At 45.1% G+C, this 250,036-nt stretch overlaps 5 protein-coding genes across 7 annotated transcripts in view; 2 read left to right on the forward strand and 3 right to left on the reverse strand.

Annotated features, from left to right (window-relative positions):
- Positions 1-266: 266 nt before the first annotated feature.
- Positions 267-34,256, reverse strand: NAPA (NSF attachment protein alpha). Its single transcript, XM_077480832.1, has 11 exons — positions 33,993-34,256; positions 21,123-21,202; positions 16,650-16,766; positions 11,308-11,354; positions 9,977-10,054; positions 7,418-7,473; positions 6,751-6,835; positions 6,500-6,604; positions 6,353-6,421; positions 2,608-2,658; positions 267-1,706 (listed from the first exon to the last, which is right to left on the reverse strand). The coding sequence occupies exons 1-11, from the start codon at positions 34,088-34,090 to the stop codon at positions 1,605-1,607; spliced, it is 888 nt and encodes a 295-aa protein (XP_077336958.1). The 5' UTR covers positions 34,091-34,256; the 3' UTR covers positions 267-1,604.
- A 64-nt stretch (positions 34,257-34,320) lies between these two features.
- Positions 34,321-53,987, forward strand: LOC143982264 (E3 SUMO-protein ligase ZBED1-like). The gene is made up of 2 exons (XM_077480844.1): positions 34,321-34,397; positions 51,447-53,987. The coding sequence occupies exon 2, from the start codon at positions 51,477-51,479 to the stop codon at positions 53,397-53,399; it is 1,923 nt and encodes a 640-aa protein (XP_077336970.1). The 5' UTR covers positions 34,321-34,397; positions 51,447-51,476; the 3' UTR covers positions 53,400-53,987.
- A 10,015-nt stretch (positions 53,988-64,002) lies between these two features.
- On the reverse strand, positions 64,003-125,719 carry LOC143982274 (zinc finger protein 541-like). The gene is made up of 12 exons (XM_077480855.1): positions 125,661-125,719; positions 121,530-121,653; positions 116,692-116,817; positions 113,186-113,486; positions 104,840-104,903; positions 104,644-104,759; positions 102,016-102,119; positions 98,101-98,176; positions 86,224-86,312; positions 72,444-72,578; positions 72,232-72,365; positions 64,003-66,914 (listed from the first exon to the last, which is right to left on the reverse strand). Exons 2-12 carry the CDS (start codon positions 121,629-121,631, stop codon positions 66,809-66,811), a joined length of 1,353 nt encoding a protein of 450 aa, XP_077336981.1. The 5' UTR covers positions 121,632-121,653; positions 125,661-125,719; the 3' UTR covers positions 64,003-66,808.
- A 2,549-nt stretch (positions 125,720-128,268) lies between these two features.
- On the reverse strand, positions 128,269-163,576 carry LOC143987685 (uncharacterized). Its single transcript, XM_077486601.1, has 4 exons — positions 163,516-163,576; positions 139,324-139,547; positions 134,115-134,325; positions 128,269-129,604 (listed from the first exon to the last, which is right to left on the reverse strand). Exons 2-4 carry the CDS (start codon positions 139,523-139,525, stop codon positions 128,269-128,271), a joined length of 1,749 nt encoding a protein of 582 aa, XP_077342727.1. The 5' UTR covers positions 139,526-139,547; positions 163,516-163,576.
- A 78,318-nt stretch (positions 163,577-241,894) lies between these two features.
- Positions 241,895-250,036, forward strand: part of BICRA (BRD4 interacting chromatin remodeling complex associated protein) — a 128,561-nt gene continuing 120,419 nt past the window's right edge. For all 3 annotated transcript variants that reach the window (XR_013274427.1, XM_077480866.1, XM_077480877.1), the window contains exon 1: positions 241,895-242,154. The gene's annotated coding sequence lies outside the window, so the exon portion shown is untranslated. The remainder of the gene's footprint in view (positions 242,155-250,036) is intronic.

Raw genomic sequence — 250,036 nt, forward strand, 5'->3', positions numbered from 1 at the left:
TTGGGAGAGCGCTTCTCCTGGGGGGGTTATCTGATGTGAGGAGGAGGAGCTGCGAGAGCAGCCGAGGGACCCCAGAAGAGAAGGTTCGGGGCCACTCTGTGCAAAATAAGCTGCACAGTGGAGGCAAGTATGATTTATTTATTTTTTTATAAAAAACAAAACAAAAAAACATGAACCCTTACAATCAGTTTAACTCTCAGCGCTGAGGTGAAAGGCGGCAAATATATTATTCTTTTAGATATTTTAAAGGAATTAGGCACACAGACTTACTATATCCCACTGGCTTTATTTCACACGGGCTTTGCTGCGCTTTTTTTTTTTTGACAGGATGGTTCACAAGACAACAGACAAGACAAAAAAAAATAAACACAACAAATAACCTGCATCATAAAATGCTGGGAAATATGCACATCTAGAGCATAACACAATAAAGCAATGCCAACTTTGTAGAAGATTTCTATTAATGGGGGCATGATGGTAAAAAGAAAAAGGGGGAGAAAAAAAAAAAAAAAGAAAAAAAAAAAAAAAAGCTTTTTTTAAATCAGACAAATCTATGAGTTCCATCCAGGCCTCAGCACTCCTAAAAGAAGCTAAATGCAGGTAAGCAGGCATTTGCAACAGGATGGAGCCCAGACTGTAAAAACCAAAGTGTTTTCCCATAGAAAAAACTCAGCCTAAAAAATAGCTGAAATCTGGTAATACAAGAAACCATGGGGAAATGAACACTTTCCTTCTTCATAGAAGCCCCAAAATTAATTGGTCCTAAACCTTGATGCTCAGCATTTGTGCTAAATTCAAGTGTGCAGTTTACATCATTATCATATAGAAATTGTATATGGTTTCCAAACATTTCTGGATAAATACATTTTTATAATCCAACACACCAAGAGCTTGCAAGAAGAAATAAAATAGGTTACTTATGAAAACCTTTCGTATTCCTGGTGTGTTTTCCTGGCTGATCTGCCCAGGCTACAATATACTAAACTTTCATAAATGGAGGCCAGACTGTGGCTTTACAATTCTCTAAAATAAAATATATATGTTCATATTATGCTTAGTGTGGTGTGATGTGGCCAGAGTTCGGCCCTCCCAATTCCCTCCTTTTACATGCCCCCAAATCCATGCAATGGTACAACGATTGAGCTGCTTTCCCAAAAAAGTGAAAAATTGCACCGATAGCTCCTGGGGTTTACAGTATAAAAAAGGAGCCCGCTTATCAATGAGGTTTTCAATGCTACCTTAAAATGTGCAGAAACCTCATGCTGTCCAGCTGCAATACTGTAGACCCTAACTGTAAGAGCAAAAAATAAAATAAAAAATAGGCTTCCTTTAATATGATGCATTCAATGCCTCTGTACTGTAGAAGCAGCCATTTTGTGGTCAGGATCCCTAATGAAAAGCAGCCAATCAACTGGCTGCATATGACTGATAAAACCTCACAAAATGGCTCAAGTACAGGGGCAGAATTTTAAAATGGTGATGGAGGATTGTGGGTAAACGTATATTTTAAATTCCAATAATGTAAGCAGTATTTCCGACAACCCGCCTTCACAATTCCTAAAGTGGGCTTAGATCACTAGGGAAGGGGATACAGAATGAAACCCTTAGCGCAAGTCTTCCTCTTCTCCTTTGATGGTCTTCTTGATGCGAAGCAGCATTGTAGTCAGCCACTGGTCCAAACGGGAGATAGAGTCATATTCTTTTACCTGTAGAGCAAAAAAAATTTGTTACCAAGCCAAAATATTTTTTGGACAGAATGATATTGAGAAAGAATCAAAAGAAGCTTTAGCTATGCCAGGGGCGATGACAATTTTATTTTGTAACTGTGAAAAATTCTTAAAAATAAAGTTAAATCTGGCTGTGAATCACTACATTTTACAATGGCTATCAAAGTGAAAGTCAAGACACCAGAATAGAGACATTGCAGTTTATTTAATAAGGCCCCTTTCACACCGGCCAGTTTTTCAGGCGGACCCGATCGGACCCTCCATGCACCCCTATGGAGCAGCAGATGTCAGCAGTGACATGTCCACTGACATCCACTGTTACCCGATCCTGTCTGCAAAATCCAGACAGATGGCGGTCCTATTTTCCCTTCACCTGGCGGATCGGATGAAAAAACGGACAGAAGGTCCGCTTTCATACAATCTCCCCATAGAGGAGAGCAGGACTGGGTCTGTCTTCGCTCTGCTCAGTAAACATAGATGGACCCGTCATCAGTCCGTCAGGCCCATGTGAAAAGGGCCTAAAGCTATAGAGAGCAACATTTGGTGCAGATCTGCATAGAAACCAATCAGCTTACAGGTTTTATTATCAAAGCTTAATTGAACAACCTGAAGTTGGAAGCGGAATTGGATTTGCGCTCTCCAGTTTTTGTAAACTAACCATTGCTCAATAAAAAGCATAAGCATTGAAAACCTTCCTTTATTAAATTCTGAATTATTTTAAAGGCTGAAGCTAGTAACATACAATGTTATATATTTAAACTACTAAAAAAACTAAAAAAACAAACAAAAAAAAAAAAAAACACCCCAACCCTATTACAATTCAGTAGTAGCAATAATAATAATATATATTTAAAAAAAATAAAAAAGAAGAAGAACTTACTGCATCTGTATAGCTGTCAATGTTTTGTTCTTCATGAGCCTCAAGCAGTTTCTGTAAAAAACAAAAAATAAAAAACGCAGACCTGTCATCAAACCAGACTTTCCACGAACCTTTTTTTTGTCATGAATTTAAAAAAAAAGCTCAAAACTTGGATTATGTGGTCTCTGGGTACAGGGTGTATTGTGAGAGTTTCAGGATATATTAGGGCAAAACCTGGGCAACTCAAACAAGATGAAAAATACATAGTAAGGAAGAGGTGGGCAGATAAAACAAGAGCTACTCCAAAATGCATAAGTACCCTTGATCACCCAAAATTCATTGGACTATACCGGTACCCGATATCACAGAAAAACATTAATAAAAAATGTATATAAATGTATTAGAAAATATACAAAAAATTCATAAAATTACAACAGTATCAGAATAATTGTTACCAATACTAATACAATAAAATTATTGGGTAATGCCTCCCACAAGTGTGTAGGGGTACAATTGGTGTACCCCTACACATTTGTGGGGGCATTACCAAAGAATTTTATTGTATTAGTATTTGTAACAATTGTTCTGATACTGTTATTGTAATTTATGATTTTTTTTTATATTTTCTAATAAATGATATACATTTTTATTAATGGTTTTTCTGTGATATCGGGTACCGCAATAGTCCAATGAATTTTGGGCGATCAAAGGTACTTATGCATTTTGGAGTAGCTCTTGTTATATCTACCCACCTCTTCCTTACTGTCTGAAATTTAGGATGATGGTACCTATAACCTTATTTTAAATTATTTTTGAGGCCAAATTCTATGAAAAATACATACATACGCCACAGCATTTTCTCCACCCACATAATATTCAGGTCTCCCATTTGCCACCAAAAAAGCCTTTACGCTTAGAGGCTTGGACACCACTGGTACAAAGCATCACACTGCCTCTGCCAGCTTGCCAAATTCCCATAGGGCATCCTGGTGCCATCTCTGCCACTGGTAAGCGACACACACAATATAAAAGAAAACGTGATTTGTCAGACAAGGCCGCCTTCTTCTATTGCAGCATGGCCCATTTCTGATGCTCAAGTACCCATTGTAGGCACCTTTGGCTGTGAACATGGGTCAGCATGGGTATCCCAACCGCACAAAACTGCAATGCACTGTGTTCTGACGCCTCTCTTTTGGAGGCAGCATTACCCATTTCAGCAATCTGAGCTACAGTAGCTCTTCTACTGAATCGGACTACACAAGCTAGCCTTCTCTCCTCATGCGCATCAATGAGTCTGGGTCATCCAGGACCATGTTTCCAGTTTTACTTCCTTGGACCACTGCAGACTAGGAACATCCCACTAGAGCTGCAGTTTCAGAACTGCTATGACCCAGTCATCTAGTCATTACAATTTGGCCTTTGCCAAAGCCACTCCATCCCTTACGTTTGCTCGTTTTTCTGCTTTCAAAACACATCAAGTTCAGGGACATGTTCACTTGCTGCCTAATATATCCCACCTTCAGGTGCCATTATAACCAGATAATCAAGGTTATTAACTTCACCTGCGAGTGGACCTAAAATTCTAGACAATTGGTGTATACAGAGGTCACTGTTTGTTGAAATGACTAGAAGAGTTACAAACAGCTGAAGTTACTGTACATACACTTTTCCTGTAAAATTTAGCTTGGCCCTGCCCCTCTCAAGTCACCATATCCGTCACAGAGTCTGCAGTATTCGTTCACTTTATATAAAAAAAAATTGACATTGATGACTGAGCCAATAAGCTGAATAAGAGAAAACCAACCAATTCCATCATTCACATGAAGACCTCATACACACTATTTGATTTTCTGAAGATTTTTGTCTTCAGATTTACCAAAACCATATAATATGAGTTCAAACCTTAAGATTTTCAATTTGTATGCAATCAGGCAGGTCCTTGCACTACATGGTTTTGGTAAATCTGAAGACAAATCTGCAGAAAATCTAATAATGTGTATGGGGTCTAACAGAGTGGATGGATTTAACTCCATTGCCTACTACCGTATTCAGACAGCCACAGCACCTGCGGCTGTCTGAATACACTGACTTGTCAAGCATAGTGGTGCTTACAAGACCACCCATGGCTCCAACTTTGGCCAAATCAGCAGTGTTGGCATAAAATCAAGCCATTTATGACCAGTTAAAGCAGTGATTTGTCTTAAGTCTAGTACACACTATCAGTTTTTTTTCTTAGGTCGGACCGCTGTACTAACAATCCAATGTTAGTACAGCGATCACCCTCACTGAGCTATTGTGTTCCGACAGGGGGGTGGCCCTCATCCACTGGCTGAGAGCGCCGATTGTGAAGCGGTTGGCTGGTGGTTTTCAAACGGCCAGCTTCTGTCGGAACCGGCTGCCAAAAACACAGGCCAAATGCCGGCCAGGTTTATTGAACCAAGCTATGTCGCCGGGCATTCGGCCCATGTGTACCAGGCTTTAGACATAATTACGACAATACAGCTCATCCCTACAAAGGGAATTTATATGAAAAAACTGCAAGCTTATGGTAAAGCTTTTCAATTGTTCTACACTGTCTCTGTGTAGCATTCTTGCAAAACAGACTCCAAGGAATATACATACGAATAAAAGACAATAGGTCAATTAGATAGATTCAACCTCTGGTGCCCAAAGTGTGGCCTGGGGACTGCACGCAGCCCTTTAGCATTTCCCTGCATTCCCCCGAGCCAGTAGTCAGTCTGTTCCCTGCATCCCCTCCCTGCCAGTAGTCAACAGATTCCATGCACCCCCCCCCCCCCCCCCCCAGCCAGTAATAAGCATTTTCCCTGAACATGTGCTTACTCAGGGCCTGTGCAGACAACAATATAATTTATATATATATATATATATATATATATATATATATATATATATATATATATATATATATATATATATATATATATATATATATATATTATTACCTTCTGCCGAGTTAATGGTTTGGCTTAGTTTTATTTTTTACCTTTTTGTAAATTTTTCTGTCCTTTACACTTCCTTTTATTATATTTTCTTTCCGTTGGGGGGTTAATGGGTCTTGCAGAGAGGTATATCAAATAAAATGGCAGTCATTTTAAAAGGGTATAGAATGAGCATTAATGTAGGTGCACTGATCTGTAAAAGGGACTAGAATGCCAGTGATCTCTAGCAGTCTCATGTGTTCCCATTCTGAAAACAGTATCCTGCAGAAAGTTCCCCTCTATTAAAGAGGAATTAAACCCTGATGAGTTTACTTCCTCTTTCATTCCCTGCAAAGGCAAAGCATAATGGACTACTAGGCATCGCATAGTAGCCCATTATGTGTCACTTACCTGACACAGGAGCCAGCGAAGTCGCCGCTGTCCCCTGTAGTCCGCCGCATCCATCTTGTTGGTGGGGTCTCGCAGCTCCGCCGCTGTCATTCGGCGAAGCCGCGATGACGTCACTCCCGCGCATGCGCACGGGAGCCGACACGCGCGGCAGCTCCGTCGCTGAGAATGCCGTAGACAGCGCATGCGCCGTAGACAGCGGTGCCTGTTTTCGGGCAAATATCTCCTAAACCATATAGGTTTAGGAGATATTGCTTGGACCTACAGGTAAGCCTTAATCTAGGCTTACCTGTAGGTCAAAGTGGTTTGTAAGGGTTTACAACCACTTTAAGTATTGAATAGGACAGAACGACATTAGGCAAAAAAGTAAAAATTGATAATAAATTGACAGAAAGATCGATAGACAAGATAGACTTTACCTTTACTAGTTTGCACTCCCTGGAATCAGAAAAAGCTGGAAACATTTCCTCATATTTCTGGACTGCCAGCTGTAACAAAGCACACAAATAAGAAACGATGCTCATATTCTGGAACACCTATATACCCAAAGAAAATAAGCATACTACCTTGGCGTTGTACATGTCGATGCAGAAATGGCAGAGTGCAGCTTTGAAGAAATAATCCTTGGCACTGTATTTGAGTAGAGGACTGTCCATCGCATTGGTACCAACCTAAAACGAAGTACAAGGGACATGAGGCAGTGCAATCCAGCCTTTTGCCAACTGGCTGTTCGCTCCAAAAAGGTGGGGGAATAAGCAGATCGTCCTATCTTAGAGAGGCGACCTAAAGGAAAAACTGATTTGTCTGCAGTTTATACCTGCTCATAGATTTCAACAGCTTTTGCATACTGCTCCAGCTGAGCTGTGTAAGTGGCGACCTTCAGAAGACATTTGTTAGCAGAACTAAAAGGAGAAAACACAAAAAACATTATGATGGTTTACAAACAAGATTCCAGGAAGTTTGTGTCTTGGTAGTAAATAACTGCCACCCAGCAGTTTAAATAAATAAAAAAATAAAAATAAAAAAGTAAAAGAAAATATATTTTATAATTAGATCTGGATATAGATATATAATCTATCTATATATACACACACACACACACACACACACACACACACACACACACACACACACACCACAGTATCTCACAAAAGTGAGTACATCCCCCTCGTAAATATTTTATTCTATCTTTTCATGTGACAACACTGAAGAAATGACACTTTGCTACAATGTAAAGTAGTGAGTGTACAGCTTGTATAACAGTGTAAATTTGCCGTCCCCTCAAAATAACTCAACACACAGCCAATGTCTAAACCACTGGCAACAAAAGTGAGTACACCCCTACTTTACATTGTAGCAAAGTGTCATTTCTTCAGTGTGGTCACATGAAAAGATATAATAAAATACATATGCTCTAAACAATTTTATTGATACCGATCAATACAATTTAAACTGAATGCAGATACAGAATTAAAGATGTGTACCTGTTGGATTCCTCGCCCTTGTAGTAATCAGCTGACTGTTCATAGTGTGCAATTGCCTGCAAGGAGGACATGGAACAAATATGAGAACTAGCTACCGGCTCGAGAGAGAAAGAGAGAAAGAGAGAAAGAGAGAAAGAGAGAAAGAGAGAGAGATTTTAAACGATTCACACTATGGAGAATGCTTTTGTCTTTTATGAATATATCAGCACATGGAGTCTCCTTATCCAATATATGTTGGGGATTTGTTGCGGTATACATTGCCCAGCTGCAAGTTACAGTGAATGAGTCAGATGTCCTACTGAATTATCTAACATCCTCATATGCCTATCTGACCTCTCTTCATTGATGGTCATTGTTTGGCAAGCCCCCATCTTGCCTTCACTGTGGCGATTCACCGGGAGTTTGAAGTTTTGTTCTTCCTGACCTTTAGTCAACAGGATCACCAGTGAATTTGGATTGCTTTTTGCTTGAATTTTGTTGCATTTTTCATTTCATTTTTTGTTGCACTAACACCCCCAGAAAACCAATTTATCCTACACCCCGCTGTCCTTCTCCTGGATGCGGACGGCAAAAGCAGTGGCCGGCCATCTTCTAGCGAGGTTGCCCCTGTCCTCAAGTTTAGCAGGCTTTGGGGAAAGCTGCTCCAGTGTCCGCGGTGCCTCTCTTCTCTGCTCCTCCCTATCGCTAGGCGTCCAATAGGATCACCTGACGTTTTGGCCAATTGGGAAACAGATTTCATACCTGCTTCCCGATTGGCCAGGAGAAGAATCAGTGTTGCAACAGCGAATATTCATTGGCCACTGTAATTCATGCACCTGGTGCCTTGAAAGGGGCCGGATGCATGAATAGGGGACGGCCGTGGATTGATTCATGCTATGCATTAGGGTTGCACCGATACTAATATCAGTGCCAATAATGAGTATTTGCACAAGTATCGGTACTCGTGCAAATGCACAAATACCTGAAACTGATACTTTCAGGCTTAGTTCTTTGAGCTGCCAGTGGGGATGAACAAATGTTCCTTTGTTTAACCCCTTATTAACCCTTAAGGCCTAATCAGCCTTAACTCCCTTATTCTCCTCCATTTAATTTATTATTTTCGTTCACATCTATTTTATAAACGATAAACAATTAAAACTTTTTTTTTTAGTTCGCCTTGTTAGCAAATATTTTCACACATATATATTAACATATGTTTACACATTTCACATAAAAAAAAAAAAAAAAAAAAGCACAAAATTAAAAAACAAAATCAATTTATTTAATTTGTAAAATTACTTTTCAATGCTTCGTAAGATTGCCGACAGCTGAAGTGTAAACAAAACATTTGCAGTAGGTATTGGTATCGGCAAGTACTAAAAAAAAAATAAAAAAATGGTATCGGTGCATCCTTACTATGCATGAATATATCCACTGCATAAAGGGGGGTGGCTCCCGGGCACCCCTAATATAGTACTCACTATACGTCATTTATTAGGCTCTGTTCTTTTATAACCGACATACATACATATCTGATTGTGTGTGGACTGAATTCAAGCGAGGGAAAGACTGCAACAAGGAGTAACACAATCTTTACATAAGTGTAGAAATGTATTGGGAGCGATTGTGACAATACACACAGAGAACTACATTATTTAAAGAGGAACTGCTGTCTGCTCACATAATTTGTAATAAAAACATGCCATTCTGAAGCTTCCCTCCAACCACTTTGCATATTATTTTATATATACTACGATTCTGTGCTTGCCAAGTATGTTGCAGGAATCTCCCTCTACCGAGTCTGGCTGCAACCATTTTAACTGTGGACAGCTGAAGCTGCTGCCTGTTCACTTCCTGGATTTAGACAGAGGCACACCTCCAGCTCTGCAGCTCTCATTGGCCCTCTTTTGACCCATCCCCCCCCCCACTTTCCTGGCAAATTCTCAGGAGAGTGAGAGCGAGCACTGGGCATGATGTCATAAGCCTAGGCTTTTTACCAGACTAGAAACAGGAAGCGGGCTGTATAAAAAGGTATTTACTGGCAGAAATTTTTTTTTTTTTTTTACAAAGTTTAAAGGATCACTAAAGTTCCTTTTTTTTTTTTTTAAATAACATTATTCGTATTGACGGATTCCAAAACATGGGCAGAAGATTTAATAGATGGAAATATGAAAAATGTTCCACTTTAACCATCACTAGAGCACATGAAATGTACTGCATCTAGATGCGCTAGGGCAGCAAAAATACAGAAAAAGCTCATTCCAGCCTGGAATGGCAAGATAAAAAAATTGTGAAAGCAATGAGTCTTGCTGAGCTGCTACCACACCCCGACTACAATGAAGGCCAGATCACTGATGAGCCTGACCTAAGCAGCTAGGCAGGAGTCAGGGCTGAGCTTTTACAGCGATGCAAGAGTGCACTTTATTTTGTTACCTGCTGTCAACCACTGACTGGTCAATACAGCATTATTCTAATAATATGGCCCTGAAAAAGACTGAAAAAGACGATTTTATTCCCTTGCCATAAAAACTTGATTTAGTAAACGTGCAATTCGCATTATACATCAAAGCAATAACACACCTTCTCTATATCCACCAGCTCAGACTCGTATATTTCAGCGATGGATATGTGATGTTTGGCTGCAATGGTGAATCTTCCCTGGAAGACAGAAAAACACAGTGAATTACAGCAGGAATTGCATGGTGTTTATATGTGCAAATCTGTGAATCCTCTCAGTTTAATGTAAAAAGTTTGTGTTAAGTCTACAAAAACAAAGTGCTAATCACAAGGCAATAACTCTATATGTTAAAGCATGTGGACATAGAGGTCCAGCTGTTAACAGAAACATTAGAATGGATCTGTGTGAAAATTGGTGCCAGAGGTGGTGGTTTCGCCACATCAGAGAAGGTTTGTAGCTTATACAAGACTAATGGCCCATACACACGATCCGAAAATTGGACAGGTTGTCGCATATCGAAAATGGAGAGGTTACTAAAGTTATAAAAATTCTCGTATGACATTTTAATAATAATAAAAAATAAAAATAAAAAATCGGCAGTGATGTAATGTAGTGTATTTGTATTTTCGGATGATAACTATACTAATTAAAACAAAAGTCGTACGGTCTGGTATCATACGAGAAAAACGTTGGCATTTGATCGGATAATATTGGATTAACTGTCGTGATCGGCTCCTGAAAGCTCTATGCTAACAATCCGATTATCGTACGATCGCCTCCCCAGCTGTATTTTTTGTCCGATTTTCAGATTGTGTGTACAGGCCATTACTCTCTTCAATCTTGGCAACTGAACAGAGCAGACAGGGAGCGAAGGAAAGACATGCACGTTCAATAAATAAGATCAGAATTAAAGTGAACCTGTTCATGTGACATGCATAGGCAAATCATTCTAAAGCCTCGTACACACGGTACGATTGTTGGCCAACTAAGCGCCTGATTTTTGTCAAAAGGGCGTGTGCCAGGATCTCGTCTTGCATACTAAAGGTACACAAACTGTCGTGCCGCAAACACGAACGCAGTGACGTACTACGAGGAATTTCAGTTCTTAAGCGCCACCCTTTGGGGCCCTTCTGCTAACTTCATGTTTGGTGAGCATCGATTCCGAGCTTGCGTGTTTGTACTTTCGACTTTTGTGTGATGGATTTGTGTACTGACGATACGAAAATCTGACGTCAAACTGTTGTCCGCCGACAATTTACTAGCCTGTCATCCAACATTTGTTGGATGAAAATTGGACAACAATTGTCAAAAGGAGCATACTAACAGTAAGATTTTAGGACAACAGTCCATCAACAGACAATCCCCTGCCATTGTACCGTGTGTACGAGGCTTAAGTCTCATAAGGGGGCACCAGAATATTATGAGCATTAGAGAAAAAGAAATAACACTCAACCATATCAGTGTAGATCTCAATTGCTCGAAGCAGGCAGTTGATGGCTTCTGCAAAACAAAGATATAAAGCATGACAGCCAGCTATCAGATAAATCGTGAAAAACAGATGTTTCCTCAAAGCTATCAACATTTACTTATTAACTTTACTCATTTATTCAGTGCAGACATTTTTCACACCAGCTTTACAGAGAACATGAAAAACACTTAGACCCCTTTCACGCCAGAGCGTTTTGCAGGTGCTATAGCGTTAGAAATAGCGCCTGCAATCCGCCCTAAAGAAGCTGCACCATTGTATGTAGTGTGAAAGCCTTCACACTACAGTGGTGCGCTGGCAGGACGTCAGAAAAAATTCCTGCCAGAAGCTTCTTTGGAGTGGTGAAGGAGCGGTGTGTTTACTGCACCTCCACTGCTGCTCCCCATTGATTTCAATGGGGCAGCGCTGTAATACCGCTATTGCTGACGGTTTTAACCCTTTCGCAGCCACTAGCGGGGGGTAAAAGCGTCCCGCTAGCGCCCGAAATGCGCCGCAAATCCGGGAGTAAAACTCCGCTAAAAATAGCAGCGTTTTACCGCCGACGCAATGGGCGGTGTGGTGTGAAAGGGGTCTTACATCAACAAGTTAAATGTACCCACACAGTCTTACATGTGTCCACATGCAGTAGGAGCGATATGTCAGGTCAATTAACCTACCAGTTTGTGGTGTGGCCTTTGAGAGTTAATTGGGGCCATAATAATTGTCCCAACCACGACACTACCTGCCTGGAGTTTGGATGTTCTCCCTGTGTCTGTGTGGGTTTCCTCCGGGTACTCCGATTTCCTCCCACACTCCAAAGATATGCGGGTAAGTTAATTGGCTCCTGTTTAAATTGGCCCTAGTACGTTTTTTTTTCTTTTAGATATAAACCACAAAAAAATTATTTTAATTGCTCTAAAAAATTGCCATGGCTCCTTGATGCTCGAGTCTCCTTACATCTACCTACCCCAGGACTACCCCGTTTTCTCACCAACTCCTTCCCCCCCCCCTCCCTCTCACATACCCCCCACACCCCTTAATTTAGCTTTTTCTTTCTCTTTCTGCCTCCCATCTCTTCCATTCCTCTCCCTTTCACCTCCTGACCTCTAGGATGTGAATGCCTAATATGCGATCTAGCCCATCCACTTGTTGCCTGCTAGACATTTAATATCCTGTACACACGGTCGGACATTCCGACAACAAAATCCATTCGATTTTTTCAGACGGATTTTGTGCCAAACTTGTCTTGCATACACACGGTCAGACAAAGTTGTTGGAAAATCCGATCGTTCTTAATGAGGTGACGTACAACACGTACATCGGGACTATAAACGGGCCAGTAGCCAATAGCTGTGGTCTCTTAATTTATTCTGAGCATGCGTGGCACTTTGTCCATCGGAATTGTCTACACACGATCGGAATTTAAACGATCGGATTTTCCGACAACACGATCCGAGCGCACATTTTCCGTCGGAAAGTCCGACCGTGTGTACAGGGCATTAGAGGGAGCAGGGTATCCCTCCCCTCCCAGCTACTTAAACCCCCCATATTGGTGTCGGTGTGTGTGCTAAAAATAAAAAACCTCAGCACAATCACTAAAGGGGAGAGTATAGTGCTAAAAAAGGATAATAAGCTCTGCTGATTTTATCATCCAATCATGTGCAAGCTAAAATGCTGTTTTTTTTATTTCCCTTGCATGTCCTCCTTGGATCCACAGCGACTTCCAAGTGCACTTTCGGTGCAATTTCAAGTGCACTTTGCACTTGTAGTGCAAAATGAATTTACCTTTCGTAAATAACCCCCAGTGCCAGTACTGCTCCTTCTCAACAATAAACGAATGCAACAGACTACGGGCAGTACTGCTGCCCACGCCTCCCGTGTTCACACAAGTATAAACAATGCATAAATATCAACTTAAAGTGATTGTAAAGTCTCTTTTTTTTTTCTGTAAAAATAACAAACATATTATACTTACCTCCTCTGTTCCAGTGATTTTGCACAGAGCAGCCTGGATCCTCCTCTTCGGCGCTCCTGGTCCCTCCCTTTTGTTCAGTGTCCCCATAGAAAGCAGGTTGCTATGGGGGCACCGAAGCCAAGTCACAGCTCCCTGTGTCCATTCAGACCGACCCATCCCCTCTCTCACTGAAGGACTTTGACTGACAGCAGCGGGAACCAATGGCGCCATGCCGCAGTCTCAGCCAATGAGGAAGGGACTCCCGGGCAGTCGAGACATTCTTACAACATTGCTGGATCTAGAGGGACCTTAAGTATTAGGGGTGCTGCTACACACAAAAGGCTTTTTATCTTAACGCATAGAATGCATTAAAGTGGTTGTAAACCCTCCCCCACAACTCTGTCCCATGTAAATCAGCATAAAAAACCCTAATGGACACTGCTTGTAGATATCTCCTTACTTGCTTAGTATTGTTGTAATCCTTTTTGTTCTTTAGAATGACATCACTGAGCATGCCCAGATCTCCCCTGATTTACGGCACACTCTCGATGTCTTATCTATCTGTTATCAGGACTTCCTACACAAACCCACTGATATCCCAGGAGGCTGCTAATCACTCAGAGCTTCATTCTACACACCACGTGACATGACATACAGAGTAAACCAGGGAATGGGACAGCAGTACTGCAGTCTTATCAGCTAAAGCTGATGACTCATACCGGTGTTCTGGCGCCCATCCATCGGATAGTGTCTGCCCCGTACTGCGCAGGCACATCGCTTGCGCAGTACAGAGCAGAAGGAGATTCGAAAAATCTCCGAAGATGAACACGCCTGCGCTGTGAGTGGAGGTGCTAGCCCCACCATCCAAGTAGGCTGCAAATATTAGAGGGCCCCTCGTGGGCTCACTTCGCTCGCCACGCTTTGGGCACGGCCTCGCTGCGCTCGGCTCTTTTTATTCCACCTCATGCGCAGTACACAGCGGACACTATCCGATGGGGGACACAATGTGATAGGACACCTGAAAACATTAGGTAATCAGCACAAGTAAATACTATGAAATAAAACAAGACAGCTATGAACAGGGAAGCAGGGTTGCCATAGAAACGTTGGATTGAGAAGGAGGCTTGGTTAACAGTACAGGAAGTGCTCAATGTAAGGGAGGAAATACACTCCACTGTGGACTCAGAGAACAATACTTAAGATGGCGCTGCCTAACCCCTGGAAACAAGTTTTATAAAGTTTCTTTAACCACTTGCCGCCCGCCCTATAGGCAATTGACGGCAGCAAAGTGGTTTCATAATCCTGACCGGACGTCATATGACGTGATCAGGATTATGAGCCGCTGCGCGCCCCCGGGGATGCGCATCGCGGCGATCGTTGTTGCGGGGTGTCAGTCTGACACCCGGCAACTACGATCTCGGTAAAGAGTCTCCGACGGAGACTCTTTACCATGTGATCAGCCGTGTCCAATCACGGCTGATCACAGTGTAAATGGGAAGAGCCGGTGATCGGCTTTCCCTCACTCGCGTCTGTCAGACGCGAGTAGAGGAGAGCCGATCGGCTGCTCCTCTGACAGGGGGGGGTCTGTGCTGATCGATTATCAGCACAGCCCCCCCGAGGATGCCCACACTGGACCACCAGGGACGCCACCAGACCACCAGGGAAAAGGTAATAAAGGTCATAATCCTCCCTAGACCCCCAGGGATGCCAGTCAGCACAATGGGTGCCAATCAGTGCCCATAATGGATGCCAATCAGTGCCCACAATGGGCATCACTGATTGGCATGCATTATTGTTTGGCACTGATTGGCATCCATTACTATAGTATAACACCGATGCCGCCTATGAGTGCCCACCTGTGCCGCCTATGAGTGCCCACCTGTGCCGCCTATCCATGCCCACCTGTGCCGCCTATCCATGCCCATCCGTGCCGCCCATCCGTGCCAGCTATCAGTGCCAATTTGTGCCACCCATCAGTGTCCGTCCGTGTGGCCCATCCGTGTCGCCCATCAGTGCCGCCTATCAGTGCCACTTCATTGGTGCCCATCAGTGCCGCCTTATCAGTGCCCATCAGTGAAGGAGAAAACATACTTATTTACAAAGTTTTGAAACATTTAAAACTTTTTTTTTTTCGAAATTTTCGGTATTTTTTTATTTGTAGCGCAAAAACTAGAAACCGTAGAGGTGATCAAATACCACCAAAAGAAAGCTCTATTTGTGGGAAAAAAATGATAAAAATTTAATTTGGGTACAGTGTAGCATGACCGCGCAATTGTCATTCAAAGTGCGACAGCGCTGAAAGCTCAAAATTGGTCTGGGCAGGAAGGTGTTTAAGTGCCCGGTATTGAAGTGGTTAAACAGTAATATGCAATTTGGGCTGGATTACAGTGGCTATACTTTGATAATTACTTATTATAATGGACTAAATGAAAAGATGCATCAGAGTGGGAGAGTTTACTTCCTCTTTAAGATTAATTAAAAAAAAAAAAAAAAAAACCCTTCTGCCTTTACAACCACTTTAACAACTGCCCACCCACATTGCACTGCAGAGGAGCGGCTGCTGTAGGCAAAGCACCGTACTGGTAGAAAATAAAAATAAATATTGCAGTGTGTATATTATATATATATATATATATATATATATACACACATACACACACACATATACATACATACATACATACATACATACATATACACACACACACACACACACACCATAGTTTGTAGGTGCTAGAATTTTCACACAATCAATATACGCCTAATGAGATTTTTCTTTTTTTTCCCCCTCTTTTTTTTACAACATGTAGCAGAATACAAGTGGGTCAAAATATATAAAGTGATTCGATTTTTTTTTATTTTATTGAATATGTTTTATAGCAGAAAGTAAAAAATATTTAGTTTTTCCCAACATTTTCAGTCATTTTTTCGTTGATATTGCAAAAAATAAAAATGCCAATGAAGATCAAATACCACCAAAAGAAAGCTCCATTTGTGTGAAAAAACAAACAAAAAACATGATATAAAATTTTGTTTGGGAACAGCGTCACAAGACCTTGAAATAGCCAAAGTAGCGCAGTGCCAAATAGCAAAAAAAAATGGGCTGGTTATGAAGGGGGTAAAATCTTCCAGTGTTGCGTTTATAATTTTGCTCAGTGTAGCTCTACTGCCTATATAAAGATAGCACAAGGATGAATATCCACGCCTTCACTTCAATGCAGCCAGTGAGCTCGGAACTCAGTAAAAATGATCACTATGGCTCCTAAGTTCACACCATTAAAAACAGCTCCCCCCCCCCACCCCCCCCCCCTTTTTTTTTTTTAAGTTGTGGAAGATGCCCAACAATTCCTTCTCTGTGGGCAGGCGGCGTTCTTACCTTGAGGATCAGACTTTTTGAAGGCATTGCCAGCATCCACAAAGTTTGTTGCTGCATCATGCTTGCTCTGGACCTGTAGATGAAGCTGAGCAGCTTGGCAGAAAGCATTACCAGCGGCTGGAAGAGGATGAAAAGGATTTTTAAATTACAAGATGAACCTTGTTCAGTCACTTCACAAGACAAAGAGGCAGAAAAAATAAAAAATAAAGGCAGAACTGTGTGCAGAACAGACATTTATTTGCAAATCAGTACCAAAGGAAAAAAAACAACAACAAAATAAAATACAATAAAAAAAACAGTCTGGAATCAGATGTTTATTATGAGTGATGTCTGGACTTTCCTCCCTCCCTTTTAAAGTTATGCCCCTTTCACAGTACTGCGACTTCAAAAATCGCATGATTTAGCGGCTGCAATTTTAATGAGATTTCAAGGAATGCCTGTGTAATCTTGAGGTCTATGGACCTAAACCCGCATCAAAGTCAGACCAAACTAGTACAGGGACTACTTTGAAGTCGCACAGATATGAATGGTACTCATTGGAAATCAAGGGGTACGACTTTTCATGTGACTTTGCAGTCCCAATTCGCACAAGTGTGAAAGGGGCCTAAAGTTAAAATATTATTTATTCTCATTTTGGACACTGCAAAGGATGTTTATAAACCATGTTAGGAGAGATTTCATTCACTTCCTATCTCATAGCTAAATTGAGGCAATCCATGCTGCCCTCCAGGGTCCAGGAACTAGTGTCCCCATTGAAACAATTCCCCTCTATTCTTGTCTGGTGACAACTCAAATGTGGGATTTTCTCTTAGCCCTTGTACACACGGTCGGATATTCTGATGGACAATGTCCGTTAGGACCGTGTTGTCGGATAATCCGACAGTGTGTGGGCTCCATCGGACTGTTTCCGTCGGAGTATCCGACGGACCAAGTTTTCCAGCTGGGCTATAAAATTTTCCGACAACATGATCCGATCGGACTTTGTCCGATCATGTGTAGAGAATTCCGATCGGACAAAGTGCCACGCATGCTCAGATCAAATTCCTACACCAAGGCTATTGGCTACTAACCTGAACGTAGTCCCGTCCTAACAAAATAACGTCATCACGTTAAGTACGATCGGATTTTCTGACAAATTTGTCCGACTGTGTGTATGCAACAGTTTCGGACAAAATCCAACGGATTTGGTTGTTGGAATGTCTGACCGTGTGTACAAGGGCTTACACTCTTCTTGAGAACAGTAAACGGGACAAATAAAGAGTGTGAATTTCCTTAAAGTGGTTCTAAACTGCTGACATGAAATGACAAAGCATATCCCTACCATATATAGAGTGTACTTCTCTATTCAGAGAACTAATTGTCATTTCTGTCTGCTGCCTCCTTCCTCTGCTATCTGCAAGAGTCACTTCTAGGGCTGAAACAACTAATCGATTATGAAATGAATTGGGCAGTAACATAATTGGGTTAAAAAAGAAAGAAAAAACTAAAACGAACCCTTAAGACCCCTTTCACACTGGGGCGCTTTGAAGGTGCTCCAGCGCTAAAAATAGCGCCTGCAAAGCACCCTGAAAGAGCCGCTGCTGTGTCTCCAGTGTGAAAGCCCTGTGCGCTGGTAGGATGCTAAAAAAAAAGTCCCGTTAGCAGAATCTTTGGAGCGGTGTATACACTGCTCCCGCCCATTGAAATCAATGAAGCAGCGCGGCTTTTCCCGCCTGCATAGCGCTTCTGCAGTGATTTTAACCCTTTCTCGGCTGCTAGCGGGGGGGGGGGTGAAAGGGGCCTTATAGTAGAAAAAGAGCAAATAATCACTACTGTAAATATTACTTTCACAGTTCTAGAGTTAAAAAAAAAAAAAAAAAAAAAAAATGAACCCCCTACAGTAGTGATTATTTGCTTTTTTTTTTTGCCCCTCTTTGGGACGTAATTTAAAGTTTACATATACACTACCCTTCATCACAATTAAAACCAACGATTACATTTTTAGAAACATCTCTTTGCCCCCAATGGTGCTTCAATCCTTCAACTAGGTTTGTCCCAATCCCCGCATATCTATTTGGCAAGTAAATTCTAATACACATTTTCTTGCCACGAGGGTTATATTCCCCTCTCTTTCTTTCCATTTTTAGTTCATTTTGATCTTTGGACTTACTACCCCTCTTATCAACCATCTATCTATCTATCTATCTATCTATCTATCTATATATATATATATATATATAGGGGCTCCTCCATTTTTGTCCGTTCAGGTAGGGAGAAGCATTCCCACGGGCTCCCAGGCCTCCCCTGTACCACTAAGCCGGCGTTCTCCATTTGCGGTCTCGCAGGGCTCAAACCCCAGGCGCCAGGTCCCCATGGCGACTAGAAATCACACCCTGGCGACTAGGCTGCCACCAGCCCACTCACTATAACTCCCCTTGCCTCAGACATCATTAGCATTGGCTGCCGTCCTCCTCCCTTCTCCACACTCAGCATGGCGCTTGATGCTTGCCAGAGCCGCTGAATGTGTGAAACTGACAAGTCACAGAGAGGAGGATCTGTCAGATTTGCGATTGATGTCAGGGTGGGTGGGACCCAGCAGCGATCAAACACCAGCCAATGGGATCTAGGTGGGCCACTACGTGTATGTGGCCCGCCCCTTTTCTTAAGCAGCCCAGTCATTGGCTGGTGTATGATAGCTGCTGGGTCCCGCCCACCCCCGGACATTAAGCTCAATTCTGACAGCTCCTCTCTGTTACTTGTCAGTTTCACACAGTGCTCAGTGTGAAACCTGCCATCGCCAACCAGTGCCACCTGCCATCGCCAGCCAGTGCCACCACCAACCAGTGCCACCGCCAATCAGTGCCACCTGCCAGTTCCAAACCAGTGCCACCTGCCAGTGCCACGTGCCAGCGCCACCTGCCAGTGCCAACCAATACCACCGCCAATCAGTGCTAGCTGCCAATGCCTTCCAGTGCCAACCAATGCCACCTGCCATTCAGAGGCACCTGCCAGTGCCAACCAATGCCATCTGTCAGTTCCACGTGCCAACCAGTGCCATCTATCCATGCCAAACCAGTGTCACCTGCCACTGCCAACCAGTGCCATCTGCCAGTTCCAATCCAGGGCCACCTGCCAGTGCCAGCACCACCTGCCTAAGCCAACCAGTGGCACCTGCCAGAGCCAACCAGTTCCATCTGTTGCCGGCCTTAATCTTCCTGGTCAGCCCATAACCCTGATGTAACAGCGTTACATTGGAGTTATTGACTGGGTGCTCCGTTGCAAGTTAGGGCGTGAAAATTACTGCCTTACCCCGGGAGCTGAAAATCCATAACACTCATACCACTTTTGTACTTTACATATTAGCTAAATTATACACCAAACTTTAAGGTTATTAACCGATTAATCGAAACAGTAAATCGCCCAACTAATCGATTATGAAAATAATCATTAGCCGCAGCCCTAGTCACTTCCGAAAGGTTTTCCTAACACCAAGAAATAAAAAGGTGATGGGAAGGGAGCTCCAGCACACAGCCAGTGATTGACAGCCTCAGATCAGTTCCTGTGTGAAGATTTTATATATACTGTGATTCTGTAATTGGCAAATATGCTGCAGAAATCTCCCTCCACCGAGTCTGGTTGCATCCATTTTAATTGTGGGCAGCTGAAGCTGCTGCCTGTTCGTTCACTTCCTGGATTTACACAGACACACCTCCAGCTCTTCAGCTCTCATTGGCCCTCTTATGACTTAACTCAAGCCCCCCCCCCCATTTTTCCTTCCTGGCTAACTCTCACAAGAGTGAGAGAGCTGTGCATGATGTCACAAGCCTAGGCCAGTGATGGGGAACCTTGGCACCTCAGATGTTTTGGAACTACATTTCCCATGATACTCATGTACTCTGGAGTGTAGTTGAGCATCATGGGAAAAGTAGTTCCAAAACATCTGGGGTGCCAAGGTTCCCCATCACTGGCCTAGGCTAATGACCAGACAAGAAACAGGAAGTGGGCTGTAAAAGTCATTTACTGGCAGAAAAAAAAAAAAAAAATGATGTTTTACTATCCAAAGCTAAAACAACAAGGGCAGAAGATTTTATAGATTGAAAGTTAAAAAAAAAAAAAAATTAAAAAAAAAGTTCCGCTTTCAGCTCCTCACCCCCTGCTTTCTGAAATTCTGCACTTTGAACAGGTGTAGAGATGAGAAGACTGTGGACCCGGGGCTTTTTGGGGGCACACTCAGGGCTCCCCCCTCCCGACGCCACTGCAATATGCATTTCCACGCATGGGAAAATGCACCGCAGATTGCAAGAATGAAAATATCTGCTGAACAGCAATGCATTTTTACTGCAGGTGTGTGAATAACATGCAGTGCTGCACCCGCAGAGATGTGAACCCAGCCTATCGGGGGCTCAGACAGCACTAAACCTGCCAGGTCTTGTAGTCTCTTTATACCCCATCCAAATCACAAGGCCCAATCACCTACAATCTGATACTACTTACCGCTCCAGTTCTTCACCATTTTAAACATGTTCGCAGCTCGGGCATAGAGGTCACAAGCTTCTTCCACCTTTGAGGAGCCACTGAAAAATAAAGCAAAAGAGCAGGATTTACTAAAATGTGAAACAAGTGAAAATAAACCTGCAGTCACTTTAAACATCCAATCACAGAATTCCTTGCATAAAACTGATTTCATTCATCCGGGCACTTTCACATTACAATATAGAAAATTAGGGCTGGAAAGAGAAACTGCACAAAATTTAACTTTGAACTATTCACTTGCTGAAAAATTATTAAAAGAAAAAAGGCTTTGGATAAAAAATAAATAAATAAAAAAAGGAGAAGGAAGAACACAGATACTCGCATCCATACTACAGCTGTCCCCAGCAGCTCTAAGCCCAGGAACTGAGTGCCCGTTCACACCACATGCAGCCCAGTGCGTTTTTTTTCCTGCATCAAAAACGCATGGAAAGTAGGTTATATGGTTTTCAATGGCATAGTTTACACTAGTGTTTGCATTTACTGTACGTTTCAGAAAAAATAAAGTAGAACATGCTGCATTGGACTGTACTAGAATGCTGTAAATTTGAATTAAAAACGATCTGGTCTGGAAGGCATCTAAATGCACTAGAACACACATCCTTATTTAAAGTTAAGAAAAAAAAGGGGGGGGGGGCGGAAAATGCACTTGACTGCGTCAAAAACGCACCAAAAATGCATTAGAACGCATTAATAACACGTATGCAGAAGAGTTTCTATGGTGTGAACTGGACTTTAGTGAACACATGACCGCTAATCGCTTAGTTCACCGTCCACTCTGAGCAAAGAGCAGTGATTGTCGGGGCAAATTCACACGGCCCCTTCATAAAATCGCAGAGGAGCCGGAGCGAGGTTTTACACTTTATCAAAGCATGCTGCAGTACAATACTGCTTTGCAGTGTGAATGGGACATACAGAAAAAAAAAATAGTTTCCCGTGTGTCACATCACAGTGTAAATTGGCCCCCGTGTCACCACTCTCTGCCCCTCCAGCACTCACTGGAGCGCAGGGCAGGAGAGAGGTTGACACCGCTGAGTTTGGCTCTCAGCTGAGAGTCAGAGACAACTGTCAATCAAGCAGCTGGGTGGATCCCAACAATATGGTCAGGGTCCTTCCATGGGATCATTGTCTTGTTGGAAGATAAATCTCCGTCCCAGTTTCAGGTCTTTTGCAGACTCCAACAGGTTTTCATCCAGAATGGTCCTGTATTTGGCTGCATCCATCTTCCCCTCAATTTTAACCATCTTCCCTGTCCCTGCTGAAGAAAAGCAGGCCCAAACCATGATGCTGCCACCACCATGTTTGACAGTGGGGATGGCGTGTTGAGGGTGATGAGCTGTGTTGCTTTTACGCCAAACATATCGTTTTGCATGGTGGGCAAAAAGTTTGATTTTGGTTTCATCTGACCAGAGCACCTTCTTGCACATGTTTGGTGCGTCTCCCAGGTGGCTTGTGGCAAACTTTAGACGAGACTTTTTATGGATCTCTTTGAGAAATGGCTTTCTTCTTGACACTCTTCCATAAAGGCCAGATTTGTGCAGTGCACGACTGATTGTTGTCCTATGGACAGACTCTCCCACCTCAGCTGTAGTTCTCTGCAGTTCATCCAGAGTGATCATGGGCCTCTTGGCTGCATCTCTGATCAGTCTTCTCCTTGTCTGAGCTGAAAGTTTAGAGGGACGGCCAGGTCTTGGTAGATTTGCAGTGGTCTGATACTCCTTCCATTTCAAAATGAACGCTTGCACACTGCTCCTTGGGATGTTTAAAGCTTGGGAAATCTTTTTGTATCCAAATCCGGCTTTAAACTTCTCCACAACAGTATTACGAACCTGCCTGGTGTGTTCCGTGGTCTTCATGATGCTCTCTGCGCTTTCAACAGAACCCTGAGACTATCACAGAGCAGGTGCATTTATACAGAGACTTGATTACACACAGGTGGATTCTATTTATCACCATCAGTCATTTAGGATAACATTGGATCATTCAGAGATCCTCGCTGAACTTCTGGAGTGAGTTTGCTGCACTGAAAGTAAAGGGGCCAAATAATTTTGCACGCACCACTTTTCAGTTTTTTATTTGCTAAAAAAAGTTTAAAATATCCAATAGATTTTGTTCCACTTCACAATTGTGTCCCACTTGTTGGTGATTCTTCACAAAAAAATAAAATTTTATATCTTTATGTTTGAAGCCTGAAATGTGGCAAAAGGTTGAAAAGTTCAAGGGGGCCGAATACTTTCGCAAGGCACTGTATATATAAATATATAAAGTGGTTCTAAAGCCTTGAAGTGGACCCCCCCCAAAAAAAAATAAAAAATAAAAGTCAGCAATGTGTGTGTGAATTATATATATATATATATATATATATATATATATATATATATATATATATATATACACACACACACACACACACACACGATATAAAAAGAACACACCCCCTATTAAAGCCCCTTTTGATTTTAATACAGCACTCAGTCTTTTTGGGTATGAGTCTATCAGCATGGCACATCTTGACTTGGCAATAAATTGCCCACTCTTTGCAAAAACACTTCAAATCTGTCAGATTGCGAGGGCATCTCCTGTGCACAGCCCTCTTCAGATCACCCCAAAGATTTCCAATCGGGTTCAGGTCTGGGCTCTGACTGGGCCATTCCAAAACTTTAATCTTCCTCTGGTGAAGCCATTCCTTTGTTGATTTGGATGTAAGCTTCGGGTCGTTGTCATGCTGAAAGATGAAGTTCCTCTTCATGTTCAGCTTTCTAGCAGAAGTCTGAAGGTTTTGTGCCAATATTGACTGGTATTTGGAACTGTTCATAATTCCCTCTACCTTGACTAAGGCCTCTGTTCCAGCAGAAGAAAAACAGCCCCAAAGCATGATGCTGCCACCACCATGCTTCACAGTGGGTATGGCGTTCTTTTGGTTATGTACAGTGTTGTTTTTGCGCCAAACATATCTTTTGGAATTATGGTAAAAAAAAATAAACCCATTATCCCACATGCTTTTGGGAGACTTCAGATGTGTTTTTGAAAAATTTAGCTGGGCTTGGATGTTTTTCTTTGTAAGAAAAGGCTTCCGTCTTGCCACTCTACCCCATAGCTCAGACATATGAAGAATACGGGAGATTGCTGTCACATGTACCACACAGCCAGTACTTGGCAGATATCCTTGCAGCTCCTTTAATGTTGCTGTAGACCTCTTGGCAGCCTCCCTGACCAGGTTTCTTCTCATCTTTTCATCAATTTTGGAGGGGCGTCCAGTACTTGGTAATGTCACTGTTGCGCCATATTTTATCCACGATGAATATCTTCACTGTGTTCCCATTATATATCTAATGCCTTGGAAATTCTTTTGTACCCTTCTCCCGGCTGATACCCTTTAACAATGAGATCCTTCTGATGCTTTGGAAGCTCTCTGCGGACCATGTGGCTTTTGCTGTAGGATGCATCTAAGAAAATGTCAGGAAAGACCTACTAGAACAGCTGAACTTTATTTGGGGTTAATCAGAAGCACTTTAAAATGATGGCATGTGTGTTTAAAGAGGGAGTCCGCCGTTTTTTTTAATTTTTTTTTTTTAAAGCCAGCAGCTACAAATACTGCAGCTGCTGGCTTTTAAAATAGTGACACTTACCCACCCAGCGCGCCCCTCGATGTCGGCACCCGAAGCCGATCTCTCGATCGTCTCTCGGGTGCTGCCGCCGCCACCTTGGGTATGGGAATCAGGAAGTGGAGCCTTTCGGGTTCATTTCCCGGTTCCCTACTGCGCATGCGCGAGTCGCGCTGCGCAATAAGGATGGTCCTCGCTGTCTCTGGGATCCGTGTGTTTCCCAGCAGGCAGCGGGGGACTTTCGGAAAGGGGCGTAGATTCTGCAGAAAGGGGCGTACCTTCTGCAGAATCTACGCCGGAAGTGGGTGCAGATACCTGTACTGTACAGGTACCTGCACCCCCCTCCCCCCTGAAAGGTGCCAATTGTGGCGCCGGAGGGGGGGGGGGAGGATTCCAATGAGCGGAAGGTCCACTTTAGGGTGGACCTCCGCTTTAACATGAGATCGAATGGAATTGCTTAATTCTGAACACAGCTACGTCCCACACTTATGGAACCACGTTATTTTATTTTTTTATTTTTTTTAACTCACTCCCCCCCCCCTCCCCCCTTAAAAAATTTCAGTTTGTTTTTCAATTGAGTTGTACAATTTATAGGTCACATTAGAGGTGGAAAACACTGGAAGGAAATGAAGCAAAAGCCAGGATTGGAGCGCCATAGAACATACCGACAATTACCTGGATAACACGGGGAAAAGAAAAAGAAAAAATCCCTGCTTTTTGCTTTCTCTATTGCAATCTCCCTCGATCACGGAGAATCTAAAAGGCAGTTACCATGGAGATGCTTAGATAAAAAAATGACAGGCAATGGATTTTAGTTCCTCCACTTTTGTACTAAAGAAGCAATTAAAGAAGCACAACCATCGCACAGATTTCTATAGATCTTCTACTATTTTTTTTAGGTCAGTGCTGTGACTGCTTTGTCACAAGACCTTGGGAGGGGAAAAAAAAAAAAGGGAGCTCACAACAACACAAGAGCCAATTGACAGAAAGGACTGCAGTGTGTTCTACTAGAAAAGGTCCATGTAGTGCAAACAGGTCTCCTTAACCACTTGAATACTGGGCACTTAAACACCTTCCTGCCCAGACCAATTTTGAGCTTTCAGCGCTGTCGCACTTTGAATGACAATTGCGCGGTCATGCTACACTGTACCCAAATGAAATTTTTATCATTTTTTTCTTACAAATAGAGCTTTCTTTTGGTGGTATTTGATCACCTCTGCGGTTTTTATTTTTTGTGCTACAAATAAAAAAATACCGAAAATTTTGAAAAAAAAAAATGTTTTTTTTTTGTTTCAGTTTCAAAACTTTGTAAATAAGTAAGTTTTCTCCTTCACGGATGGGCACTGATGGGGCTACACTGATGGGCACTGATAAGGCGGCACTGATGGGCACCAATGAAGTGGCACTGATGAGGTGGCATTGATGGACACGGATGGGCGACACGGATGGGCGACACGGATGGGCGACACGGATGGGCGACACGGATGGGCGGCACAGATGGGCGGCACAGATGGGCGGCACAGATGGGCGGCACAGATGGGCGGCACAGATGGGCGGCACAGATGGGCGGCACAGATGGGCGGCACAGATGGGCGGCACAGATGGGCGGCACAGATGGGCGGCACAGATGGGCATGGGTGGGCGGCACAGATGGGCATGGGTGGGCGGCACAGATGGGCATGGGTGGGCACTGATAGGCGGCACAGGTGGGCACTGATAGGCGGCACAGGTGGGCACTGATAGGCGGCACAGGTGGGCACTGATAGGCGGCACAGGTGGGCACTGATAGGCGGCACAGGTGGGCACTGATAGGCGGCACAGGTGGGCACTGATAGGCGGCACAGGTGGGCACTCATTAGCAACACAGGTGTTATACTGTACTAATGGATGCCAATCAGTGCCAAACAATAATGCATGCCAATCAGTGATGCCCATTGTGGGCACTGATTGCCATCCATTATGGGCACTGATTGGCATCCATTGTGCCTGACTGGCATCCCTGGTGGTCTAGGGAGGATTACCTCTGCTGGGCATCCCTGGTGGTCTGGTGGCGTCCCTGGTGGTCCAGTGTGGGCATCCTCGGGGGGGCTGTGCTGATAATCGATCAGCACAGACCCCCCTGTCAGAGGAGCAGCCGATCGGCTCTCCTCTACTCGCGTCTGACAGACGCGAGTGAGGAAAAGCCGATCACCGGCTCTTCCCATTTACACTGATCAGCCGTGATTGGACATGGCTGATCACGTGGTAAAGAGTCTCCGTCGGAGACTCTTTACCGAGATCGTAGTTGCCGGGTGTCAGACTGACACCCCGCAACAACGATCGCCACGATGCGCGCCCCCGGGGGCGCGCAGCGGCTCATAATCCTGATCACGTCATATGACGTCCGGTTAGGATTATGAAACCACTTTGCCGCCGTCTATTTGTAATAGGGCGGGCGGCAAGTGGTTAAGGCAGTTTATAAAGTGAACCTGTACACTGATCATACTAGACAAGCTAACAGGGTCACATTACACAAGCTGACCATTGCAAGCACCCCTCTCAGTGTTGAATAGTTTGTCTCAAACCTGCAACTGTCATTTTTGCTGGGCAGCTTGGTTCTAGTCACACCCGAGCATAGCACAGTAGCACAGCAACAGCTGCTGCAGCACTTTTTTTGTTGTTTTTTTGGGGTTTTTAGCTTTTTTTTGTGGAGCGTTTTTGGAGCGGCACCAATTATTTGAAAGGGCCTCCTTCCACTCCATAAACGCTCATGTACCAAATCTTGGCACAGAGCCAGAAACATTTGGCATTGGGATTTTTGCGGTGGTTTTAGCATATTTTGTCAATTGACAATCGTGGCAAAAATTGCACTGCGTTTGGGACCCCACACGTTTTTTTTTTTTTTTAATTGCCGATGTTGTGCCATATAGTGTCTGGCTATCATATAGTGTCCGCCCAGCAGACGAAGCTTTGGAAAATCTCCAAAGCTGAACGGCGCCTGCGCCATGAGTGGAGGTGGTAGCCCCACCATCCAAGCGGACATAGGGTTGTGAATATTAGAGGGCCCCTCGTGGGCGAGCTTCGCTCGCCACGCTTCGGGCTCGGCCTCGCTGCGCTCGGATCTTTTATATTCCTACTCTATGTCCACTTGGATAGTGGGGATAGAACCTGGACTCACGGCGCAGGTGCCGTTCATCCTCGGCAATTTTTGGAATCTGTGTTGCTGTGTACTGCGCATGTGCAGTGGACATTATCAGATGGAGGACCTTATATGATAAGACACCGGCAATTCTTGTATATAATGCCCGCTGACAGCTGATGACTCTTCGGTTGTTAAGGAAGCGGAGGCTGGCTTCCCAGCCCACTCCTTAGCAACCAACCATACACAGTATGTTACAGAGAGTAAAAAAACAAAAAAAAACACCACACATACCACGCAAAACGCATGTAAAAAAAAAGCATTAAAAAAAAGGGCAACACTTACATTTTTGGATGTGGGCCCATTGAAGTTTAACATGCAAAATGCAATCTGCTACGGGAAAAAAAAAAAAGTCCCTGATCCTTTCCAAAAAACACATAGATGTGAACACGTACCATAGGAGACCATGTTAAATGAACTGTAGTGCATTTCTGCAATCAAGTTCTTTTAGAAGGATGCAAACAATATATGCCTACAAAACAGAGACAGATCTCACTTAGGCAAACATTGACAGTTTTTGATTAGAGCAATTCGGAGTATAATACAGATTGGAAGATAGTGTGTTACACATCATTAGTAGAGCATGCATACAAGGTACATTATCAAAACCTTTTCAGGCGGTTTATAGCAACTAAACAGTGCCAGATACCCCTTCATCTAAAAAAAAAAACAAAAAAAAAAAAAAAAAAAAACGTTATGGTACTTTAAAAATGAGGGTCCACGTGTGCAATTTTAAAGCGTGACATGTTAGGTATCCATTCACTCGGCATAACAGGAGAAAAAAAATATATATATAAATTATATATATATATATATATATATATTTTTTTTTTTTGGGGGGGTTCTAAATAATAGAAAAAAAAAAAGTGTCAGAAAAAAAGCCTGGGGGGCAATTGGATACAATACATTTTTGTGCATAATACTGCTTTAAGTCCTTTAACACGAACCAACAAGATGCACAGCGGTCTCACATTTTGCTGATTTCTGTATCTAATTATATTCTGTATGATGTACAGTGCAGATGTATGATGTACGGGTAGAGTTACATACCAACTTGTAAGTGTTATTAGATGTTTTACATATCTTTTTTTAGTTGTAGGTTTGGTGATCCATGAATAATATATGGAGTGCAGGAAAAAAGCTCAATGTTTACTGTACCACAGTGATCCGTCACTAATAGGATTACAGCAGTCAGGCAGTTTGTTATGCCCCGGTCTCGTAAGAGCAAAGAGAGATCTGATTGGATTAATGTCCTTTAGCTAGTTTACTATACAATCTGCTGCTGTAGTAAACCATCTCCATTGTACATATGAACTTTAACAAAGTCCATCTACTGGAAATAAAAAAAAAACAAAAAAAAAAAAAAAACACACACAGGCCGCCTGATCCTCCTTCCTGGTAAACAGCTCAATATATTCTCATTGAAAGCACTAAGTACCTTTATTTTTACTGCTGGTATTAGCAGAAGTCTACTCTAGATCACGACTATACCAAGCCAGGTGAGGGAAGGATCAGCAGGGTGACCAACGTGACTGGACAGTGAAAGAAGCAGCAGCTTATTGCCTCCATCACTCTGCTCTCTCTATCAGACACGCTTCCTTGCACTGCAGCACACCTGGTTTGCCCTTTGTGCTGTTTCTCCCTCCCTCAGTTTGAGTGCTGCTACAAGAGTCAAATTCAGATACTTACATTAAAAAAAAAATTATATTATATTATAATATATATATATATATATATATATATATATATATATATATATATATATATATATATATATATATATTTGTATTAGTGAATACATTAAATTCATTTGCGTTTTTTTTTTTTTTTTTGTGAACCCCCTTCCCAACCAGTGTCATTAGTAGACAGGCAACTGAAATTTCAGCTGCTGAAACATATTGGCCAAAAATTGTGTTATTTTACAGATAACAGAAAAAGGTGCCGATAATGGCGCTGAAAACGCATGCGATTTTGCCACAATTGTATTGTGCTTATAGTTTGTTTTTCATTAGGTCATATTACTCAAAAACTGCAGCAAAAACATAACACGTGTACGTTACTGACGAGTTCTTGCTGCATTTTACAGGGAGGTGCATTTTTGGTGCTTTTTTTTTTTTTTTTTATTTTTTTTTGAAATGACCAAAAATGCAGCAAGCAAGATTTTTAATACCACAACAAAAATGCAAGGGACCAGTGTGAAGACATACACTGGATTTAAAGGGATAAATTTCTCTTGCGCTAAAAAAAGGTGCCAATAATGGCCGACAACAAATTCATATTATAAATGAAAAAGTCGAATACAGATAAATGAATGTATGTATGTATGTATATATATGGGATCATGAATTTAAATGAATATGAATTTACTGTTGGCCATTATCAGCATGTTTAGAACAAGAAAAATGCATCCCTTTAAATTCTATGGATTGTCTTCACGCTGGTCTGTTGCATTTTTCGTTGTGGTGCTAAAAATCCTGCTTGCTGCATTTTTGGTCAGAAAGAACAAAAAAAAAAAAAAAAAAAAAAAAAAGAGAAGAGCGCACTTCCCCTCTAAAAAGCATTAAAAAACACATCAATAACGCACCAGTGTTACGTTTTTGATATTGTTTTTTTACTCACTTGACCTATGAAGAACACTCCATGAGCTCGGTAAAATCACGTGCGTTTTCAGCGCCATTGTTGGCAAAATGCTGAAACCACTATTTTTGGTCGCTGAAATTTTGGTGCACCACTACTAAATTGGAGTTTATTTCTGAAACCCTGGGTGACAATCATGCTTTTCCCAACAGGATGGTGTCAGGGGGAGAGGAAGTGGCAATCCAAAGAATTTGAGTAGAGCAGACATAGTTCATCACAGGGCTCCTCCACACTAACGTTGCATCACGGTGCACACGGGATCCGTGCCGCTGTCTTGTAATAACACACAGCACTGCTTCCTTTTTCATTTTCAACTTAATTAAATTGTCACATCAGATATTTCATGAATCTCATTTTAGCAGCAGGTTGCAATGTGGTGTAGCGTGTCACAACACGCTGCTCTGACCACACGTCCTACTTCAGCATGCGCCTTTACAGTGCAATGGCATCACAGCGCAATGGCATCACAGCTCTCAACTGCCTTTTCTATGGGGCAGCTATGGGTAAGGCTGCCTACACAGATCAATGCATATGGTGTGAATGGGCCCCATAGGAAATGTAAGGACAGACAGCAAGGTAGGAAATAAAAGTGATACCAAACGGATTTTCAAAAAAAATTCTATTCAAATACCCCCCCCCCATGTCATTCTTGTTTGTTTTTGTTTTTAAATACTTTGTCATAATTATCTCCAATTCAAATCTAACATAAACATTTAGACAACGATAAATCAAATCATTTAAACCTAACCCGCTCTCAGAAGCAGGCAGGGTCTCTCTCTATTGTGGGTATCTGAAGCCCTTTAGTATTCCTTTTCCAGGTACAGCTGGCTACCCCGCATGCACCTCCCGATCTCGCACCTGCGCAGTAATGACACTGCATGGCGCTCTATCATCCTGACACATTGCTATAGCAAGTTCCCACCCTGTTGCTATAGCAACCTGCCAATCAAAGAAAATCCCGGAAGAAAAATAGGCGATTTGCGTGGTCTAGGCAATTCGCATGGGCTCCTGGGATAGAAGAAGCTGATACTCCATGCAAATCGCTTAGTGACGGAATCGCCTTAGAAAACGAAAGGCAAAAAAGGTATTTAATAATAAAAATAAAAAAAGACACACACACACACACACATTTGTAAAAGCATTCAGGAAGACCCTTTTTTTGCAATACGGCACTGCGTTACTTCAAGCGCTTCCAAACCGCCTACCGCATATATACTGCGGCAGGGCGGCCCGGCTGCACGAAATCAGGTGCCTGGTGATTGGACACAGTGGGAGCCAATCAGTGGGTTCGGCGCCTGCAACGGCTGCCGGCCACCCGTGATCGTTCACAGGAGAGGCAGAACGGCGGTCTGCCTATGTAAACAAGGCAGACTGCCCTTCTGTGAGGGAGGAAAATGGAGATCTTGTGTTTCTGCTAAGCAGAAACACGGATCTCTGTTTTCCTCCAGTCACAGCATTCCCCACATAGTTAGAAAGCACTCCCTAGGGACACACTTAGCCCTTTGAGCGTCCCTGATGTTAACCCCTTCCCTGACAGTGTAATTTATACAGTGACAGTGCATTTTTTTTTTTTTAAGGACTGATCACTGTATTGGTGTCACTGGTCCTCAAAAAGTGTCACTTAGGGTCAGATTTGTAGACGCTAAAACTTTTGCACAAACCAAAATAAAGCTCTATTAGGGTGTTGGGGGGGGGGACATTTTATTGGGTACCGTGTCGCACGACCGCCCAATTGTCAGTTAAAGTAGCGCAGTGCCATATTGCAAAAAAATGGCCTGGTCATGAAGAGTAAACAGTAACGGGACTTATGTGGTTAACTGACAATTGCGCAGTCATACCCAACTACATTTTTGTCTTCCTTTCCCTACAAATAGATCTTTCTTTTGGTGGTATTTGATCATCTCTGTGGTTTTTATTTTTTTGCGCTATCAAAAAAATAAAAATAAATAAAAATTGTTTGTGCAAATTGCAAATTGGGACAGGAAGTGTAGGATAAATCTCGCCAATATTACAGAGTAAAAAAATAAAATAGTTATGTCATCTCTGGGATAGGAAGTGAAGGAGTAACCCCTCCAATATTACACAAACAGTTTAAAAATAACCCTTCCCTATAAGAGGGCATTTGCCACATTTTGGGAGATTTCCACTAATTTTCTGTTGCATCTTTGGGACAGGAAGTGAAAAGGAATTTCTCTAAAAGGTCCCATACATCTTTTTTTTTTTGGGGGGGGCGGAGGTTTTAACACTTCCATACTCTATCCAAAACAACCAAGAGTGGAATTTCAACACTTTAAGAGATTTCCTCTCACTTCCTGTTACATCCCTGAGACAGGAAGTGAAGTGAAATCTCCCCAATGTTACATAGACAGTATGAAAATAAAATAGGAGGTTGTAACTCTTTCTACGTCATCCAAAACCACTATCTACAAAAGGAGATTTTCCTCACTTTAGGAGATTTCATATGACTTCCTGTTGTGTCTCTGGGACAAGAAGTGAAAGAGGATTTCCCCACTGTACACACACACACACACACACACACACACACACACACAAAAAAAAAAAAAAAATAACCAGACAGGAGTTTTAACCCTATCCTACTACATCCAAATCAGCTCTTTAATAGCGGAATTCCTCTCACATTGGGAAATTTCTCCTAACTTCCTGTTGCATCTCATCTCTGGAACAGGAAGTGAAGGAGAAACCCCTCCAATGTTACACAAACAGTATAAAAATAACCCGACAAGGGGTGTTAGCCCTTTCATTCGCTATGCAAAACAACTGACTATGAGGGTATTTCCTCTCACTTTAGGAGATTCCATCTAACTTCCTGTTGTGTTTCTGGGACAGGAAGTGAAGGGGAATGTTCCACCCCAAAAGTAGAGACAGCAAAACAAGATAATCCAACAGGGTGTTTTAACACTTCCCCACCTTATCCAATGCAACTAAGTAGAGAATTACCCTCACTTTGGGAGATTTCCACTGACTTCCTGTTGCATCTTTGGGACAGGAAGTGAGGGGGGGGGGATTTCCCTAATAGTACACAGACATCAGAAAATAAAAAGAACAGGCTTTTTTTTAATAGCCTTCTGCAATCTATCCAAAACAACTACCCAAGAGGGGAACTCCCTGACTTTGGGAGATTTCCTCGCACTTCTTGTTGTGTCTCTGGGGCAGGAAATGAAGGGAAATCTCCTCAATGGACCACAGATTGTATACAAATATCCTGATGGAGGTTTCACTCTTCCCTGCTCTATCCAAAACAAAAAACAAAACAGTTTTTGTCTATAGACAAATTGATTGCTATTGGCCAACCCAAATCCCCCCTCCCCCCACCCAGCTGTATACAGCGGTCTCTATGGGGAGATCTATATTATACCATCCGATGATTATACATATCCGCCCTCCATCACTCACCCGAACAGGCCAGAGAAGAAGGACTGCGAGGATTTCACTTTCTTGTCGGCCTCAGCCAGCAGCTGCATGGCCTCCTTCTCCTTCCCGGAGTTGTCCATGGCTGGGTGGGGGAAGAGACAGGCCTGAGCCGGTGTGAGAGAACGGGCCCGCTGATAAAAGCTGGCTGCTGATCGGCGGGGACCGAGGAGCCTAAGTGACAGCTCACCGGGATGGAGGACTCCTGCCCAAACGCTGACACAGCGCTACTTCCGCCCACACTGCTCACGTGATCCACACAAACACGCCACTTCCGCCCCCAGCTCGGGTCAGCTGATCCTTTTGCTCACGTGACTGATTTAAAATCTCCCCGCCGCCGCCTGTCTAGAGGACTGGAGAGCCCGGGGTGTGAGCGGTGGATCGGACGGTGTATGTATCGCTGTGTGTAAAGTGTGATTGGAGAGGTTACATCGTACTATAGCTGGTTGTGTATTGGTTATCAGAAAGAGGATTCCCTGTACTGGGAGGCTGCCCTGTGTACCAGCCGTCATGCAGATCTGATAGAGGAAAGCTCCCAACGTGAAGGCAACCCTTCCCCCTAAAATAGAAGAAAAGTCAGAGCTTGCTTTTCATTTTGGATAGCATAAGGGAGGGTTTTAACCCCTGTCCCATTGCCCTCCGTGTCCCATTGGGGAGATTTCCCTTCACTTCTTGTCCCACAACCATAACAGGAAGTGAGAGGAAATCCCTCCAAAGTGAAGTTGTCACTGGAAATATTTCCCCTCCATTCCTGTTCTGGGGACAACCTCAAATTTGATGACACTAAATAGGCTGAATCTCTGTAAAGCGGAGTTCCACCCAAAAGTGGAAGTTTTGCTTTAAGGTGTCCTAACCCCCTGACATACCACATTTGACATGTCATTTTTTTTTGGGGGGGGGGGCACCCAGCTCCTACTTTTGGCCATTCAGGACAGCGCAGTGCAACGTGCAAACATGGCTGTGCAGCTGCCCACACTAGTGATGCTGGCGCGGGGGAGAGAACTGAGGGTTTGGGTATGCATGCTGCTGCAGGTATTAATGTAAATGGGGCTAATCTGCACGTGCCCTGCAACTGTGTGCAATGCATGTGTTTGTGGCATGCAGCTATCAAGGGGTTAACCACTTGCCTACTGGGCATTTTCAGCCCCTTCCTGCCCAGGCCAATTGTGGGCTCTGACAATTGCGCGGTCATGCAATGTTGTACCCAAATGGCTTTTTTCTCTTTTTTTGGACACAGAGCTTTTCTTTTAGTAGTAATGTGTGTGTTTTTTTTTTTTTTTTTTTTTTTTTTATATATATTTTGCTAAATAAACGAAAAAAAGACCAAAAATGTGGAAAGAAAAAAACGTTTTTCATAGTTTCTATTAGAAGATTTTGTAAATAAGTAATTCTTCTCCTTCACCGACGGGCAGGGCTAATGGGGCTGTACATGGGCGTCCGCAGAACTTTTTTCAGGGGGGGGCATCATTTTAGGGTCACCCATGCACCGCCCCTTTTTGACAATATCATGATCACATTATCATGGTCAGAGACTGCAGACATAGTACAGTCCCTAGGATAAGTAATGGATAATGGCCAACAGTCCCTCTTACCAGACCCAGCAGAACTACAGCAGTGATCCCTCCGGCTGGATGATCGCTCACTCTGGGTTCCCCTGGGGCAACTCTGGTCAGTAGTGTAGCTTGTCTGTACCCTGGTAGTGGCTCATTTTTTCTCTCTGGTGGCACTGGGCAGCGTTTCTCTCTCTCTGGTGGCACTGGGCAGGAAGCTGGGCGAGGAACTTGGTGAGAGCCACCGTCTCTTGTCCCTGACAGGAGAAAGGGGGGGGGGGGCAAGTGGGGGAAACATTTGATAGCCCTCAGCACGCCTTTCTCCTGTGACAGTGACGCTGAGTTCTCTGCTGGACTGAGCAAGGAAAAGAGCCCAAAGTCACACTACACTGATGGGGGGGCTTGACAGCAGCTTGATGGTGTTACCCCACTGGTGGATGGCACCCGAGTGCTGGCTACCTGAACCCCGATAGCGATGCAACTGTGCTGAATTTAAGATCTGATCCCTGATTCCAGGGGGGGGCACTTGACCCCCCTTGCCCCTACCTGCGGACGCCCATGGGGCTGTACTGATCATCTGGGTTTATCATCGTCAGGATTATCAGTGTAGATGTCCCCTGTGTGGATTGTTGCTTATCAGCTCAGCGTGAGGAGAGGATTGCTGATAACTGGCAAATCAACTTTGATCAGCTGATCACATGGTAAATGGCTGCTGTGATTGGCCCTTTACCCCGATCTATGATCAGCTGTGTCCAAAGGATGTGCGCTCTGAGAGCACACAGGGAGGCAGGGTTCTAGGAGGACATCAATAGCCCTCCTGGAAATATGTAGCTGTCATTCTGCTATACTATGGTTGGCAGGGGGTTAAAGCAGGGGTCTTCTCACCACCTGTCAATGCTCTCTAAAGATACCAAAGCTCATGTGAATGATTTGCTCCCCCCCAGCCCAACTGCTAACCACTCCATCCAAAACTTAAAAGTTTTGCCTTCAGTTATACATTACCACTTCAGTCCCGGAAGGTTTAACCCCCTGCATGACCAGGCCATTTTTTGCGATATGGCACTGCTTTACTTTAACTGACAATTGCGTGGTCGTGCGACGCTGTACCCAAACAAAATAAATCTGGCTTTTTTTCCTACATATAGAGCTATCTTTTGGTGGTATTTGATCACCCCCTACGGCTTTTATTTTTTGCGCTGTTAACAAAAAAAGACCGGCAATTTTAGAAAAAAAATATAAAAAATTTACTTTCTCAATAAGCGTATATTGGTTTGTGCAAAAGTTATCACGTCTACGAACTATGGGATTTCTTTTTTTGCCATTTTTATTTTTTACTAGTAAATGTTTCGATCAGCATTTGTGGCAGACAAATCAGACACTAGGTGACACTTTTTGGGGACCAGTTACACCAATACAGTGATCAGTGCAAAAAAATGCATAGTCGCTGTATAAATTACACTATCAGGAGAAGGGTTATCATCAGGGGGCAAACCAAGGGTTAAGTGTGCTCCTAGGGAATGCTCTCTAACTGTGTGGGGGATGGACTGACTTGAGGAAGAGAGACCTCTGTTCCTGATCAGCAAGAACACCCCGATCTCTCTCTTCCTGTCTGACAGAACGACTGTCTGCTTTGTTTACATTGGCAGAGCGTTGTTCTGTCACTTTTACAATGTAGTGTCCCAAACTTACTAAGTGGGAAACTGGGAGGCATAAAAAAGTTCCAGAACTTGCAAATTTGATCCCAACAGGGGTAAAAGTATTGGGGAGAGAGGGTGCAGAATTGGGACTTTTAGTGCTATTATTTATTTTCATAATCGCCACCACTTCCTACTCTCCCTCCATACTCGCCTGTCCCGAATCCATTAAGATCTTGGATGTGTGGTCTCTTCAGTGGCTCAGATGGAGAAGATTCTGAGAGGAGGTTCTATGGTGCTAAGGCTATATTCCCACAGGCATTTAGCCACTCTGCGAATCCCGGCAGCAAGAATCTACTGATTGAAAGCTGTGTGCGGGCGACTGCCGAGCCTGTACCGTGCAACGACGAGCTGTTGGCGGCCACAGGTAATTGCTGGCTGTGTGAACAGTCCTGAATAGCTGCAACCAGATTCTTTCCACTGGGATTTCGAATGTAGCTACATGTCTGCGCTAAAAGTAGAATTAAGCCAGCTATAGATGGAGTGATTTTTCTTTCCTGTAACCAACTGGTAGCAGGAAAGAAAATCGCCCTATTCCCCTATTAACACAGTTAGTGTTTATTGGGGGGGGGGGATCCCTACTGTGGATCCATTGTTCTCTGGGGGAGCCGGCCATGCTGGGAGAGCACAGTAAAGATTGCAAGCGGCTGGTTGTGTCCAAGTTGATCGCTGAATTTGGGTACATTCAGTTTTCCCATACAGGGTTCAAATCTCGGCCAGTTCCACATTCAAACTGTCTATGGCAGGTTTAAGGAGTCTGCACAGCCAAGATCTTGGCAGGCTTGTGACAAGTGAGTACAAGGCATGATATACTATTGTCACTATAGGGCAGGGGTAGTCAACCTTAAAGAGGTGGAGATCTACCTTAAAAACATGGAAGAAGTCAAAGATCACCGGGTCAGTGTCCCCTCCTCACACCTGATTTAAACCTCCTAATTGCACTGCAATTGTGGGTTAAAATCTGGTAGTGAGGAGGCAAAATATTGCCCCTCACCACCTGTCAAGCAGACTGGGATCACTTTTTTGAGGAGTAGCAGTGCCCTCTGCACTCATGAATGAGCAGTTTTCAGAAAGTGCACCAAACCCACAAGATATAATACAAGTATTTGGCTAAACGCATCAATCCTGCAAGAAAGCTGCACACACGGTATGGTTTAGCCACAGCATATCACTGTGAAAGTAACCCTATTATATCCAGTGTATTGCTTCACACTGAGCTGAAGATCTCTTCTTTCCTGCTGCTGGCACCACTATGGAAGACCGCTAGCTGGTATAAGAGATGGAGTGCAGTTGGTATCGCTCCACATGGGACAGGAACCAGCACTACAGAGGAGGCATCGCTTATGCAGCTCTTGCTTTCTACTACAGTTCCAACTTTACAAGTAGCCCCTCTGCATTGTACTGTTTGGTGCTCTGGAATGGTGGGTCAGTAAGCACAGACCACGATCTACAAGTTTCTGACCCCCACTATAAGGAAACACTGATTGACTGCATGTATGTTGACCCGCCATGAAGTGGGTGAAAAAAGCATAAGTGGTAGTGAAGGCAGTAATTAACTCAAAACCAAGAATTTTAAAGGCTAAGTTCACCCCCTAAAAAAAAAAAAAACTGGGGGTTATAATAAATGGCTAGGTGACAGGAGTGGGAACAACCCTCATCCCCTTAACCACACGCCAGGTTTAGTGGTAATAGACCTAAAACACACTGCACAGGTGTGGTCCGGGGCTAACCTTTGCTTATTTTGTCAAGATTCTATGGATTATGATGAAGAAATGGGGGTCTTCCAATGTTTTGAGGAGCTTGGACCCTTTCTATGCATTCTACACTTCACAACTGTGTAGTTATCTGTTTCCAATAGGGATACAGCAGGAGCACAAATATAATTCCTGGAAGAACAGGAGTACGTTCCTCAGAGGTTTGCGTAGTTTGATGACAGATAATTGATAGAGGTGTGAACGCCTTGTCCACAGCGTTAGACTTCATTTGTGTTCCCACAATACGGTTACTAAGGGCACAAGGATTGTACACAGACTGGGTAGTAGTAATGGTATAGGCAGTAGGCTGTGTCCTTGAATACATTTCCATGCTTTTGAGTTTGGCCAGTGCAAATATTTACTTAAAGGATCAGCCCACTGAAAATTAATATTTCCGGTTTAAGAAGATTCTAGAAAGGTAAAGCTGACCTCACAGCTTTTAGTTACTGTTACTAAACCCAGGAGCCTGCATTCACTATACCTGGTCTCCCACAATACACTGAGCATGTGCAGCTTACCCCCAAGATTCTGATCTATCAGGCGATAGATTGGGGACTGTGGAAGAAGGGGAGGCTTTGAGAAGATGGGCACAAACAACTGTAGCACTGACCCTCGAAGGAGCTGCTGATGTTTGATCGGGCCTGCACTCTGCTCTCTTACCCCTAGACAAATTGGCTCAACCCGCTTGACACAGCTGTGTAACATTGTTTGTGTGAAACCCAATAATAGGACAATTGAATAATCACAGATTGCATACAATTTTTCTGTGTTGTCACCTGGGTATACACTGCTACACCTGTCTGGAAGATGAACAAACCTCACAATAGATTGTGTTAAACCAAAATATAAGTTTACTGGAACATATTTGTACATTAAACATAAGAAATGTAATGACATAAAATTATAACACAATAATGAAACCAATAGTTGTGAATAGGGATGAGCTTCGCGTTCGAGTCGAACGTAAGTTCGACTCGAACATTGGTCGTTCGTGCGTTCGCCGAATTCCGAACGTTTGGGCCGTTCGCGGCAAAATTCGTGTGGCCCACAATGCACTGCGATGGCGCAATGCATTGCTGGCTCACGATTGGCCAAGCATGCACTGTGACCCCGCATGCTTGTCCAATCGCAGCGCCAGCAGCGAGGAGAGCCATGGTTGGCCACAGGCATCCTGCCTGTGGCCAATCATAGCTCAGGCTGTGTAGTGCACGCCCCACACTATATAAGGCCGCCTTTGAGGCGGCCTCGTGTAGTGTTAGTTAGCATCTGAAGCAGTGGGTGTTCTGTGTACCTTCAACACAGTTACACACCAATACAATTACACACCAGTTTTTGGCTGATTTACTATCTTGCTCTTGTGTAGTGGTTACTGTCTGTGCCCTGACCGCAGTATACACCACTATATTCACCTCACCTATATAGCTAGTGATCTAGCTTTAATAATAGAGCTTGCAGTCAGTAGTGTTAGTGCGTGCTGTCTGCGTGCTCTGTACCCAGTACATACCACTATATCCACCTACATAGCTGTTCTCTATTTGAGCCCAATTGCCATCTGCAGGAGTTATTGGAAGTTGTGTGTGCTTACAGCACAGTATACATCTGTATATACCCCTTTAACTCTGCTGTTTTCTGGTTATTGTCTGCGTGCCCTGACCGCAGTATACACCGTGATATTCACCTCACCTATATAGCTAGTGGTCCATCTTTAACAATAGAGCTTGCAGTCAGTAGTGTCACTCAGGAGATAGTGCGTGCTCTGTACCCAGTACATACCGCTATAATCCACCTACATAGCTGTTCTCTATTTGGGCCCAATTGTCATCTGCAGGAGTTATTGGAAGTTGTGTGTGCTTCCAGCACAGCACAGTATACATCTGTATATACCCCTTTAACTCTGCTGTTCTATAAAAAAGGCATCTGCAGGAGTTAGGTGTTGTGTGCCTACAGCACAATATAAACTACCCAACTACTGTTTTACCCAACTCCCTTCAGGCCATTACCATGTCTGGAAGGCCAGCAAAAAGAGGCAGACAGGCGCGAGCCGATAAAAGAGGGCAAGCAGGCTCTGTGTCTAGAGACAACACTGCTGGTCGTGGACGCGGTGCATTGTCATCAGCACGTGGCCATGGGACATGCTTGTCCCTCTTTTCTGCAGCTGGACATGTTGAACCGCAACATGCCAATGACTTGGTAGAGTGGATGACCAAGCCCTCTTCATCCTCCTCATCCTCTCTCACCCAGTCTCAGGGTAGTAGCAAAGCAGCTGCCAACGCATCGTCTTCCCTCCTCTCAATGTCATCATCAGTGACTCCTTCCCTAGACCCACCACGTCCTCCTGAGGAGTCTCCTGAACTCTTTGAGCACAGTGTTGGGTACATGCTCCAGGAGGATGCCCAGTGTTTGGTGGGCTCTGATGATGACACTCAGCTAGAGGAAGGCAGTAGCGTGAGCGCAGAGAAAGAGGATGCTCAAGAAGCACAGCAATCTGGCAGTCATGTTCCACAAGCTGCAGCATACTGCCAGGTTTGCTACAGCGATGAAGAGGGAGGGGATGATGAGGGCACTGACTCCACGTGGGTGCCTGGAAGGAGGGAGGAGGAGGAGGCACATGTCCAACGAGGCAGGATGCCCTCCGGGGGCCAGCTTAGGGGCAGCACACCAACTGAATCACACCGCAGAGCTCCGCCTGCGCAGATCGCTTCCTCTGCGCGTTATTCTAAAAGTTCTTTGGTGTGGGCCTTTTTTGAGACGAGTGCATCAGATCGCACCGCTGCTATTTGCAACATATGTCTCAAGCGTATCTCACGTGGCCAAAACATCAGCCGCTTGGGCACCACATGCTTGACCAGACATATGTTGACCTGCCATGCAGCTCTTTGGCAAGCGTACCTCAAAGACCCACACCAAAGAACAAAGCGGACCTCTCCTTGCTCCTCATCAGCTGGCATCTCCAACCCCACTAGACCTTCAGTCCTCTCTGAAACCTGCTCTGAGAGGAATGAAGGTGTAGAATTAGGTGTGTCACAGCCAAGTGCTTCCGGGAACTCTGCTAGTGGTACATCCACATCCGATTATAGCAGGCAAATGTCCCTGCCCCAGCTGCTGGACCGGCGGAAGAAGTTTACTCCCAGCCATCCACATGCCCAGCGGTTGAATGCTAGCTTGGCTAAATTGCTAGCACTTCAACTGCTGCCTTTTCAGTTGGTAGACTCGGCCCCCTTCCGTGAGTTTGTGCAATGTGCGGTTCCTCAGTGGCAGGTCCCCAAACGCCACTTTTTCTCACGGAAGGCGATTCCGGCTCTCTACCGGCATGTGGAAGGCAATGTCCTTGCCTCGCTGGACGGGGCGGTCAGCGGTAAGGTGCATATTACCGCTGACTCATGGTCCAGCAGGCATGAACAGGGACGTTACCTGTCTTTCACGGCCCATTGGGTCACTCTTCTGGCTGCTGGGAAGGATGCAGGACAAGGTGCAGTAGTGTTGGAGGTTGTTCCGCCACCACGCCTCCAAAATGCTACTATTGGTTGTGACACACCTCTCTCCTCCACCCCCTCCTCTTCTTCTTCCTCCATGGCCTCTTCCAGTGCTCTGTCCTCAGAACCAGCGGTGCTCCGTAGGCGTTGCAGGGGCTACGCAAGTACGCAGGCAAAACGATGCCATGCCGTGCTTGCGCTGGTTTGTTTGGGGGACAGGAGCCACACTGGGGCGGATGTTTTGTCAGCTCTGCAGGGGCAGGCCGAGAGGTGGTTGACGCCACGCCAGCTTAAGCCAGGAATGGTGGTTTGCGACAATGGCACCAACCTCCTCTCCGCCCTCCGACAGGGACAACTGACCCATGTGCCCTGTGTAGCTCACGTCCTTAACCTGGTGGTGCAGCGGTTCTTGGGCAGGTACCCCGGCTTACAGGATGTCCTGAAGCAGGCCAGGAGAGTCTGTGTGCATTTCCGCCGATCATTTAATGCCTGTGCTCGGCTGGCTGAGCTCCAAAAGGAGTTGAACCTGCCCAAGAACCGCCTTATATGTGACATGCCCACCAGATGGAACTCAACATTGGCCATGCTGCAGCGGCTGCACACGCTGCAGAGGGCCATCAATGAGTACCTGTGCGACTACGGCACCAGGACAGGGTCAGGGGAGCTTGGTTTTTTCTCACCACGCCAGTGGGGCATGATCAGGGATGCATGCACTGTCCTGTCACCGTTTGAGGAGGCCACAAGGATGGTGAGCAGTGACAGTGCATGCATCAGTGACACTGTACCTCTTGTCCACCTCTTGGAGCATACGCTGCGTGGAATAATGGACAGGGCACTTGAGGCAGAACAGAGGCAGGAAGAGGAGGACTTCCTTGCCTCTCAAGGCCCCCTTTATCCAGACAGTGTTCCTGCTGTGCCACCCATCACACAGGAAGAGGGTGAGGAGGAGGAAGAGGAGGAGGAGGATGATTGTGTCAGCATGGAGGTGGAGGCTGGCACTCAGCAGCAGCAGCCTTATAGGGATGATTTACAGTCCCAAGAAACACGTGGACTTGTACGTGGCTGGGAGGAGGTAGCTGCGGATCATGTTGTCCTTAGTGACCCAGAGGACTCCGGACCGAATGCCTCAGCTACGCTGCATGGCCTCCCTGATCCTGCAAAGCCTGCGGAAGGATCCTCGTATTCTTCGGATCAAGGAGAGGGACCATTACTGGCTGGCCACTCTCCTTGATCCACGGTACAAGGGTAAGGTTGCCGACCTTATCTTGCCATCGCAGAGGGAGCAGAGGATGAGACATCTCCGGGAGGCCTTGCAGAAAGCTCTGTGCAACGCGTTCCCAGAGACTGGGAGGTCACAAACTCCTGGTCCTGGACAACGTGTTGCTGAGGCATCAGTCAGAAGGAGCGGTGGAGAAGGTGGCCGTCTGACTGATGCTTTCAGACAATTTTTTAGTCCGCAGCCCCAAGGTATGATTGGTTCCAGCACCCATCGCCAGCGTCTAATTTACATGGTGCAGGAATACCTAGGGGCAAGGTCAGACTTGGACACCTTTCCCACTGAAAATCCTCTGGCTTACTGGGTCTTGAGGATGGATCACTGGCCAGAGCTTGCACAGTATGCAATTGAGCTACTGGCCTGTCCTGCATCCAGCGTTCTTTCGGAACGCACCTTCAGTGCTGCTGGTGGCTTCGTTACCGATCACAGGGTGCGCCTGTCCACCGAATCAGTTGATCGACTGACCTTCATCAAGATGAATCAGTCTTGGATCACCCACAGCTGCCAAGCACCTGAAGCTGATGTAACCGAATAATTTTTTTTTAAATACCACATCCCTTCAAGACTGCCTATGCTGATGCTGAGTGACTGTCCTGTTATGTTGATTGTCTATCCTCTTCCTCCTCCGCTGATATGTTGGAAGAACATTTTTGGTTCTGGGTGATGCCAGCAGCCCAATTTTTCTGCCCCTGTTTAACAGGGGCGTTTAAGTACAATTTTTGATGCAATGCTTTGCAGCAGGGCTAATTCCTGCAATAAAACTAGAGTATATGGCAGAGGTTGCAGTGTGATGGCACCAGTGCCTAAGGCCCAATTTTTCTGCCCCTGTTTAACAGGGACATGTAATTACAATTCTTGATATAATATTTCACAGGAGGGCCCCTTCCTGTGCCCACCCAGAGTAACGGTGAGGACTTATAGTGTTGTGGCACCAGCACCACAACCACCAAAGGTCAATTTTTCTACCACTGTTCAACAATGGCATGTAATTACAATTCTTGATATAATCGTTCACAGCAGGGCGCTCCAGCGCCCATCAAGAGTCACTTTGAGGGCTTACAATGTTGTGGCAAAACCAACACCTTGTTCCGCCATTTCTGCAGAGCATATAGGGCAGACCCCTACTTTCAAACATCCAATTTACAAACATCTCCTACTTGCAAACGGAAGGAGAGAACAGCAAGTGAGATGAAAAAAGATGAACGACAAAACAAATTATACAGGGGTGATAACCCTTCCCTATGTTTTCCAAAAAGCTTAAAAATAGTTTTTTTGACTGGAGCTACATTTTAAAAATGTACCGGTTGAAAATGACAAACAGATTCAACTTAACACAACAAACCTACACAGTCCCTGTCTTGTTTGCACCGCCTGTATACTGAGTATATAGGGCCTGGGGGCCACACGCATTTCCTTTTTTTAATATGGGTACAGGGTTCCCCTTAATATGCGTACAAGACCCAAATAGGCTGGTAATGGGCAGGGAGGGCTACCCATGCCATGTTTCTGAATGATTTTCAACCATATTGCAGGAACCAGATATAACATTAAAACCGCAAGCAGTTTTAAATGGTGTTATTTCCGTTTAATGTCATTTTGTGCAGGGACTGTTCTAAACACGGGAAACACGTGGCACTTCACAGGCATACTACAGACACCCCCCAGGCACCATATTTAAAGGAATATTTCATTTTTTTTTTCACTTTAATTGTCATTAAAATCAGTGCTCCCGCCAAAACGGCCGTTTTTAAAACTTTTTTTTGCATTGACCCATGTCCCCTGAGGCAGGAGTCAGGTCCCCAAACCCTTTTTAGGACAGTATCTTGCATATCAGCCGTTAAAATGAGCACTTTCCATTTCGAACGTTCGAGTCCCATAGACTTCAATGGGGTTCTAACGTTCGTTACGAACGCGGGGTCCGTTCGAAAGTTCTGGTGCGAACCGAACCGGGGGGTGTTCGGCTCATCCCTAGTTGTGAATGACTATCACACAAGGGTTACCTGGATTACTCCTGCAGGCGTGTCTCCAAGTGGGACTTATACTCAGGCAATGAGATCTCAGCACTGGGCACCTTCCTACTTCCAGCACAGTGTGCAGACACTACAATATCTTTAACGTTCTACACAGTATTTAGCAAAACAATATAATGCAGCATAATTACTCAAAACTCCCCCTGCAGTTTATAATATGTAGTAGCAACACTGCAAGGCCTTACAGTAAGGGATATAGTCCCTTGTCTTCTTTTCTTCAGCTAGCCATTATACTACAATATTTGTATTCCACAGGATTTACAAGCAGTAATGTATAAAACAGTAACTTCGATCGTGCAATATATTTGAATTCTTTCCCTGGGAAGGTACTACCAACGGCAATCAATGATGGCTATATCCAATTGCAGTTGATCACTATGTAAACAGAAGCCAGTTGTCGTCATTCCTTTTCTCACGCTGACAGCATGAGGAAGGAAGCAGATAACCGGCTTCTGTAAAAGGGACGTTGACACTGATATGGGCACTGATTATCAGGGCAGTGCCACCTATCAGTGTCCATCACTGCAGTCTCATCAACGCACACCAGTGAAGGCAAAAAATTACCTGTATGCAAAATTTTATAACAAACTTTTGCTAAAAACAAAACAAAGAAAAACCCCCCTCATAGTTTGCTGACCGCTGCACACCAATATACGTTGGCACATTGGCAGCGGTGGGGAAATTAACGTACCTGTACGTCCCCTTTAAGAGGCAGGGATATTGGGCATGCCAGCTGTGTACAGCTGGACCGTGCCCGCGGAACCAACGGACTTGTTATCTGCCGGTCTCTCGGCGATCGTGTCACTGAGACTCAGAACGGGGAAGTGCCTATGTAAACAAGGCATTTCCCCGTTCTGTCTTGTGGCGTGACAGAGATCATTGCTCCCTGTCATCGGGAGCAGTGATCGCTGTCATATGAGTGGAAGCCCCTCCCTCCTACAGTTAGAATCAATCCCTAGGACACACCTAACCCTTTCATTGCCCCCTAGTGGCTAACCCCTTCCCTGCCAGTGTCATTTACACATTAAACGCTGCATTTTTATAGAGCTGATCTCTGTATAAATGACTGGTCCCAAAATAGTATCAAAAGTGTCCAATGTGTCCGCCATAATGTTGCAGTTCTGATATAAAAATCACAGATCGCCACCATTACTAATAAAAAAATAATAATAATAATAATAAAAATTCCATAAATATATCCCTTATTTTGTAGACGCTATAACTTTTGCGCAAACCAATCAATATACGCTTATTGTGTTTGTTCTATATATTTTTGCAAAAAAAAAAAACGCAGAGGTGATCAAATACCACCAAACGAAAGCTGTTTGTGGGAAAGAAGGACGTCAGTTTTGTTTGGGTGCAACGTTGCACAACCACGCAATTGTCAGTTAAAGCGTTGCAGTGCCGAATCACAAAAAGTGCTCTTCCGGGGCTGAATCAGTTAACAACTTAAGGACTGAGTCTCTTTCTGAGATTTGTTGTTTACAAGTAGGGATGAGCCGAACACCCCCCGGTTCGGTTCGCACCAGAACTTGCGAACGACCCCCGCGTTCGGTACGAACGTTAGAACCCCATTGAAGTCTATGGGACTCGAACGTTCGAATTGGAAAGTGCTAATTTTAACGGCTAATATGCAAGATAATGTCCTAAAAAGGGTTTGGCGACCTGCCTCCTGCCTCAGGGGACATGGGTCACTGCAAAAAAAAGTTTTAAAAACTACCGTTTTGGCGGGAGCACTGATTTTAATGACGATTAAAGTGAAAAAAAAAAAGTGAAATATTCCTTTAAATATGGTGCCTGGGGGGTGTCTATAGTATGCCTGTGAAGTGCCACGTTTTTCCCGTGTTTAGAACAGTCCCTGCACAAAATGACATTAAACGGAAATAACACCATTTAAAACTGCTTGCGGTTTTAATGTTATATCTGGTTCCTGCAATATGGTTGAAAATCATTCAGAAACATGGCATGGGTAGCCCTCCCTGCCCATTACCAGCCTATTTGGGTCTTGTACGCATATTAAGGGGAACCCTGTACCCATATTAAAAAAAGGAAATGCGTGTGGCCCCCAGGCCCTATATACTCAGAACAGCAGTATACAGGCGGTGCAAACAAGACAGGGACTGTGTAGGTTTGTTGTGTTAAGTTGAATCTGTTTGTCATTTTCAACCGGTACATTTTTAAAGTGTAGCTCCAGTCAAAAAAAATATCTTTAAGCTTTTTGGAAAACATAGGGAAGGGTTATCACCCCTGTATAATTTGTTTTGTCGTCCATCTTTTTTCATCTCACTTGCTGCTGTCTCCTTGCGTTTGCAAGTAGGAGATGTTTGTAAGTTGGATGTTTGAAAGTAGGGGCCTGCCCTATATTATAGCGGTATGTACTGGGTACAGAGCACGCAGACAGCATGCACTATCTCCTAACACTACTGACTGCAAGCTCTATTATTAACCACTTGTTAGCCCAATGTTTGCATAAAGTGAAAGATGAAGTTATGCTGAGTAAATAGATATCAAACATGTCACTCTTCAAAATTGCACATGCCCGTGGAATGGCGCCAAACGTCGCTACTTAAAAAATCCCCATAGGCGACACTTTAAATATTTTTTTACTGGTTACATGTTTTGAGTTGCAGAGGAGGTCTAGGACTAGAATTATTGCTCTCGCTCTAACATTCTCGGCGATACCTCACATGTGTGGCACATGCGAGCACATGGGGACATGGGCGCTTTAATTTTTATTTTATTTTTTTATTGTTCATTTTACTTTATTTATTTTAGTTTGACATTTTTTTTTCCCCAAAAATATATTTTTGATCACTTTTATTCCTATTACAAGAAATGTAAACATCCCTTGTAATAGGAATATGGGGTGACAGGTCCTCTTTACACTGAAATCTGGGGGGTCAATATGACCCCACATCTCACCTCTAGGCTGGGAAGCCTGAAATAAAAAATAAAAAAAAGGTTCTGGCTTTGATTGTACTGGCGAGTTGGTAGAAGCACCGGAGGGCGGTGAGGGGTGGGGGGCGTCTATGGCTGGGTATTTCAGGGTATCACCGAGTATGGCTGGGTATCTCTGAGTATGGCTGGGTATGGCAATTTATGGCGGGGTACTGCAGAGTATTGGCGGGGTACTGCAGAGTATTGGCGGGGTACTGCAGAGTATTGGCGGGGTACTGAGGGGTTAAATTCGGTGAGCAGCGATGTGGGCACTGCAGATGCAGCCCACATCGCTGCTGACACCGATCTCTTTCCCCTCCGCTGTACCGATCGGTACAGAAAGGGGAGGGAGGAACAGGCGTCATAACATGACGCCGGTTTGTTTCCAAGTGATCACTCCGTCATTTGACGGAGCAATCACGTGGTAAACGGCCGCTATGAGCGGCCGTTTACCGTGATGCGCCGGGTCCTATGGACCCGGCGGTCACGGATGCTCTCGAGTGCGCACACCTCGGGGCACGCGAGAGCAGAATTCTGGGAGGCCGTTAATTAACGGCCTCTCAGAGTTAAACAACCGCCCTGAAGCCGTTAATCGGCAATGGGCAGTTGTTAAGTGGTTAAAGCTAGATCACTAGCTATATAGGTGAGGTGAATATAGTGGTGTATACTGCAGTCAGGGCACAGACAACAACCACTACACAGCAGCAAGATAGGAAATCAGCCAAAAACGATTGGTGTGTACTGTGTTGAAGGTACACAGAACACCCACTGCTTCAGATGCAAATTAACACACTACAGGAGGCCGCCTTAAAGGCGGCCTTATATAGTGTGGGGCGTGCACTACACAGCCTGAGCTATGATTGGCCACAGGCAGGATGCCTGTGGCCAATCATGGCTCTCCTCGCTGCCGGCACTGCGATTGGCCAAGCATGCGGGGTCACAGTGCATGCTTGGCCAATCATCGGGCAGCAATGCACTGCGCCAACGCAGTGCATTGTGGTCCGCGCGCGCGTCACTCGAATTTTGACGCGAACGGCCAAAACGTTCGGAATTCGCCGAACGCACGAACAGCCAATGTTCGAGTCGAACGTACGTTCGACTCGAACACGAAGCTCATCCCTATTTACAAGTTAAAAAATTTGTGTTTGCTAGAAAATCCCTTGGAACCCCCAAACATGATACATTTTTTTTTTCTAACACCCTAGAGCAGGAATCTCCAAACTACGGCCCTCCAGCTGTTGTGGAACTACACATCCCATGAGGCCTTGTAAAACTCTGACGTTCAGACATGACTAAGCATGATGGGAATTGTAGTTCCTTAACAAGTGGAGGGCCGTTGTTTGGAGACCCCTGCCCTAGAGAATAAAATGGCAATACTTTCTGACACACACACACACACACACACACTTGTCAGGCTGGGGTGTGTTAAAAAAAACACCTGTAAAAATTTTTTTTTTTTTACACTGTACATTTCACTTTTATTCCTATTACAAGGAATATAAACATCCTTTTGTAATAGAGAAAAAAAAGGATGACAGGACCTCTTAAATATGAGATCTGGGGTCAAAAAGAGCTCAGATCTCATATTTTTCCAAAAATGCAATAAAAAAAAATTGTCATTTAAAAAGATACAAAAAAGACCCTTTAAGAGCTATTGGCGGTGTTCTATCATATACAGTCCCCCATCGGATAGTGTCCGCTATGTACTGCGCATGCGCAGTACACAGCACACACAGGTTTCCGAAAATAGCCGAGGATGAATGGCGCCTGCGCGGTGAGTCCAGGTTTTAGACCCACCATCCAAGTGGACATAGAAAAGTTGGAATGGAAAAGAGCCGAGCGCAGCGAGGCCGAGCCCGACGCGTGGCGAACGAAGCAAGCCTGCGAGGGGCCCTCTAATTTTCCCAGCCCTATGTCTGCTTGGATGGTGGGGCTACCAACTCGACTAAGTCCATCTTCGAAGGTTTTCTGAAGCTTCTTCTGCTCCATGCTGCGCATGCGCAGTACTGGGCGGACACTATATGATGGCCGGACTGAATATGCCAGAACAGCGGAAGTGACGTTTTGATGTCGCTTCCTCCCTGCAATGATATGGAGATGGGTGGGGGCCCTCCTTCCCCTCACTCATCTCCATGCCCTACAAAAGAGAAGATCCGATCGCCTCTGCCATAGCCTTCCTTAATCTACATGTAATATCCCGCCCCACCCCCTTGTGTTTAGCTGGTTAGTGGGCATGGTGGAGGAGGGAGGGAGTGGGCTCTCATTTATTGTTGTGTATATACCCACATGTGTGACCCTAGTCACATGGGCTGCTTGGATTTGATTGGGGGGGGGGGTGCTCAGCATAGAAACTCCTTAAAAACTGAGCATGTGCAGAGTTGCCACCACAGCTGCAAAATCCCTAGCTGAATTGGGGAGGTTGTTTGTAGAATACAGAAATAAATCTCATAGGGACTGAGTATGAACAGCATGTAATACACTATTTATTGATAGTTTTTAATGATATGGGTTTAGTGACACTTTAATTGAACAAGCTGAACTTAGAAGCTGATTGTCTACCATGCACAGCTGCATCAGATTTTGCACTCTACAGTTGTAGTGAATCAACCCAAAAGCCTTTGTTATGAGTGCTTTTATTCATTCGATGTATATTACTACATTTTTTTGCTGCATGCAATAAAGACCGACCCTTCATAAAGTATTCTTTCTGTCTTGTTCTATACAGCAGAGACGTGTAGTGACTTACGAATATGTGATGGCATCTAATTTACCTGCCACAGCAAGAAGGAAGAGCGAAAAGGTAACAAGTGTCACTGGGACATCCTCCAAAGTGTCCCTGGACCATTTCAAATCTAAGATGTGGAACTATTATACGAAGCTTGGAGACACCTTTGTTGAATGCAAAGTGTGTAAGAAGCAGTTTTCTTTCCACAATGGCACCACGGGTATGAGAGAACATATGCTGAGAATGCATAATGTCCACAATTCTAGCATCTCTCAAATTAAGGAACATCCTGAACTGGACTTTCCTGACCGGGATGGAGCAACCAAGAGACTGAGGCAAGCACTGCCCTCAGACAGCATTTGTCCTTCAATATCAGAACCTCAGGCACAAGTGATTGCTAACTTGGTACTAGAAATGATTATCAGTGACCTCCATTCCCTTTCAGTGGTTGAAGAGAAGGGCTTTGCCCAGCTAGTTAATTTCTTGGAACCAAACATTGAGCTGCCGACCCCAGCACATCTAGCTAGTATGTTATGGCACAAATACAATGTAATGAAACAGCAACTAAAATGTTGTCTTCAGGCTGCCCCATCGGTTGTCCTATCAATTGAGAATTGGGCTGATAACGCTAAAAGATCCTACCTCTCTATTTCGGCAAATGTTATTGACCGTAACTGGCGGTTTTGTAGAGCCCTACTGGAAACACACCCTGTTTACCAAGCCAAAGCGGACAATGACCTGGGAGAGCACTTGCACGCTATGGTGGTGGAGTTTGGCCTGTGTAGTAATCGAGTGTCCTGTGTTGTGCATGATAACTCATCCATGCTGTCAACTTATTTCAGATCTTTCAAAGATTCATATGGGTGGACCAGCATCTGCTGTACTGCCCATAGTTTACAGGGTTGTATAAAAGTAGGGCTAGAGGTCCAAGAAGTGCAAGAAGCTCTGACAGCAGCTAGAGACTTGGTGAGCTTCTTCCAAGAGGACTTCAAAGCAAGTTGCTTTCTCAATTCTAAGCTGGAAGCTATGAACAAACCAAAGCTGGTGTTGGATACAGAGACATACTGGATCTCAACTTTAGAAATGTGTCAGAGCTTGCTGGACCTCAAGTGGGCCATCCTTTCTATTCTAGAGGAACATAAGGCAGAAAACCTGTCTGAGAAGCACTGGAAGTTGATTCAGGATTTGGTACCAACGCTGAAGCCTATATGGATTGCTACGCTGTTCCTGCAAGAAGAACAGAATGCTTCTATCTCCTCGCTAATGCCATGTCTTTTTGGCATCTTCAATTCCATTGGACAAAGTTGTGAAGCCAACAACAGTGCTATTAAAGCTGCTGCAAATCAAATACGAGCCGAGATCTGTAGACACTGGGATATGTTGGATGAAGGGAAATTAATTGGCAGCCCAGCAGTCATTGCTTCATTTTTGGACCCTCGTTTTAAAGAGCTCAGGTTCCTTAAACCATGGGCAAGAGGAGAACTACATGTAAGGGTCAGAAATATGCTTTTGGACCCAAGTGTTACTGGCCAGCAGTGGTCTCTGACTTGTGTAACCGAAGGCAGTATTGACACACTCCGTCCTGTCCAGGATGACATTCCTGCTGTTGGATTTGACAGCATTTATGACCTTCTGCTTGGAAAAGATCCAACCGTTGCCTTGCCTGAAGCCCATCACCAGCTGGAAAATTACATAGTGGAGCCTGTCTGTAAACGTACAGCTGACCCTCTTCAGTGGTGGAACAGTAATCATCACAGATATCCAGCATTGGCCCAATTAGCTCAGCAGTACCTTGCCATACCTGCCACTGCTGTGAAAGCTAAAAATGTCTTTCACATGCTACAAGATCCATTACAAACCCGAAAAGCTGCTCTGGAACCAAAATATTTGTCTCCCATTCTTTTCTTGCATGAGAATAAAGACTTTCTAGAGTGGAATCTGAAAGAAGTGTAACTGAGGTTCAGCATCTGGCTTTAGACTGAAAATTCTGGGACCAAGCATTAAGCATGGAGTGTCTTTGATCCTGGATTCTAAAACAAGATATAGTAATACTGAGGGGTTCATGCTCTGGCACATATCCATTTTACACGGCGCCCCACTATTCAGACTTCACCAGGGGATCTGACCATAGTACTTGCCATCCAGTTTAGAAGCAAAGCTGTTAGAAATCTTGGACTACATGTTCATCCAACTCCAAAAAAAAAAACAATGAATGGGCCCAGCAGTTGAATTTTAATTCAGAAAACCCATTTTTATCATTGGTTGCAGTCGACACACACATGCTGCAAAATGCACTGGATAGTTGAACTATTTTTAAGAAGTGAAACTTTTCAATAACTGCACAGTACAGCACATATGCACTTAAGCAATATTTAACTCCTGATCCTCATGTGAACTGTTTAACATGTAGGAGGGTGCACTCTAATATTTATCTGTAAATAGCTGTGGTTTCTAGTGTTTTACTCATTGCACTTTATAAATTGTACACAGTTTGGTGTTTGTTTGTTTTTTGTAATAAAGAAAATGTAAGTTCTTATTGGAGACATTTTTTATTTTTAACAGCTGGAACTAAGAATTAAACTTTTCCGTTACTAAGAATTTTTGTAATTCAAGGACAAAGTCAAAGTCACTAAATGTCCTTTATGTAGAGCCGTACAGACTACATTTCACTTGTTGTGGCTCCTAAGAGCCATAGCTGAAACTTATTTTCCCCACAGACATAAAACTTCCAAAGGCAGCTATGTGCACCAAAAAACACTGGTAATGCATGCCTATGGGAAAAGATACTCTTCAGCTGTAGCTTCCAGAAGCCTCAACGTATTTTACTGTAGATCTAATATGCAAGAGTCCCAAATCTTATACCCTAACCCCCTCCCCCCAGTGTAGCCCACCTAAATTCTTTGCTTTTCAAATTTCAGCCCTGCTCCCAAGTGCTTTGTGTGGTTCTGCTCAATGCTGTAAAGCCTTTGTAGAAAAAAAGTCACAGCTATGGCCAGCCCTACTGTGCATGTGCTCTGCTTATTCCATTAATTCCTATGACTGGTCTGTACTCATGGCAGCCCCTGCCATCTGGAAAAATATGGCTCTAGTCTAGACCAGTGATTGTGAACCTTGGCACCCTAGATGTTTTGGAGCTACATGTCCCATGATAGTCTGCAGTGTATTTAAGCATCATGGGGAAATGTAGTTTCAAAACGTCTGGGGTGCCAAGTTTCGCCATCACTTGTCTAGACCAACCTTTCAACACAAAGGTACACTTGAAAAAACTTTCAGGTCTCAGAAAACGCCAGTCCAAGGAATTTTCTGTAGCGCTCCGAGACATGATTTTATTGAGGCACAGATCTGGGGAAGGGTACAGAAAATGTCTGCATGAGCACAGTGGCCTCCATCAAGTGGTGGAACTACCACCATAGCGACCCACGTGGGCGCTATGGGGCCCGCAGCCGAGTTGGGGTCCGGTGAGTGGTGTTGCTAGGCGGGTGCGGGCCGCACCGGGCGACACCCTTGGGTAGCGGCAGCCGCACCACTAACGCCGCTTGCTGTGCCTCGCGCCACTGTGTCCCTCGGCGGCGCGAACCGAAGCCGCCTCCCCTCCTCTCTGTTTACATCCACAGAGGAGGAGCCTATGCTCGAGGGACACACACCGCTGTGTGTATCTGGAGACTGTCAACGCTGTTCAGAGATATGTAAGGGGGGGGTACTGATGGGAGGATGTCTGCACTGAGGGAGGGTCTGTATGGCTGGGGGGGGGGGGGTCTGCACTGAGGTAGGGGGTGTCTGTAGCATGTGTGTCTTTCAGGGGCTGCATAGTGTACTGCATACTTTGTTGTTCAAAATTAATATAAGCTGTTGCCTGGGTACTGTGCTACACTTTATTTATTTATTTTTTTTTATTATTTTTTTTTTTTTTTTGTGGGGTGGCCCATACAACATTTTGTTATGGGGCCCTGTGATTTCTAATTACGCCCCTGCCTCCATCATCCATAAATGGAAGAAGTTTGGAAGCACCAGAACTCTTCCTAGAGCGGGCTGCCCTGCCAAACTGAGTGATTGGGGGGGAGAAGGGCCTTAGTCAGGGAGGTGAAGAAGAACCAGGTAGTCCTTCTTACAGAGCTCCAGCATTTCTCTGTAGAGAGAAGAGAACCTTCCAGACGTAACAGCCATCTATCCAGCACTCCACCAATCAGGCGTGTATGGTAGAGTGGCCAGACGGAGGCTACGCCTCTGTAAAAGGCACTTGACGGACTCCCAGACCATGAGACAAAATTCTCTGATTTGATGAAACAAAGATTGAACTCCTTGGCCTGAACTGCAAGCATCATGTCTGTAGGAAACAAGGCACCGCTCATCACCTGGCCAATACCATCTCTACAGTAAAGCATTGTGGTGGCAGCATCATGCTGTGGGGATGTTTTTCCATGGCAGGGACTAGGGAAAGATAAATGCAGCAATGCACAAAGAAATCCTTGATGAAAACCTGGTCTGGACCTCAGACTGGGGCGGAGGTTCATCTTCCAATGACCCTAAGCACACAGCTAAGATAACAAAGGAGTGGCTATGGAACAAGTCTGTGAATGTCCTTGAGTGGTCCAGCCAGAGCCCAGACGTGAATCTGGTTGAATCTCTCTGGAGAGATCAGAAAATGGCTGTCCAGCCAACCTGATGGAGCTTGAGAGGTCCTGAAAGGTATGGGCGAAACTGCCCAAAAATAGGTGTGCCAAGCTTGTAGCATCATACTCAAAAATACTTGAAGGGGTTGTACAGGTAAATGTTTTTTCACCTTAATGCATTCTATGCATTAAGGTGAAAAAACATCTCACACTGCCGGCGCCCCCAGTCCGTCCCCCCCCCACCCGTTTTACTTACCTGACCCCTCGAAAATCCTGCACTCGCCCCCGCCGTCCTCTTCGCCACTTAGCCTGGCCGCTGATTGGCTGGAGTGAATGGATTGAAAGCAGCGCAGCCATTGGCTCGCGCTGCTGTCAATCACATCCAATGACTCAGCGCGCCGGGGGGCGGGGCTGTGTAATACAGCGAGCAGCTATAGCCGCCGCCTGTATCACAGGAGCGTGCCCGCAGGCGCTTCTCGCCGTGCGAGGGAGCTCACATGTACGTGAGAAGTACCTGCGGGAGGAAGCAGAGACAGCTGCCGAGGGACCCCAGAAGACCAGGTTCGGGGCAAAACGAGCTGCACAGTGGAGGTAAGTATGACGTGTTTGTTTAAAAAAAAAAAAAAAAAAAAAAATGTTACTTTACAATCCCTTTGAGGCTGTAATTGTTGCCAAAGGTGCTTCAACAAAGTATTGAGCAAAGGCTATGAATACTTATGTGTGTGGGATTTTTTTATTTATGATAAATTTGCAAAGATTTCAAACAAACAGCAAAGAAATGCCCCCTGAGATTGGTGGCCAGTGGGGAGATGACACGCTTACATTGGTGGTCAGTGGAGAAAGACCCGATTTTCAAAATGTGGTTAGTAAGAAGTTTCCAGTAGGAATAATGGGCCGCCCTCTCCTTCCTCATTTATCTGAAAAGATCACTGGTGTCGGTGGTAATTTATCTGAGAGGCAGTAATTGCTAAGTGCTCAAGGAACCCCTAGCAACCTCTGGTGAAACCCTGGTTGGGTGAGAATCTGCCTTTTAGATGTAGATGATGAAACAAATGGGATGAACAGTGTGCTGTCATAGTAGATTTTTTGGTTTCACCAGGCAGGGATATGTGGGGCTGAGGGAATATTGGTATGTGCTTTACACTTGAAGGAGAATATTTAAATGAGAACCTTTTCTTTAGCAATGGTGCAGTTTTTAATAGAAAGGTTGTGTTTCTGTTTTTCTAAGGTCTAACTAAAATTTGGATGAAAGTGTTGGTAGCCAGTCTGATATCTATTTGTTTCTCTATCTCTTAAAAGCTAATGTTTGATCACTTGTGGCATCCAACCTATTTTTATTTTTTTTTTTCCGGCTAACACTAAAGACACAATGATCTACCCTAAGCCCTGTTTCTACAGAAATTGAGCCAAAACTAGAGCTTCATATACTGTAAGGCACTGTATGGTGCCTCTGAATATTTCTATTTTCTCCCTTCGTCTTTCAGGACAGCACCGTAGCTCCACCCACTTTCCCAGGAAACACTGCAGTCACTTTTCTTTAAAGACCTGGTGCTTCCACCATGGCCTCAGTTGTAGTGTTTCCTCCACCATGGTGGAAGTGCTGCAGGGAACCAGGGGTGTCCTATGCTTTCTCCAGGTGGGTAGAGTATGGAGCATACCCGTAAGCTTCCTTCTTTCTTCCTTCCTTCTTCCAGCAGGGCAGCCCAGCATCCTCCCTTATGTGTGGGGGATTCTCTGGCGTCTCCTCCTCCTCCTCATACCCGGCGAGGGTCAGGCTGCTGGGGGGTCTCCGTTCTTTCAGACTGCTGGCATCAGGCTAAGGAGGAATTGTTTGTATATAAGAGCATCTCCTCCATCCTCAAGCCTCTATGCCTTCCGGGTCCTGATGACAAGTGCGTCATTCTGGCCGGGGGCAGGACTTCTGGCAGCGTGACGTGGCTTCCTGTTCCAGCTGCTGGAACACAGGCTGAGGGGGCGGTCTCTTCGGCTGGTGTAATTTCTGGCCCTCGCAGTGGCAAGCGGACTGGGAAATTTCAAAATAAAAAGCAGCTGAACGCCATTTGTAGCCCATGCAGGAGGAACAAACGGCGGTGGCAGGAGCAGGAGCCACTCACACCAGCCAGGCCCAGGTAAGCAGGGACAGTGCTCTCAGTTCATTACACTATGGGGTATGTATTGTTTCCCTCCCTTATTCCCATGGGGGGAGTTGAGGGAGCCTGCACCACTGTTCCTGGATTTATTGGTACTAGAAAGAATGTGTTATTGTCTATTGGAAAAGAGACTCTGTGATGGGATTCACTAGCTGTGCTATCACACAGGAGCTAAAGGGTTAGCTCCTCTATTTGGCAGCATGTTAGGTTTCTATATTTTCAACTGTGCAGAGAATGGCGGTGGAACCTCATTGGGTACTTCCACTGTGGAAAGATCTAACTCTGGGACCCCTTCAACATCGAGTACCTGAACCTGACAGGCTGGTTACTGAGCAGCAGATCCTAAAAAAAATAAAGGCTTGTCAGACAAACTGGTCTCAACCCTTTTAACCCCCCCCCCCCTGTTGGTATTCCCGAGTCTGGCTCGGGGGGGGGGGTGGGGGGCCGGGGGGGATTTTATACCAAAAGCGGTAAGCCGAGCCAGACTTGGGGACTGAATCGCTCGGGAGAGCTTACTTACCTTGTCTCCTGGATCCAGCGATGTCGTCGTCCCCCCCCCCCTCCCCCGCTGTGCGAGCGGCTCGTCCTCTGCTTAATCTATCATGGAGCCGGGCTCCGTTCCCTGCGAGCATTGCGCCGCACAGTGACGGAGAACGGCGCCAAATTCAAAAAGTAAAATGCACACATTACATACAGTATAATGTAATCTAACAGATTACATTGATGGATGTAATCATTTCACATCCCCTTTGTCCCTAGTGTTCTGCCCAGTGCCCTGCATGCAGTTTTATCTTATAAAAACTGTTCTTTATGCCTGGAAACTGGAGATTGTCCATAGCAACCAAAACTGTCCCTTTACATCACAAATGGTTTTAGACTAGCTAGAAAACGGAGATAATAAATTAGAATCACTCAAATTGAGGGATAGCGATTTGTGGGGAGATCCGTCATCAAATACTGAAAAGTAATGACAGTGACAATTCTGCAACTGAGCAAACTTCTGTGTTTTTGATTTGATTACATTATTGAATAATTTTTATTTATTGTTCTATTATTATTTGGTATACCGTATTTATCGGCGTATAACACGCACTTTTTTTTTTCCCCTTAAAAGCAGGGGAAAATCATGGGTGCGTGTTATACGCCGATCCCCAGAAATTCTGAGCCTCTGGGCGACTTTTGGCCGCCTTCGGCTCTTCTCGGCGGCCGAAAGCTTCAGAGAATGGCCGAAGGTGGCCAAAAGCTGCCCGAGAAGAGCCGGAGGACCGCTGAGAACTACCACACGCCGCCGAGATACACATCCGGCTCTGTATCTCGGCGGCGGCATTTAAAAAAAATAAAATAGACATGGCTGCAATGGGGGACACGGCTGCAATGGGGGACAAGACTGCACTGGTGGACAAGGCTGCATAAGGCTGCAATGGTGGACAAGGCTGCAGATGACACTGATGGGCCTATAAATGTAAGTGTTTTTTTTTTTTCCCTTAAACTTCCCTCCTAAACTTGGGGTGCATGTTATACGCCGATAAATACGGTAATTATTTATAGTTAATTATTATATTATAATTTTATGATTTCATTTTTCAAACTTTATCATACCCGGGATGTCTGCTAGACTCTGGTTTGGGCAGATTTAAGTGAGTTATTTCTAAGAATTACAGGACTACAATATAAAACTCCAAATTTCATGCAAAATAATTGTACCGCTTTTAGCATCTGAAATAAGCATACCGCCAGGGAGTTTAAGTAGCCGAAAAAAAGTTACCAATTTATTTTAAAAGATGGAAGATTTTTATTTATTTATTTATTTTTAATTCCTAGTGCACAACTAAGATGTTTTCACCACAGGAAATTAGTTTCGTTTTAGAATTTCTCCATGAGGAAATGGCGATGGGGTTGGCGGCTAATACCCTGAAGGTCCAAGTGGCTGCCTTATTGTTTTTTTCTTGAGACGGTTCTCAGGAGCCACTTATTAGATAGATTTTTTTTTTTTTTTTTTTTTTTAGGCATTGGCTAGAGCTAGGCCAATACCGTTTACGTTTTTTTCCAAAATGGGACCTTTCATTTGCATTACAAGGTTTGATTAAAAAACCCTTTGAACCCCTGGAGGAAATGACAATCAAATTTTGGTCACTCAAACTAGTTTTTGGTGGCTGTTACATCAGCTAGGAGGGTGAGCGAGTTGCAAGCCCTGTCTATAGTAGAACCTTTCTGTTATATATTTCCAGACCGGGTAGTGCTGGAAACTGACCCGGGTTTTCTGCCAAAAGTTCCAACGGTTTCACAGGGCACAAGAAATAATTCTCCCTACCTTTTTGCCCTACACCATCCAGCTCTAGGGAGAAGTCTTTCCATAGCGTGGATGTGAGAAAGTGTTTACTGTACTATCTAGAAGTCATGAGAATTCAGAAAATCAAATTTACTATTTATTCTGTCCTCAGGACCACGTAAAGGGTACAGTGCTTCTAAAAACACTATAGGTAGATGGCTGCGCATGGCTATCGGTGAAGCCTATAGAGCTTCAGGGGCAGATCCTCCAGCAGGGGTAGTGGCCCATTCAACACGGGCAGTAGCAACGTCCTGGGTGGAACGAGCAAGGGCTTCTCTCTGGGTCGGATCTGTAAAGCAGCCACGTGGATGAGATTTACCACCTTTACCCGTCACTACAGGTTGAACTTGCTATCAGCATCGGAACAATCGTTTGGCAGGAAAGTCCTGTCCCACCCTAGAGTACTCTTATCTCCAGGTGCTGTCCTGAAAGACGAAGGGAAAAAACCTTAGTTAGATTTACCAGTAACTGTATTTCTATGAGTCTTTCAGGACAGCGCTGATGACACTTGCCCCAAATTGTATTATAAAATGTGGTGTTATTGCTATATTCTGTTTATCTAATTTCAGCATGGCTTGAGGTACTCTTTGAACAGGTGAGGCCATGGTGGAAGTGTCCGGTCTTCAAAGAAAACTGACTGCAGTGTTTCCTGGGAAAGTGGGTGAAGCTATGCTCTCTCCAGGTGCTGTCCTGAGAGACTCATAGAAATACCGTTACCGGTAAGTCTAACTAAGGTTTTTTTAGTTTATTCTTTCCATTCAATTTCATCCACGGAGCCACAAACCCCTTTTTATTTATTAAAAAAATAAAAATAAAAAAAATTCCCCGTATGTGTGCACATGTAGGCACCCATATGGCCATTCTTGGGCATAGTTAGAGGGTGTTTATCTCACTTTGTACCCAAGGCTGTTGCCATAGATTTGCTCTAGATTAGGTTTCTCTCAGCCCATGTTCTGAAACTTGATCTGTAACTGAGCTTAAAGGCTTGGTTAGTGACTGTGGCGCATTAGCCCCAATTTGCTTTATTGGCCAAGTCTGATAGGTGAAGTCACCTGTCAGCTTGGCATGCCTCTTTAAGCCTTTTGGCTAAGATCAAGTGTACTATCTGCTCTTATCAGTTACCAGGAGGTGGCGCTTGCTTCCGTCCCTGTTCTATGGCGAGGTGGAGCAGGGGTGACGGTTGCTATGCAAAACCTGCTGATGTAAAGGCGACCCAAAGCTGTTCGTAGCCGAAAGGGAAGCCTTCTGATGGGGATTGAGAACCACTGGTCGGCGCCAGGGGAGGGGACCCTGGCCTTCTGGCTTGGATTGTGGCAGCTTTAGCTCCGGTCAGTTTTTCGGGAGGGAACGTTTGTTCCCCTTTCTCCAAACGGGGGAACGGCCTGTACTTCCCGAATGTAATTGGGTAGGAGTGATGGGAGCGAGGGTGAGGCCGGATGGTAAAGGGCTCTCCCTAAGCTCCTGGATCTCCATGCCTTTCTAGCTGGGGTAGGGGCTGCTGTGGTCTGGGCTGGGGGGTCGGGGATGCTTCTGTTGAAAAGCCTATGGTGATGTGCCCCTGAAGTGGCAGTTCAGGGGTGCCTTACTATCACTGTGATTTATCACTTTGAAGTCTGGCACCACGGACACTTCACTGTATATACACTTTTCACACCTGCCTCTAGGGCCGGGCCTTTTGGCTAGAACCAGAGGAATTTTTGATTCCTGGCCGGAGGGCCTGGTCATTGTGTTTACACAATGGCCACCTTTTTCACTCCTCCTCTCCACTTTGCCTTCCCCACTTTTTATTTATTTTATTTTGTGTGTTGTGTGTCACGTTTTTATGTTTGTCGCTGCACGTTTGGCGAGTAGGGTGTCGGTCCTCGGACCTATCCTGAAAGTCTTGTGGGAGGGTGTACATAGGCCTTCTGGCTTGGTTCGCCCTCTCTTTTGGGGGGAGGTCTCCCTTTGGGGGAGCCCCTACCCTAGTACCTGGGTGGGTCTGTTTCGGCAGAGCTTCCAGAGAAAGGCGGTCGTCCGGCTTCGGCTGGATGGGCCATGTATTTGGTACCTCAGTCCCCGTCTGGAGCCTAACGCCCCGGGGGATCAGGGTAAGGTCCTTCCTTGTGGAGGACAGCAGACACAACCGTTGCATGTTTTTGTGTGTCCACTTTTTTTGGCACCGGGTGGAAGTTTTTGGGTGTGTTTTGCACACCATAGGCTTTTTCAATCGAAAAAATGCCTCTTTAAGTATGATGAGAGGCACAGCATCGCTGTTGCAGCATGTGCACAGCCACCTCTAGGCAGTGCTTTACACCTGTGGGGGGTAAAACTGCTGCTCGGTAACCTGTTTCTACTGACTTTCCTGGCTGCCCATGTGAAAGAGGCCTTTGCAGAAAACTGCTCTCTAGATCAAAGGTAGTCTGGTGTAATGCAGAAAATAACACTTGCCTCTGGTCATCTGATCCACGTATCTTTAAACCTGCCATCCGCTATACAGTACACCGCTTCCTTGCTGCACATACCTAATTGTAGGTACTCAATATTCATGTGCACACAAATCCAAAACCTTTTTAGTTTTGGGTAATGGACAAGGCTTAGAACCCCTGTCAGATTTTGTATTTCTCTCCTTGTCCCTGTCAGAATTTTGTTCCCCATACTCCTCCCCAGGAACACAGGAAGTAAATAGAGAACCAGTGGCACAGTGGAATTGCACAAAAAAAATAATCACTCAAACCCACAATGTAATTTTTATTGTCAGAAAATGCTGGCAGGATTATTTTAATAAACAGTGACACTCCGCTTCCAAAAGATATTGCCTGTCCTACGATTGAAGTGGTCCATTAATCACATACTACTACCATTTTTTTAAAACTTCTTTGCAACTTCTTTCCCAAAAGCTACATCTAAACATAGGGAAAATCCCTTTTTTCTTTAAGTGGATCAGCTACACTGTAAAACTCTACAAAAAAATTGCTTACATTAAAAAATGGTTATATAACGTAAAGAATAGCTTTATGCAAAAAAAAAAAACCTCAAAGGATTTGTGATCATTCAGGCTTGTGATATACAAATTACAAATATCTGCCACAATACAGAGCCAGAAAGAGGACCCCACCATTTTCTTGTATCGGCTTTGCAGGTTCCCATCTCTATCTATAGCCTGCTCAATGAACCGAGAATCTCTGTGCTGTGGATTCTTTGTCCAATAAACAAGCACTGGTCCAGCCGTGCAGTGTCACATGGGTAAGCAAACCATGAGTAGATGATCAGTTACAAATCTTTTCAAAGTTAAAACTATTTTTACAGTATCTCTGTTTTAAGTGTGTGTGTGTGTGTGTGTATGTATATGTATGTGTGTGTGTGTATATATATATATATATATATATATATATATATATATATATATATATATATATATATATATATATATATATATATATATATATATATATATATATATATATATATATATATAGCTACCAGGATTTCAGCTTTAACCACATATCTTAACTCTACACCAATTTCCATAAAAAACAAACAAAAAAAAAACACTTGCTGTTATGCCTGTAACTGTCAGACACATGCTTAAACTGGACTCTTGAGCATTAGACAAAATACACCCCTGCAGGGGAACTGCCTGCAAGGGATAAATGCTTGATTAGTGTAGGGAAAAGGTGTATTGCTTACATTATATGTTGCTCCAGCAGAGTCCATCCAACTGTGTGACCAGTCCGACACAGAATCCTCACTAAAGTGCTTTGGCCCATGGTCACATGTTCCCCCATCTTGCGTATAATACAGGGTTGATAGCTCAGCATCATCATGCACAATGCAGGGATATCAGCCACAACTTGGAGCTTGAGAGCAGTGCTGAAGCCTGCCAATGTGAAGGATAGGCTAAGTAATACACTTTATTCCTGCGCCCCTGGACTAAACAAGCATTTTAACCCCTGCTATGGTGAAGGGGATTGGGGCATTGAAAAGGTATTGAATTCCTTGAGTTCTACTTTCAGATTTCTGCATAATATACCCCCCTGCCTAATGTAGTAGGTAAGAATTGCTGGGCCTGTGTGAAAAGTCCTGCTCCCTATGTTCTGTATGAGTCGTGCAGTCGGCCTGCATGATCTAAAAAGACCATGCAAAGGTGTGTGTGTGTGTGTGTGTCTATCTATCTCAAGTACTGGACTATGGGGTTGATTTACTAAAACTGGAGAGTGCAAAATCTGGTGCAGCTGTGCATGCTAGCCAAATCAGCTTCTAACTTTTAGCTTGTTCACACTGAGGGCGGGTTTGAAATCGTGCAAGTTCAGCTGAACTCGCACAATTTCAAAACTGCATTTCAGTCTGACTTCGGGGGCGATTTGACAGACATCTGTGTTGATTTATGCACAGATGTCTACTGAAATCGGCCCTGAAGCCGCCAAAAGTAGTTCAGAAACCACGTTTGGGAATCCGGGACGGCACCGCAAAGTCAGCATCGTACCGATTCAAATGCTGCCATTTCTGGCAATGGGCTCTGAAATCGGCCCAATGTGAACATGGGCTGAAGGATAAGTTCACCTTTGGTAACATTTTACATGTTCCATCCGTTACCTGTTCACAATGCTGCAGCCGCTGCCTGATTCATTTATTTTTTTTCCCCCTCATGGCCACATCATAAATTCATTCTTCATTCACACAGCTCTGCGTGTGGATGAACTACAACCCCCCTACATCTGTTGTGGCTGTCGGCTTGTAATACTTAATGAATTACCATGGTGCTGTGGAGCGCCGTGGTAGTTCATTGATACTTCCTGTCAGTGTATCTGCTTGCCCCTACGGTGTGTATGGCACACAGATACGCTGAAAAATTTGCAGGAGACCTGCATGGCACCACCGATCTGCTGAGCGCTGGTGCAATGTTTTACAGGCCCCAAAATAAACACTTATTTCTTTTTTTAAAGTGATCTTATACTTTAGGCTTTGACAAAAATCCTGGAAACTGATTGGTTTCTATGCACAGCTGCACCAGATTTTGCTCTCTCCAGTTTTAGTAAACCAACGCGTTTTTGCTGCTCTTACTGCTAAAAGGGAGATAAACTAGTTCTATTTACTTATTTCAACAAATATTTATTTTGAAGGACACATCTATCAAAAATATAGCCCAGTTGCGAATGGATCCCTTTTGAGCTAAATTACCTACTGTCTTCCTAAGATTATATTTAAGTGAAGAAATCTGCCCTCTTGGGTAGTATAAGCACACGTCTAATATACAGAACTGTTCTACACTTTTCTGGATTCCCCATAGGAGTAAAACTGAAAGTCATTACACCAGTATATAGTATAAACCAACAGATATCAAAGCTGGGGTTACCAGGGGAAGACTTCCCTTGCTAGGGTCTTCAAGGGGTTTTCAGTCTACTGGCGAATATGCAGCACTGTGCCTCCTCACACTTTGCAGATGTGAAACTGCACAAACTTGACAAAAAAAAGAAAAATAAATAAAAAAAACTTAGACTAAAATGTATAAACTAAAACCTGTACCTGGCTGTGGGGAAACCCATAATGTGGCTGTGGCCAGTTTTAAAGGGTTGGTTTCATATCGCCAACACAGTATATATTTATAAAGTAGCTGACTTGTATAGGCTCAGGGCTGCCTAAGTAGCTATTATGTAATTCTTAGAACCTGTTCTTTTAAAAAAAAAAAAAAGTCCTCCACCTAGATACGGTTTGAAAGCACTGCAGTTTACCAGACCAATATTCTGGTCTTTAAGGATGTTGTTGCCTGCTAACAGGACGATAATGGCTTACCTCCTGGTTAAATTATCTAAATCCAATTTACTCAAACCATGCATGTGTCTGATGTACATCTTGATTAGTAAGTTGGCACACGCCTTATACCAGAACTGGTCGAGATCATTTGTTGACTGGGAACAAATGAGCAAATGCATGTGCTTCTCAACTGGCCTGAGTCAGGTGAAGAACCATTTCGGTTCTAGTCGTTGGCCAATGAAGGTCTTGACAAGTAGTCTGAATTTACAGCATGTCACAAAGGACAAGCCTCCTTACTACTGAATTAAAGGGAAAAGGATGTTGGTTGGTATTAAAGTAGAGGCAGCTGAAAACTATCTTCATTACCTTCAAAAATGATTCTAACCACTTGAAGCAGGCTCCCAAGTCCATTAAACCTCCAGAAAACACATTTCGTAAAACTATTCAAAACTTTTGCATTTTCGTATGGCCTTTTTAGATCCCACATCTGCAGTTTTATAAATTTGTTCCCAAAGTCCACAGGAGCAGATTAGAATATTGTTAATAAGCAGTGGATTCTTCCTCACAAATCTTCAGTAAATCTGCCATCTTCTGTCGACAATGCTTTCTCATGTGAGCGTTTCGACTCTTTATCTTGACAAATACCCTAAGAGAAAATGAATGGTTATAGAACTCTGGCATTACGCTAAATAAGCCATGAAGAAATAATTAACACTGTTGCATATATGAATGAACTAAAGTTTGTTTAGATTTTATGTGCATGTGCCGTTTAAGTCTGGTCATACTCGGAGCAGCCACATACCTATATACACACAATCTGTAGTACAATAAAATCTATGGTTATCCTAATCGTACAGTAATGGACACAAATTTACATTATTTCAAACTTTCATTTAGAGGTCTGCAACTGATTATATAAACCAACAAAGTATATCGCAATTCCGAAGAGATTACATAAAAAATTAAAATGTAGTTGCGAAAACACATCTAAGAGACAATACAACAAATAAGAAAGGACTGGGCTCCCAAGGTAGACTTTTATGGTATCTCATGGTGTGAGAGATTAATTTAACCACTTCAATACCGGGCACTTAAACACCTTCCTGCCCAGACCAATTTTGAGCTTTCAGCGCTGTCGCACTTTGAATGACAATTGCGCGGTCATGCTACACTGTACCCAAATGACATTTTTATCATTTTTTTTCCCCACAAATAGAGCTTTCTTTTGGTGGTATTTGATCACCTCTACGGTTTTTATTCTTTGCGCTACAAATAAAAAAAAATACCGAAAATTTTGAAAAAAACGTTTTTTTTTTTTTTGTTTCAGTTTCAAAACTTTGTAAATAAGTACGTTTTCTCCTTCACTGATGGGGCGGCACTGATGGGCACCAATGAAGTGGCACTGATGAGGCGACACGGATGGGCACTGATAGGCGACACGGATGGGCACTGATAGGTGGCACAAATTGGCACGGATTGGCATGGATGGGCAGCACAGATGGGCATGGATAGGCGGCACAGATGGGCATGGGTGGGCACTGATAGGTGGCACGGATGGGCACTGATAGGCGGCACAGGTGGGCACTGTTAGGTGGCACAGGTGTTATACTGTACTAATGGATGCCAATCAGTGCCAAACAATAATGCATGCCAATCAGTGATGCCCATTGTGGGCACTGATTGGCATCCATTATGGGCACCGTCCGTGGGTGTCCTGTCGGGCTGGGGATGTTTTGTCGAAGCACGGGCGGACGAAAAAGCTGCTTGAGAGCGGAAAAAGAGGGCCCTTGCCTGCGGGGTGGCTTCTTAGCCTTCCTGGCCTGTGGGAGTAGAGTACTCTTACCACCTGTGGCATTTTTAATAATGTCATCTAACAAGGCTCCAAAGAGCTGGTCGCCAAGGAAAGGAAGATCTGTCAGGGCTTTCTTGGATGCCTGGTCAGCAGACCAGCATTTTAGCCAAATCAGGTGCCTCAGCACCACAGCTGACACTGAAGCCCTGGATAACAGAGGGAGAGTATCTAGGGCAGCGTCACAAACGTACTTAAGGCCTTGCACTATTTGGTCTGCTAGTTCCACGCAGACAGGGGAGGCCTGTTGCTCTCCCAATTCGCGGTGCAAAAGTTTTGCCCACTCAGTCAGTGTCTGCGACACTAGTGCGGATGCCAGTACAGGTCGCATGGCTGACCCCACAACCGTAAACAAGGAACGAGCCACCGCCTCGGCCTTCCTGTCCGTGGGATCCTTGAATGCAGGAGTCATCTCAACCAGGATTGTGGTTACTTTATTTAAAGCGGGATTCCACCCTAAAGTGGAACCTCCGCTGATCGGATCCCTCCCCCCCTCCGGTGTCACAATTGACACCTTTCAGGGGGGAGGGGGTGGAGATACCTGTCAAAGACAGGTATTTTCACCCACTTCCGGGCATAGACTCCCGTGGGAGTCTACGCCATTTCCTGCCCTGCCGCGCTGTCTGCTGGGACACACACAGGTCCCAGTGACAGCGCAGAGATTTCCTATTGCGCGGCTCACGCATGCGCAGTAGGAAACAGGGAAGTGAAGCCGATTCGCTTCACTTCCTGATTACCTCACCTAGAATGGTGACTGCAGCAGCCGAGAGCCGAGCGAGCGATCGGCCTCGGCTGCTGGCATCGCTGGAACCCGGGACAGGTGAGTGTCCATTTATTAAAAGTCAGCAGCTGTAGTATTTATAGCTGCTGGCTTTTAATATTTTTTTTTTTTTTTTTTTTGGTGGAATCCCTCTTTAACCTGGATACTGGGGAGTCCACGACCGGAGGAGCCGACCACTTTTTGAGAAGGCTTTCCTCAAAGGGGTAACGCACCGCCATGTATTTGGGGACCGCAAAGGTCCGTTGCGGGCGACCCTATTCCTTGTAAATGAACTTATCAAAATAAGTCCGATACGGGAACACCTTAGGTGAACGTGTTGGCTTGCGGCACCCAAAAGTACATCAGCAGAGGGATCCGCTGGCTCCTAAATCTTCAGGGTATCGCGCACAGCTGTGATAAGTGCTCCAGCAAGCGCTATGTTGCGCACGGCCCGGACGGGGACTCCTCCTCGCTGTCCGAACGGTCCTGGTTAGCGTCATCTGACAAAACAGAGCAGGGGTCACTGGCCTCAGCAGGACCCGAGTTTGCGTCGGAGCTCTACCAAGAGGATGGGGGGGGCCGCTTTTTAACACCTTTCTTCCCACGTACCATCTCTCTTTGCAACGAACGACTTGAGGACCGCCGTAAGGGTGTCCGTAGGGACCGCGCAGTCCGCAGGTGACCCGGTTGCAATTGCCTGTATTTCGGGGGAAGAAACGCCAGTTTCTGAAGCCATGCTGACCCTACCCTGTCTGCCATCTGACGGAGACTTAGAACAGTGACAGTCCCACCCTCCTGCTGCCGCTGACTGAGGGGCTATAACTGGACTCGCCACCCTGAGCCGCTCCGCGCTGTATTATAGCAGTGCCTGTCGATCCCCAGCGCTCCCGGATGCAGACATAGCAAAACTGTGTCAGTGGCCGGCCGGTCGCATGATCGGTAAGCGATCTGACACACATGTCCATAATCACAGGATAAACCTCCCAGAGCTCTGTGATGACCAAACAGGAAGCTGAGGGCACAGGGGCTGCTGCTAGAGCACAAAGGGAGGCTACAAGAAAGCCTGTCACCCAGCCGACTGTTGATAGAAGATGACGGGATCATTCATCTTGCGCAAAAAGCCAATCTTCTGCATCAAAAAAACACGGACCTATGGGCCTGCAGGGTTCCTCGGTGCATCTCCTTCACTAGGAAAAATTAAAACTGAGTTCTGCTAGAGCAGGCTGGGACCCCCCTAGGCTGACAACCCATTTTGTTACAGAGAGGAGCTGTCGGTCGGTGAATATAAGAGAAATTCTCTCTTGCATTTAGTTAAGATGCACAGGATTCTCTGAACGCAGAACTGGTTTTGAAAACGGTTATATAAAAAAAATGTCCTGGAAAGGTTTCCGTTTGGTGGAGAATGAATCTTCAGAGTCATTAGATTCCTTTTTATTATGGAAATCATGGGCAGAAAGAGCACTCTATTACCTAAGGTGGTAAGAAGAAAGCTAAGGTTCCCATGGCAAAGTCAGCTGCTTCTGACTTTTTGAAGAGTTCCTCCTTGTCGCTTCCTGACCCCTAAGTCTAAAATCTATTTCTGGATGGCCAAGTATGGAACCAAAACCTCCTTGCAATAAAGGGGCACTCACATTTTTGCAAGTGAGAGAATATGTATTGGCCTCTTTTTCAGCCATCTAGACTCAAAGCATTTCAGATCTTTGGGTCCAGGACGTGGTGTACCAGGGGTAAAGGTTGGATTTTCATTCCTGCCGCCTTATTGCTTCATGCCCTATAACCTTCCCGCCTCTCTTTGGCAGTGATTGTACCAGTTCTTTTGGAGTTTCGGGGCTTGTGTTCAAACCTGTCTTACTGTTCTGAAGCCCACTGGGGGTGTTTGCCCCCTCCTAGAATTGAAGGTTTTCTACACCACCCTGCAGTTCCAAAAGTGCTCCTAATTATGGCTTGGGCCAAAAGGCATGTTTCAACCTTGTCTGCAGTCTACATGCCTGGTGTAGATAATTGACTGGCAGGCTTCCTTGGTCACCAATGCCTAGACGTGGGGGAATTATCTCTTCATTTCAAAGTGTTCAGGGAGTGCTGGCACTTGTGTGGTAAGCCAGATTTAGATCTTTTGGCATCCTGCTTCAACAAAAAGGTACACAGGTTCATGGTCGGGATCCACAAGTCTGACTGATATATTCCTTCCCTCTATCGGTTCTTCCTTGACTGCCTTCCAGCATTTGAGATGGAGGGCATTCTGATGATCTTGGTGGCTAAAAAATTTCCCAGCAGCACTGGGTGCTCAGTCTGTTTTTCTGTGGGCACTTCCAGACCAACCTGACCTGCTGTCTCAAGAACTGGTCCACAATACTGCTTCACATTTGCTGGCTTTAACAGATTGGCTGTTGAGATCCAAGTCCATAGAAATTGGCGTCTCCCAGACTCCATTGTTACTAAACTGCTTAAAGCTAGGAAATTGATTTTCTTAGAAGATCTACCATCACGCTTGAAAAGCTTGCTTCGTACAGTCAGATGCGCAGAAGTTTCACCCTAAACAATGCTCTGCGGGGGTGTATGCTGTCTGTTCTCTAGTCAGGGCTTGAGCAAAATTTGGCACAGAGTTAAAGTGGAACTAAATGAATCAATGTATTGTTTTCCCAAAACTGTTACATTCAAGGAATGCCATGCATGATAAATGCTTTCAACCGAACTGTCGAGCCATCAAATGACTGGTGTATTGATCATATGGTGCGGCACCACAACAACTGCAGATCAAACAGACTAAGATGGCAGCTTCTTTAGCTGTAAAGGATAGGAGGGTTAAGTTCTGCTTTTAGTTCGCCAGTGCCCATTGACTGATCAATTGCGTTTTTAGTTTCCTGTGTATTATAATTACACTTAGGTCTCATGCACACTGTAGTTCAAGGAAGCTTGCTCATACAGGCGTTTTGAGCTTTTACTTTTCTCTGCCTATTAATGCTCCTCCATGTTAGCCTATGTGTCTATGCACACTATAGGTGTTTTTAGGAGTTTAGTGGCAGAAAAACTTTTTTAAATGGAGGAGAGTTACCAGGTCGATAAAAGTAAAAGATCAAAACGGCTCAAAGACCTGTAGGAGCAGCTTCTTTGAGCTGCAGTGTGCATGAGGCCTTATCCTTCCCTAAAAATGCTGCTAAACTCCTGTAGGAGAAAAAAAAACATCTTTAAGCTTACAGTGTGCATGAGGCCTTACACAATTGTTTTAAAATACCAATTTCTTTTCCATAAATATATGTACGAACTATATAATTTTTTTGTATGTGCTCAGTTTGTTTATACACTTCTCCATAGATGTTCTCATCCTTATATTGAAATATTAAGTAGAAACCCTACCTGTCACATTTACTGCATGGAAACTGGCTTGGAGGCTTTATTCCATCTCTGGTGTCCTCCTGTATGTTGTAGCGTGGCATCTCTTTCAAATCCGTTTTGAAAACGGTGGTTTTGTTTTCAGATAAACCATCATTCTGTACAGTTAAATAGAAGATTTTAAATTTAAAAGTCATGTATGATCACAGGATGTAGAATAATTTTTCTGTACTTACTACGTTGCATTCAGATTCTCTTCCATCAAAACCGGACTCGTTTTCAGCAGCACTGGTTTCTCTTTTGTCAAATCTAACATGGTTTTTCCACGTATAGTAATATTCAACACACTGGTAAATATTTTTCTCAGAGATCTAGAGGATAATGGTTTTTAACAAAAATCCAAGATGTCCAACATTATTACTATAGCTTTATAGAACATCTTCAGTACACTAACTGCAGACTAGCATTATGGTGTTTGTCTGAAACGTATGTGTGTGTGTGTGTGTGTGTGTGTGTGTGTGTGTATACACACACACACACACACACACACACACACACACACACACACACACACACACATACACATACACATACACATACACATACACATACACATACACATACACATACACATACATATATATATATATATATATATATATATATATATATATATATATATATATATATATATATAAAAATTATATTATTTATTATTATTCAGGTTTTATATAGCACCAACAGCGCTTAACAAAATAAAGGCAGACAATACAGATACATTACAATTTGGTACAATAGGAATCAGAGGGCCCTGCTCAGTGGAGCTTACAATCCTAAAAAGGAAGGGCCAATTGATTAAAAAAAAAAAAAAAGTAATAGCTGTGGGGGATGAGCTGATGGAGGAAGTAAAACAGTGTTAGATGCAGGATAGGCTTCTTTAAAGAGAAGGTTTTTCAGGGATCATCTAAAGATGGATAGATTTGGGGACAGTCAGACAGATTGGGTTAGGGAGTTTCAAAGGATGGGAGAAGCTCTGGAGAAATCCTGGAGGCGAGCATGGGAGGAGGTGACAAGGGACCTAGAGAGCAGGAGGTCTTGGGAGGACCGAAAAGAGCGGCTTGGTTGGTATTTTGGGACTAGGTTAGTGATGTAGCTGGGGTCCAAGTTGTGGATGGCTTTGTAAATGGCTGTATTGTTAGTACTTTTAATTTTGTTTGTTGAGTGGAAGCCAGTGCAGGGACTGGCAGAGAGGGGTGGAGAACACTGAGTGGTTTGTAAGGTGGATGCGTCTTGCAGTGGCATTCATTATGGACTGGGGGGGGGGGGGGGGTGTTAGTCTATGCAAAGTTAATCTAATGAGGAGGGAGTTGCAGTAGTCAAGGCGAGAGATGACCAGGGAGTGAATTAGAAGCTTGGTGGTGTCATTAGTTAAAAAGGGGCGTATTCTGGAAATGTTGCGGAGGCTAAGGCGGCAGGATTTGGACAGTGATTGTATGTGGGCAGGAAAGGACAGTTCAGAGTCTGTTACCCCTAGCACCCTGGCATATGGGGATGAACTGATGGATGTACCATTGATCTTGACAGAGCATCGTCTTATAGAGCATCTTCAGTACATTATAACTACAGACTAGCATGATGGTGTTTGTCTGAAACTATACTATGAACAAGAACATTTCTTGCTCCCAATAGTAGCCAACCAGAATCTTTGTTTAATTTTCAGCCCTGCAATGCTGGATGGTTGCTATGGCCAAAATAAAATGGTTCTTGTTGGTACATTTTTTTTTTTTTTCTTCTTGCATAGGCCCATATTGCACGTACAAATAGTCATGTGAAAAGTAAGGGCACACCATGGAAAATGTTGACTTTTTAAACCTCTTTATATGGGCAATTAGATCTTCATTCAAACCATGTTTACAAGAAAAAGGTGACCTACCTAAATGTAATCACAAGGAAAATTGGCCTCCTCAATCATTTAACCAAAAATATATCAAAAGGTATAATGGTGTGTAGAAAAACCTACACACGCCCTTTACTTCGGAAGCTGGTATTGCCCCATTGTGGTGGAAATTACTTCTTGCAGGTGTTTTGCATAATGGTGTAGTTAGTGTAGGATTGCATGTCCTCCATCCATTATTATTTGGCACCACACTATTATTCAGTTGAAAGATGTTCTGAGGATTTTCTTGCATGAACTACATATTTTGAATCCCCTACAACATTTCAATGGTATTCAATTTAGGGCTTTGCCTGGGTCAGTCCATAATCCTCCATTTCTTCTTTCTGAGTAATTTCTTAGTGGATGTGCTAGTGTGATTTTAGATTATTATCATGTTAAGAGCCATTTCCAGTTCAATTTTGAGACCGACAGCCATTTCCAATTGATATAAACGTTGTACAGCTGAGCGCTAGCCTGCCTGCTCTTGGGACCCCACCAGTGAGGCTACCAAATCACTCTAAGGGCCAATGGTGAGAGGTGGAAGCAAATTTTACATAATCTTGTATCTCATGTTTCATGACTCCTGGGACATTACTAAGGACGCCCCCACCAGAAAGCAGGATTTTGACACCCTCTGCTCACAGGAAGTAGGTTAATAAAAACTGGGTCTCATTCAACTTCTATAAGGGGCCCTGGATAGCAGAGTGGTGAATCTGTAGGGGATAGCTCTACAAACAGGATGAGCATTGCAGTAAGATCTGCTTTATTTTTAACCATGCAGGTAGGGTTGCCACCTCGTCCCTTTAACCACTTGCCGCCCAACATATACTGTGGCAGGTCGGCTCTATTGCGCGAATCAACGCACCTGTACGATTGGTGCAATAGTTACAGTGGACACATGCACTGCGCCGATGCTCATGGTTGGCAGCCGTGATCGCTCCACAGAGAGACAGAACTGGGATTTGTCAATGTAAACAGATCCCTGTTCTGTCAGGGAAGTAGAGAGAGAGATCAGCTGTTCCTAATGCTTAGAAACCGCGATCTCTCTCTCTGCTCCCAGTCAGGCCCTTCCCTTAACAGTTAGAAACACACTGAGGGAACACATTTAAGACCTTGATCACCCCATAGTGTTAACCCCTTCCCTGCCAGTGTAATTTATACAGTAATCTGTGCATTTTTATAGCACTAATCGCTGTATAAATGTCAATGGTCCCAAAACTGTCCAATCTGTCTGCCGAAATGTCGCAGTCCCGCAAAAAATCACTGATAACCGCCATTTCTGGGGAGATTTCTACTGGTGACCCTTGTCACTGAGAGTGTCAAAGATCACCGGTAAAGGCTGCTGCTGATCTGTTTGTGGTTCCACAAACCAGAAGCCAAGTAAATGTTTTTTTGTATAATGCTATTCCTTTAAGAAATGGCCACACATTTTAAGCAGTTTCAGATCTCCCTAGTCCATCTGGTCCAGCAATCTCCCCCTGCAACTTTCTGCTACACTTGTTCAACCTCCAGTTCTGGCCAGCCCTCCTGGTTTCTATAGGGTCCCCAAGTCCTACAAGGGTTCTTCAGCCAGTGCATCATCCAATTTAAACTTCAACCACAGAAATTTCCATCAGATATGGCCAAGGTGGATTACATTATCTCTCTTTTGGTTGGAAGAGCCTTGGCCTGGGCTACCCTACTGGGGGGTTGGGCAACCCACTGATTTCAAATCTCTCTGACTTCTTAAACCTCTTGTGGTACATCCTTGAGAAATCCGGACAAACTGCGTCTGCAGTTAGCGCCCTCTTATGTCTGTCAGGGGATGCTCTACATTGGGGCAATGCGTTCCCAGTTCTGCACAGGTCTATAATCAAGGATAAGTTGCCAGGGTCTTGCTGCTGTTAGTCACACTGCTGTGAGGAGGAAGCAGGGGGTGGCACCCAAAAGGAGGAGCAGCCAGCGGCAGTGGGGAGTTAACAAAGAGGAGGCAAGGGACTGCTCTGTGTAATATCAGTGGACAGAGCAGGCACGTATACCTTCCCTTTTTTCTTATTTAAAATAATTAAAAAAAATAGCCTTCAATCAGTATATCAGTCGTTTTCATGAAACTGAAGTTTTAGGGTAAATATAATATCTGCATTCCCCATGAAGATGAATGGGAGTCCATGTTTTTTTTCCCATAGTTTTTAATTTTTTTTTTGCAAACCTACAGGGTATACAAGCATCACTAGTGTATCATACGGTGCTTCCTCCAATATGCATATAACTATAGAAAACAGGAGACCAAGAAGGATGAAAGTGTGAATAAAGTAATGCAGAGGAGACATTAACCCAAGTAAAGCCTTTTAAGTTAATGCCTGGCCTGTTGGGTTCCAGTATATCTGGGTTTGACTCTGGCATGCCTCTGTGCTTGTTTTGTAACGCACTGTATATCAGGGAAGGCTATAGTGTGGTGTAAAAGTTGTGTGCCTATGTTAGCCCAGCCTATAGTAAGGGTGTAGGCAAAATTGGTTAGTGGAGAACTCTACATTTGCCAGAGGTGGGGGATTGGATGTATTCCCTCTGTAAGTCGGGGAGAGGAGGAAGACAAGAGCTGAGAGGGGAAGGAAGGAGATGAAGTAAAGAGGGGGAAAAAATGGGGTGCGGTAAAAGGTGGAAGAGACTGGTGTAAGGGTCAAGTGAAATGGAGCCAGGCAGAAGGGGATGCTGGAGTGCATATGGAATATGACGAAAAGAGTGAATTCACCCCCACCCATTTCTTTTTTTTAAATAGCATCTGGATGGAAAGTATGATTCTGTCCCATATAACTCAATCATACATTATGTAGAAATCAGTCTGCTTATATGCCGAAGTGGAGACAATATCCCCAAGTCTTGGTGTATTTATTGTATGTATAAGTTCTTCCAATTAAGTGATTCTGTTGATTGCCTCATGAACCACACCTTTAGGCTGTTGTGTTTCTAATAAGTTTATCGGTATGCACATTTTGGCTGCATTGATTATGTGTTGTCAGGAATGTCCTAAACCTTTTCTGTGATAGCTTGGAGTGATGTAACAAGTAATGAGCTGGAGTAAAGTCTGAGGTAAATCCTGAAACTCTCGAGGTGGTTACATGTATCTTTGCCCAAAGGTTAGAAAAAGGTACAGGATGATTTTGAGTAAAGGAACATCCACTCCTCTTCCAAGCACCTCCAGCATCCGTCAGATACTGTCCAAGAGATATTTTATAGAGTGCGAACATCTCGGGCATACCTTGTGGCCATTTTCTTATGTATTCACATTTGGAAAGCCTTTATGAATATATATGCTGATTTATGCTTTCCCAATTCTCCTTGGTCAGTTTATAGCCCAGATTTTTGTCTCAGGCCTAACATGCCAGTCCTTAGCCAGAATATTTGTGTACATAATGGAGTATGTTCGATATTAAATGTCGCTGAGGGGTATTTCTAACTTGCGGCACTTAAAATTTTTGGTAAGGCAGTAAGCGATCTGCAAAATATGCTATGGGTCTTAAGATCGTTATTAGGTAGTGGTGTAGGAAGACCATCTTTAACATGGGTGATGATCATTACAAATCCCTCATAATGCCCTTTTTTAGATTGTGTAATACTCCTTCGGTATTCCAAAATGTTATAATCAAAATCTTCAGGGACCTGTTGCACAAGTTTGTAGTTTTATCTTGATGGCATTGTAATCCTCTTTGAAAAACCTGGCTTCCCGCAGAACATGTCTGCATTGTATTTTAGAGACTCGGAGCCAATAATCTCTACGCCAAGCTAGAAAAGTTTCTTGGAGTGTCTCGAAGTACCTGTTCTGGGTTATAATATCACTGACTAGGGGTTGTGTTTGGACCCTAAAAAGGTTTCTGCCATTGTCAACTGGCTTCTGCCTACTAGTTTTAAAGCCAGCGTTCCTAGACTTTTACAACTACTACAGACTGTTTTATATGGAACTGTTCCTCCAGTGCTGCACTTATCAACCTAACAAAAATGGTAACTCCAAGGTTGGGTCTCCCCTAGCCATTTCTGTGTTTCAAAAATTAAACTTTTCTTTCAGCTCCTTCTTCTTTTTTTTTTTTTTTTTTTTTTTTTTTTAAGCAGGCACTTCTGTGGGTTAGAGTTGGCGCTCCAGTCCAACCGCCAGACTGAAATTTCAGAGGCTAAAGCATGATATACATAGTTCATTGAAATACATCAAAAACAAGGACCATACATGGCTACAGTATATTATATTACACAGGACTGGATACCATAGCTGCATACGGGGGCGTGTACTTAAAGGCGACCCAGCAGGCCCAAATCTTTTTTGCAAGGTCTGACTTGCCTCTCAGGGAGAGTGTCATATCTTCCATGTAGTATATTTGATCAACCTTGAGCAGCCAGCAACGGAGCGTGGGAATCTTCCTCTGTTTCCAATATCTCGGGATAAGAGTCTTTGCCGCATTGAGAAGATGGGGCGTAATAGAGCGTTTATATGAGCCTGCCGGCTTTTCCGAACAGTGGAGTAGCACATGCCATGGATCATTCGGAACCTCCTGACCCTGAATCTGCTGGATCCAATGCAGAACTGCGAGCCAAAACGGGCGTATACGTGGGCAATACCACCAGATGTGGGCGTGGGAGGCTCGCTCCCCGCATTCTCTCCAGCAGAGCGGTGAGGTCTGGGGGAAAAACCGGTGTAGCGTTATAGGCGTATAGTGCCATCTGGTCAGAAGCTTGTAGGACATCTCAGCTGTTTTGGCCGACCCCGAAGTGGCGTGTGCCCTGTGAAGAATAGTAGACACTTGGGCAGGAGTGAGTGTCTCATCCAAATCCAGTTCCCAATTGCGGATAAAAGTAGGTGTCCTGTGAGATTCTAGGGATAGTAACAGGTGGTAAAAATAGGAGACAGGTCTCTCCACAGGTAGGTCACCTGAGAAAGCAGACTCCAGTGGTGTAAGCTCGGATATGGAACGTAGCGGTTTAGGAAGAGATCGAACAAATGCCGACAGTTGGTAGTATTTCCACTGATCCATAGGTGAAATAGGCGATTCCCCCAAAATGGTGGGGAGAGGGAGAACCCCGGATGGTCCGGTGAGCTGGTAAAGGAAAGTCTTGTCCCCAAGGCTCCAAGGGGCACGTGAGTTGGGCCCCACATTACCGGGCGGAAAATAGTTGTGGCCTGACAAAGATAGTAAAGGTGAGTTATAGAGCCCGGAGCTTTTTTTGTACAAAGAGTCCCACACTGCCAAAGAAGAGGTCGTTAGAGGTGAAGAATCAGCAGACAGAGTCCTATGATGCTTTGGAAGCCACATAAGATTAGAAAGGTCAGTCCCACCCAGCAGCGTTTCCAGCTCGACCCACAATTTAGTATTCATACCATATTTCCAGTCCGAGAGCCTGGCTAGCACAATAGCCCGGAAATAGAGTCGAAAATCCGGCACCGCCAGTCCCCCCGCGCTCCGCGGGCGCATAAGCAGGGACCGTGGCAGTCGGGGTTTCCTCCTATTCCAGATATACCTGTAAACCATTGAATGTAATATAGTGAAGAACCCCACCGGCACCCCAAAGGGGATCATTTGCAGCAAGAAGAGCACCCTGGGCAGCATGTTCATCTTCACCACCCCAATCCTACCCATCCAAGAGTGACCCACCTGGGACCATCTCTGTATGTCTGACCTTAGCGTATTAAGAAGCGGGAGGAAATTGGCGCGGAAAAGAGCAAGTGGGTTGGGCGTCAGATAAATACCTAAATATTTTAGGCGCCGTGTCTGCCAAGCAAAGGGAAAAGATTGCCTGAGAGACGTGGCTACAAGGGGAGGGACCGTGAGATTCAGAATTTCGGATTTAGACATATTTATTTTAAAATTCGAAACCCTGCCAAAAGCTGTAAATTCGGCTACGAGGTTAGGGAGAGAAATCAGAGGCTGTTGCACGTAAAATAAAATATCATCGGCATAGGCCGCATATTTGTGTTCCGTCCCACCCACTTCAACACCGTGTATGTTCGGGTTACTACGGATAATAGACAGGAAAGGTTCCAGCGATATTGCGAAAAGTATGGGCGAAAGCGGGCAACCCTGGCGCGTACCGTTATATAGAGTAAAGGGGTCACTAAGAGTGCCGTTAACCCTCAACTGGGCCGTGGGATGATGGTAAAGAGCTAAAATTTGCGATCTGAGGGAAGGGCCGACCCCGAGACGAGACAGCGTCGCCATAAGGAACTCCCAGTCCACCCTGTCAAAAGCCTTCTCAGCATCCGTGGAAAGCAGCAGGGTGGGCTGGGACCGACGCCGTACAAGCGACATCAGTGTGATGGTGCGTAGAGAATTGTCGCGAGCCTCTCTCCCTGGTATAAAACCGGTTTGATCCCGCGTAATCCATTGTGGGACCAGAGGCAACAATCTATTCGCAATAGCCTTGGCGTAAATTTTGGCGTCGATGTTGAGCAGCGAGATAGGGCGATAGCTTGCACAATCGGCCGGGTCCTTCCCGTCCTTCGGTATGACCGTAACATGGGCATGAATAGTCTCCGGGCGGAGAGCCTCCCCGGACAAGGTCACATTAGCGTAATTAGAAAGGTGGGGTAGTAATTTATCCGCATATAAGCGATAATATGCTACTGAAAGGCCGTCTGGGCCGGGTGCTTTGCCCTTCGCCATAGCTCGGAGTGCTCGCAATAATTCCGTCGACGAAAATTCCCCTTCCAGGGCCTCAGCGGGAAGCTGAGGGAGGGCCGCCCGGTCCAGGTATTCCCGAATGAGCTGCCGCCGGGCTTCCCCGTCTGAGTCTATACGCCGAACATGATATAGCTGCTGGTAGAAATCCTGGAATTCCTTAGCAATCCGAGGAGTTTCGTAGGCCATGGACCCCCCCGAGGTTCTAATTTTAGGTATAAACGCAGCGGCTCTCCGTCGCCTAATGGAAGCCGCTAACAACCTACTAGGTCTATCCCCCCATTCGTAGAAGCGCTGGGCCACCAGCCTCGATCTAGACTTCTGGTCCAAATGCATGAGGGACTTCAAGGTTTCTCGCTTCGCTGTAAGGGTGTGCAGAACGGGGATTGAGAGGCTCCGTTTATGAATCTTCTCTAGGCTCCTAATCTCCGCAACTAACTGAAGCTGCTGTGCCACCCGTTCCCTCTTTTTCCTGGCCCCCAGTTCAATAAGTTTACCCCTAATAAAGGCCTTGTGTGCTTCCCATAGCACGCCCGGAGAGATCTCGGTACACATGTTAGTCTGAAAGTAGAAATCTAGTTCCTCACCCAAAACTTTCCTGTCCGCCTCCTCGGATAAAAGGGTCTCGTTCAGCCGCCAAGTAGCGGCCTTGGGCGGCAAAGATTCAACCTTAAGGGTAAACGAAGTCGGAGCGTGGTCCGACAGGGGAGATGTTTCAATGGCCGATTTAACTAAGAGTGGCAGGTGTTGGTGATCGAGAAAACAGAGGTCAATTCTCGAGTAGGTATGATGCACCGGGGAGAAAAAGGTAAAGTCACGTTCGCGGGGGTGTGCGATCCTCCAGGTGTCCATCAACTGCAGCTCATGCAGTTTTGTAAGTATGCATTTCAGCTGTTTATAGGACAAAGGCGAACTCCCCCTGGAAGTGTCCAGAGAAGGTTCCAGAGCCGCGTTGAAGTCACCCGCCAGGACCACACAACCCCTCGCGAAGTCTCCTAGTTTAGAGAGTGTCGAGGCGACAAAGGAAGCCTGTTGTCTATTGGGGGAGTAAAGAGTAGCTAAAGTGCATGACATGCTGCCCAGAGTGCCCCGGAGAAACAAATAACGGCCAGCCGGATCACATAACATATCATCCAACTTAAACGCGGTACCCCTCCGAAACCCGATGGCTACGCCCTTGGCCTTAGTAATATCCGAGAGACCATAGTACCAGGTAGGGTATTTGGGAGAATACAATTTGACGGAAGTGGTATGGGTGAGATGGGTCTCCTGCAGAAAGACCACATCCCCCCGGAGACGGTTCAGTTCCCGGAACAATTGATGTCTCTTCCCAGGGGCATGAAGGCCTCTAACATTAAATGAGATAAATTTCACCGCAGCCATCGGGTCTCAGAAAGGGGGCACCCACCTCCCACACCCCCCAGCAGCGATACACCCAAGGCAGATAGGGCCCCCCACACCAGGGGGAAAGGGTTGGGCAGGGGAGGGACGGGGACAAGAAGGATAACCAAAGGAGAGAAAGGAGAGTAGAGAGAGCGACAGGGAAAGAAGCAGAATAGTAGCAACAAAGACAGCAGCATAGTAGCAGAACTAACCGCACGCAGAAAACTGCGGTGCATCGGCGGGTCGCGCACCCAGCCCGCGGACCCCGCACCCCCCCCCCGCAAAGCGGGGCAAGGGCACCGGGACCCCGGGCAAGGCGGTACCCACCAAGAGGGGGGGCGGCGGAAACCAGGCCACCGAGGACAAACCACGCCATCGAGGGCCAGGGTCACGCCACGGTAGTCCGGCATCGGCGCCGCAGTTAAACTCACTACATATACATAAACATTTCCAATAAAAAACAGTTAATAAGGAGGACAACGGCAAAAAGTAAATTACAGTGATCCAAACAGGGTCGGCAAACAGGGTTCAAGTCCAATCAGGAACTGAGTACGGCGCCAAGAGGCAAGCAATCAGTTTCAGGGCCAGAGACCACAGGGGGTCACATATATGTCGCACAGCCCGGCAAAAGCTCAGACAGCTGGCGGGGTAGAACCGGGGAAGGTCCCAGATATCAAGCATTGATGAGTATCCGGGACTGCAAAAACAAGCAAAAAGGAAACAGCAAGAACTTGGGAAAACAGAAAAGAACAGCGTCCCGCTGTGGCAGATCCCGGGCAGCAAGGAAGGTAATCCAGAGGCCAATAAAGTGAAACCAAGTCAGTGGCAAATACTAGAGAATCAGCTTCCCGCTTGCAGGATCCAAGGTGTCTGTGAGGACCAGAGGGAGAAGGGACACAGGAATAACCCCACATTACGCCGGTCAGGGGTGCCCCTGGGAAGCCAGATCCGCAGCCAGAGGCCTCCGGCCCGCTCTGCCATTGACGGTCAGGGAGCTTCGGTGGTGGCGGGAGGACATCAGTCCAACCCGGTAGCTCAGGTACTTCAAGGTTCAGGTCAGCACAGAAGCGTGGTAAGTCTTCAGGAAACCTTAGGACAGAGGTCTTGCCGTTGACCGAGGCGATTAAAGCAGCAGGGAAGCCCCATCGGTACCTGATAGAGGCAGACTGTAGAAGCTCCGTGAGGGGGCGCAAGGCTCTACGCCTATCCAAAGTCTCTTTGGCCAGGTCCGGATATAAGGTGAGGGAGGCGCCATGGAAATCAAATGGCGTGGCATCCCGGGCCTTCTTCATAATTAGTTCTTTATCCGGGTAGTGATGAAGTCTGCAGATGATATCTCGTGGAACCTCCGTGGTCATAGAGCGAGGTCGGAGGGCCCTATGGACCCGATCAATCTTCAACGGCGCGTCAGGCGCCTTGCCGAGAAGGCTGTTAAAAATGCCCCTGACTGATGGCAAGAGGTCGTCGTCTCCGGTCGCCTCCGGAAGGCCACGGATCCGAACGTTGTTGCGTCGGTTTCTGTTTTCCTGGTCCTCGATTTTATATAGAGCCGTACGGTGGGCGATCGTAAGTTGACGGGTAGTCGTCTGAAGCGATCGAATAGCAGACGCGTGTCTATCCAGTCGTTGTTCCGTCTCTTCCACACGTACCAGTACCTGTGATAAGTCCGAACGGACCGCCGACACTTCCTTCCGAATCGCTCGTTCAAGGTTCAACAGCATCGAGGCGAGGTCGGCCTTAGTCGGGAGATCACTCACCCTGGTAGCTATCTCGGCAGGGCCGGCCAATTCTCTCTCATCCTCCGATTCGGCCGAGGTATCGGGCGAGCGGGATCTGCTCTCCGGTCTGGCTGAAGAGGCGGGGGTGAGTATCGGCAGCGTGCTGTGCGGCGTGCGGCCTAGGCCGTCATGGTCCGGGACCTCCTCGGACTCCGCGGCCAAAAAACGTTTAATGTTGCCCGAAGCTGAGCCCTTCTTGGGCAGGGACTTGCCCGTTTTCCTCCCCATGCCTGGGGCAAGTAGTAGTGAGGGGGATCTAGTCAAATAAGATCAATTATCCGCGCCGATGCCGGAGCTCCCGCGAAGCACGTCTGCTCTAGTGCATCGCTAGGCCACGCCCCCCCAGGTTGATGCATTCTACAGATCTTTTGATACACAGGATGTGCAGTCCATCTCAAAACCTGAAACCTCATGGTTGCTTACATGGTTACTCAGGGGTTGCAAGTTCTCCTTAATAATACTTTTTGTCTCGGTTGAACTAAGGTATAAAACGGGGACATGATTCTAAAAGCGGTGGGCCATTCAGGGTTCCGTTGTTATTTCCTTCTCATCAATTGACACTACTGCTGGCCTACTTTACATTCTGTTTGCGAATATGTTAAGCCCTGTCACATTTCTGATCAATTCAAGTCCTCTGCTCAAGCACCCACCAGTCTTCTCATTGCTTGCTCCTATAGAACCCTGGCCCCACAGCCAATGACTTTATCACTGATCTTTCACCCTTTGGGAAATAACAACGTAATTTGGGTCATCAACAAACAATTTTCCAAGATGGCACTCTTCATTCCAATTCCTGGCATTTCTTATGCTCTTGCGATGGTCCCTCTTTGTCCAAGAAACCTTCTGTTGCCAGAAATTCCATCCCGCATTGTCTGAATGAGGCATACAATTTATTTTTTGGTTTTAGAAAACTTTCTAAAAATCAGTCCATTTTTTCCCTGCTCATGTTGACATTCGGTCTTTTCTTCTGTGGGCTGAATTTTCTTATAATAATCATAATGTGCACTCTAGTTCTCAGAAAAACCCATTCTTTAAAGTCTATGGCAGACATATCTAACCTCCCTTTCCCTGCTTGCCAAACATGCCTTTTTTTAGCAGTCATTTAATCCCATCTGGTCAGAAGTACAAAGCTTGCTTTAACCTCCCTGGCTGTACGATTATTTCAGATTTTAGGTGCTGAAAGCAGTACCATTATTTTGCATGGAAATTTGCTGTTTTATGTTGTAGTCCTGTAATTCTTAGGAATAACTCACTTAAATCTGTCCAAACCAGAGTCTAGTAGACATTCCGGGTATGATAAAGTTTGAAAAATTAAATTATAATTATATACAAAATAATATAACAATAATAAAAATGATTCAATAATGTAATCCAATCAAAAACACAGAAATTTGCTCAGTTGCAGAATTGTCACTGTCATTACTTTTCAGTATTTGATGACTGATCTCCCCACAAATCAATATCGCTCGCAGAAATCGAGCGATATTCTAATTTATTATCACAGTTTTCTAGCTGGTCTAAAACCATTTTTGATGTAAAGGGACAGTTTTGGTTGCTATGGACAATCTCCAGTTTCCAGGCATAAAGAACAGTCTTTATAATATAAAACTGCATGCAGGACACTGGGCAGACCACTAGGGACAAAGGGGATGTGAAATAATTATACAGCAATGTAATTGGTAAGATTACATTATACTGTAAGTAATGTGTGTGTGTTTTACTTTTTGAATTTGGGACAGCTGTTTAAGAGGAGAATTCTCTTCACTTTGCAATAATTCCTGTTGCATTAGTGGGATAGGAAATGTAAGGAAACTTCCCCCAATGGTAGAGACAAAAAAAAAAAAATGGAACGGGGCTTTAACCCTATCCCTACTCTATCAAAAAAAAAAAAAAAGAAGTTTGTTATAGAGTACATAACAAAATCATCTCCACTTCCTAGTTAGACTCATGGTGGCCATAGATGGGCACATGTCTCCTCAAGAATAACAGATGTGAGATCTGCCAACCCTCAAACAAGTCTCAAAATCTACTTTAATACTTGTTCAGCAGTGAAATCGATATTTGTGCAGTACTTTTGATCTTCTTCTTCCTTTTTTTTTTTTTTTTTTTTTTTTACCAGCTCAGAGAGAGTCTTTATAACAAGTTGGAAACTTTTCCTGAAAGATATCAAAGCACTTCTGCTATCATAGCCATTTGCTATTGAACTTTAAGATTCAAAATAAGCCTAATGATCACAAATCGGGAACATCGCTAAGGCTAGATTGTCAATGACCAGCCTTACCATTGCCTGGATGTAGGAAAAATCCTTTCTGTTGTTCCTGTAGGCTTTCCTAAATAGTTGTTTCTCTGATGCAGACCAGTAATCTGTTCCTGTGAAGTGAGAAATGAATCAACTAGCTGTGCTTCTACCTGCTAAAAAAATATGTTACCAAACTCCTTTTTATATACCATAAAGGCAAAAATCATTGCTGCATTGGTTAAAAATGATTCTGGCCAACCACAGGCAGTTGAAATTTTACTTTCAAGTTAAAGCTAAACCAAGGGCACAAAAAATGTTCATTTTAAGTATGTTCCGCCGTAGCCACAAAGGATAAAAATCCTCTTTTTTTTTTATGTGAACCCAAACACCTTTTTAAAACCCCATATATTACTCTATAAAATAGCTGTATTGTCTTCACTGTGCTGTACATGTTCACAGAATGCCTTGTGATCATTATGTCAGTGTTCCTCTTCTCCACCTCTATCCAATTGGAGAACGCCTTGAATTCATTAAAAAAAATACAAGGCATTATGTGAATGGGGCCAGTGCTAAGTGAGTAGTCCAGTATCACAAGTGACTGATATTATGGAGATATATTCCAAAAAGAGAAAGCAGGCTTCTAATGCTGAGTGCCACTAAGTGAATCTTCCCAGTGAATGCAGGGTGGAGGGTTACCAGATTGTGATGACCCTTAGTAAAGAGAAGTAAAAAAGGCAGAGATAAATGAATATTAGTGGCCACTAATGAGAAAAGAGAATACTTTCCCTAGTGTAAATCGTTTAAAAAAAATTGGCAAAGTTTAATAATATATTGCACTTACAGGACACACAATATGTGAATAGGCATCCAAACATCACAAAAGTAGGTCTGTTCCCACAAACAAGTTGGCCACGGCTGGTTGGCGCATGTGCAGTAGTGTTTATTCTGGCTCCACCTTATGTGTTTTGTCATAAGTGACGTCATCCGGGGTAACGTCCATTGCTATATTGAGCCTTATTGTCTAGTTCATGCTGTTAAATGCTGAGATATACATAGTATAACCAGGGAGGATACTGGAGACCCTGTGGAGCTACTAATCCTTTATCCGTGCCATTTTGACTTCTCTTTACTGAGGATCATCGTAATCCTGGTAATTTTCCCCTCTGCATTCACTGGGGAGATTCACTTAGTGGCACTCAGCACTGGAAGTTTGGAAGCCTCCTTTTTCTCTTTTTGGAATATATCTCCATAATATCAGTTACTTGTGATACTGGAAACCCTGTCGCGTTACTACTCATTTATCCATGTCTTTTTGACTTTACTGAGGGTCATCACAATCTGGTAAGGCTCCACTCTGCATTCACTGGGGAGATTCACTTGGTGGCACTCGGCACTGGAAGTTTGGAAGCCTGCTTTTTCTTTTTGGAATATATCTCCACAATATCAATAACTTGTGATTTTGTTTATGGGACTTTATATACAAATTTGTGTTCACACACAACTGGATTATTTGCACGGATTTCTTTTTTCAGTGTATTCTAATTTATGATCAATTTATTTAAGCCCTCCACTTTTGTATCTTATTTGTTTGTATGCTTGGTATTGGGGCACTGTCAGCTGCTACTTACAGGGTTTTTTTTTTTTTTTTAACATCCAGTGCGGTTTTCTTTTGTTTTCAAATGTATTAAATACTTTCTTCAGCTCTGTGTATACAAAGGAGCATGGGCGAGCTCATGTCCATAATGGGGATGGTATTGACGAGGCCCCAAATGTTCCAAAATTTATATGGAAATATTTACATAGTAGGTGAGGCTGAAAAAAACGCACAAGTCCATCAAGTGCAACCTATGTGTGTGATTTTATGTCCGTATTACATTGTATATCCCTGTATGTTTTGGTCGTTCGGTTGCTTATTTAATAGTTTTTTTTTTTTTTTTTTTTTATTATTGATGCTCCTTGCTGAAACCACTGCCTGTGGAAGAATTCCAAATCCTCACCGCTCTTACAGTAAAGAACCCTCTACGATGTTTAAGGTGAAACGGCCTTTCTTCGAATTCTAGTGAATGGCCACGTGTCTTATTAAATTTCCTTTCGCAGAATTATTTTTTTTTTTTTATCCCTATTGTGGGGTCACCAGTACGGTATTTGTACACTGAAATCATATCCCCTCTCAAGCCTCTCTTCTCCAGAGAGAACAAGTTCAGACAGAATAAAGGTGGATAAAGCACCTGGACCAGATGGCATCCACCCAAGGATCCTAAAAGAATTGAGCTCTGTCATTTGAAAGCCATTGCTTCTAATTTTTAGAGACTCTATAATGACTGATACAGGACCACTGGATTGGTGTAGGGCCAATGTGGTGCCTATATTTAAAAAGGATCAAAGTTTTTACCAAGTAACTAGGGTCCTGTTAGTTTAACTTCTATTGTTGGGAAGATACTGGAGAGTAGAGGTCGAACAATATGGGTTTTTCTCTGGCAGATGCCGATATTTAGAAATCAGGCCGGCCAATGGGTGATATATGATGCTGATATTTTAAGCAGATTTTCTTTTTTCTTTTATTGGCACTGGCAGGTGCCATTGGTTGGCACTGGCAGGTTTCACTCTAAGCCGATTTTGTCAGTTTCAGTTACACTATATGTAAATGAATGCAGAGACCAGCTGTCAGAATTCAGCATGATGTTGGGTGGGCAGGGCCCTGCAGCTATCAAACACCAGCCAATGATTGGGCTGCTTAAGAAAATAGGATTTTTTTGTACTCGCTTTAAAATCCTTTTCTCTGTAATTCATCGACCGACACAGCTCCTCTCTCAGCCACTGGGTTGTTACGCCCACCTTTTAGAATACTAGGCATTACATGTTATGTAACACACAGAACTTTCCAGTACCGCCCAGGGGGGTAAAAACCCTCCAGCCTGCCATGCAGTCATCGGTACGTCAACAAGCAGTATAACGTAAAGAGAAAAAAGGAGGGGCGGGTGCTGTGTTGGTCGGTGAATTACAGAGAAAAGGATTTTATGGTGAGTACAAAAAAATCCTATTTTCTCTTATATTCATCGACAGACACAGCTAGTCTCTTAGCCATTGGGACATCCCCAAGCAGTGCCAAACGAGGGGTGGGAACACAGCATAAAAAAACTTCATCCACCATGGCAGGTGCGAACTAATGAAACTTTACCCACAAAAAAAAAGTGCGTGGAAGAATCCCCCACAAAACCAGGGTACCCTCAACATGAGTGACTACCCACAACCGCACCAAAACCTGCGGAATGTAATGCAACAGTGCATGGTCGCCGCTTTACACACTTGAGCAACAGACGCTTGGTGTCAGAAGGCCCAAGACGTTCCGACTGCCCTTGTGGAGTGGGCCGTGACTGGAAAGGGGGGCACCAGTCCCTTCAAGGCGTAGGCTTGCACTACAATCTATCTGATCCACCTGGAAATGGTGGCTGACGAGACCGCCATGCCTTTCTTTGGATCAGCCACCAAACAAACAGCGAATCTGACTTCCGGAAGGGAGCCGTGGTAGACAACGACACCTTCACAGCCCGAACCACGTCCAGAGCGTGAAGGGCCACCTCCTTAGGGTGTTTCGGCTTAGGACACAGAGATGGTAACACAATGTCCTCATTGATATGAAAAGCCGAGACCACCTTCGGCAGAAAAGACTGTTGCGGATGCAACACAACCTTATGGATAACCAGATAGGCCGACTTGCAGGACAAGGCCGCCAGTTCTGAAACCCTCTGGCTGATGTGATGGGCACTAGAAAAGTGTCAACAGGGGAATCTTCCCGATTCTTTTCAAATGGCGGCTTTTGAAGCGCTGATAACACCAGGTTCAGATCCCACGGAGGTAACGGTGGGCACATCGGAGGGACTACCTGTCGTACCCCCTTGAACAAAGGTACTCGCTAATGAGTGAGACGCCAGGGGTCGCTTAAAAGACAGCCAAGGCTGATATTTGCCCCTTAATGGTGCCTAACGCCAATTTCTGGTCTACTCCTTGCTAAAGAAACAGCAGGATCCTGGCTATAGAAAAGGAGCGGGATGCCATCCTTTCTCCTCACACATGGAGATGTAAGCATTCCAGGTCCGATGATATATGTTCCGAGAAGAAGATTTCCGTGCTCTCAACATAGTGGGAATGGCCGAGTCTGACAATCCCCGGTTCCTCAACACCTGGCTCTCAATAGCCATGCCGTTAAAGCCAGCGATGGTAAAGCAGGATTGAGAATCAGACCTTGAGACAGAAGGTCCTCTCGTAACGACAATCGCCATGGGCCATCTGCTGCCAGGCGCACTAGGTCTGCATACCAAGGCCGCTGAGGCCAATCTGGGGTGACAAGAATTACTGGGATCCCCTCTACTTCCACCCTGCGGAGCAGACGTGGTAATGGCTTCAGAGGAGGAAAGGCGTAGATCAGCTGGTACTGATCCCACGGAGCCACCAGCGCGTCTGATGCGTCTGCCCACGGATCTCTTGTCCTGGACACGAATCTCTGCACCTTTCTGATTGAGACAGGAGGCCAGAAGATCCACGCCTGGTGTGCCCCACCGCAAGCAAAGTAGGCTGAACACCTCCTGATGCAACGCCCATTCTCCTGGGTCTAGCATCTGGCGACTTAGTCCACCTGCCAGTGCTCCACTCCCGGGATGTAATTGGCCGACAGGGCCGGTAAATGTCGCTCTGCCCGCCGAAGTATGTGAGCGACCTCCCGTGCAGCGGCTAAGCTTCTTGTTCCTCCTTGGTGATTGACGTATGCCAGGCAGTGGCTTTGTCTGACTGGATCCTGATCAGACGCCCTTGCAGTCTCATCGACCATGTGGAGAGGCATAGCTTGATCGCTCTTAGCTCGAGCAGATTGATCGCAACTTTGATTCCTCCATCGACCAGAGACCCTTAGCCGACTGAACCCCCATCACTCCACCCCAGCCGGATAGGCTGGCGCCCGTTGTGATCACTGTCCATTTCAGACTTCCTGGACTGAAGCACCGGGGACCTCAGCCATCAGATCAGTGAATCTCTGACTAACTGGCTCAACTGGATCTGTCGATCCAGGGACAACAGAGATTTTTCCCACTTTGTCAAAATCTCCTTCTGCAGAGCTCTGGTGTGGAACTGGGCATATGGTACTGCCTCTAAGAAGGCCACCATGCAAAGCGACGACCACTTGCGGTTCAGTTCATTAGCAGCTTTACAGCTTCTTTTCTTGAGCTGTTGCCTCGTCGATGTCTCTGGTCACAATGACAGGCAGGCGGCAACTTATATAGGGACATCGCTGGATGATGTCCCCGCCCATTATGATGTCACAGTCCCAGAGGATGCTGGGACTGTGACATAATGGGCGGGGACATCATCCGGCGATGTCCCTATATAAGTCGCCGCATGCCTGTGATTGTGACCAGAGACAGCGACGAGGCAACAGCTCAAGAAAAGGAGAAGAGAAGAACAGAAGGCGGCGACAGAAGACCGGGCCACCACGTATAAAAGAGCTAGAAGAAGGCGCGGTGGCCCGGCAAGAAGAACCGAAGAGGGGGACAAGACCCCCGAAGTCTGAAAAAGAGGGCGGCGGCGAAGAAGAAAACCAGGCTCCCCCCGCTAGTAAAAGAGCTAGCAGAAGATAGCGGAGGAGACTGGCGAGAAGACCCCCGGAGCAGTGCAATAAACTATTTTAACCCTTGTGTGTTTTTTTTACAATTTTTTTTTTTCCCCCACAGATGAATGGGTAGGGGTACATTGTACCCCATACTCATTCACATAGGGTGGGGGGGCCAGGATCTGGGGGCCCCCTTTATTATAAGGGGGCTCACGGATTCCGATAAGCTCCCCGCCCGCAGACCCAGACAACCAACGGCCAGGGTTGTCGGGAAGAGGCCCTTGTCCTCATCAACATGGGGACAAGGTGCTTTTGGGGCGGGGGGGCCGCGCAGCCCCTCCTTCCCCAAAGCACTCCCCATGTTGAGGGCACGCAGCCTGGTACGGCTCAGGAGGGGGGGGGGGGGCGCTCGCTTGTCCCCACCCCCTTTCCTGGCCAACCGGGTAGCGTGCTGGCATAAGGGTATGATATGGACCTGGGGGGGGACCCCCACGCCATTTTTTTTCAGCGTAGGGATTCCCCTTTAAGTCCATACCAGGTGACGGGGCCAGCGATGCCTCCTTTTCTGGTCCCAGCTACTTGGAGCCGCGCTCAAAATGAGCGGACTTTTCTCCGGGCGTGAAAAGTTTGTTCATTTCAAAAGTACGGTGGACTAGAGCACACACACGGCCCTATTGTCCGCTGGACTAGCACACACACGGCTGTATTGTCCGCCGAAATGCGAGTCCGGCGGACAGATTGATGTGCAAAACTACTTTCTTAGTCCGCTGGACTTTTGGGTAAAAAAAAAAAAGACTTTTCCACCGGATTGTTTGATCATGTGTACGTGGCTTTAGATCGCATCCACCCGAGTCCAAGGGGAGGAGACTGGAATAAAAGTCTCCACCAGCTTGAACTATGATGGATATATACGCTGAGAGCGACACGCCCTCACCGGATTAAATGATGCGATCTGCTTCAGGCCCTTGGAGGGCTTCAGTTCGGGAGGGATGGAAAAATAAGGTATGAAATTCACATGTTCTCCCTCATTCGATATGTCGGTTAGGCCATATGCTTTCCCTCTCTGGTCTCCTTGTCCTATGCTGTATTCCCCCTCCCTTTCTGTATTTTTTTTTTTTTTATTTCATTCTGTTAACATATATCAGTTATGCGTTGTCTGCATTTTACCATCATTCAGCAATTGTTTTGCCTATTATTTTTTCTTTTATTTTGCTATTTCCTGCCCAAGTTTGTGAGGACAGTGGCTTGGAGTAGTCATCTGTACATCCCCTCTATTATGCACCATGTATTATTTACTATGTCCAAATTGGCTGTCTGTTATGATGGATCCATCCATCTTGTACATATTTTATTTTTGTACCTCTCGTTACTCTATTTTAGTTCAGTGGGCCATGATCCAGTTGATGCCCATCTCATGTACACCCAAAACGGCAATCTAGTCTCTCTTTAAAGCGGGAGTCCGCCGGGAGTGCGCGTTTTTTTTTTTTTTTTTAAAAGCCAGCAGCTTCAAATACTGCAGCTGCTGACTTTTAAAATAGTGACACTTACCTGTCCAGTGCGCCCGCCATGTCGGCACCCGAAGCCGATCTCTCGATCGTCTCTCAGGTGCTGCCACCGCCATCTTGGGTATGGGAATCAGGAAGTGGAGCCTTTCGGCTTCATTTCCCGGTTCCCTACTGCGCATGCGCAATGAGGATGGACCCGCTTCCTCTGGGATCTGTGTGTTTCCCAGCAGGCAGCGGGGGACTTTCGGAAAGGGACATAATCTACGCCCCTTTCCGCAGAGAGCTATCCAGGAAGTGGGTGCAGATACCTGTACTGTACAGGTACCTGCACCCCCCCTCCCCCCTGAAAAGTGCCAATTGTGGCGCCGGAGGGGGGGGGGATTCCAATGAGCGGAAGGTCCACTTTAGGGTGGACCTCCGCTTTAAGGCTTTTTTGGGATGTGAGGTTCACGACACCATTGCGGAATATCCCCTCCCTCTGGTATCCATGACGACCTTGTTGTCATGAGACGCCTTGCCATGCCGGTGGGACATCAGTGCTTCGTACCCCTCTGCGATGCTCCTGCGTGGCGTCACTACGCAAGCGTTGGGTTGTCTGCTCAGCAACGCCGTGCTGCCTGCACGGCGTATGCGCGGGCCGTCCTCAGGGGACGCACCTATGGAAGCTTAGAAGTACACAAGCAACACTCAGCTGATCAACATCACTGCAGATCAGCTGTTTGTAGTGTATTTAACAGCCCGGTTATTTCTGGTCAGGCATGAGAAGACTCTCTCTGGAGGTCCTGGTGGACCCTGTTACTAGGATAGAAACTGCCTGGGTAATTTTTATACTTTATATTAATAGCTTTTTTTAGGTCCACTATTTGGTTTGTTTGTTTTTTTTTCAAACCTTTTTTATTCATATACATTTCCTTCCCCCCCCCTTTTTTTTTTTTTTCCTCTATGTACTTTTTGGATGCATTCCTTTTTGACAGTATCCATACCAGACAGTGTTTCCATATTGCATGGGTCCACAGACCTCCCAATCATTTTCCCTTGTTTGACTACTGGCCTGTGAGGGATATCTCTGGACCTAGGTAGATTTTATCATTTTTTGATTTGGACTTGATTTGGACTTTTTTGTTCTATGGAAGGGGAAATAACTTCCCAATTCCCATATTGCTCTTTATACATGGATATCTATTTTGCCATCTCCTTTTGTGTTTGTTTTTTCCAGACTCTCTATTGGTTGGGCCACAGTGCACATGCCAGCCTGCTTTTTGTCCGGAATCCCGAACATCAGTGAGGCTGGTGGGTGTGACCGAGGGGATATTTATCCCCCCTCATTCTATGGCTCCTGTCCTTCTCCTTAATAGGCAGGTTGATCTGCACCTGGTGGATGGGATCTGCGGGAGACTCTATGCCACAATGTTTTTTTCCTCTTTTAATCTTTTTTTGGATGCTGAAATGTACCTGCTTAGTGATTATGATGTAAGTAGTGCCATGTATGTACTATTCTAGGACTATGCAGTACCATATGTTAGGGTTTGTTGGCTGACTACTTTGCATCAAAATTTCATAGACACTATACTCCCTGTGAAAACCCCTGATGAAGGAGACAACTCATCTCTGAAATGTTGTTTGGTTCAGGAAGCTGTATCATCTCTCTTTGCTATTTTGTGTACATTATATTGTATCCTTGGTCATGTGTTTTTTATTACGCGTACAATAAATTCTATATATATTTTTATTTTTTTCTATAAACCTGATGTAGTAGTGCCTTTAAAGTCGCACCCATAGGGAGTTCCTCTCTTTATACATTTCATTGGGATTTGGCACATGTAGCAGTTTCTATCAGATACCTTTTTTCAAATCATAATGTCTGGAAACTGTTTGTTTTGTTTTTAAACCCTTTCTGATGTTGCTAATGTGCTCATTGAATCTTACTTGAAGAGCCCTCTTAGTTCTACCTACATACTGTAGCCTGCAAGGGCACTGGATAAGATAGACCATGCCTTCAGATGAACAAGTGATAGAGCCTCTCAAAGACCCAAGAAGTACTTGTAGACACAAACCTACAAATTTTTCTGTCTTTACATATATTGAGAGAACAAACCTGGCATTTTTTACAGCGATAGTAGCCTGTTAGATTTTGAAAATAACATCTACTCGTGATGGGTTTTCTTATAGGAGACCTAGTTCACGCTACCGCGCATGTCCGTCTAGCGAATTGCTGCTCAGAATGAGGCCTGGTTAATTAAGCTTTGTATAAAAGGAGGTGACTTAGCGTGCCGCCCGTGCCCCTGGACGACGTCATCTCTGATGAAACGCGCTGAGTTCATCTCGTGTTTATATTTTGTTTCCTGGAAAGATTGGTTTGTCTCTGCGCAGACTTAAGGGTCCTTTTTAAATGCTACCATTCAATACTTTGCATTTTAAAGTTTTAATAAATGTTAAAGGTTTTACACTATTTAGAGCCTTTATCTTTTATGTGCCACGTCTATCCATCCACTGGTCTGAGCTGATAAGAGGTGGCTTGAAGATATTTAAGCGTGCTCGTTGTGTGTTGGAACCAAGCTGTAACTGGGGATCATGGCGATCTGATAAGAAGGGATTTCTTCTATTTTGGTGGTGGATTCAGCACAACATCTGACAGCGTTTGGAGACGCCATCGCACTTGTTGATGGATTTTATCATTTAAGCACTGGTGGACTTTTTATTGAATTTCAATTTTTACAATTTATTAATCGCTTATTGGTTTAGCGCAATTCTATTTTTCTTTTGATTTATTCCTACTATGTTAATGTTGTACAGGAGAATTGCAGCTTCCACCATACTTTAGGATTATTGTATTTTTTTATCCTTAGTGCAGTCTCTTCACTTTCTTTCTACATGGGGCATGGTGACAGCACAGAAGCACATTTATGTCCCCCCATAATAGGAAGTGCCTGAACAAGGACCTCCATGACAAGATGGCATAATTTTTAATGAAAATCTGCAGACTAAAAGATTGAAAACAATTACTGAAATGATATTAACATAGACAGTTACAGTTTATGAGATTTTAGTAATTGGGTTTAGAGCTGCTTAAGGGTAGCTAAATACCTTTTAAAATATGCAAAAGGAGCTCAAAATATGTGCTCACTGACATTACTGCCACGTCAGCTGGTCATAGAAGTGACCACTTCCACAATATAGCCCAGTGCCCTTAGTATGATTTAACCCTTTTCAATGCCATGACATGTCATTTGCAGAAAAGGAGCTAAAAGGGAAATCTGCCTGTTCTATGTACTATTTATTTTACATTACAGAGAATGTAGCAGGAGGACTTCCCACTGAGAAGCAGAGCTGAAAACGTCAGGAGTAATATGTAGCCACTGAAGCCTCCAAGAAATATGTAAAGCCCTGGCCATTCTGGTCTTAATAATATTCATCCATATTTCAAATCTGTTTTAGGCATACTAAACGTATAAGGTAGTCTCCCTCTCCCTTTCTAGAATGCCCCAGTATTCATTGTTTTTGTTTTTTCTTTTACCTGTAGCAAGGAACCACAATTCCCTGTAGCGTCATTACCAGGCTCGAAAAATTCTTGCAAGGGCAACAGCTGGAAGGAGGGATCAGCAGAGTGCCCTACAACCAGTTCATGTAGGCATGCTCTCCAGAACTACATCTCCCAAGAACTCCCCTTTTTCTACACACGGTCCATGTGTAGGTGTTCTGACAAAATGAGAAACCTGGCAGAATGTGCAAACCGCATCACTTCCTGTGACGTGGAATCAGCTGTATCGCCAAACCATGCATTCGCAACATGTTATACATGTCTTCAGTGGCTGCAGTTGGTGCACAAGAATTTGCCTGACAAAATGCTCGACCGACTACTGCGCATGTGCATGGCATAAATCAACTAACACTTAGGAAATTTACATTGCTAAGAATACCAACCAAAGTAACTGCACGGGTTACTCATTTTGTCAGAACACCACATTGTAGTATTCAATATACTATATTTAGGTAGCTAAGCTCACTTGATTGCTGAAATTACTTTGCAAATTCAAAACGGGGTATGGTGTAGCAAGATGTCCGCTGCCCCGCCTTCTTACTTTAGGTGTGATATGGTCGAGTGTAAGGTGTACCAAGATGGGCTTAGCAACGTAAATTAAATAAGTAGTTGCTTTCTGCCGTGCACAGTAGTCTGTCGAACATTTTGTCAGGAAAATTCCTATGTGCACTGACGTCAGCCACGGAAGTGCGGTTTGGAGATGGAACTGATTCCACGTCACAGGAAGTGACGCGTGTTGCACATTTTGACAGGTTGCTCATTTTGTCAGAACATGCCTACTATTGGGTGTCAAGGCAGCAGCACTGCTTTGCTGTAAATAAAAACAATGTATGGAGAGGACTAGGGCAGTGTTTCTCAAATCCAGTCCTCAGGCCCCCCCAACAGGTCATGTTTTCAGGATTTCCCTCAGATGAAACGGCTGTGGTAATTGCTAAGGCAGTGAAACTGATCAAATCACCTGTGAAAAATAATGGAAAACCTGAAAACATGACCTGTTGGGGGGGCCTGAGAACTGGATTTGAGAAACACTGGACTAGGGCTAGGCAGAGCCCTAAAGTCCTACTTGGCAACAGAGCTGGCAATGATGTTGGAGGTCTTAGTGCAACATAATTAGTACTGTCATACAACAATGTGAACTCACTGAATTACTGGCATGATCACCAGTTATTTTTCTGTAACTGCGACATTTATAAAAAAAATTTATTGTATGTGCTTTTTTTTTTTTTGCCCAGACATACATTTTAAAAAGCCATAAAGTCCTATTTTGTTTATCTCACCTGCATAATGATAATCTGCAAGAAACTGAGGAAAATATGTTTGAGGATCCTGAATTAAAAGTTTATCCAAAGCTTCCTGAAAGCAAAAAATGTTGCTATTGTTATGTGTAGGGCAATACAATTAAACAAACCAACGGTGACTGGGCTTATGCAGAACTCTTAACATACAGTCTTTAACCATTTGCTTACTGGGCACTTTAACCCCCCGCCTGTCCAGACCAATGTTCAGCTTTCAGCGCTGATGCACTTTGAATGACAATTGCGCGGTCATACAACACTGTACCCAAATGAACCTTTTATCATTTTTTTTCCCACACATAGAGCTTTCTTTTGGTGGCATTTGATCACCTCTGCTGTTTTTATTTTTTGTTAAAAAAAATTTAAGACTGAATTAAAAAAAAATAATTACATTTTGTTACAAAATTTAGCAAACAGGTAATTTTTCTCCTTCAGTGATGTACGCTGATGAGGCTGCACCAATAGGTGGCACTGATGGGTGGCAATAATGGGCACGGATCGGCACTGGTAGGTTACATTGATAGCCTAGCACTGTTAGGTGGCACTGATTGGCACCACTGGTGTGCTTTGAGAGGTGCCACTTGTGGTCATTGATAGGTGGCACTCATGGGCATTGATAGGCGACACTGGCAGGGGGTACTGGTGGGCACAGATGAGGCAGAATTGCCTCTTTCGCTTCGGGACCGATGTCCATTGCACATAAGCCGTTGATCTGCTTCTTTTTTTTTTTTTTTCTCATCACGCTGTCAACGTAAGGAGACAAAAACCTGATTACCGACCTTTTGTTTACATCATGTGATCAGCTGTCATTGGCTGAAAGCTGATCACGTGGTATGGGGCCGGAACCGGCCCCTTACTCGGATCTGTGATCACCCGAGCCTCAGTGACTCGCAATCGCATCGCATGTGCAGGGGAGCACACAAAGGGAAGGCCGTCCAGAAATTAAGGTCCGCGCCGTGGCCGTCACCTGATCTACAAAATCCCTAGCTGAATTGGAGATATGAACAGAAGGTGGAGATGGAAAGCGGCAGGATCAACCAGGTTTTTTTTTTTCCAAATACAAAAAAGGAATCCCATAGTGACTGAACAGCATGTAATGCAACATTTATTGATAGTTTTGATGTGGGTTTAGTGACACCTTTAAAGGGGAGTTCCACCCAAAAATGGAACTTCCGCTTTAAGGGAAGGTGACCCTTCGGATGCCACATTTGGCATGTCATATTTTTTTTGGGGGGGGGGGGGGAGCGGAAACCCCTTTAGAGTGTTTCAGATCCCACTTCCTCCCGGGGCTCCACAGGTCCCAGATGATTGCCCGGCCAGTCACAGAGCGCAGCGTGGCATGCGCAGTGCGTGCCCGGCTGTGAAGCCACAGCCAGGCTCCTACAGTGACAATGCTGGCGCCGTAGAGAGGGGGGTGAGGAGTGGGGCTTCGTTCCCCCTCATCGCTGAAACCTACAACAGGTAAGTGTCCATTTATTAAAAAGTCAGCAGCTACAAATACTGCAGCTGCTGACTTCATCCTTCTCCCTTCTTCCTTTTTTATTTATTTTTATTTTTTTGGAACTCCGCTTTAAGTTAAAACTGTACAGGATTACTCACAAAAGATTTCTTTGTATTTTATGATTTAGCTGTGCATACTTTTTCTGAGCCTGACATGTCAGCTTCAGTGGTTTAAAGCACTCTCAGGATTTGTAAGACAGCATTGGGTCAGACAATGAACAGAGCAGCAACTGCCAGGCTTTTAGGTGGCTGCTGACCACTTCTTGTGAGTATCACATGTCGCTACATACATTAAAAGAGTGATGGCACTATTTTGTGCCTGCAGCTCTCAAGCATACCCACTACCCTCCTCTCCCAGAGAGGTCTTTACTATACTCTTCCTCTGCTTTACACTTACCAATCCAGCTCTCAACACTCGGAACATATTAGGATGATAGCAAGGTTACCTGTCCCTCCGGGGGTTCTTCAGATCCTCAACTTTTTTTCTCCTCTGTCACGGGCCTCAGCGTTAACTGGGCTAAGTCCCTGCTGTTTTCCCTAGATCCCGCAGCCCGCACCAATCCTTACCCAGACATTAATTTACAATGGGTCGAGAGTGTTAGATATCTGGGGGTGGTGATTTTATACCCCATGAATCTGTCCCTGGTTCTGCAAGAGGTCCGGCTAAAGCTGAAGGTGTGGGAGTCCCTAATCTTGTCCCTTTTTAGGGCATATCAACTTCCTACAAAATTGAAATTTTACCAAAATGTACCTATTTTGCCATTCCCCACAATGGATCCCTAAATCTTTCTTTACACGTTTAAATCATCTCTTCTCCTTTTTATGAGGACCCTCAAAACCCCAGGTACAAGTGGTCCACATTAATGCACCCTGTTTCTCAAGGGGGCCTGGCATGTCCCAGATTTTTTTTTATAAATCTTTCCTGGCTACCCAACTGGTCACGGCTGCCTGGTGGCTGAACCCAGACCCTACTAATCCCCTCTACTTTCGTTGAAGCTGCGGTAGTAAACTCCCTTGAAGCATTGAAATTTCTATTTTAGGCTAGGTTCACACTATAGCGATGCGGGAATGCCGCGAATCCGCTGCGTTTTCCCGCATCGCATGACTCCTGCCGGCAGTTCACACTGCCCTATGCGGACTGCTGGGAGTGTCAATGAAATCTTAATGACACCCCCAGATCCGTCCGCATATCGCAGTGCGATCTGCACACTCGCACAGGAATCGGATCGCATGGTGTGAACACCCATGCGATCCGATTCTGCTGCGGACCAAAAAAAGGGTCCTGTGCGAGTTTGCTGCGGGAGCGATGCGAATTCAGCCATACTATCTGTATGGCTGAACTCGCATCGCTACAGAGATCCGATGTGATTTGCACTGCAGTGCGGTGCGAATCACATCCGGATCTCCCCCCCGCAGCAGTGTGAACCCAGCCTTAAGGTCCTCCTGCCACATACCCGCTGACACCTTCTATGCTCACTACGCTCATAGCCTGGGGGGGGGGGGGGGGGACTTAAAGCACTATCCTAAACTGGCAATTTCTCCTAATGCCCCCTTATGGCTAAACCCCACATTACACCAAATTTATAAATGACCTGAGCCCCATTCTTGGACTTAATCTAACATTAAGACAGCATTAAAGGTAATTGTCAATCAATCTCTGGCTCCCCTACCCCTATTGGTTTCTGATTTTAATGTCCTACCCTTTTAATCTTCAATTCTCCCATGCATTCAGCAGCCCGTTTTCCCATTCTGCCCCTCAGGTTATACAGTCAGCACTGGAAGATGTCCTCAGATAAGACTGTGTGGAGAAACCCACCTCCCAATTATACTCGTCTTGTTATGATACCCCTACCTGTTCTGGAGTGCATCAGAGCTAGATGGCTACAAGATATCCGGACCTTGACAATGATGATTGGGATGATATATGGGATTTCCCCTTTTGATCCCTGGTTTCCTTGAGGGATCGTTTGATCCAGTTCAAATTAGTTCACCGTGCATATTCCACCCCATATAGATTGCATAAAATGAATTCCAGCTCCCCCCCTGAGTGCTGGAGCTGTGGGGGGACCCCTGGAGATTTTACTCACTTTTTTTTCTTTTTGGACCTATCCCGTATCCTGCCCAGAGCGAGCTGAAATAAGGTAAGTATTGCATCCCTTTTTTTTTTTTTTTTTTAAATAGATTAGTTGGTAAAGGTGTTAGGATAAGGGAGGGAGCATTTTTAGGAAAAGTTAGGTAAAGCTCGGATTTCTAATTTAACACGATCAAAAAGTTGTATAAAAAAATCGGATAAAAAAAAAAAAAAAACTTCATTCCACACTTGTTTATATTGTTACATGATTGTAGTATTATTGGGACTTTGTGATCATTTACACTTGTATGGATAGCACAACTCACCATAGTATTGCCCCTACTAAGGTGTAGACAGTGCAGAGCAAACTCCAGATTACTGCCCCCTCCTGGTACACCACTAGAACACGCCAGGTTTAGGAAATTAGAAACTGTGGATAAGAGTATAGTGAAGAAGATTCTCATGTTAACAAATTACACTAATCAGAGCTATCCATTACATTGTCAACGGCCTAATTACCCCTTTTTTGACACCTCTAAGACTATAGAGAACTTAGAAATTATTAAAACCATATTAAACACAAAAACAGAAATATAATATAGTTTCTCGTTTTAGGCAGTTTTTCCTTTATTTTCACCTGGTGATCTGACCAGCAAGTTTATTTTTCAAACTTCTTTAACAGACTAAACTGTCCAGCAAAAGTGCCAGGTTTTCAGATAAACCATTTACCACTGAAAGGGGTGCTTACAATGGTCAGCTTTTATTTACTTATGTAAAACCTTTATCCCTAAAGAAACTGCTGCTATAACTGCTTAAAAAGCGTGAGCTGGAGTTCGGCATAATTTGTTAGTCCAGTCCTTCTAAATCCGCTAGTTTAGGGCAGTCCATAGATGAGTAGAAAAATGAACGATCACTAGAACGAAAGTTTAAATTTCCATTTGATTTAGGCTCGGTTCATACTGGTACGATGTGGGAACCCTGCGAATCCACTGCAGGTTCCCGCATCTGGCTCGCAAGGCTTTATGCGAACCACTGGGAGTGTCAATACAAAGTTAACAACGCCCCCAGATCGGTTTGCATATCGCAGTGCGAACTGTCAGTTCGGACATGAATCGGATCGCATGGATGTGAACACCCATGCGATCTGATTCTGGTGTGGACCAAAAAAAAAGGGTCCTGTGCGAGTTTGGTCCGAATGCTCCGAATGCTCTGCAAATTCAGCCATACTATGTGTATGGCTGAAATTGCATCGTACAGACATAGAATATGATTTGCACTGCAAAGCGGTGCGAATCACATGTGACATCGCACCAGTGTGAACCGTTACTAAAAGAGGAGTTCCAGCATCTAAAAAAAAAAGAAAAGTAAAAGTCACCAGCTACAAATAATGTAGCTGCTGACTTTTGATATAAGGGCACTTACCTATCCAGGGATCATGCGATGTCAGCTTGGGTGCAGGCGCCGGCATTGCAACTAAGGGAAACCTTCAGGCTTCACAGCCGGTTTCCTACTGCGCATGCTTGAGTCTCGCTGCGCTTTCTTAATGAGCTCGACATCTTCAGGGACACACACTAGTCCCAGAAGGCGGCGGGGGGTGGTGGGGAGGAGAAGCCAAAATGACATACCTAACAATGGAAGTCCAACTGGAGAGAACAAAAAAGATGCAAACAAAAAAAAAAAAAAAAAATACCCAAAATCAAGGGGGGTTTGCTCTAATGTTCAAGACCTGGCTTAATTTTAGCCTGGAACTCTGCTTTAACCTGTGATAGTCCCATCATTGTTTTGTACCACAAAATTATCATTTTCTTGGTTGTTTTCAACATAGACTCATCTTTTTTTTTTTTTTTTTTTTTTCAATTACCTACCTTAGCTTATGCGCATTTCACTTTTTATTTTTTTTTTACTTTTTTTTAATTGACGATTAGAAAAATGTTCAGTTTTGATGGCGGCATGAAAAGCGCATGTGGCAACACGCACACTAATTATGCAAAAGTCAAAATATAGGTCTTGTGACACGTCTGGGTTTCTTAGCTCAATGGTAGTGCCAAAACAGTGAGTTTACTCCATGCCAGATCTAGTTTTCAGGGCTTTCTCATCCACTTTACTCTCAACGAACATCAAAACTTGACACAGGTATGTCTTTCCATGCAAGGGGTTCTTATCATTGAAAAAACATTTCTTGCCAGAACCTGGCGTAAACCATTATTTTAAACCATAGCACATTGTCACTATGTTACAGTCTACCTTTCTACTCATCTGCGGCTTGCTTAACACTGCCCCCTCCCCAGGCTGACAATGTTACTGTCCAAAGGTGTCTCCATTGCTCCTCTATCCAGAGTGGAGACATCCTAAGGCAAGAAGTTTGCCACTGGCCGGATCACTAGGGGAAAATAAAGGACAAAAAGGCTAAAAAAATGAAAACTAATGCAGAGATCATATTAAAGGACTGGTAAACTGCAATATATTACATTTTTAAATCTATACTATAATAATATATATAAGGCAAAACTTTTTTATTTTTTATTTTGGATAGAGTGGAGGTGGATTACAACACCTATCCGTTTTTATTGCTGTCGGTGTCCCCATTAGGCAGATTCACTCTCCCCATTTGTCCTTTTTACCATTATCGTTGAAAATGAAAGTAAACGAAAATCCCAAATTTTGGCATGTCCCCAAAAAAGTAATAGAGGGGAAATCTTCCAATGAGGACACTAGTTCTTCCTGTCCCCAGCCTGGCTCTCCCCCCTCCCCTTCTCCTCCTTGGTGACCACAGAGAGGGAAGGGAATATTAATGCTAGGAGAGTGGTGCCCTCTGGTGGTGGGAGGGCGGTAGTGCAGGTTGCGCTGGCTTGCTCTGCCTGCTGTCAACCCTCGCTGCGTTGCTCAACTCCCAGCAGGCCACGGACCGGCACCAGTCCGTGGACCTGGGTTTTGGGACACCTGACCTACAATACCTGATTTTGTCATCTTCAGTGGCTTCCAAACTAAATCAGCCTTGGAGTCTCCCAGGGAACATCGATCCTGGATCTCTGGGATGTCTGCCTGGAACCGATTTCCAATATTGATGTGCCTTGAGGAAATAAACATAAATATACTTCAGTAGATAGAATGGTACATTCATATGTTTGTCATCAAAGCTGGATTACTTACGGCTGGACAGTAAATACTATGCTGTCTTTCACCGGCAATATCTCACAAGGTGATGTCTCTTTTTCTAGAAGAATAATTTACATTGGGTTATTTAGGCAGAGATAAAACCCTTGAGCTATTCTTAAAGTACATGTCTCTATTGCATTATATTTCACTCATCATCTACAAAGGCATTTAGGGTCATACAGTATCTTAGAAAAGTGAGTACACCCCTAATATTTTTGTAAATATTTTATTATATCTTTTCATGTGACAACACTGAAGAAATGACACTTTGCTACAATGTAAAGTAGTGAGTGTACAGCTTGTATAACAGTGTAAATTTGCTGTCCCCTCAAAATAACTCACACAGTCATTAATGTCTAAACTGCTGGCAACAAAAGTGAGTACACCCCTAAGTGAAAATGTCCAAATTGGGCCCAATTAGCCATTTTCCCTCCCGGGTGTCATGCGACTCATTAGTGGTACAAGGTCTCAGGTCTCAAAAGGCACCTGAAGGACTCAGGCCATGAGAAACAAAATTCTCTGGTCTGATGAAGCCAAGATTGAACTCTTCGGCCTGAATGGTAAGTGTCATATCTGGAGGAAACAAGGCACCGCTCATCACCTGGCCAATGCCATCCCTAAAGTGAAGCATGGTGGTGGCAGCATCATGCTGTGGGGATGTTTTTCAGCGGCAGGAACTGGGAGACTAGTCAAGATGGATGGAAAGATAATGCAGCAATGTACAGAGACATCCTTGATGAAAACCTGCTCCAGAGCACTCTGGACCTCCAGGCTGTGGTGAAGGTTCATCTTCCAAGAGGATAACGACCCTAAGCACACAGCCAAGATAATAAAAGAGTGGCTACGGGACAACTCTTTGAATGGCCTTGAGTGGCCCAGTCAGAGCCCAGACTTGAACCCACTTGAACAACTCTGGAGAAATCTGAAAATGTCTGTGCACCAACGCTCCCCATCCAACCTGATTGAGCTTGAGAGGTCCTGCAAAGAATGGAAGAAACTGCCCAAAAATATGTCCACCAAGCTTGTAGCGTCATACTCAAAGGCTGTATTTGGTGTCAAAAGGTGCTTCAACAAAGTATTGAACAAAGGCTGTGACTACTTACATATGTGTGATTTTTGCTTTTCCCTTCATTTTTATTTTTTTTATTATTTTTTTTATAAATTTGCAAAGATTTCAAAAAACTTTTTTCACATTGTCATTATGGGGGATTGTTTGTAGAATTTTGAGGAAACTTATGAATATAATCAATTTTGGAATAAGCCTGTAACATAACAAATGTGGAAAAAAGTCAAGCGCTGTGAATACTTTCCAGATGCTCTGTATACCAAAAAAAAAAAAGAAAAAAAAAAAGAATGAAGGCATCACATCTAAGACATGGTAAGCTGCAATATAATAAATGCTTCTTTTGGGTTTAACTGCTTAAGGAACGCCTCACGCCGATATACGTCGGCAAAATGGCACGGCTGGACAAAATCACCTGTACGTGATTCTTTAAGTGCCCAGCCGTGGGTCGGGAGTGCGCCGGCGGCGGCACGCTCCTGACCCGGTCTTGAGCTCCATGACCATGGCCGCGGGACCAGCAGACTCAATCGCCGCTGGTGTCCAGCGATCGGGTCACAGAGCTGAAGAACGAGGAGAGGTCTGTGTAAACAAACCTCTCCCCATGCTTCCTAGTGTGGCTGTCACCGACTGTCTGTTCTCTTTTATAGGGAAGGACGATCAGTGACGTCACATGCCAGGCCCTGCCCCCTACAATAAAAAAAACACATAACGTCATACATAACACCTACACTGCCCCTAGTGGTTAACTCCTTCACTGTCAGTGTCATTTACACAGGAATCGGTGCATTTAAAGAGGAAGTAAACCCTGATGGGTTTACTTCCTCTTTCATTCCCTGCAAAGGCAAAGCATAATGGACTACTATGCATCGCATAGTAGCCCATTATGTGTCACTTACCTGTAGTCCCCTGTAGTCCGGCGCATCCATCTTTTCGGTGGGGTCTCGCAGCTCCGCCGCTGTCATTCGGCGGAGCCGCAATGACGTCACTCCCGCGCATGCGCACGGGAGCCGACACGCGCGGCAGCTCCGTTGTTGGAAATGCCGCGCTCAGTGCGCCTGCGTGCCGCTGTCTACGGCACATGCGCCGTAGACAGCGGTGCCTGTCTTCGGGCAAATATCTCCTAAACCGTATAGGTTTAGGAGATATTTCTTGGACCTACAGGTAAGCCTTAAACTAGGCTTACCTGTAGGTCAAAGTGGTTTGTAAGGATTTGCAACCACTTTAAAGAGCACTGATTGCTTTATAAATGACAATGGTCCCAAAAATGTGTCAAAAATGTCCGATGTGTCTGCCATAATGTCGCAGTCACAATAAAAATCGCTGAAAAAAAATATTTGTAAAAAAAAATATTAATAAAAATGCTATAAAACTATCCCCTATTTTGTAAACGCTATAAGTTTTGCGCAAACCAATCAATAATCGCTAACTGTGTTTATTTTTTTTAACCAAATATATGTAGAATACGTATCGGCCTAAACTGCAGGAAAAATATTTTTTTTTTATATATTTTTTGGGGATATTTATTATAGCAAAAAGTAAAAAAATACTGCATTTTTTTTCCAAATTGTCGCTCTGTTTTTGTTTATAACGCAAAAAATAAAAAACCACAGAGGTGATCAAATACCACCAAAAGAAAGCTCTATTTGTGGGGAAAAAAGGACGCCAATTTTGTTTGGGAGCCATGTCGCACGACCGCGCAATTGTCAGTTAAAGCGACGCAGTGCCGAATCGCAAAAAGGGGCCTGGTCCTTTGGCTGCAAATTGGTTCGGGGCTTAAGTGGTTAATACTGATTTAAGTGTCTCAGTCAGACATTACAGTAACACTTTGGCTTTAATGGGGAAAGAATACAGATAAATAATAACAAGTCATTTCAGAGGGTAGAATCAACTTTTAAGCATTCCCAATTGTTACAAAACATATAATGTAGTAGTGCAAAGACGCCTATCATTAGAAAAACTGTGGCCTGCAACTACTGGCCCCCTTTTAGGCCTCATGTACACTGTGATTGCCCAGCTCCTCTGATCCCCTTTGCTCCTGGTAAGAAAAAAGCAGCTTAAAAAATTAGCATTTAGGTGCATCAAGTGTTTGGACGTTCATTCATTCCATGGGCCAGAATATTAATTTATTTTGGCCAAGCATTCAGATGCATTTACATGGGCATTTTCTGCACAAAGGCATCCTGAACACGCAAATGATGGGGTGCGGGGGTCAGCTTCTAAAGGCTCCTGCCTGTAAACGACTATGTGTGCAAGGGCACATAGGCTAATATAAAGGGGTGTTTAGACCGAAAAAAGACTGAACATCCAAATTTTTTTTAAAAACAACACTTCATAATTTCTTATAAAATGTTGCACAATGTTTTCTCCTTCACTAATGTGCACTGATGAGGCGGCACTGATGGGCACTGATAGTCACTGATAGATGGCACTGATGAGGTACAGATTGGTAGCACCGTTGGCACTGCACTGATAATCAGCACCCCCGATTATCAGAGTATATGTCTTGTTTACAAAGCTGGTTATCGCCTCTCTTCTCCTCTCCTCACACTGTCACCAGAAGGAAAAGAATGCAGATAACTGGCTTGTGTTTAAATCTTGATCAGCTGTGATTGGACACGTGATCAAGAGCCGCTGATTGGCTCTTTACCTCAATATGTGATCGGCAGTGTCTGGAGGACACTGCGATCACAGAGTGCACCGCCCGCACTATGACGCCCACCCAGAACAGGTCGGCTATGCTGTAGCTGTCATTAGGCTATAGCGCGTTCAGCAAGTGGGTAAAGTGATATTAAAACCTCAGTTTTTAAGCACTTTCAGCAGCAGACTTAATCACCTGTGTATGCAGCTTCTTTATCTTTTAAGCCTTGACTATGTTACAGTTTAACCTCTTGCCGACTAGCCGCTGTCGTTATACTGCGGCAGATTGGCACGGCTGCGCAAACCACCATAGGTGTACGTTGGCCGCTTTAAGAGCTATCGGGGGGCGTGCATGCACCGCGACGCCAGAGCCAATGCGTGTGGTCGGCGGCCGGGATATCCACTGTCGACCCACGACCGCTCCTCGGAGAGCCAGAACGGGGATCTGTCAATGTAAACAGACAGATCCCAGTTCTGTAAGGGAAGTAGAGAGAGATCTGCTGTTCCTTGTGATCAGAAACCGCAATCTCCCTGCACTCCGTCAGTCCCATCCCCCCGCAGTTAGAAACGCCTCTCTAAGGAACACTCAAAGTGGTTGTGAATCCTTTGTCTACCTATAGACAAAAGGGTTTACAACCCTTGGAAATATCTTCTAAACGCGTGCTGTTTAGGGGATATTTCACTTGTAGTGCACCAATGTCGTCTTTAGCGCATGCGCTGTGAAGAAACAGACCACTGTGCCGTTTCTTCCCCCAGCGTGTGCCGTGACTGACTGCTCACCTGTGCCTATGTGGGAGTGACGTCACACGGCTCCGGCCAGTCACAGAGTCGGAGTCCGTGGCCCCGGAAGGAAGAGGGGCGAAGATGGACGTGGCCTGCATAGGGGACAGCTCGAGCTTCGTTTGCAGGTAAGTGTCATATAATGGGCTAGTATGTGATGCATATGAGCCCATTATGCTTTTAATTTGCAGGCCTCGCGGATAGCAAAAGATTAAGTAAAACCCATCGGGGTTTACTTCCTCTTTAACCCCTTGTTCGCCCCCTAGTGTTAACCCCCTCCCTGCCAGTGACATTTATACAGTAATCAGTGGCTATTTATAGCACTGATTGCTGTATAGATGTCAATGGTCCCAAAAAAGTGTCAAGTGTCCGATCTGTCCGTCGCAATGTCACAGTCTCGCTAAAAATTTCTGAACTCCGCTATTACTAGTAAAAAAAAAAAAAATATAATAATACTGCCATAAATATATCCCCTTTTTTGTAAACTCTATAACTTTTGCGCAAACCAATGTACGCTTATTGCGATATTTTTTTTACCAAAAATATATAGAAGAATACTTATTGGCCTAAACTGATGAATACATTATGTTTTTTTTTTTTTACTTTTTTGGGGGGGATATTTATTATAGCAAAAAGTAAAAAATATTTTTTTTTTCCAAAATTTGTTGCTCTTTTTTTTTTGTTTATAGCGCACAAAATAAAAACCACCAAAAGAAAGCTCTGTTTGTGGAGAAAAAAAGGACATGCATAAGCGACACAGTGCCGTATCTCACAAAAATGGCCTGGTCAGAAAGTGGGTAAATCCTTTCCGGGGCTGAAGTGGTTAAGCTAGTGCTATGACTGATGCCCCTGGTTTCCTGTTTTCATGGGGGCATCTTGCTTTTGCAGAATCCTGTGTAGCCACCCTTGTATACAGATACTAGTGTTGTGTCTCCCTACACTATGTGTATTAATATAAATCACAAAGTCCCATAGCCGGGGGTGACAAGACATTCCTCTTCACCCCCCCTTCTCCAAGCTAAAAGACTGGCTGGAGACTGCACTGTCCACTGTTAGCTCTCTCCTGTGAAGATTGGGAGCGTTTAATACTTCTTTAAGTAGCATTCCAATTAAAACCCACGTATAAGCGACACTTGTTTCTTTTTTTGGATGCTTCATTTGGTCGTAAAGACTTGCCCTCATTTCTAACTAGTCCAAAATGATATCCGATTGTCTGTATGACTTGTATCCTGATCTAACATTTGCAGGCAATTTCATTTCATTTAATTTCAAGGAACATACATTCCACATTAATAATTATGCTACTAAAGTTGGTGTTTGTTGTAATTTGCCTCCAGCGCTGTTCTTGTTCCTTCTTGCCAGAGGCTGCCATTTTGCTGAAGCCCAGAGCCCCTGAGCAGCAGTAAATCTATGGGCTGTCAACCGATTGGCCTCTAGTGGCTCTGCCAGCCAGAAGTGATCTAGCAGCATTTCATTTTCTTACTAAAGTTCCATTTTAACAAAGGACACACGTATGGGCTTGTAACCTAAATACATTTTCCAGTTTTTTACACACAAGCTAAAATGATGTTATGGGCTTGAGAATGCGTGTGCGTCCTAAATGTACATTATATGTGTATCTTCATTTCATTTTTTTAAATTGATTTATACCCTTGAATATTTTTAATTTATTTACTTTATTAATAACACAAATGCATTGATATGCCCCAATGACAGAACAGATGTAAGGTGAGTACATTAAGGGTGCACATTAGGGATGCGCCAATATCCTTTTTTTTTTTTTTTGGCGAGGACGGGAATCGATACTTTCTGGCCAAGCACTTCCCAATACTGAATACCAATATTTTTCAGTGTGCGATATGTGTCCATACAAAATGAATGGGTGCAAATCGCACTGCAAAGAATCTCATGTGATTTGAACAGAAATCCAGTGTGATTCCTGTCCAAATCGCATGCGGTTTCCCCACCGCTCCGGTGTGAACCCAGGCTTACCATAGTGATTGCAGCCCGGGTTCACACAGGAGAAGTAGGGGAAACCACATTTGATTCAGACAGGAATCTCGCCACATTTCTGTTCAAATTGCATGCAATTCTTTGCAGTGCGATTTGCGCCTATTCATTTTGAATGTCCAATGCGATATTCCCAATGCACATGTTCCTGCAGAAATGGCTGTATTTTCAGTTGGGTGCTGAAGTGACCATCGGCTGGAACCACATAGTCATAGAGAGAAAATGTCACCAACATCTCCAAAACTGAGTCCAAAATTGTAATCAATAATCACATAGTTACAAAAAAGCGAAGTTTTGGAGCCACGCAGGACCCCTTCATCAGGCATGTGACCATTTGTGATACAAACAGAACACTATTTAAAGAACCATTCACCAATTGGTGAATGTTTCTTTAACCTCCCTGGCAGTATGATTATTTCAGATTTTAGGTGCTGAAAGCAGTACAACTATTTTGCATAGAAATTTGGCGTTTTATATTGTTTTCCTGTAATTCTTAGAAATAATTCACTTAAATTCATCCAAACAAGAGTCTAATAGACATCCCGGGTATGATAAAATTAGAAATATGAAATCATAAATTATAATATAAAATAAATAACTATAAATAATCATAACATATAATAATATAAAAAATTATTCAATAATGTAATCAAATCAAAAACACTGAAATATGCTGAGTTGCAGAATTGTCGCTGTCATTACTTTTAGTGTTTGATGACGCTTTCCCCACAAATCACTATCGCTCAATTCTGCAAGTGATTCTAATTTATTATCACTGTTTTCTAGCTGGTCTATAACCACTTTTGATGTAAACGGACATTTTTTGGTTGCTATGGACAATCTCCAGTTTCCTGGCATAAAGAATAGTATTTATAATATAAAACTGCATGCAGGACACTGGACAAACCACTAGGGACAAAGGGGATGTGTAATTAATTGACACATTACTGTAATCAGTAAGATTACTGTATCTATCCTGTGTTTTTTACTTTTTGAATTTGGCGCCGAACTCCGTCCCCGTGCGTCGCAACGCTCGCAGGGAACGGAGCCCGGCACTGTGACAGATCGAGCGAGACACGGCGGCTCGCTGATCACAGCGGGGAGACATCGCTGGTTCCAGGGGACAAGGTAAGCATCCCTTACATGGATCCAGCCATGCGATCCCGAGTCTGGCTCGGGAATACCGCTTATGGTAATTAAATCTCACCCCGAGCCAGACTTGGGAATACCACCATGGAGGTTAACCGCTTCAGCCCAGAAGATTCAGCTGCTGAATGACCAGGCCATTTTTTGCTAGGGGAAGAGATAGATCAGTGTTTATAGTTTGTACGGACACACGATCTGTCTCTTCTCCCCTCAGAGAACTGGGATCTCTGTGTTTACAGACAGAGATCCTGGTTCTCGTCATGTCACGAGCGATCGCGGGAGCCTGGTGGTCATCGCGACCGCCGCGCACTCCCATCGGCTCCGTGGGCGAGCAACAGGCGCTGCATTAAGACGCAATGTAACAAGACGGTGATTCGCGCACCCTAGCCATTCTGCCACAGTAAAACTGCGGCGGCTGGTCGGCAAGCTTAAATAGTGTTCTGTTTGTATCACAATTTGTCCTGGTGTGCTGGTGACATTTTCTCTCTATTCGTTTTGTATGGACACAAATCACACAGCAAAGTATGTTGTGGGAGCATTTTCACAAGTACTCCTGAAAATACTCATATTGGGCACTGATACCGATTCATCCCAAGTGCAAATAGGGGATTTTATAGCAGGAACATATTTCGCCAAGGAGCCCCATATCCTCTAAAAAGTCTTCACCCTTTCATTGGTGTGGCATATGTATTCTCATTTCTTACCTGGAAACCTGAATTTTGGGCCCGTAGCACTAGAGGGGGAGAAGAACGTGTTGAAGTAAAGGCCACTTCCTGGGCGAATAGGGCTCAGCATTGGAGGAGGGATATACGCTGGGTACCGAAAGAGTCCATTCTGAAAGTGCTCATAGAGGTAAGTGTTCGGAGAACGTAGGTTGCTCTGGAAGCATCCAGTGGGTAAAGATTTGGCATCAAAGAGTGGAGGGGGAATATATAAAGGTTTGGGAAGGGGCCGCTTCCTTTTTTTGGTATTCGGATCGCGTAGATGAACTCCTCTTTCATTTACCTGGACAGAATAGGATGAAGAAACTGAAGAAGACACACTAGGAAGGATTTTGAAGAAACGTATGTGAAATTGTGCTAGAAAACCTGAATCATCTACAACGTTTCTCAACCTTTTTTCCGTCTAGGAACCCTTTAAAATTCTGCACACCTCTCAGAATTTCGCAGCATCCCATTCTAAAATGTAAAAAACTAAACTAATAGTTTTACATAATGCAACAACATCCACATGCATAGGACACCCAACATTAGAGGTGATTTATTCTTCCAAAGTAAACACACCTTTGCTCACAGGTACTGACTAGTATACCATTGTTTCTCTTCTCTCTGTTTCTCTCCCTCAGTCGGCTAATGTGACCCCAGTGCTCATGGAGAGGGGATAAACAAGGATGTTGTGCAGGTGCCAGGCGTCCTCCTTATCAACCGATGATGTCATTGGTTGTTAGGACACTGGCAGCTAGAAGGTGTTAATGGTGCATAATGTAAACCTGTAGCTTTATGTAACTAATAGGCAGGCGTGAGCCACCCGCTGGCTTCTATACAATTTTTGGGAAATTTCTAGGCACTTTGCCAAGGCACACCTGAAGGCACCCTGTTTGAAAAAGGCTGCTCTACAACATAAAGAAGTTGTTGCTGAAGTCAGCATGTCCACGCAAGAAGAGATTTTTACATTTAAAATTATATTAAAAGTAGGGCTGCGGAAATTAACGATTAATTGTTCGATTAATCGTTAATTTCTTTGATCGAACAAAATTATTTTGATCGAGGACGATCCATGGAGTGAGCTCCGCGGTCTCGCCCATAGGAAAGGCTGCAGCTTCGGCCTAGCTCCGGAGCTGCAACCATCTTGGTCCACCCGACGGCAGCTTAGTAGCGGCGCGCGGACGTCCTCATCGCCCGTCTGCTTGTGCCGTCTACTCTGAGGACGGACGGGTCTGCCTGCTGTCTATTCCGGACAGAGCAGACAATGTTGAATATTAAGGTATGGGGGAGATGTGGATATTACAGTATGGGGGGAGATGTGGACAGTACAGTATGGGGGAGATGTGGATATTACAGTTAAACTTAAACTTTCTACGTTTTTCTTAAAGTTTAATTTAAAAAAATTGTAAAAACTGTATGTGCGTTATAATTAATCGAAATTAGTCGATTAATCGATTAAAAAAAAAAATCTATTAATCGAACAGGAAAATTTTAATCCGTAACAGCCCTAATTAAAAGATAAAAAAAAATAAAGATAAAATCATGTCATACCTACTTGCAGTAGGTTTTACACAGAGCAGTCCCGATCCTACTCTTCTCGAGTCCCCCGCACTCTTGGCTGTCCCCCGCTGCATTTTGTTTTGGTACAGTGTCGCACGACCACGCAATTGTCAGTTAAAGCGGCACTAGGGGTGCAACGGACCAAAAAACTCACGGATCGGATCGTTTCTCGGATCAGAGTCACGGAGATCAGATAATTTTTCGGATCAGCAAATAATAATTGAATTTGCAAAAACCTGTGAAAATTCTACCACCATATAGCCCCCACTATAATATCCACAATCTCCCCCACTGTAATATTGGCTGAGCATGGCTGGGTACGGCTGAGCAAGGCTGGGTATCGCAGAGTATGGCAGAGTATTGGCTGGGTATTGCTGGGTATTGGCAGGGTATGGAGGGATGGCTGCTTCCATCCGATCTCTCCCCTCCACTGTACAGATTAGTACAGAGGGGGAGAGAGAAACCAGTGTCATGGCATGACGATGATTTGTTTACAAGTGATCGCTCCGTCGGAGCGATCACATTGTAAACGGCTGGGTGTAGAAAGAAGACAGCCGCTTCGGAGCTAGGCCAAAGCCGCGGCCTTTCTTAAGGCCGAGGCCGCAGATCGCGCCATGTGCCAATCCGAGCGGGGTGACCCGTTCGGATCACGGATCGGTGATGATCCGTTGCACCCCTAAGTGGCACAGTGCCGTATTGCAAAAAATGGCCTGTTCATTAAAGAGGAAGTAAACCCTGATGGGTTTACTTCCTCCTTTGATTCCCTGCAAAGGTAAAGCATAATGGACTACTATGCACCTGACACAGGAGCCAGCGAAGTCACCGCTGTCCCCTGTAGTTCCGAGCGTCCATTTTCTTGGTGGGTCTCCGTGGGTCTCGCTGCTCCGGCGCTGTGATTCGCCGGAGCATCGATGACGTCACTCCCGTGCATGCGCCGTAGACAGCGGTGGCTATCTTCAGGTAAATATCTTCTAAACCGTATAGGTTTAGGAGTTATTTCTTGGACCTGCAGGTAAGCCTTAATCTAGGCTTACCTGTAGGTCAAAGTGGTTTGTAAGGGTTTACAACCACTTTAAGGGGTAAATCCTTCCGGGGTTGAAGTGGTTAAACCCTAACTGCATAAAATTTAGTTTGCTATGGCCATAAATGGAATCTTGCCCATTTCAGCAGGGGCTGGCTGAATTTCAATCCATCTATGGCTGTTCCCATTTGAGAGGAATCAATTGAATGATCACCTTCTCTCAAATAGGACTGTTGGTTAATTTGATCAGCACTGCAGCCCACTCACTACACGCTCTCCGTAACTAAGCTGCTGATGCATTATTGTGATTGGGAACTTCTGATCATGTGACCACTGTGACACCCAATCACAGTGGTCACAAGATCTGAAAGCCTGCCTCCCCTTCCAGCCATTTTGATTTTATTAAAGGGCTGGGGGGAAGCGGTGGTAAGAGGTTAAGTGGCTGGGTTTACATACTGTATACTTTGGCTAAAGCTGGCCATACATAGATGGAAATTTGTCCAGTTTCACATGGACCATGTATGGGCAGACTGATTGCACAGAAGTAAATCTACCAATAGACTTTTCTACAACCAGCATGTCAGGTTTTTCCCGATCCGTGGTGCTGACTATAGCCGGCAGCACGGATTAGCATATTCTGATGTCGGAGGAGTCTTCCTGCTGTCAGAATACAATAACTCTTCGGAAAGAATTCTCCCATCCACATTGATTGTATGGATGGGGAAATCGGGGCATTTTTTTTTCATTCAATCCACTGGCTGAGCAAAAACACAAATGACTTATTATTATTATTCAGGATTTATATATCGCCAGCAATTTACGCAGAGCTTTGGCCTGCCCAACCGCACAACAAGGAAAGTATTTGTTAAAGAGTGACTTCATTGCTGATTTCACTTTATCCAGAAGACACACAAAATGTTCCTACCTTATCTTCATGATGATCTATCACAGTTACAGGGACCGATACTGGCATCACAAGACCTCTGGGGTCCTTCATCATCCTTTTAGATGGCTTTGGAGCTTGTGGGGATAATTTTCTCTTGCGCACATCCTATTGTATGGTGTGAAAGCCAATTTAAGAATAAAATATATGTGTGTCAAAGAGAGTGATTATTTTTTAATCCATAGGCTGCAGCACAATACTATTTTGCTCGAATCTAGGGGAAAGCTATGGTTCCAGATTCCCCCTGCAGGTGAAATAGGGTATTGCAACTCCTCCAGACAAGGCAAATATACTTCCAGTCACACTCCCTTGCAAACTCCTCAAACTGCCAGAGCCCTTACTAATGGAGTAGGGCTTCCAGATATACAGTAGGTGATCATGTGATCTCCCCTATATGACAGTACTTGGGCTCAAGCAGTCAATTGCCAGGTCTGAACACTGTCACGTGGGAGGTGGCAGGACATCATACACCCTCTAAGCTTCTACACCTGACGACATGTAGTATTATGCCCTGTACACACGGTCGGACTTTCCGACGGAAAATGTGCGATCGGATCGTGTTGTCGGAAAATCCGATCGTGTGTGGTCTCCATCAGACTTTTTCAGTCGGAATTTCCGACTGACAATTCCGACTGACAAGGTGCCACGCATGCTCAGAATAAATTACGAGATGAAAGCTATTGGCTACTGGCCCGTTTATAGTCCCGTCCGATGGATTTTGACGTAGAAAAGTCTGACCGTGTGTACATGGCATTAGGAAGGCGTGGAGGGAGCATGGTGTTAGGTAAGTATACATACCTGGGGTGATTAACTATATGCAGACTGTGGTTTGGGTTTAGTAAAGGCAAATAGGCTGTGCACTTTCCAAGTGCAATTAAATGTAAATGTGGTAAAGATTCACTTTATAAGGAATACCCAATCAAGAAAAATGTAAAAAAAAAAAAAAACATTTTTGCTTGCTTGTCGGTATGATAGAAATCAACAGTTTTATTACATTTACTAAGCTCTGGGGAAAACACTCCAAAGACATGCTGGTAGATTAATTGGCTTCTGTCTAAATTGGCCCTAGTATATGAATATGAGTTAGGGACCTTAGATTGTAAGCTCCTTGAGGGTAGGGACTGATGTGAATGCACAATGTATATGTAAATCACTGCGTAAATTGACAGCGCTATATAAGTACCTTAAATAATAATAATGCATGCAACTTCACTTGCAAAGTGCACAGTCTATTTGCCTTTAGTAGATCCACCCCACTATCTTGAATATGTAGCACAAAACAAAGAAAATAGTACCGCACAAATGCCCCCCAAACCTGTATCAGTCCTTTCAGTATGCGGATAGACTGCAGTAAGGCAGACAGGATCAGCTTGTCAACCTCCAGTAGACTTTTTACGTCTACAGAGGCTGAAGCCATCTTTTACCCATTCACACTCATGCCACTGGGAGTTGGTGTCTGTGTACAGACGGCCGCCATTTTGTTGAAGACCACTGTCTTGAATGACATGACTGGGCAAAGCAACAGTGTCTCTTTAAGTTCACAAGGGTGGAAAATGGTAAGATGCTGTCAGTGCCACATGAGGGAATGAGATAACAGCAAGCAGAACAGTTTATTTTATTTTTTTTACTTTTTAAATTTTTTTCCCATAAAAAACAAGATTATGTCTATAGATTGTAAGCTCTAACCAGCAGGGCCCTCTGATTCCTCCTGTATTGAATTGTATTGCAACTGTACTGTTTGCCCTCATGTTGTAAAGTGCAACGCAAACTGTTGTAAATCCTGTATTATAATACAGTGGATATAAAAAGTCTACACACCCATGTTAAAATGTAAAGTGAGTAAAAGATAAATTATTTCAGAACTTTTACACCTTTAATGTGGCCTATAAACTGTACAATTCAGTTGAACAACAAACTGAAATCTTTTAGGTGGAGGGAAGTAAAAAAAAAAAAAAAAAACTAAAATAAAATGGTTGCATAAGTGTGCACACCCTTATTCTTTGTTGAAGCCCCTTTTGGTTTTATTACAGCACTCAGTGTTTTTGGGTATGAGTCTATCAGCATGGCTCATACATCTTATCTTAACTTCATCTGGTGAAGCCATTCCTTTGTTGATTTGAATGTATGTTTTGGGTTATTGTCATGTTGAAAGATGAAGTTCCTCTTCATGTTCAGCTTTCTGGAAGACTAATGCTGCGTACACACGAGCGATATGTCCGACAGAAAGTCTGACGGAAGCTTTTCATCGTATATTCCGATCGTGTGTATGCCTTTTTCTGACGAACCTAGAAATAGAACATGTTCTAAATATTTCCGGTGGAACCAATTCCTATCGGAAAAACCGCTCGTCTGTATGCTGTTCCGATGGACCAAAAAATATGCATACTCTGAAGCAAGTACGAGACGGAAACTATTGGCTACCGGGTATTGAACTATCTTTTACTAGTCCCGTCGTACGTGTTGTGCCGTCACCGTGTTCTTGACGATCGGAGTTTGATGTGATCGTGTGTACACAAGACAGTTTCGGCGGAATTCCGTCGGAAAAACCTTCAGAGTTTTTTTTTCCGACGGGAAAACCAGCCGTGTGTACAGGGCATCAAGGTTTTGTGCCAATATTGACTGGTATTTGGAACTTTTCATGATTCCTTCTACCTTGACTAAGGCCCCTGTTGCAGCTGAAGAAAAACAACCTCAAATCATGATGCTGCTGCCACCATGCTTCACAGTGGGTATGGTGTTCTTTTGGTGATGTGCAGTATTGTTTTTGTGTCAAACATATCTTTTGCAATTATGGCCAACAGGTTCAACCTTGGTTTCATCAGACCATAACATATTTTCCCAAAAGCTTTTGGGAGACTTCAGATGTGTTTTTGCAAAATTTAGCCAGGCTTGGATGTTTTTCTTCATAAGAAAAGGCTTCTGTCTTGCCACTCTACCCCATAGCCCAGATATAAAGAATACGGGAGATGTACCACACAGCCAGTACTTGCCAGATTTCTACAGCTCCTTTAATGTTGCTGTAGGTCTCTTGGCAGCCTCCCTGACCAGTTTTCTTCTCGACTTTTCATCAATTTTGGAGGGACGTCCAGTACTTGGTAATGTCACTGTTGTGCCATATTTTCTCTACTTGATGAATATCTTCATTGTGTTCCCATGGTATATCTAATGCCTTGGAAATTCTTTTGTATCCTTCTCCTGACTGATACTTTTTAACAATGAGATCCCTCTGATACTTTGGAAGCTCTCTGCGGACCATGGCTTTTGCTGTAGGAAGTGACTAAGAAAATGTCAGGAAAGACCTACTAGAACAGCTGAATTTTATTTTGGGTTAATCAGAGGCACTTTAAATTATGGCATGTGTGTACTGACTGCTATTTAACATGAGTTTGAATGTGATTGCTTAATTCTGAACGCAGCTACATCCCCAGTTATAAGAGGGCTTGCACACTTATGCAGCCACGTTGTTTGAATTTTTTTTATTTTTACTTCCCCCATTAAAAGATTCCAGTTTGTTTTTCAACTGAGTTGTACAGTTTATAGGTCTTGCATCTACTCGTAGGCAGAGTGCATTCACAGGTGTGAATGCACCCTAAACAGACCTCCACTGAGTGACTGCATTATAAACCACCTAAAGGCCCCTTTCACACGAGCGGTCCACGATCAGGTCCGCCTATCAGTTTTTTCAGGCAGAACTGATTGGACACTCCATTCAATCCTATGAAGCGGCGGATGTCAGCGGTGACATGTCTGCTGACACCTGCTGCTACCAGTGACCCTATTTTCCATACTTTTGGAGGATCGAATACAGGGGTGGCCCATCCATTAGGGGCGCCCGCGCACCACCCCCTCAATCCACACCACCCACTATATGAATAATGGATAGATTCATGCATAGCTGTGCTACTGTTTGCCGCCCCCCCCAACATAAATTAACACCAGCCGCCACTGATTGGATGGGATCAAGTGAAAATGGACAGGTGGTCCATTTTCATCTGATCTCCCCATAGAGGAGAGTGGGGCTCTGACAGGTCTGTCTCATCACAGTGAGTGGAGACGGACCTGTCATCCGCCAGCTCAGCAGGGACCAGCGGGCCAATTTCCCGCTGATCAAAGCGGAATCCGCTGGACAGATCGCCACAGTCTACTGTGTTCAATCAGTTTGACCACTCTAGACAACAGATAGAGAAGAGTTCTGTGTAGGCCTGCAAACTTGGCTCAGTCAAGTCCATAAAAAGATTAAAACTGGCCATACACTGTTCGCTTTTTCTGTTCTGCCAGAGGGCTCTTTCACATTCATGGTGGAGTGCGGTGCCCTTTGAAGAGCGATCTGTGTTTGGAGGGCATTTAACGAGCAGCGAGGAAGCATTATAATGCCTCTTCACTGCCTGATTTAACGCTAGAATGCTGCAGTACCATGCCGTCATTGTGTATAAGTATTATAAATAAAGTCCCTATGGCAGTGATGTTAGTATTTTCTGCGCTGGTTCCTTAGGCATGCTGTAGATGATGTCAAAATCACTTGATTTCAGCCATCAACACATTCAGTATTGATGTGGGAATCCCTCCCACGGAAGGGGGGGGGTGGCCATAGCTGCTGGCAGTAATCACATGCTAAAAATCCAACAGCCTGGTTGTACCCAAGTTGATCGAATCAGCCTGCACATAGATGGTTCAAACCTTGGTTGGTCCCTGCTGAACCGACAGAGCTTTGAACCATCTATGGCCAGCTTTATTTATATATAACACAAATGCTATGTGCTGGTGACAGGTGCGCTTTAACACTTCCTAACATTCATCATCTAGATATCTGCTGTGTGTACCTGTAATAGACGTCTTTGGGCTCTTTTCCCTCTACACACCGAAGGACTTTTTTCAACCACAGGACCCCTAGATAAGGATGCACCAAGATCTGACAGTTCCATCTTATCAAATGCTATGGACAACCTGCCATGAAGACAGATGTAAATTCTGGGAAGAAGTCAACACAATAATACACAAACTGGTAAAAGTACAACAAAAATTTTATAACTTTATAATACATTTTATAAAGACTGTGATGCATTCCATTCTTCAATATATACAAATCCTTATTAAAAACACAAGTATACCGTATATTTTATAAGTATGTGGGTGACATGGAGAAACTCAACTGAGATTTGCTACATTAATCTTTTACATTAGATGGCTGCAGCTTTCAACAGTGGGCAATAACTGGGACATCTACAGTGAGATCTCATGCACACAGGCGCGAGGGCATACAATGTAAACCATCTATAGTAATAAATGGCTGTTTTCCAGCTTGGGTGCCTCCAGAGATGTGTGCCTGTGCAACATGATGGCATATACCTGTACACAGCCATTTATTACTGTAGGCAACTGTACACTGCAGCATATGGGGTTTGATTTGCTAAACCTGGAGAGTGCAAAATCTGGTGCAGCTGTGCATAGTAACCAATCAGCTTTCAGGTTTTATTGTCAAGGCTTAATTGGGCAAGCTGAAGTTAGAAGCTGATTGGCTATCATGCACAGCTCCTTCTGAGCGCTCCGGTTGTAGTAAATCAACCCCAAAGTCTCCCTTATCTTGTAAAGCATCGTGTGCTCATGTGCATGAGGCTTCAACTGCCTCCCTATCCAGCTTACATTAAACTGGAAAGTCTACTGGTTATTGCAGTGCCTCTTGGTCACCATCTATTATTTCCACATAATAAGAGCAATGCCTAGGACAGTGGCGAACCCTGGCACCCCAGATGTTTTGGAACTACATTTCCATTGATGCTCTTGCACTCTGGAGTGTAGTTGAGTATCATGGGATATGTAATTTCAAAACATCTGGGTTGCAAGGTTCGCCATCACTGCATGCCGTTGTTGTAATCTGTATGCACCCGAGGCCACCCTCTTCTGGATATATCCAACTTTATCCTGTGCGGGAAATCAGTGTTCCGTGTGCATTTCCCACACCATGTTCAAAACACACTGGGTATGTGATCTGCTGCGGGTATCAATATAATCCTAATAACACCCCAAACACTGATCGCAAACACAGTGCATTTACCTACACTGGATCGCGTGGTACCGCAGTAATCCGGTGCAGTGCGTTTTTGAAAAGTAGTGCATGCACTACTTCTGGAGAGACCAAGTGTGATTTTAGACCATGAAAATTAAATGGGCTAAAAATGAGTCGTATAGGAATCGCACAGGAACTCAGATAGCGATCCTGTGTGATTCAAATGTAAACCAGCCCACAAGGAGACTGTCAGGAAGATCTTGCCAGCCTGTGCATTCCGTTGACACTGGTTAGTAAATATCTGACTTGGGAACCCTTTCACACTTGTGCGACTTATCCTGCGACTTGGGACTGCAAAGTCTAATGGCAAGTCGAATCCCACAATTTCCAATGAGTACCGTTCATATCTGTACGACTTCAAAGTACTCCCTGCACTTTTTTGGTCTGACTTTGAAGCAACTGGAGGCCCATAGACCTCAAGATTACACAGGCATTGCTTCTTGACGAGCAGCAAAGTAACGTCAAAGTCGTGCGATTTTCAGGTAGTACAAGTGTGAAAGGGGCCTTAGGGCCAGTTCACACCACATGCAGTGCAGTGCTTTTTTTTCTGCATCTAAAAATAATGGAAAATGGGTTATGTGGGTTCCAATAGTATAGTTCATACCAGTGCAGTGCTTTTCAGTTCCAGAAACAAAAAAGGTATAACATGCTGCTTTTTTCTTTCACAGAACTGAAATGCAGTAAAAGCATTAAAAAAAGCACCTAACCCCAGTACAGTGGGGGGAAAAAAGCACCTGGAAACGCATAAAAAAAACGCATGCAGAAAAGCATCCGAAACGGATCTGAATGACCTTTTTGTGGTGTGAAGTGGCCCTAAGGGATGTAAATAAGTAGAAGTAACTTCATCCATATATCAAAATAAGAGGCACTCTGTAGTGACCATATCTGTGATAGGGGGGCAATCCTGTGAATTTGGGGATGAGTTGTTGGCTGCACAAGCTGGATGTTTAAATACCCAGAATTATAGATTGTGGACAATACAGCCAGTTCACCAGGTACCGGATGAATTTCGATCTGTCTATGGGCAGGCTGGTTGTATTGAAGTTGATCTATCAATTGATTTCAGTACAACCAGCCAGTCTCAGGTTTGTTTGTTTTGTTTGTATGATCACTGCCAGTGACTATAGCCATCAGCAGTTATAGTAGTATTCTGATGGCAGCTGTCAGAATACAATAGCGCAGTGGGAGGGATTTCTCCAACACAGTGTTGATGGGGGAATTGAGCGATTTTAATTTCTTCAACCCATGGTTGAACGAAAATTGCTTAATGTATGGCCAGCTTAAGACCTCTTGTTTAGATGAAATTATTTTCACACATTGCATCATCATTATCGTGGTATCCTGCCCAAGTTACATATGTACTCACTGACCCCAATCTCCTGAAGAAGTAAACATTGTTCATGAAACGTGTAGATAAGTCTCTCACCTATACAATGATGTGACACCTGTGCACAATCATTGACCATATATTGTAACTGTGTTTGGATGAGACCTATGTAGAATCATTTTCGGCTTTAAATTAATTTGTGGCAGAAATTATTTGGTGTACCTTAAAAGTGCCAGCAATAAATGGTATATATTGCAAGGTGTTAATATAATGGTACATCCCGATAAGAGGGTGATTCAGGGAAACCACAGATTTAAAATTGGTACTTTACTCTCTGCAAATTACTGTACCAACCTGTATCTGACATTAACTTTACCTGTTGATTGGGTACTGTCTTGCCCACCTGTTACTGACCCTGGCTTGTTCCTGACTTTTCTCACTGGTGTTCTACACTCACCAGTCACTTTATTGGGTTACACCTGTTCAATTGCTTGGTAGCACAAATTTCTAATCAGCCAATCACATGGCAGCAACTCAATGCATTGAGGCATCTAGATATGGTGAAGACGACTTGCTGAAGTTCAAACATCAGAATGGAGAAGAAAGGAGATTTAAGTGACTTTGAACATGGCATGGTTGTTGGTGTCAGACGGACTGCTCTAAGTATTTTCAAGCACAACCATCTCTGGGGTTTACAGAGAATGGCCTTAGATTTTGATGTCTGCATTTGTTTTCTTTTTTTTATACTTTCTTTTCATTATTTTCACCTGGTGATCTGACCAGTAAGTCTGTTGTTTTTCAAAAGAACAAGCTGTGCTGCAGCTGTAGCAGCTTGAGGGAGACAAACCATTTAACATTGACAGGGGATCTTACAATGGTTCACTTTTATTTCTTTATGTAAAACCTTTACCCCCCCCCCCCCCCCCCAAAAAAAAACTGCTGCTGGAACTGCTTATAAAGAGCTGGAGTTTGGCTTCAGTTTGTTAATGTATCTATATCTGCTAGTACTTCTAACACTCTCCACCCCAGATTAACAATTCTGCTGACCAAAGATGTCTCTGCTTCTCCTTCATACAGAGTGGAGGCTCTATAATACAGGAGATGTGTTACTGGACAGATTACCAGGTGGAAACAGAGGGGCAAAAAAGCCTAACAATAGAAAACGAATGCAGCCACCATCCTGATGATTGGTGAGCAGCAATATATTATAGTTTTGGTTTTGGGTTTAATACCCCTTAGCTATTCCTTGTTCGATAGAAAGCTAGAAAATAAAGGTTTTCATTTCCATACACTTTAAATACACGGGTCATTGTCTGGACATCTTGGAGAAGTTCTAATAAGGTGTAATAATGTATTGTATATATGAGGAGTATAATAGGCGAGATGAAGAGAATAAAGCAATTTCCAAATGTTGTAAATTTATTTTGAAACTTCTCTTTTGAGGATATTGTTATACATTATTTTTTGTAACAAAATCTACAAAAACAAACAGATTAAAAAACAAAACAAAAAAAACGTAGGTATCTCTATGCTTATTCTACCTATGGATGAATACATTACCTATCAGCAGTGTCAGTGCCCCCTCTTTCTTCAACAGGAAGCTCATTAGTATTTTCTTTCTGAAATAAATAGTACACCAGTGAAAATACAGTAGAGACTCATTGTCATAGCCTACATTCATTAAACCGTTTGAATTGCATTATCATAGATTTCATTCATGCATACAAATCGTAAACAGAAGAGTCTCATTCATGTTTTTGTGCCCACAGGCGCCATCTTGTGGTATTAAATGGGTACTGCAGAACCGTACACCCTTCCATTGTTCCATACTTGTTAACCACTTCAGTCCCCGAAGATTTGGCTGCTGAATGACCGGGGCATTTTTTGTGAGTCGGCACTGTGTCGCTTTAACTGACAATTGCGCGGTCGTGCAACGTTGCACCCAAACAAAATTGACGTCCTTTTTTCCCCCACAATTAGAGCTTTCTTTTGGTGGTATTTTTCGCTATAAACAAAAAAAAGAGATAATTTTGAAAAAAACACAATGGGGGTTATTTACGAAAGGCAAATACACTTTGCACTACAAGTGTGAATTACAAGTGCAAAGTGCACTTGAAAATGCACTGAAAGTAAAGTCGCTGTAGATCCGAGGGGGACATGCAAGGAAAATAAAAAACATTTTAGCTTGCACATGATTGGATGATAAAATCAGGAGAGCTTCCACTCATTTCAGATCTACCCCTCAGATTTAGAGCGACTGCACTTCCAAGTGCACTTTGCACTTGTAGTGCAAAGTGGATTTGCATTTTTGTAATAACCCCCTTAGTGACACTTTTTGGGGGCCCGTGACACTAATACAATGATCAGTGCTAATAAAATGCAGTCACTGTACTAATGACACTAGCAGGGAAGGGGTTAGATCTTCAGCGACTTTACTTCCAAGTGTACTTTCAGTGCAATTTCATGTGCACTTGCAGTGCAAAGTGGAGTTTCCTTTAGTAAATAACCCCTATAGTGACTACAGCGACTGCACTTTCAGTGCACTTTGCACTTGTAGTTTGCACTTGTAATGCAAAGTGGATTTGCTTTTCGTAATTAACCCCCTTAGTGTCAGATTTGTCCACCGCAATGTCGCAATCCTGCTAAAAATTGCTGATCGCCCCTGTTACTAGCAAAAAAAAAATAATTCAGTAAATACAGCCCATAGTTGGTAGACACTAACATTTTTGTGCAAACCAATCAATATACGCTTATTGGGATTATTTTACCAAAAATATGTAGAAGAATACATATTGGCCTAAACTGATAAAGAAATTAGATTTTATTTTTTATTGGGTGTTTTAATAGCATAAAGTAAAAAATGTGTGTATATATATATATATATATATATATATATATATATATATATATATAATATTTTTTTTTTTTTTTTTTTTTAATTGTTGGTCTTTTTTTGTTTCTAGCGCAAAATATAAAAACCGCAGAGGTGATTAAATACCACCAAAAGAAAGCTCAGCTCTATTTATGGGGAAAAAAAGGCTACCGCGTCGCATGACCACGCAATTGTCAGTTAAAGTAATGCAATGCAAAAAATGGCCTGGACATGAAGGGGGGTAAACCTTCTGCAGTTGAAGTGGTTAATCTTGGGTGACCACAATGCTGTGTGATTTCACTGCAGAACAAAAACTATTATCACCTTGTCAAAGGAAAGAGAAAAACAATGAATCTTCTGGCAGGATCATCAGGTTATAAAGGAGCACTCAGAAAAAAACAGAAACTGCTGTTCTAGTGGCAGAATGCATCATTTCTGCCCAATGGTCCATTTCAAAGAACAGTTTTTAGAGATCGGTGTTACATGTTCGACAAACGACAGAATCCCTCTCATTTGCTATTAGACATGTGCAATTCGTTTTTTAAAGAATTTTGACAAATTTGTTAATTCCGAAATTTTCGAATGCCTGAAATTACGAATTTCGATTTTCCGAATCTTCAAATTTACGAATTTCCAAAATTATGAAATTTCAAATTTACGAAATTACGAATTTTCAAATATTCAAATTTCCAAAATTACGAATTTACGAATTACAAATTTTACGAATTTTCAAATTTCCGAAAATTCTAAATTTCGGAAATGAGAACATTCTAAATTTTGGAAATGAGAATATTCTAAATTTCATAATGTCAAAATTCTAAAATTTGGAAATGTGAAAATTCAAGAATAAAAATGAAAATCTGAAAATTCAAAAGAATGAAGATCTGAAAATTCGAAAACCCGAAAATCTGAAATAACTAATAATAAATATTAAATTATATAGGTATTGGAATTTCCTTTCAAATTTGGCTGTTGGTGAATGTTAAAGAGTGAATTTATCCAAAGTTACAAATTTTATCTGAAATAACAGAAAATTTGAAAGGAAATTCCAATACCTATAATTTTAATAGTTATTATTTCGAATCTTACTGATTTTCTTTCCTTTTATCAGATTTGCAAATTTTTTAATTTCCGAAAATTCGAAAAGTCAAAAATCCGAAAATTTGAAATGCGAAAATCTAAATTTTAGTTTTTCCGAAAAAGCAAAAAAAGAATGGAACGAAAAAAAATAAAAAAATTTTCTCAGTGCACATGTCTACTTGCTATCCCTGCCCCAGAGTTCTAAGTCATTTGATGCTATTCACTTGCCTGAAACCTTTTGAAAATTGCAATTTCTGAGTTTTTCTTTTCATCTGTCAATTTTGGTAAGAAGAAAAAAGACTCCATTGCAACCTGGCTTGGAGAAACCGTATTGTCTGCCGACACAGTGAGCTTCTTACTAAGAGATGAGTTTTGCTGATGGCTTCCAGGTTTCTGATCAGTTCTACTTTTGTTGCTTGTCGGCTGACCGCATGTGAATGCCTTTGAAAGAAGACCATCTGCAAGTTGCTGTTCTTTCTGCCTTCCGATATTTGTGAAAGGCACAGAACAAGAAGAAGTGTCTGCATCACACATATCTGACCATACAGCCTGCTCTGCAACTTGAGTGCATGACTTCCAGGTATCAGCCCTTGGAAATGCATCCATTTGGTCACCATTTGTACATCTTCTGTCCTTCTGTGGTGTAATGGGCCTGGTAATGATTACTGGAAGATAATGGTAGTTTGTCAGTGTGGGATGAATCTGCGCTTGTTCTTCAGAAAGCAATGGCTGTAAGTCCAGCAAGGCAATAAAGAGCTTCTGATGATTTTGTAACTGGAAACTTTCATAAGTCGGAAGAGTGACTTGTGTAAAACCTTGCTGGGTTGAAGATAAGGTGTCCAGCGTTTTCTGGTTTTGGTCACCTAGTGGAGTGTCCTCTGATGTACCAACAGTGGTCACATATTTTTCTACTGGTTTGTTCAACTTACCTTCCACTGGTTGCCCATTTAAATTATTCTGGACCAAACACTGCAAAGTTCCAGCTGCAGAAGAGACAAACATGCGATGTTCATGATTTGTTATGGCTTTATCAGACTGAATTCCCAGACAATCTGCATCTAGAACTGGGTATAAAATAGCTTCTGGGTCCTCAGAGACCTTGCTGGTTGCGTTTATCAAAGTATAAGGGTTTGGGGGAACAGGGTTTAAAGTGGCACAAGTATATTCTGGTACCACCTTATTTCCATGTATTGCAACAGTCAGCGGAACAGAACTTTCACTTGGATCTTGGATGTCCACATTTGAGACCACCCGTCCCGGTGAGCTCCTGTTCATCCTGTACCCAATAAGTTCCATGTCAGAAAAGGATGGTTGAGAAGGAACTGTCTCCACCTTACTGCTTGGTGATAAAAGAGAGAATGGCTTAGGCTGTTTGCTTTTCTGCAATTCTTTGCGAGGGGCATCCATAGCGCTGTCATTATTCCCTGTGTACTGTCCATGGTGAGCGGCAAGATGTCTCTTCAAGGATCTAACACCACAGTAGCTTTTATTGCACCCGAGCTCCTTGCAGACAAATGGTTTAGAATTAAGATGAGTCGACATATGTCCCCTTCTGAAAGAAAAGTGATATTTTTATCTTCACAAGCAAACTGTCATATACAGTATGAAATGTTCCTTTACAGAACACCTTTCACATCTCATGTCTAAGCCCTCGTTCACATTTCCTGCGGCTTTGAAATCGTGCAACTTCATCTGAAATGAAAATGTGACAGCACTGAAAGCTGAAAATTGGTCTGGGTAGAAAGGGGGTGAAAGGGCCCAGTATTGAAGTGGTTAAAGCAATGCTCTGATTTTCTGCTCCGCTTGCATGAATTAGAGCGACTTGTCATGTGATTTGACAGGTCAAACTGCATGACAAGTTGCATCCTATTGCCGGCAATCGCACTGTTCAAATTGGTGTGACGCCGACTTTACTTGAAAAAGTAATTCCTGCGCTACTTATGGCGATTTCGAGTGTGACTTTGGGTGCGACTTGGAAGACATCTGTGCAGTTTCATGCCCAGATGTCTATGCAAGTCGCACTGGAAATCACCAAAACTAGTGCAGGAATTACGTTTTCAAATCATTGCGGCACCGCAAAGTTGGCGTCGCACCAATTTGAACAGTGCGACTGCCAGCAATAGGATGCGACTTGTCATGCAGTTTGAGCTGTCAAATTGCATTAGCAAGTCGCTCCAATGTGAACGAGGGCTAATTCGTGCAAGCGGAGCAGCAAATCAGAGCATTGCTTTAACCACTTCAATACTGGGCACTTTCACCCCTTTCCTACCCAGGCCAATTTTCAGCTTTCAGTGCTGCCGCACGCTGAATGAAAATTGTGCAGTCATGTAACACTGTACACATATGACATTTTTATTATATTTTTGAGACAGATAGAGCTTTTTTTTTTGGTGGTATTTAATCACCACTGGGTTTTTTTATGTATTGCTAAAAAATGGAAAGAGAAAAGTTTAAAAAGATAAAATTTAGCACATAATTATTTTTTCTCCTGATGTGCACTGATAGGCTGCACTGATGGGCATTGATATAATCAGTGCCCTGATTATCAGTGTAAATGATGTGCTGGCAGGCTTGCCGGTTAGGCCTCATGCACACTGGATGTTATAAAAACGGCAGTAGCTTTAACTGTAGAAAGCTGTAGCTGTAGAATGAGTTTTGCAACATTTTTGCAGTAGCGCTTTTCAGTGTTCTTTAGCCTTTTTTTTTTTTTTTTTTTTTTAGCAAAACTATACTCCCACAAAAGCCTATGGCTCAAAAATGCTGAATGCAGCGTTTTTTTCAGTGTTTTTTAAGATTTTATCAGTTAGAGCATTTTTACAACTGAAAAACTCCTCTCAAAACCCACTTATTTTGGTTTTTCCCCAGCTAGAAAATGCCCCTACCAAAAAACCCTGATAACAGCCTGTGTGTGCATGGACACTTAAAGCGGAGTTCCATCCAGAAATGGAAACTCCACTTTAAGGGAAGGTGACCCACTAACATGCCACATTTGGCATGTCATCTTTTTGGGGGGGGGGGGGGGGGGGGGCGGAAATCCTCTTTTTAGAGGGTTTCATCTCTCACTTCCTCCTGGGGCTCCGCAGTTCCGGAAGTCAGTTCACCTTTCCCCCCTCCCTCTCGGCAATCAACTGGGACATGTCACAGGTCCTAGATGAATGCCCGGCCAGTCACAGCATGCCGCGCGTCTCGCACATGCGCAGTGCATGCCCGACTGTGAAACCACGGCCACAGTGACAATGCCGGCACCACAGAGAGGAGGGGGAGAGGTTAAAACAGTAGTAAACTCCGCTTTTGAACTTGTACCTACAGGTAATACTATAACAAGGCTTACCTGTAGGTATAGTAAATATCTCCTAAAACTTGTGGTGTTTAGGAGATATTCGCACCGGATGTATACTGTACTTAATTGACTCCACCATGCAAGTATCTGCTTTATATTTCATATGGTCAGCTATTTGTGAAGGTGCTCCATCCAAAACTGATATGTCAAATTTCTTTAGATGCTGGAGAGTCTGGTCAGTGATATGATTCTCTCCCCTAATCACAGATGTTGCCAATGGCAGTACCATTAGTAAAATAACTTTTCTCATTGGAAGAGGAGGAGGAAGGAGGGGGTAGTTCCCGTCCGACCATCTGCACTGCTGTTCTGCCTGAAGACCCAAAGCTTCTCTGCAGTAAATATTCCTCCAGGATCCAGCTGCCCGCACATGTAGGATATACTTCATTACAGGTAGATAATATCACTAAAGCTGTAGGGAATTCTTTTTTGTTTAGCTAAACTTCAGTTTTAACCTACAGGTTATATTGCCACCTACAAGAGAATTAGACACTAGCAAACACAAAAAACCTACAGGCCAGCCACGTGTAACCCCTGTTACTACCAGCATGCTATTTTTTTTCTAGAGAGAATGGAAGCATCCTGATACATGTTGTGCTCCATCAAAGTGCTTATTGGCTTTAAATCTATTTGGTGAGATTTTGTAAAGAAGTAGCCTGTTACCACCGTGGATCTGACCATGCCTCCCTCTTAAGAAGACACCTATTATTCCAGTAAAAAGTGCACCTGTTTTCAAGGACCCAAGCAAACAATGGTTGGCATCCCTTTCTAGAGCCCTGTTCTTACTGGTGGGTCCTGTCCTTCACCCTATCCAGGCTGTAATTATCCACATCCAATACAAGTCCTGAAAAACCTCTGGTTGCAGGGATCACCCCCGAGTCCTGGTGATGTAAGCTGAGAAATTTCTACATTTGGGATGTACACAACTGACAAGACAGCAGTAAGAAGTTATGCCCAGCTTAGCATCCGATCTACCACACTTGCCACAGTGAAACTTATGGTTCCTTTCTAAAAGTTAAAGTGTTCGGCTTTTTTTTTTCTTTTTAATAACAAACATGTCATACTTACCTGCTCTGTGTAATGGTTTTGCACAGAGCAGCAGTGATCTCCTTCTCAGGTCCCCTGTCGGTGCTCCTGGCTCCTCCCCCTTGACCAATGCACTCAAAAGCAAGCCACTTTCTATGGGGGGGGCAGTGGTGCATGCTCACTTCCAAGCCCTGCTCTATGCGTCCATAAAATACATAAGGGTTGATTTACTAAAGGCAAATCCACTTTACACTACAAGTGCTTGGAAGTGCACTTGGAAATGCAGTCAATGTAGATCTAAGGGGAAGATTGAAATGAGGGGAAGCTCTGCTGATTTCTATCATCCAATCATGTACAATCAAAAATGCTGTTTTTTATTTTCCTAACATTTTACCAGAACAGGGTTTAAAAAGCACCCACATAGAACCCAGTGCCTGAAGATCACTTTCAGAGAATCACAGATGTTGACCATCTTGAGGTTTTGGTAAATTCACCACAGTTCCAATGCTTCAGTTAGTTCATTTTTATTGATTCCTGGCTGACCCAAGTGTCTTCTAACTTTTGGAAAAAAGCCAGAAGGCACTTGGGTCAGCCAGGAATCAATAAAAATGAACTGAAGCATTGGAACTGTGGTGAATTTCCAAAAACTTCAAGATGGGCAATATCTGAATATTTTGAGTACTCTGTTGGAACCTCTTGGCCCGGGAGATCCGTGCTGCCTGCTGACCACATTCCCAGGACCCCACTGAGGCATCGGTTCCCTTTCTGTCCTCGGTAAAGGCCTTGGTCAGGTTACTGGCTGCAAGCTTATATAGCTTGCCTTGCAGTAAGCATGCAATCTGTGTGATGTTGAAACTTTGTAGTGGGGGATTGTCACTATCAACACTTTGCTATACACTTGGTCTATGGATTTTTGTCACGGACAATCTTGTTATTGATGAACAGTCATATCCCTGGTGAACTTTATTTCATATTTATTAATTAATGTATTTAATATTTCACTTATAATATTCTTATGTATATATGCTAGTAATCTAATACCTATAATTAACTATCAATTTGATTATTTGGATTGGTAGATTTATATTATTTATGATTCAGTTTATATTGAAGTCATATTAATCTAAGCATTCACTTTTTAGCACCGCTACATTTTTCTCTATTTATTTTGTGCGTATATCTCACCTTTAGTGGCTGCTTTTAGTTTAATTTTTTTCTTCTTTGTTTCTCTAGTGCGGTATTTTTCTCCTACCTAGTTATTTTGTGTGCTAGTGTCCAATCAGTATAACCTGAAGGACCTGTGTCCCTCAATGCACAAAAACTTAGGCACTGAAATTTTTTTCTCCCCTGTTTACAAATAGGATGAAATCTATTAGAAAATAGACTTCACTGTGACAATAATTTGGTTACAAAAAAAAAAGGGTGACATTTTCGAAAGTGTTAGTTGTGTGGTTAGCACTGAAGAGATCTTCGTCTGACTGCCTGCAAACCACAGCTCTAGAACTAAGGTAAGTAAGCAGCTAGGGAGCTGGGGGCTATCACAATTTACCTTAGGGGGAGAGAGATTTAGAAATAGTTGTAATTGAGAGATGGCTGTACGTTCAATAAGAAATTACAATGTACATTTAATCTATTTGCAGGGCCTCCTATCATTTTAATAAAAAGGCAGCCGATCAGCTCTCTGTGCCTTGATACGTACAGGTGGTCCTGTCGTTTGAAGGCTTTCTTGCAGATGTTGCACACATGTTTTCTCTGCTGACTGTGGCCCATAACATGTTTTCTAAGAGAGCTTGTGCTTTTAAACTGCTTTCCACACATGCTGCAATCCAGCTTTGGGTTTTGAAGACATTCCTGGGCTGGAGCCTTCATGGGTAGACATCTGTTTCTTTCTGGACACAGCAGACCAAGATCTGAACAGGTGAAAAAAAAAGGTGAGGTGAGTCAAATATTTGCATGCTGTATAATCCAGCAGTGGAATATTATTAATTGTTATTCATCACAGAAAACCATGCCATGGGTCCCTTCTGTCTGGTTACTTTGAAGGAAGAACGAGAAGAGCTTTTGTTGAGTTTTTTTTTTTTTTTTGCAAATGTGTCACAGAGAAGAAAAATGATGTGTTGTCCAAACCCCAATCACATGAAATCCTTCATATATCAACTAAGAGGTGACATTTGAAAAATCGCTATTGTCTGCAACACAACAACCCTATTTAAAGCGGTTGTATACCTGCAGAAAAAAAACCCTGTAAGGCAAAGGCATAATGAGCTAGTATGCACCGCATACTAGCTCATTATGAAATACCTTAGAACGAGGCGTCGGTATCTAATCCCGGTCCACCCGAGGGAGCTGACATTTTGTCCCCGGGCGTGTCTTCCGGGTTTGCGGCTCTAGCACTGTGGGTGGCCGGAGCCGCATTGATGTCACTCCTGCAGATGCGCGTGGAAATCTTCTTCCCGGCGTCTGCCGGACCTTCAGCCGGGCATTAACAGCGCATGCACCGATGACGTCAGCGGCTGCATGCAAAGTGAATATCTCCTAAACCTGTGGAGATATTAATTTTACCTACAGGTAGGACTTATTATAGGTAAGAATAAAAAAAAATGGGTATACAACCGCTTTAAAGAGGAAGTAAACCCTGATGGGTTTACTTCCTCTTTGTCTCCCTGCAAAGGTAAAGCATAATGGCCTACTATGCATCGCATAGTAGCCCATTATGTGTCACTTACCTGACACAGGAGCCAGCGATGTCACCGCTGTCCCCTGTAGTCCGGAGTCCTGTAGTCCCTGTAGTCTGGAGTGTCCATCTTCTTCCGGCGCTGTGAGTGGCCAGAGCAACGATGACGTCACTCCCGCGCATGCGCACGGGAGCCGCCACTAACTGCGATAGTAGACAGCTGTCACTGTCTTTTAGTAAATATCTCCTAAACCGTGTAGGTTTAGGAGATATTTCTTGGACCTACAGGTAAGCCTTCATCTAGGCTTACCTGTAGGTCAAAGTGGTTTGTAAGGGTTTACAACCACTTTAAAGACACTTTATTATATGAAAAAATGGTAATACAGCGCTGTCTAAAAAAAACTCAAATATTGACAACGTGCTCAATAAAAAATAGTGAAAATATTGTAAAAATTATTAAAGCTGCAACTTAAATGTGAGATACCCACAATAGTAATAACAATTTTCAAAAAAGCTGCGCTGTAATGATCAACCCAAAATAATTGAATAAATGTGAATACAGAGACAAAGAGGTCAATTAATACACATATATATATATATATAGTGAAATACAAATCATGCAAAAATAATCCATTTTAAATAAATAAAATAAATAAATTCATACACCACTAAGGTTCAAACTTTAGCCCTTAGTGCAAAAATTAGTCCATCTCCAAACAGGAACACTTTTGCTTATAGTCTCCACCGTGATGAACCACACCACACCAGCGAAAAAAGTGTCACCAAGAGGGTGAGAAAAGGATCCTCCACCACCGACAATACTGACGCTTACCAGCCAATTACATCCCTTGTAGGAAGATCAGATATGTCACTCAATCAAGATCTGAACTCTGCTCCTACGTTGGTATATTCCTACGGCCACACCGCTCATTTCCCATCACATAAATAAAAGGAAGGAACCACCCTAGTGTAATATTGGCAAAGGGTTTAATATAAAAATAGAAAATTGCACTTACATAACTCTTATAAAAACTAGCATCAATCGTAAAAACTTCCAGCCGGCCGGCTTCTGTATCGCTGCCCTGTGTGCCTGAGCACTACAATGTGACATGTAGTGGCATCTTCTGACCCAAGAACAGATATTGAACTGTCATTTGGAGTAGTAGCAGCCAGTTCCCTTTGAAGAATGTATAAACAACCTTTAGGTCCAAATATCTGTAATTGTTGACCGGTTAACTCTTGGGCTCGCTCCTTAATCTGACCATGCATCTGTATAATCCGGGCTATGGGCTGGGTGTTTTCTTATATGAGGTTTCAGTTGCATTTGCACTCTGTAAGAGCAATTGCTCCAGAGCTTAGTAAATGAGCAAAAGCTCTGCTGACCTCCATCATCCAATCATGCGCACGTAAAATGCATTTTTTTTTCCTTGCATGTGATTGGTTATTCTTTGCAAAGTGAAGCTTTACCTCATTTACTAAGCTCTTGAGCAACTGCCCTTGCAGAGGGCAACTTCAGTTTGCAAAGTAGACAGTCTATTTGCCTTTAGTAAATCAACCCCTATATCTTATAGCGCCCTTCTGTGTGTCCCCTAAAGCGGTAATAAACCGCCAAAAAAATTAAAAATAATGGGCCCCCTCTGAGGTTTAAGTCATAATGTACTACTATGCACTGCATACTAGAACATTATAATGGACTTACCTGTACACGGAGCCTTCCAGCGTAGCGCTGTCATGGTCTTCCTTCCAGGTTCGCAGGCTCCGGCTGTATGAAAGGCCAGGGCCGCGATGACATCACTACCACAAATGCGCACAGGAGTCACCCGGCTCCAGCACAGAGCTCTGAAGGTCTGGCGCAGTATGTCGTCCCTTCAGAGCGCATGCCAGTGACATCACTGGCTGCATGTTGTGTGAATATCTCCTAAAGAGCGCAACTTTAGGAGATATTCACTGTACCTACAGATAAGCCTGTTTATGGGCTTACCCATAGGCACAAGTTCAAAATTGGAGTTAAATTCCACTTTAAAGCCCAGTACACACGTACTGAAAGTCAGCCGGTTCAGCAGGAACAGGTCAACTTTATGTACATGTGTGCCTGTTCAATGACCACCTTCTGTCGAATGGTTTTGCTGAAAAACTAGTGTTTTATGAGCGCTTGCAGCCAATGGCTGATGGGGAGATCCCCGCATGATCGCTGTTACTCAGCTTTACTGTAGAAGGAACAGACTTCATGTCTCATAGCTTCTTTCTTTTTGTCTGTGTCACCCTGCAGTGAAAGAGACACACTCCATATCCTATAGTTTCTTCTCAGTGTCACCCTACAGTAAAAGTGATAGACTCTAATGCTGCGTACACACGATTGGAAATTTGGTCGGAAGCTCTGATGGTTTTCCCAACGGAATTCCAGCGGGATTTCATTCAAGCTGTCTTGCATACACATGGTCACACCAAATTCTGACCGCCAAGAACGTGTGACGTACAATACGTATGACGGGACTAGAAAAAGGAAGTTCAATACCCAGTAACCAATAGCTTCCATCTCGTAGTTGAATCTGAGCATCCGTGAGTTTTTGCGTGTCGAATTGCATACACACAATCGGAATCTCCGAAAGTTTTTCCGCCGGGGAAATTGAGAATATGCTCTCAAATTTTTGCTGGCGGGAATTCGGCCAGCTAAATTCAGATGGAGCATACACACGGTCGCATTTTTCGATGAAAGGCTCTCATCGGTCTTTTGCTGACCAAAATTCCAATCGTGTGTACATGGCATAAGGGGTTGATTTACTAAAACTGGAGAGTGCAAAACCTGGTGCATCTTTGCCTAGAAACCAATCAGCTTCCAGATCTTTGTCATAGCTTAATTGAACAAACTGAAGTTAGAAGCTGATTGGCTACCATGCACAGCTGCACCAGATTTTTCACTCTCCAGTTTTAGTAAATCAACCCCCTATGTCTCATATCACTGTTCTGTCTGTATCACCTTACAATAGGAGTGACAGGCGCCATGTCTCAGGGCTCGATCACACCTACCGTAGCTATCTGGGATTGCGGGCGAAATCACTGCAATTCTGCCTGTGATTCCAATTGCACTTCAATACTGGCAAAACACAAGTGTGTTTGTGTGCCATTCACTTTTAATGGCATCAAAATGCGGTGTGGTTTTACCGTGATTGTCAAGTGGCAATTGCGGTAAACCGCACTGCGTGAAGCTCGTCTCCCAAAAGTAGCTCCTGCTCCTTTTTTGGGCACTGAGCTTCACGCGATGCAGTTTGCCGCAAATGCAGCATAATAAATTGCCCAACAATTGCAGCAAAACAGCAGGTGTTTAGGTGTCGATACACATGAATGCCAGACAAATGCAAATGCTGCATTTTGCCAGCAATGCAGTGCGAATTGGAATTGCAGCGTTTCTGTCTGCGATCCCAAATACTGAATGGGGCCTCATAGTGTCCTTCTGTTTGTGGCCCCTTGTTATGTGAAAGACCAACCTCTATGGGGCTGATTTACTAAAGGCAAATAACACTGTGCCCTTTGTAAAGTGCAGTTGCTAAATGAGCAGAAGCTCTGCTGACTTCCATCATCCAATCATGTGCAAGCAAAAATGCTTTTTTTTTCTGTGCACATGATTGGGTATGCTTTGCGGAGAGAGCTGTAGAAACCGTTTTCTCCGTTAGTAATCAATACTCAGAAATCTCACACTCTGCATATTTGTGAGCCCTCTGTCACTTGCCAAATACAGCATTCTATTCCTAGCCACAATCCTGGTAAAAATGTATAATAAGGGTCCTTTCACACGGGGCGGATCAGTGGTGATCCGCCCCGTGGATATCCGCTTGCTCAGCGGGGATCGCCGGAGCGATCTCCGCTGAGCAGGAAGATGACAGGTCCATCTCTTCACACTGCGCAGGGACGGACGCAGTGTCCGTCGTCACCCGATCTGATCCGATGACGGATGGAAAAATAGCTTCCATAGACCTCTATGGAGCATCCGTTCGGGTCCGCCTGAAAAACTGACAGGCAGATCTGAACGACCGTTTTCGTACGATATTCAGATCGTGTGTACGGGGCATTAGAAGCTGATTGGTTACTATGCACAGCTGCACCAGTTTTAGTAAATACCCCACCATATCGCTCAGCTTTCTCCTGTCTGTGTTGCCGTACAGTGGGAGGAACAAAACAGAAGTAAGACGGACATGCTACATCTACATCACAGATTTATGACCAATTTTCCACGTACCTGTGCCCCACTTATTTTTCATAGAAGAAAGTGTATCATAATATAGAAAATGCTCTTGGGTCCCCAAAGGCAGTTTTACATTCTGTTCTGGGATGTCAGGCTGTGTGGGGTTTGGGGAGAACTCCCAGTTGTTGTGCCCAAGACTGACAATGGGGTCTTCGGAGGGCAGTTGATGGTCACCACTCCAGTTGTACAGACTCATCTTTCTGTGTTCACTCCAAATCCTGGAATAAGACATATGACAGTCAAGCAATAAAGAGGTTAATAAGGTAATGCAGACAAAATAGCTGTGAGCTATATTGCAGCTGTGCACAAACTAATACACAATCAGATGCACCAAGAGATCTGTAAATTCCTTAGTATCTTAAAAAAAGGCCAACAAAATCTGATATTTAGGTTACTGATGGACCATGAATGGTAGATGAAACCACTGGGGTTTATTTACTAAACCTAGAGAGGGCAAATATAGTCACAATTCTGCAGAGGAACCAATCAGCTTCTAACCCCAGCTTGTTTAATTAAGCATTAGCAATAAAACCTGGAAGCTGATTGGTTTCTCTGCAGAATTGTGACTAATTGTGCCTTCTCCGCTTTAGTAAATAAACCCCTCTGTCTTCTTATATCTTTTGCAGACTTCGGCAATGAGATCTTCCCATCTATCCACCATTGTGACTCACAAGCTGCAAGTTAATATAGATGACAAACACATCATGTACAATGGCTGTGGAAGGTAGTTTAACCACTTGCCTACCAGGCGCTTATACCCCCTTCCTGCCCAGGCCATTTTTCAGCTTTCAGCACTGTCGCACTTTGAATGACAATTGCGCGGTCATGCTACACTGTACCCAAACAAATGTTTTATCATTTTCTTCACACAAATAGAGCTTTCTTTTGGTGGTATTTAATCACTGCTGGGTTTTTTTTATTTTTTACAAAAAAAAGACCAAAAATTTTGAAAAAAAATGATTTTTACTTTTTTTTCTGTCAGTAAAGTAATGTTTCGCCTTCACTGATGTGCGTTGGTGAGGCAGCACTGATAGGCTGAACTAGTGGGTATTGATGAGGTGGCACTTATGGGCACTGATGAGGTGGCACTAATATGCCGCACTTATGGGCACTGATAGGCGGCACTGTTGGGCACTAATAGGCGACACTGGTGGGCATTTATCGACAGCAGTGATAGGCATTGATGGGCAGCACTGACTGGCATCGCTAATGGGCACTGATTGGTGGCACTTGTGGGCAGTGGTGGGCACTGATTGCTTCCACTGGTGGGCAATGTATGCTGGCATTGGTGGGCACTGTTTTGTGACACTGTATTAATTTATTGTAATCAGGGCACTGATGATCAGTGCCCTGATCATATCCCTAGATGTCCCCCTTTGAGAAGATGCTGCTGATCGGCTCTCCTCCCCTCACACTCTGTCAGTGAGAGGGGAGGAGAGACAATTACCGGCATCTCCTTGTTTACATGTGACCAGCTGTGATTGGACACAGCCGATCACATGGTTAAAGAGCCGTGGATCTTTACAGAGATCAGGGTCGTGCCGTGTCCTAGCAACACAAAGTGGCCACAATCGCTGTGCAGTGCGCCCACAAGAACGGCTGTTCTAGGACAGCTTCCCAGAACGAGAACTGCACTACCCTGCTGTCATTTGATGGCGGGCAGCAAGCAGTTAAGCTGAAATATTATAAAATGTGTGTCAGACTTCCACTTACCAGACCAGTGAGTCTGCTTGGGCAGAGGGTGGTCTCCTGTACGTGTCCGACTCACAACCCCTGGTAGAGTAGACAGGAGGCTGGGAGTGCGGAGTGGTATGAGAGCCTATGAAGAGGGTCCAGGAGCTGGAAGTAGGATGAACCCCAGGCAGGATTCGGCAACAGTCGGGCAGCAACGGTACAATAGGAACAGGCAGAAGCGAGGTCAGAAAAGGCCGAGGTCAGGTGCAGGTGGAGATCAGGGGTGTCCAAAGAGCAAGCCGGGTCGTCAGAAGATCGGAGATTTACAGGAATGCAGATACAAGCAACGGAGCAGGGAACGGAGGAGCTGATGATCAGGCAGCACTTGAATGTAGTATGCGGCAGACCTAAATAGACCGATTGGCGCCAAACACCGCGCACGTGCACGCACCAACGCGCACAAGCGCCCGCGTGCACACCAGGAGTGCACACAAAAGAGCGCATCGGCGCTAACAGGAGCGTGCACAGGTGTATATCGGCGTGCACCAGCGCCCGCAGGGGTGCGCACCCCATCGCTCACAGGAACACGTGCGCCAGCACACACCATCGCACATCGACGCGCACCAGCACAGCCAGCACCGCGACCAACCAGGTAACTTCTCTGACAGTGCCCCCTCCTTAAGGGCAGACTCCGGCTGCCCAATTGGGCCAATCTGGAAGCATGTCGGTTCTTGAAAGCCCGTAAAAGTTCCTGAGCATGCAAGTTGCTCTCGGGCTCCCAGGCGTTGTCCTCAGGGCCATACCTTTCCATTTAATGAGGTATTAAATTGCGTTACCCTTCTTTCTGCAATCAAGAATTGCTTCGACTTCGAACTCCTCTTCGTTGTCCATTATGACAGGTTCAGGTGGGCCGGTAGTGTGGCCAGCAAAGGGGTATGGGGTAACCGGTTTCAGTAGGGTCACGTGAAAGACCGGGTGCACTTTTTAAGAGAGTCAGGTAGATCAAGTTCATAGGTGACGTCATTTATTTTTCTCTTCACTGTGAAGGGACCCATGAATTTAGGGCCTAATTTCCTAGAGGGACAGGCCATTTTCAGGTTAAATGTGGACAACCACACTTGGTTGTCGGGCTCCGGGATAAGTTCTCCACGTCTCTTTTTATCATACATATTTTTTATAGTTGTTTTATACAATAATAATAGGGCCCTAGGCGGTACCTCAAAAATTATGTTTTATGAGCTAGACCCGTGACTTTGTGGGGATCCTCTAAACCCTCTCTGCTAGACAAGATCAATGACCCAGCCACAGAATCCCCACCAGTAGTGAGAGTACACTAGTATGTCTTATCAAGCTACAAAATCTAATTGAGGCTACCAAGATTGTGTACAGTATTCCCCTATCTAGGGTGCATGTACAGTAGGTGCTAAGAATAGAATAAAATAAACATAAAAATATCCATAAACATAAAAATAACGGTAAACAGGGGAAAATCCCTTCCGTGCTCTACATGCACCCTATTATTATAAATCAATACTTAATATTGGAATGGATTAGATCAATGAGATGTGGTACATAATTATAAACACAGATGAAAAATCTAAAACACAAAAGGTCTGAATTCCTGTGTGAATCTAATCATAAATGTGAAAATCCTCAGTCAAGGTGTTTCATTAAACCCACAGTGTATATGTCCAGAAAAAGAGGACAGGAAAATATCAATAATACCTACAATATGGCACTAAAGTCCAAATAGTGTCCAAAAAGTGCAAAAAAGCAAAAAGTTTAACCACTTGCCGACCGCCGCACGCCGATGTACGTCGGCAGAATGGCACGGGCAGGCATAAGCACATACATGTACGTCCTTTGCCTCCCGCGGGTCGGGGGCCCGATCGGGCCCCCGCCCGGTGCCTGCGGCGGTCGGTTTTCGTTCGGGAGCGATCCCGGACGAGGGGACGGCCATTCATTCATGGCCACCCCCTCGCGATCGCTCCCGACGAATGGAAATCCCCGGTGACATCACTTCCTCTCCTGTAATGTAAACACAGGAGAGGAAGTGATGTATTCTCTCCTCCGTGTCGGTATTTTTCGTTCCGACACGGAGGAGAGCGGATCAGTGAGTTGCACCAACACATCCCACACACAGTAGAACATGCCAGGCACACTCACACCCCCCCTTTACCCCCCGATCACCCCCCCAATTACCCCTGCCCCCCAGTCACAGTGACACCAATGTCATTTTTTTTTTTTTTTTTTTTTTTTTTGCATTGGTGTCATTTGTGACTGTAATAACTGTTAGGGCAGTTAGGGTTAGCCCCCTTTAGTTCTAATGTACCCCCCTAACCCCCCCAATAAAGGTTTAACCCCGTGATCACCCCCCGTCGCCAGTGTCACTAAGGCTGGGTTCACATTGCAGCGGTTTATGAGAACGAATGTGATTCGCACCGCACTGCAGTGCAAATCACATCCGATCTCTGTGCGATTCGAGTTCAGCCATTCGCCGCACCCGCCGCAAATTCGCACGGGACCCTTTTTTGGCCCGCAGCAGAATCGGATCGCATGGGTGTTCACACCATGCGATCCGAGTTTGCAGATCGCACTGCGATATGCGAACTGATCTGGGGGTGTCAGTAACATTTCACTGACACTCCCAGCAGTTCGCATAGGGCAGTGTGAACTGCCGCCGGGAGGCATGCGATGCGGGAACCCGCCGCGGATTCGCGGCGTTTCCGCATCGCTCCAGTGTGAACCCAGCCTAATAAGCGATCATTTTTCTGATCGCCGTATTAGTGTCACAGGTGACGCTAGTTAGGCAGGTAGGTATTTAGGTTCGCCGCAGCTTTTTATAGCGCTAGGGACCCCCATATACTACCGCATAAAGCCCCCTGATTGCCCCCTAGTTAACCCTTTCACCAGTGATCACCATATAACTGTTACAGGTGACGCTGGTTGGTTAGTTATTTTTTTATAGTTTCAGGGCACCCGCCATTTATTACCTAATAAAGGTTTAACCCCCTGATCACCCGGCAGGTGTCATTTGTGACTAATAACTGTTAGGGCAGTTAGGGTTAGCCCCCTTTAGTTCTAAGGTACCCCCCTAACCCCCCCAATAAAGGTTTAACCCCGTGATCACCCCCCGTCGCCAGTGTCACTAAGGCTGGGTTCACATTGCAGCGGTTTATGAGAACGGATGTGATTCGCACCGCACTGCAGTGCAAATCACATCCGATCTCTGTGCGATTCGAGTTCAGCTATACAGATAGTATGGCTGAATTCGTGTCGCACCCGCCGCACCCGCCGCAAACTCGCACGGGACCCTTTTTTTGGTCCGCAGCAGAATCGGATCGCATGGGTGTTCACACCATGCGATCCAAGTTTGCAGATCGCACTGCGATATGCGAACTGATCTGGGGGTGTCATTAACATTTCACTGACACTCCCAGCAGTTCGCATAGGGCAGTGTGAACTGCCGCCGGGAGGCATGCGATGCGGGAACCCGCCGCGGATTCGCGGCGTTTCCGCATCGCTCCAGTGTGAACCCAGCCTAATAAGCGATCATTTTTCTGATCGCCGTATTAGTGTCACAGGTGACGCTAGTTAGGCAGGTAGGTATTTAGGTTCGCCGCAGCTTTTTATAGCGCTAGGGACCCCCATATACTACCGCATAAAGCCCCCTGATTGCCCCCTAGTTAACCCTTTCACCAGTGATCACCATATAACTGTTACAGGTGACGCTGGTTGGTTAGTTATTTTTTTATAGTTTCAGGGCACCCGCCATTTATTACCTAGTCTCACTAGTGTACCCCTAAATTTAGGGGTGTCTACTTTCTAAAATGGGGTCATTTGGGGGGGGGGGGGGTTTGTGCCATCTTGGCATTTTATGGCCTTCAAAACTGTAACGCCCTTAGAAAGCCTGAAGGCGGTGCTTGGTTTTTGGGGCCCCGTACGCGGCTAGGCTCCCAAAAAGTCCCACATATGTGGTATCCCCGTACTCAGGAGAAGCAGCAGAATTTATTTTGGGGTGTCATTTCACATATACCCATGGCATGCGTGAGCAATATATCATTTAGTGACAACTTTGTGAAAAAAAAAAAAAGTTTGTAATTTTCCCGCAACTTGTGGCAAAATATAAAATATTCCATGGACTCAACATGCCTCTCAGCAAATAGCTTGGGGTGTCTACTTTCTAAAATGGGGTCATTTGTGGGGGTTTTGTGCCATCTTGGCATTTTATGGCCTTCAAAACTGTAATAGGTAGTGAGAAGTGAACTCAAAAAATTACGCCCTTAGAAAGCCTGAAGGCGGTGCTTGGTTTTCGGGGCCCCGTACGCGGCTAGGCTCCCAAAAAGTCCCACATATGTGGTATCCCCGTACTCAGGAGAAGCAGCAGAATTTATTTTGGGGTGTCATTTCACATATGCCCATGGCATGCATGAGCAATATATCATTTAGTGACAACTTTGTGAAAAAAAAAAAAAGTTTGTAATTTTCCCGCAACTTGTGGCAAAATATAAAATATTCCATGGACTCAACATGCCTCTCAGCAAATAGCTTGGGGTGTCTACTTTCTAAAATGGGGTCATTTGTGGGGGTTTTGTGCCATCTTGGCATTTTATGGCCTTCAAAACTGTAATAGGTAGTGAGGCGTGAAATCAAAAATTTACGCCCTTAGAAAGCCTGAAGGCGGTGCTTGGTTTTCGGGGCCCTGTACGCGGCTAGGCTCCCAAAAAGTCCCACATATGTGGTATCCCCGTACTCAGGAGAAGCAGCAGAATTTATTTTGGGGTGTCATTTCACATACGCCCATAGCATGTGTGAGCAATATATCATTTAGTGACAACTTTGTGTAAAAAAAAAAAAAAAATTTTTTTTTTGTCATTATTCAATCGCTTGAGGCAAAAAAATAAAATATTCAATGGGCTCAACATGCCTCTTATCAATTTCCTTAGGGGGTCTACTTTCCAAAATGGGGTCATTTGGGGGGGTTTTGTACTGCCCTGTCATTTTAGCACCTCAAGAAATGAGATAGGCAGTCGTAAACTAAAAGCTGCGTAAATTCCAGAAAACGTACCTTAGTTTGTAGATGTGACAACTTTTGCGCAAACCAATAAATATACAATTATTGACTTTTTTTTTACCAAAGACATGTGGCTGAATACATTTTGGCCTAAATGTATGACTAAAATTGAGTTTATTGGATTTTTCTAATAACAAAAAGTAGAAAATATCATTTTCTTTCAAAATTTGCGGTCTTTTTACGTTTATATCGCAAAAAATAAAAATCGCAGAGGCAATCAAATACCATCAAAAGAAAGCTCTATTTGTGGGAAGAAAAGGACGCAAATTTTGTTTGGGTACAACATTGCATGACCGCGCAATTACCAGTTAAAGCAGCGCAGTGCCAAAGTGTAAAAAGACCTCTGGTCATTTACCAGCAAAATGGTCCGGTCTGAAAGTGGTTAAAGTGCAAAAAATACGTGCAAAAATACAAAAATTTTGCAAAAAAAATGTGCAAAGGCTCTCAGGTACAATACTCAATGTACTTAAAGTGCAATGTGCAAATTATGCAAAATACAAATATCGAGATAATTATAAAGTGCACAGTCAGTTAATGACAAATCTTCAGACGAATCAAAAAAGAAGTGACTTTGGTGCTCATTCAAACAGATCCAGTGACTTCCGTACGCTGAATTTCTCCACCTTCTTTCACTATTTTATGTCTCAGATGGTTTTCCCTTTTGAGATCTTTGCTTGGTACTGAGCCATTGGTCTCCATTCTTCTGCTGTCTGCTCAGATAGCTGTAGCGCTCTCAGTCACAGTGGCGCAGTACAATCCTCAGAGTACGGTGATAAATCAGTCTCTGTCCCAGGCAGTATGCCTGGGACAGAGACTGACTTATGCCAAGATCACCGCACTCTGAGGATTGTACTGCGCCACTGTGACTGAGAGCGCTACAGCTATCTGAGCAGACAGCAGAAGAATGGAGACCAATGGCTCAGTACCAAGCAAAGATCTCAAAAGGGGAACCATCTGAGACATAAAATAGTGAAAGAAGGTGGAGAAATTCAGCGTAAAGCGGCTGGAGACCGACATACTACATGCACGTGACCCCCCAGGGGGACAAAGTTTTGGTGAGTGGGGACCCAAAAGAGGACGAGCACTGAAGTCACTGGATCGGTTTGAATGAGCACCAGTCACTTCTTTTTTGATTCATCTGAAGAGCTGTCATTAACTGACTGTGCACTTTATAATTATCTCGATATTTGTATTTTGCACATTGCACTTTAAGTACATTGAGTATTGTACCTGAGAGCCTTTGCACATTTTTTTTGCACAATTTTAGTATTTTTTCACTTATTTTTTGCCCTTCTTTACATTTTTTGCACTTTTTGGACACTATTTGGACTTTAGTGCGATATTGGAGGTATCATTGATATTTTCCTTATATATATATATATATATATATATATATCTCTTTAAGGGATAGCGCCTCCCACTCACTATTTATACTACCCCCTTCTCAATAGAGTATGCTTAATAATACTCATATTCACTAAATAATCACTGTGCCCCCATATTGTCCAAAATATATACACAAGACATTAATTTCTAATTGCAAAAAATATAGCGTCCTTATTGTGCGATATTTTAATTCGATTGCTCCAACTGTGCCGTCTTAATCACTGATCATCTTCTAATCAAAAGTCCACTTGTGTCAACTAAAATAACCAAAACTGTGCCACCGTCACCAAGCTGAATGGCCACTCACCAGATGTCCCCAATCAGTAAGCCTTCGGTTCATTCAACGGATAACCAATCCACAACGCATTCCTCCCGTTAGCAATTCCTCAACGTCCATATATTCATACAAAATTAAATGGAACCAATATAGTGTAAAATCGTTTTAACTTTAATGGAAGAATCAATAAAAAAGCGTATTGCACTCACATTTCAATGTGTCTATTGGCCGACACCAAGCCTTTCCAGCAATGAGAAAACCATTCTAAAATCAGGAAAGCCACTGATGTTCTGCAGGTGGTGTTAGTTTCCCTCCACTGGGCTGACCTGTTCCTGGCTTGTATTCAAGGACCGTATGTCTCCCACAACTTCTACGCGTTTCGCATTTGAGCGTCGTCAGCGTAGGAGTTACAGTTCGGTAATGGGGGCAATAAGTGCAGAAAAGCCTCTCATGAACTTCCGGTAAAAGTTAGAGAAGCCACTGAAGCCCTGTACACCCTTCTTATCGACAGGTGCAGGCCAGTCCAGGATGGCAGACACCTTTTGGGGGTCCATTTTGATGCCCTCGACCGATATGACCCCTGGGAGTCCGAGAGCAACTTGCATGCTCAGGAACTTTTACGGGCTTTCAAGAACCGCCATGCTTTCCGATTGGCCCAATTGGGCAGCCGGAGTCTGCCCTTAAGGAGGGGGCACTGTCAGAGAAGTTACCTGGTTGGTCGCAGTGCTGGCCGTGCTGGTGTGCATCGCTATGTGTTCCTGTGCGCACCCCTGCGGGCGCTTGTGCGCACCGATGTGCACCTGTGCGTGCTCCTGTTAGCGCCGGTGCGCTCTGTTGTGTGCACTCCTGGTGGCAATGGTGTGCGCACTGGTGCTTGGGCGTGCACAGTGTTTGGCGCCAATCAGCCTATTTAGGTCTGCCGCATACTCCATTCAAGTGCTGCCTGATTATCAGCTCCTCCGTTCCCTGCTCCATTGCCTGTATTTGCATTCCTGTATCTCTGATCTCCTGATGACCCGGCTTGCTCTTTGGACACCCCTGATCTCCGCCTGCACCTGACCTCTGCCTCTTCTGACCTCGCTCCTGCCTGTTCCTATTGTACTGTTGCTGCCCGCCTGTTGCCGAATCCTGCCTGTACCTGGACCCGCCTGCTCAGCTCCTGCTCCGCACCCGATTGTCTGTGTTTCAGCCTACTCACCTGCTTCTTTGGGGTTCATCCTACTTCCAGCTCCTGGACCCTCTTCATAGGCTCTGATACCACTCCGCACTCCCAGCCTCCTGTCTACTCTACTAGGGGTTGTGAGTCGGACACGTCAGGAGACCACCCTCTGCCCAAGCGGACTCACTGGTCTGGTAAGTGGAAGTCTGACAGTAGGCTGCCTGATACTGTCAGATTTCCACTTACCAGACCAGTGAGTCCGCTTGGGCAGAGGGTGGTGTCCCGTACGTGTCCAACTCACGAGTACGAGTAGCCTGCACAGAGTCCTGACCTCAACCCGATAGAACACCTTTGGATGACTTAGTGGAGACTGCGAGCCAGGCCTTCTTGTCCACATCAGAACCTGACCTCACAAATATGCTTCTAGAAGAATGGTCAAACATTCTCATAGACACACTCCTAAACCTTGTGGACAGCCTTCACAGAAGAGCTGAAGCAGTTTTTTTGATTGCTGCAAAGGGTGGGCCAACTCAATATTAAACCCGACGGACTAAGACTGGGATGCCATTAAATTTCATATGCGTGTAAAGTCAGGCGTACATTTGACAATATAGTAGACCTCCATCATAACAAAACAGCTTATTTTTTAATACTTCAAGCGGAATAAAGGAAAAATACTATGGTTGCCCTATGTTAAAATAAAGGGGAGTTTGGGGTTAGGATGGGAAGATAGGGTAGATATCTCTTTAAGAGCACTGTAGATGTTTGCAGTTCCTTAAACAAGATCTTGAGCATTCTGTGAATATGTAAGAACAAACAAGCAGACAAGGGCGCCAGCATCCAAGTGTAGAAGGTAATAGGACTGCAGATAAGAAAGGATTTTTTTTTCATGAATCCTTCTTTAAAAAACAAAATGGTTTCACTTGCCTACTTTTATATGAAACTTGATTATATTACTATATTGCTAATAATTATTTCTTTACTTCTGAATTTATTGCACTGTAATACTACAATTACATAATACAATTTTTATTCAGTAAAGAAAGGGATTGAACTGCATTTACAGGATGGAGGGCGGTAAGCAGCATGTAACCCAACGCAGAGTGGAGCCGCTCTGGGGAGCCATTTGATGTTGCATAGATCATCAGGGATGCGGCTGGAAGCCGTTATCCACCTTGGAACACAAGCTGGCGGTGGTGAGATGTCAGTGTTTTCAGGATGTCTCCTCTGGCTGCACTGGGTTCGGCTGGAATCAGATGGGTTTGGCTCTGACGTCACATGGGTTGGGCATGGCAAACGCGTTTCAGGGCTGGTAGGACCACCCCTTTGTCCAACCATTAAGGAGGGTACTAGTTTGGCTGCTGCATATTTAAACATCACACAACTCCCCAGATGGCTCCGCTCCTCATTGGATTACATGATGCTTTACCCTCTCCATCCCATGAATGCAATTTAATCCCTTTCCTATCTGCATTGCTACTAACCTCTACACTTAGATAATGGCGCCCTTGCCTGCTTGTTTATTTATGTTAATACTTACTTCATTGAGGGACACCTTAGACCAATGGGTATAGAAAACGAGCTTAAGGAGCAGAAGCTCAAAAATGCAATTGTGCCAACACGCAGAACCACAGGAAATGAGTAGGATCAGTCCAGGGGAGTATCTGCTGCAGGGCAAACAAGGTGTTTGCCTTGGGCAGCATTTTTCAGCGGTGCGGCGCCCCCAGGCAAACAAGCTAAAGACAAATGATGGCTACAGCGTCGTTCAATTCTGGCAGGGCGTTTATTGATCCCAGGAGTTAATCCCCCCCCCCCCCGTGCGCGAGCACGCGCAAACAGCGCGGTCCTTTGGACGCAGCTGATAGCAGATCGGGTAGAGAGCCAATCACAGCTGCTTTTTACCACATGATTAGCTGTGTCCAATCACAGCTGATCATAACCTAAACACATTTTCCGGATATTACATTCCTTTCCTCGCGCTGTGACAGCATGAGGAGAGGAGAGAGTCGGTAACCAGCAAGTGTAAAAGGGGATATCTACACTGATAACCAGGTCACAGATCATCAGTGCAGACTCAACAGTGCCTATCAGTGCTGCCAATCAGTGCCCATCAGTGCTGCCAATTAGTGGTGCCAATCAGTGCTGCCAAACAGTACCCATCATTGCTGCCAAACAGTGCCCATCATTGCTGCCAATCAGTGCTGTCAAACAGTACCCATCAGTGCTGCCAAATAGTGCCCATCAGTGCTGCCAATCAGTAACCATCAGTGCTGCTGAACAGTGCCCATCATTGCTGCCAAACAGTGTCTTTAAGTGCTGACAATCAGTGCTGCCAATCGGTCCCTCCTCATCAGTGCCACCTATTAGGGCCCATCAGTACCATCTATCAGTGCCTATCAGTGCCCATCAGGTGGCTGTTAGCACCCATCAGTGCCGCCTGTTAGTGCCCATTAGTGTCATCTATCAGTGCAGCCTCATCAGTGCCACCTCTTCCTCTGCCCTGCTGACCCGTCCTATGTCCCATTGACCACATATGTGGCACTTGGACAAATCATGTCTCAGGGTCTGATGAGGAAGCACCAGCTGTTAACTGTGAATGGCCACAGCTTCTCATCAGACCCTGAGACAAGAACAGTATAATGTGGCTGGGGTGGAACTAATTTAGATGGGGGGGGGGCGCGCTCGATTTTAGTCTTGCCTAGGGCAGCACAAAACCAAAATACACCACTGGCGGCTATGACTTGCTATGAATACATGCTGCACACCACCGCACATGTATGCTTTGACCAGAGCACACAGAAAACAACTGTTTTCTATGTGTGCTTGTGTTATGCCTACATTGATCTATGCAGGTCAACGGACATCCAGTAAACTTAACAAGTCCTTAGACAGCTAGCTAAGAGAAGGGGTCAGCCAGGTACGATTCCAGACAGCCCAAGCAAAAAGGGGTATCGCAAACATGAAATTCCAAGTCAGGGAGTCTTGGGATTCTGCTGTGGTCAAAACCTCAACTGTTCAAAACTCGCCCTCCTGATTGAGAGAGAAGGGGCGGGGCCGAGCTGCAGCTCCATGTCTGAATGGACACACTGAGCAGCGGCTCGGCTCCGTTGCCCCCATAGCAAGCTGCTTGCTGTGGGGGCACTCGGCAGAAGGGAGGGGGCAGGAGCATCAGTGAGGAAGCCTAGAAGAGGAGGATCTGGGTTGCTCTGTGCAAAGCCACTGCACAGAACAGGTAAGTATGACATGTTTGTTATTCTTAAACAAAAAAAAACACTTTAATATCGTAAAGTGGAACTAAACCCCCCTCTCCTTTACAGCCAAGGAGGCTGCCATCTTGTCCGCTGTATGATCTGCAGTTGCCATGATGCTGCACATGTGATCAGTTATGATTCCAGCTATTTGATGGCCTGACAGTTCGATTTAGAGTGCGAACAACTGTGACAGTTATCGTTCACAGCATGCATTAAAAGTAAATGTTTTGGATAACAAAATAAAGTGGAACTAAGCCCTCCTTTCCTTTTCAGCCAAGCAAGCTGCCATTTTGACCTCTGTTTGATCTGCAACTGCCATGGTGCTGGACATGTGATCGTTATGATCCCAGCTATTTGAGGGTTTGACAGTTTGGTTTAGAACACAAGCAAATGTGACAGTTGGCATTGCTGGCATGCAGGGAATGTAACTGTTTTCTGAAATTGATAAATCTATGGGTTTAGTTCCACTTTAAATCAAATCGGCCTTTGTTCCACTATAAAGCGGAGTTCAGCCTGGGAATTTTTTTTTTTAAAGTCAGCAGCTACAAATACTGCAGCTGCTGACGTTTAATATAAGATCACTTACCTGTCGAGGGAGCCCGTGATGTCGGCACCTGAAGCTGATCTAACCCTCAGCTCCAAGTGCAGGCGCTGACATCCTTACTAAGGGAAACAGGAAGTGAATCCTTACAGCTTCACAGCCTGTTTCCTACTGCACATGTGCGAGTCGCACTGCACTTTCTGAATGGTCCCTGCTGTCTTCTGGGACCTGTGTGTCTCCCAGAAGGCAGCAGGGAGAAGGAGGAGGAGCCGGACATTGCGGCAATCTTTGCCCGGAAGTGGGAGCAGATACCTGGATTTGACAGGTGTCTGCTCCCCCTCCCCCCTGAAAAGGTACCAAATGTGGCACCAGAGGAGGGGAGGAACCGGATCCATGGAAGTTCCATTTCTAGGTGGAACTCCGCTTTAATGCCTTAGAAATTTCCTGCTGCATTTTTCACAATGTACCACAAGAACGTTGGAGTAATCATTGAAGTCAGAAACAATAAAACCCCCTCCTTGGCATTGGTGCAGTGGCGGTACTAAAAATCCCTTTCATCCTTGATCCTGTTAACCACTTCCCCCCCCCCCAATCTGTGGTCAGTGCCATTGTTTTCTACCCCTCCCCCCTTCATCCTGTTAACCACTCCCCCCCCTCAATCGGTGGTCAATGCCGTGGTTTTCTACCCCCCTTTCATCCTGTTAATCACTTCCTCCCCCCCAATCGGTGGTCAGTGCCGTGGTTTTTAACCCCCCCATCCCCAACATTGGTGATCAGAAGAAGTGTTTTTTAACTTCCTTGTATAGATGGTCAATGGCAATGTCTTTGTAATATCCCCCCCAAAACATTAGTACTCAGTGGTTTACTGTGACCCCTGAAACACGTTGGAGACTGTTTATCTTCCTGCTGTTACACTGTTATCAGCAAAAATTGGATTTGTAGGAGGGAAGTTTAGCGTTCTGTTCTTTTTCTGATATCCCGTGGATCACTTCAATTTCTGACACACAAATCAGGCAATCTCTGTATCTGATGCAGGTAAGTGATTGATGGAATTACACAGCCTTTTATATAACATGGACTGGTGATAAGTAGCCTGACCTTATTGCCCATACCAAGTTTGAGTGAAAATTGACCCATTTTGGGGAACCCCAAGAAGGTGACGCTGAGCCCATCCAATGTCAGAACTGCTTGTTATCTCACAAGCAACCTTCTTGCTCCTTCACTCTTCTCAAAAGTAATATAGAAACCATAGATGTACCCTGAGCCAATAAAGGCAGATACATCTGGAGGGGTCGCTATGCTTGGGGGGTTGGGGTGGGAGCCTCCCCTGCCTGCATCCGGACTGAGCTGTCAAACCAATTACTGTTATGTGCAAAGTGTAACAAAACATCATTGTGGCCCTTATTTATTATAATTCAACATCAATATTAAATTCTAATATTGTAATTAAAGCGGAGGTCCACCCTAAAGTAGGCCTTCCGCTCATCCGAACCCTCCCCCCCTCCGGCGCCACAATTGGCACCTTTCAGGGGGGTGCAGGTACCTGTACAGTACAGGTATCTGCACCCACTTCCGGGATAGCTCTCTGCGGAAAGGGGCGTAGATTACGCCCCTTTCCGAAAGTCCCCCACTGCCTGCTGGGAAACACACAGATCCCAGAGGCAGCGGGTCCATCCTTATTGCGCAGCGCGACTCGCGCATGCGCAGTAGGGAACCGGGAAATGAAGCCGAAAGGCTCCACTTCCTGATTCCCATACCCAAGATGGCGGCGGCAGCACCCGAGAGACGATCGAGAGATCGGCTTCGGGTGCCGACATCGCGGGCGCGCTGGACAGGTAAGTGTCACTATTTTAAAAGTCAGCAGCTGCAGTATTTGTAGCTGCTGGCTTTTAAAAAAAAAAAAACGCGGACTCCCGCTTTAAATATGATAGTGGCCCCTTATTTATTATAATTCAACATTATTATTAAATTCTAATATTGTAATTAAACATCATTGTGGCCCCTTATTTATTATAATTAAACATAATTATTAAATTCTAATATTATTGGCTGCTCTGTATCTAATTATGTCCTTATGATATGACATGGGAAAGAAAAGAAAAGAAATCCTTTGTAACTTTCAGAAAAGAGCTGCTACCTGTTTAATTCAAATGTTCCTTTTATTTTGGTTTGTTGTGATTGGAATGATTGTCACCTTTTTATATTCGATCTTTGTGCATGCTAAGATGTTTGAAATGATCTGTAATGCCTTATTTTTGTTCTCTTTGATATTAATAAAATAGTTTGAATTAAAAAAAAAATCGAATATTATAATTAAACATCAGTGTGGCCCCTTTTTTTCATATAATTAAACATCATTATTAAATTAATAAAGTATATTATAATTAAATCTAACAACTGTTCTTTTATTTTTTTTCATCAGCTCACGCCCACCCCCCCCCCCCCCCCCTACAGTTATTACCATTTCGTATCACTGGATCCTCCCTCCTAGATTGTAAGCCCTAATGAGCAGGGCCCTCTGATTCTTCCTGTATTGAATTGTATTGTAATTGTCTGCCCTCATGTTGTAAAGTGCTGTGCAGACTGTTGACGCTATATAAATCCTGTATGATAATAATAATGACATCACTGTGGCCCTTTATTATAATTAAACATCACTAATACATTTTAATATTGTAATTAAACATTATTATTAAAATAATAAATTATATTATAATTAAACATAATTGTGGACCTTTATTATAATTAAACATCATTATTACATTAATAAATTATATTATAGTTACACATCATTGTGACCCCTTATTTGTTATAATTAAACATCATTATTACATTCTAATATTACAATTAAACATCATTGTGGCCCCTTAATTATTATAATTAAACATCATTATTAAATTAATAAATTATATTATATTTAAACATAATTGTGGCCCCTTATTTATTATTATTAGACATCATTATTAAGATCTAATTATAATTAAACATCATTGTGGCCCCTTATTTATTATAATTAAACCTCATTATTAAATTCTAGTATTATAATTAAACATCATTGTGGCACGTTATCTATTATAATTAAAAAACATTATTAAATTATAATATTATAATTAAACATCATTATTAAATTAATACATTATATTACAATTAGAGGTGCACCGGAATTTCGGCCGCCGAAAATTATCGGCCAAAAAAACTGTGTTTTTTACATTCGGCTGAATGAAAAAAAAACGCAGATACAGAAAGGGGGCGTGGTCTTCTTCGCAGAGCTGAATTGCCAGACCACAGTAACAATGTCTCTGTGATAGACGGCACACTGATCCAATGGAGGGACACTGAATCAGTGTGACTTGATTACAGGAGGCGGGACATTCTTACTGCAGCCGGGGTAATTCAAATCCAGCTCCGTGACACACGGAGATCGCCGCTGATGTGGGCACTGGTAAAGCTGCTGGGCACTGGCAAGCTGCATATGATGGACACTGATAGGGCTGCATATGACTGGCGCTGGTGGGCTGCATATGATGGGCACTGGTGAGCTGCATATGATGGGCACTGGTGGGCTGCATATGACAGGCACAGGTGAGGCTGCTGGGCACTGGCAAACTGCATATGACGTGCACTGGCGGGCTGCATATGACGAGCACTGGTGGGGCTGCTGGGCACTGGCAGGCTGCATACGACAGGCACTGGTGGGGCTGCTGGGCACTAGCAGGATGCATACGACGGGCACTGGTGGGGCTGCTGGGCACTAGCAGGATGCATACGACGGGCACTGGTGGGGCTGCTGGGCACTAGCAGGATGCATATGACGGGCACTGGTGAGACTGCTGGGCACTGGTAGAAGAATAGTGGTGTGCTGTACTGGAACAGTAGCTACCGGAAGTGACGCATACCAAGCTCGCTGCTCGTTTGTACAACGTCCTTTTAACTCTGTGTTTGTGAGTATTTGCTGTTTTATTCTTAAATAAAATTGATATATTGAATTTACTACACTACGGGGCATCCTTCCTCTATTCTCTGATCCCATACATCCGCCATCCGCCGAGAGACCCTCATTGCTGAATACCCTAGAGCTACTATTTAAAAGGGGCCACACAGCGCAATAGGCAGGATAGGAACGCCAGGATCTGGGACATCACAACGGGACTCTTAAAGGGAAAGGCCACCAAGGACCCCAAAGACACATTATTTACATGCTGTTACCTTACAGCAGTAAGGTAAGGGGACACCCATAAGAAGACCATACAGGACCACAGGGGCTACACCCACCACCATCAGCACCACCATTTTGAATTCTGCTTTTTCACGACCATTTGCACTATTGTATTTAAGCACTGGCACTTTATGCGATTTTGGAGTTAATCACTACACCTTGCATGATTTAAGGACATTTAAAATTTTGATTTTATTTACTATTTTTATATATACACACAATTTTTTGGAGGTTTATTTATTTATACTGCATTTAAGCACTGGCACTTTATGCGACTTTTGGAGTTAATCTCTACACCTTGCATGATTTAAGGATATTTTTGTTCTATGTATACACCTTTTTACAAAGTTTATTTATGCTACCTATGCCATAATATTGGAATGAATGTCACATTTACTTGAACACGCAGGGGAACTATTATCTGTAGTTTATTGTGAGTTATATGTTTTAACCTATTTTAGCATCCAATTGAACGTTACGCTAAATATACTTTGTTCTCAGCCCACAAGACTAATTTAGCAATTATTTAGTCACAGCATTTACGAAAGTAGCACAACTATTATCACTATGTATTGTTGATTTTGGGCAGGTTAAATCTGTTCCAGTACAGCGCACCACTATTCTTCTATCTTGGTTTTCTTTGGGTTCAGACATTTCCCCCAGTGTGTGCAGCAGTACGCCTTCTATCTTTACCTTGATCTGGCGCAGCAACATCCTTCTATACTGCTGGGCACTGGTAGGCTGCATATGACATATCCTGTGAGGCTGCATATGATTAGCACTGGTGAGGCTGCTGGGCACTGATAGGCTGCATGACGGGCACTGTTGAGGCTGCTGGGCACAGGCAGGCTGCATATGACAGGCACTGGTGAGGCTGCTGGGCACAGGCAGGCTGCATATGACGGGCACTGGTGAGGCTGCTGGGCACAGGCAGGCTGCATATGACAGGCACTGGTGAGGCTGCTGGGCACAGGCAGGCTGCATATGACAGGCACTGGTGAGGCTGCTGGGCACAAGCAGGCTGCATTTGACAGACACTGTTGAGGCTGCATTGATCTCCTGTATCAAGTCTGCAGTCTCTGACCATCTCCTGTATCACGTCTGCACAGTGGCGTAACTAGAACCTTCAGGGCCCCGATGCAGGAAACCATGGCGACCCCCCCCCCCCGACCTCCGGACGGGGCTCTTTTCTCTGAGCCCGATGGTGGAACACCAGGGCTCAGTCCCAAGTTGGTGGCCGCATATAAAGAAACCGATTTTAAAAAACATCAATTACAGCCACTGTGCCCATCAAACGCCACCACTGTACCATCAAATGTCACTACTGTGCCCATCAAACGCCACCACTGTACCATCAAATGTCACTACTGTGCCCATCAAGCTCTGCCACTGTGCCCATCAAGCTCTGCCGCTGTGCCCATCAAGCTCTGCCGCTGTGCCCATCAAATGCTGCCACTGTGCCCATCAAATGCCGCTACTGTGCACATCAAATGCTGTTGGTGTGCCCATCAAATGCTGCCACTGTGAATCCCCACCGCCCGCTCGCTGTCTGCCCGCCACTTACCCTGTCTTGGTGGGGCAGCGGGTAACGGCCATGAGCGGGGTCCTCCATGCATCTCCTGCCATCCTCATCTCCCATCCTCTCCTCCTGATGGGCGTCCAATAGCTGTGTCTATCGTTTCAGCCAATCGGGTGATGGGTAACAGACCCGCACACCTGATTGGTGGAGAGGCGGTTCAGTGTTAGTAAAGTGAATATTAATTCACTTTTCTAACACACCTGGGTAGACTGTGAGCGTCAAGCATGGTGCTCGCAGTTCACCTATTTTGAAGCCTATTAGAGCCCATGGCTCTAATAAGGTGCTGCAAAAACTGCTGCAAAAACTATGCATGAATCTATCCATTGGTCATAGAGGGGGTGGAACCTGTGCACCCTTTTGGATGCACCGCCACTGATAAACACATGCACATTCACATACATACATATGCATACATGCACACTCACATACATGCGCACACACATGCATACACACACATACATATATGAACACACACACACATGCATGCTCTCACACACGCACATACAAGCATGCTCACACACACACTCACACATACAAGCATGCTCACACACACACACACACACACACATGCAAGCATGCTCACACGCACATGCAAGCATGTTCACACACACACGCACGCACATACAAGCATGCTCTCACACACACTCACATACAAGCATGTTCACACACACACACACACACATACAAGCATGCTCACACACAAGCATGTTCACACACACGCACATACAAGCATGCTCACACACACATACAAGCATGCTCACACACACATACAAGCATGCTCACACACACACAAACACACACACACACACACACACATACAGTAGCTAGTCTTATTAAAAAAAAACGGCAGACATTTACCTTGGCTCTTCCTGCCGGGTACTGCACTGTAGGGGGAGACCAAGAGCACACACTGTGCTTTCACTAAAGGCTAATGTGAGGAGCTCCCGCACAGTGCCGATTTCAGTTCGGCTGATGAACGGGGAACTCCTCTCAGCCTACCCTCCTATGGAAGAGTACAGGGGGCCCTCAAGGGCCCCCTTCAGCAAGGGGCCCGGTCGCCATGGCGATCTTGGCGACCCCTATAATTCCGCCACTGCGTCTGCAGTCTCTGACCTTAATTATGTGCATTACAAGATACAGCAAGTTATTTAGAACCCACCTCATTTTCTGACTAGAGGACGCCAAGCATCATCTAGTACTTCCCTCCCCAGCTTGATTGTCCCTAGCCCGCTTCTTTGACTTTGGATTTGTTTTTTCCCATGATGGAGGATCAGCATCACATGTGTGCCTTATGTATTACAGCCCCGGACTAACACCCACCCATTAAAGTGAAAGTCCTCTCCAAGTTTTTTTTAAATAATTAAAAACCAGCAGCTACACATACTGCAGCTGTTGGCTTTTAATAATTGGACACTTACCTGTCCTGGAGTCCAGCGATGTCTGCACCACAGGTGATGTTTCCATCAGCTGTCGGGTGCTGCCGCCTCCATTGCTGGTAAGGGAACCCGTCAGTGTAGCCTTTCGGCTTCACTCTTTGAACCCTACTGCCAGATGGGTCAGATGAGCGGAGGTTCCACTTTTGGATGGCAGCTTTAAGAGCTCGTTCACATGAAGTCCCTACCTCCCCTCTGAAAAGCAATCCCCGGGGAATCCCCTTTCAGAAGCAGTTTGCATGCCTTCAGAAAATCACGCCTCCTGAATGCCTTTTTTTGGGAGGACTGTTTTTTTTATTTTTCATCTGAAGGGGTATTTTGCATTGAAATAAGGGCACCGCCAAGGGCTTTGTCTGAGAGTGCAGCACCATCCCACTGACTCCAGTGGGTGAGATCTTCAGGATTTACCACTCTGTTGAACTTTCCATGCTCAGGTATATTTGCAGCAGCTGCAAAGCACAGATGCCGTGGCACATGTACAAATCCATCTGGCCATTCTGTGGCGGGTGGTAAAAATGTAGCTCAACTTCCTATTTTTTCTAAATATGTTAAGGTAACCTAGGGCAGTGATGGCCAACCTTGGCACCCCATATGTTTTGGATCTACATTTCCCATGATCAGGGCCAATCCTAGTGTCACAGGCAACTGGGTGCAGAAATATTTCTGGTGCTGCCATATAGGCGTGGTCATCTTACTAACTCCTTCCCTTTGGTGGGGGGTCACAGTGGCACTATTTGATGGGCACAGTGACAACATTTGATGTGGCACTATTTGATGGGCACAGTGGCATTTGATGGAGCGCAGTGTCACTGTTTGATGGGCACAGTGGCAGAGTTTGATAGGCACAGTGGCAGCGTTTGATGGGGCACAGTGGCTGCGTTTGATGGGCACAGTGGCTGCGTTTGATGGGTACAGGGGCTGTGTTTGATGCTACAGTGGCTGCGTTTGATGGGTACAGGGGCTGCGTTTGATGGGCACAGGGGCTGCGTTTTATGGGCACAGGGGCAGCGTGTGATGGGCACAGTGGCTGCGTTTGATTGCACAGTGGCTGCGTTTGATTGCACAGTGGCTTTGTTTAATGGGCGCAGTGGCTGCGTTTGATGGGCACAGTGGCTGCGTTTGATGGGCACAGTGGCTGCCTTTGATGGTACAACTTAATTGTAGAAGAGCCTGGCGGAAAAATGGACAGGGTGAGGCCGAAGGTCAATTCCGAGGATCCAGAACAGACACAGTGTCAGGCTACAAAACCAGGCTCAGACAGCGGCAGCCGACATGTGCTATGCTGGTGCAGTGCAGGTGGACAGCGTGCTCAGCTCAGTCACTCACAGGCAGGCGGCTCCCCTCTCTCTTGCTCTGAGCCACGCTGTCTGAAGAACATGGAAGAGGTGGGTGGAGCTAGTTTACTAGGCGCGGAGTGCTCTGAATGCTGGAGTGGCCGCGGCCTGTCACTGGTTGCTAGACGCCGGGCGGCAGGCGATTCTAGCTACAGCCAGGGCAGGCATGGCAGTGTGGACAGGACGACTGGGTCTCGGGGTCAAGTGAGTGCCACAGCTTTGTTGTCCCTCCTCTTCAGCAGTTTGCAGAGCAGGGGCGCAGTGCACCCACCCAGGATCGGCCCTGCCCATGATGCTTATGCACTCTGTGGTGTAGTGGCGCATCATGGGAAATGTAGTTCCAAAACATCTGAGGTGCCAAGGTTCGCCTTAACTGGTCTAGGGCATTCTGTGATTTGCATAGCCCCTCTCAGGGTCCAGCCCACATCCATGCTGATGAGGCACACCCCCAGCTCTGCCTTTCTGCATCCCCCCCCCCCCCTCTTACCTGCTATGTAGGGTTTTCTTCAGAAATCATCCACCGCTGCCATCTGGATGATCAGGAGCTGGCTGTGTCTTCCAGGATGGGGTGGGGGTGGGGGGGGGGGTAAACCCCCACAGTTGAGCCAAGCTTTTTTTTTGTCCCCCTCCCGACCGCTGCAGAGGCTGGGGATGTACGCATGCCATGGCTGCGATGCTTTGCTTTGCGGCAGGAATTATGCTCCCAGTGAATGGGGCCGCTCTGCAATTGTGGCAATCGAGGGGTTAAAGCAGGTGATGGAGAAGCAATACATCTCACCGTCTGTCACATGCTCTCTGAAAAACGATCAGAAGACAGATCGCTCTTCAAAGAGCAAAGCCCATGTGATCAAGCCCTAAGGCTGCATTCACGCAAGATCGTGGGTGGAAACGCCACAATTCCAAATGGCTGCAAAATGCGGGACGCTATTGCAATGCCGTTACTTGTCAACGGCGCCCTAAACATTGTGCGATTTTGTCGCATTACAGATCTCCGCAAAATCGCAGGACACCCCAAAAGAAGATCCGGAACTTTTTATTTGGGGGGCGGACACACTTCCCGCAATTTTCGAAGTAATGGCAACGCAATTGCGGTCCACATTTTGCACCCACTTGAAATTGCTGCCATTCCGCCTGGGATCGCGTGTGAACGCAGCCTAAAAGTCCATTTAGATTTTGTTTAAGTTCCCGTTTTCTTTTTTCATATATCACTCCATTTTCTTATATGCTTGAAAAATGTCAATAAAACATTATAGGGGAGAGAAGGTTTGCTTTAAGAGGCATACTGAGGGATTGTCGCATGACAGATTGCAGTAAAATCGCAGGATGCACGTCACCCCAAAAGACATTCCAGAACTTTATTTTGTGGGGTGGGACACACTTCACACAAATTTTGTTTGCAATCTGTCGTGCGACAATCGTGGCAAAATCGCACCGCGTTTGGGGGGTGCCATTGAGAAGTAATGCCATTGCAAGCGCGTTTTTGCCGCGATTCTGAACGCCACAGGTGTGAATGGACCTGCAGTCTCGGTAAATCTCTGTCACCCCACAAGAAGCGCCAAGCATCACGCGTTGCGATTTACCGCCCAACGATCGGGATAACATTTAGAAGTAATGGCAGCGCAATCGCAGGACCCGCGTTTTACAGCAACTTGAAATCGATGCAATTCCGCCTGTGATCGTGTGTGAATGCAGCCTAAAGTTTGGATTTTGTTTTTCCTTTTTTCAGATATCGCTCCATTCTCTTATATGCTTAAAAAATTACAATAAAACATTATGGGGGGGGGGGGGGTCCATTTTGGGAGTGAAGGTTTGCTTTAAGAGTACTGAGGGATGGAAGCTATGCAGATCACTTTGCTGGCCCCTCCCACCCGTCATGATCTGCCTGCAGTGCATAGAGAAGCATAGGGCTCTAGTGATGACGTCACTAACTAGGTATATGATTATATTTATTATTTCATTCCCTGGTTGATGATGGCAGATAGGGGGGACCAGGGATGGGACAATAGATGCAGATTATAGAAGTGCCCATTACACACCACCAGACACCAGACCAATTCTCTGCACACTGGTGACAGACATATAGAAGATGATATCTGATTGGGTAGCCATATTGGGCCCTGATGAGTTTCCTCTGATGTACAGTACATACTCTGTGTGTGTGTGTGTGTGTGTATATATATATATATATATATATATATATATATATATATATATATATATATGATCCTAGACAGACAGACATACAACCAGATAAGTACTGACAGTCTCTGCGATCTGAAGATGGCGATCAGCCCTCCGCACTCTCCGATCTCCTCCTCCCGGATCTTCCAGCAACCAGCCGCCGAGGAGCCCTGTCGCCATCTGTCATTGGCTACTTCGTGATCAAGGGAGGTAAAGCGGAAGCTCTGATTGGTTGTATGTTGGGCGGGTCGGTCCGGCCAATCAGGAAGTGCAGTTTCGCTATTTGCCTAGAGAGCGAGGCTGTTTATTGGTGGATGGATTTGCAGGAACCATGCTGTGCTAGGAAGGGGGCGAATGTTGTAGTTGTTGTCATTCGTCATTATAAAGTGAACCTGTCCTGTGCACATAGAGGGCCAAGTAGTTGAGTTTTGGGCATCATCTTTTTTATTTCTTTCTTTTTTTTTGTACGGTTTCAGCTTTTTAAGTGTAGCCAATGGAAGGCTAGTTACTAGGAGGAGAGGGCTGTTACATGCAAAACAGAGTGCATTTTTCAGGCGCTCCCATTGAAGTTGATCGGGGCCAAAAACATGACTGTAATGCGCCGTACACACGGTCGGATTTCCTATGGAAAATGTTCGATAGGAGCTTGTCGGAAATTCCATTAGGAATTTCCGTCACACAAATTTTGAGATCTGGATCTCAAATTTTCCCGACAACATAATCCGTTGTCGGAAATTCGGATCGTGTGTACACTATTCCGACACACAAAGTTCCACACATGCTCGGAATCAAGCAGAAGAGCTGCACTGGCTATTGAACTTCAATTTTCTCAGCTTGTTGTACGTGTTGTACATCACCGCGTTCTTGACGTTTGGAATTTCCAACCAACTTTGTGTGACCGTGTGTATGCAAGACAAGTTTGAGCCAACATCCGTCGGGAAAAAAACATGGATTTTGTTGTCGGAAAATCCTATCGTGTGTACGCGGCATAATGCCGCGTACACACGATCAGACATTGATCGCACATTCCGACAACAAAAGCCGTGGGATTTTTTCTGACGGATGTTGGCTCAAACTTGTCTTGCATACACACGGTCACACAAATGTCGGAAATTCTGAACGTCAAGAACACGGTGATGTACAACGAGCCAAGAAAATTGAAGTTCAATAGCCAGTGCGGCTCTTCTGCTTGATTCCGAGCATGCGTGGAATTTTGTGCATTGGAATTGTGTACACACGATCGGAATTTCCAACAACAGATTTTGTTGTTGGAAAATTTGAGATCCAGATCTCAATTTTTGTGTGTCGGAAATTCTGAGGGAAAATGTCCGATGGAGCCTACACACGGTCAGAGTTTCCAACAAAAAGCTCCCATCGAACATTTTCCATTGGAAAATCCGACCATGTGTAGGCAGCATAAGGCTCCATTCACACCTTGCGAATGTGTGACAAAGTGTACAAAAAATGCAGCGGCAAACGCAATGTGTGGTGCGATTTGAGGCTATTCATCGATTGATCAAAGCGCACCACAGCCGCATCAAAAAAGGTGTCTGCGACCTTTTTTTTTATTCACACTGAAAACGAATTGCATGGGTCTTTGTACCCATGTGATCCCATTTAGGCAAACGCACTGCGTCTGCGACCAGCTTTTGAGGTGTCGTTAACTGTCCATTGCCACCAGCAGCACTATGGGGTGCATGAGTGTGAACCAGGGCTTTAGGACTTTTATTCCCGCATCAAGTTGCGTTTTTGGTTCTGTAGACTTTGATGGAAACAAATCAAAACCACAGTGCTTGTGTTTTTAATAGGTTTCTGCTGCATTTTTGCTGGTTTTTCCCACAGGACAAAGGACATCTCCCAAAAATGTGTCAAAAACGCATGTGAAAAAACACAAAACACACCCAAAATGCATCAATCGCAACCTACATATGCGTGAACCAGGCCTTTAAAGCCCACAATAGTGCGTCGCACCTGTGTTCATTGCACAGGCTTGCATGGTGCTTGCAGAGCAGCCCCACTCACTGTCCTACTACTGCCCAATAGAACTGCATCAGTCGCATTTGGTGGTGGCACCATGGCCGCAATATGTGTACAACCATCAGGGTTCAGGAGGATGGTCAGGGGGCAGTAAAATCGTGGCTGAACTGCCTAGTATTACCGCCCCCTGACCTCATGTGTGAAGGAGCCCTTAGTGTCACTGTAAACTGATGGGTTTGTGCTCTCAACCCAATTATCAGGCCATCATATGTCTGGTGACAGATCTGATCTAGGGTTGCCACCTCATCCCTTTAAACCCGATTACATATGAATTATACAGGGTTTGGGGCCAGGCATGTACTGGCCATCGGGACTACCGGGAATTTCCCGGTGGGCCGATGGCTCAGTGGGCCACTCTGATGTAAGGGGGTGCTGATGGGACACTCTGATGTAAGGGGGTGCTGATGGGACACTCTGATGTAAGGGGGCTGGTGGTGGGACACTCTGATGTAAGGATGTGCTGATGGGACACTCTGATGTAAGGGGGCTGGTGATGGGACACTCTGATGTAAGGGGGCTGGTGATGGGACACTCTGATGTAAGGGGGTTGGTGATGGGACACTCTGATGTAAGGGGGCTGGTGATGGGACACTCTTATGTAAGGGGGCTGGTGATGGGACACTCTGATGTAAGGGGGCTGGTGATGGGACACTCTGATGTAAGGATGTGCTGATGGGACACTCTGATGTAAGGGGGTTGGTGATGGGACACTCTGATGTAAGGGGGCTGGTGATGGGACACTCTGATGTAAGGGGGTTGGTGATGGGACACTCTGATGTAAGGGGGCTGGTGATGGGACACTCTGATGTAAGGGGGCTGGTGATGGGACACTCTGATGTAAGGGGGCTGGTGATGGGACACTCTGATGTAAGGGGGCTGGTGATGGGACACTCTGATGTAAGGGGGCTGGTGATGGGACACTCTGATGTAAGGGGGCTGGTGATGGGACACTCTGATGTAAGGGGGTTGGTGATGGGACACTCTGATTTAAGGGGGCTGGTGATGGGACACTCTGATGTAAGGGGGCTGGTGATGGGACACTCTGATGTAAGGGGGCTGGTGATGGGACACTCTGATGTAAGGGGGCTGGTGATGGGACACTCTAAAGTAAGGGGGCTGGTGATGGGACACTCTGATGTAAGGGGGCTGGTGATGGGACACTCTGATGTAAGGGGGCTTGTGATGGGACACTCTGATGTAAGGGAGTGCTGATGGGACACTCTGATGTAAGGGGCTGGTGATGGGACACTCTTATGTAAGGGGGCTGGTGATGGGACACTCTGATGTAAGGGGGCTGGTGATGGGACACTCTGATGTAAGGATGTGCTGATGGGACACTCTGATGTAAGGGGGTTGGTGATGGGACACTCTGATGTAAGGGGGCTGGTGATGGGACACTCTGATGTAAGGGGGTTGGTGATGGGACACTCTGATGTAAGGGGGCTGGTGATGGGACACTCTGATGTAAGGGGGCTGGTGATGGGACACTCTGATGTAAGGGGGCTGGTGATGGGACACTCTGATGTAAGGGGGCTGGTGATGGGACACTCTGATGTAAGGGGGCTGGTGATGGGACACTCTGATGTAAGGGGGCTGGTGATGGGACACTCTGATGTAAGGGGGCTGGTGATGGGACACTCTGATGTAAGGGGGTTGGTGATGGGACACTCTGATTTAAGGGGGCTGGTGATGGGACACTCTGATGTAAGGGGGCTGGTGATGGGACACTCTGATGTAAGGGGGCTGGTGATGGGACACTCTGATGTAAGGGGGCTGGTGATGGGACACTCTAAAGTAAGGGGGCTGGTGATGGGACACTCTGATGTAAGGGGGCTGGTGATGGGACACTCTGATGTAAGGGGGCTGGTGATGGGACACTCTGATGTAAGGGAGTGCTGATGGGACACTCTGATGTAAGGGGCTGCTGATGGGACACTCTGATGTAAGGGGGCTGGTGATGGGACACTCTAATGTAAGGGGGCTGCTGATGGGACACTCTGATGTAAGGGAGTGCTGATGGGACACTCTGATGTAAGGGAGTGCTGATGGGACACTCAAAATGTAAGTGGGCCGGTCTGGATAAAGTCCAGGGCCAAGTTTCTGTCCCAGTCCAGCCCTGTTTGGGGCTAATTTAATGCAGATAAGGCAATAAATATTTTTAACCACTTAAAGACCGGAAAGAATTTACCCCCTTAATGACCAGGCCATTTATTGCGATACGGGTCTGCGTCGCTTTAGCTGACAATTGTGCGGTTGTGAGACGTTGTACCCAAACAAAATGTATGTCCTTTTTTTGTCCACAAATAGAGCTTTCTTTTGTGCTATTTGATTATCTCTGCTGTTTTTTTATTTTTTGCGCTATAAACAAAAAAAGAGCGACGATTTAACCACCTTCAGACCGGACCATTTTGCTGGTAAATGACCAGAGGTCTTTTTACAATTTGGCACTGCGCTGCTTTAACTGGTAATTGCGCGGTCATGCAATGTTGTACCCAAACAAAATTTGCGTCCTTTTCTTCCCACAAATAGAGCTTTCTTTTGATGGTATTTGATTGCCTCTGCGATTTTTATTTTTTGCGATATAAACGTAAAAAGACCGCAAATTTTGAAAAAAAATGATATTTTCTACTTTTTGTTATTAGAAAAATCCAATAAACTCAATTTTAGTCATACATTTAGGCCAAAATGTATTCAGCCACATGTCTTTGGTAAAAAAAAAGTCAATAATTGTATATTTATTGGTTTGCGCAAAAGTTGTCACATCTATAAACTAAGGTACGTTTTCTGGAATTTACGCAGCTTTTAGTTTACGACTGCCTATCTCATTTCTTGAGGTGCTAAAATGGCAGGGCAGTACAAAACCCCCCCAAATGACCCCATTTTGGAAAGTAGACACCCTAAGGAAATTGATAAGTGGCATGTTGAGCCCATTGAATATTTTATTTTTTTGCCTCAAGCGATTGAATAATGACAAAAAATAAATTTTTTTTTTTTTTTTTTACACAAAGTTGTCACTAAATGATATATTGCTCACACATGCTATGGGCATATGTGAAATGACACCCCAAAATAAATTCTGCTGCTTCTCCTGAGTACGGGGATACCACATATGTGGGACTTTTTGGGAGCCTAGCCGCGTACGGGGCCCCGAAAACCAAGCACCGCCCTCAGGCTTTCTAAGGGCGTAAATTTTTGATTTCACTTCTCACTACCTATTACAGTTTTGAAGGCCATAAAATGCCAAGATGGCACAAAACCCCCACAAATGACCCCATTTTAGAAAGTAGACACCCCAAGCTATTTGCTGAGAGGCATTTTGAGTCCATGGAATATTTTATATTTTGCCACAAGTTGCGGGAAAATTACAAACTTTAATTTTTTTTTATTTTTTTTTCACAAAGTTGTCACTAAATGATATATTGCTCACACATGCTATGGGCATATGTGAAATGACACCCCAAAATAAATTCTGCTGCTTCTCCTGAGTACGGGGATACCACATATGTGGGACTTTTTGGGAGCCTAGCCACGTACGGGGCCCCGAAAGCCAAGAACCGCCTTCAGGTTTTCTAAGGGCGTAAATATTTGACTTCACTCCTCACTACCTATTACAGTTTTGAAGGCCATAAAATGCCAAGATGGCACAAAACCCCCACAAATGACCCCATTTTAGAAAGTAGACACCCCAAGCTATTTGCTGAGAGGCATGTTGAGTCCATGGAATATTTTATATTTTGCCACAAGTTGCGGGAAAATTACAAACTTTTTTTTTTTTTTTTTTTTTCACAAAGTTGTCACTAAATGATATATTGCTCACGCATGCCATGGGCATATGTGAAATGACACCCCAAAATAAATTCTGCTGCTTCTCCTGAGTACGGGGATACCACATATGTGGGACTTTTTGGGAGCCTAGCCACGTACGGGGCCCCGAAAACCAAGCACCGCCTTCAGGCTTTCTAAGGGCGTTACAGTTTTGAAGGCCATAAAATGCCAAGATGGCACAAACCCCCCCCAAATGACCCCATTTTGGAAAGTAGACACCCCTAAATTTAGGGGTACACTAGTGAGACTAGGTAATAAATGGCGGGTGCCCTGAAACTATAAAAAAAATAACTAACCAACCAGCGTCACCTGTAACAGTTATATGGTGATCACTGGTGAAAGGGTTAACTAGGGGGCAATCAGGGGGCTTTATGCGGTAGTATATGGGGGTCCCTGGCGCTATAAAAAGCTGCGGCGAACCTAAATACCTACCTGCCTAACTAGCGTCACCTGTGACACTAATACAGCGATCAGAAAAACGATCGCTTATTAGGCTGGGTTCACACTGGAGTGATGCGGGAACGCCATGAATCCGCGGCGGGTTCCCGCATCGCATGCCTCCCGGCGGCAGTTCACACTGCCCTATGCGAACTGCTGGGAGTGTCAGTGAAATGTTAATGACACCCCCAGATCAGTTCGCATATCGCAGTGCGATCTGCAAACTCGGATCGCATGGTGTGAACACCCATGCGATCCGATTCTGCTGCGGGCCAAAAAAAGGGTCCCGTGCGAATTTGCGGCGGGTGCGGCGGGTGCGACACGAATTCAGCCATACTATCTGTATGGCTGAACTCGAATCGCACAGAGATCGGATGTGATTTGCACTGCAGTGCGGTGCGAATCACATTCGTTCTCATAAACCGCTGCAATGTGAACCCAGCCTTAGTGACACTGGCGACGGAGGGTGATCACGGGGTTAAACCTTTATTGGGGGGGTTAGGGGGGCACATTAGAACTAAAGGGGGCTAACCCTAACTGCCCTAACAGTTATTACAGTCACAAATGACACCAATGCAAAAAAAAAAAAAAAAAGCAATTGGTGTCACTGTGACTGGGGGGGCAGGGGTAATTGGGGGGTGATCGGGGGGTAAAGGGTGTAAGTGTGCCTGGCATGTTCTACTGTATGTGGGGTGTGTTGGTGCAACTCACCGAACCTCTCTCCTCGGTGCCGGAACGAAAAATACCGACACGGAGGAGAGAATACATCACTTCCTCTCCTGTGTTTACATTACAGGAGAGGAAATGATGTCACCGGACATTTTCATTCGCCGGGAGCGATCGCGAGGGGGTGGCCATGAATGAATGGCCGTCCCCTCGTCCGGGATCGCTCCCGAACGAATACCGACCGCCGCAGGCACCGGGCGGGGGCCCGATCGGGCCCCCGACCGGCGGGCAGGCAAGGACGTACATGTAAGCCCTTATGCCTGCCCGTGCCATTCTGCCGACGTACATCGGCGTGCGGCGGTCGGCAAGTGGTTAAAAAAAAAGCTATAATTTTTACTTTTTGCTATAATATATATTCCTCAAAAAAATATTAAAAAAACTAATTTCTTCCTCATTTTAGGCCAATATGTATTCTTCTGCATATTTTTGGTGAAAAAAAAATCGCAATAAGCGTATATTGATTGGTTTGCACAAAAGTTATAGTATGTACAAAATAGGGGATAGATTTATGATATTTTTATTATTATTATTTTTTTAATAGTAATGGCGGTGATCAGTGATTTTTAGCAGAACTGCGACATTGCGGCGGACAGATTGTACACTTTTCACACTTTTTTGGGACCATTCACATTTATACAGCAATTAGTGCTATAAAAATGCACTGATTACTGTATAAATTACACTGGCAGGGAAGAGGTTAACACTAGTGGTGATCAAGGAGTTAAATGTGTTCTCTGGGAGGTATTTTTAACTGTGGGGGGAGTGGACTGAGTGGAGGAGGAGAGAGATCGCTGTTCCTAATCACTAGGAACAGACTATCTCTCTTTACTCCCCTGACAGAATGGGGTTCAGTTTGTTTAACCGCTTCAGCCCCGGAAAATTCTACCCCTTTCCTGACCAGAGCACTTTGTGAGATTCAGCACTGCATCACTTTAACTGACAATTGCGCTGTCATGCGATGTTGCACCCAAACAAAATTGACATCATTTTTTTTCCACAAATAGAGCTTTCTTCTGGTGGTATTTGATCACCTCTGCGGTTTTTATTTTTTGTGCTGGAAACAAAAAAAAGAGCGACCATTTTGAAAAATACACAACATTACAATATATAAAAAAACATTTTTTTTCCTCAGTTTAGGCCGATATGTATTCTCCTACATATTTTTGGTTAAAAAAAAATCGCAATAAGCGTATATTGATTGGTTTTCGCAAAAGTTATAGTGTCTACAGAATTGGGGATAGTTTTATGGCGTTTTTATTATTATAATTTTTTTTTTACTAGTAATGACGGCGATCTGCTATTTTTATTGGGACTGTGACATTATGGCGGACACATCGGACAATTTTCACACATTTTTGGGCCCATTGGCATTAATACAGAGATCAGTGCTATTAAAATGCATTGATTACTGTAAAAATGTCACTGGCAGTGAATGGGGTTAACACTAGGGGGCGATAAAGGGGTCAATGTGTTCCCTAGTGTGTGTTCTAACTGAAGGGGGGAGTGGACTGTGTGGGGGAAGAGATAGATCGCTGTTTATACTCTGTATGAACTGTCACTTCTCCCCTCAGAGAACTGGAAACTGTGTCTTTACACACATAGCTCCTGTTTCTCCCTGTCTCATCGGCGATCGCGGGCAGTCGCATCGGCTCAGAGGGGGGCAAGCCCCTAGTGGCCTCATAACGTCGCTTCGCCCAGCCGTGCCATTCTGCCGCAGTAAACCTGCGGCGGCTGGTCGGCAAGTGATTAAATTGACAGATCCCTGTTCTGGCTCTCTGTGGAGCGATTGCGGGGGATCGGGGACATCACGGCCACCCGTCACGCGCATTGGCTCAGACGCCATGCCGAGTGTGTGTGCTCCCACTGTGTCTATTACACAGACCGACTTACAGCTACGGTGATTCACGTAATAGAGCCAACCTGCCAGAGTATGATGATGGCGGCCGGTCGGCAAGCGGTTAATTACCACCTCAATCAGTCACAGAACCTGTGTACTTAACCACTTCAGGACCGCCGTATTGCCAATGTACGTCAGCACAATGGCACAGGCAGGCATAATCACGTACATCTACGTGATTGCCTTCCAGCGGGTGGGGGGTCCGATCGGACCCCCTCCCGCTGGTTACGGCGGTCCGATTCGGTCCAGGAGCGCTCCGTGATGAGGGGATGGCCGTTGGTTTTCGGCCACCCCCTCTGGATCGCTCCTGGCCAATGAGAAGCTTCCTCCCCTGTGTATTGTTTACACAGGAAGGAGGAAGTGATGTCATTCTCCTCGGGGCGGTCTTTTTGACCGGACTACGAGGAGAAGAGTAAAAGTAAGTGTGCACCAACACTACACTGACATGTAGGTACACACAGGCACACAAACCCCCCCCCCGATCCCCCCCCCCGATCGCCCCCCGATCCCCCCCCCGCCCCCCCTCCCCCCCCAGTCACAGTGTCACTGATTGCATTGATCATTTCTTTACTGATCAATGCATTCAGTGTCAGTTGTGACAGTAAAAACTGTCAGGACAGTTAGTGTTAGGTCCAGGGTAGCCCCCTATCACCCCCCAATAAAGATTTAACCCCCTGATTGCCCCTAGAGTTAACCCTTTCACCCCCTTTTGCCAGTGTCACTAAGCGATCATTTTTCTGATCGCTGCATGTGTCGCTAGGTAGCTAGTTATTTTTTTAGGTTCACCGCCAGGTTTTTATATCGCTAGGTACCCCGATATACTACCCAATAATGGGTTTAACCCCCTGATTGCCGCTAGTTAACCCTTTCACCCCCTTTTGCCAGTGTCACTAAGCGATCGTTTTTCTGATCGCTGCATTAGTGTCGCTACAGTCGCTAGGTAGCTAGTTATTTTTTTAGGTTCACCGCCAGGTTTTTATAGCGCTAGGTACCCCGATATACTACCCAATAATGGTTTTAACCCCCTGATTTCCGCTAGTTAACCCTTTCACCCCCTTTTGCCAGTGTCACTAAGCGATAATTTTTCTGAACGCTGCATCAGTGTCGCTAGTGTCGCTAGGTAGCTAGTTATTTTTTTAGGTTCACCGCCAGGTTTTTATAGCGCTAGGTACCCCGATATACTACCCAATAATGGTTTTAACCCCCTGATTGCTGCTAGTTAACCCTTTCACCCCCTTTTACCAGCGATCACAGTATAAGTGTCACTGGTGACGCTGGTTAGCCAGTTAGTTATTTAGGTTCCCCGTCAGGTTTTTATATAGCGCCAGGGACCCCCATATACTACCTAATAAAAATTTGAACCCCCTGATTGCTCCTAGTTAACCCTTTCACCACTGATCACCGTATAAGTGTTACGGGTGACTCTGGTTAGTTTGTTTTTTATAGCATCAGGGCACCCACCATTTATTACCCAATAAAGGTTTAACCCCCTGATCACCCGGCGGGTGATATCAATTAGGTTTTAGGGTCAGGGTCTGCGTCGCCCCAGGCAGCGCTAGGTTAGTGCCAGTACCGCTAACACCCACACGCAAAGCATACACCTCCCGTAGTGGTATAGAATCTGAACAGATCAATATCTGATCTGATCAGATCTATACTAGCGTCCCCAGCAGTTTAGGGTTCCAAAAAAACGCATTGTTAGCGGGATCAGCCCAAATACCTGCTGGCACCTGCGTTTTGCCCCTCTGCCCAGCCCACCCAAGTGCAGTATCGATCGATCACTGTCACTTACAAAACACTAAACACATAACTGCAGCGATCGCAGAGTCAGGCCTGATCCCTGCCATCGCTAACAGGTTTTTTGGTAGCATTTTATATTCAAATCCGGAAGGCAGTGCTTGGTTTTCGGGGTCCCGTACGTGGCTAGGCTCCCAAAAAGTCCCCCACATGTGGTATCCCCGTACTCGGGAGAAGCAGCAGAATTTATTTTGGGGTGTAATTTGACTTCTGCCCATAGCATGTGTGAGCAATATATCATTTAGTGACAACTTTGTGCAAAAAAAAAAAAAGTTTGTAATATTCCCGCAACTTTTGGCAAAATATAAAATATTCCATGGACTCAACATGCCTCTCAGTAAATAGCTTGGGGTGTCTACTTTCCAAAATGGGGTCATTTGGGGGGGTTTTGTGCTATTTTGGCATTTTATGGACTTCGAAACTGTGATAGGTAGTGAGGAGTTAAATCAAAAATTTGCACCCTTAGAAATCCTGAAGGTGGTGATTGGTTTTCGGGGTGCCGTGCGCGACTAGACTCCCAAAAAGTCCCACACATGTGGTATCCCCGTACTCAGGAGAAGCAGTAGAATGTATTTTGGGGTGTCATTTCACATATGCCCATAGCATGTGTGAGCAATATATCATTTAGTGACAACTTGGTGCAAAAAAAAAAAAGTTTGTAATATTCCCGCAACTTGTGGCAAAATATAAAATATTCCATGGACTCAACATGCCTCTCAGTAAATAGCTTGGGGTGTCTACTTTCCAAAATGGGGTCATTTTGGGGGGTTTTGTGCTATTATGGCATTTTATGGCCTTCGAAACTGTGATAGGTAGTGAGGAGTTAAATCAAAAATTTGCACCCTTAAGGCCCGTACACACGGTCGGACTTTTTGACAACAAACATGCAAATTAGCTGTTTTGGAGCAACATCCGACTGTGTGTACGCTCCATCGGACAAACTTTTTCTGTTTTCATCGGACTTTTGTTGGCTCTGCGAACGGACAAACTTTCTGGCAACAAAAGTCCGATGGAGCAAAGTCCTACCGTGTGTACGCAAAAGCATCGGACTTTTGTACAAGGTACAAACACGCATGCTCAGAACCATTGCAAACGATCAGACTACAATACAGAAGTTGACCAAAGGTGGCGCTGGAGTCATTGAACGTCCTCTTTTGAAGCGGCGTCAGTACGTTGTGACGTCACCACGTTCGTGTTTGTTGTCAAAAAGTCCGACCGTGTGTATGCAATACAAACTTGTGGACAACACACTTTGTACAAAAGTCCACGGAAAAGTTTGTACAAGTCCGACCGTGTGTATGGGGCTTAAGAAATCTTGAAGGTGGTGATTGGTTTTCGGGGTGCCGTGCGCGACTAGACTCCCAAAAAGTCCCACACATGTGGTATCCCCATACTCGGGAGAAGTAGCGGAATATATTTTGGGGTGCAATTCCACATATAACCATGGCATGTGTGAGCAATATATCATTTAGTGACAACTTTTTGTAAAAAAAAATTTTTTTTTTTTTTTTGTCATTATTCAATCCCTTAGGACAAAAAAAATAAATATTCAATGGGCTCAACATACCCATCAGCAATTTCCTTGGGGTGTCTACTTTCCAAAATGGGGTCATTTGGGGGGGATTTGTACTGCCCTGCCATTTTAGCACCTCAAGAAATGAGATCGGCAGTCATAAATTAAAAGCTGTGTAAATTCCAGAAAATGTACTCTAGTTTGTAGACGCTATAACTTTTGCGCAAACCAAAAAATATACGCTTATTGACATTTTTTTTACTAAAGACATGTGGCTGAATAAATTTTGCCCTCAATGTATGACTAAAATTTAGTTTATTCGATTTTTCTTATAACAAAAAGAAGAAAATATCTTTTTTTTTCAAAATTTTCGCTCTTTTTCCATTTATATCGCAAAAAAAAAAAATCGCAGAGGCAATCAAATACCATCAAAAGAAAGCTCTATTTGTGGGAAGAAAAGGACGCAAATTTCGTTTGGGTGCAATATTGCATGACCGCGCAATTACCAGTTAAAGCAGCGCAGTGCGAAATTGCAAAAAGACCTCTGGTCCTTAAGGTATTTATTGGTCCGGAGCTGAAGTGGTTAATATGTGTTTGGGTTTATAGGGGTGGCAACCCTAGCAGATCAAACAAACAGAGGCCACAATGACAGCTCCCTTGGCTGTAAAGGATAGGAGGGTTTAGTTCTGCTTTCAAGGAGAGACCATTAGGCATCGGTAACTATATTTCTGAGTTCACAGCTCCCAGACCCACCAATGTATACTGGTACTTCTGGGTATGGGGGCCTGACAGTTACTAGGCCTCAGTTCTCTTATGTGGGTAAGGGGATTATGAACAGCTCTGCAAGAGAAGAAATTTGTACAAGAAGTCATAGGCAGAGGAGTACAGGGAAGGTAAGTGCTTAAAGAGACCCTGTCATGTCTGAAAAGAAATGAATTGTGAGCTTTCTGCAATAGAGGAGGTATTAGACCTCATTCACATGGACATTTAAAGTGCGTTTCCCAAACAGTCTTAATAGCAAGATTCTCATTAGGCCTCATTCACATGGCTCCTGAGGCCTGTAGACTGTGACTGGGCCATGTATTTATGCAGCTTGAGCCACCAGGTGCTGAGCGCAGGCAAATCAAGTCGGTGTATGAGGACGCAGTGAATGTATGGACATAGCCGCCCGTCTAGGTATGTGGGTGCAGGTGAGCGGCTCCAAATGCAGAAAGCATGCATTCTGGATCATTCATTCGCACAGCTATCATATTGGAACACAGGGATGTGTTTCTGTGTAGCTGCAGCATTTTCTTACACTTATAGGGGCTGCCTGCATGCGTCTCAATCCGCATATATATATATATATATATATATATATATATATAGACTGTGTGAATGGGCTATGCGTATGTATGTATGTATGTATGTATGTATGTATGTATGTATGTATGTATGTATATATATATATATATATATATATATATATATATATATATATATATATATATATATATATATATATATATATACACACACACACACACACACAGCCCATTCACAGTCTACAGGCTTCAGTGCCTGCGTGAATGAGGCCTAATATTCAGTGGTGCCTATTTATACCTGCACCTCATGTCACTAGCTTTCCATTGACTAAATACCAAAACACATGCGAAAAACACAAAAAATGATGCTCTGGGGTGCATTTGTGAGCGTATTCCTAACGCATGGTAACCAAAAAATTATGGTTCCCAATGAATGCAGTTCATACCATTGTGTTGTTTTGCATGTTCACAGCATGCACGACTTTTTTTTTCAGTGAAACACATTCAAATGCATGCAAATGCACACTAAGGCACATGATCGCTAACATGCACTGAATTACAAAAAAAACGCAATTCAATGCACATGCATTAACGCATGTGTTGTGTTGTGGTGTGGGTGAGATTTAAGGGTACATTCACACCAGCCTCTTCATTACAGAGCAGCAGTGGTTATGCGGTGGGATGACAACAATGCTGATTTATCCATCACTGCACATCGCACTGTCGCTTTTTTTTTTAAAAACAAATTTAATATAATGTCACACAATGATATTGTATTTAGTACTATTGTCTGTTGCGCAGTATGAGGCTGTGGATTGCAAAAAAGTTCAGCTTGCCTTACTTTTTTTCCATCGCCAATGTGGTGGTGTGAACTTGCCAGGTATGAGACGAGGCATTTTGCCTTGTCCTGCAGTGAGACCGCAGTGGAACAGTACTGGATTATTTGCCCAATGCAGCCCTACTGCACCTGGTGTGAATGTACTTTCAAAGAAAACACTTGAAGAAGCTCAAGCATGAACCTAAGCTTATATTCACATCTCTGGTGGTTCGTATTTCCCACCTCCTCTAGTGTCATCAGCCTAGGACAGGAACTGTGTTATTGGCAGGATCACCAGGTGAGCACGGGGCACCAATAGATAAAAAAACTGTGTTGCTATGAACCATATTGAATATTGTACCTGCTATTGCTGTAGGCCATTTTCAGCCATCCAGAAGCCTACCTGAAAACTCCCATAGCCGGCATTTTTCTCATCAATGGTGCTCCAGCTGTTGATGTTGCCTCTGCCATTTCAAGACTATCTCTTTGATTCACACACTGTGCATTTGCGGGCCACTATCTACTTTGTTACCATGGCACTTAATTTAGAGCTACTGCAATGAAAAAGAGGGCACATGCACTGGGTTTTGCATCCGAGAAATAACACACTCTTTTGATGGTGGAGGTGAGCATCAACAGTAGGAGCATCAGTTGAAGCGTCATAGCAACGTCCTAGCAACAAGACTCTGGGAGTTTCTTGGGGAGCTCTAGGGGGTTGAAAAGGGACTACAGCAATAGCAGATATGATATTCAATATTCTTCATAGCAGGTTGGTTTTTATCTACTGCTGCCCCTTAACTGCATAGACAGTTTTTTGCAAAGGTAAACTAATGCAGCGTACACACGACCAGACTTTTCGACGGACTTGGTCCGGCGGACAAGCCGAAGGACTTTGCAGCTGAGGTCCGCCAGACTTTCAAACGAACGGACTTGGCCACACGCGATCACTCCAAAAGTCTGATGGATTGGAATGTGATGACGTAGAATAAGGAAGTTCATAGCCAGTAGCCAATAGCTTCCCTAGCGTCAATTTTAGTCCGTCGGACTAGTACACAGACGACCGGACTCAAGTCCGTCGGAAAGATTTGAAGCCAGTTTTATTTCTAGGTCTGCTGGACTTTTGGGAAGAAAAAGTCCACTGGAGCCCACACACAATCTAATTGTCTGATCGTGTAGTAGGCGGCATAACCCTTTATGCCACGTACACACAACCGTTTTTTCCATCAGAATAAACTCTGATGGTTTTTCCGACGGAGTCCCGCTGAAGCAGACTTGCCTACACACGATCACACCAAAGTCTGATCGTTTAGAACACGGTGACATAAAACACGTACGATGGGACTAGAAAAAGGAGGTTCAATAGCCAGTAGCCAATAGCTGCTCTTTTTTCGTTTTTGGTCTGTTGGAATAGCATACAGACAAACGGTTTTCCCAATAGAAATTGATTCCGTTGGAAAGACTTAAAACATGTTCTATTTCTAGGTCCGTCAGAATTTTCATTAAAAAAAAAGGCTGCTGAAGCCCACACACGATCAGAATATCCGATGAAATTATTCTGTCTGACTTTTTCTGCCGGAAAGTCCGATTGTGTGTACACGGCATTACAGGTCTAGATCTATGGGGTGTGCCCCCACTCCAGATTGTGCACCCCCAGGGTGGGAATCGACTGACCCATGAGCCAGTCTGAGACAATTGATGTAAGGGGGCACTCTGACAAGGACATGTGATGAAAGCAGGAGCTCTGATAGGGACAACTGATGTAAGATGGGGCTCTGATAGAGACACCTGATGTGAGGTGGGGCTTTGATGGGAACCCTGATGTATGTTGGGACTCTGATGGGGATCCTGATGTGGGGGGGGGGGGGGAGGGGGCCATTGTCAGGGACAACTAATGCAAGGTGGGGGATTCTGATGGGGATGCTAATATAGGAGGGATTTCTATAGGGACACCTAATATACGTGGGCAAAAGTTCTCCCCCCCCCCAAACAACAAGTCCAAAAGAAGTCTTATGCCGCGTACACACGATTGGATTTTCCGACGGGAAAAGTTATAGCGTTTACAAAATAGGGGATAGTTTTATGGCATTTTTATTAATAGTTTGTTTACTAGTAATGGTGGCGATCAGCGATTTTTATTGTGACTGCGATATGGTGGACACATCAGACATTTTTGACACATTTTTGGGACCCTTGTCATTTATACAGCAATCAGTGCTATACAAATGCACTGATTCCTGTGTAAATGACACTGGCAGTGAAGGGGTTAACCAGGGGGTGGCAGTGTATGGGGTTAAAGTGTTCCTAGGGGCGTGTTACTAACTGTGGGAGGGCTTTGTGTTAGTGAACACTGATCTCTGCTCCAATCACATGGAGCAGAGATCAGCTTCACTTGTTGCTAGGCAGAACGGGGAGATGCTGTTTACAACGGGGTATCAGGTATCCCCGCGGCGATCGAGTCCGCGGGATCCACGACCGGACTCACGGGGGTCCTGGCCGGCACGCGAGGGCAGGGCGGAATATAAAAATGGACGTGCCTGTATGCCAATATGTCTGCCCGTGCCATTCTGCCGACGTATATCGGCGTGCGCCGGTCAGGAACTGGTTAAAACCTTTTATATCAGTGGTCCCCAACCTTTTTGGCACCGGGGACCGGCTGTGTGGATGAAAATGGTGCCAAGGCCCGGGGGGGGGGGGGGGCGATTTTTCAAAGGCAATGGCTGGTGTTAGTGATTCAATCATCACGGCACCATGCTTGATATGGTGTCAGGGTGATTAAACCGTATTATTTCTATTATTACATTGCAGTAATAAATGAAATAGTTCAACTCGCCATACTGTAGAATCAGTGGGAGCCTTGAGTGTGTCACTTACTACTGTCACCTACTACTAGATGTGCATAGTCACTTGCCACGCTGCCTGTCACTAGAAGCGGAATGTCACTTGCCACACTGCCTGCCACAAGATGTGGATTGCCACCTGCCACGTTGCCTGTCACCAGATGCGGAGTGAGTGGAGCGCCCCTTGTGGTATGTCAGGCAGACAGCTGAGGGGGTAAACTACAGGTCCCAGCACACCTCACCTGTACTCCCACACACAGCTCACCTGTCATTGATGATGTCACATCTCTGTGGGATCGCCCCTCTGGATGTTGCAGGGTGTCTCTCTCCTCATGCTGCAACTGGTCTCATCTGGCAGAGGGAGGGTCCGGGACTCCTTCGGCTCTCAGTGTCTGGCTCCACCCTTCTGCCATCCCTGATTAGCTGTCTGGGGGGCAGGCAATCTGCGCCGCTGAACAAGGAATCAGAATAAGTTTTCACACACGAGGAGCCGGGGGAGAGCGGCAATGCGGGGCAGGCAGTATGAGATGATGTCATCTCTCTGCTCCCCGCTGCACCTCCGACACAGACTGGCTTTGAGGGCGGAAGACAGGTGATGCAGAGGGAGCGGAGAGAGATATCATCTCTGCTTGCCCGGCCGCTCGCTTCTTCCATCCACCCAGCGCTTTCATACCCGTAGCCCAGCATGTGTCTTGCGGCCGCCCGCAGCCGCGGCCCACCTGCAGAAGGGCCACGGCCCGGTAGTGGGCCGGGGACCGGGGGTTGATGACCCCTGTTTTATATGACTTTTACAATGGAGTGCTGCTTCCTTCCTTTCTTCTATGAGGTATGCTTATGAAGCAGGTCACAGACTGCTAGTGAGCCTGCACCCAGTGTCAGATGTGGATTTTTCTGTTCAAGTATTTGTCTGCGAAAGGCCACTGCAGTGAATAGAACTATATTGGAATGTCACTAATGACATTTCAATAAGTTCTTTGAAAAGAAAAAAGCAAACAGTGTGATGCAATGGGATTGATGCTTTGTCACTGTGTGACAAACATTTGTTGGTGGAAAATTTGAGAACCTGTTATGCTGCGTACACACGATCAAACAAGCGGGTGGAAAAGTCCGGCAAACTCAAGTCCGCCAAACAATCCCCCCGTGTGTAGCCTCCAGCATACTTTTTTGACCCGAAAGTACGGCGGACTTAGAATGTAGTTTTACACTCCAATCTTCCCGCCGGACTCGCATTTCGGCGGACAATCCGGCCGTGTGTATTCCAGTCCGCCGTACTTTTGAAATGAACGGACTTTTCCCGCCCGGAGAAAAGTCCGCTCATTTCGAGCGGGTCTCCAGGTAGGCGGGGCCCGCAAAGGAGACGTCGCTGGCCCCGCCGCCTGGTATGGACTTAAAGGGGAACCCCAAAAAAAAAATTGCCGTGGGGGTCCCCCCTAAGTCCACAACAGACCCTTGTCCGAGCACGCTACCCGGCCGGCCAGGAAAGGAGGGGCGAGCGCGCCCCCCCCCCCCGAGCCGTACCAGGCCGCGTGCCCTCAACATGTGGGGTGCCTTGGGGAAGGGGGGGCCGCGCGGCCCCCCCACCCCAAAGCACCTTGTCCCCATGTTGACGAGGACAAGGGCCTCTTCCCGACAACCCTGGCCGTTGGTTGTCGGGGTCTGCGGGCGGGGGCTTATCGGAATCCGGGAGCCCCCTTTAATAAGGGGGCCCCCGGATACCGGCCCCCCACCCTATGTGAATGAGTATGGGGTACAATGTACCCCTACCCATTCACCTGTAATATAAAGTACAAAAAAAACACAACACACAAGATAAAATAATTTATTGGACAGCTCCGGGAGTCTTCCGTCTTCGGGGGTCTTCTCGCCGGACTCCTCTGCTATCTTCTTGTAGCTCTTTTACTAGCGGAGGAGCCCGGCATTCTTCTTCGTCGCAGCGGCCTCTTCTTCCGACTTCGGGGGTCTTGTCCCCCTCTTCGGTCTTCTGTCGCCGCCGCCTTCCGTTCTTCTTCTTCTTCTCCTGGAGATGTTGACTCGATGTTCTCTCCGGCCGCAATGCCAGGGACGCGCTGCGCTGCGACTTATATAGGGACAAGGGGCGGTGTCACATGGGTTGATGTCACATGGGTTGATGTCACATGGCGACCGTCCCAGCATCCTCCGGGACTGTGACATCGTAAGGGGGCAGGGTCACCATGTGACACCAACCCATGTGACATCAACCCATGTGACACCGCCCCTTGTCCCTATATAAGTGGCAGCGCAGCGCGTCCCTGGCATTGCGGCCGGAGAGAATGTCGAGTCAACATCTCCAGGAGAAGAAGAAGAACGGAAGGCGACGGCGGTGGCGGAAGACCGAGCCACCGCCTGTAAAAGAGCTATAAGAAGGCGCGGTGGCCCGGCAGAAGAACCGAAGAGGGGGACAAGACCCCCGAAGTCGGAAGAAGAGGCCGCGGCGACGAAGAAGAAAGCCGGGCTCCTCCGCTAGTAAAAGAGCTACAAGAAGATAGCGGAGGAGTCCGACGGGAAGACCCCCGGAGCTGTGCAATAAGTTTTATCTTGTGTGTTGTGTTTTTTTTGTACTTTATTTTACAGGTGAATGGGTAGGGGTACATTGTACCCCATACTCATTCACATTGGATGGGGGGCCGGTATCCGGGGGCCCCCTTATTAAAGGGGCTCCCGGATTCCAATAAGCCCCCCGCCCGCAGACCCCGACAACCAACGGCCAGGGTTGTCGGGAAGAGGCCCTTGTCCTCATCAACATGGGGACAAGGTGCTTTGGGGTGGGGGGGCCGCGCGGCCCCCCCTTCCCCAAGGCATCCCCCATGTTGAGGGCACGCGGCCTGGTACGGCTCAGGAGGGGGGGCGCTCGCTCGCCCCCCTTTCCTGGCCGGCCGGGTAGCGTGCTCGGACAAGGGTCTGTTGTGGACTTGGGGGGAACCCCCACGCCGATTTTTTTCGGCGTTGGGGTTCCCCTTTAAGTCCATACCAGGCGGCGAGGCCAGCGACGTCTCCTTCGCGGGCCCCGCCTACCTGGAGACCCGCTCGAAATGAGCGGACTTTCCTCCGCGTGTGTGGGCGAGTCCGTTCATTTCAAAAGTAGGGCGGATAGTACGGCGGACTTAGTACGCCGTATTAGTCCGCTGAAAAAGTGCCGTTTGTGGGCAAGTAGCCCGTTCGGAAAGTCCGACGGACAACATTTGTTGGCAGAAAGTCCGACAATAAATGTTCGATGGAGCATACACACGGTCGGACTTTCCGCCAAAAAGCTCACATCCAACATTTGTTTTCGGAAAATACAATCGTGTGTACGGGGCATAACAGCTTTTCTTCTAAAGGCTCGATTGGACTTTTTGACAACAAACATGCAAATTAGCTGTTTTGGAGCAACTTCCGACCATGTGTCATCTGAGTTTTGTTGGCTGTGTGAATGGACAAACTTTTTGATAGCATAAGTCCGATGGAGCAAAGTCCGATCGTGTGTACACAAAACCATTGGACTTTTGTACAAAGTACAAACAAGCATGCTCAGAACCAATGCAAAAGATCAGACAACAATACAGAAGTTGACCAAAGCTGGCACTGGAGTAACTGAACATCCTCTTTTGAAGTGTCGTCAGTCTGTTGAAACGTCACTACATTCGTGTTTGTTGCCTAAAAAGTCTGATCGTGTGTATGCAATACAAACTTACGGCCAACACCCTTTGTACAAAAGTCCACGGGAAAGTTTGTACAAAGTCCGATCGTGTGTATTTAGATTGCCCTGTATTTGGCTCAATCCATCTTCCCATCAACTCTGACCAGCTTCCCTGTCCCTGCTGAAGAAAAGCATCCCCACAACATGATGTTGCCACCACCATTTTTCACGTTGGGGATGGTGTGTTCAGGGTGATGTGCAGTGTTAGTTTTCCGCCACATATAGCGTTTTTCTTTTAGGCCAAAACAATACATTTTGGTCTCACCTGACCTGAGCACCTTCTTCCACATGTTTGCTGTGTCCCCCACATGGCTTCCTGCAATTGAAACTTCTTATGCCGCTTTTTCAACAATGGCTTTCTTCTTGACCCTCTTCCACAAAGGCCAGATTTGTGGAGTGCACAACTAATGCCACGTACACACAACCGGACATTCCGGCAGAATAAGTCCGACAGACTCATTCCGTCGAATATTCCAATCGCGTGTGGGATAGTCTGATCGTTTTTCTAAAAAAAATTCAGACGGATCTAGAAGTAGAACATGTTTCAAATCTGTTCGATGGACTCAATTCCTATCTGGAAAACCGTTTGTCTGTATGCTGGTCCGATGGACCAAATACGACGCAAGGGAAGCTATTGGCTACTGGCTATTGAACTTCCTTTTCTAGTCCCGTCGTACGTCATCATGTTCAAAATGAATGGACTTTCGAAACGGACTTTAGTCTGTTCTTGTGTGGGCAAGTCCATTCGTTCGGAAGTCCGTCGTAACTCCGTCAAAAGTTTGTCGGAACTCCATTTGGAAGACCGTTGCCCCTTTTCTGCTGGAAAGTCCAGTCGTGTGTATGCAGCATAATACTTGTCCTGTGTATAGATTCTCCCACCTGAGCTGTGGATCTCTGTTGTTCTTCCAGATTTACTATGGACCTCTTGCTTCTCTGATTAATGCTCTCCTTGCCCGTCCTGTCAGTTTAGGTGGACGGCCATGTCTTGGTAGGTTTGCAGTTGTCAAAACAAATGAAGCTGCGCTAAAAACTAGCATATAACCATGTGAGTATAGTGATAATTAAACCACGTGTGTATATGTGTATATATATATATATATATATATATATATATATAGGGAATATAAACAATATGCCCCAAAGTCCCTGGGAGGAAGTGATTAAAACAAATTCCGTGTGAAAAACAAATGTGTTGCAAACGTAATAAAAATTATAATACAAAATCAAGTATGAGAAAAAAAAAGGTCCATTCCGTAGAGTGCAAATGAGAAACACCCGGTGTCAATTCTTCATACACTTCACTGTATTGTGCATCCACCACCAGTTAGGCCGCGTACACACGGGCGGACTGTTCGCCCAACTTTGTCCGCTGAACAGTGTTTGGGCGGACAGTCCGCTCGTGTGTGGGCTTTCAGCGGACAGTTTCAGCGGACAGTTGGACGGACAAGGTTTTTCGGAAATTCCGAAAAACTGTCCGCTGAAACCTTGTTTCAGCGAACAGTCCGCCCGTGTGTAGGCTTGTTCGTCAAACAAAGTTGCGCGCATGCTCAGAAAGGATTTTCACGCCGAAAGCTATAATGCAGTGTATAGGACGTCGTATTTTTCGTCCCGTCGTACGTGCCGTTCACGTCATCGCGCACGGTTTCAGCAAACTGTTCGTTCGTCGTGTGTGGCCATGTCCGTCCATGCTAATTTTGAGCGGACTGTTTGCCGAAACTGTTGGACGGACAAAGTTGGGCGAACAGTCCGCCCGTGTGTACGCGGCCTTAGAGTTTAGGCTTACCAGATCGCCAACACATAAGGCTTATCTCCCAATAGAGATGTTTGCGGAATCACGGGATATGACTCCCCGAGCCAGGAATCCTGGATCCTACGTCCTTCTCAAGGCAATGATCCGCAATGGAAGGGTCCCCCTCTGTATGGCTATTCGTGACACTCGATCCAACGGGTGCATATATGCACATAAAATGATCAGAGATCCAGGGCCATTAAAAGGGAAAAAAAAAAATCCAAAGGGACCAACATCGGTAAAATCCAAGAGTTTTATTTTGTAGCAGGACAAGATATAGCAACAAGAACATATAAAAAGTGCTTAAAAAGCATAAAAATAGCAGCCGGCCAGCTCAAACAGTCAGCTCGCCCGTGCAGCACGGAGCGAGACAACACGTGGTGATGTCAGCACGTCGCACACACTTAGGTTTGCAGTTGCGCCATACTCTTCCCATTTTCGGATGATGGATTGAGCAGTGTTTAAACCTTGGGATATTTTTTTTTATAACTCAACACTGCTTTAAACCTCTCCACAACTTTATCCCTGACCTGCCTGGTGTGTTCCTTGGCCTTCGTGATGCTGTTTGTTCACTAAGGTTCTCTACCAAACCTCCGAGGGCTTCACAGAACAGCAGTATTTATACTGAGATTAAATTACACACAGGTGGACTCTATTTACTAATTAGGTGACTTCTGAAGGAAATTGGTTCCAATAGATTTTAGTTAGGGGTATCAGAGTGAAGGGGGGCTGAATACAAATGCACGCCACACTTTTCACATATTTATTTGTAAAATAAATTTGAAAACCATTTGTTATTTTCCTTCCACTTCACAATTATGTGCCACTTTGTGGTGGTCTATCACATAAAATCCCAATAAAATACATTCACATTTTTGCCCATTTAGATCTATGTGTGTATATAGAGGTGCATTTTATGAAGGTAGCATTAGACAGGTACATTGTCATGCTTCAACGTGTTTTCTCTGTGGGTTGATGGGTGTTGTTGTATGTTTTCAGTGGGTTTGAAATGTAGATTTAGGGCTAAATAGGGTTAACAGCCATTATTACGATACAGGATTGATATAGCATCAACAGTTTGCTCAGTACTTTACAAATAAGGGAAAACAGTGCAGTTCCAATACAATACAATACAAGATGCTTAGGGGAGACCTGCTCATGAGAGCTTACTATCTAAAGGGAAGGGGATGAGTTGTTCAAGATTCAGTTTATAGCTAGAAGTGGTATAAGCTTTACTGAAGAGATGAGATTTCAGGAATCGCCTAAAGGCAAAGAGAAGAAGACAGTCCTAAGGACAGGCTAAGGAGGGATTTCTGGAGGATTGTAGAGGCTCTGGATAAGTCCTTGACGCAAGCTTAGGAGGAGGTGACAAGGGAGCTAGCAAGCAGGAGTTCTTGGGAGTAGTTCGGTTGATAGGGGTGAATTGATGAGTAGAGAGACATACAATATACTTGGGTGTCGTCAGCATAGGGATGGTAAAGCGCTTTTGAAGAGCTTTTGAGACTCTTTTGAAGAGCTTTCCATTCATTTCAATGGAGAGGGGTGTTTTTTCACCGCCCTTCCAGCGCACTGCCCCAGTGTGAAAGCATTCATTGATTTTAATGGAAATAGGTTTTCGTGAGCTTTTTTTAGCGTTAAAGCGCCTGAAAAGTGCCTTAGTGTGAAAGGGATCTAACTGACCAAGGGAAATGTTGTAGCTATCAAACAGAAGGGATCCAAGGACAGAGCCTTGGGGGACCTTCATAGAAAAAGAAAGAGGAGAAGAGGTGGCAGAGATGTAGGTGACGCTGAGGGAGCATTTAGATAGATAGGAAAAGAACAGGAAAGAGCAGTCTTGGAGGCCAAGGGAGTAAAGTTTATTGAGGTAGAGCGAATGGTCAACTGTGTCAAAGACAGCAGAAAGGTCCAATAGTAAGCCCTTGTACACACGGTCGGATATTCCGATGGAAAATGTCCGATTGGACCGTGTTGTCGGATAATCCGACCATGTGTGGGCTCCATCGGACTGTTTCCGTCGGCAAAGTTTGAGGGCTGGGCTATGAAATTTTCCGACATCCTGATCCGATCGGACTTTGTCCGATCATTTGTAGAGAATTCCGATCCGACAAAGTGCCACGCATGCTCAGATCAAATTAAGACACCAAAGCTATTGGCTACTAGCCGCAACGTGGTCCCGTCGCAAGGCACGAACGTCATCACGTTCCAAACTATCGGATTTTCCGACAACTTTGTCCGACAGTGTGTATGCAACACCACTTTCGGACAAAATCCGTCTGAAAAAATCTGACGGATTTTGTTGTCGGAATGTCCGACCGTGTGTGCAAGGGCTAAGACTTCTTTTTAGAATGGGTTGTTGCAGGCGTCGGCGGTAAAGTGGCGCTATATTTAGCACCGATTTACCGTCGTTTTAGCGAAGCTATTCCGCCGCTAGCGTGGCGGTTTTAACCCCCAATAGCGTCCGAGAGAGTAAAGTTTATTGAGGTGAATGGTCAACTGTGTCAAAGACAGCAGAAAGGTCCAATAGTAAGGCTACTTTCAGACTAGGTTGTTGTGGGCGTCGGCGGTAAAGTGGCGCTATTCTGCCACTAGTGGGGTGGTTTTAACCCCCGATAGCACCCAAAAAGGTTTAAAACCACCCACAAATCTGCGCTTTGCCGGCAGGTTTGCGGCACTGCCCCATTGTTTTCAATGGGAAGGGGCGCTTTAGGAGCGGTGAATACTCAGCTCCTATAGCGCTGCAAAGATGCGGCATGCAGGACTTTTTTGACTGTCCTGCAAGCGCACAGCTCCAGTGTCCCCTCTGGATTTCACATGGAAGACACGGGAGAGGCGCTTTACAGCACTGTAGCGCCTGTAAAGCGCCTCAGTGTGAAAGTAGCCTAATGCCCTGTACACATGGTTGGATTTTCTGACAGAAAATGTTCAATGGGAGCTTTTTGTGTGTAGGCTCCATTGGATATTTTCCATCGCAATTTCCGTCGCACAAAGTTTGAAATCTGGTTCTCAAAGATGGTTTGAGAAAAAAAAAAACAGTTCATATTCTGCGAAAGTGGAGCTGATTTGGCGTACAGAGATAAACTGTCACAGACAGATTTTGTGAGTGTCTCACGTGCATTATAAAAGTAGCGCAGCATGCACCGAATTCAAGTACGACTTCTAGACAGGTACATGAAGTTGGCACATGCTGAGACACTTTTAGAACGCATAAAAGTCACTTAGACAAAAATCTGTCTACGCCAGTCTTTATGACTCCCATGACATGTTTTAGCACCTTGGAATGTGTGTGTTAATGCAACAGTGTAAAAGGGCCCTTAATCTTTATTTAGATTTATACAATAGAGACTCTGCATTGACACTGAAACAATCATGATGAGATAAAGGCTTCATTCACATGGGCCTTATGAATCTCGGCCCTGTACATGGGCTGTGATTACCTGCACGGTTATGCACGTTGTTCCATGCATCCCGGTGCAGGCAGTCCTGTTGCTCTCAATTGGGGTGCAGCAGCTGCACGGACACAGACGCTGTTCCCCGCTGTGACATTTGTGTAGGTGCACAGCCCCTGAATGCACCCCAGGGAATACCTATGCACCACCATGAGGGTAAACAGAGCCCTCACAAGGAGCACAGGTTCATTCACCTTGGGTGAACAAGGCCTAATGCCGCATACACACGATCAGACATTCCGACAACAAAATCCATGGGATTTTTTCCGACAGATGTTGGCTCAAACTTGTCTTGCATACACGCAGTCACACAATGTTGTCGGAAATTCCGAACACCAAGAACGCGGTGACATACGACGAGCCGACAAAATTGAAGTTGAATAGCCAGTGCGGCTCTTCTGCTTGATTTCGAGCATGCGTAGAACTTTGTGTGTTGGAATTGTGTACACACGATCGGAATTTCTGACAATGGATTTTGTTGTCGGAAAATTTGAGATCCAGATCTCAAATATTGTGTGTTGGAAATTCCGATGGAAAATGTCCGATGGAGCCCACACACAGTCGGGATTTCCAACAAAAAGCTCCCATCAAACTTTTTTCTTCGGAAAATCCAACCGTATTATAAGATGTTCTGCTTTTACCTTTCCCTTGCTCCCCTGCTGCCCTGATTTTTTTTCCCCGAGCCCTAAGAAAAACCCAATACTTCAAGGGTTGTGTGTAGGTATCATCTTCTGTCTCCCCCAAAATGGCCCTGGTGTCTGTGGGATTTGTACACTGACAGTAGGCGGGGTCAGCCAGGCCTTATGCAAATACTGACTTTAACCACTACAGATCTGCGCTATAGCCGAATGACGGCTACAGCGCGGACCTGCGTGCCCCCTGAAGGGCGCGTGCAGCGCGCTCTGTGATCAGCGAGTCGATCCTGACCCCTTACCACGTGATCAGCTGTCAGCCAATGACAGATGATCATGTGATGTCAACACAGCCGGTAATCGGCTATTTTTTCTCCTCGCGCTGACAGCACGAGGACAAAAAAAAAGAGCCGATCACCGGTGGCAGTGAGAGGGACATCAGTCCCGATCACTGCAATCTGCCGCCAGCTTCTCAGTGCCCACCTGTGCCCCCTACAAGTGTCACTTAGCAGTAGGCAACAGTGCCGCCTACCAGTGCCCACCAGCACCATCTGTCAGTGCCCACAGTGCCACCTATCAGTGCCCACAATCAGTGCCTAAAGAACAGTGCTGCACATCAGTGCCACCTATCAGTGCCCATCTATCAGTGGTACCTATCAGTGCCCATCCGTGCCATCTTATCAGTGCCCATCAGTGCCACCTTATCTGTGCCCATCAGTACCGATTTATCTGTCCCCATCAGTGGCACCTTATCTGTGTCTATCAGTCCCGCCTTAAGTGCAGCCTATCAGTGCCCACCAGTGCCGCCTCATCAGCGCATATCAATGAAGCAGAAAAATTACCTGTTTGCAAAATTTTATAACAAACTATAAAACATGATTTATTTTTTTCAACATTTTCCAGCTTTTTTGGTTTGTTTAGCAAAAAATAAAAGCCCCAGCTGTGATCAAATACCACCAAAAAGAAAACTCTATTTGTGGGGAAAAAATTATAAAAATTTCATTTGGGTGCAATGTTGTATGACCGCGCAATTGTCCTTCAAAGTCTGTCATCGCTGAAAGCTGAAAATTGTTCTGGACAGGAGGGGGGTTTAAGTGCCCAGTAAGCAAGTGTTTAAGTCCGTATTGCCATAGAATTTTCAGGCGGATCCTTTGGTGGAGCGGGGTGGCAAGGATCATGGTAATAATCGGCATCCTCTGATATTGTTTTGTATCATCTGTGTTCGTTTAATTGCTTTTGTGTTATTGAGGGGTTGTTCTAATGCTCCGTTATCATCTCCCCTCTGACACTAACTTTTTTAGCTTCAGTACGTATCATTTTGGCTAACATGGACATGGCAACAGAGTTTTCAGATACTCCTTTAGCAGTTGTAAAATGAAACATGATTTTGCCCTGGGCCTGTTTACATTTTCTGATCCTCCATCAATTCCCTCTGCAGTACTATGTGCAGTAAGAAAGGATCAGAGTACTTTTATATTTTTAGCCTTAGGCCGTCATTACTGTAAGGCATGTACGAATTATCTTTTTAAAGAATGCAGCTAAGAAATGTATGCATCTAAACTAACCGTGCAGCATAAAACCGACTCTGTTATATTATAAACAACCCTTTTAGGACTTGGGTAAAAATAGCTGGTTGAGCTGCAGTTTTACAACCCCTCGATTGTCCCCTTAATCTGAAACGGCGGCTGGACGCACATGCAAAACATCAAAGCGCAGGCAAAAATGATACCCCCATAGGTGCGCGCAGCCTACTGTATCCCAGAGCTCAAAAACACGTGTGAGTGTGTGTGTGTGTGTGTGTGTGTGTGTGTGTGTGTGTGAATAAGCCCCTATTTTTTAAAAATATTTGTTAAATTTTAAATTTTTTCACATATTTTTATTTTATGTTCCAATTTTTTTTCACGTTTTTTGGAAGTCTCACTTATGAGACAGAGAAGGGGACTGAGTAAACACATTCCCCAGTTGCTTTCTGCAGGCACAGCTGCATGGCTGTGATTGATGTTTTGCATGAATGAACAGGAAGAGCTCTGCACAGCCTCCCTGTTCATTCATAAATTGAAGCAGCATGGGGAATCTGATAGTGGACAGGAGAGGGTGACCTGTGTGGTGGAGGTGCAATTAGAGGAACAGTTCCCATGTATGGCTCTCTGTGCAGCAGCTGAAAGCAGCGGGAGGGAGAGGAGGAGAAGCTGGTTTTCAGCTGGTACAGGCCGAGCTGTTTAGGGGATCAGATCCTATAACTGGCCCCTGCAAATCCTAATGTGACAGGGAGACTGCACAGGCCCCTTGCAGCATGGGAGGGATTGCCATTTAGACCCCTGAAGCTCTGCCAGTGGGGCACGGGGTGATTAGGATGTGGGTACACCCAGCACACCCCATGCACCAGGGCTCAACAAATCCCAGTCATTAGGTTGCCATGGTGACTGGAAATTGCAAACCTGGTGCTTTGGCTACACTGCAGCAGCAATCTGGATTCAGTCTCCCCATGTGACCCCCCTGTGGGTGCGCAGCCTAAGACATCGGGCTGGTCCAGTAATTGGGGCAGCAGCTTTGCAGCCTGCTGGAGTGGGATACAGCTCTCGTTTGTGGGTTCTGATGCCCTCCTCTGGCAGGCAGGGCTGTGATGAGCGCAGCGTGCCTGCCGTTCTGACTGAGGGCTTTCCTTTCTTGCTCTCACTACCCACCCACCTCTGACATCTCCTTCCCAGTTTGACAGCTGGGTACTGGGGTTGCAGGCTTGATCTGGCACCCTTTCCTTAATGCTGGTGAGTGGAAGGGCAGTGTGACAGGGAATGTACACAAATAATGAGGGCACTCATCATCAATGCCGCCCCATCAGTGCCGCCTATTAGTGCCCATCAGTGCCTCCTTATCAGTGCCACCTATCAGTGCCTCCTCATCAATGCCCCCTATTAGTGCTTATCAGTGGCACCTATCTGTGCCTCCTTGTCAGTGCCACCTATTAGTACCTCCTCATCTGTTCCGCCTATTAGTGCCTCCTAATCAGTGCCTTCTCATCAGTGCCTCCTCCTCAGTGACTCCTCCTCAGTGCCTCATCATCAAGGCCTCCTCATCCGTTCCACCTATTAGTGCCTCCTAATCAGTTTCTCCACATTAGTGCCGCCTACCAATGCCGCCTCATCAGTGCCTCCTCATCGGCCCCATCAGTGTCGCCCTTCAGTGCCTATCTGTGCCTCCTCATCAGTGCAGCCTATCAGTGCCTCCTCATCAGTGGTGCCTATTAGTGCCCATCAGTTCAACCTATCAGCGCACATCAGTGAAGGAGAAAAATCACTTGTTTGCAAACTTTTATAACAAAAACAAAATGAAAACCTTTTTTTTTTCTGTCTGTTTTTGTCTGGCACCAGGCGTGAGCAATTCCTATTACCTGACGCCCTGGACATGCAGTTCTGGGCACCAGGCAGCTGATTTAAAAAACTGGCTCCTAACTTTTTTAGTTGGCACGGCTTGACAAATTTGCTTTAAATCTAGGAGCCATGTGCACGCCTATGTATACCATATAACAGTTTTAGTGGAAAGTACTGCCACGAAATGCGACCCAGTCCCGTGAATGAGGCTGCCAAGCAACTGCCCTACGTCCATGTGTATTGTATGTGATTGCAGTGTGGTGGTGCAGGCTTTTCAAGGTTAGATCAGATGAAGAGGAGGCGACATATCGCCTCCTAGCCAACTGTCAACCACCCTCTAAAAAAGCAATCCACTGCGGATCACTTTTCAGAGGGGCAGCAAGGGTTGCCACAGTGTAAATGAGCCCTTAGGGAAATAAACATCCCATTTATATTAATACAGTCTGTAAAAATTAAACAAAAGTAGGAGCCTCTCCTACCCCTGAATTACACACTTGTTAGGCTTCTGAGGGGTATGCAGAAGGGGCTGCAGATTTGGGTACTTCAGCAAGGGATGAGGAAGGCACAAAAAGGGCAGGACCTGAAGCCTGTTCACATCTCATGGCTGTTTCTTAATGGATACTAAAACAACTTGTCCCAGCACTGCTAACTACATAATGAGGCTGATCCGTCTATGTTTTTACCCTGTTACAGATTGTGATCCATGGAGGCTTGCTGTAAAAGCTACAGGACATTTTTTGCGAATGGTGGAAGAAAAATTTGAAGGTAAATTAGTAAAAATAATAGTAACAAAACCAAACGATTATCCATGCTACGTATTAATAAAAAACCTTTGTAAAAGAATATATGTGTTATAGTTTAAGCCCTTTGTGTTCTATTTTAGATTTCATCAACCTCTGTTGGCTTGTGAACCACTTTTAGATATATAGAACAGTGGTAAACCACAAAAAGCATTTAGAGAGCTTAAGTACGGGCAGTGTCACAGCAAAGCATGTTCAGGCTCACACATAATAGCTTTCTATTTGCCCTCTTATTTAGCTTAAAGTAGAACTTATGTATAAACATCCCCCAATCCTGTAATTGTACTGAGCCACTAATGCTCCCTCTAGTGGTTAGTTGGCACTGGATCAGTGACTGGATAAGTCTACAGGGACAACACCAAAGAGGAGGTGAGTATAGCAGTCAAAGCTATATTCATTTTTATAAAGAGCTGTTTGGGGATCTATATTTTGTATTTGGCCAAAGCTGGAACTGGGCCTTATACTATAGTGCTGCATTAGCTGTCAAGGGCAGTTGTTAAAGCGGTCGTAAACCCTTAGGCCCCTTTCACACGGGCACCTCCGTGAAGTGGATTCCACCTGCTCAGCAGGGGATCTCTCCGCTGAGCAGGCGAGTAAAAGGCCCCTATCCACTGCGCTATGCAGAGGGAACACAGCCCCCTCTAGTCTACGAGGCAATTGGATGGAAACAGACCGACTGTCAATTTCCATCCGATCCGCCAGACGGATAGGGAATAGGCCCCCCCATCTGTCTTTTTTTGACGGACAAGATTGGTTTGGATGTCCATAGAAGTAATCTGAAGGGTCTGGTCAGGTCCGTCTGAAAAACTGACAGTGGACCCGATCAGATCGCTTGTGTGAAACGGGCCTTACATATACCCAGTGAAGGGACTATCCTCAGGTATTACACAGAGATGAAACAAACCATCCTACATATGTTTTATCTGTCTATCTGCAGTCTTCTCAACAGCCGTTCAAAATGCTGAATTTATTAGCTTGTCTGAGAGCTCAGAAAAAGGGGGCGAAGTTACACTCTGCAGAGATCAGTGAGGAGAGGTCTGCGAGCTGATTAGAGGGAAGAGACACACCCCTTTTCACACCCCTTTTCACACAGCTCACAGCAACAGAGCTGAGGCTGTCAATCTGCTGGAGTTCCCTCCCCTGTCACCAATGTTCTCTTGGTGTTAGGAAAACTTGTCAGAAGTGACTCATGCAGATCACAGAGGAACAAAGCAGTAGACAGAAATAACACTTAGTGCTTTCAATTGAGACAAGTACACATTATAGCGGGATATGTTTTGTTCATATTTCATGTTTCCAACCACTTTAAGCTACTCATAGATGTTGGGTGACATTTGCCCAATTCTTTTGATTTTGTCTGAATCAGGCAACAATCTCATGGGCATTGACGAAGCCTGAGGCTACCCTTCTTTTGAAAATGCTGGTTGTCTGGCTATCCCCTGACCAAATAACTGAGCTGTAACTGTAATGCAGATTAGAACACCTGAGAAAAGTAAGAATTCTTAATCTGCTACAGATTTTTTGATATGGTCCTAAATAATCTTGAAGCCATGGAATAAGCGTAATGACCAGGGAGCTGGAATTTTACATAGTGACCAATGTTGGCTTCCATATTTACAGTAAGTACAGGTTTCATCGAATGTACCCACATATGGTGGATGTTCAGTAAAAACATCTGCATCTGCAAGATTGTACTTGGAATGATCATGGGAGTTTAGTTCTACTATGACAGCTGAGGGTTAAAATCGCATTCATGAGCAGTCCTAAAAACACCAGACGCTAGTAAAAGCTGCTAAACGCTGTTTAATGCTGTAAACAGAGCGTTAAGCCTCGTCAGGCATTTCTCTGCCTCTATTCAAAATCAATAGTTCCCTAAGGGAGCCCATTAATTTGAATAGAAGTCAACCAGAAGTCGGATCATGATGATCCGACCTGCGTTGCGATTTGTGCACTGAGGATTTGAAGAAAAAAAAATCAGTGTGAGCCCAACCCCCGAACGATACCAGAGCCTTCAGTCTGGTATGGATTTTATGGGGAACCCCCCACGCCAAAAAAAATTTGTGGGGTCCCCCCCAAAATCCATACCAGACCCTTATCCGAGCACAAGAAAACTGGAGAGGGAGAAGACATCGCTGCAGGATCGAGAAGAGCCGGAGAGGAGAGAAGAATTTTGAAGAGATGCCCAAGCTGCCTTGATAAAATACTTTAAAAACCTGTGTACTATGTTTATTTTTGACACTTTTTTAGGTGAATGGGTAGGGGTACAATGTACCCCATACTTATTCACATAGGATGGGGGCCCGGGATCTGGGGATTTTGGGGGCGGACCCCATGCCATTTTTGGGGTGGGGGCTCCGCTTCAACATCCTCAGCACACAAGTGGCACCACAAGTCCGATCATCATGATCCGACTTCTATTCAAATATTCAAATCAATGGACTCCCATAAGGAACCATTAATTTTCAATAGAGGCAGAGAAACACTGCTAAAAGCTAGCGTGGCTAAACGCGCATTGAGGCCAATGCAAAACACTGATAAAATTGCATTTTTAGAGCAGCGTTTTCCTGCCAGCAATCCAATGTCCAGAATGACTTTTTTGAGCGTCCTGTGTGCATGGAGCCTTAAACTGCAAATGCAGTAGACAGAATTGTATACCCCCTATTGAGCTCAGCATGCAGTACCATCTGATAAATATGACCCATTCATCAGGATGGTGCTGCGCCATAACCACACGCAATGGCTTGCAGCAAAGTTGTGTGGTTTTTTTTTTTAGGCGTTTTAAACAGGCAGCAAGGAGGTGACATAACACCTCCTCATTGCCTGTAAATCGCACTCTGAGGGTACTACTAGGGTAAATGAGGCCTTAGCCCTTGTACACACGGTCGGAGATTCCGACGGAATGTGTCCGATCGGACCATTTTGTCGGATAATCCGACTGTGTGTGGTCTTCATCGGACTGTTTCCATCGGAATATCCGACGGACCAAGTTTTCCAACTTGTCAGTAAAATTTTCCGACAACATGATCCGATCGGACCTTGTCCGATCATGTGTAGAGAATTCCGATCGGACAAAGTGCCACGCATGCTCAGATCAAATTCCTACACCAAAACTATTGGCTACTAGCCTGAACGTAGTCCCATCGTAAAGAAATAACGTCATCACGTTCTGAACGATCGGATTTTCTGACACCTTTGTACGACCATGTGTATGCAACAGTTTCGGACAAAATCCGTCAGACAAAATCCGTCGGATTTGGTTGTCGGAATGTCCGGCCGTGTGTACAAGGGCTTAGAGTCTTGGTGCCCAACCTACATTGGGGGACACATGAGCCATTTGGCACTTTTTGTGCGGCCCTGCAGGCACCAATCTGTGTTTCTCTACTGCCCTGTTATAGCAGTGATTTTTAGCTGTCTCATGTAATGTCTGTAGTGTCTGACCATCTCCTATACCATGTTCACAGTCTCTGACAGTCTCCTGCAGCATGTCCACAGTCTCTGACCATCTCCTGTACCATGTCAGCAGTCTCTGACCAACTCCTCTATCCATCTTCTATATCATGTTCACAATCTCTGACCATCTCCTGTAACATGTCATAAGTCTTTAACTATATCCTGTTGTGTGTTTGCTGTCTCTGACATTGAATAGTCACATAATTTTTTTGTAAGGCCCTTTGGTGATGTCAAGGGCCACTCTTGAGGTCCACCATATCCAGAAAGTTTACCACCACTGCCTTAGAGTCACACAAAGCTACTGTTATTAATATGTAGCACCCTCTAGTTAGGTAGATGCTAAAATTAGGATTTTTCTAGCAGAGTTGGAAAATTTAGGCAGGCCTAGCTGGTGACTAGGTCTGTTTGTTTTCATTCTGGGCTGGGAGTGGTTCAGGGCAGGGCTGGGTGACTCACAGGTAGCATCACTGTCACCTCCCTCTTCTTTCTAGAAGGTGCTAGAAAGAGAGGAGGAGAGGTTCAGCTGCCTGGGGTAATTTGAGGAGCCTTGACTAATCCCCAAATTGGATTGGCATGGGGCAGGCCTCCTTAAATACTCAGGGTCAGCCCAGCTGGAGAGGAGTGGTGGGGTGGAAGAGCTGGAATTAGAGAGTGTGGAGGTTGTCTGGGCCCACAGGGAGCTCCCCAGTCTGGTGGGGGGGGGGGTGCATCGAGGAGGAAAGAAGAGATCCTGGAAAGAGATGCACATGAGAGAGCAAAGAGAGGACAGAGGGAGAGAACACTGCTAAGAGACTCCAGGGAGGACAACTGGTCGCAGCCTGGAGGGCTGGTGAGTGAAGCTGGTGAGTGAAGAACTTGGAGTTTGCAGTTTGAGGTGGATGCAGAACAAAAGAGTGGACTGTGGGAAGGGCAGTGGAGAGAGGTTATTGCAGCCAGCCAGGCTGGCTGGCTGGCAGGGCCTGAAGAAAGCTACCAAGAACTTTCCATTTACTACACTTTAGGGGCCTGCGATCCCTGCCTACAAAAGGCAATTCACTGAGGCCTAGCTGAGTTAGTGTCAGGCCTAACCATGTGGTTCTAGCTAGTCTGGAGGAGTAACGATCTGCAGCAAGTGAAGTGCTGCAGGAATAGGGGAAATAGGTCTTAAAGAGGAAGTAAACCCTGATGAGTTTACTTCCTCTTTCATTCCCTGCAAAGGCAAAGCATAATGGACTACTATGCATCGCCCATTATGTGTCACTTACCTGACACAGAAGCCAGCGAAGTTTCCGCTGTCCCCTGTAGTCCGCCGCATCCATCTTGTTGGTGGGGTCTCGCAGCTCAGCCGCTGTCATTCGGCGAAGCCGCGATGACGTCACTCCCGCGCATGCGCACGGGAGCTGACACGCGCGGCAGCTCCGTCGCTGAGAATGCCGCGCTCAGTGTGCCGCGCGCCGCTGTCTACGCCGCATGTGCCGTAGACAGCGGTGCCCGTTTTCGGGCAAATATCTCCTAAACCATATAGGTTTAGGAGATATTGCTTGGACCTACAGGTAAGCCTTAATCTAGGCTTACCTGTAGGTCAAAGTGGTTTGTAAGGGTTTACAACCACTTTAAGCAAGACTAGTGCTGGAGAGAAGACTGGAGTATATATACAGGAGTTAGTATATAGAAGTCCCAAGCAAGTTGCACTGAATATTCTGGGCATCCCATAATTTCCTATTCCCATCCAAGTTCAATCCCCTCAATAAAAAAACAAAGTTTATGGACTGGTCTGTGTCTCTGAGTGCCTGAGAGATGGATGCCGGACTGGGCAGTGTGACAGGTGAACCACTACATTCAGCAACCCCTACAGGGGCCTGGCTACAAATAAATTATTGTATAACGATTTACTCATGTCTGTAACCAATTGTATTGAAGTAAATCTTGCATTTTCATGCATTGCAGTTCCCCAGTGACAAAGCTAGACAAGTTTTTTTTAAATGGTATGTATAAAGTTGCGATACAAAATATCACTTTATGTAGTGCCTTTATACATACAATTTTGCAAAATCTTGTCTAGCTTTGTCACTGGGGAGCTGCAATGCATGAAAATGCAAGGTTTCCTTCAATACAATTGGTTACTGCAGACATTTTTTTTATTCTGCTACTAAACATTATTAGATTGAGATATATATATATATATATATATATATATGATTATAGGCTGTTGTGTGCATGTAAGCAGGTGCTTGTGGGGTATTATTGAATGTATTTCTGCTGTTGTATTCATGGCACTGTGCAGCTATGTAGTTAGCTCAGGCTGCCCAGGATTGGAATCAGTAACCTTATGTCTGCGTGCCCGACAGTGGATTGTGGGACAAATAGTTCTCTTTCAGATAGTTGCTCTGCAATAATGTACCCTAAAGCCGCGTACACACGGGCGGACTGTCTGGCCTACTTAGTCCGCCGAAACACATTTCAGTGGACAGTCCGCTCGTGTGTGGGCTTCAGCTGACTTTTTCAGCGTGCAGTCTGGCGGACTAAGTATTTCGGAATTTCCGTAATACAGTCCGTCGGACTCGCATTTGGGCGGACAATCTGCCCGTGTGTGTGCCAGTCCGCCGTACTTTTGAAATGAGCGGACTTTTCCCGCCCGGAGAAAAGTCCGCTCATTTCGAGCGGGTATCCAGGTAGGCGGGGCCCGCGACGGAGACGTCGCTGGCCCCGCCACCTGGTATGGACTTAAAGGGGAACCCCAACGCCGAAAAAAATCGGCGTGGGGGTCCCCCCCAAGTCCACAACAGACCCTTGTCCGAGCACGCTACCCGGCCGGCCAGGAAAGGGGGGCGAGCGAGCGCCCCCCCTCCTGAGCCGTACCAGGCCGCGTGCCCTCAACATGGGGGGGTGCCTTGGGGAAGGGGGGGCGCGCGGCCCCCCCACCCCAAAGCACCTTGTCCCCATGTTGATGAGGACAAGGGCCTCTTCCCGACAACCCTGGCCGTTGGTTGTCGGGGTCTGCGGGCGGGGGGCTTATCGGAATCCGGGAGCCCCCTTTAATAAGGGGGCCCCCGGATACCGGCCCCCCACCCTATGTGAATGAGTATGGGGTACAATGTACCCCTACCCATTCACCTGTGAAAAAAAGTACAAAAAAAACACAACACAGGGTTAAAATATTTTATTGCACAGCTCCGGGGGTCTTCCGTCTTCGGGGGTCTTCTCGCCGGACTCCTCCGCTATCTTCTTGTAGCTCTTTTGCTAGCGGAGGAGTCCGGCTTTCTTCCTCGCCGCCGGCCTCTTCTCCCGACTTCGGGGGTCTTGTCCCCCTCTTCGGTTCTTCTGCCGGGCCACCGCGCCTTCTTATAGCTCTTTTACAGGCGGTGGCCCGGTCTTCTGTCGCCGCCGCCTTCTGTTCTTCTTCTTCTTCTTCTTCTCCAGGAGATGTTGCCTCGACGATCTCTCCAGCCGGAATGCCAGGGACGCACTGCGTGGCCACTTATATAGGGACAATGGGGCGGTGTCACATGGCTTTATGTCACATGGTGACCCCGCCCCCTTACGATGTCATAGTCCCCATGTGACATCAACCCATGTGACCAACCCATGTGACATAAAGCCATGTGACACCGCCCATTGTCCCTATATAAGTGGCCGCGTAGTGCGTCCCTGGCATTCCGGCCGGAGAGATCGTCGAGGCAACATCTCCTGGAGGAGAAGAAGAAGAAGAAGAACAGAAGGCGACGGCGGCGGCGACAGAAGACCGGGCCACCGCCTGTAAAAGAGCTATAAGAAGGCGCGGTGGCCCGGCAGAAGAACCGAAGAGGGGGACAAGACCCCCGAAGTCGGGAGAAGAGGCCGGCGGCGAGGAAGAAAGCCGGGCTCCTCCGCTAGCAAAAGAGCTACAAGAAGATAGCGGAGGAGTCCGGCGAGAAGACCCCCGAAGACGGAAGACCCCCGGAGCTGTGCAATAAAATATTTTAACCCTGTGTTGTGTTTTTTTTGTACTTTTTTTCACAGGTGAATGGGTAGGGGTACATTGTACCCCATACTCATTCACATAGGGTGGGGGGCCGGTATCCGGGGGCCCCCTTATTAAATATTTTAAAAAACTGTCACAGGTGCAGTACAGCATCATTATGTGACTGGTAAAATAATTTTTATTCTTTTTTTTTTAAACTTTTTTTTTTCATTTTCATTTTTTGTTTTTTTTACATTTTTTATTTTATTTTTTATTTTGATTAGAGCTGTGATTACTAGTGATCTGTGATTGGCTACAGCTAATCACATGGTACAGGATGCTGTGATTGGCCCGGGTACCATGTGATGGCTGTGGGCCAATCACAGCATCACTCTATAGAAAACACAGATGTTATCATTGAAATTAATTCATAACAGCTTTGTTGACATTGTGATCATATGATCGCATAGCGATCGCATGATCCCCCTGCCATCTAAAGCAGTCGCAGGAGAGGCGTGCTGCACACCCCTAACACAGAACAGGCTGGATCACGTACATGTACATGAACCAGCCTGCCCGTATCGGCCGCCCACAGTAAATGTACTGTAGTCGGTCAGCAAGTGGTCAAAATAAACTGGTGCTGAGAGAAATAGGCCAGCTGCCAGTAATCACTTCCTTCTGAAAATGCTAGTTGTCTGGCTATCTCCTGCTGTAATTCTATCGGAGTACTTGAGTTGGACCAGACCTGCAGATTAAAAGGTAAAAATAAACTAAGAATTTATAAGATGTATATTTGTTTTAGGGTAGTGACCCAAATAATACGACACATTCAAATCAGCATGATGGCCAGGCAGCTGGCATTCTTTCTGAGTGCAGACTTAATTTAACTTATTTCTCTGCGCTATAGCTGAAAGACGGCTACTGTGCGGCGCTTAAATTGCGGGGAGGGCGTACATGGACGTGCTCGTGTTGCACGCTGCGACGCACTCTGTGATCACCGATCCTGACCCTTTACCACGTGATCAGCTGTCAGCCAATGTAAACAGAAGCCGGTAACTGAGAAGAAAAAAAAAGCAGATTACTGGCTTCTGTAAAAGGGACATCGGTCCCACACAGTGACTGCCAGTACTGCTAACCAGTGCCCACCAATGTTCCTAACCAGTGCCACCTACCAGTGCCCATCAGTACTGCTAACAAGTGCCCACCAGTGCCACCTATTAGTGCCCATCATCTGTGCCCCCTATCAGTGCCCATCAGTACCACCTATCAGTGCCCATCAGTGCAGCTTCATCAGTGTCTCCTGATTAGTGCCCACCAGTGCTGCCTTATCAGTGCCCATCAGTGCTGCCTTATCAGTGCCCATCAGTACAGCCTATCAGTGTCCATCAGTGCAGCCTCACCGGCGCACATCAATGAAGGAGAAAAATTACCTGTTTGCAAAATTTTTATAACAAACTATGAAAACTATTTTTTCCCCCCAAATTTTCGGTCTTTGTTTGTTTAGCAAAAAAAAAAAAAACAGTGGTGATTACCCACTTTCAGACCGGACCATTTTGCTGGCTTAAGACCAGACCACTTTTTGCGATTCGGCACTGCATCGCTTTAACTGACAATTGTGCGGTCGTGCGACGTGGCTCCCAAACAAAATTGACGTCCTTTTTTTCACACAAATAGAGCTTTCTTTTGGTGGCATTTGATCACCCCTGCGTTTTTATTTTTTGCGCTATAAACAAAAAAAGAGCGACAATTTTGAAAAAATACACACATTATTTTTTACATTTTGCTATAATAAATATCCCCAAAAAATATATTAAAAAAAATTTTTCCTCAGTTTAGGCCGATACATATTCTTCTACATATTTTTGGTAAACAAAAAAATCGCAATAAGCGATTATTGATTGGTTTGCGCAAAAGTTATAACGTTTACAAATAGGGGATCGTTTTATGGCATTTTTATTAATAATTATTTTTTTTTACTAGTAATGGCGGCGATCAGTGATTTTTATTGTGACTACGACATTATGGCAGACACATTGGACATTTTTGACACATTTTTGGGACCATTGTCATTTATACAGCAATCAGTGCTATACAAATACACTGATTCCTGTGTAAATGACACTGGTAGTGAAGAGGTTAACCAGGAGGTGGCAGTGTAGGGAAGGGATTTCACTGTAAAAAAATTATTAAAAGCCAGCAGCTACAAATACTGCAGCTGCTGACTTTTGATAAATGGACACTCACCTGTCCCAGGATCCAGCGATGTCGGCAGCCGAGGCCGATCGATCGCTCGGCTCTCCTCTGCTGCCGCCGCCATTCTAGGTGAGAGAATCAGGAAGTGAAGCATTGCAGCTTCACTTCCCGGTTCCCTACTGCACGAGTCACGCTGCGCAATAGGAATGGTCCGCGCTGTCTCCGGGACCCGTGTGTGTCCCAGCAGACAGCGCACTGGGACAGGAAGAGGCATAGACTCCCGTGGGAGTCTATGCCCAGAAGTGGGTGCAAATACCTGTCTTCAACAGGTATCTGTACCTCCCTGAAAGGTGCCAACTGTGACACCGGAGGGTTCCGATGAGCGGAAGTTCCACTTTAGGGTGGAACCCCGCCTTTAAGTGTGTCCTAGGGGCGTGTTGCTAACTGTGGGGGTCGTGGCTGTGTTTTACAGATCACTGATCTCTGCTCCAATCACAGGGAGCAGAGATCAGTGTCACTTGTTGCTAGGCAGAACGGGGAGATGCTGTTTACTTTGGCATCTCCCCGTTCTTCCTGCCCGTGAGACGATCACGGTTATCCCCACGGTGATCGAGTCCCGATGGCATGGCGGCAAATTCAAAGGGACATACCTGTACTCCCATTTGCCTGTCTGTGCCATTCTGCCGACGTACATCATCTTGCGCCGGTCGGGAAGCGGTTAAATAGCACCAAAAGAAAGCTCTATTTGTGTGAAAAAAATTATGAAAATTTCATATGGGTACAGTGTAGCATGACCTCGAATTTGTCATTCAAAGTGTGCCAGCGCTGAAAGCTGAAAATTGGCCTGAGTAGGAAGGGGTTATATGTAACCAGAAAGCAAGTGGTTAATGTACCCACAGATGTGAGGCCTTTAGGCTCCTTGCTTGTGAGAGGACAAAGTCATGCGACTTGCATTACAACTTTGATCTGAATTTACATTCTCTGGACCAAAGTTACATCGAAAGTCTGACCAAGGTAGTGCAGGAACCTCAGTAGGAATGGCTCTCATAGAAATACACTGAATTTTACCTGTCTGCGACTTGGGGTCTCACAAGTTGGATCCCAAGTCACACAAGTGCAAAAGGAGCCTTAGGGAACAATCTATAAGCAGAGAGAATGCCTATGGGCACTTTTGGCAATAAGTCATTAAAGCAGAGTTCCACCCAAAAATGGAACTTCTGCTTTAGGTGATGGTGACCCCCTAACATGTCACATTTGACATGTCATTTTTTTTTGGGGGGGGAGAAGATACCCACTTTTTAGAGGCCCCCAGCCCCCCCCTTCCTCCCGGGGGGCTTCACAGCACCGGAAGGAAGTTCACCTCTCCCCCCTCCCTCCCCGCAATCACTGCGCGCAGCGCACGTGCAGTACATGTCCTGCTGTGAAGCCACAGCTGGGCACCCACAGTTACAATGGCAGTGCCGCAGAGAGGAGCGGGCCATTGCTGGACCGTGGAAGGTAAGTGTTTGATTATTAAAAGTCAGCAGCTACACTTTTTGTAGCTGCTGACATTTAAATGGGTGGAACTCCACTTTAAGACAGTCTTTTAATCTGACCAGTTTGGCCACGTCTGCGAGGTATCTGTAGGTACACCCTGCCATTAGTTGTTGGGAAAATAGTGAAGGAACAATTTAGAGAATCTTGTCCTGTTAGGGATCAGTCTGTATGCGTCTCTCTTCTTCCAAACTTGTGCGCTCTTCTAAAACCCAGGTACCTGACGACGATGGTTGTATTGTGCCTACACTCTAGTGTATACAGGCACCATAAAGTAGAACTAAACCCCAACTAGATGAGATTTAGTTTGCTAAAGCCTTGTGTATATTGTAATGAAAACCTGCTATTTTTTAATTTTTTGAAAAGTTTTATTTACCGGTATTACTTTTTAACATAACAAGAATATACAAGACCCAATGGGCCACACACAAAAAAAACAATTTACATTTCTTCAGCATTGACTCTCTCCTCCTCTAATCCAGATCCTCACTCGGTGAAAAAAAATCAAAATAATAATAATAAGGCCACCTTTTCTCAATAACTGTCAATGGTACATTTAGATATGTCAAATAGTTACATACATGTTAAAGTGGTTGTAAACCCTTACAAACCGCTTTGACCTACAGGTAAGCCTAGATTAAGGCTTACCTGTAGGTCCAAGAAATATCTCCTAAACTTACAGATATTTACAAAAAGACAGGCGGCGCGCATGCGCACTGGGCATGCCACTGCTAATAGCGATATGCCATTTGGTGGCGGCTCCCGTGCGCATGTGCGGGAGTGACGTCATCGCTGCTCCGGCACTGTGAGTGGCCGGAGCAGCAATACCGGGAAGAAGATGGACGCTCCGTGCTACAGGGGACAGCGGTAACATCGCTGGCTCCTGTGTCAGGTAAGTGACACATAATGGGCTACTATGCAATGTATAGTAGCCCATTATGCTTTACCTTTGCAGGGAGACAGGGTTTACTTCCTCTTTAAAACCCACTGCAGGTGCATTCTATTGGGTGCCACTCAGTCCTCCACCGTAGTTTCACTATTCATCCAACTGCCCCACAATTTATCAATTTTTTGTGGTATGCCACTGCTAATATGTGTAGCCTTTTAAGGATGAGCTTAGGCGTGTTCGCATGGTCCACATGCAGAGCCGGACAGGAAGTCGCACAGCGCTGCGCTAATCACAAGCAGTGAGACATTGCCTCGATGCGTGGCTGCAGAGATTGGGCAATGTCTCACTGCCTGTGATTAGCGCAGCGCTGTGCGACTTCCTGGCGGGCTCTACATGTGGACCATGCGAACACGCCTGAGCTCATCCTTAGTAGCCTTGTATAAAGGTTCAGCCCTATTAACCTCACCCTTCCACGCTGATACAGATGGAGGATTAGTTTTTTTTTTCCATGATAACACTATAATTTTCCTAGCGTAATACATCAGGATTGTCAGCAAAATATTATGTTACTCTTTTTGGGGCTAGATTGTCTACCAGTCCCAAAAGGCACACCTTTATTGTGGGCTGTATAGGAATGGCTGTTACTTCTGCTATACACTCTGTGACCCCCCTTCCAAAATACTTGAATGTTCGAGGAATAAAAAAAAAGATATGCATGAAATCTGCAGTGAGGGAACTGCACCACCAGCAACCAGGCGACTAGGTAGGGAACATCTTAGCCAATCATGCGATGCAGGAATTTAAATTGAATGAGTTGGACTCTAGCAGAGACCAATCTAGTAAAATGAATGTCCCATACAAAACCTGCCATTTTTAATATAAGATACTGTTTTCACCATTTTTTATCCTTATTCATTTCAGTGCTGTTGAGCTCCTGCATACTCAATCCATCTCTGACTCCGCATCAGCTGAACATCATTGTTCTGGATCAACTTCCTGATTCCTGGAAACAATATACAACATCTATGTAATATGTGTTGGCACGTCGGCTCATGGTCTCTATCATGGGTGCATGTGACAGGGTAACACTGCAAGAAAACAATTGGAGGACAGTTGTCATCCAAAATCAGAAAGTGCCCAAGCAAGTTTTCTCATCGCTGGATCACCAGGTAGCTTCATAATGAAAGTTGTAAAAAGATTACAAATATTTTTTTTTTAAATGCTAAAGCCCTGTGTATTATGATCAACTGCCATTTTTATATAAAATACTATGTTCACATTTTTTTTTTTTTTTTTTATATATACTTTTATGTCCATTTCAGCTCTACTGACCTCCTGCATCCTCATTCTGTCTACTTGGCCTTACCCCCACATCAGCCGAACATCATTGTTCTGGTTTGGCTTCCTGATTCTTGGCAACAATGGACAACACTTATGCAATGTGTGTCAGCACAGCCGCTCATAGTCTCTATCATGGATGATTGTGACAGGGTGACAGTGCAGGAGAAAAATTGTAGGACAGCTGTCACCCAAAACAGGAATTGCCTAAACTAGGATCTTCATGGCAAAATGATCAGGTATCTCCATAACGAAAGCAATAAAAAGATTGCAAACATTTCTGACATGACAATTATGTGTTAAACTTTATATGAAATGTTATTGATTGGCTTTAGATGCACTTTAAAGCTGATCTCCTTCCCACAATGCAAGGGCAAATGTTATTTTTTGGCTAGGGTACTGTGAGGATCAAGGTATAAGAATAAAAATGGTTGACAGTATATTTCTTTTAAATGCTTATCTCGTCTGTTTTCAGTTGTTTTAAAGACATCATTCTTAAAGGCCGGATGGGTGCAGTCACGTACACACAAAGAGGAAGCCATGTCATAAGGGTCAACTGCTGCATCAGCTCTAAAAGCAGAAGACACTTAGAAATTGCCTTTTATAGAAGTTGTTTTGTTTCAACATTTTTAACGCCTGTCTTTCCTTTGTGTATATAAGACCTGTGTTAATAAAGAGTCTCAGAGTGAGTGAGTGCGACCGTCTGAGCAGACATACTGAGAACTTTTTCCGTGTCTCCTTGCTTAGATAAGACTCTAATAATAATTGGGAAACGGTAACATAACTTATGAATAGGTGACTTGCAGTAGTCACACCTAACATTTTTGGCGCACGAACAAGGGACTTCGCTAAAGAAACTACAAGAGGCGAACGAACATAAGGACGGAACAAAGAGGTCGGGCACATCAGGAACCACAGACAAATCCTGCGCAGGTAAGAAAAGCTTTATTTTCTTATAAACTCTGTGCTTCTTAGATTTGTGCCCACCCGATCTGTCTGTATTGTTCTTCAGGTAAAACCAACCTCTGTAGTAAGCGAGTCTTGAATTTAATATTTGACTTATGTTACCGTTGTTTGTCTGTCTCCTTGTCATCTGTCTGTTGTGACTGAGATAAGCCCTGTTTGTATGGTGTGAATTGAAACATATATCATCCCAATGGGTAACGGAATGCGCCCTTAACTCGTAAGAGTACTTGGGGGTCCGACACTTAAGTTTGATATACGCTTTTTGATTCATGAGCCTAAAAACGGGTTGAAAGTATAAGTCCTGACTGCCTCAATAAAGCAGGAATAAGAAACGATTGCTGAGAGATTCCATGGTAATGGGAAGGGAATAAGGTCTCCACAAAGTCCGGAGATCTAGTTATATGTGTTTGGCCACCAAAAGGAATGCTTGTATATGTTGTAGCCGTCAGTCTGGTCATAATATTTGTCAGTTGGCTAGCATATAAAGTAATTCGATTTCAGAAATCTCATCCAGGAGAGGTTTTTAGTATTTTGGCACCCTAGGAGGAGAAGGCAACGAGACACTTAGTAAGTGATCCAAACGCCACCTAGGCAGGACTGTCAAAATGGGCCAGACACATGGTAAACCCCAGGAGGAATCTCAGAAATGTTATGCTGTTAAAGACATAATTACAATGTTGTATGGGAAGGACAAGGCACAGGGCACGAATAGGGTTCTCAAGAAATTTGGAATGGATGGAGAAAATGGGCTAAGTGTAGAAGGTTGGGAGAATATAAAGAGAGACAGACAGGGGGAGGTCCTGCAGAACAGATGGGTATCACAAATACAATGTTTAATTAAGGTTTCCAACAGGGCTAAAGAGGAGGGATGGAAGTATTGTCATGAACAGGGTGGATGGGATATGAAGGTCCGACGCAAGAGTCTCCCTTCTGCTCCTGAGGATGGAGTAAAAACGGAAGGTACTCCACCTCCTTATACCACTACCACACTAGGTAGCGAAAGACCAAAACTTTTTCCTTCCTTAAGAGGAAGAGGATGGGTATGCCGAGTATGCGGTACCCAGAATACAGACTGGGCACAGGAATGTGTACATTGCGGAGCTCAAAGACCAGAGTCCGTAGCTCCAGTCCACAGTCGGCCTAGGGTAATACAAGTAAATAATCCAAATGCGGGTCAAGCAGGACAGCCACCTACAGTGACTCGACAAGTCGTTCTGAGGACATGGACACCTTGGTCGGCTGACACTCTTATGGCATTAATACAGAATGCTCCTGATCCCGTAGCAAAACCTGCCGCATTCTGTAGATTCGTGACACAATTACTAGACACACATGAAGCAGCTTGGCAAGATGGGGAAGATTTGTGTAGACATAAAATGACACTGACGATGTTTAATCAATTTATGAATGAAATTGCTCCACATAGACCACAAGGGGATCCAGCGGCAGATCCACCAGGAATACACCCCCGTCATATAGACTCTAGACCCCTGTTTATTAATCAGTTACGAGAATTTTGCCAAGGGAAACAGCAGGAAAGGGGTTCGACAGCGCCCATAAAACAGGCCCCAGGTCAGACTGTTACAGAATTTTACCTCAACATGGAAAGCATGATGGCTGACGAAGGTCTAGATTTAGCCTTACCCGTCACCATTAGGGCTTTCAATCGACAGTTTATGGAAGGACTAGTACCCCAAATAGGTGACAAACTGAAGGCATGTACTCCCGAATGGAGAGCCATACGGGACAGAGGAACATTGTTGCAGAAAGCACAAGGCATAGAGGCTGATTTAGCAGAAGCTAAACCCAGAAGGACACCGGGAGTTAACACTGTTGCCCGGGTCAATGAAGTAGGGAATTCCTCCCGTAAACCTCTTACCTGTTATTACTGCAACAAGGTGGGACATATAAAAAGAGACTGTAGGAAAAGAATAAAAGACGAACAGGAAGGAAACACGGACAGAGACACGAGGGACTACAGACAGAGGCGTACCAACGATAGGGACGATCCGACCGCATGACTTGCCCCAGTCCTAGCTGAATCAGAGAATAAAATGCTCCACATGTTGATGAAGGTGGAAGGTAAACATATTCCTTGTTTAGTTGACACAGGAGCATCACGCAGCTTATTATCTGATTCAGTAGTCCCTCCACACATGACATCCCGTGACACCATACCCATAAGTGGTTATGACGGTCTTTTGTCCGATGCCCCACTGACTAAACCTTTAAAAGTAAAAATAGGGAATCACATGTTTTTGTCACGCTTTTTGATTTCCAGAGGAGCCCCTACTAATTTATTAGGAGCAGATATTCTTCAGAAAATAGGAGCAAACATTACTTATCATCCAGATGGTATGGTCACCTTAGCAATAGGAGATGACCCAGAGGGTATAGAAATCTGTAATAAAATACAATGTTTGGAAGTAGAACCAGAACTGTCCAATACACCCTCGCCGGAAATAGATCAAATTCTGTCTAGCCTTCCGGAAGGGCTATGGGAAACACATCCAGCAGACGTTGGGCTTTTGCCCATACCCCCGGTTACTCTACAGCTGATTCCAGGAGCAGTTCTCCCCCAGCAGAAACAGTACCCACTCAGTGCGCCCCAGGAAGCAGCTATAGAACTACAAGTGGAGGCTCTACTCAAAAGTGGAGCATTAAAAGAAATACAGTCACCAGCCAATACCCCATTGTATCCGGTCAAGAAAAAGACATTGGGGGATGGCCCAGTAAAGTATAGAATGGTACAAGACCTAAGGGCGGTAAACAAAATATTGGTCCCAATAACGCCACTAGTACCAAACCCGCATACTTTACTTTCAGAAGTACCATCAGATAGCTCCTCATTTACTGTTATAGACTTGGCTAATGCTTTCTTTTCTGTACCCCTGGCGGAGGAATGTCAACCGTGGTTTGCGTTCCGTCTCAAAAACCGCCAGTTGACCTGGACACGCCTACCGCAAGGAATGGCGCATTCGCCAACTCTATACTCGCAAGCCCTACAGACAGTGTTGGGGGAATGGCAACCACCTGACACTTGTGTATTGTTGCAATATGTAGATGACCTATTGTTATGTTGTCCGGATAACGATACTTGTTTAAAAGCCACTCTATCATTGTTACAATTCCTGGCTGAAAAAGGGTGCAAAGTGAATAGAACTAAGTTACAGGTATGCCAGAAAAAGGTTGTCTTTTTGGGCCACTGTATATCCCAGGGTACTCGACACCTCACTGAAGAACGAGTCCAGGCCATAAGACAAATGAATGTCCCACGCAACTTTAAGCAACTTCGTATGTTTCTGGGAATGGTATCATATTGTAGACAATGGATACCACATGCCAGTTCTCTGATGCAGCCATTATATGATTGCTTGAAAATAGTACCCTATGTACTCACAGAAGCAGGTCATAAGTCTTTTAGCACCTTAAGAAAGTTACTAATTTTGGCACCTGCGATCGGGATCCCTGACTATACCAAAACATTTCATTTGTACATTGCTGAAATCACGGGACACGCAACAGGGGTGTTGACACAACAACACATCAAACAAAGGCCGGTAGCATATTTCTCAGCGGCTCTCGATCCTGTCTCTAGAGGATCACCGTCCTGTGTACGAGCAGTCGCAGCAGTGTCAATTATCATTGACAAATCCTCAGAAATTGTCTTAGACAATCCTGTAGTGGTACATACCACACATGACATACACGCCAACTTGTCACAAGTTCAGCCAAAGCACATATCAATGGCGAGGCAGCTGCGTCTGCAATGCACCTTGCTCCTACCTCCCAATGTTACCTTCCAGCGATGCACTTCCTTTAACTTAGCACAACTACTACCCTTACAGACAGATTTGACAGGGGGGAGTAATGGTGAAGGCACAGCACAAGAAACTCAGGATTCTGACACACTTTCATTTCATGACATAACATCTGATGAACACGATTGTTTTCAACTTATGGAACAAGAGATCACGGGGTTCCCACATGTCACAGACACACCCATTGCAAATGCAGAACACACACTGTACATGGATGGTAGTAGATTTGCCGATGACAAAGGTAAATATCACACAGGTTATGCTGTGGTAACGGACACACAGGTAATTGAGGCAAAGTCATTACCAGCACACATGTCGGCACAAGAAGCGGAACTAACGGCCTTAGAAAAAGCCTTAGAACACTTAGAGGGACAAGAAGGGAACATTTACACTGACTCTGCCTATGCTTATGGTGTTGCACATGATTATGGCCACATATGGAAAGCTAGAGGTTACCTTACAGCAGCAGGCACACCTGTTAAACATGGTGAAGGAATCAAAAGAGTCCTGAACAATCTTCAAAAAGTTAGAAGAGTAGCCATTATGAAGATAGCGGCACACACGAGCGCAAAAACAATTGAGGCAAAAGGAAATGCATTTGCAGATTTAACTGCAAAACAAGCAGCTCTAGGGGAAGTAAGCCCTGAGACCTTAGCTACGGTAAAGGTGAGCATCCCAGAACCGACATGGCAGCAGATGAGTAAACTACAGGAGCAAGCAGGAGAGAGCGAGAAAGATAGATGGGTAAAAATGGGAGCAGCACCAGGCCTTGACAATATATGGAGGGAAGGAGGCAGAATATGCCTACCTGCCTCTCTATACCCAGCAATGGCAGCGGCTGTCCACTTGCCCACTCATGTCAGCTCCAATTCTATGTATAGGATTGTAAGCCAAGGATGGCTAGCCCCTGGATTCAGTAGTACTGCAAGGAACTACTGTGCTGCATGCCAAATCTGTCTGTTAAATAACCCAGGACAGAGAGTGAAAACCCCACGTAAACATCAGGTTCGGGCCCAGTATCCCTTTCAGAGACTGCAAATTGACTATATCCAAATGCCTAAGAGCGGCCCATTTGAATTTTGTCTCGTGTGCATCTGCTTATTTTCAGGCTGGCCAGAAAGTTATCCAGTGAAATCAGCTACAGCGAAAGCCACAGCGAAGAAACTGATCACAGAGTTAATACCTAGGTTTGGTCTTCCTGAAACCATAGAATCAGATAGGGGAACACACTTTACAGGAGAAATCATGCAGAATGTAATGGCTATGTTAGGGGTTCAACAAAGTTTCCACACCCCTTACCACCCACAGAGTTCAGGATCAGTAGAAAGAGTAAATGGGACAATAAAGTTAAAAATACAAAAAGCTATGCAAGAGTTAAATAAACCTTGGCCAGAATGTCTGCCTTTAGCTTTGTTCTCCATAAGGTATACTCCAACGGGAAAAACAGGGTTATCCCCATATGAAATACTTTTTGGGAATGCACCCAGACTAGGTTTATACTTTCCACAGAGTATGCAATTGCAATGTGATAGTTTGACTGCATATGTGATACAATTACAACAGCATCTAACTAAGATCCACAAAAGTGTGTATTCTTCTCTTCCAGACCCTAACTCAATAGCAGGTACTCATTCGCTGAGCCCCGGAGATTGGGTCTATGTAAAGAAACATACCAGAAAAGCTTTAGAGCCACGGTTTGAAGGACCATATCAAGTACTGCTGACCACTCCCACATCGGTCAAGTTGGAGGGTAAAGCAGCCTGGATCCACGCTTCACACTGTAAAAAGGAGCCAGTTGGCAAATGACAACATGTATCTTTTTATTCTTTTTGTTTCAGTAATCCTGACCAATAGTTTGGTTACCTCACAGAATGAAATTCACAAGGTTGAAGGATTTTCTAAAAAAATGTTATTACTGAAGTTTAAATATGCTTATGCTCGGAAGTCAGGATATGAGAAATGTTGGATTTGCAGTAAATTACACCCCAGTACAGCAAACATACCACTGATGGCAGTTCCTATAAATTATACTGACCTTGCTAACAGTAGCATTAACATAACTGGAACAAATACCAGCAAGACAGTAATGTTTAAATCAAATGGTCTCGCCTTTCCCCCTGCCTGGTGTTTCAACTTAGGGAACACAACAGGAGGAAATAGAGAATGCCAAGACAGCAAGTTTAATTTGTCCATTGTCGTATTAAATGGAAGCTTCTACCCCAGTAATTCCAGCACACACCAGACATTATCTGACTTCCTCACTAACATTGTGGATAATAATGTTAGGTGGTTAGTATCCAACTTATCCCTCTATGGATACACCTCTCGTTATAGAAATGATATCAGTTCAAGATCAGTAGCTCTAGGAAACAATATATACATCTGTTGTGGGGATAAGTGTTATACCTGGATACCTAGAAGGGCTCAGGGATGGTGCTACCTCGCAAGTTTGGTACCAGTAATGGGAGTAGTGGGTGATGAACGAGGTGATCACCTACTAGAAGCTAGTATGCACCCCAGATATCCCCTCAGATATCGTAGCAAGAGAGAAATATTCTTAGAGCAGGACATGGCATGGGCTTGGTTCCCGTCCTGGACAGGATGGGGTATAGACTTAATGAAGCGACTAAATAACTATACTGGAATAATTAATGATATTTTGGAGAAAAACTCTGATGACATTACTAAGTTAAATCTAGAGACCAGAGCCATCACAAAACAAATAGAATTACATGAGTTAGCGATTAAAAGTATGAGTGCAGCATTAACAGGACTCTGTGAGGCTACAGAAGACTATGAATGTTGTACTTGGATACATAACACCAGCATCGAGATACCCGACTATTATGACATCATTGCACGACACCGCACGGAAGTAAAGGATCTACAGGAGAAGGCCCGTAATATTGGCCGTGACTGGGATCCTTTTGGTGGAACTTTTAGTTTCTCAGGGTTATTCTCTGAGCTTAAGAAGGCAGCGATGACAATTATAGTGGTGCTTTTATTTGTATTTCTTCTTTATGCGTGCTTTAAACTGCTCATGTGCTTTTGCAAGAAAGCCAAGGTAAATGCTGTAGAAAAGATGGAACTTTTGTAAGTTGATAAGTTGGATAAGATAGGTGGATTTAGTTTCTTGACATCACCCATCTTTCAGAAAGGCCACTCTTCCTGAATTTTAGATGTTGGTACTATCCAGGGGGATGGGTGTATACCCCTCTGACAACTCGCGGTCAGGGAGAGTACTTTGGACATAGGCCGACTAGAACTTGTTCAGGTGGACCCAGGGTAAGAGGGAGGGGTGATGTCAAAGGGGGAAGTTGTGAGGATCAAGGTATAAGAATAAAAATGGTTGACAGTATATTTCTTTTAAATGCTTATCTCATCTGTTTTCAGTTGTTTTAAAGACATCATTCTTAAAGGCCGGATGGGTGCAGTCACGTACACACAAAGAGGAAGCCATGTCATAAGGGTCAACTGCTGCATCAGCTCTAAAAGCAGAAGACACTTAGAAATTGCCTTTTATAGAATTTGTTTTGTTTCAACATTTTTAACGCCTGTCTTTCCTTTGTGTATATAAGACCTGTGTTAATAAAGAGTCTCAGAGTGAGTGAGTGCGACCGTCTGAGCAGACATACTGAGAACTTTTTCCGTGTCTCCTTGCTTAGATAAGACTCTAATAATAATTGGGAAACGGTAACATAACTTATGAATAGGTGACTTGCAGTAGTCACACCTAACAGTACTATACAAAAGCATTTTAAAGCTGGCCATACAATCATACACTGAATTTCATCCAAAGGGACTGACTGAATTTCGATGCATGTATGGGCAATACATGCATCGAAATTCAGTCGGTCCCTTTGGATAAAATTCAGTGTATGATTGTATGGCCAGCTTTAAAATGCTTTTGAATAGTTGGTTGTACAGAACCATTCGACTGTACAGAAGTTAATCTACCATTCGACTTCTCTGCAATCAGCCTGTTGGATAAATGCCGCTCGATCTAATGACTAATCCCTCTCTCCCACAGACCTACTCCCGTCTATGCGATTGTTCCCCCAAAGCCGCTTCCTTTCTGCGCTCCATCCACTGGTTGCAAGCTGACATCATAACATACAATGCAGACCCAGATCATTGGAGAGAACTGGAGAGTGCTGGCTGTCGGGGTAGTTAGGAATAAGGTAAGTAAAAGTCCTTTGTAAAGTAGAACTGGAGGCAAAAGTTTTTTTCTCTTATATTCACTGACCGACACAGCTCCTCTCTTGCCATTGGGTTGTTATGCCCATTACTAGGAGAATACTAGGCATTAGTTGTAATACAACACTCAGAGCTCCTAGTTCCGCTCAGGGGACAGTCCCTTGGGCAACAACTCTCCAGCCTGCCATGCAGTCATCAGTTTTATTTTGCCTAGTGAAGGAGAAGGACCTAGGAACCCTGCGGGCCCATCGGTCCATGCTTTTTTCTACGGAAGCGTGACTTTTTGCACAAGATGATTGATCCTGTGATCTACTATCAACAGCCGTCTGGGTAACAGGCTGGATACCTTTATCCTTGTAGTCTCCCCAGTCCGGCCATCGAGCATGTTCAGGCCGCAGCTACGTGCTAGGCAGGCCACGACGAAACCTCAGCTCCGGGGGTGGTCGTGAGCTTTTATGCTCCGGGGCATACATATGACCGGGCTAATGATGTCTGCGTCACAGTATGCCGGGCCAGCAGCCACCCTGTACTGATCAGTGAGTGGGTCTGTGATGGAATGTCTCCCAGCTCTTCAGGACTGATAAGTACAGCTCTCCCTTCCTCTGGGCTGAGCGCAGCTGGGCATTCCCAGGGAGGTCGATTTGGGGGTCCCTCACCTCCCTTCTCTCACTGTCCCTATCTTCCCTCCCTCCTTCTGGGGGATGGTGCATGTGGCTGCTGAGCAGTGTGTGTGTGTCTATGCAGGGGGGGCTCTCACCTGGGGGGGTTGTGCTGGCTAGCTGTGTCTTGGGTCCTGTTCTTCATGCCCCTGGAAGGTGTCTGTGAGGCCATGCTGATGTCCTGCGCAGCGCTGTGCTCACCGCCATTGATTTCTCCCTGTACCTCATGGAGCTGCTTTCGGCAACCATTTTAGGTTTGGGCAAGGGCAGCATGCTCTCCTGGGCTTCAGCGGCCATTTTCCTGGTGATTTCCTATACAGGACACCAGCGGCTGCCATTTTCTTGAAGCCCGAACATGTTTTTTTTTGTGTTCTCACACCCATTTTCCCTGTGTTTTATGTCCTTGTGCTGGACGCTGGGTGGCCATTTTCTTGAAGCCTGAGCACACTTCCGAGCGCTTTTAGCGCCATTTGCAACTGCTTCCACTGACACAGCACTGTTTCCTCTGCACCTGGGAGCCAACAGGGACTACAGGCACTACCTGCTGAATAGCGCAGAACTCCTCAGGGTGGTGAGTCCAACGGGAAAGAGCCCCTCAGCCAGCGGCAGTAAGGAGGGTGGGACTGTCACTGTCCTAAGTCCCCTTTGGGTGGCAGGCAGGGTAGAGTCATCATGGCTTCAGAAACTGGTGTTTCTTCCCCCAAAATCCAGGCAATTGCAACACGGTTGCCTGCGGACTGCGCAGTGCCCATGGACACCCTGACGGTGGTCCTCAAATCGTTCATTGCCAAGATGGAGGCGGCACATGGGAAAAAGGGTGCAAATAAACGGCCCCTGCCCCCCGTCCTCTGGGGAGAGCTCTGATGCAGACTCGGGTCCTCCTGAGGGTGGTGACCCCTGCTCTGTCTTGTTAGATGACGCTGACCAGGACCGCTCGCACAGTGAGATGGGTCCGTGCGTGACAAAGCACTTGTTGGAGCACTTATCACAGCTGTGCGTGATACCCTGAAGATTCAGGAGCCAGCAGATCCCTCTACTGATGTAGCGGTGCCCTTTGGGTCCCGCAAGCCAACACGTTCATCTAAGGTGTTCCCGTATCTGACTTATTTTGACAAGTTCATTTACAAGGAATGGGGTCACCCGCAACAGACCTTTTCGGTCCCCAAATCCATGGTGGTGTGTTACCCTTTTGAGGAAAGCCTTCTCATGAAATGGTCGGCTCCTCCGGTCATGGACCCCCCAGTATCCAGGTTAAATAAAGTAACCACGATCCTGGTAGAGGGGACTCCTGCATTTAAGGATCCCACGGACAGGAAGGCCAAGGCAGTGGCTCGTTCCTTGTTTACGGTTGTGGGGTCAGCTGTGCGACCAGTACTGGCATCCGCACTTGCCGAGTGGGCAAAATTGTTGCACCGCGAATTGGGAGCAACAGGCTTCTCCTGTCTGTGTGGAACTAGCAAACCAACTAGTGCAAGGCCTTAAGTATGTTTGTGACATGGTCCTGGATACTCTTTCTCTGTTATCCAGGGCTTCAGTGTCAGCAGTGGTGCTGAGGCGCCTGGTTTGGTTAAAATGCTGGCCTGCTGACCAGGCATCCAAAAAAGCCCTGACAGATCTTCCCTTCCATGGCGACCTGCTCTTTGGATGACATTATTAAAAATGCCACTGGTGGTAAGAGTACCCTATTCCCACAGGCCAGGAAGGCAAAGGAGCCACGCTGTAGGCAAGGGCCCTCTTTTTCCGCTCACAAACGGCTTTTTCGTCCGCCCGGAGCTTCGGCTAAACGTCCCCAGCCTGACAGGACAACCACGGACGGACAAAAACGTCCCTGGAACTGCAAGCCTAACAAGCCTATGAACAAAGGTGCTACCGCATGAAGGTTTTACCCATGTCTCGGGTGGGGGGGTTGCCTTCGGGAGTCTGCAGCCCAGTGGTCCTCTCGGCTATCCGACCAATGGGTCTGCGATCTGATTTCCTCCGGCTACAAGAGAGAGTTTCTCTCTTGGCCACCAAACAGATTCTTCCCCTCCAGCATACCCGTATCCCCGGCTCACCGGGAGGCCCTCTTGGGGGCAGTAAGGGACCTGCTGAGTCTCGGAGTGGTTGTACCGGTTCCGGAATCGGAAAGTTTCCAGGGATTCTACTCAATTCTGTTTGTAGTTCCCAAGAAGGAAGGGGTACATCCAATCTAGAACCTAAAAGCCCTTAATCACTTTGTGAAAGTGCAGAGGTTCAGAATGGAATCAGTTTGCTCAGTAGTCACTACACTCCATCAAGGGGACTCCCTGGCATACTTAGACATCTAGGATGCGTACCTGCACATACCCATATGCCTTCGGCATCAAAAGTTTTTGCGATTTGCAGTCGGGGAAGCCCACTACCAGTTTGTGGCTCTCCCTTTTGGTCTGGCATCAGCCCCCCGAGTCTTTACCAAGGTATTGGCTCCAGTTTTGGCGTTGCTGCGGCAACGTGGGATACCTAGACGATCTCCTCCTGAGGGCATCTTCCGCCTCAGAAATAGAGGAGGATGTGGCGATCACCATGCAGACCCTGCAAGAATTTGGGTGGCTGTTGAACCTAAAGAAGTCGGTGATTGTACCGACCCAGCGTCTGGAGTACTTGGACTTGCTGCTGGACTCCAGGGAAGCAAGAGTTTTTCTCCCTTCAGACAAACTGCTGATTCTCAGATCCGTGGTAAAACTGCTGATGAACCGCAAGTGGTCGTCGCTCTATTTCTGCATGCGAGTCCTGGGGCTCATGGCAGCCTCCTTCGAGGCAGTACCATATGCCCAGTTCCACACCAGAGTCCTGCAGAAGGAGATTTTAACAAAATGGGACAAATCTCAGTTGTCCCTGCATCGACAGATCCAGGTGAGCCAGTCAGTCAGAGATTCACTGATCTGGTGGCTGAAGTCCCCGGTGATTCATTCTGGGAAGTCGTTCCTACCTCTGAAGTGGACAGTGATCACATGTTGAGGGCGCGGAAATCTTCTCGAAGGCCTACATCTCCATGTGTGAGGAGAAAGGATGGCATCCTTGCTCCTTTTCCATATCCAGGATCCTGCTGTTTCTTCAGCAAGGAGTAGACCAGAAATTGTCGTTAAGCACCATTAACGGGCAAATTTTCAGCCTTGGCTGTCTTTTTTTCAGCGACCCCTGGCGTCTCACTCATTAGCGAGTACTTTTGTTCAGGGGGTGCGACATGTAGTCCCTCCGGTGCATCCACCGTCACCCCCATGGGCTTTGAACCTGGTATTATCGGCGCTTCAAAAACCGCAGTTTGAAAATATCAGGGAGGTTCCCCTGTTGACTCTTTCCCAGAAAGTGGTCTTTCTAGTGGCCATTACATCGGCCAGGAGGGTTTCGGAACTGGCGGTGTTGTCCTGCAAGTCGCCTTATCTGGTTATCCACAAGAATAAGGTGGTGTTGCGTCCACAAACCGTCTTTTCTGCCGAAAGTGTTCTCGACTTTTCATATCAATGAGGACATTGTGTTACCATCTCTGTGTCCTAAGCCGAAACACCCTAAGGAGGTGGCCCTTCACGCTCTGGACGTGGTTCGGGCTCTTAAGGTGTATTTGTCTGCCACTGCTCCTTTTCGGAAGTCAGACTCATTGTTTGTAGCTGGTCCAAAGAAAGGCATGGAGGTCTCGTCGGCCACCATTTCCAGGTGGATCAGACAGATTGTAGTACAACCTACGCCTTGAAGGGGCAGGTGCCCCCCTTTCCAGTCACGGCCCACTCCACAAGGGCAATCGGAACGTCTTGGGCCTTCTGACACCAAGCGTCTGTCGCGCAGGTGTGTAAAGCGGCGACCTGGTCGTCTGTCCACATGTTTACCAAGTTCTACAAGGTAGACGTCAGTACATCGGCTGATGCCTGTTTTGACCGCAAAATTTTGCAGGCGGCCGTATAGTTGCAATTGAATATGCAATATATTTTATTTTTTCCTGGTTTTTCGATAAAAATGCAGTACTGTTAAGTTAATGAGCTGTTGCATTACAGTCCGCAGTTTTTGGTGCGGTTGTGGGTAGTCACTCCTGTTGAGGGTACACTGGTTTGTGTGGTGGTTTTTCCACGCACGGTTGTTTTTTTGGTGGGTAAAGTTTCACTAGTTCCCACTTGCCATGGTGGATGAAGTTTCTATGCTGTTTTCCCACCCCTCGTTTAGCACTGCTTGGGGACGTCCCAATGGCTAAGAGAGGAGCTGTGTCGGTCGGTGAATATAAAAGAAAATAGGATTTTTTGTACTCACCGTAAAATCCTTTTCTCTGTAATTCACCAACCGACACAGCACCCACCCCTCCTTTTTCTCTTTAAGTTATACTGCTTGTTGACGTACTGATGACTGCATGGCAGGCTGGGGGGTTGTTGCCCAAGGGACCGCCCCCTGGGTGGAACTAAAGAGTTCTGAGTGTTGTATAACAACTAATGCCTAGTATCTCCTAGTAATGGGCATAACAACCCAATGGCTAAGAGAGGAGCTGTGTCGGTCGGTGAATTACAGAGAAAAGAAGTAAAAATCCCAAAAAAAATTTGGTTTTGGATACAGTGGAGGGATTCGAACACCTGTCAGGTTTTAGGCCTGATTCACACTTATGCAGGTTGCAATTTAAATATTCCAGGTGCGTTTTTCTATACATATTTTTTATCCGTTGAAGTCTATGGAACCAAAAACCAGAAAAAAATCCTTGGCTCTAATCCATAAAATACACAGATGTGAACTACATCTATAGGAAACCATGTTAAATGGACTGTAGTGTGTTTCTGCAAAACTGAAAACGCACTAAAAACGCACTAAAAAATGCATAGGTGTGAACCAGGCCTTATTGCTGTATGTGTCCCCATTAGTCGAGATTTAAAGTGGTTGTAAACCCTTACAAACCACTTTGACCTACAGGTAAGCCTAGATTAAGGCTTACCTGTAGGTCCAAGAAATATCTCCCAAACCTATACGGTTTAGGAGATATTTGCCCGAAGACTGGCACAGCTATCTACGGCGCATGCGCCGTAGACAGCGGCGCGCAGGCGCACTGAGTGGGGCATCGTCGATGACGACAATGCCGCGCGTCTCGGCTCCCGTGCGCATGCGCGGGAGTGACGTCATCGCTGCTCCGGCGAATCACAGCGCCGGAGCAGCGAGACCCATGGAGACCCACCAAGAAGATGGACGCTTGGAACTACAGGGGACAGCGGTGACTTCGCTGGCTCCTGTGTCAGGTAAGTGACACATAATGGACTACTATGCGATGCATAGTAGTCCATTATGCTTTGCCTTTGCAGGGAATGAAAGAGGAAGTAAACTCATCAGGGTTTACTTCCTCTTTAAGCTGGCTATGCATTATACAATTTTCTTATTCAATTTACTTTAGATTTTCCTTTAACTATGTAGTACAGTGGTTCTCAAGTCTTGTACTCAGGACCCACTAACAGGCCAGATTTTAAGTATTACCTTGTGGAGATGCAGACCAGTTATGCATTTCAGTTATCTTGCAAACCTGGCCTGTTAGTCAGGGCCAGCCGTACCATGGGTCCCAGTGGATCCATGGGACACAGACAGCAAGTTGAGAGGGGCGGCAGAGCAGGGCCGCTGCTACCTGCGCGTGGGAGCCGCCAGTCACGGCACGACCCCTTTAGAAACGGCACAATCTGCCCTTTCTAAAGTGCGCATGTGCCTTAGACATCGATGCATGCGCCGTAGACATCGGTGCATGGCTTTTTTTGTAAATAGGAGGAGCTTTAGAAGATATTTCCAGCACCTACAGTTAAGCCTTAATATAGGTAAAAGTGGTTGTACAGTGTCTATTGACACCCACAACGTGGCTTGGCTCCGCCCCCACTCTCTCACTGGCTGTGGTTGACAGCAGCACGTGCCTATGGTCCCTGCTGTTGCCTTGATGGCCACTGAGGAGAGAGTGTGGAGAGAGCTGCTGCTCTCATGCACAGCAATCGATCAAGATTGGGCTTGGCTAACTATAAGGGGGGGGGGGGGGGGAGGGGCAGCTTGTCCTTTTCAATTGGAAAATTGAAGGTGCCAGGCAGAAAATTTTCAGCCAAACAGCTGCTGAATCCTATCAGATGCAGATGCTGTTTGGGTATTTTGACAGCCGGCAGGGCTAGCTGGCAAAATACAATGGCCACAGTGGGAGATTCAGCCAAGATTTGAACCATCTATGGGCAGGTTGGTTGTACCCAAGTCGAGCCATCGATCGACTTTGGTATAACCAGCCTGTTGGATTTTTCAAATGCGATTACTCCTGTCACCTATAGCCTCCAGCAGTAATCATTGTGTTCTACTGGCAGAGAAGGCTCCCCACTGCCAGAACACAATAGTGCTGTGGTAGGGATTTCCAGATCAACACTGACTATGTTGATGGGGAAATTGAGCGATTTTATTTCCTTCCACCGATGGACTCGTCTATGGCTTGCCTAACTGTGTGTACCCAGCTTCAAAATGTAAGCACCTATGCAGAAAAAAATGAAAAGTTAACCAACACCCCCCCCCCCCTCCCCCTGATTCCCACTGTACTTACCTCCATGGGTGATGAGGTGTCAGTGCACACGCAGCCGGTGAAATGCCGCACATGACTGCTTTGACCAATCAAAATTGCTCTGATCTGTCCCAGAAGCCTTACAGAAAGAAGCCCTTTTAATATACATTAGAAAACATTTTATTATATCTGTTTGACAAGTGCAAAAAAAAATGTGCAGAAACCTTTGACCTGACAACTTACTGCACTCTCTGCCTCTGGACAGTTATCAGTTGATATTCTTCCCAGCTATCCCGGTGGACTACAAAATACTACCCCCTTTGTTATTGAGAGGGTGGGGTATTATATTATTATTGTTTAAAGGTACAGAACAGTACAGTTGTCACCCTAGAACAGGAAGTGATGTTCAGTGCTACTTTGGACATTTCATTTTTGTCTGTCTTTTATCTTATGTGTTTCTTCATTTGTACCTTTTTGTCTCTTTTTTTGAAAAAAAATCGAATAAAAATACAATGGCGGGATCACCGGTAATATTGAAGAAGCCGCAACATCTAAGGAAAGGTAATCTGCAATACATTCATCTTTTGTTCTTGGGTTTATCAACCCTCTTGTATTGAATTGTATTGTTGCTGTATTGTCTCCCTTTATATTGTAAAGTGCTGTGCAAACTGTTGGTGCTATATAAATCCTGTATAATAATAATAATAATAATTAATACTCAGTGTCGGGAGGCTGTAGATCTACTGTCAGGGTATATTATTATTCCCAGCAAACATGGAAAGTGAAACCTAAACAATGTGAAACACGACCCTCTACGAAGTGCATTCCTGTCCATCGTTGTGCGAGAGTTCTGCGTCTGCCGAACAATGATAAATACATGGTAAAGCTCATTGGAAGAGGTGAAGTCATTGCCTGTGTTTGGAGAGCCTGCGCTCACAGGTTGTCACAGGCACAGTGACCCAGCATAGAGAGACGCTGCCAATTTATATATCGTCTTATCGCACCCAAGCTGCGCCCATCCCATCCCTGTCACCGAGAGGATGCTGTGCCATTCAAATCCAGCCAATAGCTACTTACAAACAAACCCTCTGCCCCTCCCCCTTGATTAATTATTACACATGGTGGTCAATCACCTTCAACACGCCCAATCGGCCTGCAGGGTGGCCAACCAAAGCCCACCCACTTCTTCCAAGCCTGGGCCAATCAGAGGAAGTTGTTGCCTCTCTGGCAGAACCAGTTTATAATGGTTCCAGCAAGGACCCTAGGTTTAGGCGTCCTTTGCAGTGCCTGTTCTGCCACAAATAGGTCCTTGTATTCTGTGTGAGAAGGTTGAGGAGACAGAATCCTTCTCACATCCTGTGCAGTCACACAGGCAGTATTCCAACGCAGCCATCATCATCGGGATAGCGCTGTTATTTTACAAAAAGAGCACTGGAAACCAACACAGTAAACACATACCTACCTCCTGTTGGTGTCCAGATAAAAGTGTTTAATTGCATCATAAAAGTGCAAATAAAAAATTGAACTTTGTCACAAAAAGTCCCATCAATACACAATAGATTTTATAGGGGGGGAATTAGCAAAAAGCGTACGAGACAAGTTCTATCTCAACTGGTGCCCTTACCCTTAGCAAGCAATCAGCTTCTAACTTTTTTTTTTTTTTTTCACAGCTAAAAAATAAAAAAAAGTAAAGTAGAACTAAAGGCAAAACTTTTTTTCTTTATTTTGGATAGAGTAATGCCCTGTACACACGATCATACATTCCGGCCACAAAATCCATCGGATTTTTTCAGACGGATTTTGTCCGAAACTGGTGTTGCATACACACAGTCGGACAAAGTAGTCGGAAAATCCGATCGTTCAGAACGTGGTGATGATCATTGCGTACGACGAGACTACGTAGAGGCTAGTAGCCAAAAGCTTTGATCTGAGCATGCGTGGCACTTTTTCCGTCGGAATTCTCTACAAACTATCGGAAAAAGTCAGATTGGATTTTTTTTGTCTGAAAATTTTACATCCTGCTCTCAAATGTTTTCCGTCTGAATTTCCGACGGAAAAAGTCCAATAGAGCCCACACATGATGGGATTTTCCCACAATATAATCCGATCGGACCTTTTCCATCGGAATTTCCGACGGTGTGTTCAGGGCATAAGGCTTAAGTTCACGCCACATACAGTGCATTGCTTTTTTTCTGCATCAAAAACACATGTAAAATAGGTTACATGGGTTGCAATGGTTGAGCTCACACCAGTGCTGTGCGTTCCAGTTCCAGAAAAAATAAGTTCAGCATGCTGCTTTTTTCCTGCACAGGACTGTACTAAGTCATAAGTACAGTAAGTAGCAAAGATACATCAAAAACATACAAAAAAATACATCAAAAACACAATGAAAAAAAAAAAAAAACACAAGAAAAAAAAAAAGGCACCTGGAATGCATCCAGGAAACTCATCAAAAACACCAGAACACATCAAAAACGCATTAATAACGTGCATGCAAAAACACATTCGGAACAGATGTGTAAGACGTTTTTGTGATGTGAATGGGTTGACACTTGCTAAAAATATTTACACTGACAGTAATGCTAACCTATGCGCCTATAGCTTTTTTTGATGCGTTTAAGGTACATTAAAAATGCACGGGCCAGTTCACACCGTACTCCAGATGTCTTTCTATATGTGCGCTTTTGATGCATTATGGTGCATTTTTTGAGCAATTTTGTTGCGTTCCAGATGCTTTTTTCTTGTTTTTTTTTCTTTTCACTGTATTGGGGTCCGGTGCATTTTTGATGTGTTTTACTGCGTCCCAGTACAGTCCAGTGCAGGAAAAATGCAGCATGTTCTACTTTTTTTTTTCTGGAACTGGAACGCCCTGGAGCTGACTGCACTGGTGTGACCTATGCCATTGGAAACCATATAACCTACTTTCCATGCGTTTTTTATGCAGAAAAAAAACGCACTGTGGCGTGAACTGGTCGTAAATGTTTTATTTATTTTTTCCAACCTTCCACCTCACTCATATTTGATTAACGATTGTCAAACACACTGTACACGCTACCATAGACTTGAATGGACAGAGCTGACAAGCGTTAACTCCTCCCTGACTTGACATGTACAGTGGGAAGAACAAGTATTTGATACACTGCCAATTTTGCAGGTTTTCCTACTTACAAAGCATGTAGAGGTCTGTAATTTTTATCATAGGTACTCTTCAACTGTGAGAGACGGAATCTAAAACAAAAATCCAGAAAATCACATTGTATGATTTTTAAATAATTCATTTGCATTTTATTGCATGACATAAGTATTTGCCCACCTACCAACCAGTAAGAATTCCATCTCTCAAAGACCTGTTATTTTTTTCTTTAAGAAGCCCTCCTGTTCTCCACTCATTACCTGTATTAATTGCACCTGTGTGAACTCATTACCTGTATAGAAGACACCTGTCCAAGCACTCAATAAAACAGACTCCAAACTCAAACAAAAAGGGCATCAGGAATACAATTGTAGACCTGCACAAGGCTGGGGTGGGCTACAGGACAATAGGCAAGCAGCTTGGTTAGAATGCGTCAACTGTTGGTGCAATTATTAGAAAATGGAAGAAGTTCAAGATGATGGTCAATCTCGGTCTGGGGCTCCATGCAAGATCTCACCACATGGGGCATCAATGATCATGAGGAAGGTGAGGGATCAGCCCAGAACTACAATGCAGGACCTGGTCAATGACCTGAAGAGAGCTGGGACCACAGTCTCAAAGAAAACCATTAGTAACACATTATGCCGTCATGGTTTAAAATCCTGCAGCGCACACAAGGTCCCCCTGCTGAAGCCAGCACATGTCCAGGCCCATCTGAAGTCTACCAATCACCATCTGGATGATCCAGAGGAGGAATGGGAGAAGGTCATGTGGTCTGAGGAGACAAAAATAGAGCTTTTTGTGTTTGGAGGAAGAAGGATGAGTACAACGCCAAGAACACCATCCTAACCATGGAGGGGGAAACATCATTCTTTGGGGCTCCTTTCTGCGAAGGAGACAGGATGACTGCACCGTATTGAGGGAAGGATAGATGGGGCCATGTATCGCAAGATCTTGGCCAACAATTTCCTTCCCTCAGTAAGAGCATTCAAGATGGGTCGTGGATGGGTCTTCCAGCATGACAATGACCCAAAACACACAGCCAGAGAAACTAAGGAGTGGCTCCGTAAGAAGCATCTCAAGGTACTGGAGTGGCCTAGCCAGTCTCCAGACCTGAACCCAATAAAAAATCTTTGGAGGGAGCTGAGTCTGTATTGCCCAGCGACAGCCCCGAAACCTGAAGGATCTAGAGAAGGTCTGTATAGAGGAGTGGGCCAAAATCCCTGCTGCAGTGTGTGTAAACCTGGTCAAGAACTACAGGAAACATATAATTTCTGTAATTGGAAACAAAGGTTTCTGTACCAAATATTAAAGGGATTGTAAAGGGTGTGTGTATGTATATATATATATATATATATATATATATATATATATATATATATATATATATATATATATATATATATATATATATATATATATATATATATATATATATATATATATTTAATAAGAAACATGTTATACTTGCCTCCACTGTGCGTTGTCTTGTTTTGCACAGAGTGGCCCCCGAACCTGGTCTTCTGGGGTCCCTCGGCGGCTGTCTCAGCTTCCCCCCGCAAGTACTTCTCACGTTCATGTGAGCTCTCTCGTGTTTGCGGGCGCGCTTCCATGATACAGCTGGCGGCTATAGCCACTCACTGTATCGCTCGGCCCCAGCCAATGGCAGCGCTGCTTTCAATCCATCCACTCTAGCCAGTCAACGACAAGGCTGAGCGGCGAAGAGTATGTCGGAGCCGAGCGCGGGACTTTCGAGGGGTCAGGTAAGTAAAACGGGGGGGCTGGGGGGGCCAGCATTGTCAGATGTTGTTTCACCTTAAGGCCTCTTTCACATGGCCGATCCGTTCAGGTCCGCCTGTCCGTTTTTCAGGCGGACCTGAACGGATGCTCCATAAACCTCTAGAGCGTTGGATGTCAGCTCTGACATGTCCGCTGACATTCGACCCGAAAAAGTGTGACGGAGGAAAAACCTACTTTTCCATCCGTCGTCGGATCGGGTGATGATGGACACTGCGGTCCGTCATCATCCGATCTCCCATAGGGGAGAGCGGCGCTCTGACAGGTTCGTCCCTGCGCAGTGTGGAGAGACAGACCTGTCATCTTCCTGCTCATCGACGGAGCGTTCCCCGCTGAGCAAGTGGATGTCCACAGGGCGGATCAGACTGATCCGCCCCGTGTGAAAGGACCCTAATGCACAGAATGCATTTAAGGTGAAAAAAAAGTAATCCCTTTAAGTTCTGATTTTCTGATGTATCAAATACTTATGTCACGCAATAAAATGCTAATTAATTAAAAATCATACAATATGATTTTTGTTTTAGATTCCATCTCTCACAGTTGTAGAGTATGATAAAAATTAAAGACCTCTCTACATGCTTTGTAAGTAAGAAAACCTGCAAAATCTGCAGTGTATCAAATGCCACAAAGCGACACAAAACAGCACACATATGGGATTGCAGACTTCTTTTGGGCTGATTTAGACATGCAAAGAAATTCGAGCACCAATTAATCAGATGTGTTAAGATGCGTTTATATGGTGTATTTTTATTTTATTTTTTTTATGCCACTTGCCATGACGCGCTGCTCTGTGTTGGTTTTTTATTGTATACATTGTTGTGTTATCGCGGCTAGTAGCGCTTTCTAAACGCATTGCGAATGTGCTGTAAATGCCATAGGGGCATCTGTGTCGCATTTGCAGTGTGGCAACATTGACAGCAAAGCCTGGCAAATGATACATGTTGAGTCAGTTTTGACGCATTGCAACATGACGCAACCATGTAAACAACACTGCAGTGTACACAGTTTTGACAGGCGTTCATAGATCTTCAAAAAATGCTCATAAAGCGCCTGCTTTTGAAGCTAGTGTAGGTCTAAATTGTTCAATAGACCTAAATAAATCAGTATTTTGTCACACATGGGCAGTGCAAACAGTTACATTTTTAATTGACCAGAAACACATTAAAGTAATTGTAAAAGTGTGTGTGTGTGTGTGTGTGTGTGTGTGTATGTATGTTATACTTACCTGCTCTGTGTAATGGTTTTGCACAGAGCAGCCTGGAACCTCCTCCTCTTAGGTCCCACACTGGCCACCTGGTCCCTCCCTCATGCCAAGTGCCCCAACAGCAAGCAGCTTGCTGTGGGGGTACATGAGCAGGCTGGCTTCCAGGCCGCTGCTCTGTGTGTCCATTCACACACACACAGCCATGACTCGGCCCTGCCCCCACTCTCTCCTAATTAGCTCGCTGGCTGCGACTGACAGTAACGAGAGCCAATGGCTCCTATACAAGAAAGTAATGGGGGGTACACTGCTCCAAAGCAGCCTGTGAGATCCCATGCGCCGATGTAAGAGCCCAGGTGCCTGCCTGGTCCGCGGCCAAATTGATCTGTAGAAAGTATAGGAGTTGTGAGCACATTTAGAGAATAAAATCAATTTCTTTATTGAGTAGCCATTGATGGCTTCAATACAGGGCACTTTTACCCCCTTCCTGCCCAGGCCAATTTTCAGCTTTCAGCGCTGTCACACTTTAAATGACAGCTGCGTGGTCATGTAACGCTGTACACAAATGAAAAAATTTTTTTTCACACAAATGGAGCCATCTTTCTGGTATTTAATCACAGTTTTTCTTAGTTTATTTCAGAAAATTTTATAAATAAGTAATTTTTCTCCTTCACTGATGAGGCGGCACTGATGAAGAGCCATTAATATGCAGCACTGACTGGCATCACTGATGGGCACAGATTGGCATCACTGATGCATAGCTCCCAACTGTTCCTGATTTGGAGCAATGTCCCTTATTCCTCCTCATTTTGATCTGATCCATATAGATGTATATAAAATACACTTTATCAAAAAGTGTCTGCCAGTGGTAATCCTTTCATCTGATTTCTAAATTGCATTTGTAAATTCCAAAAGCCAATATAGGAATAGTAGTGGTACTTGTGTGTACCATGTTGCGCCATGTCCCAAGTGCGATGAGACTGGGGCAATGTCATATGACGTAGTCCCAGAACGAGAGTGCCCCCCCCATCCCCCACAATCATTAGTCTATATGGCGGGGGGGGGGCTTTTTTTTATTTTTTTCAGTGCGAGTATTTTTTAATGGATACTCAATAAAGAAGATTTTATTCCCTGGGTGTGCCACCACCTCCTTCACTTTCTACAGCCAATGGCTCCTGCCCCTGCTGCTGTCTCAACCAATAAGGAGGGAGAGGGAGAGACCCGGGACAGCCGAAGCTCTCATGCACATTGCTGAATCGAGATGGGGCTCAGGTAAGTATTAGGGGGAGCTGCACACAGAGGGTTTTTTACTTTAATGCAAAGAATTTTTAAGCTAAAAAACCTTGAGCATTTACAACCACTGTAACCTTTGAATTTATTGTTCGTTCAGCAGAAGTTTTCCAACCTGTTCCTTCGATTTGAACAAAAAACAAACAGTCCAAGTGAATATTTTTCGCCTAGTGTATGGGCACCATTAGCCTAAGGCTATGTTCCCAATTGTGAAAAGTACTAGTGCTGACTGTAACATAAAGCAACGCGCACATAGCATAAACACATGTTCTAGCGTTTAACGTGCGTTTTAAGACGTGTTAAACACACACTCCAGACATTCAGTAATTATTGATTTACACCTCACTGATCTCCCATCTACCGCCTCAGTGACACAGAGCCTTGAAAAAGTATTCATACCCCTTGACATTTTCCACATTTTGCCATGTTACAACCAAAAACGTAAATGTATTTTATTGGGACCTTATGTGATAAAGCAACACACAAGGGCACCTAATTGTGACGTGAAAGGAAAATGATAAATGGTTTTCAATGTTTTTTTTTTTTTACAAATACCTGAAAAGTGTGGCATGCATTTGTATTCAGCCCCCTTTACTCTGATACCCCTAACTAAAATCTAGTGGAACCAATTGCTTTCAGACATCACCTAATTAGTAAATAGAGTCCGCCTGTGTGTAATTTTTAATCTGAGTATAAATACAACTGTTCTGTGAAGCACTCTGAGGTTTGTTAGGGAACCTTAGTGAATAAACAGCATCATGAAGTCCAAGGAACACAACATACAGGTCAGGGATAAAGTTGTGGAGAAGTTTAAAGTAGGGTTAAGTTATACAAAAATATCCCAAGCTTTGAACATCTCACGGAACACTGTTCAATCCATCATCCGAAAATGGAAAGAGTATGGTACAACTGCAAACCTACAAAGACATGGCCGTCCACCTAAACTGACAGGCCGTAACAAGGAGAGCATTCAAGGAGAAACAGCCAAGAGGTCCATGGTAACTCTGGAGGAGCTGCAGAGATCCACAGCTCAGGTTGGAGAATCTGTCCACAGGACAACTATTGGTTGTGCTCTCCACAAATCTGGCCTTTATGGAAGAGTGGAAAGAAGAGAAAGCCATAAGAAGTCCCATTTGCAGTTTGCGAGAAGCCATGTGGGGGACACAGCAAACATGTGGAAGAAGGTGCTCTGGTCAGATGAGACCAAAATTGAACTTTTTGGCCTAAGAGCAAAGCACTATGTGTGGTGGAAAACTAACACTGCACATGACCCTGAACACACCATGGTGGTGGCAGCATCATGTTGTAGAGATGCTTTTCTTCAGCAGGGACAGTGAAGCTGGTCAGTCAATGGGAAGATGGATGGAGCCAAATACAGGGCAATTTTAGAACAAAAACCTGTTGGAGTCTGCAAAAGACTTGAGACTGGGGTGGAGGTTCACCTTCCAGCAGGACAACAACCCTAAACCTACAGTCAGAGCTAAAATGGAATGGTTTAGATCAAAGCATATTCATGTGTTAGAATGGCCCAGTCAAAGTTCAGACCTAAATCCAATTGAGAATCTGTGGCAAGACTTGAAAATTGCCATTCTCAGATGCTTTCCATCCAAACTGACAGAGCTTGAGCTATTTTACAAAGAAGAATGGGCAAAGATGTCACTCTCTCGATGTGCGAAGCTGGTAGAGACATCCCCAAAAAGACTTGCAGCTGTAATTGCAGTGAAAGGCGGTTCTACAAAGTATTGCCTAAGCCCCTGTACACACGGTCGGAGATTTTGCCAACCAAATCCGTCGGATTTAGTCCGACGGATTGTGTCCGAAACTGTTGCATACACACGGTCGGGCCAAGTTGGCAAAAAAATCCGATCTTTCAGAACGTGATGATGTAATTTCGTTACGATGGGACTACATTCAGGCTAGTAGCCAATAGCTTTGATGTAGGAATTTGATCTGAGCATGCGTGGCACTTGGTCCGATGAAAATGCTCTACACATGATCGGATTAGGTCCGTCCGGCCCAGTTGGTCGGGAAATATTTCCAACATGTTGGAAAATTGGGTCGGACGGAGATTCGAACGGAATCAGTCTGATGCATACCACACACAGTCGGATTATCTGACAACACGGTCCGATAGGACACATTCCGACGGATTCTCCGACCGTGTGTACAAGGGCTTAGGGGGGCTGAATACAAATGCACTTCATACTTTTCAGATATTTATTTAAACATTAAAAACCATTTATAATTTTCCCTTCACCTGACAATTATGTGCTACTTTGTGTTGGTCTATCACATAAAATCCCAATAAAATATATTTACGTTTTTGGTTGTAACATGAGAAAATGTGGAAAATTTCAAGGAGTATGAATACTTTTTCAAGGCACTGTATGATTAACACTTGTCAGACATGCTGTAAATGATACCATAGATGTGAATGGGCGGAGTTGACTGGCTTCAACTCCTCCCAGACTTGACATGAAGCTTTATTTTTGTTGCACAGCAATGTGAGACGATGCATACATGAGATTGCACACCCCATAAGAACCCCTTTAACCAAATAATATCAAACCTCCCAAAAAAGAAAAGGTTTTCTCTTTACTTCCTGGCCGATTCAGCCCCTCCCCCTCGAACTGCAATGGCATCAGACCAGGGTTTTTACATGGCGTGGTTGTGATGCTTTGCACCGCGGAAAATACTATCCAACAGGCAGCAAGCTCAATGAAGGCAACCCATTCAAGTGAATGGGGGAAGCACCATAAACTCCCCGCAACCAAGAATGGGTTTACAACAGGCAGTGAGGAAGCATCACATCGCCTTCGCACCCCCGTCAATTAATATTGAAAAGTGATACAAATGCAGGTCGCTCTTCAAATGAGTGGTGGGTTTAGACGCACGTCTAAATGTAGCTATAGTCTTGCAATGCTTCATGGATTGTATAATTCCATAGCTGAAATGCGGAGATTACTTACCTCTGCCCTGTGGAAACGCTCCCATTACCACCAGTCTGACAGACAAAGACAGGCAGATATTTCTGGGTACTTGAGGTCCCTGACTTGAGTGCCTGGGGTGCTCATTGTTGCAAGCTGTGTTAGACAGCAGTACCTGCACTGAAGGTTGCAAATTAGTTCCCGGCAAGGCAGGGCAGGTTTGTAGTTGAGTATAATAACACAAATAGTAAAGCCTCTATATATGCTAAAAACCCTAAATACTTTATGTACATCTTCAATGTACCCTTGCTTTGTGCACTGGTGCGCAGTCATGATGGAACAGGAAGGAGCCATCCCCAAACTGTTCCCACAAAGTTGGGAGGATGAAATTGTCCAAAAGGTCTTGGTATGCTGAGGCCTTACGGATGGGTTCAAACTGTTGCGAAGTGGATGCGGTTTCCCCACATCCAATTCCCAATAGCAAGAGATTTTGGTGGCTCTCTATGGAGCCAGTTCACATATCTCCGCTACGGCTCCGATGCAAGTTTGCACAGGAGCCCTGTGCATCTTTTGGTTAATTTCAGGTCCAAATTCAGCCAAAAATTCAGAAATCTGAACGGAAACAGCGAACGGGGACGCACCAGACCCCTGCTGTGAGTCGCATGCGAAGATAGTGTTTACCTAGAGTAAACACCCTTCACTAGAACTAAGGGGCCAAGACCCGACCCCTGAAAAACAACCACAATTCCACCTCCACCAAATGATTTGGACCAGTGCACAAAGCAAGGTCCAAAAAAACATGGATGAGTGAGTTTAGGGTGGAGAAAATTGACTGGCATGCACAGACTCCTGACCCCAACCCGATAGGACACCTTTGGGATGAATTAGAGCGGAGACTGCGAGGCAGGGCCTTCTCATCCAACTTCAGTTACTGACCTGACAAATGCTCTTTTAGAAGAATGGTCAAAGACTCCTACACCTACACCCAGAAGAGTTAAAGCTGTTATAGGAGCAAAGGGTGGGCCAACTCAATATTGAACCGTATGGACTAATACCCCATACACACAATCGGAAATTTGGCCAGCAAAAGACCAATGAGAGCTTTTGTTCAGAAAATGCTATTGTGTATGCTCCATCTGACTTTTTTGCTGGCCGAATTCCCACCAGCAAAAGATTTAGAGCAGATTCTCAATTTTTCGGTCGGAAAAAGTTCCAATCGGAAATTCCGATCATCTGTACAAATTCCGACGCGCAAAATTCCTACACGTGCTCGGAAACAATGTGACGCATGCTCGGAAGCATCGAACCTCATTTTCTCGGCTCGTCGTAGTGTTGTACGTCACTGCGTTCTTGACGGTCGAAAGTTCAGCAAACTTTTGTGTGACCGTGTGTATGCAAGCCAAGCTTGAGCGGAATTCCGTTGGAAAAACCATCCAAGTTTTTTCTGACAGAAAATCCGCTTCTGTGTATGAGGCATAAGACTGGGTTGCTGTTAAAGTTCATGTGTGTGTATAAAGGCAGGTGTCCCAATACTTTTGACAATATAGTGCTGTATCTAAATGGGAAAATGATGTGACAGTGCCTCCTTAAATATGTGTTTGTACCAGGAGTTGTATTTAGAATCATTTCTGTAATCATATGCAGAGCAAGCAGCGGTTTTGTCAGTCTAACACTGGGAGCATGCTGACAGCCAGAAAAAGCTAACTGTTAGACCTCTTTCACGCTGAGGCACTTTTCAGGCGCTTTCACACTAAGAGCCCTTTCACACCGAGCCACGCATAGCATCGGCGGGAAAAAAGGCGCTGTTTTTAGCGCCGTCTTACCGTCTGATTTGCGGCGCATTTCGGCCAATAGTGGGGCACTTTTAACCCCTGCTAGCGGCCGAGAAAGGGTTAAAACTGCCCACAATGTGCCGCAATAGCACAGTTTTGCCCGCGGTAAAGCCACGCAGCCCCATTGATATCAATGGGGAGCAGCGGTGGAGGAGCGGTAAACACACCGCTCCTAAGAAGCTACTGGCAGGACTCTTCCTGATGTCTTGCCAGTGCACCGCTCCAGTGTGAAAGCCCTCGGGCATTCACACTAGAGACAATGGAGCAGCTGTTTAAGGGCGGATTGCAGGCGCTATTTTTAAAGCTACAGCGCCTGCAAAACGCCATCCATCCCCAATTTTATTTTATTTTTTTCTTCGTTTTGAAGATCATAAAGAAGAAGGGTTAAAACCTCTCAGGTTTTTTTATTTGTGTAAGAACCCGACAGAGGTTCTATACTTTCTCCACTCGCAGAGTGATATTGAGGGTTTTTTGTTTTTTAATTACAAACATGTCGTACTTACTTGCTCTGTGTAGTGGTTTTGCACAGAGCAGCCCCAATCCTCTACTTCTCGAGTCCTTCCTGTTGACCAGTGCCCCCAATAGTAAGCTGCTTGCTATGAGGGCACTGGTGCATCCTTACTCTCAAGCCCCAGTCTACAAGACATATAGAGCTGTGGCTTGGCCCTGCCCACTGCTCTCTCCTCATTATCTCACTGGCTGTGATTGACAGCAGTGGGAGCCATTGACTCCCGCTGCAGTGTCTCAACCAATGAGGAGAGAGAAACAGAGAATCGAAGCAAGGATCTCGTGCACATCGCTGGATTGAGGGGGGCCTCAGGTGAGTATTTGGGGGGGTGTGGGGAGGAGCAGCACTCATGCACAGAATTCAAGAAGGTAAAAAAAACTTTCAGCCTTTAAAATAAAATAAAACAACTTTGGGGGTTTTACTTTAAGGGCCCATTCACATGATTGTGCTGCTGTAATTTTCAGTAAACTCCTTGTATTTGTATATTGCGCAATGGTACACGTCCGTTAAAATATGCATTAGCAGCCAGTTCAGTGTTAGGCTTCCTTCATATGGACAGCCAGGGTGATGGTAAAAAACAGGTTGTTGATCTGCACTTTTACTGCCCACCCAAAAGCTGATATGGTACTGATCGGGTGAGTACACTTTGCTGTGGCCACAATGCTTTCCAGGACAGTGTGACAATATCAACTTGACAAGTGTCCTTGGAGGACATTTAGTACGCTTTCAGAAAAGAACCAAAACTGTGAGACATAATAGAGATCTATTGGAAAGCACAGCTAACCCACAGGAAAGCCACGGGTACACTGTGCTGTGGCCAAAGCTCAATGGATCAGTGTGAAGCCGCCCCAAACTTTCAGCCAGTATTTACACTAATAGGCGGGTGTATCTTTTGAACCTGCCATAAAATACCACAGTGACAGATACCACAGGGCCAGGTACCACAGTGAAGGACCACAGGGATGAGAGATACCACAGGGACAGATACCACATTGATAGACCACAGGAGCAGCTACCACAGGGGCAGCTACCACAGTTATAGACCACAGCGGCAGCTACCACAGTTAGGCTGCTTTCACATTGGGGCGGTGCGGGCGTCGGCGGTAAAGCGCCGCTATTTTTAGCGGCAGTCTGCGGGCGCTAGCGGGGTGGTTTTAACCCCCGCTAGCGGCCGAAAAAGGGTTAAACTCGCCCGCAAAGCGCCGCTGCAGCGGCGCTTTGCCGGCGGTATTGCCGCGCTGTCCCATTGATTTCAATGGGTAGGAGCGGTTTAGGAGCGGTGAATACACCGCTCCTTCACCGCTCCAAAGATGCGGCTAGCAGGACTTTTTTCACTGTCCTGCCAGCGCACCGCCCCAGTGTGAAAGCCCTCCGGCTTTCACACTGGAGTTAAAGGGGCCGGTTTTTTTCAGGCGCTACACAGGCGCTATTTTTAGCGCTATAACGCCTGAATACCACCCCAGTGTGAAAGCAGCCTTATGGACCACAGCGGCCGCTACCACAGGGACCGCTACCACAGGGACCGCTACCACAGGGACCGCTACCACAGAGACGGACCACAGGGACAGATACCACAGAGACGGACCACAGGGACAGATACCACAGAGACGGACCACAGGGACAGATACCACAGAGACGGACCACAGGGACAGATACCACAGAGACGGACCACAGGGACAGATACCACAGAGACGGACCACAGGGGCAGATACCACAGAGACAAATACCACAGCGGCAGATAGATACCACAGCGGCAGATAGATACCACAGCGGCAGATAGATACCACAGCGGCAGATACCACAGCGAGAGATGCATCAATGACAATCCTGGAATAATGGGAGGTGAAAATTCCATGTAATAAGCTGATCAGAGACAGATTCCTCCAGCCGCACAAAGGAGGTGAATAGAGGGAATGAAAGGGAGGAGTTTCATGTAAGAGAAGATTCTAGTGGGGACCCTGATATAGTAGTGGGGGGTTCTGATGGGGACAGCTGGTGAAAGGGGAAGATCTACTGTAAGGGCAGACTTTAATGAGGACTCTGATGTAAACTGGACTTTGATATAAAGGGTGGGGATTCTAATGTAAGGGAGACCTTTGATAGGACAACTTATCTAAAGGGGGACTCTGATGTAAGGGGATATTCTAATTAAGAAAGGACTTTGATGGGGACTGTTGAAGGAGCGGAAATCTGATGGAGACCTTGATGAGGACACCTACTGTAAGGTGAGAGGGGCCTCTGATGGGGTCTTTGATGAAGACTCTGTTGGGCACCCTGAACTAAATTGAGAGAGGGTCTCTGATGGGGATATCTTATGTAAGGAGGGACTCTGATAGTGACACCTGATGTAAGTGGACACTCCAATAGTGACACCTAATGTAAGGTGGAGGAGAGCCTCTGATGGAGACTTTGATGTAAGAGAAGACTCTGTGGGTCTCCCTGAAGTAAAGGGGGGTCTCTGATGGGGGTTACCTGATGTAAGGGGGGATTTGGATGTGGACACCTGATATGAGGCTAATCTCATGGGGACACCTGATGTAGCAGGGACTCTGATGGGGACACCTGATGTAAGTGGGGACTCTGATGCAGAAACATGATGTGGGGGGGGGACTCTGATAGTAACACCTAATGTAAAGGGGGACTCTGATAGTGACAGCTGATGTAAGAGGGGACTGTGGGGGTGACACCAGAGGTGGGGGAGACTGATGGTGACACCTGGTGTGAGGGGGGCTCTGAAGGTGACACCTGAAGTAATGGGAACCTCCAATATAAGGGACTCTGAGGGTGACACCTGATATAAAGGGGGACTCTGAGGGTGACACCTGATGTAAGGAGGGCTCTGATGGTGACACCTGATGTAAGGGGGGCTCTGATGGTGACACCTGATGTAAGGGGAACCTCCAATATAAGGGACTCTGAGGCTGAAACATGATGTGGGGGGGGGGGGGTCTCTGATGTAAGAGAAGACTGTTAGGCACCGCTTAATAAAAAGTGTGGGGTTCTCTGATGGGGACACCTGATATAAGGGGGGCTCTGAGGTTGACACCTGATGTAAAGGGGGACTCTTAGGGTGACATCTGATGTGGGGGGGGTCTCTGAGGGTGACACCTGATGGGGGTCTCTGAGGGTGACACCTGATGGGAGGGCTCGGAGGGTGACACCTGATGGGAGGGCTCGGAGGGTGACACCTGATGGGAGGGCTCGGAGGGTGACACCTGATGGGGGGGGCTCGGAGGGTGACACCTGATGTGGGGGGGGGTTCTGATGTAAGAGAAGACTGTTGGGCGTCCCCAGAATAAAAGCGGGGGGTTCTCTGATGGGGACACCTGATATAAGGGGGACTCTGAGGGTGACACCTGATGTGGAGGGGGGTCTCTGAGGGTGAGACCTGATGTGGGGGGGTTCTGATATAAGAGAAGACTGTTGGGCACCCCTAAATAAAAGTGGAGGGTTCTCTGATGGGGACACCTGATATAAGGGGGACTCTGAGGGTGACACCTGATGTAAAGGGGGACTCTGAGGATGATACCTGATGTGTGGGGGGGCTCTGATGGGGACGCCTGATGGGGGGAATCTGAGGGTGACACCTGATGTGTGGGGGAGCTCTGATGGGGACGCCTGATGGGGGGACTCTGAGAGGGACACCTGATGTGTGGGGGGGCTCTCATGGGGACACCTCATGGGGGGGCTCTGAGGGTGACACCCGATGTAAAGGGGGACTCTGAGGGTGACGCCTGGTGTGGGGGGGGCTCTGATATAAGAAAAGACTGTTGGGCACCCCTAAATAAAAGTGGAGGCTTATCTGATGGGGACACCTGATATAAAGGGGGACTCTGAGGATGATACCTGATGTGGGGGGCTCTGATGGGGACGCCTGATGGAGGGGCTCTAAGGGTTACACCTTATGTGTGGGGGGACTCTGATGGGGACACCTGATATAAGGGAGACTCTGATGAGGACACTTGATATAAGGGGGACTCTGAGGGGTACAGCTGATAATGGGGACTCTGATGGTGACACCTGATATAAGGGGGACTCTGATGGGGACACCTGATATAAGGGAGACTCTGATGGTGACACCTGATATAAGGGAGACTCTGATGGTGACACCTGATAATGGGGACTCTGATAGGGACACCTGATATAAGGGGGACTCTGATGAGGACACCTGATATAAGGGGGGCACCTGATATAAGGGGGACTCGGATGATGACACCTGATATAAGGGGGACTCTGATGGTGACACCTGATATAAGGGGGACTCTGATGGTGACACCTGATATAAGGGGGACACCTGATAATGGGGACTCTGATGGGGACACCTGATAATGGGGACTCTGATGGGGACACCTGCTATAAGGGGGACTCTGATGGGGACACCTGCTATAAGGGGGACTCTGATGGGGACACCTGCTATAAGGGGGACTCTGATGGGGACACCTGCTATAAGGGGGACTCTGATGGGGACACCTGCTATAAGGGGGACTCTGATGGGGACACCTGCTATAAGGGGGACTCTGATGGGGACACCTGATATAAGGGGGACTCTGGTGGGGACACCTGATATAAGGGGGACTCTGGTGGGGACACCTGATATAAGGGGGACTCTGGTGGGGACACCTGATATAAAGGGGGACTCTGATGGGGACACCTGATATAAAGGGGGACTCTGATGGGGACACCTGATATAAGGGGGACTCTGATGGGGACACCTGATATAAGGGGGACTCTGATGGTGACACCTGATATAAGGGGGACTCTGATGGGGACACCTGATATAAGGGGGACTCTGGGGACACCTGATATAAGGGGGACTCTGGGGACACCTGATATAAGGGGGACTCTGATGGGGACACCTGATATAAGGGGGACTCTGATGGGGACACCTGATATAAGGGAGACTCTGATGGGGGACACCTGGTATAAGGGGGGCTCTGATGGGGACACCTGATAGAAGGGGGACTCTGATGGGGGACACCTGATATAAGGGGGACTCTGATGTGTTTGGCATGTCTTTGCTTTGTCCTCCTGAACTTCTCTCTGTATTGGTGCGGATCATATTGTGCTGGTCTCACAGGGATTCATGTATTCCAATGCGATATCCTGGTTATCCCCGTGCAGTGATCTCTCCTGTGCCGGGGTGACAGCGGACTATGTAGAGCTCCCTGTGCCGTCGTCTATGGCTGTCGGGCTTCAGGCAGCGAGTGATCGCGGAGTGCAGTCAGTGTATGGAGGGAAGAGTCCTCTCAGGCCCCGCCCTCCTCATTAACATGCAGATGTAGGCAGGCTGAGGCCCGGTGTGAGTGCACCGCTCTGGCCGGCCCCGCCCACCTGGGTGGATTCCATTGTTTTGGAGGAGGAGAGAGGTGGGAGGAGCTTTGCCGAGTGGGAAGTGGAAAAAAAAAATAACCCTCTGCGATCACTTTTTTTTTTTTTCGCCGTAAAAAAACTCGGATTAATTTCCGGATTATTTATTTTTCGTCGCCCGAGGCGTGCGATCGGAGGGGGGCGCCGTCCGGGGGTGCTGTGAGGATGCCACATCCGATCAGGCTTCGCCCTAACCCTCTATGTGTCTAGGCCACTTGGGTCCTGCATTGAGAGCCCGTGCTGGGATGACTCGGAGACCCCGGGCCGACTGCTGCTCAAACACCGCGGTGAGTTTGTTACAATTGTAGCGATTTCTCTTTAAATCTCTATAAGTCTGCCTTACCTGCACCCTGATCGGGAGGTGGGGGATGGGGAGAGAGGGGGAGCACCCAGCCCCCACATTGCACCCAGCAACCCCCCTCTCCCCACCAAACCCCCACCCTGCATTCAGCCCCCCTCTCCCCAGTCCTGAGCAGGGGCTCTCCCTGTCATGTCTGCAGGATGGACTGGGGGGGGGGATCAGTGATTGGACAGGGATGGTGACCCCCCATTATCTCATGTCATGTGGGGGGGGGGAGCCCCTGCCTGTGGCCTGGATGGATGGATCAGAGCACACACACAGCACTGATATATATACACTGATGTACAATAGGGATCTGATGTCCCCACATCTCATCCTGATCCCCCCCCCAATCCCTTCCATGGGGGGCTTTGTATACACTCCCTCCACACAGGAATTCCAGGGAACCCCCCGCCCCATCCCCCCCCCCCCCCTCAGCTTTGTCCCTGGAAATCTCCCTCCCTTCACACAATAACATCACCGGATCCCCCCCAACAATATCTCTCATCTCTTCTGAAAGTATAAGAGGGTCACCACACACGTCACAATCCGATCTACTTTAGATCTACCAACACTTATGCAGTGCAAGGATCTGCCTGATTGGATACACATCCATGGGTTAGATTAGGTAGGTGCTCCTCTGACATAGGTCTGGGAAATCTGAAGTCGATGGTGCAGAAATTGTATGGTCAGAATGTAACAACAAGCATTGTGGTTCCTTTTTCTAGCGACCACACACACCGATAAATGATCAATTTCTGTTCCCGATAGAAGTAGAATTGCTAAAGCTGTCATATGAGGACCTACCTAAGGGGTGCAATCAGGCAGGCCTCTGCACTTTTATTTTGGTTCAGACCTCAAAGGAGTTTGTGCAATCAGATTGTAATGTGAGCGTAAAGCAATCTGATTGTTTTATTATTATTATTATTATTATGATTTATATAGCGCCAACAGTTTACGCAGAGCTTTACAAACAATTAATGAAATCTCATTTAGGTCTACAGAAATGATGTGGCGCAAGGGCCAGCCGGATCGCATTCATATTACCTAATTGGATAGATTAGGTAGGTCCCCAGGTGACATATCTAAAGCTACTTGTGCAGACATTCAGATTGTAATATGTGTGGTGACCCTGAGGTTTCTAGTTGATAGTACAGAGATTGCATATTCAGATTGTGGCTATACACCTGATCAATTTATTTTTCCGGTGGAAATAGGTTACCAAAGCTATGTAACATGAAGACCTACCTAAACTATCTAATCAGGCACTTATTCTTTATTGGTAGATCGAAAGGTGATTGTACAATCAGATTGTAATATGTGTGTAAAGGCCTCCCTGATTAGATCGGATCAGGCAGGCCTTTGTAGTGATAACACCAGATAACTACGTAGTGAAAGGATTTGCCTGATTGGTTGCAAATTGATTTGATACGATATGTGCAGAAGGTTTAGGTAGGTCTGTATATTCCATTGTTTTGGTAGATTTAAAGTTGATTGTATGGCCACGTTGTAACGTATCTGGTGAGCTAGAGATCTACCAGCAGCTTTGTAGTAGAAGAGCCTGTCAGATTGGATACAAATTGTTTGGGTGGTTTAGGTAGGTTCTTATATTATGTAGATTTGGTAACTAAAAATTTGATTGTACAAAGCTGGTGGTGTGTATGGTGAGCTTTGGATCTACCAATAGCTGCGTATTGCATAGATTCGGGAGGCCATTAATAGGGATGAGCTCCGGTGTGTTCGCATGGTCCACGTGCAGAGCCCGCCAGGAAGTCGGCGCTGCGCTAATCACAGGCAGTGAGACATTGCCCGATCTCTGCAGCTGCACATCGGGGAAATATCTCACTGCCTGTGATTAGCGCAGCGCTGCGCCGACTTCCTGGTGGGCTCTGCACGTGGACCATGCGAACACGCCGGAGCTCATCCTTAGCCATTAAGCTCACCATACGAGTTACAATTAGATTGTACAATCTTCTATAGATTTAGCAATACCGTATAGTGCAAAGGTCTACCTGATTGAATAAATTAGGTAGGCCCTCACATTACATAGTTTTGGTAAATGTATGTAAAGTTGGTTGTTGTGTTGTAACGTGTGTGGTGACCCTGAGGGTTCAGGATTAAGGACTATATTTGATTATTTTTATTTTTTTTATATGTATAGTTTTTACCTTTTAATGCTTTCACACCTTGTTCGGGAATCTGATTGGATGCTCATGCACAGATAAATCGTCGCTGCAATAGCGCATCTGCGTCTACGAAAGTCCGGCTACTCACTTGGCTGTGCATGGCGCCTGGGAGGAAGGTTTGGAGAAGACAGGAAGGTGTGCTGTAGTCCTAACACCCCTTGTCATAGGGTGACGGGAGGGAGGTGTTCTGTAGTCCTAACACTCCCTGTCCTAGGGTGAGAAGAGAGAGATGTTATGTCTTTCAGTTTCTAACACTCTCTGGCATAAGGTGACAACACGGCTCAGTACAGGTGTCACCTTAGGAGAGGAAGTGTGGTCATGGCAGAATTCCCAGGTGAAAATAAAGGAAATCCAGGTCTAAAGAAAAGTAATGCAGCCGACACATCCATGGAGCTGCAATAGTATCCGCTTGAGTTATTGGGCTCAGATACACTTTCCAATGTTTTCAGAGAAGGTGATGGAAGCCACATTAGTGCATTTGCAACAAAACTACGTGAGTACTTTCTATTATACTTTTATCTTGTGCACTAAGGCCCCTCCACATTGACACTTGGAATTGCCGATTGCATGCGCAATGCCCTTTAGGGGTTGAAGGTGATCGCCTACAGGTGGCAGTCCTGGCCCAGGGCCAATCATCGCAGGTAACGGCTCCTTGAACGATGACATACAAGCGATTTATCTGCAGAAGTTGGCAGCCCCCTCATTGCTTTTTACTGAGGGCTGTCACCCGCAGCTAATCGCCAGAAACTCCTGCTGGATTTTGTGCATGTCGTTGGTAATGGCCCCATTTGCAAGTGCGAATGGAGCCTAACTGTTTAATTCTTCAGCGCAATTCTTTGTCGCAGTACCAAAAGAAAAAAATTGTGGCCGATTAACCACCATTTATACTAGGGTGCCATGTGAAAACGCGCAAAACATTGCCATTTTGAATGCGTTCATAAAAACTACACGTTGGTCTTGCAGTGCCGTTTGCTGCTGGGCCCCTTTCACGTGGGAATGCCGGTGCGGTAAATGCAGACGGTTGAGGCGTGTCTTTTAGCGCTGAGATGGTGGTCTTGTCCACGTTGTTGCTTCCACATACCCCATAGAATGTAATGTAGAAACAAGATAAGGTCTGGTGTCGCCAGTAACACACCTCCATCCCTGTAATATGCAACAAAAAAACAGAAAATTTCACCCTGGGACTTTAGATGAGGTGAGCACCACTAAGCCAATAAAAGTAACAAGTGTGAGTACTCTTGTTATTGTTATTGGCTTAGTGGTACTCGCCTCATCTAAAGTCCCAGGGCGAAATTTTCTTTTTTTGTTGCATAGAATGTAATGAGGCCGTGTTGCAACTGCGTCCAGTTTGAAATCCCTCTTCAAACAGACACTCAGGAGTTGGCACATAACTTGCTAACCAATGGCTGCCCGTTGTCCACCATGGACCACGACTGAGCTGCTATGCGCATGTTAAAGGGACCTTCGTGGAACCCTAAACGGAGCGTCAACCCAACCTACTAAACGCAAGAACTTTCCTTCTGCTTGGAGCAAGCAGAAGGAAAGTTCTTGCGTTTTAGTAACGCCTGAAACTCAGAATGGTGCATGAGCTCCTTTGCCGCACATAGGGCAGCCCATTGAAATCATGCCTGTCCTCCATACAAAGTGCGATAAAAACGCACGTGTGCGCAATGCTTGATGCAAACTTGGGTTTGCCCAAATGTTTGGGTTTGACTAGCCGTGATTGTAGCCGTGTGTTGGAAAAATTGTCCTATTCGTAGCTTCTAGTTTTTGGATCTGTCCCCACAAATATGGATTCAGTCATTTGAAGCAGTTTGTTACGTTTTTTTTTTTCCAAATATTTTTGTTTAAATGTTTGTGTGTTTTATAAATATGTGATATTTCGTTGCTGGTAACAAGATCTGTCCTGATCCTTTTGGAATATTGGTAATGACAGCTGTGCCAGTAGTCCTTTTTTCTTCGGGAAGCCATTTCCCTCTGCTTTTTAAACAGGCCTATGAGTTCTGATGGGTGGAGGGGGGCGGGGGTGGGGGGTTTGATGACCCCGGTTGGGGCCCTGTACAATAATGCATTTGGCATCTCCATTCTATAAGATGAAAAGAGTTTCAGGACTTCCCTGTAGCACGCTCTCCAGTGTACTAATAGTTACCATGTCCTTCTGGTGGGACCATGACTGTCCTCTTAAGATTTTGTCTGCTTCAAGATTTTGTAACTGTCAACTCTCAGTTTTTTAAAAATTTTCAACAAGAGTGATTTTGTAACGTTTTGAAATCTTTGTCAAGTGTCTGCCCTGAGGTGTCCGGGATGAGTTTCAGTTTGTTAGTGAATACAATGTCATCCAAATTAGATTTCTCAGTTTGCTTTAATGTGTAGAACAAACCAGCTTTCCGAAAGAAGAGAAGAGCTGGGTCCAGATTGTAGTAACTCTCGGCAATCCATCATCATTTTTGGATGTAATGGGTTATTGCGCTTTATTAGCCTTTCTTGTGCTATTATGTTTTATAAATGTTTTTTTTTTTTTGCGAATTTAACATACAAACAACTTTTTTTTCCCCTTCTATTGATTGAACTGGATGGACGTGTGTCTTTTTTTTTTTTTCAACCACATGAACGAAAGGGGTTACCAATCCCTATGCCATTGAATACGGCTTTGAAATCATGTGACTTCATCTGAAATTACACTATTTCAAAGCTGTATGTCAGTGCGACTTCAGGTGCAACTTTCACGATGTCTGTGCAGCCTCATGCGCCAATGTCTATGCAAGCCGCACACGAAATCACCAAAACGAATGCAGGAACTACTTTTTCCACATCAAAGTGACACCGCAAAGTCGGTGTTGCATCAATTTGAACATGGCCATGGCCAACAATATTGACCTGTCAAATTGCATGACAAGTCACTCCAATCTGAATGAGGGCTAAACCAGGGAGAACATGCATACAATGCAGTCCGACAGCTTAATGTTGAGTCAATATATCCTCACCAGGACAAAAATGGGGAAAGAAAACCCGAAGAGGGAGAGCAATAAATATTTTTATAGGTGTGTGTGTGTGTGTGTGTGTGTGTGATATTTTATATATATATATATATACACACACACACTCTATCTCCACAAAAGTGAGTACACCCCTCACGTTTTTGTAAATATTTTATTCTATCTTTTCATGTGACAACACTGAAAGTGGTTGTAAACCCTTACAAACCACTTTGACCTACAGGTAAGCCTAGATTAAGGCTTACCTGTAGGTCCAAGCAATATCTCCTAAACCTATATGGTTTAGGAGATATTTGCCCGAAAACGGGCACCGCTGTCTACGGTGCATGCGCCGTAGACAGTGGCGCGCAGGCGCACTGAGCGCGCCATTTCCAAGAATGGAGCTGCCGCGCGTGTCGACTCCCGTGCGCATACGCGGGAGTGACGTCATCGCGGCTTCGCCGAATGACAGCAGCAGAGCTGCGAGACGCCACCAGCAAGATGGATGCGGCGGACTACAGGGGACAGCGGCGACTTCGCTGGCTCCTGTGTCAGGTAAGTGACACATAATGGGCTACTATGCGATGCATAGTAGTCCATTATGCTTTGCCTTTGCAGGGAATGAAAGAGGAAGTAAACCCATTAGGGTTTACTTCCTCTTGAAGAAATGACACTTTGCTACAATGTAAAGTAGTGAGTGTACAGCTTGTATAACAGTGTAGATTTGCTGTCACCTCAAAATAACTAAACACACAGCCATTAATGTCTAAACCACTGGCAACAAAAGTGAGTACACCCCTAAGTGAAAATGTCCAAATTGGGCCCAATTAGCCATTTTCCCTCCCTGGTGTCATGTGACTCATTAGTGTTACAAGGTCTCAGGTGCGAATAGGAAGCAGGTGTGTTAAATTTTCTCTCACTCTCTCATACTGGTCACTGGAAGTTCAACATGGCACCTCATGGCAAAGAACTCTCTGAGGATCTGAAAAAAAGAATTGCTGCTCTACTTAAAGATGACCTGGACTATAAGAAGATTGCCAAGACCCTGAAACTGAGCTGCAGCATGGTGGCCAAGACCATACAGAGGTTTCACAGGACGGGTTCCACTCAGAACAGACCTCGCCATGGTCGACCAAAGAAGTTGAGTGCGTGCTCAGCGTCATAGCCAGAGGTTGTCTTTGGGAATTAGATGTATGAGTGCTGCCATCATTGCTGCAGAGATTGAAGGGGTTGGGGGTCAGCCTGTCAGTGCATCAAATTGGTCTGCATGGCAAGTGTGCTTACCTACAGTCAAGCATGGTGGTGGGAGTGTCAAGGTCTGGGGTTGCATGAGTGCTGGGGAGCTACAGTTCATTGAGGGAACCATGAATGCCAACATGTACTGTGACATACTGAAGCAGCACATGATCCCCTCCCTTCAGAGACTGGGCCACAGGGCAGGATTCCAACATGACTACCACTCCCTGGCTGAGGAAGCTGAGGGTAAAGGTGATGGACTGGCCAAGCATGTCTCCAGACCTAAACCCTGTTGAGCATCTGTGGGGCATCCTCAAAGGTGGAGGAGCGCAAGGTCTCTACCATCCACCAGCTCTGTGATGTCATTATGGAGGAGTGGAAGAGGCCTCCAGTGGTGACCTGTGAAGCTCTGGTAAACTCCATGCCCAAGAGGGTTAAGGCAGTTATTTTGAGACGAAGTGTACGTCGGGAGGTTGATGTGTTGACGTCATCTCCGTATACCTTGTGTGCGGATGGGTGTCTGCAAGCCGGCCGGCAATTTTTTATGGATGTTTTATCTTCAGTTTTGTGTAAGTGTAACCTTTCATTTTTTAATAAACCTATAATAGTCTGATTTACACTATGGTGAGCTTCTCTCCATTCTCCTGGGTTTTTGATTGGTGCCTTGCCCTGTGTACCCGTTGATTTGAGGTCGCCTGGCCTGCCTTCTGTGTAACTACAGAGAGTTGCTGCTGCTGGATCGTTGTCCGGACACTGACCAATTATACAGGCTTAATTAAGCTTGCCCTCAGTAAGCGTGTATTTTATGTGGTGGAGGATCCCACCAGAGGGTGGTGTCTTTGTATCAGGGAGATTATTTCACCTTTCACTGTCATCACTGGACTCTTATCAATGGACTGTTCAATTACTTATTGAGGACTTCATCTAATGTTCTCAGTAATACCTAGATTGTTTCTCGTTTCACTACAGTTACTCACTTTTAATTTTAATTATTTTGGGCAGCCTTTTCTTTTCCTTTTTGTTTTCATTGTTTTATGTATATCTCACAATTTTGAGCTGCAGCTATTTCTTTATTAGTTTTTTTATTTGTATTGGGTCAGCGCTGTATGTTTTTCCTTATTTATTACAGTGTTGGATAATAATGGTGGCCACACACAATATTGACACTTTGGGCCCAATTTGGACATTTTTCACTTAGGGGTGTACTCACTTTTGTGGCCAGCGGTTTAGACATTATTGGCTGTGTGTTGAGTTATTTTGAGGGGACAGCAAATTTACACTGTTATACAAGCTGTACACTCACTACTTTACATTGTAGCAAAGTGTCATTTCTTCAGTGTTGTCACAAGAAAAGATATAAGATATTTACAAAAATGCAAAGGGTGTACTCACTTTTGTGAGATAGTGTGTGTGTGTGTGTGTGTGTGTGTGT

This window comes from Lithobates pipiens, unplaced genomic scaffold (assembly GCF_037356315.1).
Source record: "Lithobates pipiens isolate NorthernLeopardFrog02 unplaced genomic scaffold, aLitPip1_a1.2 Scaffold_1, whole genome shotgun sequence".
NCBI classification, from domain to species: domain Eukaryota; kingdom Metazoa; phylum Chordata; class Amphibia; order Anura; family Ranidae; genus Lithobates; species Lithobates pipiens.

Bases quoted from the DNA above. Each gene is read 5' to 3' on its own strand.
- NAPA (XM_077480832.1), bottom strand. From the start codon at position 34,090: ATGGACAACTCCGGGAAGGAGAAGGAGGCCATGCAGCTGCTGGCTGAG. The intron at 11,355-16,649 runs GTAAGAACGCCG...TTTGTTTTGCAG, and splicing joins CAAAAAGTCTGATCCTCAAG to AAGCCATCAACTGCCTGCTT. The intron at 2,659-6,352 runs GTAAAGTCTATC...TGTTTTTTACAG, and splicing joins GGGAGTGCAAACTAGTAAAG to AAACTGCTTGAGGCTCATGA.
- LOC143982264 (XM_077480844.1), top strand. From the start codon at position 51,477: ATGGCATCTAATTTACCTGCCACAGCAAGAAGGAAGAGCGAAAAGGTA.
- LOC143982274 (XM_077480855.1), bottom strand. From the start codon at position 121,631: ATGGAACTGTCAGATCTTGGTGCATCCTTATCTAGGGGTCCTGTGGTT. The intron at 104,904-113,185 runs GTAAGAAATGAG...TTATTCTTCTAG, and splicing joins CCCAAAATTCAGGTTTCCAG to AAAAAGAGACATCACCTTGT. The intron at 104,760-104,839 runs GTAAGTAATCCA...TATTTCCTCAAG, and splicing joins ATAGTATTTACTGTCCAGCC to GCACATCAATATTGGAAATC.
- LOC143987685 (XM_077486601.1), bottom strand. From the start codon at position 139,525: ATGAGTCTGTACAACTGGAGTGGTGACCATCAACTGCCCTCCGAAGAC. The intron at 134,326-139,323 runs GTACGTGGAAAA...TCACCTGTTCAG, and splicing joins GAAAAATAAGTGGGGCACAG to ATCTTGGTCTGCTGTGTCCA. The intron at 129,605-134,114 runs GTACGTATCAAG...CTTTTCTTTCAG, and splicing joins TTCAAACGACAGGACCACCT to AAGGGGACATATGTCGACTC.